The sequence below is a fragment of the Macrotis lagotis genome, chromosome 3, assembly GCF_037893015.1.
Source record: "Macrotis lagotis isolate mMagLag1 chromosome 3, bilby.v1.9.chrom.fasta, whole genome shotgun sequence".
NCBI classification, from domain to species: domain Eukaryota; kingdom Metazoa; phylum Chordata; class Mammalia; order Peramelemorphia; family Peramelidae; genus Macrotis; species Macrotis lagotis.
In genome coordinates, this window is record NC_133660.1 from 247,141,435 (window position 1) to 247,429,792 (window position 288,358).

The window sequence follows — 288,358 nt, forward strand, 5'->3', positions numbered from 1 at the left end:
TCACACAGCTAGTAAGTGTCAGAGGTCAGCTTCGAACTCAGGAAGATGTGTTTTCCTGTCTCTAGACCTGACACAGTCTACTGTGCTGCCTAGTTTCCCATCTTTCTGGTCATTTAGACTGTTATAATAGTCTGAACAGGATGTGAAACTTGTGACTAAGGAAAAAGAAATATTGTAAAGACAGAAAAACAATCATCTGTATTTCTTTATACTTCCCATAAAACTCAGCAAGGAGAAACTGAAAGGGAAATTCTATTTAAAATTACTCCAGAATGTATAAAATAGTAGTAAGTCTACTTTCTAAGATATAGAGAACTATATGAATGCAATTATGAATAATTTTTACTGAAATAGGCAAATAATCAGAAAAATATTAATTGCTTATGAGTAGGATGAATCAATATGAAAAAGGCAATTCTACCTAAATTAATTTCCTTATTCAATGACATACCAATCAAACTTCTAAAGAGTTATTTTAGAGACCCCAAAAAATAATGGGATTCATATGGAGGAAAAAAATGTCAAGAATCCCAAGAAAAACAATATAAAAGCATGAGAACAAAACAAACCCAGTAGTGTTAATATCAATCTATACTACAAAGGGATTATTAAAACAATTTGGTACTAGTTTATAAAAAATAGAGAAATATGGCAGTTTTTGAAATAAGCCAGGAAATTACCTGGGACTCATAAATTCTTACACACAACAAAATAATGAGCAACAGAAATAATGTAAAGTTGTAGTAAAGCTGTCTTCCTAAGACAACTTGGGAAGATTTTAGGAAAGACTTAACCTCCTGGGGTGGTGGCTTGGTCTGATTAAAATATAACTATCTCCAGAGAGATACCTCAGAATCTATAAGCAACAAGCCCTAGGTGGCAGTCTCAGCTTCAGGAACTTTCAAATCAAAGACAGTCTGAGGGTCAGAAAGATGATCAAGAAAGATTTCAGGGTTATCCCCAGGTGCTGGACTCCAGTTCCAGGGCACAGACTTGGTGCCAGCTATGAGTATTGAGGAAAGAATACCCACTATGAGTGTGGTAGAAAAAGGTCAGGGATCCTGCTGGCTGTGGGCCCTTGCAGGAGAGCAGAGTCCCTGATTTTGGTTCAGACAGAGAAGTGAACTGAAGAGTGATGGAATGAGCAAGAACATTTGCAGTAGCAGCATTTCAGGGGGCACTGGGTCATGGCTCAAGGACAAAGGTGAGTACCTGAGGTCAAGTGCCTGGAGAGAGCTTAGAAAATAACAGCACAAAAAACCTGAAACCTGAGCTATTAATCTCTACAGTTCAGGACTAAAGTCTGATTTTAACATAAAGTTAAAAGATAAGAAATAAGCCTCTAAAAATATGACTAAGCAAAAGAAGAAAGAACCCAACCAAAGTTAGCTACTATTGTGACAGAGAAGATCTAAGCTCAAACTCACAAGAAGGTCGTAGGCTTTAAAAAGCTACTTCTATCTCAAGGGAAAAAGTAAAATGGCCACAAACAAAAAAGTTTTTGAAGTTTGAGAATCAAATTAGAGAGGCTGAGGAAAAATTAGGAAAAAATAAAATACAAAAAATTATGAAATAAAGTCAGCCAATCACTAAAACAGATCCAAAATCTTATGGAGGAAAATATCTCATTATTAATTAGAATTGGGGAACTTCTGGGGCAGAGCCAAAATAGTAGTATGAAGCTAGCATTTTTCCTACTCAAGCTTTTCCCTACACAGTGCTAAATGCAGCCTCTACACAGACATTAGCTACAGACCACACCAAGAAAAGACAAGATCTAAAGAAGTTTTCAACTGAAGACATCATGGAGGATCTTCAGTGAAGGTCTGTCCCAACCAGGCAGAAGAGTGGGAAAGCCAGTGGGAGACATATTATCCACAGTGCAGTCCAGGTCCCAGCTGCTAGATACCAAGCCAGAGGGAAGAGTCCCAACCACAAAAATCTGAACCCTGGAAACACTGGCTAGGCAGAGCCTGAATATAAAGGAGGAAACAAACATCCTCAAAGGCAATGTCTGGGCTGCATAGACAACATCTTGGCCAATGATAAACCAGGGATTAGACCCCAGTTCCAGCACAAAAAGCCTAGGGTCTACACTCCCTACAACCCAGGAGCAGAACTCAACCAATCAAAATGAGCAAAAAAAAAAAAAACTTAAGGAGCAGCTAGGTGGCGTGGTGGATAAAGTACCCGCCTTGGAGTCAGGAGTACCTGGGTTCAAATCCGGTCTCAGACACTTAATAATGACCTAGCTGTGTGGCCTTAGGCAAGCCACTTAACCCCCATTTGCCTTGCAAAAACCAAAAAAAACAAACCTAAAAGAATACTATCCATAGAAAGCTACTATAGAAATAGAAATGATAAAAAATGTCATCTCAGAAAAAAGCAATGACAAATTACCTACATAGGAAGTCTCAAAGGAGTCTATGAATTACACTCCAATTTAAAACCTTATAGAAAAACTTAAAGTATATGTGTCAATATGGCAGTAAGACAAAATGTAAATTGCAATAAGCTCCAGGATCTCCTTGTTTTCTGATGGAAGACACTCATTTTGAACTGAATTAAGATGTTAAGCAGTTTCTTTAACAGAAGACAAGTAGTCACCAGAGCAGGAGAGGACTTTTTGGAATAGATTCAGAGGATGCTGAAGGACATTGGGTGCCTCCAAGGGAGAAGAGAAGAGAAGGAGAAGAGAGGAGAGGAGAGACACTGAACCAGTTACATCTCTACCATCTTTCACCTATGTGTACATTGTTTATCTGTAACTTCCCCTTGACTATGTAAAGATGACACCCCTACTTATGCCCTTCTCCTTATGGAAAGAAAGAGGAGAGGCAGGGTGAAAATGTTCTCCATTGAGAGAGAAAGAGAGATTAGTGGGTGGCAGTGCCCCTGGGTCTGACATAGATTCTCAGTCCCTAATCAGAGGTGCACTGTGGCACAGGGTTCTGATCCAGAGGAGAGAAATACCAGTGGCATATGACTGAAGGTGATTATTGTTTATAACTGACTGGCCAGGATATTTACCTGGGGAGTAGAATATGTCTGAATATGTCCAGAAGCGGGGTGCATATATTCTGGATTGTACAATTTAGAGATAGGTGGCCTCAGACTCATGTGAGATTAATGATGGTACCTGGATCCTTTGTAAAGATGTGCAAACTGGGGCATTTATTAAGGGAAACTGATTGGGGTGGCTAGGTGGTATAGTGGATAAAGCACCGGCCCTGGAGTCAGGAGTACCTGGGTTCAAATCTGGTCTCAGATACTTAATAATTACCTGGCTATGTGACCTTGGGCAAGCCACTTAACTCCATTTGCCTTGCAAAAACCTAAAAAAAAAGGGGGGGAAACTGTGAGTTAGTATGGACTTGCAAGGAAAGTACGGAAATGGCCATTTACAAGAAAAATAATTTAAGGAACATCACTAGGTATATAGTTTGATCAGTTTTGGAACCAGGAAGACCTTTCTATAGATTTTGGTATAAAACTTGCAGTGCAAGGAAGTACAGCAACCTTGGAAATGTACCTATTATCATGGTGATTATAGGGCTTATCTAAAAGGGTCCCTGGGAAGTAAGGAGGTGATCAGGGAGTTATTAATTAGACTTAAGGGCCAACTCAGAAATGTGAAGAAATCTCAACAAAATAAAAGAGGAGGGATTGTGTGGGATAAAGTTGAGATTTCTTAAGTAAAATATAGATTGAATCTGGTTAGCTATGTGCCCCTCCTCCTCCCTTGACAAAGCAAACTAATGGGATATAGTCGAAGAGTCAACTGACTTCACCTTATCTGTTGATGTCTGGAGAATCATTCAATTCCTGGGACTAAAGAGATAATCAGTTTCGGTTTGAATTTTATGCTCCTTTCCCTAGATTAGTTTGCTTTGTTTGACTTCTCTGCCCCTTTCCCTAGGGTAGTACTGGTGATTAGATTGTAAAACCACTTTCCTCATTTAGGAGGGTGGGTCAGTGGGGGGAGGGGATCGCATTAGGATAAATGTGATTCTTGAACCTTTCACTTTCCCCTCAATCTCTCCAAGTGGTTGTGGCCCATTTCTCGAGAAAGGAATAAAGCCTTCTCTTCATACCTTGAAAAAAAAACTTTAAAAAGAATTTAAAAACCAAAAAAGAAAAATGGAAAAAAGAAATGGAGCCATACAGGAAAATTATGAAAAATTGACCAAAGTCATCAACTCCTTTAAAAGCAAAAATAATCAATTACAAAAAGAATTCTTCAAAGAAAATCTTCAAAGAATAAAATCAAAAAACTGGAAAAGGAATTCAACTCATCCAAAACTCAAATCAACCAATAAGAAATGGAATGCAACTAAGCAAAAAAGTAAAATTAACCAACTGGAAAGGGAAACACAAAAACTAATTGAAGAAAATAAAACCCTAAGAATTAGAATTGAACAAATAGAAACCAATGAATCTAGGGGACCCTAAGATTCCTTCAAACAAAGTCAAAAGGTTGAAAAAATTGGAGAAAATATAATGTGCCTTTTAGAAAAAAACAAACACCCTGGAAAATAAATTGGTAATTTATTCAAAATATCAAAATTTATTCAAAATTCAAAAGATTTATTCAAAAGATCAAAGAAAAGAAGATATCTTTCAGGAAATTATCAGGGAAAACTATCCAAATCTACCAAATCAAGAAAGCAAAATAGCCATTGAAAGAGTACTCAGAACACCTCCAGAAGGAAACACCAGAATAAAAACTCCAAGAACTAACGTTGTCAAATTCCAGAATTCTCAAATAAAGAAGAAAATATTGTAAGCAGTCAAAAAAGAAACAATTTAAATACAAAGGAAGCACAATCAGAATTAGACAGGACTTATTAGTTTCAACCTTAAAGGATTGGAGGTTCTGGAATATGATATTTTGGAGGGTAAAAGAATCTTGAATTACAAACAAGAATTTACTATCCTGCAAAATTCAACATATTCTGTCAGAGAGAAAGATGGATGTATGATGAAATAGAAGACTTCCAAAATTTCCTGACAATCAGAAGTGAACAGAGAATTCATCCTTCAAATGCAAGACTCAAGACATGCATAAAAAGGGAAAGGGAAAGGGGAAAAAATATTAGTCAAGAATCTTAAATTGTATACAGTCCTACAAGACGTTTAACTCTAGAGAATTGTGTTTCTCTTAGGATAGTTAAAGGGTTAAAAATAGTTGAAGAGATTTTTACTTAGAAGATATGGGTAGAGTTGTCTCTTATCCTTCTCTATTGAAGAAGATCAGAAGGACATCACTATGTTTGAGACAAATTACAATGCTTCCAACTGTGGCTGATCAGACCAACATGAGCTCAGAATGCCCTACCATAGGTTGGGCACAATTAAACCAGGTAAACACCTGGGGTGTTTATTCTAAACTTATGTGTTTCATGTTTCCTTTGATCTATTTTAATTCTATCTTGCTCATAGACACACTCTCTGCTGAGGAGCATCCTGTCCTGGGTGGTCCTGTGCCAGTGTCTCCCATGCCTAACAATCAATGCTAAAGTTTTAAGAGAGACCTTCAGGGTGTCCTTGTACTTAAAGTACCCAGAGGCTCTCTACATAATTAAACAGAAGTGACTTTACTTTATTAGTCACTTAGAGGTTTATAGTTTAAAAAAGGAAGAGGGTGGGAACAAACTTAGAAGTGTTAGACTAAAGAAATTTAGTTAACAAAGTTAACTAACTTTTAGTTAACTTGTTAGCTAACTTTTAGTACCCTGATTGGGGTGCTAAAGGGACAGTAGGAGAGAGTGTACTTGATACTTTGTTTGGGGCTACAAGGTTATGGTTGGAGTACAACAGAGAGAGAGAGAGGAAAAGTATACATAGAGAAACTGGACATGAAAACATCATGAAGAGATATATTTGCTTGAAACTTTTGCTACAATTGGAGGAAGTATGCTGGAGAGGTACAAATGGCTCATGAAATGATTTGACTTTGCATGACGCTTTTGTTCATGAAGACTGGCTGTCCATGGAGGGTACTTGAAAAAGGAGTAAGGTCTAAAGTGATAATAATTTGATGTGATTCATGACTCTTGAGAAGTATATTTTTAGGGGCAGCTAGGTGGTGCAGTGGATAAAGCACTGGCCCTGGAGTCAGGAGTACCTGGGTTCAAATCTGGTCTCAGACACTTAATAATTACCTAGCTGTGTGGCCTTGGGCAAGCCACTTAACCCCATTTGGCTTGCAAAAAAAAAAAAGTATATTTTTAATGAGACAGAAGAGGGAAGGGTACTCAATGACAATGAGGCAATGCTGGTAGTAAAATGGAAGAAAATGTCAGAACCAGGGCCAGGAACCAGGTGTCCTAACTCTCCAACAAGACTCTATTCTACTTTGCCTTGCTTTGAGTACTAAATATGATAAAACACCATAGATTTAGAACTACAAGGAATCTGGGAGTTGATCAGATCTTTGCTTTCCATTTCACAGATGAATCAATTAGATGCAGAGAATTAGGTATTTTGCCCAGGGTAACAGAGCTAGTAAGTGACAGAGGAGGCTTTGAAATCCAGTTCTTGGCTCCAAGTCAAGGCTCTTCTTTACTCAGAAGCTGACAAAGCACTGTGGTTTAATTAGATGGAGCAGTGGACCTGATATCAAGAAAAATGTATCTGACTAGTCAGTTTTATGTCCTTGAACTTGATGAGTCATTTTAATTCTATAACCTCTTTAATTCTTTCTTTCTTCATTCCTTACCATCACAGGAATATATCTTTAGAGCCAAGACCTTAGAAGCTAACTGTTGGATACAGGTCTGAATTTAATTCTTGCCTAGTTAAGAACCCCATTGCATATCCCTTCCTAAGGATACCAATCCTAACCTCCATAGAAACTCCAAACAATACCCAATCTCACCTTGGTGACCCCTCAAAACAAAACACATGCTCCATGAAGACCCCCCAGTAGTCTCCCAATCCCTATAGAAACTATAGCACCCTACATCCTATATACAGTACCTTTAAAAAAGAATTGCTCTCCCCACAGTCCACTGCTGGGTCTACTTGGATTTAATTGCCATTCCTTCCTTAGATAAACAACTTTGAATTCATTTCCATTTATAGGCCCATTTTCCTAAGTAGTCTGGGTAGCTTCCTCTCTATAAGATCCACATCTTTAGATCTTACATCTTTAAAGATCTTACATCTTTAGGGTCATCTTGGCAGTGGGACACCAGGAAGATGGGCAATGGTGGGAGGCAGAGGCAGCCTCCATTCTCCCCAAACACTTCCCTATACTTATACCTACGTTCCTCTCCTCTTCCTCCTACCCCTCATCCCCCAAGCTATTACTAGCTCCAGCCTGATCGGCCTCTAGCAACATGACTAGCTCCCACAGGAAAAATAGCAATAATAATCATTTCTTAATCCACAGAGTCCAAAGCCTGGTTTCCTGAAAATAAAAGACATCCCTACTAAGTATAGGAAATCAATCATATTTTTCTGGCCTTATGATAAGACCGAACTTTAAAGCAGCAAGAAAACACAAAATTATATGCAGACTTCTCAAAGGCACTAAACATTTAAATAACACAATTTAATGATGAACTAAATTTAAAAAAAGCTCATGGTATGGTATAATCCCCACTCTACCCCCCCCCCAAAAAAAAAGACAATTCTGGCCTGCATTGCCTAGACTTGACACCTTTGGATACACTCAGATCCATTAAAGAATTTGAATGAAAAGGTGTCAACTCAAATTGGTGTGAATCCCACAAAAAGAATGAGGGCAGGGGCAAACAGAGGGAAGCTCTATAAAAGAACCCGGCAGGGTAGTCCTCTCATCTTTGCTGCTGCTACAGCTCTGAGATTTGAGCTCTAGTTTCTTTTCCTGACTAAACTATCCTTGAGGAAAGGACTAGAAGGGCCAGGAACACCACAAAGTTGTTTGAAAGCCTCAAAATGGATGCCACTTATCTCTTGTGCATGGACTGTTTGGCTGACCCAGGGATGGTCAAATATGGCCATACCTTCTGCAAAGAATGTCTTCTCAGTCAGAGGAAGGAAGCTCCCACACCTGGAACCTGCCCCAATTGCAAGGCAATCATTGCATGGGGAGACTCTTTGTACAATGGGGTGCTGCAGAATCAGGCTCTTGGCAAGATGTTTGGACCCCCATTGCTGAACACCTGTAACCAACATGGGAAAGAAGTGATCTTGTTCTGTGAGCAGGACCAAAGAACCCTGTGTGCAGCTTGCTTTGTGGCACCAGAACACATGGACCATAAAGTCCTTCCCTTGGATATGGCCGTGGGTCAGTGCTTGCAGAAACTCCAGACCATATGGAAGCTTTTGCAGAGACAGGAACAGAAGTTTCAAATGGAATTGGAATGTAAGACAAGGAGAGTAGCCCAGTGGGAGGTGGAGGGGCAGACTCTCAAAGAGCTCATTATGTCTGAATATGAGAAGATGCACCAGTTCTTTTGGGAGGAAGAAGAGCTGCAATTGCAAAGACTGGACAAGGAAGAAAAAGATGTCTTGAAGCTTAAGGAAAACATGGACAGCCAATCCCAAGAGATCCTCAGTTGGCAAAGGAACTCAGAGAAGACACCAGAAGAAAGATTCAAGTTGAAGGATCAGACTGTGAAACAGTCTATGAAGGCTGAATTTGACAAAAAGTATCAGACTTTGTCAGAAGAAAAACAGCTCCATCTGCAAAAACTGGACCAGGAATTCAAAGACTTCTTGGCAAAGGTGGAAGAGGACAAAGCAAAAATGATCCATCAGATCCACAGTTTGAAAATGGGGATGTCAGAAATTGAGAACACTTGGAAGAAGCTTCCCATTGAAATGCTCCAGCATGGGAAAGACACACTGGAATGGACTGAGGAGCTACTTCTTGAACATCCAGAGGTAAGGTCCCCCAGATGGACCATGTACCCCATCCCTGGGATGCTAGAAATGCTCTTGACTTTCCACAGGGATCTAAGTCTGGATCCGAAAACAGCCAATCCTCATCTGCTCCTGTCTGATGATTTGAAAAGTGTGAGATATGTTTCTGTCCCCCAGGAGGTGCCTAACAACCCAGAGAGGTTTGACTTTGCTCTCTGGGTCTTGGCTACCCAGAACTTCACCTCAGGGAAACACTACTGGGAAGTGGAGGTGGGGAATAAAACGGAGTGGGAAGTGGGCATCTGTAAAACATCCATCAGAAGGAAGGGCAATAGCCGCAAGTTACCTGGGGTTGCATATACCCTTGTAGCCTTCCCATTTGGAAATGACTTTTGCCTCTGGTATTCACATCATAATATCAATATCCGCAAACCTGTTTCTAAGGTGGGCATTTTCCTGGATTATGAAAGAGGGCATGTAGCATTTTACAATGCTATGGATGGAACTCTAATTTACAGTCCCCCAAATGGTGCTTTTCAAGGGCCTCTTTTTCCTTGCTTCTCTCCTTGCCTTCCAAAGGGGAAAAATACCTCTGGATCTCTAAGGATCTGCCCCAGGAAGAACTAGCAGAATTCTGTACAAGATAATCATTACAAAAATGAGATTTTCCACTGCAATTCCTTATATGTCTTCCTATTTATCAGAAACCATGTTGTGTATATCAATAAAGGATCATTATCAAAAACAATGAAAGTCTTCTACCTCTTTTTTCAACCAAAAGAAATCAATTATATTATATGTGTTTTGAAAGTTCATGGATGAGGGGTAGCTGGGTGAAGCAATGGATAGAGCATCAACCCTGGAATCAGGAGGACCTGTGTTCAAATCCAGTCTCAGATACTTAATACTTACTTTGCTGTATGACCTCAGGCAAGTCACTTAACCCCATTGCCTTGCCTTGCCAAAAATAAAAAAAAAAGCCCAAAATTTGGTCCAACATATTTTCAATTTATTCTATGCATTGTTACCTAACACCTCTTTAAAACAAACTAGGGGAAAAAACCTGTTGATTACTAAATTTAAAGAGTGAAGATTATTTCAGAGGGATCACAATCAGTTTTCAGATAGATGATAGCCCCCAGTCTATGACAGGCCTTTTCCAATGAAAAAAGATCTCCCACTCCTCTACTCTATCAACTTGTACATGATGTAGGGAGAGTGTATGATGTAGGTGAAAGAGCACTAGATTGGGAGATGAGGGATATTGAGGGGGCGTGCCGGCTTTTCTCTCTCTTCCTCACACATGGGTGATGCTAATCAAGTCTTTTTAACTCTCTGGATTTCAAGTTTTCTCAGCTGCAAAATAAAGTGGCAGGACCTGTCCCAGATCTTATGTCTTCAGTTCTGTTGAGGAGATTCATTAATTAATGTTGAGTAAATAGAACCTAAGGTAGTTTTTACATCTAATCTTTATACCAAACACCAGGTGCCTTGACTCTCCAACTAGTATCTTTCCTGTGATTCTGTACTACTTTCCTTTGGTTTGGGTGCTAAATACAACACATCACCATAGATTTGGAACTAGATGGTCTCTTGGAGGTGGTCAAGATTTTATTTTTCATTTTACAGATGAATCAATGAGATAGAGAGACTTTAGGTGTTTTGTCTAAGGTAATACAGCTAATAAGCATTAAAGGCGACTTTGAATTGCAATTCTTGACTCCAAGTCTAGTGTATTGCAGAGGCTCTCTTGATATAGTGTTTGATAATGCACTATCCTTTCCTGTGGTTTAGTTAGAAAGAGTGAGGATTAGATCTGAATCAAGAAAAAAAAAAATGGATCTGACTCGCCAGCTGTAGGTACTTGAACTTGAATCTGTAACCTCTTTACAATTTACACCTTTACAATTCAGACCAAAGAGGCTGCCTATTTCAAATTCTTTCTTTTAAAAAATGAGACACAGGGGCAGCTAGGTGGCAAAGTGGATAGAGCACCGGCCCTGGAGTCAGGAGGACCTGAATTCAAATCCAGCCTCAGACACTTAATAATTACCTAGCTGTGTGGCCTTGGGAAAGCCACTTCACCCCATTGCCTTGCAAAAAAAAAACTAAACTAAAAAAATGAGACACAGAAAGCTTCCAAGATTTTCACAAAGTTAAATAGACCATATATAGTGAAGCCAAGATTTGAATCCACAATAAAGAAAATGATATATGCACTACCCCTGTTGAGGGATTGTTTCCCAAAAGTTCTTTAGAAACCTTAAAATATAGTGTAAATATGCATTACTATTAATGAGTATTTATTTAGTCATAATATAGCTATAGCTTGATATTTTACAAGATATGTTTCTTATAATAGACATGCAAAATATGGCACCACACTACAAGTCCGTAGCAGTGACAGTCAAACTCAAAACTTCTGACTCCAAGGCCAGGGTCCTTTACACTAGAGTTCAGTATAGCTTACTATTCTCCATTTCACTTCATACATTCTCTGATTAAAAAGTCTATGAATGAAGTAATTCCTAGATTGGTGACTATTTAGTTCTCTGTACACACGGCTAGTGTATATAAACTCATGTTTTGAAAATTATATGAGCACAATTAGATTGCTTGATGAGGAAATCCAGAAAACAGAGCCTGGATATACTAATCACTAGACAACAGAAATGAGTGAAATCCCAAGAATGAGATCTTACAAAGCTCTTGTTCTACCAATGGAGTCAGGTCACTAAGGTCAGGGAAGTCTGAACTATTCAGAACTATCCAGGAGATAGTTATATACATAAAACCAATCCTTACTGATACCAACTTCAACATATTTATTCATATTAAGGTGTTTTATAAGGTAGAAGTACAAAAGCATCAGGACTCTTTATAAGATGCAGGTGAAAAACTGGTTGGATTGCAAACACATCTATCAGTGAGGGGTCACAGCTGAAGAGATATATGCTATCAATCACTGTTTCAATGGGCCCACTAGCTTGAAATTCTGGAAATAAATAATTTGGGGGATCTATTATGAACATTTTGCCTTAAAATCTCATTTAACTTAATATTTTAAGGGGAAATATGAAAGTTTCTGTCAATATAAAATTTGAGAATCCAGCTCAGGTCACTTCATTTCAACTTTTCCTTTTATCAGAATGTTCCCTTGTCATCTGTAGTGTGGGCCCAATCATAGAGTCTAAGAACCTCTTTGGACTGTTTAGCCTCCTTTCTGCTCTCTTGATATTTTTTAGCATATGGCACCTTAAGCACTCTTGGTTAATTGTTTACACATATAAAAACATCAGTGTGCCTGAATTCAATACCAACGAGAGAAACATTCTGAATTCTACTAAGTGTTATCTCCAAGCATCATTTCTGGAAGAGATGACATGTATAGTTCATCAGTAAATTCTCCTTATCTGCTGACTTCATGATATGCATCTTGACTACCTTCAGATTTGAAGGCCTCAAGAAGTCTGACTGCATCCTGTCGGCAAGATGTGGACCTTTAGGGCCAACCTGACCCTGAGGAACGGGCAAGAAAGACAATGGTGGGAGGCAGAGGCAGCTTCCATTCTCTCCTGCCACTCCCCTCCACCTATTCCTACATTCCTCTCCTCTTCCTCCTCTCTCTCATCCCACAAGCTGTTACCAACCACAGCCAGACCTGATTTCACCCACATGGCCAATACCCAGAGGGGGAAAAAAGGATAAGGTAATGTTTTCTTAATCCACATACAGTCCAAAGCCAATTTCTGAAAATAACAGGCTCATCCCACTAAGTGTAAGAAATTAATCATGTAGCACAGACTTCTCTAAGGCAGTCATTGTACAAACAACACAATTTAATAAGGAACTAAATAAATAAAAGGTCATTGCATAGCATAACCTCCACCCTACCCCCCCAAAAGACAATTCTGATCTGCATTGCCTAGGCTTGATACCATTAGGCACAATCAGACCAATTAATTCATTTGAATGAAAAGGTATGAACCCCCCAAAAAAGGAGAGATCCTAGAATGAGGGCAGGGGCAAACAGAGGCAAGCCCTATAAAAGAACCAAGCAAGGTAATCCTCTCATCTTTGCTGCTGCTACAACTCGGTCTAGAGGTCCAGTTACTGAAGGCCTAGGAATATGAATGCCACAAAGTTGTTTGATAGCCTCAAAATGGATGCCACTTATCTCTTGTACATGAACTGTTTGATCCAAGGTTGGCCATACAGCAAGAGTGTCTTCTGCAAAGAGTGTCTCCTCAGCCAGGGGAAGGAAGTCCCCAAATCAAGAACCTGCCCTAATTGCAAGGCAATAATTGCATTGGGAGACTTTGTATAATGGGAGATTGTAGCATCTGGCTCTCCTGGGCAAGATGCTTGGATCCCCATTACTGTAAAGCATCAAGGACCAGAATACCTGTGACCAACATGGGAAAGAAGTGACCTTGTTCTGAGAAGAGGACCACAGAACCAAGTATGGGACTTGCTTTGTGTCACCAAAGCAAAAGGACCACAAAATCCTTCCCTTGGACATAGCTATGTGTCAATGCTTGTAGGAGCAACAGGCCACATGGAAGCTTTTTTTTTTAGGGTTTTTTTGGCAAGGCAATGGGGTAAAGTGGCTTGCCCAAGGCCATACAGCACAATAAGAGGCAGGATTCCCACTGAAGTCATAGTATCATACTCAGGGGGAACCTCAGAAGTCCTTAGTTCAACTCCTTCATTTTAAAAAGGAAGAAACTGAGGCTGAGAGATGTGATTTCCCCAGGACCACCTAGTTGATAGATGTCTGACTCAGCATTTGATCTTGGGTCCACTTGACTCAATGTCCAGGACTCTCTCTACTTTATCAACTTCCTTCTCCAGTAGAATGTTTTTGAGCAAAGATGGAACTTCATCCCAGTTCATAGTTCCAGAGGACTTCCAAAAGTTTATCATATCATTAGGTAATAAACTTAGAGGTCATAACATCATAGAATTAAAGAGAAAGGACATTAGAAGTCAAATTCAATCCCTTCAATTTGCATGTGACTATTTGACCCAGGCTTCTCACATTACAGACATTACATAGAAGAAAACTGAAGCTTCATAGAATAGAAGACACATGGCCAAGGTCATGTAGCTAGAAAATGTCAGGGTCAGGGCCAGGAACCTGGTATTCTGAGTCTCCAGCTAGTGTATTTCTCATGTTTCTATGCTACTTTCCATTGATTTGAGTAGTAAATGTAATGCAGAACTAGAAGAGATCTTGGAGGCTATCTTGATAGCCTGGTTTTTTTCCTGGTTTTTCATTTTATAGATGAATTAGTCAGAGGCAGAGAGGTTAGGTGATTTGCCCAGGTAACAGAGGTAGCTTAGAAATGCAGGAAGAATAAGAAATGTAAATTTGTGGTTTCTACATTGGTCAGTGACCCAGCCTCCCACCTTAGAAAGAACCTGATTACAAGAGCCATTTTAACAGTCAGTCCCCTGAACTCAATATAAATTAAATATTGGATCTATGAACCAGAGAAAACCAACTGAGTACTACCACTCCATGTAGTTTATTTAATTTAATCTATTCTCTAACTTGTCATTTATCTGTCATATGTAAACCCATGTTTTGAAAATGAGATATGAAAATAGGAACTATTTGATTAGGTTCATTAAATAAAGCTCTTCATAAAAACAATGTTTCTGGTACTTTCCACTCCCCTGATTGGACTTTAAGATATAGCAATAGGTACTGTGACATCCTGTTCTATCACAACTGAAAATCTTAGTTCCAACAGCATATTGTATAGTACCTGCCTATATCAAGTTTTTAATTTCTTTACACCAAGGCTCCAGAAAATCTAGATACAAAGAAAGACAGCTCATTATCTCTTAGACAACCTCCTCTGAGGCTTCATGCCCACACCCCCACCTGCTGTCACCCAACATAGACCAGTCATCTCCAATGAGGACTCCACAGAAAACTCATATTATATGACATTCTATTGAGATTGTATACATTTACTTAACTGCACTACCTCAAGGTTGAAATCCATTCTTTCTGGAAACTTGAACTTCTCTCAGACTGGCTCCTTTACAGGTAGATATTATACTATTTTATGAAGCTCTGAAGAAAATGGTGCAACATGCATTAAATTTTCTATTTTGTTATTTCTTGAAGTGTATGCATTTTCTTAACATATGAGTCTAGTCAGCCTCAAACTAGAGTCTTATGTCATTCTTTCTGATGAGCATACCATCGATTCTTAAGAAAAACTCAGTAAAGGCATCACTCTAATTTTCATCCTTAAGCTTGAAAAGCCATCACTGTAAAGTTCATCTTCAAACAGAACTACCTCAAAAAAATTCAATCTGTTCTCTGGCTCTCAGTTTCTCTCTATCTGTGTGATCTCAGATCTCGATTGGTTAAGAGTGAATGGAAATAGGGTGACTAGGTGGCGCAGTGGATAAAGCACCAGCCCTGGAGTCAGGAGTACCTGGGTTCAAATCTGGTCTCAGGCACTTAATAATTACCTAGCTGAGTGGCCTTGGGCAAGCCACTTGACTCCATTTGCCTTGTAAAAACCTAAAAAAAAAATGAATGCAAATAACTTTATTGACCAGAATAAAACCAGATTGATTTTTTTTGTGTGTTAGGTTAAAGAGATGATTGTCTCTCTCACTTTCTCTCCTACTCTTAATCACTGAATTAAGGCAAAATGCAAACTGGTAAAGACCTTAGCTTTAAAATCTCTCAACACATCCAGGGTCATCACTAGTTTGTCCTGAACTGTAGCTGGTTGGCCTGTGGACCCAGAAGTATCCAGAGAACACAGTGAGGCTGTTGATTTTTCAAAGTTCTCCCTCACTTAAACCAATTCACTCCCATGGCATCGCATCTCTGATGATGATCCTCTTCCAGAATGAAGGATAAACAACAATCTATATTTTCTGTCATAGCCCCAATACTTCATTTAAGTACATCACCAAGCAATTTTCTCATGTCATCTGTAAAATAAGTGCAATCATAAGGTCTGTTTGGAGAGTTTAACCTCCTTTCTACTCTTTTGACATTCTTTAACTTCTACTACCTTAAGCACTCCTGACTAATTGTTATAGATAGATAGATAGATAGATAGATAGATAGATAGATAGATAGATAGATAGATAGATAGATATAGATATATAAACATCAGTGCCCTTGAATTCAAAATCACAGACAAAAACAATGTGGATTCCATAAATGTCACTGACTTCATGGCCACCTTCAGATTCCAAACCCCTAAGAAGTCTGGACCACTTCTTCTATGCAAGATATGGTTCTTTAAGGACATTCTGGCCCTGGGGAACCAGCAAGAATGTCACTGGTGGGAGACAGAGGCAGCTTCCATTCTCTCCTGCTACTCCCCTCCACCAAACAGTACATTCCTCTCTTCATCCTCCTCTCCTTCATCCCCCAAGCTGTTACTAGCCCTAGCCTGACATGGGTCCAGCAACATGACTGGCACACAAAGAAAAAAAATAAAGTGATAATTTCTTAATTGATACAGAGTTCACAGCCTGGTCCCTAAAATGACAGACACAATTGTACTAAGTATAGGAAATCAATCAGATAATTTTAGCTTTGTGATAAGACTGAATTTTAAAGTTTTCAAGAAAGAACAAAAATATAGCACAGAAGTCTCAAAGGCAATCAACCTACAAACAACACGTCTTAGTAATGAAAGAAATAAAGTCTCATTGTGTGGTAAAGGTCTCACTAAAAAAAGAATTCTGGCCTGCACTGTCTAGATGTGACACCACTGGGAAAACTGCAGCCCTGCTTGGTTTAGTGGAAAAGGTAGCAACTCATATAGGTGTGAACTCCACCAAAGAGAGCCTGGAACCACTGGAAAGCCATAGGAATGGACACTTTGGTGATGGAATGAGGGGAGGGGCTAACAGCGGGAAGCCCTGTAAAAGAACCCAGCTAGGTAGTCCTCTCATCTTTCCTGTTGCTAGATCTCAGAAGATAGAGTTCCAGTAAATCTTCCTGAGTAGACTATCCTTGAAGAAAGGATTAGAAGGCCAGGAACATGGATGCCACAAATTTGTTTCAAAGTCTCAAAATGGATGCCACCTGAACAATTTCACTGACCCAAGGATGGTCAACTTTGGCCATATCTTCTGCAAAGAATTTCTTGTCAGCTGGGGGTGGGGGGGAGAAAGCCCCCACACCTGGAACCTGCCCCAACTGCAGGGCAGTCACTGAATTGGTAGACCCTTTGTCCAATGGGGGGGCTGCAGCATTTGACTCTCCTTGGCATGATGGTTGGACCCCTATTACTACAGAGCATCAGAGACCTGAAACACGGGTGACCAACATGGGAAAGAAGTGACCTTGTTCTGTAAGCAGGACCACAGAGCTCTGTGTGGGACTTGCTTTGTGGAACCAGAGCACAAAGACCACAAAGTTCTTCCCTTGGACATGACTGGGGATCAGTGCTTGAAGAAGCTCCAGGCCACATGGGAACGTTTGCAGACAGAAACAAATATTTCTTTTTTTATTATAAAGATTTTATTTATTTTGAGTTTACAATTTTTTCCTAATCTTACTTCCCTCCCCCCCCACACAGAAGGCAATTTGCCAGTCTTTACATTGTTTCCATGGTATACATTGATCCAAATTGAATGTGATGAGAGAGAAAAATCATATCCTTAAGGAAGAAACATAAAGTATAAGAGATAACAAGATCAGACAATAAGATAGCAGGCTTTTTCCTAACTTAAGGGTAATGGTCCTTGGTTTTTGTTCAAACTCCACAGTTCTTTCTCTGGATACAGATGGTATTCTCCAGTGCAGACAGCCCCAAATTGTCCCTGATTGTTGCACTGATGGAATGAGCGAGTCCTTCAAGTTTGGTCCTCACCCCCATGTTGCTGTTAAGGTGTACAGTGTTTTTCTGGTTCTGCTCATCTCCCTCAGCATCAATTCATGCAAATTCCTCCAGACTTCCCTGAATTCCCATCCCCACCCCCACCCCACCCCCATTTCTAATAGAACAATAGTGAGGAACAAATATTTCAAATGGAATTGGAATGTAAGACAATGAGAGAGACCCAATGGGAGGGGGAGGGACAAACTCTCAAACAGCTGGTTGTGTCTGAATATGAGAAGATGCACCAGTTCTTTTGGGAGGAAGAAGAACTGCAATTGCAAAGACTGGAAAAAAGGAAGAAAAAGATACCTTGGCGCTTAAGGAGAACAAGGACAGCCAGTCCCAAGAGATCCTCAATCGGCAAAGGAACTCAGAGAAGACACCAGAGGAAAATTTCAAGTTGAAGGATCAGGCAGTGAAACAGCCTATGAAGGTTCAGTTTGACAAAAAGCATCAGATCTTGTCAGAAGAAAAACAGTTCTATCTGCAAAGACTGGACCAGGAATTCAAAGACATCTTGGCACAGTTGGAGGAGGACAAGGCAAAAATGACCCATCAGATTCACAGTCTGCAAGTAAGGATGTCACAAACTGAGAAAACTTGGAAGAAGCTTCCCATTTAAATGCTCCAGCATGGGAAAGAAACATTGAAATGGACTGAGGAGCTACTTCTGGAACATCCAGTGGTAAGGTCCCCCAGATGGACCATGTACCCCATCCCTGGGATGCCAGAAATGCTCTTGACTTTCCACAGGGGTCTAAGTCTGCCAATCCTCACCTGCTCCTGTCTGATAATTTGCAAAGTGTGAGATATGTTTCTGTCCCCCAGGAGGTGCCCAACAACCCAGAGAGGTTTGATTTTGCTCTCTGGGACTTGGCTACCCAGAGCTTCACCTCAGGGAAACACTACTGGGAAGTGGAGGTAGGGAATAAAACGGAGTGGGAAGTGGGCATCTGTAAAGCATCCATGAGAAGGAAGGGCTGTGGTCACCTGGGGCTACCTCTACCCTTGTAGCCTTCCTATCTGGAAATGACTTTTGCCTCTGGTATTCACATCAAGATATGAATGTCCACCACCCAGTTCCTAAAGTGGGCATTTTCCTGGATTATGCAAGAGGGCATATAGCATTTTACAATGCTATGGATGGAACTCTAATTTACAGTCCCCCAAATGGTGCTTTTCAAGGACCTCTTGGCCCTTGCTTCTCTCCCTGTTTTCCAAAGGGGAAGGACACATCTGGATCTCTAAGGATCTGCCCCAGGAAAAACTAGCAGAAGACTTATGCAAGATGATCATTGCAAAGATGAGGTTTTCAACTGCAACTAAAAACAATCCCTCACATCACTGCCTATTCACCAGAAGTCATGTTGGCTGGATCAATAAAATTATGGTTCATTCTCAAAAAAATTAAGAACATTCTGCCTTTTTGTTCAACAAATCGATTCTATTATATGTTCCTTCAAAGTTCATGGATGCCAGGTCAAAAACTCCCCCTCTCATTCTCTTTAGTGTTTGCCCTGTGGCCGCAGCTTCTGGCTCGGCTCCCCTCTCCCTCCCTCCCCGCCCCCCCGCAGGCCATTCCGCGCCCCCTCCCCCCTTCACAAACACCGCCTAAGCGGTCCTTGGGCGGGGGACTGGCCCGGGAATCCAGGCATCTCTAATCATCACCTCACTGAACTGCAACCAAAACCACCCTCTTTCCAAGGTATCTACGGTACAGCTGACACTCGGAGACCAGCACTGGGGAGCCGAAGGAACTAGTATGAAAAAAGGCCAACACTCAGCGGCTGCCAAAGCTTTGAAGGGGACAAAATTTCCTAAACCAACAGCACGCCCTATTCGTAGCGAAGGAAGGAATCCAGACAGTGCAACTAAATGCACTTTGCATGAAACTTGGAATAAAACCACTGCACAAGCCTGTAGATCCCTCCACAAGAATGCAGTCCACCCATAAGTATAATCTGAGAGGAGGGACCAATCCCCCAGGGTACTTTTATCCATTTCCTGTCCCACCTTTACTTTAGCAAGTTGAACTTGCCATTGGAGGACAACAATTTAATGGGCAAGGACGAACAAGACAGGCAGCAAAACATGGTGCAGCTGCAAAGGCATTGGCAATCTTGCAGAATGAGGCCCTGCCTGAGACACCAGAGGTGAATGGAGGACAACCAGATGATGAAAATCTCAATAAATCTGAAATAAGCCAAGTGTTTGAGATTGCACTTAAATGGAACCTGCCTGTGAATTTTGAGGTCACCAGGGAGAGTGGCGCACCTCACATGGAGTTCTGTGACAAAGGTATCAGTTGGTGAATTCATGGGTGAAGGTGAAGGTGAAGGGAAAAGTAAGATTTCAAAGAAGAATGATGCTATAGATAGCTGTCCTCGAGGAACTAAAAATATTACCCCCACTCCCTACAGTTGAGAAAATGAAACCGTGAATCAAAAAGAAAACAAAATCAATAGTTCAGCTACAGACAAGCCCAGAATATGGTCAGGGAATGAAGCCTAGTAGCCGACTTGCCCAGATCCAGCAGGCCAGAAAAGATAAGGAGCCTGAATACTTGCTTCTCACTGAGCGAGGTCTTCCACCGCGCAGGGAATTTGTTATGCAGGTCAAAGTTGGTGGCCACACTGCTGAAGGAATGGGCACAAATAAAAAGGTGGCAAAGAACAAGGCAGCTGAAAATATGTTAGAGATCCTAGGTTTCAAAGTCCCCCCAAGCCCAGCCCCCAAAGCCAGGGCTAAAGACAGAAGAAAAGACCCCAGGACAGAAACCCGGTGATGGAAGAAAAGTTACCTTTTTTGAACCCAACTCTGATGCTGTATATGTGACCAGTAATAAGGAAGATGAATGGGGCAGCTAGGTGGTATAGTGGATAAAGCACCCGCCCTGGAATCAGGAGTATCTGAGTTCAAATCCGGTCTCAGACACTTAATAATGACCTAGCTGTGTGGCCTTGGGCAAGCCACTTAACCCCATTTGCCTTGCAAAAACCTAAAAAAAAATAATAATAATAAGGAAGATGAATTTAGGATGCCTTATCTCAGTCATCAGCAGCTTCCAGCAGGAACTCTTCCCATGGTGCCTGAAGCGGCACAGGCAGTAGGAGTCAATCAAGGACATCATACCAAAGAGTTTACTAGGGTAGCTCTGAATCCCACCAAGGCTACAGTCACAGCCATGACTGCTAGAGAGCTGTTGTTTGGGGAAACCTCGCCCACAGCAGAGACCATTTTAAAGAATAACATCTCCTCAGGCCATGTCCCCCATGGGCCACTTACTAGACCATCCGAGCAACTGGATTACCTTTCCAATGTCCAGGGAATGCAGATGAAGTACAAAGACTTCCCCAAAAACAACATGAATGAATTTGTCTCTCTTAAAACTGCTCCTCTCAGCCACCACTGATCAGCCATGGAATTGGAAAGGATGTGGAATCCTGCCATGATATGGCTGCACTGAACATTTTAAAGCTGCTGTCTGAGTTGGACCAACAAAGTACAGAGATGCCAAGAACAGGAAATGGATCAATGTCTGTGTGTGGGAGGTGCTGAACCTTTTCTGGCCACAAATCACTTAAAAAATTCAACATATATACTGAATATACTGAAACTGCTTTGCAATTTTGGAATTTCTGATGCCTCCAGTGGGCGGAAAGATGTGGTGAATGATGAAATGGAGAAGGCAATAGTGATGAAAATGGAGTCAAACAAGAGGAGGCTGTGATTGTGAACTCTCATGGTTTCTTCTGGTGGGGCCAGACAGGTGGTGGCAGTGGAGGAATTCTGACAGCTAAAATCATGCACAAGCTACTGCTTGGATATGTTCATGGGGAAGGAGGATCAAGTGAAGAAAGATCAACTGTCTGGTCTCCTGTATTGAGTCCTCCTATCTCAACTTGGAAGTAATTGTTCATCATCCTAGAGTCACATGGTGTTCAGTGCTTTGTCTTGTGTTTTTACAGATGTGTGAAACCAGAAAAGGAAAGCAATCCCCTTCTCAAACTGGCTCTCAAACCTTTAGGGACAGACACTGGACAGCAGTGCCTGACAGACCTTAGACTTGACCCAAGTCTTAAAGCACCAGAGAAAATCAAATGCTTCCTATTCAGTGTAACCTGTTATAGAGTGAGTGCTGCAGCCCTTCCATCTTCCTTGTACTTACTGATACCATAACCATTGCTTTATCCTAAGACAGTGATACATTTTTAGTTTCCTTTTTTGTTTGATTGAAACAACACTATGTGTTTTTTTCATTTAAAAGTTTCTCAATTGTATCTAGTGATATAGCACAGTTTAGAAACTTGTCTGAGACTGACGTTCTCTGTAAACTAACCTGCAAAGATCATATCCATGTATGCGGCTATACATTTTGTTTTTATCGGAATAGCCAAGGACCATTCCAATGATGCCAATTGTGTGCCATCAAGTTTACTATCCCAGATATTTAGAGAGATGTGTGTGTACACACACACATCTCTCTATATATCCCTCTATATACAGAACCTTGATGAAGTTGCCCAATGGTTGTGTAAATTGGACATTTGTTGTTGTTTTTTTTAGTTTTTGCAAGGCAAGGGGGTTAAGTGGCTTGCCCAAGGCCACACAGCTAGTAATTATTAAGTGTCTGAGGCCGGATTTGAACTCAGGTACTCCTGACTCCAAGGCCAGTGCTCTATCCACTACGCCACCTAGCCACCCCAGTAAATTGGACATTTTAGGAATTTTAAGCTTCACATGATCACTTGGTTCATTTACTATTTCCTTTTTTTGTTAAACACAACAGAACTTAAAATAAATGAATTTTGATCTTTTTAAAGATTATTAAAAAACTAAACGTGTGTATATATAGCTCTTTGTGGCACACAGCTTTCACAACACTACAGGATATGATCTCAGTGTAGTACATACAAAAACTGCAGATTGATTTTCCTTGAGTGATTTATACTATTGAATTACATTTCCATGTAGGGCTGAAAAAAATTAACGATGTTTATATATAAAACTGTGTTGCTTTTGATGTTGTGTTATTGTGCACAGAAATGTGTACAGTAAGTTTTTGCATATGGTCCAGGTAAAAAAGCATGGTCGCCTTGCAAGTTAAGTACTGCTTCAGTTCATTGTTCACACTGGAAATTTTTTCTCCCCATGGAATGTAAGTAAAACTGAGTGTTTGTCACCAATAAATCGTCATACTAAAAAAAAAAAAACCTCCTCCTCTAAGAGAATTTATCATTGACAGAGTTGATGGCCCAATGAATTCCCAGGAGTTTCCTTCCTATCAATTCTTATGTCAATTAAATCACTAGGTAAATTTTTTAAAAAGTTGGTCCACCACATTTTCAATTCATTCTATGAATTGTTACCTAACCCCTCATTAAAACAAACAGGGGGAAAAACTGCCAATTATCAAATTTTAAGAGCTGTGTGGATTTCATTGAGAACTCAATCAGTTTGCTGATGGACAATAGCACTCCATGTGTCCTATCAACATGTAAATGATACAGGTAGTGTGTATGAAGTAGATGAAAGAGCACAAGATTTGGAGTTGAGCGACACTGAGGAGGAATGCCAACTCTGCCCTCTCTTCCTTAGGTGAGCTTAATCAAGCCTCTTTTCCTTTCTGAGCTTCAAGTATTCTCAGTTGCAAAATGAAGAGGGTTGAATTTGATCCTACTTCAGGATCCTTTCCAGCTCTCATGTTTGTGATTCTCCTGAGGACATTCTATAGTTAAGTAATGTTGGGGGGAAAGGAGCATAAGTCCATTTTGGACCCAATCTTTATAATAAAATCTTTATAATAAAAACCCTAGTTCAACTCCTTCATTTTAAAGAGGAATAAACTGAGTTTGAGTGAAGTTAATGTCCCAGGACCATCCAGTTGATAAATGTCTGACTCAGCATTTGATCTTAGACCCACTTAACTCAATGTCCAGAACTGTCTCCACTGTACCACCTTTTTTCCTCAGTAGAATTTTTTTGATAAAGATGGAACTTCATCCTAGTTCACAGATCCAGGGGACTTCAAAAAGTCCAGAATATCCTAAGATAATAAATGCAGAGCTCATAATAGTATAGAATAATAATAATTATTATTATAGAAATAATAATAATTCTAGAAATAATTATAGAAAGGACCTTAGGAGTCAAATTCAGTCCCCTCAGATTGCAGATGAGCATCTTATCCACCCTTCTCCCATTGCAAACATTACTTAGAAGAAAACGCAAGCTCATAGAGTAGAAGCCACATGGCCAAGGCCATGGAGATAGTTAATGTCAGACCCAGGGCCAGGAACCTTCAACTAATGTATTTCCCATGTTTCCATACTACTTTCCTTTAATTTGAGTGCTAAATATAATAGAGCATCTTATATTTAAAACTGGAAAGGATCTTGGAGGCTATCAAGTTCTAGTTTTTCATTTTATAAATGCATCCATCAGATGAAGAGAGGTTAGGTGTTTTGTCCAGGGTACTGTAACTAATTATAGAGGTGGTTTTGAAATGCAATTCTTTTTTTTTAAAGTTTTTTTGATTGGTATTTTTTCCTATTACATGTCATGAGTTTTTCAACATTCATCAACTTGAATATTTATAAGTTTCACAATTTTCTTCCATTCTTCCTTCCCACCCCTCCCCCTCAGTAATGAATAGTCTCAAAATAGTTACACATGTGTATTTGTATTTAACGTGTTTATATATTAGTTATTTTATATATGATGAATTAAGATAAATGAAAAGAAGCAAAACTATGATATAGGAAGAAAAAACATAAGAGAAAATTTTGAAAATGAATATAGTCTTCATTCAGATTCTGTGTTGTTTTTTCCTATCTGGATGTGGATGACATTGTCCATAACAGATCTCCCAGTGCTGTCCTAAATCTCTAAACTGCTAAGAGGAACTACATCCATCATTGTTGATCAACTCACAATGTTTTTGTAATTTGTGCATAAAATTATCTTGGTTCTGCTCCCTTTTCTTAGCATTAATTTGTGTATTTCTTTCAAGGTTTCTCTAGAGACTGACCATTCATGGTTTCTTATAAAACAATAGTACTTCATAGCATTCATATGCCATAACCTGTTCAGCCCTTCTCTAACTCATGGGTGTCCCCTCAATTTCCAATTCTTTGCCATTACAAAAAGAAATTTCAATTATTTTGGAACCTGTGGGACCTTTCCCAAATTTTATGATTTCTTTATAGACTGAGTATTATTTGTATTGCTGAGTCTAAGGGTATGATTGGTTTCATTACTCTTTGGGTATAGTTCCATATTGCTCTTGAGAACAATTGGATTAGTTAGATTATTGTCCCGATCCTCCCACAATCTCTCCAAGATTGATAGGTTTCCCTTTTTGTCATTTTAGCCAATCTGATAGGTATGAAGTTGTTTTAATTCGCATTTCTCTAATCAATAATGATTTGAATAATTTTTCCATATCATTGTATTTACTTTGTTTGAATACTACCTATTTATATCTTTTGATCATTTATCAACTGAGGAATTATTTATAAATTTTATTCAATTTTCTATAAACTTTAGAAAGGAGATCTTTATCAGAATCCCTAGCTATGAAAATTGTTTCCTAGCTTTCTGTTTTCCTTCTAACCTTGGCAGCATTGATTTTATTAGTGCACAAATTGACTAATTGAATATAGTCAAAATCATCCATTTCACAATTTATAATATACTCTATTTCTTGTTTGGTCATAAATTTCTCCCCTTTCCATAGATCCCACAAGATAGAGAATTTCTTAATCTATTAATTAATCTATGGTATTGCCCTTTATGTCTAAATCCTGTACTCATTTTGAAATTATTTTGGTTTGGATTTGAGATGTGGGTCTATGCATAGTTTTTGCCATTCTATTTTCCAATTTTCCCAATAGTTTTTGTTGGATGGTGAGTTCTCATTCTAGAAGCTAATGACTTTGAATTTGTCAAACAGTAGATTAATATAGTCATTAACTACTGGTTCTTCTGCCCCTATCTTAGTCCACTGGTCCAATACTTTAATTCTTAATCAGTACCAGGCAGTTTTGCCGCCTGCCACTTTTAGGTCTGGTAGCAGTAAGCTATCACCTAGGGTCTGCCCTGGAATCCCCCTTACATTTTATCTCCAATGTATTTCTTGACTCCAAGTCCAATGTGCTGTTTAGGCTCTCATTGATGTAGAGGTTGACAATGCACTGCTCTGCCCTTTGGTTTAATTAGAAAGAGTAGCGGACCTGATAGCAAGGAAAATGGTTCTGATTAATCTACTTTGTGCTATTGACCTTAGTGAATTGTCTAAATATATAAGCCCTTTAATTTCATCTTTCCTTATTCCTTAATGTCGCAGGAACACACCTTTAGAATGAAAAACATAGAGATAACCTAGTTCAGCTTCCTTCTTTTCTACAAATGAAGCACATAGAGGTTCCAACACTTGCCCAGTGTCACATAGGCCATAAATAGTAAAGTCAAAGATTTTAACTCTACAATAGAGAAAATGATATTTGCCTTACCCTGTTGGAGGATTATTACCAGGAAGTACTTTATAAACCTTAAAATATCATGCCAATATGCATGTAATTAGTGCAGTAATAATTACTGAGTATTTATTCACAATAATAGTTTATATATCTATAGCACTTGACTTTTTCCAAAATATTTTTCTTAAAGTAAATTTATGTGAAATATGGTACCACATAGCAAGTCACTAGGAGTCATGGTACTCAAACCCAAGACTTTGGGCTGTAAGGCCAGGATCCTTTAAAATTTAGTGCAGTAGAGCTTACCACTCTGCATTTCACTTCATACATTCTCTGATCAGTTGAATAAATTGATCCATTTCACTTATTCCAAAAAGATCTGTGAATGAAGTAGAATCTTAACTGATTGTTATTCAGTTCTCTGTCCACATGGCTGAGGTATGTAAACCCACATTTTGAAAATGAGATGAGCCCCAGGATTGCTGAATGACAAAATCCAGATTGCAGAGACTGAATCTACCAATTAGCAAACAACAGGTATGAGTGAAATCCCTAGAATGTGAATTTGCAAGGATCTTGTTCTACCAAGAGTCAGATCACTAAGATCAAGGAAGTTAGAACTCTCTAGTAAATAGTTATATACCTAAAACTAATCAGTACTGATACCAAACTTTAACATATATATTCGTATTATGATGTTATGTGAGATATAAGTACAAAACATCATCAGTACAAGATAACCAAGAATAAGCCCTTAAGGGGCAGCTAGGTGGCGCAGTGGATAGCCGGCCCTGGAGTCAGGTATACCTGAGTTCAAATCGGACCTCAGACATTTATTAATTACCTAGCTGTGTGGACTTGGGCAAGTCACTTAACCTCATTTGCCTTGCAAAAAAAAGAATAAGCCCCTACCTTCAAAAGATGCTGGCCAGAAACCAGTTGTGATATCACCTCATCTGTCAGTGAAGGATCACAGTTGAGATATATATACCATTAATCACTGTTTCAATGGATGAAATAGCTTAAAATTATGGAAATAATTAGTTTTTTGGTGAAATAGCTTAAAATTATGGAAATAATTAGTTTTTTTGGTTCTATTATGAATCTTTTGCCTTAAAATCCCATTTAACAATAATTTTAAGGGAAAATATAAACTTTCTCTGTTCATATAAAATGACCTCAAGTCACTTCTTTCCAATTTTTCCTTTTATCAGTATTTTTCTACAACTAAAACTGAAAGCTATCAAACTGCACAATATTTGAATTTCCAGGAATTCTATGAAAATTGTAGAAGTTCTTGATTGAGTTCATTAAATTAACCTCTTCATGAAAAACATGATTTTGTGTCATTTCCACTGCCTCTGATTGGCCTTTAGGATATATCAATATGCATTGTGAGATTCCATTCTATCACAACTGAAACTCTTAGTTCCATCAGCATATTTTTATAGTACCTGCCCACATCAAACTTTCGTTTTCTATATTTTAAGACACCAGAAAATGTGGACACAAGGAAAAGCAGCTCATCATCTCTTAAAGAAAACTTACTCTGATAACCTATGCCAACACCCCTATGGCTATCCCCAAAATAAACCAGATGTCTCCAGTGAGGGTTCCACAGAGAGCTCATATTACATGACATTCTATTGAGATTCCATGCATTTATTTTCCTGTCACCTCTAGGTTGAGATCCATTCTTTTTGGAAAACTTGAGCTTCTCACAGTCTGCCTCCTATACAGGTAGATATTAGTACTATTTTATGAGGCTCTGTAGAGAGTGGTACAACATACATTAAATTTGCTATTTTACTATTTTTTAAAATTTTATTTATTTAAGGCAATGGGGTTAAGAGTAACTTGCCCAAAGCCACACAGCTAAGCAATTATTAAGTGTCTAAGGCCAAATTTGAACTCAGGTCCTCCTGACTCCGGGACTGGTGCTATATCTATTGTGTCATCTAGCTGCCTACCCCCATTTTACTATTTCTTGAAGTGTTGTGTCACATGTGTTCCAGGCTAAGAGCTTTGAAGGGTTAACACAGAAATAGTTATGTGCTTTAACAAGCAAGATGTACTTCAGAGCTTAGATAAGGGAGTAGCTTCATGTCTAAGCTAACAAGATGTATTCCCAGGCTCAGATAGATAGCGCATTCTGAGATAATTACCTTCTGCACTCTGAAATCACTGTTTGGTTCTCAAAACAATCTTCACTCTGTTTATCAAAACACTGTTTGGTTCTCAAAACAATGACCTAAGACATACACAAGGTATGCATGTGAAAAAAATGCTTGCTAAAACGCTTATGTAATTGGTTACGTAAATGTAGAGTATGAAAGTATGTATCCTGTAATCAATAAACGAACCAGCTTATGCATCATATTGATGTTGGCCTGAGTTGCCTCCGCCGGACTCAACATTGAAGTATATGCATTCTCTCTGTGTCTTGTCAATCTTGTGCTAGAGCCCTATGTCATTCACACTGGTGAGCACATCATCAATCCTTAAGAAAAATCTCAATAAAAGAAATCATTCTAATTTTCACACTTAAGCTTGAAAAGTCATGACCATAGAACAGATCCAACCATTCTAGAGAGCAATATGGAACTATGCCCACAGAGTAATAAAACTGTTCATACCCTTTAACTCAGCAGTTTCAATTCTAGACCTATATCCAGAAAAAAATCATAAAAAATTGGAAAAGTCTCACATGTTCCAAAATATTCACAGTACCTCTTTCTGTAGTGGCAAAGAATTGGCAATTGAGGAAATGTCCATCAACTGGAGAAAGGCTGAACAATATGGTACATGAATATTATGGAATACTATTGTTGTATAAGAAAACAAAAATGGTTGGACTCTAGAGAAACATGGAAGGAATTACAGGATCTCATGCTGAGTGAAGGGAGCAGAAACAAGAGAGCAATGTACACATTAACAACATTGTAAGATGAACAACCTTGACGGAAGCAGCTTCCCCTCAGCAGTTCAGAGAGCTAAGACAACTATATTAGGCTGGGTATGGCAATGCTAACCCTATCCAGAGGAAGAGAAGTAAAACAAAACAAAACAAATCCTCCAAAATATGATGAACTCTACATTCACTTTTTAAAACAAAAAATATCTCTTATGTATTTCTTTTCCTTAATCCTAATTCCTCATACCAAAAATGACTAATCTGTAAATATGCTTAACACAAATGTGTATGTACAATATTAACCCAACTATTAGCCGCTGAGAGGAGGGAGGTAGGAATGGAGAGTGGAAGGAAATTCTGTAACTTAAAAATATACATTGGCATATGGATGAATGTTGAAAAACTTTCATAACATGTATTTGGAAGAATAAAATATCAATTAAAAAAAAAGAAAGATCATGACCATGAAGTGTTGGTGGGATTCAAATAAATTAATGACAGATTCTCTGCCTTAATGGCCATTTTAATTTAAAAAAAGATATACCAAAAGTTAGTTTAATATTTCATGCATTTAATATTCAAATAAGAACAATAAAAGAGGTACAAAACTAGATTATATTATAAAAGTTTTAAAATGTTAATAAAAAATTTAAAAATATTTGACAAAAAAACAAAAAAAAAATCCCTATTAAGATATTTCCATATTGTTCCTTGATTGGTGTCCTCACTTGCAAATTTCTTTGCCTTTATCCAAGCATCATTGGCTATGTGATTTATCAATAACCATCTTTTCACTATAGGAATAGAATTCCATACCTTTACTGGAAGGCCAGTTAGATTAGTAGTCATTGTGTTTGATATAATAGAAACAAGTGACTTATCTTCTCTGAACATATAATGTTCATCTTTGAAAAAACCCTTTCTGTCTCTGCTGAGCTTACAGCAATTGTTCTAATGTTTTTAGCTCTTTGAACACTTTCAGGAATCACATAGTTCTGGGAAGTTTTTAAAATGTTTTCCACAAAATCTCAATAATCATTTATATCAATTTGATAAGTAAAAATGTCATTAAATACAAGCTGGAACTAATAATTAAATATTCCAGTAATCTAACTCCATAAAATTGATAAATCAGCATTTATTTCTATACTGAAATTGGCTACAACTTGCTTTTAAATGTTCACCATCCATTAAGCTTTTTTTCAAATTCATTATAATGTTTTCTTAAAAAAGACAAATCAACGATTTTCTACAAATTTTATGTTTCTATATGTTTCTGGAGTAATTAATTCATTAATTTTTTTGTATGGCACCTTTTCCTTTTCAAACATTTCAAATGATTTAATACATCTTATCATGAGTTTTTTAGCCTTTATTATGTCTACATTTCTTGCAGTGAATTTGAAAGAAGAAAAATTTCATTTAAAATATCAATCACTAATGCCAAACCATTTATAAAATATATATCTTCGAGATGGGCAGCCATAGCTAAGTACTTTCTATTTCAATAGAGTGATGATAATGAATTTTAAGAAATGAATAAACAAATATTTCAAGCATAGTTCTGTCCATCTTTTTTCACCTAGAGACAAAATGAACTTTACTATGGGCATTTGGAAAACACTGTTGTGAAGATGAATGTAAAAAAAAAAAGAATAAGAAATGTAAATTTTTGATTTTCACATTGGGCAGCTACTCAGGAGTCCACCTCAGAGAGAACCTTGAATATAAATGCCATTTTAACAGCTGGTTTGTTGAAAAATCATCATAAAATTAGATATTTGTTCTGCCAGACAAGTGTGATCCAACTGAATCCTACCACTGCATGAAGTTCATATTCAAATAACAGAACTACCTCAAAAAAATTTAATCTGTCCTCTGAATTTCAATTTTTCTGTATCTATACGAACTTGGGACCTGGTTGGTTAAGAAAGAATGAATGTAAAATGTAAAGACTGACAAATTGCTTTCTGTGGGGGGGGGAGTGGGGGAGGGAAGTGAGATTGGGGTAAAAATTGTAAAACTCAAAATAAATAAAATCTTTAATTAAAAAAAAGAATGAATATAAATAGTGGTATTGGCCAGAAACCAACCAGATTGAATTTTTTTTTGATTAGGTTAAAGAAGTCATTCTCTGCCTCACTTTTTTTCTTTCCAACCCTTAATCACTAAATAAAGGCAAACCAAGAGCTGTTGAAGACACATATTAACATTTTTACAGATATTAAAACATCAGTGCCCTTGAATTCAATGTCAAAGAGAGAAACATTCTGGATTCTATAATTGTTGTCTCCAAGCATCATTTCTGGAAGAGACATCAAAGCTACAGATCCCACCCACCCCCCAAAGAGAGAGAGAGAGAGAGAGAGAGAGAGAGAGAGAGAGAGAGAGAGAGAGTGAGAACAATAGATATCATGGAGGATCTTGAGTGAAGGTCTCTCTCTTCAGGGTAAAGAGGAAATGAAGCCGAACTAAGCTGGAGACTGGGAAACCAGCAGGAGACTTTTAGTCACACTGCATTCCAGGTCCTGGGTGCCAAACTGCACTCCAAGTCAGCAGGGTGGGTCCTGGGGCCAAATGATGGAACTGGGTTGGAAACAAACCAGTTTGTTTGCATAGGCAGAGCCTGGACATGAAGCAGGAAACAAATCACTGCCTAGGCAATGCTTTGGTTGCATTGGCAATATCTTGGCAAATGATAAGCCAGGAATTAGACCCCAGCTCCAGCACAAAACACTTGGGTCTATATTCCCCATTTTCCAAGAGCAGATCTCAAACAATCAAAATGAACAAATAAGCTGAAATAGCACTAACCATAGAAAGCTACCATGGAGATAGAGATGAAAAAATGCTACCTCAGAAGAAAGCAGTGACAAATTACTCACATGGGAAGTCTCAAAGGAGTCTATGAATTGTATTCAAATCCAAAACCTCATAGAATATCTTTAAAAAAGGATTTAGGGGCAGCTACATGGCACAGTAGATAGAGCACAGGCCCTGAAGTCAGGAGGATCTGAATTCAAATCCAGCCTAGCTGTGTGAACTTGGGCAAGTCACTTAACCCCATTGCCTTGCAAAACACACACACACACAAATGTAAGCTAAAAAAAGGAATTTAAAAACTAAAGAAGAGAGGAAGAAGAAAAAGGGAAAAGGAGAAATGAGAGCCATGCAGGAAAAACATGAAATATTGACCTAAGAAATCAACTCCTTTAAAAGTAAAAATAACCAACCAGAAAAAGGATATAGTTCTTCAAGAAATAAAATCAGACAATTGGAAAAGGAATACAACTCAACAAAAAGTAAAATTAACAAACTAGAAAAAAAAACAAAAAAGCTAACAAGAAAATAAAACCCTAAAAATCAGAATTGAACAAATAGAAACCAATGTCTATGAGACACCAAGATAATATCAAACAAAGACAAAAGACTGAAAAAATTTAAAGAAAACATAAAGTATTTTTTAGGAAAAACAAACAGTCAAAAACATAGATCCAGAAGAGATAATTTATGAATTATTGGTCTACCAAAAAGCCTAGATCAAAAAAAAAGCCTAGAAAATATCTTTCAGGAAATTATCCAGAAAACCTGTCTAAATCTACTAGATCAAGAAGACAAAATAGCCATTGTAAAAATACACAGGAGAGCAGCTAGGTAGCACAGTGAATAGAGCATTGGCCCTGAAGTCAGGAGGACCTGAGTTCAAATTTGACCTCAGACACTTAATAATTGCTTAACTGTGTGACCCTGGGCAAGTCACTTGAATCCATTGCCTTAAATAACAAAATAAAAAAAATTTTAACAAAGAATACACAAAAAGAGATCCCAGGATAAAAATTCCAAGGACTCTCATAGCCAGATTCCAAAATTTTCAAATAAAGGAGAAAGTACTGAGAGTAGCCAAAACAGATGAAATTTAAATACAAAGAATATGGTATTTGGCCTAGTATACGGTGTCTTGGAGGACAAAGGATTTTGGATCACAAGCAAGAATTTACTATCCTGAAAAATTCAGCATATTCTGTCAGAGGAAAATATGGATGTTCAATGAAATAGAGGACTTCCAAAATTTCCTGATAAAAAAGACCAGAACTGAACAGACTCAAGATTCAAGAGATGCATAAAAAGATAAATGGAAAGGAGGAAAAAATCAAATGTTAGTCAAGAACACTAAATTTTATATGAACCTACAAGAGAATATAATTCTTGTAACTCTTGAAAATTGGATAGAAGGGGGTTATCACACTGAAGGAAGCTAGGGAGCAGGTGGAGGAAAAGGGAAAAATACAAATGGAGGGGAAATAGCAGGGAGGGCAATAAAGAAATAGTAATTATAACTTTGAATGTGGAATGGGATGAACTCTCTCATAAAATGGAAACAGATATCAGAGTGGATTAAAAACCAGAATCCCACAACATGCTGCTTAAAAGAAACACATTTGAAGCAGAGAGATACATACAGAATAAAGGTAAAAGGTTGGAGCAGAATATATTATGCGTCAGCTGAAGTGAAAAAAGCAGGGGTAGCAATCCTTATCTCAGACAAAGCAGATGCAAAAATAGATCTCATTAAAAAGAGTTAAGGAAGGGGAAGCTAGATGGCACAGTAGATAGAACACTAGCCCTGGAGTCAGGAATACCTGAGTTCAAATCCGACCTCAGACACTTAATAATTGCCTAGTTCTATGGTCTTGGGCAAGTCACTTAAACCCATTGCCTTGCAAAAAAAAAAAAAGAAAAACAAATAATTACATATATCCTCCTAAAAATATATTACTTCTATCAGACCAGATAAAAGGTGTATAATTTGACAAAAGGAATATAAGTGCAAGACAGGTTAAAACAATAAAAATATATAAAGGAGAAGGCTAAGCATTAGTGGTTAAATAACACCAGATGAAAATACACAAAGACCTAAAATAGTAGAGGGAAAATTGGGATGATGTGAACCCTGAGTAAATCCTATTCAATTGATATAGCCCAGAATGGAAGTAACATACATACCCAATTGGGTTTAAAAATCTATCCTACCCCACATGGAAGTGGAGGGGGTGGGAGAAAAGGGAAGAAAGGACTGATAAAAAGGAAGGCTAAGGTATAAGTGAAAGTAAACTGAAAGTTAAAATTTTAAATAAAAGTTAAAGGAGAAAGGGAGCAAAACATTGGTGAGGAGGAATAAGAGGAAAGGAAAGAGAAAAGTACAAATTAGGGGGGAAAATAGAGGGAAATAAAGATTTAGTAACCTTAACTGTAAAAGTGAATGGGATGAACTCTCCCATAAAAGGAAGTAGATTTAAGGACGGATTAAAAACCAGAATCAATATGTTATTTACAAGAAACACATTTGGAGCAGAGAGTTACAGACAGGTTGAAGGGATGGAGTACTATTATTCTATAAGAAACCATGAATTATCAGACTCTAGAAAAACATGGAAAGAATTATAGGAACTGATGCTTTGTGAAGGGAGCATTATCAAGAGAATATTACACACACTTACAAAAACATTGTAAGCTGATCAGCTTTGATGGATGCAGCATTTCAGAAAGCTAGGACAACCCTGGGAGATCTGTTAAATACAATACTATCTACATCCAGATAATAAACAAATAAACCAACAAACAAACCCCTCCAGAATCTGAATGAACACTGTTCACATTTTTTTTAATTTCTCATGTTTTTTCTTCCTATCCCTTAGTTTTCTTTTTTCCTACTCTTAATTCCTCACACAGAAAATGACTGATATGTAAACATGCTAAACACAAATGTACATGTACAATGTTCAATAGACTGTTTACTGATGAGGGGAGGGGGTGAGAAGGAAATTATGTAACATAAATATTCATGTGGATGAAAAATTAAAAAAGGACAAAAGTCTCATATATCAGATATATGGTATTTGAGTCACATTTATAAGAATTTGAGTCATTCCCCAACTGATAAATTTTCAAAGGATATGAACAGGCAGTTTTTTGATAAAGTGATCAATAGTAATATGAAAAACATTCTCTAAATCATTATTGATTAAAGAAATAAAAATTAGAACAACTTTGTGATATCATCTTATACCTATCAGACTTACTAAAATGATAGAAAGGGAATAAGAAAAAAGTTGGAGGGAATGTGGAAAAATTGGGGCACTAATGTATTGTTGGTGGAACTGTGAACTGATCTAGTTATTTTGGAGAGCAGGAATTACGGGCATAGAATTATAAAAATTTGTGTACTTTTAACCCAGCAATATCATTATTAAGATTTGTTTCCCAAGGTGATCAGGACAAAAAGGAAAATAACCCATATGTTATTAAATGTTTATAGCAGCTCTCTTTGTTGTGGCAAAGAACTGGAAATTAAGGGAATACCCATTAAATGAGGAATTACTAAATAAGTTGTGATATATGATTGTGATGAAATACTACTCAAATATAAAAAATGATAAGCTAGCTGATTTTAGAAAAACAAGGAAGGACAAAATAAAATAATGAAAAGTGAAATGACCAGAACCAAGAGAACATTGTACACAATAACAACCATATTACTCAATGAATAATTGTGAGTGACCAAGCTATTCTGAGCATTTTGAATAATCAATTCAACTATAAAGGATCTATAAAAGAAGATATCCACCTTCAGAGAAAGAACTGATAAATAGAAATATGCATAGTATAGTTTAACATACATTTATAAATCTGAGTCAACTAGTAGTCTTCTCTATTGTGATGTAGGGGGAAGGCATTAAATATATATATATATATATATATATATATTTAAAATAGAAAGATTAATTGGAATCAGTGAAACAGACTACATATACAATGTATAGAAATAAATACAATATATAGAAATAAAGGAAAAGTTCTCTAGCTTTAGATAAATACAATTCCAGTTATTTAAGTAGACTTGCTGTTTGAGAAAACATGCTGAAAAAATTAGATAGAGGCTACAAAAAATATTAGTTTTAGATCAACACCTTTACAGCTTAAACAAAGATAAGTTCTAAGGGACAGATGACCTATTTTTTTAAAAGTTAGAGAAACGTGGAGGGGGAATAGCTATCAGATATATGGATAAGAGAAAGGCTCATCACTGAATAAGGAATGCAAAGGATCACAAAGATGAGAATAATTTTGATTACAAAAAAATTAAATATAGACTAATATAGCTAAATTTAAAGGGGAAGTTGGGGGGATTTTAGCAAATTTCTCTGATGGAGATATCATTTTTAAAATATATATAGGACCCTGCTTCAAATGTATAAGAATAATACTAATCCCCAATTGATAATGTTCTAAATATATGAACAAACAGTTTTCAGGAGAAGGAACTCAGGCTATCATCAAGCATATAAAAAAATGCTAATCGCTATTAGTTGGAGAAATGCAAATTAAAATTAGAGATTATATCTTACATTCACCATCATCATGGCAAAGATGACAAAAATAGAAAAATTATAAATATTTAAAGAACTATAGAAGAACAAGTGCATAGATGTACTGTTGGTGGACCTATAAATGAGTACAATATTTCTGGAAACAATTTGGAATTAGTCACAAAAAACTACAAAACCATCTGTAAGTCCTTTCATCCAGATATATAAGCATGAGTCTATATGCAAAAGAGAAAAAGGAAAGAGTAATTTGTCATTTTCTATTAAAAAATACTTCTAGCAGTTCTTTTTGGCTTAACAAAAGATTGGAAGAGGATGTAATCTGTATTTGTGCAATACAAAAACAAAATCATCAATAAAATTTTTTTTAAAGAAAGATCAACATTTGACAATTGTTGGAGCCAGTAGAGATAGAGTCTAAAAAGTCAAGGTTGAACTAATATTGGAAATCTGGGTGACTAGAAAAAATGGTGTTAAACAAAATTACAGAATTTTAAGAAGAGAAAAAAAAAGAATTGTTTCTAGTTTGAGTTGCCACAGAACATCCAGTTTGAAAGGTATAATAGACAATGAAAATGAGACCTGAGCTCATGAAAGGTGAGAGTAAGATATCTACAGGTTTAGGAATTATGTGTATAAAGATAATTGCATCTGTCACATGGCTGGGTGATTGTTGGGTGTATGGGGTCGGATGTGGGCTCAGGTCCTCATGGCTCCAGGGCTGGCGCTCCATCCATTGTGCCACCTGGCCATACCTACAATTATTACTATTATTTTTTTTATTTTAATTTTTTTCTCTCCCCTTTATTGCTCAAGCAAGTCTATATTTATGGGGGGAGGGGTATTTCATTTTCTCTTAAACAAGACACATTTTAACTGTTTGAGGAGTCAAGTGAAGTAAGACAAATTTGAATTTACTCCTTCTCCTCTACTGGCCTTCATTGGCTTATTTCTCCCCTTTTGTAAGTGCCAATGTCCTCTCATGGTATCCCATATGGCATTTGGTGACACTTGAAATATTATCACCCTTGGTATCTCTTCTAGCTTGGCATCTCTCATGCCACTCCTCTTTCACATGGCCACCTGGATGGATGTTTTGACCCTCTAGAAAATATATTTGTTCAAAGGTTGGAAATACCTTGCAATAATAATGGCTCATGTTTCTATATATCTTAACAGCTTTATCAACAATGTTCATTTCCTACTATCTTTTTGTTGCTTGTGGGTGACTATTTTCTCAAAGACTTAGCTAACCATGAAAAGTTTCCAGCAGAGAACAAATTTAGTAAGAATCTTATTATTGGAAGATATTGGAGGATAATTCAAATTAATTTTTTTTATTTAAGATTTTTTAATATCTTTTTATGCCACAGTCATTTGCCAATGTGCCTCTTCCCAAGTGAACATTTCCTTGAAACAAAGAAAAACAATTTTAAAAAAACATTTGGCAAGGGGCGGCTAGGTGGTGCAGTGGATAGAGCACCGGCCCTGGTGTCAGGAGTACCTGAGTTCAAATCCGACCTCAGACACTTAATAATGACTTAGCTGTGTGGCCTTGGGCAAGCCACTTAACCCCATTGCCTTGCAAAAAAACAAAAAAAAATCATTTGGCAATTACACTTTTCTAAAACCATGGTGTTCTTCTGTCTTACCTGGAGAAGTATTGTGTCTCATCATTTGATACCTTTGATCAAAATCAGCCACTTCAATTAATCTGAGTTCCAATGAAGTCACAAAGAGTTGAACATGACTGAAAAGTGACTGAATTGAAATTTCATAGGAACAAATATCATATATACATATATATATATAAATGTAATTTTTTTGAACCTACATCTCTTTTATTCTGTATTCCCCCCCCCCCCCACTTTCACGTTTATAACTTTACTCAAAGTTCTAAGGTATTAAGATTAATTGCATACCTATGCATATGTGTTTACTGGTTCAGGGAACAGCACTTAATTCGTCAAAAACAGGAAGACAATTTAAAGATTATTTAGCTTAACTCCCTTGTGACAGATAAGGAAAATGAAATCCAGAGAGGAGAAGAGTGATTTATTTAAGGTCAATTGCAAAACTCGAACTTAATATTAAATTTTTGCATTCCCAGTCCAGTGATCTTTCCATTATAACATACTTTCTCCCAGAATTCTCTCCAACTCGTCTATCTCTCTCCCTCAAAGAAAAAGTGAAACTGAGAGGTCCATCTGCTTGTCTCAAGGCACTATGCCTGAAGAATAATATGACCTTGGATAATCACTAAACCTTTCTCATTGTGTCTCCTATAGATTTTACCCTCAGAGTTCACAGGTGCTCAGTAAATATGTGTGGCATAAATGATGAGGCACTTATGTAGCAGCGCAAGATTGGGCATCAAAAATCCTTGATATATATGCTTGTCTTTGCTAGCTGTTACATTTTTTCAGTCTCAGTCTTCTCATGCTGTTCCATGATAGTCTAACCAAGTGTTCTCTCCATATACCCTTCATCTCACACTGAAGCTTTTAACTCATACCTGTCTCTCCCACATTTTAAAACTAATTCTTCATCATCCCTATCCCTACTCTCACATCTTCAGGTCAATTGATCTCAACTAATTCTTAGGGGTGGGATTAGGGTTAGATTTTATTTAGATGGTCCAATGAATTTATTATGGGTCTAAAGTCTAATCTGGAATCAGACACTTAACTAGTTGTGTGACCATTAGCAAGTCACTTGACTTCTGTTGCCTTAATCCACTGGAGAAAAAAATGTAAGACCTTTACAGTCTTCCTCCCAAGAAAATTTCATGGATAGTATGATCAACAAAGGCACCAATAGTCAGACATGACTGAACAACTAAAGAACAAAAAATTCTTAGTAAGAAAGTATACTGATAAATTAGCAGTCATGAGTAACTGATAGCTTCATAGAGTCTTAACAGGGGATCTGATCACAGAATTACCTATTATGTAAATTATTTTTTAAAAATTTTGTTTTTGTTGATTCATTTTAGTTATACTCTTTGTGACTCCATTTGGGGTTTTCTTGTTATTTATTTAGCATTTTAAAGTTTACAAAATATTTTACACACATTCTTTCCTTTGATCCTCATAGCAATTTCAACTAGTATTATCAATATTTCCATTTTAAAGATGAGAAAACTAAGAAAAGAATGAATTTGCTTAAGATATAGGTCTAGAAATTATCTGAAGCAGGATTTGAACTTAGGCCTTCTTGACTCAAAGTCCAATACTCTGTCCACTGGGCTATTTAGGGATGGGGAAGAAAGAGATGCAGCAAGACAATTAGACAAATAACTATTCTCAATTGTATTTGCTCCTTCAACCTTGGACTAAAAATTCCACAGAATAATGTGAGGAATTCAAAGAGCATGTGTGAAATTACTGTCTGCCCTGGGAAATGCCCTTGCAAAAGGTCTTTTTTTTCTCTTTATATACAATGTACTTTCTGTGTCTGGATGTCCCTTTTTCCTCATTTCTGTTTATCATCTAAATATCACACTGTAATGTTGTTCAAATGGTCACTATAAATATGCTGTTATCATATTATGGAACTGTCCCTTCTATAGGAAGGAAATGAGACATACTACATCACTAGTACAACAAGAGTTGACCATTATTACTTTGTCTCTTTTCTGTACTTTCTTCCCATACTAAGTAGTAATTATTTACTATACCTTTGTCACTTTTTGTATTCATTTAATTTGTATTTATTTATTTGTTTAATTTGTGTCTAATTAACTCAGGGTATCTGATTTGTATCTTTATATGTATTTAATTTCTATTTGTTTCATTTCTATTTGTATTTGTATTTATTTAATTAATCCAGTCTGATTAGAGCAATTCATGGGGAATTGACATAATGGAAATTTAGCTGGACTTGGAATGAAAAGACCTGAGTTTTCTATTGTGACATTTGTTACTTGTAGAAACTTGGAGAAAGGATGGAATCTTAGGATCTGCTCCAAGGAAGAAACCCTTGAAAGTTGTCTAGGGAGATCGTTACCTGAAATCATTTAAGCTCTATTTGCCTCTGTTCCTGCACTTGAACAATGGACCAGGGTTGCTGAAAGGAAAAGATGGTAATATTTGTAAAACACTTTGTAAATTTTAAACTCTTATATACATGCTAGTGATTGCTATTGTTAATAATAAATAATAAAATAATATTATTGTCATTAGAGAGACAACATGAAAAATTTTGTGATTTTTACACTATATAGGAAATTTGGGCTTTAGGGTCCTATCACTGTCATATGTGGGCATGAGGAAAAGGTAAAAGCCAGTGAAGATAATCAGACTTGGTAGTTATATATAAAGTTAATGGAATATTATTATTTAATAAGATACAATGAATATGAGAGACACAGTAAAACATAGAAAGTTTTATTTATATACAAATAGAAGGTGAAGAAACCCAAAGAATATTGTGCCATATAAAAGTCAAGAGAAATCATTTCTGTATAATTAATCATGCTAGTAAATAATAAAATGTATCAATGTCACTCTCAAATGTCAAAGACCCATCATGGAACTCACTCAGTATTTATATGCCCTTGGAAGAGTGGATATTCCTGAGAATGGTAATCAATTCTAACTAGCTGACAAGCAATGAGAAGAATGACCCATTCTAATGAGGGACCGGGAGGATATAACTTTCATCACTCTCATTCCCAGACTACCCCCAGTTTTAGGTAATCTAGGGAAAAAAATCCATCCGAGCCTGAGTAGAACACAACTTTGATTGCCTTACATCTAGGGCTCTCTCGAATCATCTCGATTCATATCTGGTCACTGGACCCAAGCGACTCCAGAGGAGAGAATGAGACTGGTGACAAGTGCATGACATGGCATCACTTCTTTGATGTCATGGTCTCCTTTGAGAATCAAGGACAAACAGCAAAACACAACCTCACCCAGAGTCTAAGCAGAACACAACAAAAAAAAAATTCACCTTAGATTAAACTCAGACTAAACATGGGATGCTTTGAGCACTAAATAATGAACACTGACACTGTGTCGGTTTGTTTTGTTCAACTGCTTTCCTTTGTAACAAAATCAAGTTCTCTGTATCAGAGGAGAATATTAGAAAATTCTTTACCCTCAAATGAACAACATCCTCAATTAACCTTTTCCATTCTTGTAGATAATGACATTCAACTTTCTTCATTGGACTACTCACTTACAATCACCTCCATCTACACAATAACTTCTACACAGTTCCCAAAATAATCCTCCCAAAACATTTTGAAGAAGCTACTCCTTCTTCTCAAGACACCTCAGGGGTTGCCTACTTCTTTTAGAACATAAAACAAATTCCTTTCTTAACTATTCCTTTACAGCTCAACCAAATTACTCTTCCATTCAGAATTCTTATGACATTATCTTTATATTCCTGTCCAACTAGCTTGTTTCAGTTCTCCCTATGTGACTTGCTAACACAGTCTCTGTGTGTTTGCACAGGCTGCGCTCTCACACTGTATCTCTGGCTCTTGAAATCCCTCTTTTCCTTTGAATATTATTTAGGTGTCACATCCTACATGATCATTTTTCTGATTTCCTGATTGTTTCTCCCATATTAGTTTGTATTTGCATTTTGCACTAGATCTTACACTTTAATACTCACCTTGCAAAGGTAGAATCATACAATTGAACGTAAACTACTCGAGGCCAGGGATTCCACTTTTTCATTTTGTATACTCTTGGAGAGTTTCCAGCACATTTGTTGTTCAAGTGTTCAGTCATGTCTGACTCTTCATGATTACATGGTGAACTCACACCTTCTGCCATATCCTTCTACAATGGATTAAGGCAATCAATGATTAAGGTCACACAGTTAGTAAATGTCTGAGGTTGCATTTGAACTCATGTCCAGGAAACACAATGAATAGGGTTCTGAGCCTGGAGTCAGGAAGACTACGTTTAGTGAGTTCGAATTTGGCCTCAGACACCTACAAGCTTTGTGACCCTGAGCAAGTCATTTAACCTAATTTGTCATAGCTTCTCATCTATAAAATGACTTTAAAAATGTCAAATCACTCCATTATCTTTGCCAAGAAAATCCCAAATTGGGGATACAAAGAATCGAACATCAAATTCGGCCTCAGACACTTCATAATTACCTCGCTGTGTGGCCTTGGGCAAGCCACTTAACCCCATTTACCTTGCAAAAACCTAATTGAACACGACTGAAAAAATAACTCAATAACAATTTCCTGACTTCCCTTCCTAGTACATAACAGACTTTTAATAAATGCTTTTTTGAATTTTTGAATTAAGCTATATAGCAAAAGACAAAAAGGCATCAATAAAATTTATAAAAACAATTGTGTGTTGTGTGTGTGTGTGTGTATCAGATTCTTAATATTTGAGAGGGGAAAGAAGCATCTGAAAGGGAAAGAGATATCCATCATACCCTGAATTGCTCCTCTGATGATACCTTCTTGATAGTAGTTTTTCATAAGCACTTTCCCATGCACTGTCTTTTTTCAGATATTACTGATAATAAAGTAGGAAATAAGAAAGGGAGGTCACATGCACATAGTCCTTCCTCAAGTGTCCAAGATTAGGACGGTAAAAGACAGAGACAGAAAGTTGTTGGTGTTTAAAAGATCAGTTAACAGACTCAATCTGAGTTACAGGTAAGGTCTGGCAACCAAAATGAATTCTATGACCTTATTCTGTGTAATGTTCAAAGTAGAGAAGGTGGCATCCTGTTTTACATTGCACTGCTCAGACTATACTTGGGCTGCTAGATCCACTGTTGGGAATCAAAGCATGTCAAAGCATGCTAAAAAATTAAAGATGTTCAAAGAAGGGTGATCAGGATAATAGAGAGCTTAGAAACTGCAATATCCAGATTTGTTGAAAGAAATGGTGATGGTGAGCCTTGAAAAGAGATGACTGAGATGCAGGTGATGTGGGCAATATGACAACTATCTACAAATATTTTCAAAGTGAAATATCAATATGGAAGATGGTATGGACCTATTCTGTTTGATTGCAAAAAGGTAGAAAAAGTAGGGAGATCATTGAGTAGAAGGCAGATTTTGACTCAACATTAGAGAAAGCATCCTCATAGATAATACTGTCTAATGATGGGATGGGTTGATTCTAATGAAATATAAATGAAGGACTTCAAATGAACTTCGGATGAGTATTATTTTAGGTTTGTTTGTTTTTTTTTTTTTTTTGCAAGGCAATGGGGTTAATTGACTTGCCCAAGATTGCGCAGCTAGGTAATTATGAAATGTCTGAGGTCAGATTTAAACTCAGGTCCTCCTGACTCCAGGGCTTTAGATGACTATTTTAAAAGGAATTCACATTTCAGCTCAGGATTGGATCTTTTATAATTCTATCATTTTACATTTGAGTCCATCTTTTGCTTTCTCCTTTTCTCTCCTACTCTCAGTGGAGGAAGAAGCAAGAATTATATTAATGATAAAGAATTTTAGACCAAAAGGGACTTCAGAAATCATCTCATTCTGCCTTCTTGTTTTCTAAAATGAGTAAATTGAACTTTATATTGGGGGAAATAGGAATTAGTGCCTTGTTTAAATCATGGAGCTAATAAGAAAACTTTAGGAAATTAATCTGTGCAAGGTCCTTCCCTATAGATATTTTCTACCTTATAATCAAATTGACTTTTGATAAATAGACTCCAGTACTTCACTGCATTAATTTGTAAAGGAGAAAATCCATGGCTTCTCAGTTTTCCAGCTCATTGTCATGCTGTCATTAGACAGTTAAAGGTTCTAGACATTGAAAGTTCTGACAATTCTATCTATAAGACTAATTGGATGTCACTCACTTCTATAGAGAAAGCATACCTGTAGCTATAGTTCAGTCTGTGTGTGCACCATTTATCAATCACAAAGTTAGAAATAAAGACAAGTTAAAATTGAAGGACACCAAACTCTTAAAAACCCAACAATAAAAGCTCCTTATCACAAATGACAATATCTATATAAATTCTTATATCATCTTCATCATCACTATTATCCAATAACCTCTTCTCATCCCTAATTCTACTTAAACAACCTACTATTTAGCACTGAAGAGCATTTTATCTTCTTGGATACTCTCTCCTTTTGGGGGTTTGTGGACAAAGCTCTTTCATATACTGTCTCTCACATATAACTCCTAATTGGCATCTTTTGCTGATTCAACTTCATATCCACAAAATTTGGATATATTTTAAGGCTCTTTATAAAACAAGGGTGAGAGTGAAATCCAAGTTGCCTTTGAGTGCTATATATGAATCCTGACACATCTACATGTAGGCACTTGCAATCCATAGGTTTAGAAGCAGTTATAAATGTATGCATATAGACATATACACATACATATTTATCTATATACGTGCACATGAATGTTTTTATTTTACATACACCAACATATAAGAATACCCCCCCACACACACACACAAAATGATGTCTGTCATTCATTCTCAAAGAAGACTATGACATCAGGGGACAGGATACCTTGACAAGCACATGAATTGGATTTTAGTGAGGGGGGCTGTAACACCAGCCTTACTTTCTCATAGTCATCTGGATACAGTGATCGGATATAAATCAGAAAACCTGCAGATGGTCCTGGATGAGAGGCAATAAGGGTTAAGTGACTTGGCCTAGATCACACAACTAATAAATGGCAACTGTGCGAGGCTGGATTTGAACTCTCTTCTTTTTTGACTCCAAGGACAGAACTCTATCCACTATACCACCTGGCAACCAAATTGTCCTTCATCTCAAAAAGGATCATGATAACAGGGAGGTGATCCCTTGACTAGCACATGAATTGGATTTGAGTAGGTGGATGCTGTACTAAGTTACCAGTCTCACTTTCTCCACCAGAGCTAGAGCATTGGATAGTGCATCCGCCCTGGAGTCAGAAGGACCTGGATTCAAATCCAGCCTCAAACACTTAGTGCTGTGCGACCTTGGGGAAGTCACTTAACCCTGATTGGCTCATATCCACAGCCATCTCCAGTCCTGCTGATTCAGATCTGACCACCGGAACCAGCATATGCTCTCTTTGTGTGTGTGTGTGTGTCTGTGTGTGTCTGTGTGTGTCTGTGTGTGTCTGTGTTTGTGTGTCCATACTTATTTGTAATCTTTTCAGACACCAGAGGGCACTAAACATAAGAAATGCTTTGCAGTCTGAATATTTCCTGCACTAACAAATCTTTCCACTAGAGGGCAAAAGGAAAAGGCTAACTACCCAATCATGTTACCTTTAGAGTAAATGTAGAATGCGTGTAACAGAGCAGTAGATAATATAAAATATTTACAGGAGGATATTTCTTTTAAAATTCACCTTAAACTTAGTTATTATAAAAACAACAACACAAACACAAAAGAATAGCTGTCACGCATTCAAATAATAACCTTCATTATTTAGGGTTTCCTTTTTTGAGAGGGATAGAAAATATCAAGCTGTTGCGATGTCTCCTGGAAAATTATTTTCCATCGTGTCATTTTTTTCTGAATTTTACAGTTGTATTATTGTTATTATTTAAAGCATCGTCGTCAGGGTATATAATTTTCTGGACCTGATTGCTTCACTTGTCATCAGTTAGTATAAATTTTTCAATTTTCCTTGGAGAATTTTTATTTGTCATTTCTTATGATTTGGTAACACTCCAATATATTTCTGTAGCACATTTTGAATAGCTATTTGTCAGTCATTAAATCCATGGATTACTTCAAGCTTTTTTTCTTAATTTAGGGTTTTTTTCCCCGTAGTTGGTTTTGGGTTTTATTCTCATACATAATGTTGATATGTGTAATTTTGTTCATTTAGGTCTTATGGATAATGCTTTTTCAAAAAAATCAGAACAAATCATGGGTCCACTAGAAACACACTATGTATGGTAAATATTTCTTTATAGCATCAAATCTCATCATTTTGAATAGCTAACAATTTAACAGACATGACAGAGAAGTTCAGAATTATTCTTTCATTTTTCTGATTATTTTGTTTGAACAATGTTTGAAAGGTAATTGACTATTCCTTTTCCTTATTTTTAGATGTGTCTGTGCATATCTTTTTTATAACTTAATAAAGAATCATAGCATTTCAAATTCAGGGGAAAAGTCATCTAGTCTAAACTGCAATGATTAGAAAAGAATGCTCAAGGGTGACTAGGTGATGCAGTGGATAGAGCACCGGCCCTGGAGTCAGGAGTACCTGAGTTCAAATCTGACCTCAAACACTTAATAATTACCTAGCTGTGTGGCCTTGGGCAAGCCACTTAACCCCATTGCCTTGCAAAAAAACTTAAAAAGAATGCCCAACTGGTAGTCATGTAGACTTTCCTTGATGACCACCAACTATGAAGAGTTCCTCACCTCCAAAGGTAGTTGCATACCTAGGGAACTTGACCTGTTAGTAAGTTTTCCCTTATATTGAGTAAAATTATTATCTTTCCAACTTCCTAGTCATTTTTTCCTAGTCATTCTATCTGAGGCCAAGAAAAAGAATGTGAATTCTTCTTCTGGATGAAAGCCATTCAAATAGTTCAAGTCAACAATCATTTCCAGCCAACATCCTAATAATAGATCCCTACTATTACAAATTTCTACCAGATCCTGTTAGATTTTAGATATTTGAGTTCTAGCTTTAATATATGCAAAGATTTTTTAGACATTTTTATTTTATTTTTTCCAATTACATGTCATGAAAATTTTTCAACATTCATCCACACGTATATGCATATTTTTAAGTTACATAATTTCCTTCCCCCCAAGCCTCCCCTCAGTGGTGAACAGTCTGATGAATAGTGTACATACATATATATTTGTGTTTATCATGTTTCCAGATTAGCCATTTTCTCTGTGAGGAATTAGGATTAAGAAAAAAGAAAGAGAACTATGAGATAGGAAAGAAAAACCTAGGAGAAATTTTTCAAAAATGAATGTAGTGTTCATTCAGATTCTGTAGTTTCTGTTTTTGTTTTGTCTTCTTTTTTCCATCCTCTGGATGGTGACAGTATTGCCCATAGCTGGTCTAATACGGTTGTCCTAACTCTCTGAACTGCTGAGAGGAGCTACATCCATCAAAGTTGATCAACTCACAATGTTGTTGTTAATGTACAATGTTCTCTTGGTTCTGCTGCTTTCCTGCAGCAAAGATTTTTTTGGGGGGCCTCTATCTGTTTCTTTCCTCTTCATTTTAGATGTGTCTTTTGCTATGTAAAAGCTTTTTTATTTTGTAAAGACCATTAAGAATTGTAAAATGGAAACCGGATCTCAGAGATCACCTCAGTTTGTGCTCTTGAAAAGTGCTGACTGACAGGTGAGCATGGGAATGAATAGTTGGGGAACGGGGTCTTAAGAGGACAGGGAAAGAAAATTTAAAACTGTCTAAATAAAGAAATCTATTATGATGTCATCCTCAAGGCATTTTTCCCAGCTCTAAATTTATCATTTTTGTAGAAAAGAAAACTAAAACTTAAATAAGAAACTTGCTATTCAGGATAGCCTCAATCAGTCACTAAGTATTTATTAAATGTTTACTGTACACAAGGCAATAATGAAAAACTGACAAGGACTCTTAATAAAAATTGATTTTTGTGAGAATCTTTTAGAGAATGTGTTGGTCTTCTATCTGGGCTTTTTTAGGGGCTTTGCCTGGTTTCCCTGCATCCTGTCTCTCCCTACACATTGTTAGATTTTCTTTTTATGCTCAACCTATGATTTCAAAAGTGTACAGAACTCCCAATGAGATACTGTCTCCACCACAGCCAATTGACACCTTATCTGCAATTTATACTAATGTAATAAAGAACTGAGCAAGTCAGTGACCTACCCAAGTCACACAGCCAGTATGTATCAGAGGCAGATGAATCTTCCTAAAACACTGCTTTCCACATGTTCTTTTCTTCAGAAACTTCAGTGAATCCCCCTCTACCTAAAGGAGAAAAATCTCAAATTCAGTGTTCTCCTCAGTCTAACACCGTCTACTTCGAAGATCTTACCCTACTCCCTTACAATGGATCTTCTGTTCCAAGACTGATATCCTCATTATCACTTTTCAGTTGTTGATATTCCCTACACCTGACATGCCTTTTCTTCTTTTTATCATCTTCATTAAAAGCCAAAGCTATCTCCAATATCACTTCCTCTTTGAAGTTTTCCCTAGCCAATTCAAATCCACAAAAATCACTCAGCTTTCTGAATCTATGTTACCACTCACCCATTTAACTTGTTGTCCTGACCTCTGTTCCCTTGCCCTTTTTTTTAATACCTGTTTCCTTGCCACCAAAAATAACTTTACCTGTTCTTTTCCTACTATGCCTTCAAGGTTCAGCTCAACCATAAAGGTTTCTTTGGATGCTGACAATCAAAATCCATCTTTCCCTCTTCTAAATTAAGATACTACTTTATCGCTTTCAAAGCATGGTTCCAGAACATCAAATTATATAATTAATCATTTTCATATTAATGATTATCTCCTCTGCATGACTGTAAACTTCCTAATACCTAACAGAAGCAAGGAAATGAAGGGAATTCCATAATAGTATTGATGAGTTTGAAGAGAAATGAACCTTTTGGATTTTTGAGAGCATTTCCCTGAGAAAGATAGACATAACTCTTGGTGCCTCCTACAGAACAGTTTGTATAAAAGCCAAGTGGGTTGATCTAGACTCCATTCTACATGAACTCATGTAGAAGGAACCACTCTCTTAGTTCTGGTCTTTTAAAAAGGCAACTGACAATTGCATTTATCCCTTTCCATCTGAGATATCCTAAAATTTAAAAAAAAATACAGCCAAAGAACAGGAGTAGTGTAGAATAGTTCATGGAGGTTGGCCCCATATTGTATACCATGTGACCTGAAAAAGAGCTTTTGGAAAATGCCAAGATTCTGGTTCTAGTCTTAAAGAACTATCAGGATAATCATAGCTACTGTGGAAAGGGGAATCATACAAATAATGAACGTTGAATTCTACTGATGGAAAAAAAAATTGTATAAACACCAGACTTCTTTTTTAAAAATTTTTTTAAATTTAATTTTAGGCAATGGGGTTAAGTGACTTGCCCAAGGTCACACAGCTAGGCAATTATTAAGTGTCTGAGGTTGGATTTGAACTCAGGTCCTCCTGTCTCTAGGGCGGATTCTCTATCCACTGCGCCACCTAGCTGCCCCCTTAATAATTGATATTTTATTTTATTTTTCCAATTACATGTTATAAAAACTTTTCAATAACATGCACATACATATCTATGTTACATAATTTCCTTCTACCCTCCCTTCCCACCTCCCTCTCCTCAGTGGAGAACAAGTCTGGTGAACACTGTACATATACATTTGTGTTTAACAAATGTTTACAGATTAGTCATTTTTCTGTATGAGGAATTAGGACTAAGGGAAAAGAAAGAAAACCCTGAGATAGGAAGGAAAAACATAAGAGAAATTTTAAAAAAGTGACCATGGCAGGGGCAGTTAGGTGGTGCCATGGATAGAGCATTGACTCTGGAATCAGGAAGACCTGAGTTCAAATATGACCTCAGACACTTAGTTTTGTGACCTTGGGCAAGTCAGTTAACCCTACTGCCTTGCAAAAAAACAACCAAAAAAAAGTGAATATAGTGTTCATTTAGATTCTGTAGTTTTTGTTTGTTTGTTTGTTTTGTTTTTCTTCATCTGAATGCAGGTACCATTGTCCATAGCAGGTCTCCCAGGAGGAGATACAACCATCAAAGTTAATCAACTCACAATGTTGTTGTTAATGTTTACAATGTTCTCTTGGTTATGCTTCTTTGCACAGCATCAGTTCCTGTAATTCTTTCTATGCTTCTCTAGTGTCCTACCATCCATAAAATTCATATACTATAATTTGTTTATTCATTCCCCAAATGATGGGTTTCCCCTCAATTTTGAGTTCTTTGCCCCTACAAAAAAGAACTGCTATGAATATTTTGGAACATGTGGGACTTTTCCCATTTTTTATTTCTTCTGGATATACACCTTTTACTGGTATTGCTGGGTCAAAGGGTATGATCAGCTTTATTGCTCTTTGGGCATAGTTTCATATTGTTCACCAGCATGATTGCATTAGTTCACAACTACATCAACAATGCATTAACATCCCAATCCTTCCACAATCTCTTCAACATGCTTTTTGTTTTTTCAAGGCAATGGGGTTAAGTGACTTGCCCAAGGTCACACAACTAGGTAATTATTAAAATGTCTGAGGCCGGCTTTGAACTCAGGTCCTCCTGATTCCTGAGCCAGTGCTCACAGCTGCCCCCAATCTCTCCAATATTGATCATTTCCCCTGTTTTGTCATTTTAGTCAATCTGATAGGTGTGAGATGGTACCTCATAGTAAACACTGTGGTTCTTGGTGCTAGGAAGAGTAGTGGCAAAAGACTAGAGTGACAATAGAAGGGAGAAAATTTGTCCCCTGTCATTACCTAAGTCAGAGGCATTATAATTGGCCCTCTGTGAACTTCAGTTACAGATAGAAATAGAGATGTGTATGTATACACACACCTATATAGAAATAGCTTTTATACATTATTAGATAGACTTAGATACACATGTAAGTGTATATGTGTAGAGAACAATCAATATACATCTATTAAATAAGTACTATGTCCCATGCACTGTGCTAATGAGTGGAGACAAAAAGAGAGAAATGACAGTCCCTGCCCTCAAGAAGCTTACAATCTAATGGGAAAGGCAATACACACACACACACACACACACACACATATATATATATATGTATATATATATATATATATATATATATATATATATATATACAAAGCAAGCTATATATGAGATAAATAAGAAATAATTCACTAAAATGAACAGGAGCAGGGAAGGCTTCCTGTCAAAGGTAGGATTTTATTTTATTTGGGCTACAAGGAAACAAAGTTAATAGTCAGAGCAGAGGAAGGGCCTACAACTATGTGTATTAATATATATCATTCATGTATACATATGTGTAACATTGATAATTATTTTCATAAAGTGGATTTTCTTTGTTATACTATGTGTATTATTTTATGCATTTAAAATATTATTATCTGAACCAGCAAGATCACTACTAAATCTATAACCCAAAGAGATAAAAGGGGCGGAGGATGAGAACCTATACAATCAAAATATTTATAGCAGCTCTTTTTATGGTGGCAAAGAATTAGAAATTGAGGAAATGCCCATCTATTGAGAAATTAATCAACAAGTTATGGTACATGATTGTGATGGAATACTATTATGTTATTAGAAATGATAAGCAGGATACATTCAGAAAAACTTGGAAAGACTGAAACAAACTGAAGCAAACTGAAGTGAACCAAATCAGGATAATATTGTATATAGTAGCAGTGTTATCATATGATGATCAACTGTGAATGACTTTCCTCTTCTCAGGAATAAAAACAATGATGCAAGACAATTCCAAAGGACTCATGATGAAAAATGTTACTATCTGCCTCCAGAGAAAGAATTGATGGAGTTTGAATACAGTTTGAAATATGCTATTTTTCCCCTTTTTTTGGTGTGTGGGTGTGTGTGTGTGTGTGTGTGTGTGTGTGTGTGTGTGTGTAGTATTTGGAGGGTATTTTCTTTTACATGACAAATATGGAAATATGTCTTTCCAGGGAGGGATGAGGGAAGTGTGGGGAAGGAGAGAATTTGAAATTCAAAATTTCTTTAAATAAACGTTAATCTACTTTAAAAGTTAAAATTAAAAAAGCTTTTACATATGATTGAAAAAAAATATTATTCTGAGAAAGGGCCCATAGTGCCTCACCAGCTTAACAAAAGACTCAGACACAAAAAAAGGTTAGGAAACCTTGAACCAAGATATTCAGATGGCAAAGATTAAATGGGAAATAAACTATCTGTCTAGCAATTCCTCTTTGAGGGTATTCTACAGTATCATGTGATACTGGGAGGGTAAAAGTAGATAGAATCACTTGAATGGCTGGTATTTCTTCTTTTGCAGCTTTAATGGTATTTCCATTTGAAGAGCAGTCAAAATTCTAGGTTACCTCTGATTTGGGAAGACTTGAAGATCCTATTGGAGAGAAGGATAACTATATTCCTCATCTATAAATTCTTAAAAGTCCTTTGATTTTTTTTTTAGATTTTTGCAAGGTAATGGGGTTAAGTGACTTGCCCAAGGCCACACAGCTAGGTAATTATTAAATGTCTGAGGCTGGATTTGAACTCAGGCACTCCTGACTCCAGGGCAGGTGCTCTATCCACTGTGCTACCTAGATGCCCTCTGATTTTTTTTTGTATGTCTTTTTTCTTGTTGGATGAAATAAAGACTGTTCTGTGTTTCATGTGTATATTTTAACTCTACTGAGACTGATACCAGCTCAGATATCAAGGAGATAAACCAAAAGTCACATAGACTTGAGTCAGTCATCCTTTATTTGAGAGGCATTATGGTAGAATGGAAGGAGAATGACCGTGAAGTCCAAAGGGCTGGGTTTCATGCTCCAGTTCTCCCATTTGTTCATTTTTGAGACAATGAATCAATTAGCTCACATTTGTGAGTTTTGGTGCAGTATGGAGATGATATTTTTACTTCATAGAGCGTTTCTGTAAAGAAAACACTATAAAATCTGAAACCTTTAGGAATGGGAGCTGTTATCAGCTGCTGATCTTTATGGCTTTGCAGTGCCTGCCACAGAGTCATACACAAAGCTGGCAATCAGTAAATCTAGACTTGATTTAGAGGCACTGATAAAATAAAAATAGGGATTGGGACTGATAAGAGAAGTTGTAAAGACAAGGGCAAGGATAATAGAAAGATAAAACAAACTTGTGCTTGAGCAGGGATCCTATAGACACAGGAATTAAAATGCAGACTGGTTATTTAGAAGCATCAGAATGTAAAGGGCAGAACAGTAAGCATCTAGGATCAGTCAAGGATTCAGAGAGTAGGGCAGTGAAAGGATTATCTGTTCATACAGATGGCAGAGCTTCCAGACTGATTCACTTGGCTGGAAGACTAGATCTCCACCCTTTTGAGTTCTAACCCTGATTGCTAATCTCATGTATCAGGGATTTTTAGTCAGACCTGTTACTGTGGCTAATAGTGATAATGGTGCAGTGAGAAGAGTAGATTTGGAATTAGTGGAAACTGCTACTGCACCTGAGACATTGGAATATAGCCAAGAAGCAGACTTTCCATTCCAAAAGGAGTCAAAATATCTGGAAATATTTAGGTGACAGAACAAAAAACATTGTAAAGACACAATAAAGATGTCCAGAATGCCATCTGAGAAGTAGTTGAAGAGTCTGGGAATATTTAGCTTAGAGAATATAAAATATAAGGGTACTTACAAAATAATAGAATGCTTCTTTTCCAGTGAATTGAATGGGAAAAATACCAATTGACGTGCAGACAAAACTAGATGAACTCTTCCAACTGACTCTTTCTTTCAGATTTCATTCAAATTCCAGTTCTGTAACTTCCTACCTGCTTGACCCTGAGCAAACCACCTTATTATCCCTAAGCATCTGATGTAAATTGAGGAAATTGGGCAAGGGCTGCTTCATTTTTTTGGACCCCCTAGTGCCTACACTATGGTAGGTATTAAATAGATTTCTAGTTCATGTGATTTTCAAAGTCCCAACTAGTTGAAAGTTTTAAGATTCTATGTTCATATTGACAACATTGGTCCCTTTCCAGGTATTAGCACTGGTACTGGCCCATGGTAAACATTTTAGAAATGTATGTTGACTGAGTGACTCTCCAGAACTCCTATTATCTGAATTTACTCTCTTTAATTGACAAAGTATTCCTTGTTCTCCTAATTTGTTTAAGATATCACCCTTTAGGGGGTTTCTAGGTGGCACAGTGGATAGAGCACCTGAAGTCAGGAGTACCTGAGTTCAAATCCATCCTCAGACAATAATTACCTAGCTGTGTGGCCTTGGGCAAGCTATTTAACCCTATTGCCTTGCAAAAACAAACAAACAAAAAAGATATCACCCTTAATATCTAAATCCTGTGACCCTATAAACATATCTTGATATATGGTGTGAGATATAAGTCTATGCTTGGTTTCTGTCATTCTCTTCTCCAGTTTTTCCAGAAGTTTTTTTTTTATCAAATAGTAAGTTTTTATCCCAGAAGCTGAAGTCTTTGGGTTTATCAATTATTTATTTATTTATCAGTAAATTACTATACTAATTTATTACTGTTGCTTTTGTACTCAATCCATTCTCTGGGTTTTGTTTGTTTGTTTGTTTTGGTAAGGCAATGGAGTTAAGTGATTTGCCCAAGATCATACAGTTAGATAATTTTTAAGTGTCTGAGGTCAAACTCAGGTCCTCCTGACTCCAGGGTCAGTGTTCTATCCATTTGGCCACCTAGCTGCCCCTAGAAGCATTTTTAAAAAGGGGAACTTCTGTCCTAGGCTCCCTTAAATCTTATCAACAGGTGATTGCCTCTGCATAGATCATCCTTTCCAGATTATAATAGAAAAATTATTTAATATTATATGAGCTCCTAAGCACATAAGATTCCAAGGAAAAAGTAAATAGCAAAACTATTTACCCCAACCTCAAGCCAGATTGTTGGAAAGTCCAAGAATTTCAAAGTTGAAATCAAAGACTTAAAAAAGAACTATTACCAGGTCTCAATAACTGGAAGGGAAAATTAAAAGTGACTGCCTTTCACTGGATTTTCTTTCGATTCAAATACACAACTTGTAATATTAGCAGGCTTTAAGCTTAGGTCTCTAGACTGAGAGTCAGATGAGAGAGACTGAGGAAGACACAGACCAAACAGGGGGAAGAAAGGCTCACCCCCTTTCAACTTCAGGTGCCCAAACCAGAGCCTCTAACCCTAGCTCTCTGTCTGTTTTTCAGATTTCTGTTCCTCTCTGTTGAAGATCATCTTGTTACTGATTATTAAAGATTTAGAAATTGAAGACAGGGGGTAGCTTGGTGGCACAGTGGATAGAGCACCAGCCCGGGAGTCAGGAGTACCTGAGTTCAAAACTGACCTCAGACACTTAATAATTACCTAGCTGTGTGGCCTTGGGCAAGCCACTTAACCTCATTGCCTTGCAAAAACCTTAAAAAAAAAAGAAATTGAAAACAGAAGATTTAAGGCCAGTGAAAAGGCAAAGGAATTGGCATCTCTCTGATGTTGAAATTGCTCATTGTTACAAAGTACATAGACCAAAATTAGTAAGAAAAACAGTAAGCACCCTGAGGACAGGCTAGGTGAAGTCTGAGTAAGGAGGGAGAGGGGGGGAGAGAGAAAGACAAAGGTAGGCAGCCATGACCCTTGGCTTAACCAGGCCACAAGGTGAGAGGCCCACGTACTCCATGGGTTAAGGAGGAGCATGAGAAAGTCCCATCCTTCTGTATGGGAACCAGGAAGAAGCAATGGAGCTCAAAGGGACGGTGCTTCCTATTAAATACTCTTCTAAGGCAGGTTGGACAGGGGGGTGCTTGGAGAGTGGTCTTACACCTTGGGCCAGGTATCTTCCAATAGTAAGCTACTTAACTCCCAAGTTCAATAGGTCATTTCCTGTCATACCAACACCTGGGCCAAGGTTAAATAAAAAGGAAAATAGGGAACAAAAGGCAAATAACAATGTCTAGGGGGAAGCAGAATGCAATCAACAGGGGGTCAGTTTGCATCTCAAGAGTGAGGAACCTCCACCCATTTAACAAGATTTAACAGCATTTAAGGTCACAGATTTTGTTTCTGCTACATTCATAATTCACTACATTATTTCCCTGCATTAATCTGTCTTGAAATTTAGATGTAGCTTAGTGTGGCAAAAGAACACTTTAGCTGACTTTGTATTTAATTGTATCCTGCCCCACCAAGAGAATGTAAATTCTTTGAGAGAAAAGCCTATTATATTTTGTCTTTGTATCATCTAGTAAATTAATGTGCACAGAGCATATTGGGGTTAAATTGAGCCAAACTGAATTGACATGCTGAGCTTGCTGCTTCTAATCATGAAATTGAGGACAATTTCTGGGCTTTAGAATTGGATCAGATGTTGGACATTTTTGTTTTTTTCTAGCTCTGAAATTTTCAATTGTACAATTTTTGATGTACCATGTATCCCTTGGTTAGTCTGATAAAGCTCATGGACCTCTTCTCAGGCTATTGTTTTTTAAATCTATATAAAGTAAAATACATAGTGTTAGAAAAGAAAATAATTGAGGGCAGCTAGGCAGAGCAGGGGATAGAGCACTGGCCCTGGAGTCATGAGTACCTGAGTTCAAATCCATCCTCAGACACTTAATAATTACCTAGCTGTGTGGCCTTGGGCAAGACACAACACCATTTGCCTTGCAAAAAAAAAAAAACCTTAAAAAAAAAGAAAATAGAGTAAGCAATGACAATTTTTTAAAACTAAGTTCACAGATTGCAGGTTACCAACTAGTCTTACAAATGAAGAATCCTAATATCCTGTTTTAGAGACTATTAGGACCTTAGAGGTCCTTCCTTTCACAGGAGGATAAGTAGTACTTATCTTTAACAAAACATCCTACAGGTATTAAATAGTAGAAGCAAGATCTGAACAGAGGCATCCAGGAGTGAGGGAAGCAAAGTGACTTGCCCAAAGTGATAGCTAGTAACAAGGCAGTGATTTGAGGTCAGGTCTTTCAAAACCAAACCTAATGCTCTTTCCATTATTCCATGTTTCTTAATACTTCATTCTGCAAGTAGACATCTGCATACCTCACTCCAAAAGATGAGTTAAGGTAAAAATAAAAATTGGCTCATCAAAGGGTTGATTTTAAGAGCCTGTACTTCTGATAAAGAGATTATACAAATAGAAGTAATTAATGATACTTTCATCTTGTAGTTGTTGGTTGTCCTTCATTCTCAAAGAAGTCTATAGTATCAGGAAGGTTTTATCATGACTTGCAGGTGAATTGGATTTAGGTGAGGAAGGACTGTACAAAGTCACCCACTTTACTTTCTCTTCTGGAGCATTCTGTGTTCAGTGGCAAAATAAAGATCAGGATGACTGGAGATGGTCCTGGATGCAATGGGAGACATTGGTCTTTCCTAGGTCTCAGTTTGACTGAGGCAAGGCCCATTCAGTTATTATGGTTAGGTAAGAAATGAGGCAAAGAATGGCCATTTCAAAACAATAATGACAACAGCCACAACCTAGGTAAGACCCTCAGGACATCTGACCAAAACAGAAACAATTGCTATTTACATTCAATCTGGGACTTTTTTTCCTTGGTAAGACAATAGGGCTACTTGCCTAAGGTCACACAGCTAGGTAATTATTAAATGTACAGATTTAAACTCCTCTTCCTAACTCCAGTTCCAATGCTCTATCCACTGTGCCACCTAAGTACTCCAGTTAGGACCTATTCTTGGCCAATCGATGAAAGTCAGAGTAATTTGGGTTTAAGGCTTGGTACTTAAGTAAAGAAATCTTGCCCATAAACCCCAAGATATCTTGCAAATCCCAAGATAGTTTGTGACATTTCAGAAATCAAAACTGACATTTCCTTTGAGCAGAGCACCCCAAGTTAAGGCATGATACCAGTTAGGAGCTGTAAAAGAAGGAATTGGATGAATAGAAGGAGAATCAAAGAGAGCACTGTCACAAAAACTCAGCCATGAAAGTGTGTTCCTAGAGAAGAAAGTGATTAATGCTACCAGAGCATGCAGAAAAATTAAGAATGAGTTCCTTTCATCTAGTGCTCTATTAGATAGCATCTATCAATGAATAAGCATTTATTAATTTACTATGTGACTGAGACTGTGCTAAACCTTGGGATTATAAAGACAAAAGAAAAATGGTGACTGACTTAAAAGAAGTTACAGTCTAGTCAATAGAGATAGCATATGCATAACTCAAAGATAAATACCAAATGGAAAAGATGTTTGGATCTCTGATAATTTTTTCCTGCTCTATATAGGATGAATATGTTGTCTTCTCCATTAAACTGTAAACTCTAACAGGGCAGGGACTATCTTTTGCTCTTTTTGTATCCCCAGTACTTAGCACAATGCTTGAAACCAGTAGGACATTAATAAAAATTAGAAACCTATTTATTCAACCTTGGACAAGTCAATTGGACAAATCTCTGGACCCAAATTTCCTCATCTGTAAAATGAGGTGGTCAGATTATGAACTCTGAACCTTTAATTCCTATATCTTTGATCCTATGAACTTTGTAGCCTCTGAAAGTCATTTTGCATCTTCTGGTCTCAGGTGGTTCATATTCAGATTCTGAATGACTTATTATCTATGTCACCTTGAGCAAATCCACTAAGTTCCCTGGGTCTTACTTTCTTCAGGAGAGTGGTCTCTATAAATAACTCGAGAATACTTAGTCCAGAGTGTTTAAAATTTTTTTTATTAAGAAATTTTAATAAATGGTGCACCTCTCTCAAGGTGGGAGGGGTAAGGAATGCAGAAAATGTTAGGTCTTTTATGCAGTTTGAAAGTCTTTGCTCTTGCCTCTTATGCCAATCATTGGCTGGGGTTTTGAGTAGTCTTTTGTCTTAACTCAGTACCTGCCCACAGGCAACAATACAGGCAGACCCCAGTCTTTGTATTGTAAACTAACAATTTTCTCTTCCCATTTCTTGTGGAACCCAAACACCCTCATATTCCTCACATATGATACCTCAAGAGCTTTTAAACTCTAAATCTATGATCTTATGCTAAAGAAAATAGGGAAATGACTTAGAGTCCCCATCTATAAAAATGAGAGGATTAAATTACATAAATTTCAAAGTTCCTGCTTTTCCAAAAAGGGATACATTCATTCTATGGTTTAATTTTTTTTCTCATTCCAAAGGAAGAGTCAAAGATTTATAACCCAAGTGACTGAGAATAGGCTAATTCCACTAATAGGAAGAGGAATTGTGGCTAAGGTAGAATTTTTATTTGGAAATTTCTAAACAATTTCTGATTTAATTTTTTTTTCAATTTCTAACTTTTGAAAGAAAGAATAAGGGAAGATGGGTTTTCTTTTCTGCAGGATCAAAGGATTTTCATCACAACCTGCTTATTCAGCATATTTCTATGTTGTTCCTGGTGGAGAAAATCGATCTGGATTAGGACCCAATCTCTTGCTCCCTAAGATTTTATTTTATAGCCCCTAAAAATAACAGATCAAATCTCATTACCCTAATTAATGTCTTATATTCATTTTGTTATATTTTTGTACAGATCGATTTGTGTGCATATTATATATGCTGATAGAATGTAAGCTCCCTAAGGACAGGAACTCTTGTCTTTTTGCCTTTATTAATTAATATGTAGATATTATAAATGCCATTGTAAAATGCTTTACTAACATTTACTATCCAGGAAAGATATATTTAGCCATAATGATGCAGGAGAAAGATGAAAAGAAGTGTGAATGTAGAAAGGTAGAAATCACCTATTCTTGAGATGTAAATTGACTACAAGTAGAGAATTATGATTGTAACAGAAAAAATTTGTAATCTTAAAGGCTGCTCCTATTGTGTGGAGATCCCCATTCTTGGTATATCATTGATTATTGTTTAATGTAAAATTTGTATCCTGATCTCCTTAGACTTTACCCTCTACCTAATTCCTGATCCAGTAAGAGAAAGGGAGTTTACCTTTTGCCCTCTAGATGAGAGGCAAGACATAAGAACCTGGGTTGGACTCCAGCTCAGGGCGGAAGTCTCTGACCTGTGGCCCAGCCAAGGCTGCTTCACTTTTCTTTTATCATTCTCTCTCTCTCTCTCTCTCTCTCTCTCTCTCTCTCTCTCTCTCTCTCTCTCTCTCTCTCTCTCTCCCTCTCTCTCTCTCTTCCTATGTGTTTTAATTTCTTTTAATAAATTTTGTTTTATTTCCACCCTTGCTTTCCCAAGTCTAAATAATTTTGTAGCCACTGATGATTTGTTTCTTGGGTTTGCTTCTGCACTGCGATGAATTGCAACTCAGACTTGGGAAGGCAGGTTTTGGAAAGAAAACAGAGATTTAACTACATGTTAAGAAAGTAATAGAAAGGTTAATAAGAGTTGAAAGTTTAGACCACCTGGATTGCTGATTGAATTGACCAGGGCCAGCTGACTAGGGTTCAGCAGGAGGCTGGAAAATAAAAGAGAGTGAGCCTCTTCCTCAAACTCCTTAAATTCTCTCCCAGAGTCCATGAGAGGAGGTGGTAACCTGGGAGTAACACAAGTCCCACATTGGAGATTTTGCCTTTTGGGAGGGATCTCTTTTGTGTCCTCTTGGGTGTTTCTAGCACCTTTGCTCCCTGGCTGCCCCAGCAGAAGACCATGCAATCTAAATCAGATTGAAGGTCAGGCCCTCAGGTGTGGCCTAGATTAGAGGATAAAGGAAGAAGGAAGATTCCCTTTACAATGCAAACAAAAGATTTACAAAGTTTGTCTCCAACTGATCTCATCACTCCCTAGTCCAGGTTTCTCTGCACCAATTCCTCTTAGGCAGAACAGAACTCAAGTAGCCTGAGGCTACAATAGCAAATATGATAATTTGAGGAGCAGGAATTGAAGCTTTAGGAGAAGCAGGGATCAGGAAAATTGATGCAGAGTTTAACTCAAAGTTACCCAAATTTGCTTGGTTGCTTTGTATCAGTAACTTTAGTCCCTTGTATAGTAAGTCCCTTTGTATAGTTAGGTTTAGCCTTGTATGCAAATTTTTCCTTCTTCCCTCAAAAGTCAGAGAGGAGCTATGGTCTGAGAGTTTACTAAGCCCTTTTCAGACCTGCCATCTACCTTTGGAGTCCACTTTTCACTGGCCCCACTTTTGACTTTTGAAGTTGGAGCATGCAGTGACCACAGGTTAGGTGAACAGAAAAGATGTCAAGGTCATTCACTGAATCCTTGGTCATCATCAGTCATCCTGACTTTTTTTTCTTGCCACTGAACTTTGATGATTATGTAAGACTGCGCAACTGTCTAACTTAAATCTAATTTACATAATCAAGGCATCATCTTATGATGTCATTGATCTTCATAGGGTGAGGAGGAAGACAGCAAAGGAGGAACAACAATATTTCTATCATTGTTATTGTTTTGTGCGTGGGATAGAAACTGGGCAGAAAATTTAGGTGGGTGTGAATAGAAGTCTGAAAGGATTCAGATAGAGAAATGGGAAGAGAAGAGGAAAGGCATTAATTAAGCCTCTACTATATGTTAAACACAGTTAAGTGCTTTATAAATATTACTTCATTTGATTTAGTAAGGTCCTTCAAATATACCTTTCACATGATCATTGGCATATCACTAACAATTATCTAAGCACTAGAGTCAAACTATATTAGAAGTGAAGGGAGGAAGGAGAAAAGGAAAAAAAATAATTATCATATATGTGTATGTGTCCATGTATGTATATGTATATATATGTGAGTGTGTATGTATGTTATTATATACAGGCATATGTGTGTAAATATATATATTTATAATTATATTTAGTTATAAAGAAAAGGAGGAGGGGCGGCTAGGTGGTGCAGTGGATAAAGCAATCAGCCCTGGAGTCATGAGTACCTGGGTTCAAATCCGGTCTCAGACACTTAATAATTACCTAGCTACGTGGCCTTGGGCAAGCCACTTAACCCCACTTGCCTTGCAAAAAAAAAAAAAGAAAAGGAGCGTGTGAAATATGATAGGTATTTTTTATGTATAAGGAGTCCTAGGTGCCACAGTGGTTAGAGCTCTGCTCTTAGAGTCAGGAAGTTGTTCAATTTTTTTCGGTTATGTCCATGTCTTTGAGAAGAAAATTGGGGCTTTCCTGTTAGAGGCACCAGATTGCCATTTCCTTTTCCAGCTCATTCTACAGATGAGGAAACTGAGATAAAAAGAATCAATAACTTGACCAAGATCACTCAGTTAGCAAGTATCTAAGGCAGGAAGACCTGAATTCAGATCCCACCTCCTATCACTGAATGGGAAACAATCTCTAGAGACATCTTGTTCCAGTAGTTCATTTTATTTTATTTTATTTATTTTTAAAGATTTCATTTATTTTTTTATTTACAATTACTAAAATAGTCTTGTTTAAGAGTAAACATAATACCCCCTCCACCATAAAAATATAAAACCTCATGAGAAATAAAGTAAAAGAAAGAGAAAAAGATGTGTTTCAGTCTGTATTCTGATACCATCAGCTCTCCAGCAGTTTATTTGAACAGATGAGAAAACTCCTCATCAAAAATGCTAATTTTGTAGCCCAAAGTCACAAGCATAGTCAGCCTCAGAGGTAGGATGAGAACCTAGACCTTTGGCTCTGGTACTAATAGTTTTTTTTCCCTCTTGTAGAGAAAAAAACTGGAGTGGGATGGTGGGAGATGACTAGCATAAAGAAAGAATTAAAGACCATATAATATAATATTTGAAGGAATGAGGTTTTTTACACTAGGGAAGAGAAGTTTTGCTGGTGGAAAACATAACTCTTTCAGGGTTGTTACATGAAATCTCTACTTAGCTACAGAGTCTAGGCTGGGAAGGTTGGAGGGAAGAGTCTAATTTTAACTCCTTATGAAGAAAAACTTAATTGTCCAAAATGTAATGAATGAATTGGGGCCATAGTGATTCCCCTCACTGAATTTCTACCTAAGGCACTTCTAATGTATTTTTGGTATTTTTGAGTTGTATCAATTGTGTCTGACTCTTCATGACCCCATTTGAGATTTTCTTAGCAAAGATACTGGAATGGTTTGACATTTCTTGTCCAGTTCATTTTACAGATGAGGAATTGTCCAGGATCACACAATAAGTATTTGAGGCCAGATCTGAACTCAGAAAAAGTAGTATTTCTTCCTGATTCCAAGTCCACTGTTCCATCTAACTGCCTCCAAGATGCTACAGAGGGGGATTATTTACTTATAGGTAAGTATACATAGCTTCTGAAATCCCTTCCTACTCTTATTTCTACACATTCTAAAAATAAAAGGAGATATAGATGAAAGCAGAAGGAGAGAGAGAGAGAGAGACAGAAACAGGATACAAAAAGAAAAATAGAGAAAAAGATAAATCAGCTAAAAAGACTTAATTTAGTATTTGTATTTCAATTGTAGCTGTGATCTTTCTGCAGTGAATTACTCTCTTCCATCCTCATTCTTTGGAGACATACTTGCTCTTATTTTTCCTTATTCTGGAGTTTAGGAACAATAGAACAAGGTGTAAGTCACTCTTGAGAGACTGATCCCTACTGCAGTAACAAAATGAAGGTTAGATTTCTTCCATTAATAAATAGAACTATCCCGAGAAAGCATAGAGTACTTGACATTTCTGATGATTTTTCTCTGTGTGACTGCCTGGAACTATAAATACATATCTAGCTGTGGGAGACTAAATAAAGAGGATGATTAAGGCCCTTCTTTAAACATGAAATTGCAAACCACAAACAAGTTCGGTTACAGGGGTTTTCATGGTTCTTGGAAGCCAGGTTTTTTTTTAATGCCCCTTACTATTATGGCCAAACATTTGGTTGCTTTGCTATACATACTAGGTGGAGCTGAAGACAGAGCACATTTAATTAGTAGGATGTATTGGCACTCAGATCTAGGTTTTTTAGACCAAATACGTTTCTTTCATTGTTAAAATTGTAGCCAAATTAGAGGCTTGTGAAATTGCAGCTTGGGCAAGACAAGCTCTAAAAAAGAGCCTCGCCAACTGAGTTGCCCACAGATTGTATGCTTTTGTGAACACAAAACTCTTACATATTAATTGTATTCAATCTTTCCATAAAATTAAAAAAAAACAACTCCTTTAAAATCACCATGAAGTGACTGCATGTTTTTTGGAGATGTGATTAAGGACAGAATAGCAAGAGTAGAGTTGGACTTAGAATTAGGTAGAGGTGGGCTCAAGTGGAATCATCTACTAACTGGGTGGCCAGAGATCAGTCACCTGACTATTCTGAATTTCAAGCAATTCTCTAACTCTGTGCATGATAGACTGAAAGTCAGAAGTCCTTGATATGCTGTTGATTGTTGATTTACTAAATAAAACTCCCCTCTAACAGAATGGAGGTAGCCTTGGGCTTAAAAATCCATGAAACCCAGGAAGGAGGGGCACAAGATGGGTCAAATGTTATTCATACTGCCAGACACTCAGGTAGTTTTATTTTTTTAGTTTTATTGCCAAGGAGGCTTCAACTTATAAGAGTGTGGTGGTAAGGATAGGGGAGAAATATAGAAATAGATATATTGAGAGAAATAAATTTTTTTAATCAAAAAGGATTTATATTGGAAGCAACAATAAAACATTTTTAAAGATTTTGTACTTATTATTCCTTTAATATCTCTAATTCAGAACTCCAACTTCTGAGTTAAAATTTTTTTTAAAATTTCTCCCTTGATACTTTATTGTTTTCTTGTTCTTTACCACTTTCAGGTCTTTACCACCATAGTTCTGCAAATTCTCCTTCTTTTAGGTTCTCTCCCTTCATCTATATCATCCTACCCAGACCCTGGTTCTCTACTATCAGCTTCTGACTGATTTCCTATGTCTTTCTCAAGGAGTTTCAGTATCTGGCTCAAAATTGGCCCCCTACCCCACCCTTGCTGTCACACTTGTGGACTTCAAGATGTCTATTGATATCCCCCCAAATATCTTGGCCTCATAGTACATCGACTCTTCCTTCTCCATGACCTTCATCTTGATATCCACCTCAGTCACTCACAGAGATAATTATGCTTTATCTCATTCTCATACATACTTATGCCACCTCCATTATCCCGAACAACTACATTCCTCCTTAATTTGCTCCTCACCACAATGACTCCACCTCTCTCTCAGTTCTTCCATCCTATTGTCCCCTTCTCTAGCCTCAGTTACTGCCTTCATAGTTTTACCCTATAGCTAATAACTCCTTCTCTATACTTTATCCTCCATGTTTAATTCTATGATTTTTTTCTTTTAAACCCCACTTACCATCCATTCTGTCTGTTTTTACTATTTTTCTAGTGAACATTTTTGGCAAAGTTCGATGATAGGGCTGAGTATATACAGCACAAATCCATATTCCCATCTTTCTAAAGTGGGCCCCATTGATACATGGCAATTTTTATTAATTCTATCCTACTCTTCTTAGTGGCTCTTGCAAGGCTTCCCTTTTTATTTCCAGTGGCCAGTATTAACATCATCTCCCTCTCTCAGCAAATGAACTCATTAAGCATATGGGACAGCCAGAACTAAGGAAGACTGGTGGAAGATAGAATGCTGAAAATGTTCTCACTTCCGGCATTACTGAGAAAAGAGAGGACAATCATAATGACCTTGTATATCTCTCCTTTTCCATTTTTCAGAAGCCCTTTACTTTAACCATACTTCAATTTTATTCTTCTTTCCTTGAAGAAGAGATAGTCCTTTTTTTTGCCAAGGTCAACTCTCTATCTGTCTCTCTCTTTTTATCTGTCTGTCTGTCTATCTCTCTCTCTCCATAGATACACACATACACATCTATACATGTATTTTGTTATTGTTCACTTGTCATATCCAAATTCTTCATGACTTTTGTATTTACTTGACAAAGATTGTAGAGTGGTTGACCATTTCATTCTCTATCTTATTTTATAGATGAGGAAATTGAAGAGAAACACCTTGATTGAGGATTAAGTTACTTGCCTAGAGTCACATAGCTAGTAAGTGTCTGAGGCCAGGTTTGAGCTTACGAAGATGAGCCTTCCTGCCTCAAACCCTCCTCCCTACTTGTGTATATGAACGTGTGCATGAATGTATATGCATATATTCCCAGAGAAAGATATGCATATATGTGGTTATATATACAGACATGTCTCTCTAATGGATAGATAATTCATACATAAGTCAAGAACTCCACTCACTTGAATGTCCTTATCTAGCCTTCATTTTCTTTTCTATTTCAGTGCTAAATTCACAAAAAGAATTGCCTTCAATTCTAAATCCCCCTAGAGATTGGGGCCTTTAGGAAGCATCTAAAAGAATGCTCCTTCATGATATTATTATTAAATTTTGTCATCCTTCTAAATCCCCCATCAAAGGGGTTTTGAACAATTATAGGAAGATTAGAATTCTTGGGTGATGTTGAACTATGAATAGGTAAGTGAAGGTCAGCACATCCATATGTGACTTCAGAATACTTTTTAGATCTTGATGTTAGATTGGTGTAGGAGATGTCCCTACACCAAAGTTTTGTAGTATCCTTGATGTCAATTTGAAGTTTTCCTGGTGTAACTATTGTATCAGCATGAGCTGAATAGCTGGGTCTATGGGAGTTTCATAACCACCATCAATAAGAATTTCAGGTCTATGGAAAGGAAGGAGTGTAGTTACTCTCACCCAGGAGAATGATGAGATGAGGAAACTGAGGCAGAGAGATTTATCTAAGGTTAGAAAATTTAGAGCTCCTGGACTAGAATCAAGAAAACTCATTTTCCTGAGTTCAGATCTGACCCTTGACAGTTCTCAGGTATGTGAATATGGGAAAATCACTTAACCCTTTTTTGCCTCAATATCCTTATCTGTTAAATGAGTTGGAGAAGGAAATGGCAAACTACTCCTGGATCTTTGCAAGAAAACTTTAAGGGTGTCCTGAAGAGTCAAACACAACTGAAACAACTGAATAGCAACAAAAGTCAGAACCAGAATTCAAACCCAGATTTCTTTATCTCCAAGATGAGGGATCTTCTCACTACCCCATAATTGTCATCATCTCAATACACCTTCCCTATTTCTATTCACACCTTCACACTGCTGCCATGGGTCTCCTCATCTAACCAGCAAATTATCCAACCTAAGGAGCATCTGCAACCTTGACCTTGTAGGTTAATGAAGAGACATAATTAAATAATCTTGGCCATTGCTTTTAAGAAACTCAAAAGCTCAGAGGAGGATTAAGATTCCTTCCCAAGAAGGAAAAGAAGGGAAAAGGAATAAGGAGGGGCAAAATCTGGTGGGGTTCAGATGCTTTGATTCTCAGAAAAGAAAGGGATCGAATCCTAGGGTCAATCACTGGCATTTTGTCCCAGATGTCAGAATTTAGAAAGATTCTGAAAGAATTTTCAGGCCATTAGTAGTACAGAAATGAGAGACAGAGACAAAGAAAGTACCATGAAGTTTATTCTAAAATTTACTGGGAAGGAAGTTAATGAAGGAGTAGCTAGAGTAATAGACCTGGAGTCAGGAAGACTTGAATTCCAGTGTGGTCTCTAACTGGCAAATTCTACCTTAGTTTCATCATCTATAAAATGAATTAGAGAGAGTAATAGCAAACCACTTCAGTATCTTTGACAAAGGCCATCATGAAGAGTCAGACATGACTGAAATGGCTCAACAACAACAAAAGTTAATAAAATCATGGATTAGTTAAAGGAAGTCTGATATGTATGTCGATCCATGCTTCCCTCTTTTCTCTAATATTCATGTAGATACAGAATCTTGGTCACTTGTCTCTCCTTTGTGCTGGTGACAAATGAGTCTCAGTGCCAGTCAGGAAAAGGATGGTTAAGGGTTGGGGCCCCTCTAGTCAACTCTAAAGGTCCTAATAATGTGTATTTAAGGTAATATCAACAAGCTGATTAAGCCCATGCCCATCCCCACCACACCCTTGATGATAAACTTGATCACTTTTCACAGTAGACAGAATTACCTGTGTCTCTCCTACTTTGTATGGAGAAGAGATACAGAGAAGGAAGCCATCTTGAGTTCACAATACCATTACAATGCTCTGCTCCCTGTTCCCAAATCCCTTTAAAAAATTTGTTTTCAGTTCCTGCTATGCTTTTAAGCTACCCCAGCCCATGTATTTATATCACTACTTGTAAGTTCTGCGGTCAAATTCCCAGGAACCCTGGCACAGAGGAGCTGTTTAATATATACTGATTTACCTGAATTCTAAGTTGAATTGCTAGAAGCTGTACAGAAGAGAGGGAAAGTATAGTGGACAGCATGGTATAGTGAATAGGATGCCAAGCCTAGAGTCAGGAAGACTCATCTTGGTAAGTTAAAATCCAGTCAACAACATTTATGAGTTATGTGACCCTGGGCAAGTCACTTAACCCTATTTTCATCAGTTTCTTTAACTGAAAAAAAAGGAAATGACAAACCACTCCAGTGACTTTGGCAAGAAAACCCCAAATGGAATCACAAAGAGTGGGACAGAACTGAAAAACAACTCAAGAAAAGCCCAGAAGAGGACAGCCCCACCACCCAGTCCCAAGTTTCCTATTACAAAAGTTCCATTTACCTCACCTATTACAAAAGAAAAAGCTTGAGTTTTCAGTGCTAATTCACAAGGGACAAGAAGATAATAACCAACAAGATTTATTAAGCACCATCCTGGTTCTATCAGCTTGTGGGATACTGGAAGTCATCAATATATTGGAGGAAGTAAATGAGGGTTGCTCCATAAATGAAGGTTGACCATAATTCTCTGGATGGGCTAGTCTTCAACAAATCTTTAAGTCTGTCCCATGTCCAAGTTCTTAATCTAGGTACTGAGGAGGGAAAGACAAAACTGAAACAATCCATGACATCAAGGATCCTGACACTGTCCTATACACCATCATTTTTAATGCTCAATCATTCCTGGAAGCATAACAAGCATGTCGCATACGGTACAGTGGAAAAGAACATTGAATTTGGTGTATAGAAACAGGTTCAAATCCAAATTCTACATTTAGGTACATACAGGACTGTGATCAAGTTACAACCACTCTGAGTCTCAGTTTCCTCATCTGTAAAATGATTGACACAGTGGTTTGACATAGCTTTTCTATCTTTCAATCTTTGATTCAGTGGAACAATTATGAAAAGACTTGGGTGATAGAGAGGATTGATGTCTTTGCAAGGAGAGACTTCCAAGAAAGAGAACTTTGACACTGGAGAATAGCAAATATGACCAGAGGCATCATAAGATATCTGAAGATAGATCTGAAAACAATTCAATCTGAAGATTGAAAAATGTAGGTTGATTGGTCTATTCATTGAGTTATAAACTGAGGAATTGTGTTGAAGTTTTGGTAACCAAAATGCCCAGTTCAAGATTCTGTTCTCAGAAGCTTGCCTTTTTTTTTTCCTGGAGGATTAAATACTTCTACCCTGGCTACTACTAAGGCCCCCCCCCCCCACCATGTGATTCTGTCTCCTCCAAACAGGGGAAGGAGAAGTGGTTTCCATGGTACTCACAGAGTATTTATATTTGAAATTCTTAAGCATGTCTCTAGTATGATGGAGCAGAATTCCAGGCCAATTTCCTTGTCAGATAAGTGGCTTGAGTGGCAAATGAGTTGCATTGTCATTGCTGACTCATCTTACTTTTGAATTGACCCCATCTTGGGTGGAAGATATGAAGCAGTGTTAGGGATTACAAAACACACATGGAGGGGAGACTTACTACAGTTGTTCCTCCATTTCCTGAAGGTTGACAACACTGAAGAGTCCCATGAAAAGGCAAGATTTTCCAGGAACCTACCCATAATAGCTATACTCTATACCATGCCTGGACAGCTTAATGGTGGATGATCAAACCCTACCCAGGGGAAATGGGGTTGAGGACAATCTTTCAATCTACTGGAAATAGAAACCCTTTACTGCTTCTTAAATGCACCAATTAAAGACTTCATTTCCCACTGCCAAGTGCTCATGATTCTGTTTACCTACTCCTCATGACTCTGTTGGGTTTTGCTAATGGTATGCTACAGAAAATAGGTGAGCAATATTGCAGTAACCTGGAGAAAGGGAGTTCACTCCAACACCATCCCCTGAGATGAGTTAAAAGTATCAAGGGAAGAAGGTGATATTTATGAAACTTCATTATGAAGAAACTTCAAATTTATGAAGATTTCTCTGGAGACTTCTAGAGACTGTTGAGACTAGTGTTTGTTCTTTCAAGGATTTGTTTTCCTCTTTTTACTATCACTATTTTTATTCTGTAAATGGCATTATTTCCTTTTATGTCATGCACCCTTAACCAGCCTCCAGCCACCAACCCCAGTATCACATTGAATTGTTCTTGAATTGCAGAAAACATAAAGTCAAGAAAAAATAATGCAATAGATAGAATACAAGATGTGAAGTCAGAAGACCAAACTTAAATCTTTCCTGAAATATAGTTACCTAATGTTATCCTGGGTAAACCATTGAAACTTTTCCTTGTCTGTAAAATAAGGGAAGGGCTGTAAACTAGATAACCACCATGGGTCCTTTTCAACTTGAAATCTATGATCCTATGAACAAAGAGACCATGTCTGACAACTTATAACCTATTTCCCATCCATGGTTCCCCTTTCCCCACTCCTGTGAGAAGGAGATATGTTTCAATGTCATTTCTCTAGGCTGGAAATTGGTAGTACAATTTCATCAGAATTCAATAGGTTTTTAAATGTGACTAACATTTGCATATCATAATCATCTTGTACTTTTTTCCTTTTTGTTCTACTTTCTTCAAAATGTATTCCTTCATTCAAGCTGTCCCTATTTCTCTGAATTCCTTATATTTGTCAAATTTCATGCCATAATAGCCTTTTATATTCCTATACCACGAATTTTTTAGGCATTCTTACTTGAAAGGGACTTATTCAGCTTCCAAGTTTTGTTTTTGCTACAACAAAGAAAGCTTCTATGTCTACTTAGTTATGTTTGCCTTTCTTTTTTTAGTGAAAAGTTTATTCTTTTATTTTTTTCAAGAGCTGCATTTTTATTAACTTGACCCTACCCTTACCCCTTATGGAATAAATTAAAAAATGAACAAAAAATAAATTAATTAAATCCCTAGCAGAAAAATTTCTTTAAAAAAATTAATCTGTTCCTCTGACTAATTATATCCCATGGAACAAATAGTGCCCCCCCCAATCTCTTAATATATATAGATACATATTTCACTGAAACAAACTCACATATTTGCCTTGTGCAAAATTGTATACCTCTTCATTTTAAACTTCACCATCTCTCTGTTAGGAGATGAGAATGTGTTTAATCTTTGTTCCTTTGAACTTTTTGTTTATCATGGTTGATTAGAGTTCTAAGTTGTTATCATTGTATAAATTATTATCCTAATTCTATTTACTTTATAGAGAATATCAGAAGCTTAGTTCAAAGTTTGTTGATAACAATGCCATACAAGTTTGATGGTAGTCTACTACTCACTCAGTTCCCTTTTTAATTGAAAACTGCTTAGTAAAACAAATCACATTAATGACAAAAAAAAATAAAAGGCAATAGGTCACATTTCTACAGAAACAAGGAAAACATGTATTTTTTCCAGTGTTGTAAAGAGAAAAAAAAGATATCATTTGCAAGAAGGAAAAAAAATAGGTCAGCTGTAAAAGAATGGTACTTACTATGAAAAAAAGTCATAAAGAAGGGATCAATGAACTCAAGGAAAAAGGAAAAGCAAAGTTAAATCTGATAAAAGTCAGTTTACAAAGATAGTACAAGATGTTTATACTAGTTGATGAATGAAGTCTTATTTCAAGCAAGCTTTGCTCTATCCTCTTTAGACAATTATAAATTTATCTAAGCCATTTGCAGATTGTGGCTTCAGGACAGAATATTTATTAAAGGCTTCTTTTATTCTATTTAAAAAAAATATCCAGCATCCCTGGAAATATGTTTTCTTTCTCAGCACAGTGACTGAACATATCAATGAATTGACTGGAAATTTCTCTTGTCAGTTTCAAGAAGAATATTTTTCAGTGTTTTTAGATTGAAAGTTCAGATGAGAAATCACTCAAGATGATTTCATTTGAGGGGTCATTGAAAATTGGAAGATGTCATAGAGCATAGAGCATATTCATTTATTGGCAAAGATGAATTGTCCTGGGGCAAAGGATGGAATGGGGAAGTGATGTTATGGTTGTGATAGCCCACCAGAAAAACCAGATGTTGCTAAGAGAATGTCCAAAAATAAAAATAGCTGTTATAGAACTTCTCTGCAGAAAATCACAACACCTCTTGCCAAAATTTTTCAGAAGACTCCAATACTATGCACTATCTATCAAATTGTAAATAAACTTCATGTCACTTACTACCAGGGTTATCATGGGCAGGGATGCCTTGCAAACAAAATGCCCATTATAAATATGAGCTGCTTACATCCAAGAAAATGCAGAGCAATTTTTGTGGGAAAGTTGTAGGGATATGGGTTTTATGATAGCACAATGAATAACTGGCTGAATGACTGGACTCAAACAGTACAGATAAATGGTTTAGATTAATATAAAGGAAATCCTCAGGGAGAGCCCCAGGAATCTGTTCATCAGGCTATTTATTTAAAAAAGGTTAAAAATTCTTTAACCTGCTTATTATTTTTGTTTGTAAAAATGAGAATATAAAACTTTAAAGGCATAATGATAAGTTCTTACATTTGGGTATAATATGCATAATATAATATGTATATATGTGGAGATGTATATATATTTATATCTATGTGTATTTTTTTTCTATAAGTAGGGGGAACTGTGACCAGAGAGAAATTAATCTGGGAAGATTTTGATATCTCTGAGGATTCTGAGGATAAAGAGTTGGCCAGAACCAGGAAGACTTGGGTTCAAGTCTTGTGTTGGCATGTATATACTGGCTGTGTGATACTAGGCAAATTGCAAATTATTACAGCTTCTAGACTGTTGTCTAAGGTTGTAACTGCAGGAGAAATTGTTTGCTTACTTGTTTCCATAGAGGAAGTTTACTTACTGGGAGTTTCTTTTATCATTGAAACAATAGGTCCATTTGTTAGTCCCAAACTTCCTGCAATTTAAGAATAATAATATTTTTGTCCTTTCTTTTCTTTTTTTTTTTAGTTTTTGTTTTTTGCAAGGCAAATGGCATTAAGTGGCTTGCCCAAGGCCACACAGCTAGGTAATTATTAAGTCTCTGAAGTCGGATTTGAACCCAGGTACTCCTGACTCCAGAGCCAGTGCTTTATCCACCACGCCACCTAGCTGCCTGCCCCTTGTCCTTTATTTTCGAAGAAGACCACATCAGGGAGGTGATGCCATGATAATCATATGAATTGGATTTGAGTGACAGGGACCTGTGCTAAGTCACCATTTTCTGTTTCAGAGTCAACTGGATCCAGTGGCCAGATGTGAATCAGGACAATTGGAGAGGGTCCTGGATGCAAGACAATCGAGTGACTTGCTTAAGGTCACACAGTAAGAGTCAATTGTCTGAGACTGGATTTGAACTCCCATCCTTCTGATTCCAAGGCCAGTGCTCAATCCACTGTGCCACTTAGCCACAATTTAAGAAGTGCTTGTCCCACTGAATTCTGCCCAGGTCAAGTATAGGCAACATTGTGCTTTATGTATTAAGGTATTATAGTTACTTCAGGGAACCATATTTTAAGGACATAGAATCTGATGGTTCTACCTCCACACATTTCTTCCATCTATGTCCTCCCCTCCAATTTTATCACCACCATCCTGTCAGATTTTCATTACTTCTTGCCTAGATTATTTAATGATCTCTTGATTGCAACACCTCTCCTTCACATGCACACAATCATATACAAAACCAAACCATTTTTGTTAAATCCCAGAATCTGTGAGATAGAAGGGGCCACAGATGCCATCTAGCCCCAAACTATAACTGAGTAAGAATTATTGTCATCAACACCACTACCAGTATCATCATCACCATAACAACTAGCATTTATTGATTCTTTAGGGCTTATAAAGAGTAACTACAAAGAAATATATATCTATACATTCATATGTATATCTTCTAAATATTATTTCATTTTATCTTTAGGACATAAAGAATAACTGTAAAGAAATATATCTAAACCTAAATATTGTTTCATTTTTATCTTCACAAAAGTCCTAGGATATGGGCACTATTTTCCCTATATTACATATGATAAGGAAATTGAGGTTGAAACAGTTAAGTGACTTGACCAGTGTCACAGAGATATTAAGTGGTCTGAGGTTAGATTTAAGCTCAGGTCTTCCTCATTCCAAGTCACTGTACTCTATCTAGGATTCCCTAGCTATCTCAATCAACATTCATTCATTGTTTTCTTGAAGACCTCCAGAGAGGAGGCAATCTATGGTTTTCCAAGGAAGCCCATTTCCCTTTTGGAGAGATCGGGATTTTGAGAAAAATATTTCCTTTGCTATAAAAAAATTCTCTATAATTCCCCTCCCCCATTATTTCTTGTTCTGATTTTTGTAACACTACATGTAGATAATGTAGTGTCCTTCATCCATATGAGCTCTTTAAATATTAAAGACAAAAAGTCCTTAGCACTTCCCTTCATTCATGTATTATATGATCCATATCCTAGACCTACTGATGTGGATGATCTCAAGTACTGATAACCATGTCCGTACTAAAATATGGTGACTTCTCTGATTCTGAACACTTTACGTAACTGCTCTCGACAGTCATAGTACACTGTTGGCTGACATAGAATACCTGGAGTTTTGGGTTTTTTTCTTCATATGAACTAGTTATGTTCATTGAATTACATTCTTGGAAACTTAATATTTTGAACCTGAGACTCATATCAAATATCACCTTTTCCCAATGAATTCTTCCTTAATCTCCTCATTTGAAAGTCCTCTCTTCTTTCCCTTTGCCCATTATGGTGATTTTCTTTTACCTCCCCAAGAGCATATATAAAGTGTCCCAAAAGTTTTATGCCATTTTAAGCAATAAAAACTTTTATTTTTAAAGCTTTCATTGCTTAAATTGGTACTAAGACTTTTGGGATACCTTGTTTTGTAAATTATTATATTTGACTATATTATTATTTGGAGAAAGAAAGAAGAAAACTAATGTTTATTTAGTTTACTAAGTGTTTTCAATTATTATCCCATTTGATCCTCATCACAATCTTGGGAGGTTGATGCTATTGTTATTTCCATATACAGATGGGGATATTGAGGCAAAAAGAGATTTAAGTGACTTTCCCAGTCACACAACTAGGGAAGTATCTGAGGACAAATTTGGATTCAACCTCCTGATTCTACAGGGGTATTATCCATTGTACTACCTTGCTACCCCCTGAGTTTATATCCCTTATTGGATTGCAAATTCTCAAATAATTGGAGCTCTATTTAATGTAGCTCTTTAAAAATAATACAAGTATTACCTTAAAGATGAAAAAATTGATTCTACAAGACATGAAATGTCCTGCCAATGCTTTGCTAGCAAATCCTCTTACTAGAGCAAACCCAAATCTTCTCATTCCAAGTCACATGGTGTTTTCACTACTCAATGCTGACTTTCCTTGAGAGCAGTGCCACTGTGATTTATCTTTGTCTTACTTCAGTGCCTAACAGTGGTTTATGTATAATAAGACCTTTATAAATGTTTATTTACTGGAATTAGTAGCCAGGCACCCAAAGGAAGACAAAAACAAATAGGTAAGAATGAAGAACAGAAGTAAAGAGAAAAAAAAGTGTTTTCTATTTTTTTAGAACTATAAATCTTTATTCTGATAGATTTAAAGATATCAAAATTTATTTCATAATTGCAAAATCCTATGATATCAAATTTCCATTTCAGTTCCATTTTATGGACAGTTATAGGCCACAAAGAAAAATGTGGATTTGTAGAAGAATTAGTATAGATAGGAAGACCATAGAAGTGAGAAATGAAGAGATAGCCAGATTTGGAAGAAAATTAAAGAGTTGGGGGTGGCTAGGTGGTGCAGCAGATAGAATACCAACCCTGGAGTCAGAAGGACCTGAGTTCAAATCCAGTCTCAGACACTTAATAATTACCTAGCTTTGTGGCTTTGGGCAAGCTGCTTAACCCCATTGCCTTGCAAAAACTTAAAAGAAAAAAGAAAAGAAAATTAAAGAGTCACACAGAAGGAGGGAGAGAAGTGCAGAACTGGAAATAGGTAAAAGAGAGAGAAAGAGAAATTAGAGTGCTTGTTTCTCTACTTTTGTTGTTGTTTATTCTTCATTCCTGAAAATCATAATATAAGAGAGGTGATACCAAGACATGCAAGTGAGTTGGAGGTAAGTGAAGGGAGACAGGCAAAGTCACCAGCTCCATTTTCTTCCCTGGAGTCATATGGATGCAGTGGCCATATATGAATCAGGAAGATTGGAGATGACCCTGGATGCAGTGGAAGGCCTTTGCCTTTCTAAGTTAAGGTCTCAGTTTGATGAAACATCCATTCAGTCATAAACTTTATTTAACTTCATGCATGCCTTCTATCCAGAGCTTTGATAAGAACTCCCATAACCCCAAGAGAAAATTAAAAGTATCCTTGATCCCATTCCATCCTCTCTCCTCTAACAATTTGCTTGCTTAATCATCTCTTTTTCACTAACCTTCAATCTCTACTGATGCACAGACTCCTTCCCTGTTATCTACAAAAATGTCCATTTTTCCCCCATCCTTTAAAAAGCCTCACCTGAACCAACCAGCCCTGATAGCTACAATAAACAAACATGTATACAAACATTTACTCATATAATATATGTAGATATGTATGCACACATATAATTATATATTGTTTGTATATGAATGTACACACAATTGCATTTATATATATTATTGTGCATGATAAATGAAACACAATTTTTGCATATACTATATGGGATGTATATACTTTCTGTACATAAATACATATCCTTGCCTTTCATAGCTAAACTCTGAGGATACTATATAAAGATTATGCCTCTACTTCTCCACTCCCTCTCTTCTAAATCCTCTTCAGTTTGACTTTCATCTATCACTCTACTGAAACTACTCTCTCCAAAGTTACCATTGACTTCTTGCCTAACTTAACGGCCTTTTCACATTCTCAAAGCTCTTTGATAATTCCAATAACTCACTTCTCCAGAATATTTTCTCTGCTTAAGGTTGTCCTGACATTGGTCTCTTCTGGTTCTCTTGTCACCTCTCTGATCATTCATTCTTGGTCTCCTTTATTGAATATTCCTCCAGGGCAGGTCCACTAATTCAGTCAAAGGTTTATTCTGGGCCCTTTTCTCTTCTTCCTCTATGTTGTTTTATTTGCTGATCTCAAAAGCTTTCAAGGATTAAATGATCTCTATGTAACTGATGTTAAGCTTTATTTGTTAGTTTTAGCTTCTCCCTGACTTCTAGTCTCATCACCCAGATTGTTCATTGGATTTCTGGAACTGTACTTCCTACTGATATCTCAAATTGAACTTAATCAAAATGGAACTCATTTATCTTTTTTCCAAAATTAACCCATCTTACCAGTTTTCCCATTACTGTCAAAGAAACCATCATCCTCAGGCACTAGGGCTCACAAAGTTGCAGTTATTCTTGACTTCTCACTGGCATGTAAATCAAATCTGTGGGCAAGTTGTATTCCTGTCTTTATAATATCACACATCAACATTCATCAAACATATATTGCCACATCTATGTTCACAACATTGTAATACCTCAACGTCAGACGAGGTGTGAATTAGTAGGTTTTTCAACAAACATCTTTAGGGTATAAGGCAGAGGGTAAAGTATCTGGGTGGATTTTTGTACTTTTACAGCCCCTGATCAAATTTAACAGAATAATGTATGCTGAGCAAACCATGAAAACATGATAGTGAAGTTTTGATTTTATGTATTATAAACTGTTATTGTTCAGTCATATTTGACTCTTCAATCCATTTGGGGTTTTCTTGCCAAAGATACTAGAATGGTTTTCCATTTCCTTCTTCAGCTCACTTTACAGATGAGTACACTGAGACAAACAGTGAAATGACTTTTTCCCAGAGTGACACAATTAGGAAGTGTCTGAGGTCAGATTTGAAATCAAGAGGATGAGACCTGATTTTAGGATGAGTACTATATCCATTGTGCCACCTAGCTGCCCTTCTGGAATGATTTGCCATTTCCTCCTCCAGCTAACTTTATAGATAAGGAAACTGAGGCAAACCAAGATCACACAAGACTGGATTTTAACTCAGGTTTTCCTAACTCCAGGCCTGTTATTCTATCTACTGGGCCACCTACTTGCCCTCAAAGGCAATGGAGATGGAAGGATATTACAAGGAGGGGAATGGCATTCTTTTAAAAAGCATTTATTCTAGGGTGATTAGTGTAGCAATTATAAGTAATAGTGATCAGAAAGGGCAGGTTAGAGTCAAAGAAAAATGAAGGGTAGAAATCGAGATAAATTGAAAAGAATGTGACAATCCAATAGCATTAAGTGCCTTCTTTGTTCCTGGAACCATGCTACTCTTTGGGGATACAAATTCAAAATTGAAGCAGTCTTTGCCCTCAGAAAGACCACATTTTATTAGAGGAGAGGACACTTACACATTAAAGTGTAAAGGAGATGTGGCACTTTTGCAGAGCCCTTGGTGGGCCAGTCTAGTGTTTGCTTCCAGTAGAACTATGATGACATGTAAGGGAAGAACCTTGAAAAGACTTTGGAGCAAGGAATAGATCAACAACCACACAAACTGTGTGGTAAAGAGGAGGTTCTGTGACTGGCTTTAGAAGCATCAAAAAAAGGCCCATTATCATCCTTTACCTCATCTTTTACCTCAGTCACTCTCTGGGAATCTTAGTGACTCTTTTCATTTATGGTATCTGTGGAAAAGCTGTAGGATCTTCTCCCTCTCTGAGGCTATATGGCTCCCTGAAAATGGATCTCTATCATTGGTCTCTGAGATTTTCTCTTTTAGAATGAGGAGATTTAAATTCACCACTGACTTGGTGAGTTCAAAAAGCCCGGGAGGCTCTAAATACTCTTGAAAATAGAGAAATTGAGTTCTAAGCTAGATGTTTTAACTGACCCTGTAATGATGCTCTGGGGATCAAAAAACTGGCCTTCTAAACCAAGGGCAATGGAAGCTAAGACATGAATTCACTCTGCAGTCATTGTCAAATCTGAACATAAACTGGGAACCAATGCTATGAGGAAACAGCTAAGTTTCAGGTCTATTTCCCCCAAAGACTGAGATGGTTTTGGGGGGAGTACATCTCCAGAATTGTGTATTTATGATATGTTTATAAGTTTCTTGCTATTTGTTTGAAATAAATATTTCTTTGTAAAAAATATTTAATCTAAATTGTTTATATGGAACTGGATGATAATTACTGATCTCTAACAATCAGAGGAAGACAGTAAGAGTTTGAGCATATGATTGTAGAGGCATCAGGATTCCAGGGGAACTTTGAGGGGGGATTTGTAGCCTGCCTAGCTCTGGGAAAGGGCCAGGGCATAATTCTGCACAAATATATGTAATGGTTAAATGAAATAAATATAAAGTACTTCTGGGGAGGGGACTACTAGTGTGAGCAGGACAGACTTGATGTACAAGGTGCCGATTGAAGTGATTCTTGAAGGAAAGGAGGTGAGGAATGCACCCTCTTCCCATGTTGCCCCCCCTCCAATAATTTTCTTAAAATAAAAATTATGTTGACTTCTGACTCTGGTGAAAGTAGACCCAGAAGTTTGGTTAGAAATTGCCTATTGTGGTCTTTGCTGGTATCACCTGGATGAAACCATATTAATATATAATGAATAAGAGAATTTAAAAATATGCAAATAGTTTAGTTCTATATATACCTTTCAGTCTTGCCTTACATACATTGTCTCACTTGATAATCGAATGTATTATTAGCCCTGTTTTGAAGACCAGGAAACCGAGGCACAGTTAAGCTGAAAGTTGGATATGCTCACAGTTCTAGTAGGTACCCAGATTGAAAATTTGAATCCATGTCTCCAGAGCTCTTTCCAATTTGCCATTCCAGAAAGGGGTGATAAGTTTTTGTAACAGATTGCTCAGGGGAAAAGGAAGGCTGGGAAGAACTAGTTTTTAAACCTGGGAGAATGGAATGGGGGTACCAATAATAATTTTAAAGGAAAAGGCATAGCAATCACCCAAGAAGGAAAACATTTTTCTAGATTACAGTTTTGGTGATCAGAGTTGAATGAACCCTTGGCCTAAAGAAATCAAGTTAGGTTCATTTACAAAGACTGGAGACATGCCAAATCTGATTAAGTCCTGACTACCCCAGCTGGGAAGCAGACAGAGTAGAAATCAGGGCTCCTTAGCCTGGAGTCTGTGAATAAAACTTTTTAAAAAAATTCTGTTAACTGTATTTCATTATAATTTGTTTCTTCCTTAATCTTATATAGTTATATCTTCTACATAGTAGGGTTTATGCCATCTGAAAAAAAACCTAGGTAAAATTTTTTGGCCCTCCCATTGAAGCAGAGAAGTCTGAATTTTTTTCTTTTTCTTTTGATGGATTGTTTCCAGTATCATTTTGTAAAGTTTGAGTTGTGTTTACTCATAGGCTATATGTAGGTCAATGTTAAGTGAAAGTTCTGTATCTGTTATCTATTGGCCTTCTCATGTCATCTGTGACTTCCCCCAAACTCTCACCCCTCCCCAATTGCCACTTAATTTCTTATGCCTATCACTATACATCAATACCTAGTTGGGGAAAGTCTCAATGTGGAAGGCATAACTGTATATTTCATTTTACATAAACATGATTTTCAGGAAGTGAACATGGTCTTCATCAGACCGCCAAAGAGGTCCATGTTATTAAAAACCAAAACAAAGCGAATAATGCTCTCCCAAATTTCTCTTCAGTTCTGGTTAAATAGTCCTGCTCTTCTGATACAACTTAATTCTGAATAGATCATGAAATGTATCTACTGGATAAAGTACCAGACAAAAAAGTAGCCCTACAATTCAACAGAACCACTTGAAGAAATGCTTAAAAGAAACAATCTTAGCCAGATGGCAACACTATCAAAGTGAGATTTCCAGTATCAACCACTAATTCCTAGGTTTTACAAGGCCCAAATACCTACCTTAAGGGCTTGGTGGGGTGGAGGTCTAGAGAAAAAAACCTGGGTGGTTTAATAGAACTATAGATTCACAATCAGAGAACTTGGGTTCAAAACTTACTTTTACTATTATTCCATAAGACAGCTTTTATTAAACTATAAGACTCTGGCCAAATGGGTTAATCAAAGTCTTAGGTTCCTCATTTGTAAAATGAAGTTGTGATAATCTCATAGGTTCTTTCCTGCTTTGAATCTATGATGAAAGAAAAGGAAGGGGGCTGGGAGGAAGTAGCTGAATAAGGTTGGAGAGGGAGAAGAGACAAAGTATGTTTGAGAATAGACTCCCACCACTCTTGGGTGCTTACTTAGCCCCTCGGCTATTGGGGACCTTCTGCTAACTCAAGTTCAAATGGTTGGTTGGTTCTTGTCCTTGGTTATCTAAATGACATACTAAGTTTAAGACAAATGATAGTGTATCTGACTGTGGCTGATCAGATCAACATAAACTTGTATTGCTCTACCACAGGTGGGGTACAAAAAATCCATACGAACACCTGGGGTGGGTGCTCTAAACTTATGTATTTCATATTTCCTTTGACTTGCTTCAATTCTGCCTTGCTCACAGAGTGCAGCACCCTCTGTGATGAGAGCAGGCCATGCTGGACAATGTCTCCCATGTCTCCCGGTGTCTCCCATGCCGAGCAATCACTTCTAAAGTTCTTAAGAGACTTTAAAGGTGTCTAGCATCACTTCTGACCCCCTTATGAATTCAAGTTCATATACTTTGGGCAAAGTACTTAAACCTGCCTTAGTGGCATCACCTGTAAAATGGGGATTGATAGCATCTAACTCCCAGGGTTATTAAGATAAAAAGAGATAATTGCAATGAGCTCTGCAAATCTTAAAACACTATATAAATTGAATTGCAGTCTTGCATTGCTCACTGATAGCTTTTAAGAAATCAGCTGATTATAGATCTTGAATTGAAAGGGAAATCATTTAATAAATTTTACAACTAAGGAAACTGAGACACAGGGTCTTGTTATATTAGACCATAGAAACAGGTTAGATAGGTTCACAGCTACTTCATGTGCAAGGAAAAAAACTGGTTGAGTTGGGCCTAGGCACAAGTCATATCTGACTCTGGTCACTTAAACTATCTGCCTCAATTTCCTCACCTGTTTCAGAGTTGTTGGGAGCTTCAAATATGGTATTTTTAAAACTCTTTGTCATACAATGATGTTTTGTCCTTCATCTTTTAAAAATTTTATTTATGGCAATTGGAATTAAGAGTGACTTGCCCAAGGTCACACAGCTAAGTCAATTATTAAGTGTCTGAGCCTTATTTGAACTCAGGTCCTCCTGCCTCCAGGGCCATTACTCATTGCTTTATTCACTTGGTCACCTAGCCACCCCCTTGTCCTTCATTCTTGAAGAAGACCATGGCATCAGGTAGGTGAAGCCGTAAAAAAGTACTTGAACTGAGCTAAGTCACCAGCCTCCCTTTTTCCTAAGGAGCCATCTGGGTCCAGTGGCCAGATATGAATCAGGACGACAGGAGATGACCCTGGATATGAGGTGATCGGGGTTAAGTGACTTGCCCAAGGTCACACAGTGGCAAGTATCTGAGGCCACATTCGAACTTCTGTCCTCTGGACTCCAAGGTCGGTGCTCTATGCCCTGGTCCACCTAGCTGTCCCCCACCATACAGTAGGTGCTAAATAAATAGTGTTTATAAAACCTCTTCCCTGGATAGAGCCAAAGCACACAAATTACTCCCCCACTAGTCTAAGAGGGATGGGCTGCCGCTGCTGACGCTACTGCTGCTGCTGCTGCTAGGGCTTTCTCTTGGGGGTCTTCCCAACCAGCCCCCAGCTAAGCGCGCCCCGCCCCTCTCCCGCCCCTCCCCAGAGGCTTCCTCCTCGCCCCCGCCCCTCCCTCCCTAGGCCAGTGGTGCTGCTGCCCTTTAAGGGGCGGGTTTTTCTTCTCCGACTCAAAGTAACTTGATTGGAGTGAGTCTACCTCGGACTTGCCAAGAAGCCGGGGTGGGAAGGAGGAGGAGGAGGAGGAGGGCCCGAGGGAGGGGATCCCCGAAGCCGAATAAAGGCGGAGGAGGGAGGAGGGAGGAGGAGAGGAAGGGGAGGAGGCGGTGCCCTCCTCCAGCTCCGACCCCGGCCCGGCCGGCTGCCCTCGGAAACTTTCCTCTGGGGCTCCCGCTCCAGCCCCGGGCGGGCCCCGCGGCGGCCCCGGCCGAGCCATGAACCGGCTGGCCAAGCGCGGGAGCGAGACGCTCATCGAGATGGTGGCCACGGATGGTAGGTTCCTTCCCCGCTCCTTGGGGGAAGGGGACTGCGGCCAGGCCGGGCGCCCGCATTGGGGACAAAGAGACTGCCCCCCCCCCCGAGCTCGGATCTCCGGAGGCGCGGGGATCGCGGGGAGCGGGGATCGCGGGGCGCGGGGACGCAGCCATCCGGGCCCTGCCCGCCCGCAGAGCTGAACCCCGGCTTCCCTCCGGCAGCTGCTGCCCGGGCCCCACGTGGGGCCGCTCCGGGCCGGGGTTCGGGGCCTGGGGCTCGGCGCATCCCAGGACCGCGAGCTCCTCCTGGGCCGGGCTGGCCGGGGGGCCACCCCTCCTTCTCCCCTCCCCAGCTCCGCCCCCAGGAATGCTCAGGGCCGGGGGTTCGCGCCCCACCCTGCCCTGAATAGGGGACAGCCTCGTCATCGTCCTTGCCTCCCCGCGGTTTGGGGGCAGCCTCTAAGGGAGGGAGCCCTGCTCCCCGCCACTGATGGGGGTGGAGGGCAGGGTGGGGCAGGGAGGGCCCCCCCCCCCCCAAGCAGCGCTGAGTAATGGAGACAGCGGGCGGCCGGATGGGCGGGGGCGGGGGAGCTGAGCTGGACTGGGTGGGGTGGGAGACCCAGCTTCATGTACCTGTACCAGTCTGGGAGAGAGCGGCGCGGGGGTGGCCCCGGGCAGGGGGCACCGCTCACATTTTCCGGGCGGAGGCTGTTGTCAAATCTGCTGTTTCAGGAAAGGATGTGACCCTGGTGTTGACTCTGGGAGATACCCTCGAGAAGCCATGGGTCCGGAAGGGGTGGGCATGCCACCCTCGCTTAGGGGGAGTGCACCCCCTCCCTCTTAAGAACGGGAGTGAGGGAATCCTGGTCGTCTCACTGGGTGGACCTCCCTCCTCACTTCTCCGGTGTGATGGTCACCCTGCTGCGGCCGCCCTCCTCACTTATCCAATGTGGTTGGCACACTGGGTGGACCTCCCTCCTCACTTCTCCGGTGTGGGACATGTCTGTCTGGAGGATCATGAACAAAAGAGCATCTAGAAAAAGAGAAGTAGTCCTGAGAGTCTTACCTGATCAGGTTCACTGGGTTTGGCCCAACTTCTACTCTTTGGCAGCTTTTGACTTTGCCTTTTAATCCTCCATGAACATATTCCAGCCTTTTAAGGCCTTTTCACAATCCTGTTTTCTGTTGCTCTCTGGAACATGTTTTCCAAAAAAGCTCTAGCCTGTGCTTTAGTGGAATGAGGTGATTCCTGCCTGCAAATTTGGGAGAAAAACTTCAGCACCACAGTGTCCTCCCTGAAGAAGCTCATTGCATGCTTTATGTGGTCTTATAATGGTTTTTTTTAATGATTTATGAGCATCTAGATCTTTTAAAAAAAATTTTAATTAAGGCAATGAAGTTAAGTGACTTGCAAGGTAGCATTTGAACTCAGTTCCTCCTAATTCCAGGGCTGGTGCTCTATCCACTGGACCACCTAGCTGCCCCTTGGTCTTATAATGTTTTAGGAAGCTTTTAAAGGAGGTCTGATTATCTGAGAAATGAAGGGCCTGGGAAACCATTTAGTCAAGGAACGTTAGGAAGAATTCTGAATCTCAAGTCAAGTAAGTCTGCAACTTACTCCATGACACTGAGCAAGAATCTTAACCTTCATGGGACTTAGTTTCCAGAGTTGTTCAGTGAGGGAACTGGCTTCTGAAGTCCATGGCTTCTAAAGTCCCTTCCAGTTTTAAATTGAATTTTCTGTACCTGCGTAGGAATCCCCTTTCATAACAGAAGTTGCCATGGAGCTCAGATTTTGCAAAACTCTTTACAGAACTTCTTTTCATTTTGCAACAAATCAAAAAACAAGTCATCCAGCTTTAACTTGACCTTTTACTGAGGGAAATCCATGCCTGTCAAGACAGCTTATTGCACTTTTCCCTTACATCAAGTCAAAATCTCATCAGTGTCCCCTGGGCTTCTTATTGGACCCTCTGGCTGGACGGCAGATCCCTGAACTTCCAAATTTCCAGAGAAGCAGGGGGGCCCAGCACAGTACTCTTCCCATTTCCTGCTAGCTATATTGCCTGGACCTCTCAGGTCTGCACTTGATTTGTATTCAGGACCTCCTGACTCCAAGGCCAGTGCTGTATACACTATACCACTTAGCTGTCCCTCCCCATTAGAGTCTAAGCTCCTTGTATCCCAAGCTCTTGTCATACAGTAGGTGCTTAAGAAATCCTTTTTGACTGACTAACCCACAAATCTGTTTCCCCCTAAGTTCTTCCCATTTCTCCTCTTTGGGACTGAACTCTCTTCCTCATTACACAATTCTTCATTCCTCTGCCAGCTTAAAATTATTTCAAATCTGCTATCTTCTGTACCACAGAGACTTCTCTTCTCCAGGATTGTGTTCAATTCCTTCAGCAGATGCTAATACACCCAAACATACTCGCATATACACTCACAAATTATACATATGTATGTATGTATAAAAATATATATACATATGCATGTATATAAAATATATACACATACTACATATGTATGATAAAATATATACTATATGCATGCATGTATAAAATATATAAACATATACTGTATGTGTATGTATAAAATATATACATGCATGTATAAAATATACAAACATATATATGCACGAAACATACACATGTGTATATAATATAAACACATACATTATATATACATAAAATATATACATGCATGCATAAATATATAAACATACTATATATGCATGTATATGTATGTGCATATATATCTGTACATAGCATGTGAGATGTAAGCATGGGTAGATACACACACACACACACACACACACACATATATATATGTATGTTTCTATACACACAGGGACCTCTTTCTCTTCTGGTCACTCTCCTGTTTAACACTCTAGCTGATGACTTAGGGAAATGGGATGATCAGAAGAGAACACAATACTCCAGATAGGATTCCAAGAGGGCAGAGTACAGGGGTTGGTTCTATTTCTATTCAAAGCATAACCACAAAGCATTCCCTCAAACATGATTGAGGAGTATTTCTTCCACAGATTAAAAACCTGTTGAGTTAAGAAATAAAATTCCGCCCAAAGTTTCCATAACAATAATTATAACAGACTATTGAACTTAAAAAGAAAAAAAATCCTCATCACTGGGTAAGGAGAAATTTAAGCCTAGCATTGAAATATGAGCTTTTGGCTTTTCTATAGATTCTAATTGTTTAAATAAACTGATTGACTAGTCTTGTCAGTGTACAGATTAGTAGGGTTAGGGTCTGGTGCTTTTTAGAATGGCAATGAGTAAGTAGGCGACATTAGTAATCAGTTCCAGGGACTTTCTTCTGATAGAGACATTGACTTTCTCTCTTCTGTTGGGTATTACATTTCTCCACTTTGGTGTCAATGATCCCAAGGTCTGACTAACCTGATCTGGTTCATTTTTTTCTTTAAAATTTTATAGTAATTTTTCTTTAAAAGTTTATAGTAGGGGCGGCTAGGTGGCGCAGTGGATAAAGCACCGGGGTGCTGGAGTCAGTACCTGGGTTCAAATCCGGTCTCAGACACTTAATAATTACCTAGCTGCGTGGCTTTGGGCAAGCCACTTAACCCCACTTGCCTTGCAAAAAAAAAAAAAGTTTGTAGTAATTCAATAAATCAACTTTTGGAAGAGATAGCAGTAACTAAAAAGTTCTGGAACCCTTCCTGCCTGACCTCTGACCTTCTATGTGGACTGGACAGTTAAATTTTTGAAGTTGGAGGAGGGGAAAGGGAATAAGGGGGTCTATTAATCACCCACTATTTACCAAACACTGTGCTAAGTTTTGTTTTGTTTTGTTTTTGCAAGGATTAAGTGATTTTTGCCTAAGGTCAGCTAGGTAATTATTGTCTGAGGCTGAATTTGAACTCAGGTCCTGCTGACTCCTGGAGGTGCTCTATCCACTGCACCACCTAGCTGTCCCCTCTGTTAAGCACTTTTGAAGTATGAACTTATTTTTGAATCTTAGAGCAACCGATTATTTCCTCGATTTATAGTTGAGGAAACTGATAGGTTAAGGGACATGTGCAGAGTCATTTAGCCAGAAAAAGATCTGAAACTGGATTTGAACTCAGATCTTCCTGATTTCAAGATCAGGGTTTTCTCCATTGTATCACATAGATTAGTATATCTTTAATACCTAATTGTGGGGTTCCTGTCCATCTCTAAAGTGTCATTTTTGAGCTTGGTTGGTTTTACTTATTAGGACTAACACACAGTGCTATTATTTCCTGTACTTCATCTTTAATTTTTAACTCTGTGGATTGAAGTTGGCCTGCTACTTCACAGTTTGCTTTTTTTTTCTTGGACTTTTTTTTTTTTAGGTTTTTGAAAGGCAAATGGGGTTAAGTGGCTTGCCCAAGGCCACGCAGCTAGGTAATTATTAAGTGTCTGAGACCGGATTTGAACCCAAGTACTCCTGACTCCAGGGCCCGTGCTTTATCCACTACAGCTGCCCCAGTTTTGTTTCTTTTTTTGGTCCGCAATCAGGTTTAAGTGACTTGCCCAGAATCAGATAGCTAGTCAGTATCACTATCTGAGGTCAAATTTGAACTCAGGTCCTCCTGACTCTGGGACTGGGACTTGCCCAAGGCCACATAGCTCATCAATTAGAAAGTGTCTGAGGCTGGATTTGAACTCAGGTCCTCCTGATTCCAGGGTCAGTGTGCCATCTAGTCTCCCCCTTGTTTGTTTCTTTTTTAAACTCTCCTGGGTTGGTTTCAACACACCTGTTTCTTGCCTATGGTCATCTATACCAGCAGTCCTATTTTGCCTAAATCTCTGGGTGAAGAAGAGCAGCTGAGTTGCACAATGAACTTCAAAGACTGACCAATCCTCATGTTTTAGGGGAGGAGAAACTGGAAGACAAATGTTCCCTCTCTCCTTGTTCAGGGCCATAGACCATAAGGGAATGGGGGGGGGGTGGAATGGAGAAAGAATAAAAACAACAGCTGTGGTTAATAAACAGGCAAACTTTAACCACACTATATATTGTATCATATAATTGAATTGAAGTCCTCAGAGCATGTCACAAAAGCATAGAATTTTAGATGCCAAAGGAAACTCAGAGGCCCATCTCCCCTAATGGTGCAAGAATCACTTCTACATCACTTCTACATCTCTCACAAGGGCTTCTAATTCTTTGCTCAAAGATCTTCAGTGAGATTAGCTTGTTACATCCTATGAGGACCCATTCCCTCTAGAATAGTGCTATTCATAGGACAGGTCTTCTTAAAAATTTTTTTTTGCAAGGTAATGGGGTTAAGTTACTTGTCCAAGGTCACACAGCTAAGTAAATATTAAATGTCTGAAATCACATTTGAACTCAGGTCCTCCTGACTCCAGGCCTGGTGCTCTAACTACTGCAACAGCTAGCTGACCCAAATCTTCTTTTTTTTGACTCAATATCAAATCTAAATTTTGCTCTTTGCCTCTAGTTCTGGTCTATGAACACAAATAGAATATTCATGTTGCTGCTACCAAGATTATAAGAGAGAGATAACATGGTACAATGAAAAGAGGTTCATCTGGAATCAGAGAATCTGGTTCAAATGCTAGGTTTGCTATTACTATCTAAATGATTTTTTGGGCAAGTCACTGCCTATGCTCTATTGGGATTTTTGTTCTTGGACCTTACATTTTTCTTTCTTTCTTTTTTTTTTGCAAGGCAAATGGGGTTAAGTGGCTTGCCCAAGGCTACACAGCTAGGTAATTATTAAGTGTCTGAGACCAGATTTGAACCCAGGTACTCCTGACTCCAGGGCCGGTGCTCTATCCACTGTGCCACCTAGCCACCCTGGACCTTACGTTTTTCTAAAATTTTCTTGAATTTTAAATTATTATTGTGTGTTTTGAGGGGCATATAGAAATTTTTTTTGCGTGTGAATTGAGGCAATATCATCAATTAGAAACTTTTTGGTGACTTCCTTTTCTTTTCTCTTTTTCTTTTTTTTGATTTTTTGTAAGGCAATGACTTGCCCAAGGTCACACAGCTAAGCAAATATTAGTGTCTGAGTTCAAATTTAAACTCAGGGTCCTCCTGACTCCAGGGCTGGTACTCTAACTACTGCGCTACCTAGCTGCCCCCCTTTTTTTGATGACTTTCAAGAAATGGTTGACATCTTACTGTCTTGGGATAGAAATAGTTCATCTTTTATTTCTCTGGACTGGAGGAAATGATACTTCCCTGTCTGTTGAGTGATGATTAAACAAAAAAAGTCTAATTCAAGTATAGAGGTCTCCTAATTATCCTGGAGGAAGTTCTAAGAGAAGCCAGCCACAACAAGAGATTGACTCAGAGTTGTTGACTTAAAATCTGATCACTGTTGATGGGGTGTACTAGTCTTACAGTTAGAATGACTGAATCCTGGTGTATCATCCTGTTTCTTGATGATGGCTTGGGTGAAAAGTTGGGTGTTGTTTATCTTACATCTTCATTTTTCCAAAAAGAATCTCAGAACTGAGAGCGCCAATAACAACTTGTATTTTTGGACCAAAGATCTAGAAGCAGAAGCAGCCCCAGGAACCATCCAGTCCAATAAGACAAGATATATTTCTTCACTGCATACTATGCCCAGCCTAGGGGATACAAGGCGAAAAAAGAGGAAATGAGTTCTTGCTCTCAAAGGATTATATACAGAATAAATATAAAACAAATATAATAAAAATATGAAGTACTTAGGGAAGAAGGGGACAAGTTGTGCTTGAATTGAGATTTGAAGGAAGTGATACATTCTCTGGGGTAGAGCTGAGGAAGAGGAGTGTATTCTGTGTATAAGGCATGGCCCATAGAAAGGTGTAGAGATGGAAAATGGACTGTTCTGGGTGAGAAACAAAGAGAACAATTTGTGTCATGGAGTATAGGACTGGAGGTAGTGTACAGTGAAGTTGGAGAATTGCTTAGAGTTAGCTTGTGAGTGGTTTAACACCAAAAAGCAGTAGGGGAAACATTGGTTATTGTAGAAAGGAGTTAAGCAGTCAGAATCATCCTTTTCTTCTTTTTTTTTTAAATTTTTATTTATTTAGGGCAGTGGGGTTAAGTGACTTGCCTAAGGTCACACAACTAGGAAATTATTAAGTGTCTGAGGTTGGACTTGAACTCAGGTGCTCCTGACTCCAGGGTCAGTGCTCTATCTACTTGTACCACCTAGCTGCCCCCAGAATCATCCTTTAGGAAAATCAACGTGACAGTTTTTTGGAGGATAGATTAGAGCTGGGAAAAACTTTGAGGTAGACAGACCAAATTGGAGGATATTGCAGTAGAAGAGGAAAGAGGCCTAATGTGTGTAATAAGAAGGGGAAAGATGTAAGAGGAGTTGTGAAGGAAGGAATGACAAGATTTGACAATTGTTTGGAAACATTAGGTAAAGGAGAATAAGGAAGTAAGGAGGACAAATCTGAGATACCAGAACGATGTTGGTGGTATCTCCTCAACAGAAATAGGAACCCTTGGATGATGAGGGTATGAGCTCTGTTGTGGATACATTATATTTGAGATCTCTCTGACTCATTGGTGATATGAGATCAGTAAAGAAACCAGGCTTGGGATAGTTCTGGGTACTTAAAGATGATAATTCAACTTTAGGTGACTCATGTCTTTAAGTGAGAGAGAAAAGAAGGTTAAGGAGGCTTTAATAGGAATGATGAAATGGCAGTGGAAATCAGATATGTGGAAGATCTAGGACAGAGTATCATGAGGTCATCTAGACCAGCCCCCTCAATTTACAAAGGAGGAAATTAAGGCACAGAAATGAAGTGATTGTTTAATGGTACACAGGTACTAAGTTGTAAGGCCAAGATTTGAACCCAAATTTGACTCTAAGACTGGGGAGTTTTTCCATCTAAGGTCTCACAAATGAATCCCAGTCTAGTTCCTCTGACAACTAGTCCTGTACAATTTCCACCTTTCTATGTTAGTCCTAGATCTGCCACTAGCCCTGTGTGACCTTGAACAAGCTGCCTCTCATATATTGGTCTTAGTTTTCCTTGTACAGTGTTAATATACTTAAGTATTTGAGTTTTTATTTTTCTGGCAAGTTTATATAAAGAGAAATTACTTCTCTTACCCCCTCCCCCAATGCCTTTCTAAGATAAAATATACCTATCACCGATTAAAATCTTAATTATTTGCTAGTTTGAGATTTCTGCTACTTAAAATGGAAAGTAAGATGGTGTATTTGGGGGGGGTGGGAGATGGGACTCTAGAGATGGTCATCCTGTGGAAGTATAACACTTCTTACCTGCCACTCCTTTAGGAAAAAAATACTATATCAAAGGATAGAGAAATAGAAAGGACCTTTTAGTCCATTCTATTTATTTATAGATAGGGAAACTGAGGCCAGAAATTTGACTTATCTACCAGCATGCAGGGAATCTTGGAACATCAGAATTTGATCTTGTGAAACAGATTTGTATTTAGAGTGAGAGAATTTGAGTTTGAATTTCAGCTTTGCTCCTTACCCTTTGTGGAGAAGATCATTGATTCCCAAAGGGGTCCAAAAGACTGAAACTATTTTGACAATTTAAAAAATAATTAAATAACAATAAAAAATGATTATTTGCTTTTTTAAATGCCTTCCTCTGGTCCTGCTACCTATTTATATGAGGGTGGATTTTCTAAATATTTCAACCAAAGCAGCATCTCAATAAATTGAATGTAGAAGTAGATATAAGAATCCAGCTTTTTTCTGTTAAACTAAGACATTAAAGAGTTTGCAAAATTATGTAAAACAATGAAACTCTTCTCACTATTTTTTGCTCTTTAAAATAGTTATTTTTAATAAAATTATTTTAAACATGTAATGGTTTTTATTATTTTTAAATGATCCATTCTAATTTCTATTATGGTAAATATTGATAGCAAATGCTCTTAGTGGTTTTCAATATTTTTTGAGTATAAAGAGGCCCTAAGATCTAAAAGTTTTAGAACTTCTGGACAGGAAGATGTTTAACATTTCCTTTTAGATACAAAGTTGAAATTTTACAACTTTCTACTAACTTGCATTCAGCAGACTGCCTTTAGAATGCTTTCACCTACAGTTTCAGCGTAGGCCTTGTTCCATTGGATTGAAAGATAGGAAATTAGGGAGTTTATATTGCCAATTCAATCATAGAATGGTTGAGCTGGAAAAGGACCTTAGAACTCCTACTTGGATATAATGTTAAAGGGCTTTCCTTATAATAACCCCGTTTTTTGCAGTGGGGTTCATGAGAATATGTGATTTGCCCACTATCATACAACCAGTAAGTATCAGAACTAGGGTCTGAATGGAAGTGTTTTTGATTTTGTCTAGTACCAGACCAAGCTGCAGAACGTACACACTTAATTTGATCCTCTTGTTTAAAAATGAGGAAATTCATTGGGGAGTGGCTAAACATGTTGTGGTATAGGATTCTGATGGGGAATATATTACAATGTTGTAAGAAATGATGAACTCCATGATCTTTGGAAAACATGGAAATGCCTGTACAAAACAATGAAGAGCAAAATGAGCAGAACCAAAAGAATAATATATACCGCATTATTATTTTAAGAATGACTTTGAGTGAATAAGTCATTTTGACTATTATAAATAATATGAGTCCAATGATAGCCATCTCTAGGGTTCTGGGAGGGAGGAAAAAAAATAAATTTTCATAATAATTTTATATATTTGAAAGGAATACCATATTATATAATAGCTTTGAAGTTTTATGAGCAATCATCTTTTTTATTATACTGTTATGAAAATGCTTGTTTTATTCCATAAATTAAAAGTAAGATGAATTTTTTTTAAAAAAAAGGAAACTGAGGCCAACAGAAATAGTGACTTGCCTGAAAATCTGACAGCTAGTTAGTGACAAATTCAGGATTAGAACCCATGTCTTCTGAACTCCATTTCTCTCCCTCCCTCTCCTGTGATTTCCCCTATATCTGTGATTTCAACACAGCATGATTTCAGTGTGGGAAACTTCTTGATGTGGAAACTCCACCCACTGATCCAGAGTTCCAGCTGGTCTAAAGCATTTTGTCTTAAAGGAATCTAGGGAATGTTAAGTAACTTGCTTATGGTCACCTGCAAATATGTGTCAAAGGCCAGTCTAGAACCCAAACCTTTTGATCCCATGTTTGGATCTCTACCTTTTCAGCCACATTACTTTTCTATATTCACTCTAGTGAATGTCTATGTTGGGCTTTTCTCCCCCCTCCTTTCTCTTGCAATCTCTATTACAGCAATATTTCAAAAATTACAAGATAACATATCCTGTATCAAAACAATTTGAAAATATAGAGGCCTCAAAATTATTTAGAAACTTCATTTTTGACATACTGACAACTTTGCTCTTAAATATTTGCCAACAGATCAGATTATTTGTAGGTAATAATGAAACCCAGTTCCTCAGATGGCAGGGACATATAACCAAGAAGATATAATCAGAAATGTTAATGGGAAGGATTGTTGTGGGAGGAATGCACCCAAGTTCATTTACATAATCAGAAGGAAGGGATCTGACTATAAGAATCCCTTCTGGGAATCATATCTCAATTTTTAACATTCATTTAAAAAATAATTTGAGTTCTAAGTTTTCTCTCTACTTCCCTCTTTCTCCTCCCCACCCCAGTTAAGCAATTTGATATGTATTTATGTACAATCTATGATGCATATCTCAGGCAAGGCCTCACTCTTCCAGCTTTCGCAGAAAAATCTGCTGTAAGGGAACGCTGGTCCTGGTCATTTAAAAAATTTTAAAATATTTATTATTGTTGGGAAATTTCTTTCTTAGATCCATGTTGCATCTACAGCAAAAGTGTCAGATTCCTCAGTAAAACTCCCATGTACTCAGAAACCAGATGAAAATATAATTGAGAAATGTTTAACAAAATAAATAAAAATATAATACAACACAGACAATGTTAATTTGAGATTTTGGAAGTCTATATAGATCTGCAAGGACTAGCTCTATTTGAATTTGACAACTGCTTTACAATTTAGAATGAAATTACCATAGATTTAGAGATGGAAGGGGAGTTCACAGATCATCTATTAAAGTGTAATGCAGTGACTCTTTTCACTTAGGGAGTAAGAAGTAAATGGTTTTGTCTTTCAGTCATTTTTTTGGTGAATCCAACTCTTAATGAATCCATTTGGAGTTTTCTTGACAAAGATTTCTTGCCATTTTCTTCTCTAGCTCATTTTACAGATGAAGAAACTGATACAAACAGGGTGAAGTGACTTGCCCAGGGTCATTCAGGTAGGAAGTGCAGGAGGCCTGATTTGAACTCATGAAGATGAGTCTTCTGGACTCTAGGACCAGTGCTCTAGCTACTGTCACACCCAGCTGCCCTTAAGTAACAAAAACATGATTCAAATTTGAATCCTCTCACTCTAAATCCAAATTGCTTTCCATTGCCCATAGATTTACTCCATCTTCCCAACCTAAGTAGAACAATTGTAGTTCCTCTTTCTCATCACTTCTCTTAGTTTGACCTTCACTAGGCTAAATGGTTTCTCTTTTAACTTCCCATATGACCTAAACTTGGAGTTTTTCACCCTCCTGGATGCCCTGATCTAAGAACTAGCCATCATATTGACATTATTCCTTAAATGTAGTACTAAGACCTGAACACAATGCTGCAGATGGGGTGTGACCAGAATAGAGATACCATGGGAGTAACACCTCCTTATTCCTGGGAGTCTTGCCTCTCTTAATGTTCCTGTTAGCATTTTTCACTGCCAACTCAAACTGGCTGACTCACATTCAGCTTGGAGTCCACTGTAGTCATCTGGAATTGGGGCCTCTTTGCATTTTTTTCAAAATAGGTTTAGGCTGTAAAAAAATTCATTTTTATCTGGCTAGGAAGAGTTTACTAAGCACATTCATAGGGCTTGTGGTTTATTTAATTCAACTCCCTGAAAGGACCTAATTTCATAACAGCTTAATGAAACTTTCATGAAAGTGTTTAGCTTGCACTTTCACTCATGGTTATTCCTTTGCCTGCAGAATAATGGAGGTTCAGTGTGTTTTCATATTAAAAGTACTTAACAAATTATCATTTATTTGTTGTTAAGTCATTTTTGTCTGAGGCCAAATTTGAACTCAGGAAGATGAGCCTTTCTGAAGTCTCCAGGCCTGGCATTCTGTCCACTCACCACCTAGCTGTACGTCTAGTTTACTTACTTCCCTGAATGACATAGACCTTCACCCCTGTGTCTGCTTGTTGGATATAAGAAACTGAAGCAAGGAGAGCAATCATTGATGATATCTGAACTGGAAAGGGGCTTATAGATGAGGAAACTAAAGTTCAACACAATCGATTTCAATGTCTGTAAAGAATAATGTTTTTTAATAGACATGTAAGTATATAAGTTGCAAGAAAATAGTGAATTTTGGACTTTTCTTTAGCTTACTTTTAAAAGAGGGTAGAAAGAAATATATCAATGAATTTATAGATAGTAATCCATAACAATGTTAGGACAGATCTTCCTGAACCCCAGAAGAACTCTCTATACAATATACTCTACTGCCCTAGGAATTATCCTAGAACTTCACATTTAGAACTCAAAGGAAAAATAAAAATCATCAACCAGTCCTCTCATTTTCTACAAGAGGAAAATGAGTCTCAGAGAATTGATTCACTCAAGTTCACATAGTAAATGACAGGAACAGAATTGGAGCCCAATTTATCTGACTCCAAATTCATTGTCTCTTTTCATTTGGATGGTCTCCATATATGACATTTCACCCCTACTGTCTCCCAACCCCATATTTTGAATACATCAGATGCCTTTTTGCAAGGCAGTGGGGGCTAAGTGACTTGCCTAAGATCACATAGCTAGGTAATTATTAAGCATCTAAGGTCAGATTTGAACTCAGGTCCTCTGGTGCTCTAACCACTGCACTACCTAGCTGCCCCGCCAGTGCTCTATGTTAAAATTACTTTGAATTATTTTGTCTATACATTGTGTTTCTTTGCCTATGGTGTGTTTCTTTTCCCTCCGCATGCTTGCCCCCTCATCCATACTACAAGCTTCTGGAGAACATATCCCTTGTATAATGTAGGCCCTTAATGTAGATTATTTTATTGAATTGAATTGCAACCTTTTAATTGGCCATTAATAATCTATGGAGAACATAGAGAATGAAAGTCCTACACTCAACACCCATTTAACTCTTTTTATCCACTTGTCCTTTTAGATTGTTTAATATGGGAAATATTAAGCATGCTGACTGAACCAGGACCTAATTAAATTAGGGAGCAACACATAGGGGAATTTCTTAAAATTGGTTTTTACTGAAACATAAGTCTAGGGGCAGTAAGGAGGTAAGAGTGGATAGAGTACCAAGGCTAGAGTCAGGAGGATCAAAGTTCAAATATGATCTGACACTTATTAGCTGTGGAACCCTGGGCAAGTCTGATTGCTTTCAAACCTAGCCCCCCCCCCCCCCAACAAACAAACAAATATAAATGCACAGATATTTAATACCAGAAACCTATTCATGTACCAAGGGTAGAGTTTTTTGATATTGGAAACATATGTGGAAGTCCATAATCCCTAGTGGACAATTATAAACAGAGGGCCAATTTCTAGACCTTGCAAGGGCCTACAAATGTTGAGCCCTAGTTCCAGTACTGGTATGAATCTTATTTTTTGAGTTTCATCCATTTCATAAAAGGGTGCTTGGGTTGATTTCTGAAATATTGAACTTTTACAAATCAAAATTAAGTCTTTAAGAAGTGGCTACCCAGAGGCACTCCTTTCCTATTTTTAGAAGGTGCTGTGTGGCAAGCTACACCCCAAACCCATATTCATTTCAGTGGGATCTGCTAGGTTGACTGAATTCAGTTCTATTAATAGGTTAAAGTTCAGCTGTCACTTTCACACTGAGATAAAACTACTTGGAAATCACTTCTCCTCTGATAAAGAAATTCAGTCTCCCTTCTTTGAACAAACCAAAACAAACATTCTAGCTTCTTGTGCTGCACATGCAGTCCGAGTACCAGATTTCAACCAGCTCTACCATTTTTTACCTGTTTTTACTTTGGCCAAGTCATTTTCCTTCTCTGGACTGTATTTTAACCTCAACTGTAAAAGGAGAGATTTACAGTAGGTTAGTCTATTTGAAATCTTTTGATCTGGATAATGTTACATGTTTTATTCCCTCCCCCCCTTTATTGATTATCCAGATAATAGCCTCCTTTCCCTATGTGTAGATATTTGAAAGAAAGTCATTCAAAATGTGACATAATCTTTATTTTCAAATCTTTTCTCCAGCATATTAATAAGGTAGTAGATGAGGCTTTGGGGAAATTTTGGTTCATCATGAAAGCTATTTAACAAAATCATAATTTACTTCATTGCTTTCAATGAACAAATGGTTACCAAAGCTCTCTGGCCTTGTTTGATCCTGGGAAAGATTTGGATACTGATGTTTGTTCTGCTTGCCTCCTATGGGTGGTGAATGACTACAGTGTGTGATACATTAAAGTCCTTTATGAGTTCTGATGATGATGTTTGTCTATCCTTGAAGGAGACCATGACATCAGGGAGGTAATGTCATGACAAGCAAGTGAATAGAATTTGAATGACGTAGTGCTGGGCTAAGTCACCAGGTTGGTGACTCCTCCAGAGCCATCTGAATCCAGTGGTCAGATATAAGTCAAGATGACTGAAGATAGCCCTGAATGTGAGGCAATCAATATTAAATGACTTGCCCAAGGTCACACGGCTAGGAAGTGTTATGTATCTGAAGGCCAGATTTGAACTCAAGTCTTTCTGACTCTAGGGTTGGTGCTCTATCCATTGCACCACTTATCTACCCAATGAGTTCTATGTAATTGAAGCTCTCATTATGTTATTTATTTATCTATTTGTGAATCCATTTATCCATTTATTTTTACTCATTTGTTTATTCATTTATTTATTATGTTTCATACCAGAGAGTATATATCCCATCTCCAAATGAAATAAACTAGGCACCCAGAGTAGGAAGAATGGATTCAGTCCAAACTAGCCAGTCACACTCTTTGAATCTCAGTTCCTAGTCTGTTAAACAAAGATGATTATAATAATAGAGTAATGTCTACTTCTAAGGGTAGTTGTGAGACTCATGGGAAATCAAGCCTATGAACACATCTCAGACTTTAAGGTGCTATATACATGTCTATGATTATTGTTGTTGATATTAATATTATTATCAATAGGGGTGACTAGGTGGTGCAGTGGATAGAGCACCAGCCGTGGAGTCAGGAGTACCTGAGTTCAAATCCGGCTTCAGACACTTAATAATTACCTAGCCGTGTGGCCTTGGGTAAGCCACTTAACCCCATTTGCCTTGCAAAAAAACCTAAAAAATATTTTTATCAATATCATCATTAGCTCTAATCCTATCTGTACTGTACATATCCATCTCTGGCCTCAGGAAAGTGGGTTGAGAAATTGGCATGGATGAGGTCTATTTTTTCCTTAATATTTGTGAAAAGAATTAAAGAGAAGTGTTCAACTCCAAATGGAGTTAGCAATAGCATCTTCCTAGGTGGAGGATATTAGTATGTGTCAAAATATAGCCATAGACACTAAATACCAATTCTCTTTTACATTGTTTTTGTTACAAAGTGTTTTGTATTCATTATCTCATCCAGTCCCCATGACAGCCTTGTGAAGTAGATAGAATAAGGTTTCCTTATTTTATAGATGAAGGATCAGAGATAGAGGCATGGTGGATAACGTGGCTGGGCCTGGAATCAAACTGTAAAGCACCTTGGAAACTTTAAAGCGCTATACCAGCAGTGTTTCTTGGAGCAGCTAAATGAAATGGTACAGTAAGTAGAATGCCAGACCTGGAGTCAAGAGCATTCATCTTCCTTAGCAAAAATCTAGCTTTAGACTTTTATTGGCTATTTGACCCTGTTCAAGGACTCTTAAGCCTCTCTGGCTCTCATTGACTAGTCAATGTGGGTCTCAGTCCATTTCCCAATTGGTGCTTGTTTAGACTGCCATGGCTCAGCCTAAATGTAAATAGCAATTGATTCTCTTTTGGATAGAAATCCTGAGAATCTTCCACTTTCAGATTTAAAAAAAAAAAACCCTAGCTAAAGGAGGCTATTCTTTGTCTCATTTCTTGCCTAGCCTTAATCCCTGAATGGGCATTGCTTCAGTCAAACTGAAATCTATTCCCTTAAAAAGACCCAGGTCTCCCACTGCATCCAGGGCCATCTCAAGGCCTCCTGATCAATATTTGGTCACAGGACCCAGATGACTCGAAGAAAAAGTGAAGCTGCTGACTTTGCTGACCAGATGACTTATAAGGAAAAGTCCCTTGCTCACTTAAATCCAATTCACTTGCAAGCCATGGCATGACCTTCCTGAAATGATGGTCCTCTTCCAGAACACACAACAACCCTGGCCAAGTCACTTAAATCTCTGTTTGTTTCACTTTCCTCAAGTGTAAAATGTGAGGCTCAAATGAAATACTTGTTAAGTCTTTAGCATAGTATCTGGCACATAGCAAACAGTATATAAATATTTATTTCCTGTCCCTCCCCTTCTCTTCCCTAGTATATGGCACAGAGGAGTTCTAGTCATTAGATTGGTAAATCTCTCACTTTTCATTCCTATATAATCTTTTTGATGTGAACTTGAAAGACTCATTAATGGTGGTGCTATAGAAATAATGAATTCAGGAGAAACAGATTTGGAGTGGGGGAAGTTAATGAGTTCAATTTTGGACAAGCTCAATTGGAGGTGACAGTAGAAAATCTTGAGGAGATGTGGGTCTGGAGTTCAGAAGAAATACCAATGCTAGAGAAAGATATGAGAGTCATCAATGAAAAAAGAGGGTATTAAAGGTGAGAAGAAATAATATTGACAAGGGAGACATAGTGGAAAGATAAAAAAAAGGAGATAAAGTAGAGGTTAGAGCTAACTCCTCATTATGCCATCTGCATTGGGCGACCACCCTTCTTTACTTGTCTCGTTTTCCTTTGCTATTATCCCAGGTTCTAAGGCTATTAAGAAGTTTACTCTAATATGTCCTTTTTAAAATTACTATAATTGCACCATCTCTAATCAATTATCTCAGGCTATCAAATTTTATTTTAAAAAATTTTCTGATAGCTATAACTGTGTGTTCTTGGACGTGTGGTATAGGGGAGTACACTTCTCCCTTTCACATAGCAAGGGTTAAGGGTATGGTGCCCTTAGTCTTTAATATCCATGCAAAATTTTTTGAGCCTCTGGGGAAAAAAATGATTTATTTTGTTCTTTTATGTTGTGATTCTAGAACCTTTTTGTCAAATTTGGGTTGATATTATATAATGCTATACATATATTTTGCATTTTGACTTTCTAAACTTTTTCTTTGTCATTTGTTGGCCTTTGCATTTCATCTGAGGCTTCCATAAGACTCTCCCCCAAATTCCCATTCAATTCCCATTTACCATAACCTCACTGAGGAAAGTCACAATATGGAAGATTAAGACTAATTTGCAGAGAAAGTTCTGACCTGCATCTGTAGAGGATATTTCATCACTTGGAAGTTTCTTGCACCAAGGAAATCATAGTTCTAGTTCATAACGTATTTATTAATATATTATTTATTTAGTGAACTAGAGAAACTTTTTCCCCCAATAAATCTTTTGTTCTTATCACAGCTTTGCCTCCTAGGTTTAAGTAAACATTAAGATTACTGAGTACTGTTCTGTTTTATTAAACATCATCAACAATAAAACAAAGTCCTAACTTTATAATGTATTATCTCTAAGAAAGATAATAGGCAAACGTTATTAGCCATCTCTATAACTACCTTCTTACCTAAACTCTGGAAACCTAGACCCAACATTTGATTTTCTCATGATACCAATTAAAGTCTTTCTTAAGCATTCTCTTCAATTACTTTGAAAGGTAAGGCTTAAATCCATTTCCCTCAGAAAATAAGGCTTCTTAATCCTTTTCTGTCTTTTTCATCCATTACAGTTAATTTATCCAGAAGGACTGTAAAACTCTCTGTCTTCTCAGATTCTTCAGTTGGATTGGTAATTTTAAGATCCTACTGAATCTCTAGAGTCTGTGAGAGATGATTCTATTGAAGTAAATGTTACAAAGGGGAGATATGGGATATGCTTTAGGAAGCATCAGGATTCAGAAGTCTAGTTCATTGAACATTTTTTAAAGGACATAGGGTTCTATTGTAGAAGGAGTTTGGGATCTGGAATATGGGGTCATACATCAGTTTTGCCACTTAATTTCTTAGCTGAACTTGGCAGTTCCCTTCTACTCAGCTTCCTTATCTGTAAAATGAGGAGCTTGGACCAGATGACGTATAAGGAAAGTCCCTTCCTTTTGGAGCTCCAGGATCCATTGATAAAACTAAAGAGAGAAACTTGGGGAATATTTATTATTTATAAGAACTTTGGAAGTGATTGTGTGACATGGTGAAACTGGCCCATCATGATGTAGCCTTATTAAAGAAGGCCCTGTGCTCTTATGAACAAAGGAGAATTGAGATAACTCAAAAGAAATGCGGGATCCACAAATTTAGAGAACTTATCTCAATGTTCACATGAACCATTTGTGGACTTGTGGTATTCTGAACCTTTTAAGCTTGTATTGGTCTGATCAGCCACAGCCACTCTAAGATAGTGATGCCATTTGATACTCTTCGAGAAGGAAGGACGACAGCTAACCAAATACTATGACAAGAAGTCAGGAAAGTAGATGGGGAAGAGTTGACTAGGGATGTAGGCAGACATTTCGGAGGGTGCTGTCATGCCAAAATGTCAATGAAACACTTAATAAAATGAGTTTTTTTAGAAGTACTGTATTACTACTTATTACTAGATTCCTTTACAATAATTCTGGATAGAATCCTAGGGTAGAAGGAGCTCATACCAAATATAGTAGCAATGAATGTTCCCTGAATAGTTGAGTGAGTCCTTACTGAAGTATGTTTACATTTTTCTGGGTGTTAGTATAAAAAGGCCTTCCTCTGATTTTTCTGACTTACTGGATTGGTCTGATCTAGATTAGAATTTTCTTTGCCTTATCATTTAAAAGTCAACCAGAAAGAGTGAGTGTGTGTTTATTTTTTTTAACTGAATAGTTCCCTGCCTTGGTAAAACAATGGCTGTACAATTCTGTGACTTGGGTGGAGGGTGGGTGGTTGAAATAAAAAGTACAGGGAGTACAGACAGATAAAAATTAGATTACCTAAGGGAGACCAGGCAGCCCTTCCTGACCAGATCTGAGTATAGACTTTCTGTTAACTGATTGTATTGCTGTAGGATATTGGGATTCAGAGGCTGAATGTTCTCTCCTAAAACATATCCTCTAGAATTCTTCTTAACCTGGAGTCCACAGATGCTTAAGGGATCTGCCGAGGACTCCAGGTTATTTGATTTCTATGAATTCTAAGATGGTCAGATGTCAAGTTGACATTTGATCTGAAGCTTGAAGGAAACTAGGGATTGGCAGAGGAGAGAGTTGGGGGTTAGCCCTGGCAAAAGTCAGTAGGTGAATGCAGCAGGAACTTGACTAAGATGTTCTAGATTAGACGGAGCAAATCTCAAAAAACCAGAGGATGCTTGCTTAGTAATGACTTATTACACTTAATACCTTAGCAGCCTCTCTAAACAAACAGAATAGGAAAAAAAATTTGCATGTTGTATATTTGGGAGTGATATGTTCCTTCCCACATCTCTCCTTTCATTCTTCTCTTAGATCTAGGCACCAGAGTTTTTGTTGTAGTTTCTAAATAAAAATTTTTATTTCCTAATGGATCCTTTGCATTTCCCTTCCCAGGGAACCAGGACTTATGAAGAAAAATTAAGAATAAGAAAACATTTAGAAAAACCAATCACCTTATCAAAAAATGTTCATATGGAGTATTGCCTACTTCTTTTTAGGAGGGAATCATTGAGAAATTGAAATGTAATCACAGTAAGGAGATCAGGATTCTGAAAGGAGTCAGACCCGACTGACAGCACCTGAGGATGATCTGAAGGAAACAGGATCACCTAATAGGCGACTTAAGGGATATCTTGAGATATGATATTTGTCTATAAATATTTATATGATACTTGCCCATGCTCACTAGTAGCAAAATCTGAGGGGTGGAAACTTGAAAGTTGATTTCTAGATGACTTCAGCCAGTCTTCATCCAGATCTCACCTGATAACCATGACTGTCCTTCTTTCTATATGTACTCTTTTATTTGCTGATCTTGTCAGTTTTCAGGAATTTATTCTGTAGAAAAGATGAGCTATTGTGGCCACATGTTCAATGGACTGTGGGTTGGGGTAGGGGATGAAGGTGACATTAGATTCTGACTAATTTTTGTTTTTTTGTTTTGTTTAATTTTGAGAGACAATTGGGAGTTAAATGACTTGTCCAGAGTCACACAGTTAGTAGATATCTGAGGCTAGATTTGAATTCAGGTCCTCCAGGGTTGATGTTCTATATACATCTTTATTAATTTTTGTTGTTTAGACATTTCTGACTCTTTGTGACCTCATGTAGTTTTCTTGATAAAAATACTATGGTGGTTTGCTCTCTTCTTCTTCAGTTCATTTTATAAATGAGAAATAGAGGCAGATAGGGCTAAGTGGCTTGCCCAGGGTCACATAGATATTGTCTGAACCTGGATTTGAACCTAGGAAGATTAAATCTTCCCAATTCTAAACCCAGACTCTAACCTAGTGCATCCTCTAGCTGCCTCCTTTGTAAATTTTATTACCTCATTTGGCAGGGAGTAGTATTAGATTAAGTAAGAGAAGGCTCTCGGGGTTGGGATATGGCATCTAGGTGGTTCCATAGATAGAATGCTGCTGGGCCTGGAATCTGGAAGACCTGAATTCAGGTCCAGAATTAGATACTTAACTGTATGATCCTGGGCAAGTTACTTAACCTCTGTTTTCCTTATTCTGTTGGAGAAGGAAATGAATGCCAAATCTCTCCGATATCCTCGCCAAAACCTTCATGAACAGTCTTGGCATGCTATGATCTGTGAGATCATGAAGAGCTGGACAGTGGTAAGAACTGTACAAATGATACTGAACTCTACTGTCCTCTGTCAACGTAGTAGAAGTTAAGAAAATAGAACTAGGGTAGTTCTTGTATCTATAAGGGCTGTTCCAAACTAGACAGTTGTTTGCAACTATGATTCATATTTGTGAAAGCATCTTAAAATAGAGTTGGTATGTTGTAGTCATTTTGTTTATCTTTCATTTTGCAATTTATCTCTAAACAACTATTTCTGTTTGTAAACTGAATGGGGTTCAGCAGCTTGATCATTTGTGTCATTGCTAATTGATTGACCCATGTGAAATTATTAACTGCCCACACCTGGTAGTAGCAAAAACTGGGGGTTGATGGCAGATTTTCTTACCTAGAAACTTTGAAGCATATTTCTAGATGAACTAAGCCATACTTCATCTATGGCTTTCCTTTCACACCCTTCCCTACTCTCTGTGTGTTTTCTTTTGCTTGCTGATCTTGGCAGCTCTCAAGTGTGCAATTATCATTTCTATGAAGATGATTCTCAGGTTTAATTGTCCAGCTCAGACCTATCTTCTGACACCCATTCTTGAATGTCCAACTGCTTATTAGACATCTCAAACTAGATATACTAGATATACATCTCAAACCTTCCCTCTTTCCTAACTTTCCTCAATCTAAAGAGTGCTTCATGTTCTCCTGGTCATCTAGAGACAAAATCCAATCTCTAGCTCCTCACTATATCTACTCCCTTCCTCCCATATTCAATTTGTTACTACATCCTACTGATTTTACCAGAAAAAATTACTTGTTTGCTTCATTTTTTGAAGCAATCAGGGTTAAGTGACTTGCCCAGGATCATAAAGCTAGTAAGCATCCAGTGTCTGAGGCTGAATTTGAGCAAGTCCTCCTGATTCCAGAGCTGATAGTCTATCCAAAGATAGCTGTCCTGTTAACATATCTTGTAGTTGCTCCCTTGTCTCCTGACATTGCCACATTCCTAATACTCTTATCTCCTTGCACCTAGACTATTGTACTTGCCTGCTGATTGGTCTCCCTACCTCAAGTCTCTCCCCACTTCAATCCATAATCCACTCAGTTATCAAAATAATCTTCCCCTCATCCCTTTCCCCCCACATTCAATACATTCCATTAACTTCCTGTCACCTTTTAGGTTAAAAATAAAATGTTTTTGACTGTTAAGTTCCTTTATAACCTGACTTTCTTCTACCTTTCCAAGTCTTATTTCTCCTTCCTTAAACATCCTCTTCAATCCAGCAAAAATGACCTCATTGTTTTTCTTCTCTCAACTTATGATATTTATACAGGTTATCTCCCATGCTTATGACCCTCCAATCTCTCCCTCCCATCTCTGCTTCTAGATTTCCCTGGCTTCCCATAAGTCCCCAGGAAGGCCCTGCCTTCTCTGCAAGAAGTCTTTCCCAATCCTCCAGTTTATCCTGCATAAGATATTTGTAAGCAGTTGTCCACTTGACACCCTCATTAGACAGCAATTTACTATCCCCAGTGACTGGCTGATAATAAGCACTTAACAAGGTATTAGTGATTGATTGGCACTCAAAGCAATTGCTTCTTATGATTCCTTTCCTCTCCCTGCCAGATGTTAAATTTATGGAGGACACACAAGGGTTAGACTGGTTTGCTTTTCCCACACAGGCCTAGCAGAGTCCTGGGCTTCTAGTTGGCATGCACTAATTTCATTGTTTTGACTGTTAAAAACCAAGTAGGAGAAGTGGGAGGGGGGAGAGGGGGGAATGGGAGCAGTGAAGAAGAAGGTAGAGATTGGCTTTTGAGAAGTGGTGGACCAAAGTTCCAAGTTCAACTCTTCTCATATGCCTAAATTGGAGACTAATTTTATAGATAAGAAAACTGAGACCCAGAAAGGGGATGAGATATGCTCCTCAAATGAGAGGGAAAGTGATCTGGAGTCAATAAGTGCCTACAATCGGTGCCAGAGCAGCAATTCTTGTTGAGTGTGTGTGTGTGTATATATATATATACATATGCATATACACACACACACATATGTGGGTTGGGGTTGGGGGGGCAGAGGCCAAAGTTGGCTTTCTTTATAGGTGGATGACATTCAAGATCCTGGGAATCTTCTGCGTGTTTTGGAAAATTCTTGAGCCTCTACGTCTTCCAGCCAGAAATTCCACCTGTCAGTGGTTTGTTTGAGTTAACTGCTCTGTCTATGCTTCCTTTTTGAAAATGAAAATAAGTACTTTGAACAGAACAGAGATTAAGGCTCAGTTAATGCTTCTTCCGTATAGATGAAATGGTAACAAAGCTTCGACAAGGCTGTTTTATAGAAGAGCAACTAGTAAACCTCAAGCTGCAGTGATAAATATGAGTTGTTATTCTTCCAACATCCCTGTGAACCAAAAAGGACACGTGTTAATTAACCCAATTTGACAGATGAAGAGACTGATGAGTCTCAGAGGTCACAATGTCATGAAGTTTTAACCTACTATAATTTTTTTTTCAAGGTAATGGGGTTAAATAACTTGTGCAAGGTAACATAGTTGGTAAGTATCAAATGTCTGAGATCAGATTTGAACTCAGGTTCTCCTGATTCCAGTGCTGTTGTCCATCCATTATGCCACCTAGCTGCCCTTTACTATTCTTTAAATGGCTTCATACTCGGCTACCTTCAATAAGATCTTTATCTATCTGTCACAGAAATCTAAAATAAAAAATCAGTATGACAGCTTAAGCCTTGAGGGAGGATGCCAATTCTTATTACCTGTAGACAAACTGGATTAGCATTAGTTGGGCCTTTTGGAAGAGAAAACTTCAGAGAATACCACTCACCCAAGATTCAACAGTTCAATTAAAAAAGAACATTTTTTTTTGCAAGGCAATGAAAGACCAACCCCCTCCCCCACATCCATTCTGCTAGGCATATACTTGTTAAGTATATTAAAGTAAATTAAAGTAATTTAAGTGGTTTGCCCAAGACTACATAGCTAGGTAATTCAGTGTCTGAGGTCAGATTTGAACTCAGGGACTCCTGACTTCAAGGCCGGTGCTCTATCCACTGCACCACCTAACTGCCCCCAAAAAGAAGTTTTTTAAAAAACACTAGTAGAGTGGCTAGATGATGCAACAGATAGAGTGCTGGTCCTGGACAGGAGGAGCTGAGCTCACATATGGTTTCAGATTCTTGACTCTTACTTGCTATGTGCCCCTTGGCAAGTCACTTAACCTCAATTGCCTTCTTGTGGGGGGAGGGATAGTAATAAATCAAAAAAGATCACTGAATTTGAAATTAAAGGATTTGGCTCAGAATTTCTCCTTTGTCAATGATTACCTGTGACTGTGCAAATTACTGAACATGTCAACCTCTGGTTACTCATCACTTAAAAAATGGAATTGGACTTCCTGACTTCAGAGGTTAAGCGTAATTCTAAAGTTACTGTTTTCATACCTGCTTGGTATAGGTTACAATTGTTTGATTGGGGAAACAAAGACCAAAACAAACAAATAAATAATAGCAACAGCAAGAACAAATAAATTGCTTCTTTCAAGGAGTTTTCTGGCAGTTAGGTGTCTCAGTGGATAGAGCACTGGCCTTGGAGTCAGGAGGACAGCCTCAGATACTTGCTGTGTGATCTTGGGCACAGTCACTTAACCCTAATTACCTTGCATCCAAAGTCATCTCCAGTTATTCTGATTCATATGTGTTCACTGGATCTTACATGACTCTGGAGGAGAAAGTGAGGCTGGTGACTAAGCAAAGCCCCTCCCCCCACTCAAATCCAATTTATGTACTTGTCATGGTATCACCTTTCCTGATGCCATGGTCTTCTAGAATGAAAGACCAAAAAAACCCCAACATCCATTCTACTAGGTATTACTAGTTAACAATCAAGTTAATTCAAGTAATTTGAGAAGGTACAGACAACAAACTAATAATGATTGAGAGGACTAGGCCAAATCTTCATTCAGGTGGGTTTTGAGCAAAGTTTGGGAGGCAGAGAGGAGGAGAAGGAGGAGGAGGCCAGGTGGGGCAAGGAGGGAATTCCTTCTTAAGTATGCAGAACAGCTTGAGTAAAAATATGAAAGTGGGAGAGAATGTTAAGTTGAAGGAAATGAAAGCAGGTCAATTTCTTTGTAACCTAGAATGTAAATAGGGAACATTCTCATATCTAAGTGGGTATCATTACCTTCTACTCAGAAATAGAGGTTTTATAAATAAAAGTTCAAACTCTGCCATACCTCAAATACACAAATGTAACAACAGTCTCTTAGTACTTATCTTCTTCAAAAACAAGTCTGATTTGCAAGACAGAGAGTTATTATCCCATCAAGTGCTCTCCCCTGATTGGGGGATAAGGTATGTGGCAATTCTTTTTAGTCACTCTTCATTTTTCTGGAAGTTGATCCCAGATCTATGATAGATCCTTTAGTTAAATTTAGAGATCTAGTGACACTTCCCATACTTGCATATGACCTGCTTGGCTTCTGGCTCTTGAGACCATAATCATTAGTTTAATTATGGGTCATCTATTTAACAACAGGCCTTGTTCCTTTTCCTTCTCAACTGTCTCATAGATGTATGCCATGGTGACCAGGGATACCAGGTAAAGCACTTGGATATATCTATATGCAGATCTGTCCTGACAATGGCAAAAACAAACTAACAAACATGTTTAAATAGATAAGATCTGAAAAAATAGGAGAAAAGTAGAATAGCATAGTATAAAAAGTTATGTTCTGAGTCTTGAGACCTGAATTTCTGGTCACAGACCTCCCATTTTTCTATTCACGTGACTCTAGCCAAGTATTTCCTTCTGAAAGCCTGCCTAATCTCCCCTCCTCTCTTTTCCTTCTTCCCCACCTCTCTCTCTTTTGATATAACCTCATTAAGAAAAAAAAAACTTGCAAATTCCACTTCCTCTATTTCTTGTATTTGTAGCTGCTTAACTTCTTTTTCTCCCACATATATATTTTAAATCTGATACCTTCAGTTGGCAAGGTCATTGAAACAGATACGAGTCTTATAGCCCTAAATCTTGGTGGATGAAATTAAAAAAAAACAACCTGTTCCTTGTGCTCTTTGCTCCCTCTCCTTCTTTACCTGTTCAATTTCAACCTCCTCCCTGAAGCCTTTACTGACTCTACCCACAGTTATACAAAATTTCTACACCTTGATTTGTAATTTTCTAATGCTTTTATTTATTACTTTGTTTCTTACTTGCATTTGTATATAGTGTATACTATACAAAATTGCAAGATCTTGATAGCTGGGTCATATCTAAACTTGATATCTTACCCAGTGCCTGCTACCATGTTCTACAAATTTTATGTTCTTGATAGATATTTTAATTAATTTAAATCAATTGAAAGAAAGTATGTGAAATGCTTTGGAAAGGGTAAAGCTGCTATTTTCTATTACTAGCCATTTGAAAAAAATTTTCTTTTTCTTTTGCATTTTTTCAAGTGAAAGTGTTGCTATTTTTTCTGATTGCATATAAAACTAAATTTAAACATTTTTAATTGCATTCCAAATGCTCTCTCCTCTCCTCCCTCTGAGAGGACCAATAATTCAATGTAGAATAGACATGTATAGTCTTGCAAACCATTTTTCCATATTAGTCATGTTGCAAGAGAACACAGACCAAAAATAAAAATAAAAACCAAAATCTTGAAAAAGAAATTAACAAAAAGTTGCCTCTCCTTATATGGTCCTTGATGTTGAAGATTTACCTTCCCATCTTTGAAGTTTTCCTTTAACTAAAGAAAAAAATGTTTAGGCAGAACCAGCTGCTGTAAAAATGGGTTCCTATCTGACAGCATATATCACATTCCAAACCCATACTTCCTTACCTCTCTCCTGAGAGGAAGGTCTGTTTCTCTCATTGATTCCCAGGTCAGAGTCTGACCATTATAATTATCCAGAGGCAGAATGATTCCTAATGTAGTTTTCCATTTTTTATTATTGTCATTATTATGCCTATTATACTTATTTCACTTTATATAAATCTTTCAGTTTTTTTGAATTCCTCATACTTGCTGTTTCTCATGATGTAATAGTGTTGCATTGCAGCATTGCTTTCCCCATTCAATGGACATCCACCCTATCTCTTCTTTGTTACTGAGAAGATGTTGCTATGGAACTCTGTCCCTCTGCCTTTAGTCTCCTTGGGATATGTGCCCAGTAGTGAGATTAGGACTGCTGTGGCAGTAGTTATAAGCAATTCAGCCCCTCTCCCCTCTTTTTTGCATTATTCCAAAATGTTTTGAAAAAAAAAATTAGACCAACTCATAGCCCCACCAACAGTATATTTGTATTCCTTTTTATAGTCATTCCAAAATAATTTCTAACTTAAATCATCTTAGTTGCATTGATGTGTTTTAATATTCACTTCTCTTATTATGGATTTGGAGTGTTTTCCGATTAACTTGATAGTATAGAATTCTTTTAAAAAATTTTTTTATAAGGGCAGCTAGGTGCTGCAGAGTTCAAATCCGGTATCAGACACTTAATAATTATCTAGCTGTGTGGACTTGGGCAACTCTCACTGGGAAAAAAAGAAGGAAGTCTGGGTGTTGTTGGCACATAATTTAATGACAAAATAATGATGATGGTGTCAAAACATGAGTAGTCAGAGGTTAAGAATGATGAGCTTTCAAAAGAATTGCACATTATCATATAGATGTAATGGAATATTATAGCTCTTTAAGAAATGATGAGCAGACAGATTTTAGAAAAACCTGGAAAGACTTACATGAACTGATGCTGAGTGAAGTGAGCAGAACCAGGAGAATATTGAACACTTTAACAATATTGTTCATGATCAACCATGATAGACTTAGCTCTTTTCAGAAATACAGCCATCAAAGACAATGCTAAAAGATCTGCAATGGAAAATATCATCCAGAGAAAGAACTATAGAATATGAATGCAGTTTAACACATTATTTTCACTTTTTAAAATTTATTTTGTTTTTTCCTTCTCATGATTATTCCCCTTTGTGTTCTGATTCTTCTTTTAGTGTGACTAATGTGACTAAAATGGGAATGTGTATATCAATTACACATTTGTATATGTATAACCTATCTCAGATTATGTGCAATTTTAGAGTGGAAGAAAGGATTATTTACAATTTTAGAGTGGGAGGGAGAAAACTATACAAAAAAATGAATGTTGAAAATTACCTTTACATATAATTTACAAAATAAGTCTATAAAAGTGTTTTTGTTTTTTTAGGTTTTTGCAAGGCAAATGGAGTTAAGTGGCTTACCCAAGGCCACACAGCTATGTAATTATTAAGTGTCTGAGACCAGATTTGAACTCAGGTACTCCTGACTCCAGGGCCTGTGCTCCATCCACTTTGCCACCCAGCTGCCCTCAGTTGAGTTTTATTAAGCATAGTGCTGCTGTCCCTAAATACAAAGATATCTCTGGGTATGAGGCAGATTTTTAAAAAAGAGTAAAAACTATTTTTTTTTACCCCATTTCCTTAATGTGAATTGGAGAAGGAGAGGGGCAGTGTGTTTAGATAATGTTATGTTAACCCAAACTTAGCTTGGCCAGGCCTTTAATTTTTCAGCAGCTCATATCCCCAAATTATCGGTGTCACTGTGGCTTCTTGCTTGGAGGAATCTACTCAATCTCAGGGCCCACAAATGTAGGGTAACCTGAGAACAGAAACACATATGCCTCAGCCACATTGGGTATGGGAGTTAGGTTTATTATAGCTGACCAAAGGCAGTCCTCAGTAATCAGCTTCATGGATTCCGAGGAGGAAGATTGACTTGGTGTTAGACCACCAAGACCACCCTTTTCTCTGCAGGCCCTCAAAAAGAATATCCCTATCATAGGCAAATTCTGGAAAGACCTGTAATTTAGAAAGTATGAGAATAGCTCCCATGGAAGCAGACCACATTAAAAAAAAAGGTCCTTGACTTTCTGTGGGCAAATCTTAGGGAATCGCTTGAGGAAAGGAGTTGCTGATTATCTTGCCCAGGTTTACATAGATATTAGTGTTGCAAATATCAGTGGAATTGTAAAGAAAATTTTGATACTCCTTAATTTAATCAGTATATACTGAGTTCAGTGTGATTTGAAGTAAATCAGTGATTGTGCTGGTTTAGCAGAATAGTTTTTTGATATAGTTCATGCTATAAGAGTTTTGGAGACTATAATTAATATACCTTGCATTGATATGATTAATTTATCAGATAGATTAATACTGTATGAATTAGGTCTACTTTAGAAACTTATATTAACCTGTGTTAGAAATTTATTCCATCACCCCTCCCCCACATAGATACACATTCCTATGAATGTACCATCCTTGCCATAGAGTATGGAAGTTTATGGAAGTTCACTGTCTAGGCCTAAAAAATGGAAGATGACACAACTGTATAACATTTAAAAAGCCTCTGATAGAAATGTAGTTGGCAGTCTGTAGTGTTAGCTATAATGAGTGGCCTGTATTTGATGGTGCATAGTGACCTATAGTGGATGGCCTATGGAAGTAGTTGTGGTTGACATATACTGCTTTTTTTTTTTTTAGTTTTTTGCAAGGCAAATGGGGTCAAGTGGCTTGCCCAAGGCCACACAGCTAGGTAATTAAGTGTCTGAGGTTGGATTTGAACTCAGGTACTGCTGACTCCAGGGCTGGTGCTCTATCCACTGCACCACTTAGCCACCCCAACATATACTGCTCTTAATAAATCAAAAAAGTTCCCTTGCTTGTAAAGATTAGTCAATCATAGAAGTTTCCTTACTTTTGGAGAGATATCCTTAGGACAAGGGACCTCCCCAAGACTACCCAAGAGCTGTAAAACCTTTTAGTCCATGAGCAGGGGGATTATTTACTATGAGGAAAGTCTTGGACCAAATTGTTTAGGGACCACCAGTCTCCCTAATAAATTGATCATTCTTGGAACTCTGCCTCAGTAACTTTTTGTTGTTGATTGACTTTTTGTGATCCAAAGAGTCCATGTCTTCCTGATTCTAAGCTCATTCCTCAGCAAGCATAAAGAGGAAAAACTGAGAATTCAGAAATATTCAGAAATATTTCAGGTTTGCCCAAGTGAATTTGATTTTTTCCCATTCTTACCTGGAATGTAATCATGGCTACCTAACTTTTCTCCCTGGATCTAGTTTCTCTCCCTTTAAGTTCCATTGTTCATTAGGCCAGACCATTCAGTCTTCCTTTAAACTTCTTTTTAAGGTTTTTGCAAGTCAATGGGGGTTAAGTGGCTTTCCCAGGGCCACACAGCTAGGTAATTAAATGTCTTAGGTCGGATTTGAACTCAGGTGCTCCTGACTCCAGGGCCGGTGCTCTATCCACTGTGCCACCTAGCTGCCTCTCTTCCTTTAAACTTGACTCAGCTTCTGCCTTTTTCACCTTTCCCTTTAGCTCCTTTCTCTTACTTCTTCATGAGTAGTGTTCATAGATTAGACTAAAAACTCCTTGATGGCAGGATCTGTATTTCTCTTTTCTTGTACTGTTATTCCTAGCATATAGTTCAGGCCTGGCCCTTAACAAATGATATGACTACTGACCATGTTATTCCTTATCCCCCAACATTCATAGGGATTCATAGCTGCTGCTCTTTGTTGCCTGTAGGATAAAATACCAACTTCTCAGCCTGGCATTTAAGGCTTTCAATATTCTGACTGAAACTTTTCTTTCCCACTTTCTTTCTCTCTCTCTCTTCCTCTTTACACAGTCTGCATCCTAACCAACATCTGGGTGGTTCAGTAGATAGAACACTGGGCCTGGAGTCAGGGTTGACCTAAGTTCAAATCCAGCCTCAGAAACTTACTAGGTATAAGACCCTGGCCAAGTCATTTAACCTCTTTGTGGGGCAACTAGGTTGTACAGTGGATAGATCAGCAACCAAGGAGTCAGGAGGACTTGAATTCAAGTTTTGATTCAGACACCAGCTGGGTGTCCTTGGACAAGTCCCTTAACCCTGATTGCCTCACATCCAGGGCTATCTCCAGTTTGTCCTGATTCGTATCTGGCCACTGAAACCAGATGGCTCTGGAGGAGAAAATGAGGCTGGTGACTTAGTACTGCAACTCCTCACTTAAATTAAGTTCATGTATATGATATGACATAACCACTCTATCATGGTCTTTTTCAAGAAGATAATCTAGCCAAACTGTATCAAGAGGAAAAAAACAAGAGGGACCAGGCATCTTTTTTAATGTAGAGAAAAAAAAAAGATTAGGAAGAAAAACATGAGCAAGATCGCTTTGAAAGTTACAGGTTGAATGTATTATATACTTGAAAAAATAAGCAAATTTGCATAATGGAAATCTGTAGTTTCATATATATATATATATTCCTCTTTTTTTCTCTTTTACTCTGAAGAAATTCCCATTTTTTAGTTTGTTTATAGTTTTAAAAAGTTTAAAAATATATTACTAGGTCTTATTATGTAATTCTGCCATATCTTATACTATATGTTTCTTCCTTAAGGATATGATTTCTCTCTCATCACATTCAACTTAGATCAATGCATACTATGGGAATGATGTAAAGACTAAGCAAACTGCCTTCTGTGGAAGGGTGGGGGGAGGGAAGAGAGATTGGGGGAAAACTGTAAAACTCAAAATAAATAAAACCTTTCTAAAATTAAAAAAAAATTTTACTAGGTGCATTTTCCCAACCCATCTTTCACACTCTTTGTCTCCAAAGAGGAATGGGGTACCTTTGATTTTCTTTTGGGCAAAGATTGGTGATTATTCAATTTCGTAGCTTTCCTGTTCTTGCCTTTGCTCATTAAATTTCCATTATTGGAATCCTTGTGCTTATTATTTGTTTTTTTTTTAGGTTTGTTTTGTTTTTTGGGTTTTTTTGCAAGGCAAATGGGGTTAAGTGGATTACCCAAGGTCACACAGCTAGGTAATTACTAAGTGTCTGAGTCTGGATTTGAACCCAGGTACTCCTGACTCCAGGACTGGTGCTTTATCCACTATGCCACCTAGCCACCCTATGCTTATTATTTCCCATGTTTAATTTGGTACAAGAAAAAAGAGAGCTTGCTTTCTAGTTGGGGAACTGATCCAAATCTCATCTCTTTGTGTAATCTTCTTATGACCTTAGATAAATCACTTCTTTTCACTAATTTTCACTTTCCTCTTCTGTAAAATTTCAACCCAAAACTTATAATCTAATGAACTACACCAGATGCTCAGTATCTGTGCTTTTTAAAATTCCTTTTTGCTTAGATGCTCCTGCTTAGATGTTGCATCCTCTATGAAGATATTCCTGATTCTTCTCTTCCTCCCTTCTACCCCCATTTTACCCATGGAAAGCAATTTATTTTGTTTCAAATTATTCTGTTTGTGCATTGTCTTTCTCTTTTGTTCCCATCGCATTGTACAAAATATACTTATTTGTATATATACTTTTAATTTAACTATAGGCTATGATTAATATATTTTCTTGAACTGAATTGACTAATATACTTTCCCAAGCAATATATGGAGAAAAGCAGTCCACCCCAGTATAAAATAACTGAGTGATAATTCTGGTTGTAAAGTCAATTAAAGTTTAATAAAGAGATAACAAAAACAACAGAAACCTTATAAAGGTTGAACACAGAACCCTTGGAGTATACATTATAAAGTGAGTGACTATGTAAATACAAATTCCAGTGTTATAACAATTAAGAGGAAGGAATAAAGGTTTATTAATCAATGTTGGTAATCCTTTGAGGGCACCAGTCTGACTGTCTACAATGTTGGGATCTATTCAATAGCTATCATCTTTATGCGGAACTTTCAGCAGTGTGTCTCTATCCCATGTAATCAAATGCTGCCAAATGAGACTTAAAATACTTTACAAATAATATAAACCTCTTTCCCCTCCCCAGGCCTACCACTTTGAGGATTCCCCCTCTAGCAATATAATTACTACTTATCACTGACTGGCATGTCTGTTATTTAACAAAATGATCAGCTAAAAAAGACAAGCATAACATTATGTCTACAGTCTCCCCTCTGGACTGGAATACCCATGGAGAGTGGGAGTTTATTTCAGTCCACATTTGACAGGCAAATCCCAGGACAACAATTCCCCCTAGCCACAGAAATGAGAATCTGCCACCGTACCAAAGAGGCCATCAAGTTGGGTGTCTCAGACCATGCTCCTTTATACCCGTTTAAACCAAAGTTTTAACCCTTAATTAAAAAAGAAGTAACTGAGAAAGCACAAATTCTTCATTTATTTTATTGGAAAAAAGAGATCAAACTTTGGACTGCCTGGCAGTTATCAACTTAGGACTTCCCCCTTGGGGTTCTATTTTTGTGAATAAAAGACTCAGATTATGAGAAGAAATCCCTGGATTTAAATATTTATTAAACCATAAATATTTAGGTGGTCAAAGACCAGGGAAAGATACCAGAGAGTCAGGAAGTTAAATAATCCATGGTTCCTGTTTTATGGGAGGTCACAGTTCATTAGAGAAGACACACATATAGAAAATGATGATACAAAATAAATCATGTGTGTAAATTGTGCCAACAAAGGAACTATGTGAAATCATGGAGAATTTAGCTACATGAGGAACTTAGAATCATAGAATCTTAGAGTTCAAAAGTGTTCAGTCATGGCCCCTTAGGATCCTAGAGCTGGAAGAGACTTCCAAGGCTTCTACTCTGTGTTCATAGTATAGTTGAGGTATTTGAGACTCAGTGGTTATGGGACTTAACCAAGGTCACACAGACAGTAAGATTCAAGCTTCCATACCCAATAATCATAGAATTTCACAGATGAAAGACAACCTCAATCCTACCTAAATCTCACTTTCAAAAGAATTCCCCATTGTATCACACCTCATAAGTAATCATCTGACCTCTTTTTTTACAATCTAAAATGAGAGAAAATCTACTTCCTCCTGAGAGAGCTCATTCCATATCTGAATAGAGCTAGTTATTAAGTAATTATTCCTGACTTCAGGCTTAAATTTGCCTCTGAAATGTCCCCTTATTGCTCCTACTTATTCCCTCAGTGAGCAAACAAAGCAAATGTAGTCCTTCTTACAACCCTGCAGATACTTGAGGACGGCTTTCATGCCCCACCTCTCAATCATTTTCTCTTCTGTGGGCAATCTCATGGAACATGAACTGAAGGTCCTTCATCATCTCCATAGCTTTTTTTCTGGTTGTGTTCCATCTCTGCCAACTTTAAGACTGTTAAAAAATTATGTCTAAACTAGTTATGACAAACTGATACAAAGTGAAGTGAACAGAACCAATGTAATAAATCATAATAACAATATTGTAGGAAGAACTGTGAATGGCTTGGCTAATCCTAGCAAAATGAAAGAACTGAGAATTATCTTTATATGCAATTGGGAAATGAAATATTATTTGAAAAAAACAAACTGAATGTAAGATTCATATTGTATTGGTATAGTGCCTAAATGAGGAGGAATAATAATCATTACTGATATTTACATAGGTTTTTGTCTTTGCAAAATGATTTATATGAATTATCTCTTTGAATCTTTGACAATTTTTAGAAGGATGTAGGACATCATTCCCCCACTTTTATAGATGAGGAAATTGTCTTTTAAAGAGGTTAAGTGATTAAGAAGAAGCTGAAACAGAATTAAAAACCAGACTGGGAAAAGTGAGACAACCTATTTCACAGGTTTGTTAATTTGATGATTTCTATATACTTTGAAATCCTCAGTCATAAAAGAAAGATTAGATTTATAAGTTATAGAAATTTTAAGATGGATGAGCATTTTAACATTTTCTGTGCTAAATTATATTCAAATCACTAAGGTCAAAAAAGATAAAATCTAACCAAAAAAAGGAACAAGATCTATGGGTAATTGAGAGTATTCTGTGGAATGCTCAAAATCTCAAACCATAGTGTGAATGAGATGAAAATGTAGTTGGAAATTTTAACTAAATATATTAAGCCACAATAGAACATAGTAGATGATTTTCTAAAGTGGTGAAATACAGTGCTGAGACTGGAGTCAGGAAGACTCCTCTCCCTGAGTTCAAATCTAACTTCAGATACTTTCTAGATGTATGACCCTGGCCAAGTCACATAACCCTGTGTGCCTCAGTTTCCAATCAGCAAAATAAACTAGAAAAGGAGATAGTAAATCACTCCAATATCTTTGTCAAGAAAACTCTCAAATGGGGTCACAAAGAGTCAGATATATAACTGAAATGAATAAAGAAGAAGTTGATTGGTAACCAGTAGAGATCTTAGGTATAGCCATTTCTAGTTGGGTGTGACACCATTCATTTAATGCCTGCAGCAGGTACAGCATTTAAATAGTATTTATCATTTTTACTCAAGTGACAGTCTCCTGTATTCAATTTTTAAAAATTATCTTTTATCTTTTTATTACTAGAGGAACAGAGTAGTGAGAAATATCTCAATCATTTCAATTGTAGAGAGCATTTCTTTTCAAGTTCAGATGAGAGCATTGGGGTCCTGCAAAAGGAAGTGACTTGCTCAAGTAAGAGGCTTAGAACTGTGACCCTGCTATCTGTGCTTAGCTTTGAAATTCATTATAGGACCTTACAACATTTTTACCTTTCCTAAAAAGAATTCTTATTTTTTAATTTTTTTTATTTATTTAAGGCAATGGGGTTAAGTGGCTTGCCCAAAGGTCATGCAACTAGGCAACTATTAAGTGTTTGAGGCTGGATTTGAACTCAGTTTTTCCTGACTCCAGGGCTGGTGCTCTCACTGTGCCACCAAGTTGTACCTATTTTTTACCTTTTTGATTGTGTTTTATGTACATTTAAATTAGCTTGTGTTTTGGGGTCATGAACCAGGTGAGGAATAGGAGATTGTGGTAAAATGACTACACTAGTAAGGAAACCAGGGGAATGATGTTTAGGACCCAGAGTTGGGGAGATAAATCCACAAGACAGATAAGTTGCAAAAATACTTATTAAAGATACAGATTTGATTGGCACCTGGATAGAACATGATTCTCTGAATCAAAGGATTGGACACAATCCTCTTTGGATCCTGTCTGACTATATCCCAAAGACCTCTTACTAACTCTATTCTATGCCTCATATACTTCAATTTTGTAAACATTAGAAGCCCTCCACAAAGGACTTTTGTGATTCCTGTTAATTTCTTTTTAAACACAAAATGAGCCTCTTCTAGAATGGCAAGAGCAATGAACTGGAACTCAGGTTCTAATCACAATTCTAGAGGCTCTGGTATAAATCATTATGAAATCTTGATCCAATTATTTTTTTCCCCTAGACCTTAAATTTTCTCAACTTTTATTTCTACAGTCATTCTCAGGTCTAACATAATCCAAGACTATTAATCTCCATACAGTTCCTTCCAGGTCCTAGGCCTCTCTGACCCCAGAGCATCAGGAGGAAAATGTGAGAAAATTAAGTAGACTGGTTGAACAAGCTAGAAGCTGAGCTGACTGGCATCAGTCTAGGGAATATCCATGCCAAATAGGGAAGAAGCAGAGGAGGAATCTGTGATATCCCTCCAGCTATGATTTCTACCCCACAGAATTTGGCTGAGAGAATGATGGCCTGGGAAAGGAAAACATGGTCTTGGACTTCTCCCTTTCAAACTAAGGTAGATAGGGAAACCCAGTCTCAAAAGCAAAGAAAGAAAAAGAAAGCCAAGGAAAGAAAACTTAATATGCAGAGAGGGTGGCTTAGTGGACATTCTGGGCTTGAATTTTTAGAATCACAGAATTTGAAAGTTGAAAGGGACTTTTAAAAACTAATTTATTATTTTATTTATTAAATATTTTTATTACTCTGTTCTTCCCATTAACCCTACCTACACTAAGAGAAACCCCAGAGTCCCAATGTATACCTGCAGATCCAAGGAAAAAAATCCCCACATGAGCCATGTCTGAAAATGTCTGTCTTTTTCTTCATTTTCAGTTTATCTCCTCTCTGTTAGGAGGTGAATGATATTTTTTATCCACATTCTTTTGGATTCATGGTTTATCATTTTGTTGATCAGAGCTCTTAAGTCTTTCATGGTTAATTTTCTCTGTAATGTTATCATTGTATAAATTGTTCTCTAGACTCAGCTCATTTTCATCTGCTTCAGTTCATAAAGATTTTTCCAATTCCCTCAGTAATTATCTTTCATCATATCTTATAGTTCAATAATATTTTATTATATTCATATGTTGCAATTTATCTCTGGTAGGACAGTCCCTTAGTGTCTAAATTTTGTCTATCATGAAGAATGTTTTCTTTTTCTATATATATAAATAAATGCTTTCCCCTTTTCTTTTGATTTCTTTGTGGCTTAGGTCTAGTAGTTAGGTAGCTACAGTTGCAAAGACCTTTTTTATTATTTAATAGTTATTTGTTTTTTTTCCATTTACATGTAAAGATAGCTTTCAATATTCATTTTTATAATATTTTTGAATACCACATTTCTGCCCCCCCTTCCCTTCTCTTCCCCCTCAGGATAGCTAGCAATCTGTTATAGGTTATACATATATAATCATGTTGAACATTAGTTATCTTGTGAAAGAAGAATCAGAATGAGAGGGAAAAAACTCAAGAAAGGAAAAACAAACCAACAAAAAAAATGAAAGTAGAATGTTCGGATGTACATTCAGGCTCTATAGTTTTTCCTCTGCATATGGATGGCATTTTCTATCATGAATCTTTTGAAATTGTCCTGGATCACTGTATTGCTGAGAAGAGTCATAGTTGATCATCACTCAGTGTTAACTCTTACTACAATGTTCTCCTGGTTCTGCTCACTTTCTTCAGCATCAGTTGATGCAAGCCTTTCAAGGTTTACAAAGACCTTTTAATGATTATTTTGTTTCATATCCTAATTTTATAAGTGAACAAGTTGAGTCTCAGAGAGGGAGACTTGTTCAAAGTCACAAGTGAGTTAAAAAAAGCAAGAATTATAATGAGCCAAATCTTATTGCTGCCAGCTAGAAAGTTGTTTTTGTTTTTTTGTTTTTGTCTTTCTACTTTCTACTGAAAAGGCTTTATGTGGTTATCTTTCTGAAAGATTCAAGTTTCATCCTTTTGAACAGAGCCTCACATTTGAGTTCCCCTCACTGGATATATTCACCTGAGAATTAAATGGAATCACTTATCATTGTGTTTTGTAAAAGGGTTCTACTGGATATTCTCTGAGGTCCCTTGTAACTGAGAGGATGAGAGAAATGAACATAGGGAAGGCTACAGAATTGGTGAAGAAGTGGTATGCTTTGAATCATGAAGCTACATAGGTTTTGCCTCTTCTGTCTCCTCATTTAGAAGATTTAAAGCCAGCATGGTAGTAATCATCTGAATTTGAACAAATCATATACACTTTCCTCACCTGTAAAATATTTAACCTAATAATTTATAAGGTAATTATAATAAAATTATGTGTGAGAAGTTTATAAACGGAGCAAAAGTTTTTATATGACAGTTTCGGTTCAGTCTTTGAGTTATGTCTGACTCTTCACAACCACATTGGGGTTTTCTTAGCAAAGATACTTGGCAAAATTTGCCATTTCCTTCACCAACTGATTTTTTTTTTTTACGGAGGCTTAAGCATTAGATCATCAAGATAGTACCATATTATATAACATTTTTAAAAGGCTTAAGTTATATAATGCTGTATATATATGCTATATATTAAAGATCAATTCATACTAAGGTATTGAATGAGGTTGAATGAAATGCATAGACCTAAAAGGCGTCCAGTGATAGATCATTTCAATTAGCAGCATTCTATGCCTTTTATGTAAATATGGTTTTTGTTAATATAACTTTCTTGAGGTTAGGGACTATCTTTTTTGTTTTCTCAGTACTTAGCATAGAGTTTAGCACATAATCAGTACTCAATAAATACTTGTTTGGTTATCACAGATGTAACTGAACTTAAGACCTCTAAAAGCAATTAACATAAATATACATATACACCAAAATTTGTTTCCTTGACTCTGCTTATTTGTTTCAAGGTTTTTGTTTTTCTTTTTCCAGTATGATGAGGTGGAAAGAATAAATATGCTAATTTTTAAAATTTAATTAATTAATTAATTTTGAATTTTACAACCCCCCCCCAGAAGGCAGTCTGTTAGTCTTTACATTGTTTCCATGATATACATTGATCTAAGCTGAATGTGATGAGAGAGAAATCATCTCTTTAAGGAAAAAAGATAAAGTATAAGAGATGGCAGAATTGCATAATAACTTTTTTTTTTAAAAATTAAAGGTAATAATCTTTGATCTTTTTCTCTACAATTCCCTCTTTGGGGACAGATGGTATTCTCCATTGCAGATACCTTAAAATTGTCCCTGATTGTTGCACTGATGAAATGAGCAATTCTATTAAGGTTGACCATCACCCCCATGTTGCTGTTAGGGTGTACAATGTTCTTCTGGTTCTGCTCATCTCGCTCAGCATCAGTTCATGCAAATCCTTCCAGGCTTTCCTGAATTCCCATCCCTTCTGGTTTCTAATAGAACAATAGTGTTCCATCACATACATATACCACAGTTTGTTCAACCATTCCCCAATTGATGGACATTCACTCAATTTAAATTCTTTGCCACCACAAACAGGACTGCTATGAATATTTTTGTACAAGTGACCTTTTTGCTCCTTTTCATGACCTCTTCATGAAATTAGCACTAAATGTACTAATTTAAAAAAAAAGATAAAAAAGAATTAAAAGCCAAAGGGTAAAGGGAAGAGCTTTATTATGGGAAAACAATTGAGGCACACTCTCATGAACATATATGCAAGAATCAAAAAGTGGCATTCAACTTTACTTGCACATTCTGGAGTATAAAGTATTGTTAGCAAAGTTATGACACTGAAATAAGTAATTGTAAATACATAGAAAGTGATTTCTTGAATGAAAGTATAAAGAATCAGAAAAGCTGGGTAATGGCAACAGATTTATTAAATATTTTGTGATGTAAAAAGATAGTTCTTGGTTTTGCTATTGACTCACAGTTTGAAAAGTTGAACAAGTTTCCAGGACTTAGTTTTTATCAGGTTGAGTTTGGTCTTCAATTATTGAGACATGGGAATAGTATGCCTCCAATAGAGTCTTGCTGAGTCAAAGAATTTAGCTATGTTATTTTTCCAATGGATAATTTAATTTATTTTTCTAATCACATGTTACAAAAGTTTTTTAATATTCATATGCATATTTTTAATTAACAAAATCTCTGCCCACTGTTCCTTCCTACCCCCTTCCCTCAGTGGTGAATAATCTGGTGAATATTGTATATACACATTTGTGTTTAACATATTTAACAATTAGTCATTTTCTGTATGACGAGTTAGGATTAAGGGGAAAAGAAAGAAAACCATCAGATAGGAAAGAAAAATGAGAAATTTAAAAAAACTGAACATAATGTTCATTTAGATTGTATAGGGTTTTTTTGTTTGTTTTTCTTCCTCTGGTTATGGTTAGCTGTTCCCCCCCCCAATAGATTAAATTGATTTCATATTGTCTCCATGATCAAAGTGGAGTCAAGGGTTGGATGTTCTATGGGGGAATTTGATGCCAGCTTAGGAAATCTGACTTCTAACATGTTCTCAGAGACCTGCATTGCCCATTCTGAAGATAAATACTGTTCTGATTCTTTACTCAAAAGAGCAGAACTGAGGGATGTATAGATTTCAAAGCTAACAATACAATGATTTAAACTATAACTTAAGTTGGACAACTAGATTTTTCCCCAGGTTATTAAAGGTAGAGCTTACTGACCACATACGACAGTCCATTAGTAGCACAGAAACCATAAAAATTAGCATCTATTTAGAAAATAGGAATCTATCAAGTGGTGTGTGGTAAGGTGAACTTTATCCCCTGCCCTGCCTTCCCCTCCTTCCCCCTTGAGCCCTTCAGAGACATTTTCATCCTATGTTTGGTTTGTGGTCCTTGCCCTGGGAATAAACATCCCTAGCTACTGTCACTGCTGAAACTACAAGCCAAGTCCCATAGAGCTTAATTAAACTCTTTGTTTAATTTTTTAACTGAAAGATTAATTGTTTAAATTTGGGCTTATTTCTTGTCTTTGTATCTTCTGTCCCTGGTGTGTCAAGGATTTTAACAGATACTTTTTGAAGCTCACCTATTCCAATACCAAGTAGATACTGAGCAATTTCCCCTTAGCCATAGAGTTATTTGGCAAGCATTGTTCAGAATGATGTGGCTTGAGTCAGGGTCCTCTATGGGCCCAGCAGAAGCCATCACTGAGTCTGGTTTTAATCTTCTTAATATGGTTTGCTATATCTCTACCATTCAATCATATTTAAGCTGCCTTGTCGATTGAGATGCCACAACTTATCTATCTCTCTAGGTTTTATTTCACCCCTCTCCATTTTAATCGTTACCTTCTGTTTTAATACTCTAAATAATTTATTTTGCCTTAGGTAAGTGATTAAAGAGATTTGATAGATACCCATCTAAAAGTCAGCCTTGGTCTTGTACCCTCCTTTATTGCTGGTCAGATGCCATTAGAATTACTTAAGTTCTAGCTGCCATCTGTACCAGAGGAAGAGGTAATAATGGCAAACTGACCTTTTTTTTTTATCTGTAATTGCTTTTGCCATTTAGATTTGTGATAATATAGATGACTGTAGAGGAGATATGTGCTCAGAATAGATAGGAGACTTTAATCTTTGATCTGTACCTAGTGCTGCCCATGGCCCCAGGTACCTAACATATAACTGAAGAGTTATGATGCTGAATTGGTTTTTGGAGATAAGTGGGCAAACTCTAATAATCTTTATTGAGTTATTGATAAAAGCAGGAGATAAATGATCACCTGTTTATTGAAGAGTTGCCTCCCTAGAAAAGGATAACCTACATTTGTAGGGCACTTGGGGATATCTCCTTGGCACTAAGGATGTATTCTCTGAATATTTTTGCAGAACTGTCTTTTTTGTCTTGTAAGATTCGGGGCAACTGGAAGTCATCAAGGTAGACAAGAATAGGAGGGGTGATGTGAGAAAAGAGCGAAAGAGTGAGGCTTGATATTGCCAATCCTAGAGAATATTGAGGGTAGTATCCTCATGTAATGGAAGGTGGACTGGAACCAGTAAAATAGGGGTCCTGCCCTGGCTCTGCTATGCATAAGCTATATGACATTGGGCAAGTGATTTAAAAATCTTTAAATCTGTGTTTCTTATTTTCAAACCTGGAAGGGTTAGACAGTAGATGACTTATATCATTTATCATTTATTCTCTGATTTTTTTATAAATACTATTTTATTGATATATATTTTTTTTATCTCCCAGATCCACCTGCATCTCCACTCCTTACAGAGAATCATTCTAGGGGAAGCTAGGTGGTGTAATGGATAGAGCACCTGCCCTGGAGTCAGGAGGACCTGAGTTCAGATCTGACCTCAGATACTTAATTATCTAGCTGTGTGATCTTGGACAAATCACTTAACCCCCCCTTTGCCTTGCCAAAATAAAAACATCAAAAAAAATTTAAAACAACCAAAGAGCAATTCTATAGAAGAAAAAGATTTTTAAAATAAAGATGTTTTTAAATCTAGAAAGAATATTTAAAAAATTAGCCCAAAATACATTGAAAAAAAACTGACAATGTGCACAGTGTTCCATATCTATTTCTTTCCCACCCCACCTCTAAAAAAGATTGGCAGCAGATGTGTAAATACTTTTTATTAAACTTACCTTAATGTTTAAATCACTTATTCTCCAAACCAATCAAATAAATATTTATTAAACTACTACAATGTGTTAGCACTGGCCTAAGCCAGTGAATAAAAAAAAAAAGAGTTGCTGCCTTCTAGGAACTTACAGACTAATGGGGGAGACAACACATTAAAGGAGGCAGAAAAGCTTGGGGAGGGGCACTAAATGGTACCTGGTCTAAGATTATCTTGATAGTTTTAACTGAAACAAGATAGTGCAGGAGATATAAATTCAAGAGATGAATTTCAGCTTCTTGAAAAAAAGAAGGCTTTGGGAGGAGTTTGATACCCTACTATCCAGAGGATACTAAATCCAGAGGATAAGAGACAGGGAGCTGGTATCAATTGGGACTTGAGTTGGCAGCCTGGTGATTAGATTAGAAGTGATGAATTTATCCTAAGAGGCATCTTGTTCCATGAAGTTAAAACCATAACTCCTTCATTGTGTAGCCAAGGCAGCCAAGATTTAGACACATTTAAATGGCTTGTACAAGATCACACAAAAGATTTGTGGCAAAAATGGGGTTAAACCCAAGTCCTGCAAATTCACTGTTCCTTCCATTTCACCACAAAGGCTGTCTGTTAATTAGAGAAGATGTAAAATTCTTAGAATTTATTAGTTAGAAGGAGATAATCAGTCCATCCTTTTTTTTTTTTGGTGCAGGTCTTTCTTCAAAAAAATCAAGATTGCATTATTCTCTGTCTTCCCTTTTCCCTCATTAGCCACAATAATTTTGAATTTGTCTTTGACTAAGGCATCAGATGCCCTCCATATAAATTATTCATTTAGCAAATATAATGACCATATTTATTCTCTTCTTCTCAGGGATTGGTCAGGATGTATAGTGTTAGTGATCTATGTCCAACCTCTGCAAAAGTTCATACTCTAGTCCAGCAAATGAATCCTCTATAACTATTCTTTAGAAGGAATAAAGGATCTGTAATTTCATGTTCATTAACTGAGTGATGATCATTCTTCTTCCTTTATGAGGAAATTCCCTGTACTAATACATATGGTTCACTTCTCTATAACTTGGGATATTATTGTCCTCTTGTCTGGAATATTGAAAGGTTAGAATGATTTTCCTAGGTTAAAATAGTCAGTATGTATCAGTGGTGGTTCCACAGCCAGATCTCTATCCACTCTTCTCTGTTGCCTCTCTTCAGAAATGAACTTTAAACTATTGGCTTATCATATCTTTTAGTTATATGGCCAAATCTAAATCATATCTTTTAGTTCTATGGCCAAACCTAAATCATATCTTAATTGACTATATTTTTGGTGGTGAATTGATACAGATGACATGATTTCGTAGAAAAAAATATAGAACCTGGATTCAGGAGAGATACAAGTTGGAATTTAGGTTCTATCCATTTAATCAATTTAATCAATCCATCAGTGTATAAGTGGGGAACCCTTTGACGCTCAATTAATCTATCTGTAAAATGTGGATAACAACACTTGCAACTTCACAGGATTGTTGTGAAGACAGCTCTTTGATAAAACTTAAATGTTGGAGAAATGTAAATTGTTATCAATAGATCTTAGACTAGACATATCAATGGTCTCACAAATGCTTAGAATTGGCACTGGTGTGGAAGGGTAATTAAAAAAGATATTTATTTTTCACAAAAAGGGGTGGACAATGTGGCTTAGTAGATAAAATTGTAATTTTGATGTCAGATTCACCAAGTTTAATTCCCACATCTGAGTCCTGACTGCCATACCAACTATGAGATGAAGGCTGTCATACTGGCTGTAGGACACTAAGCTGTCACCTCTTAACCTCTCAGTGTTCAAGTTGCCAAATGGCTTGGGTAAAGGAATTTTTTCAAGTGTTGTGATTTCAGATCTGAAATCCTAAGTCTGAATCTTAAAAAAAGGGTCTTCATAAATAATTGTCCATTGGCCAATGATTCTTTTGTAAAATGTTTGTAAGCATTGTTTGCAAATTGGTGATCTTTTTATAAAACTTAAATAGTTTAATAGACATAAAATTACCTAATTTCCAGAGCTATCTGGCTACAGAAATGCTGTTGATTTGATATTATTTTAATGAATTTATTATTTACTGGTAAAGTTCTAGGATCCATGAGGAAACAATTTAAAACTTTGATTTTCTGTAATTTTCTGAGATTTAGTTTCTCCTCCTGGATTCTCTCCAGATAGCCATTCTATTTTGTTTGGTTAGGCAATTCAGTAAATAAAGTGGGTCCCCTATCATCTGACCCATGCATGACCTGCTTAAACAGAGCTTAGGGTAGGGAACTTTGTGTTTGCTTAATATTACTTACACTCTTAAAAATATTTTTTTTGTCTTTAAAAAATGCCACAGACATGTCCTGCTATCTCCCCTTTCTAGAACTTTCCCTTGCTATAAAGAGAGCTGAGCAAAACAAATTGAGAGCATGTGTAACATTCAACATCGTAGTGCCTTGGTTCTCTGGAGTAGCAATTGCATTTTCATCAAATATGAAAGCAATATTGGTCATATCTTTTCATCTGCTGCCTTGTAACAATTTGGTTATGTTATTATAGTCATTGTGCATATTCTGTAGGTTCTACTCTCTTTTCTCTATATTAATTCACCTAAGTCAATCCATCAAAGAATGTATGGGGTATATGAACATCAAAATAAACAGTCCCTGTCTTCAAGGAGTTATATTTTACTGTTGGAAGTCTCATGTGGCTATAGAAATACAGAGAAAATATACATAAAAGAACTATCGGAACATTTCAACTGGGGACATTAGCAACTGGTAGGATCAGGAAAGGTGGTGCTTGAGCTTCGCCTTGCTTTCTGAATTATTCAAATATGTTATTTCAGGAGATGCAATAATGTTTTACGAAATCCAAAGCCCACAGTTTTCTTAGGTCCATCTTCAAAACTTGCCATTGAATCTGAGGCAAAATTAAACCAAACCCCTACTGTGTGAGTCAAGGCACAGTTGACATTTAGTTTATACCATGAGTACTTTTGATCTAGTGTTACCATAACCATTGCCACAGTCACCACAAAGTTTCCTAAATCCATAGAGTTAGACAATCTATCCTCTGTGCACAAGCAGGTCATAGACACATTCTGAAGTAAGCTTTCCAGTGGGGTCAGGAAAGCATCCATAATGCTGAAGAGGTTTCTGTTTGGAAGGCAGGGTGAGGTAATGGAAAGTGTTGGATTTAGACTCTAAGAGTTCAAATCCTTGCTCTGAACTTTACTTCCCATATCACATTGAGCAAATCATTTAAATTCCCTTTTTTCTCTTGTACTAGGACTCTAAGGACCCTTCCAACTTTAAATCTTATAACTGCTGTGTGATCATGGACATATCACTTTAATCCTCCTGGTCTTAACCTGTCTTCATCTGATGAGGAGGCTTCAGAGATTTTCTACTCTGTCTTCGTTTTGCAGATGAGAAACAAGTCAAAAAAGATTAGTTGACTGGCTTGAAGACAATGTTGCGGAGTGGGAATTAGAAGCTAGGTTTCTGAGATCTTAGTCATTGTGAAGTCCATTGCAATATGTTCAGTATTAGCTAGGTTAGATTAAAACAGGGAGTGGCTGATAAGGGAATTTGTGTACAAAATAAGAAACTCTGATTATTAAATAGCATACAGATATATTAGTGTAGTGATTCTAATCCCTTCTAATGAGAAAGTTTATGGTTTCCTGTGAGGACCAGATTCCTCAGAAAACTAGGAGCCCTGGTCCTGTGTGTTTGTTTTAGTTATTTTTTTTTTAGGTTTTTGCTAGGCAATGGGTCTAAGTGGCCTGCCCAAGGCCACAACAGCTAGGTAATTATTAAGTGTCTAAGGTCAGATTTGAACTCAGGTACTCCTGACTCCAGGGCCGGTTCTCTATCCACTGTGCCACTGATCCACCCCTTAGTTTCTTTTTTAGACTCATATAGCTAGTATTTTAGCTTATATTAATGATGATGATGCTAGATTTGGGAGTTAGGAAGGTCTTGGTTCATATCCTGTCTGGGTTATATGCTAGCTGTGTGAATACATGGAAGTAAGTGTATCGCCCTCCTTTGGGCTTCAACTCCATTATAAAATGGTGGACATAACTGAAGTATTTATTTTCTAGTCTTTTGTGGGCTCAGATTAGATGATGACTGTAAAGGTCCTAAAGATTGCAGATCCTAAAGATTATAAAATGCCCATCATTGAGGATGGCAAGGATTAAATGACATTCAGTTAGTCAACATGGTTGAGAGTTTGGCTTCGAGAGCTCAGTTCTGTAAGGTAGCTAAAGGGAAAGTCCCAGCTGAGACCTAACATCCTAACTATTCAGCATATGACTTTCTCTTGTGTCCTGTTTTAGCTAGTGTCTTCAGGGAGTAAGTAGCCCATGGTTCTTGTATAATCTTCAAAATTAAAACAATAAGCCCTGCTAATTGAATCACCAGCAAACTTTTTATTAATTTTTTTTTTTTTTTTAGTTTTTGCAAGTCAATGGGCTTAAGTGGCTTGCCCAAGGCCACATAGCTAGGTAATTATTAAGTGTCTGAGGCCGAATTTGAACTCAGGTACTCCTGACTCCAGGGCCGGTGCTGTATCCATTGCACCACCTAGCCACCCCCTTATTAATTATTTTTAAAGATTTTATTTATTTTGAGCTTTACAATTCCCCCCCTAATCTTCTCTCTCCCCAACCCCAACAGAAGGCAATTTGCTAGTCTTTACATTGTTTCCATGGTATACATTGATCCAAATTGAATGTGATGAGAGAGAAATCATATCCTTAAGGAAGAAACATAAGGTAAAAGAGATAGCAAGATGAGACAATAAGATAGCAGTTTTTTTCCTAAATTAAAGTTAATAGTCCTTGGTCTTTGTTCAAACTCCACAGTTGTTTTTCTTCATACAGATGGTATTCTCCATCGCAGAGAGCCCCAAATTGTCTGTGATTGTTGCACTGATGGAATGAGCTAGTCCATCAAGAGGTTGATCATCCGCCCCCATGTACCAGCAAACTTTCTAATGAGCTACCTCAAAACCTTCCCTGCTTCTCTGCCTTCACACCATTCCATTTCCCGTTTTCATATCCAGCCATTCTTTACACACAGTAGTTCTTCCTTGTGGCCCAGAAAAGGAGATTGTTTTCCACCAAATCCCCAAATATTCAAAAATGAGCATTTCAAAACATCTTCCTTCCTAGAGTAGTCAGAAGGTTCATAAAATTGCATTAAGTATCTGCTTTGTGATAATCACTGGAGATACAAAAAGAATAGAACTTTTTACCCTCAATGAGAGATCACAAACCACCACAATCTATAGGAAGGACAAATCAGAATGAATTAAAAGAGGAAAAGCTTGAGAATTAAGGGGGATTGGGAAAGGCAGATGGGATTTACATCAGATTTGAAGGAAGTTAGAAAAGTCAGAAGGGAGAGATAAGGAGGGAAAATGTTGCAAACATGGGGATCAGGTGGAGAAAATGCACAGAGCTCAGGAGATGGAGAGTTGTATTTGAGGAACAGTTCTCTAATTCACTTAATTATAAGGGACGGTACAATATTTTTCCTTCCCTGCTATCCTTGAAGCTGGTATTTCTAGAAATATTTCAACTTTTGTCTGATTTTGAACTTCTCTCATGGCCTGAAACTTCTTCACCCTAGAATATCAATTTTTCCCTGTGGATTTCTCAATCTTTGTAGTGGAGCCTAGGCATTTTTACTTCATTTTAGTTTTTGCAAGGCAATGGGGTTAAGTGATTTGCCTAAGATCACACAGCTAGGTAATTATTAAGTATCTGAGGCTAGATTTGAACTCAGGCCCTCCTGACTCTGGGGCCCATGCTCTCTATCCACTGTACCCATGCCTAGGCATTTTTAGAAGTAGATGAATAATTGAAAGATCCTTAGCAAATGCCTCCTAAATAAAGGATATAGCTAGGAGTTGGCTGCAGTATGTGGTCTCTTGGTAGGTTAAGCCTGGTCTAGGGATGCAAGCAGGAAGACTAGATATAGGAGATGCATGTTTATTTGTCTTGAGTCTGTCACCAATCAGAGTAACATGGGTTCAGGGGATAGTTCTAAAGTTGAGATTTAGCACAACCTGTCTCAAGGAGAGACTTGGTAACTTCTGACAGGTTAGTGGTTATCCATGCTTCCTCCAAGATTCTCCCTCATATGCTAGATGCCTTTAGAGAGTGCTTAAATTTTCTAAGCCTCCCCATATTTGATCCCCATCCCAACCCTTTGAGTAGGTATTATTATAATTATACCATTTTACAGATAAGGTCACTGAGGCTGAAGGAGGCTACAGAACATTGTCAGGATCATACAGTTAGTAAGTGTCTGAGGCAGGAGTTCATCTGAGCCCAGAATGCTATCCATTGTTTTGCCTAGCTTCTGGAGTTTCCTGTTTTGGCCACCTCTTCACTGTGTTGACTCATGGAGAATGCATTTCATTCAAACCCCCAAGGGCCCTTTCCACTTGAACTGTTGTCTACCTCTCCTCTCCTTCCTATGCAGGGGCAGCCTCCTTCAAATTATCAAAGTATTTATTTTCAGGATCTGTAATTTCATCCAGTGAGTGCTCTTTTGTAGTTTGCTACTCCTCCTAGGTTTGCTACTGCTCTAGGGAACGTCCTTTGTGAATTGTGACCCAAAACTTCATTCTTCTGTGGTCAGTAAGGAGATGCTTCTCAGAAGTTAGTTTGGCTCACCCTCTGCACAATTGCGAATTGCCATGGAGTCCCTTGGCCTATATTCACAGTGTATGCAAGGCTTCTAGCTGATTCTGTTAGTGCTGCTCTCTCCAGGTTAGGGGTAGGAAGAAGAAAAACCTTCTGCATCAACAACATGACTAGACTTCTTTTTTGTCTAATATATTTGTACAAAAGTTTCAAATAGCTTTTCTTTAATTTTTGTATTGGTTTGGCAAGGATTAGTAGTTCTTAATAAAAGCAAAAGATTAAAAACACATGTACATTTATATGTATGTATACATATATATATATTTATGAGCTGTATGGAATGTCTGTCTGGATTCCAGGATCTTTCTCCTCTGCTGTGATAAAACATTGAAGAATGACGTTAATGGAGGCTAACCCCACCCCATTTATGCATTTGGTAGTTTGAGAATAAACTTAATGAACAAATACATTGTGACATCGGGGTGACTAACTATGATTACTTAGGTATCCACAAGCAATATTGGCATAACTGGTTCACTTAAACAGAGCAATGAGCTGTGATGTTATTATATTATTCTGATAAAAAAATCAAAACAAAAAACCCAACAGTTCTTTAAGCTAAAAAGATATCATTGAAGGGTTTTCCCTTCTGACAGTCTCTCATTTTGTATTTTGTTAACCAGACTGTTCTTGCTTCATGCTGATAAGGTATTCATTCACATTATTGCTGGACTGCCAGTGATTTAGCCTCTTAAAAATGAGTATATTACTTGACAATACAGAGAATCTTTTTTTTTTAAACCTAGTGATTAGAATAGCCAGCTCTCCTGTGAGGGCACATGATATAGGAAGGATACTGTACATAGGAAACTAGACTGAAATTTGGAATCCTTGGGTTTGAATCCTAGCTCCAACTTTTTACCAGTGAAGTTAGGCTAAGGATAATCACTAAATGCAAATAATGAATTTGGCATGCATTTATTAATTATTTGATATATCTGATAATTTCTCTGAGTCTGTTTCCCTCTACAAAATGAGATCATTCCATTTATTAGACCAGTGCCTCAGGTAATTCACTATAGCTAAGTTGCAAAGAAGGTACCAGTCTGCTTCATGTGGAGCACCCTATATAAAAAATCAGACATTGTTATTATTGTTGTTACTTCCATTATTAGCATCAACAAGAATATTTGATCCACATTTTTGCTTTTATTGATTCCTTCTGTTTTTATAACAATCATTTCTAGTTTATACTAGTTATACCCTTCTAGTTATACTATATATCCTCTTCCTTCCAATAAATGAGCTCTCCATGATGACAGAAACACAAGCAAAATCCATTAATTCAGTGATCACATTCTATACCCATAGTCTGTAGGTACTCAGCAAAAAAAGGGAGTAGAATTTTTTAAATTAAAAATATTTAATTGTTGGCCTTTTTTATACTGCAGTCTCAATATTTTCTATTTTTCACCATTATACCCAATATTCTCTTTTGATTCTTTTCCCCTATATTTAATATCCTCCTTTGTTAGGAACACAGTGACTCATCTCAGTTTTTTCTCTTCTTTAGGGATCACTGGTGTAAATGTAAGTTGTAAGAAAATTAAAGAATTATGGAAAGATGACTATTAAACATTAGGAGGGTTTAAAAGACTGAAATTCTCAGGTGAACCCCCCCCAAAATCCATTTTAGTAGTACATTTTCACCTTTGTTATCTGGGTTCTTGTGTTGAATCTCTTATTTATTCAGGTTGTTTTTGGCCTAGGGATATATCAGGGAATAGAAATAGAACCCTGGTCAAGATGGGGGCTGAGCCAAGAATAGGAGACTTAAGTGGGAATGTGATTAGTTGGAACTGTATGGGAAGAGTCAGTAGAAGTATGGTCTTGGTAAATATACTGGAGTGGTTTGCTATTTCCTTCTCCAGCTCATTTTCCAGAAACTGAGGCAAACAGGGTTAAATGACTTAGCCAGGCTCATAACTAGTATTTGAGGACAGAATTTAACCCAAGAAGATGAATCTTCCTGACTGGGGATCCAGCCCTCTATCCTTTGGCATAGCCCAAATTAGGGACTAGGACCAGATCTAGGATTTCATTGCTGTTATGTGTTGAGCTCAGTTGAATTAAGTCCTTCTGCCTTGTAGGTTGGCACCTTCATGAGAACTTATAGTTTTGCATAGATTTCCATAGGGATTTCCTTCCCACTTTCCTAGGTTGAGGGCAGGTCTTAATTCACTTAAATTTAGGTAGTTAAAGATTTTTAGAAAGGTTGCAAAGAATAATATGAAAAATGTTAAAAATAGTTAAAATTTATATAGTGCTTGCTGTGTGTTAGGAACCATGCTAAACCTATTACCTCATTTGATTCTCCCTGGGAGGGAGATGCTATTATTATCCACATTTACATATGAGGAAACAGAGGCAAACAGATTCAGTGTCTTGCTCTGATACTAAAGCTTGTCTAAAGCCAAGATTTGAACTTAGATCTTCCTGACTCCAGAAGAGGCACTGCACCACTCTGCTGCCCCAAATCTAGCTATTCTAGATGCTCTTGTCATACATACCAACTAGCCTAGGAGGGAGTATTGAGGAAAATGGGGAAGCTTTCTTTATGGAGGGAAAAGGTCTGCTTCCATGACTAATTCCTCTATTGACCATAACAGACCATACCTCTCCAAACATAGCAGTCAATCATAGATTCATTAGAGGAAACTGGTGCTTCTGGGTTCAGTTCTAGGTCACTCAGATAAAAGGTTAGACTCTCAGATCATAGATGAAAAAAACTCTGTGTGTGTGTATGTGTGTGTGTGTGTGTGTGTGTGTGTGTCCCCTATGGTTTGGACAATGGTTTTTAGAGCAGCATGACGAGAGGAAAAGAGCCTTGATTTCCTCATCTTAAAAAAAGAGCCAGTCAGACAAGAAAAACCTAAGGTCTTGGCCAGCACTAAATCTGGTGGTTCTCCTTTCAAAAAGATCTCTGAATTTCATTAATTTGGAAGTTTTTTTCCCAATGATGTTAATTGAAATCCATCCCATGCCTATCTATATAGCTGTTTCCTTGAGCAAAATATTGAAGGAATCCAAGGACCTCCCCTACTCAAACATGGTTTTCCCAAAGTTTGCCACTAAAGTTATTTCCAGATTATTTTTACATCTTGTAGAGGAGTTTCCTGGCTGACCACCTATCACCTTTCACCCTCACCATATAATTGACCTATTTTTTTTCTATCATACAATTACTTGATATCATCTGCCCTTGGACTTTGAATTTCCTCTTTGGAAACCAATAGTTGATTAAAGTTTATCAGTCATCAAAATAAAAGACCAAATAACCCTATCACATGAAGTTCTATATATTTCCCTCAAGCTGGTTCCTCGTTCTTTACCTGACTTTTTAATGTGGCAGTTATCAAGTTTGTTCTTGCCCCCATTTTTTTCTACACTATACCATTCTTTAACAACTAAGATTGATATCAGCTATCACCACATCTATACTGATACTCAATGATGATATTTTTATATAGTATATGTAATATATTAATATAATACTATATTAGTATAGATGTGATGAGTATATACATATATATGTATATATATGTGTGTGTGTGTGTGTGTGTGTGTGTGTGTATGTGTGTATCTCAGTCATTATCTTTTCTCAGGTTTTACCTCTTCTTTACCAATTGTCTACAAGACTTGTCCACTTGGATGCCCCACCAACATGTTTAAAACTAGATTTTCTTTAAATCCAGTCTTTTTGATTTTTGCTGTTTCTTTCAGTAATACCACTTTTAGCTCATACATGTCTCTCTCATTTGCTTCTAATTGGGTGATTCCAGCTTGGGAACATCTCATATCAACACACCCCATCAGAATACCACTGCCAATACTCCAGTTACATAAGCCTCCATTACCACCTATCCAAATATTCTTGTAACCTACCAGGTCTTTCTGCCTCCATTGATTATTTCCCTCCCATTCCTTCTTCATATCATCACCAGAATAAAATCATCTCCTTTAATGAAAAGAGTATTTAAAAAGTTTCAGGAGCTGTGTTTTGACCAACTAAGGAAAATTTCAAATCTTTTACCTGACATTCAAGATCCTTTATAATCTGATCCTACCCTACCTTTCCAGTCTTTACTCATTACTCCCCTTCATACAATTCTATCTCAGAACCAAGCTTGAGGTATGGCCTGTACTGTTTCATATCTCTGCCTACCCATATACTTTCCTGTCCCTGAAATTATTTTCCCTTGTTCTCTTTACATATTTAATTCCTACCAGTTCATTAAGTGCCAACTTTAATGTTCTCTCTAATGTGAAACCTGATTTTTGACCACCACCATTAGTAACTTCCTCCCTCAGATTTTATATAGTAAATTTTTTAAACTTCTCTAATGCATTTACGTGGCAGCTAAGTGGCCTAGTGCCAGTCCTGGAGTCAGGGAGAGCCATCTTGCTGAGTTCAAATCCAGCCTCAGACATTTACTAGCTTGCCCAGACCCTGGGCAAATCACTTAACCCTGTTTGTCTCATTTCCTCATCTGTAAAATGAGTTGGAGAAGTAAATGGCAAACCTCTCCAGTATCTTTGTGAAGAAAATCCTAATTAGGGTCATGATAAGTTGCACAAGACTGAAATGACTAAACAACGCATTTACATAATTTTGTTTTTAGTTTTTTGTTTTCATTTATATCATTTTGTAATCCTATGTTACCTATCTACCAGACTGTAGGCTTCCTGAGGGTGTGAATGTATAACTTTCTGAAGGCCTCCTCAGTACTCTGGGGTATTGCATTTTCATGTATCAATGAGGGAGGAAAAGAGGAGTGTTCTGAAGGTCATGTGAGTTCACTGGTGTGGAGAACTTCTAGTGTGGAAACTCTCTATCAATGCAAATTTGTTTCAAAAATATAATTTAATGTCTTAGAATTGTCTTGTACTGTAAGGGATTATGTGATATGTTCCATGGTTCTAAACCTTGGATGTATCTGGGATAAGTCTTGAAATTTGAATTTTCAGCTCAAAAGACATTTCTCTACATCCCACATTAAAACTCTATATTTCCATAGTAGATGTATAATAAGCTTGCCTTTTGCAAATGATCATGAAGTCCATTTAGGTCAGAGACTGTGTCATTGTCAAGGACCCGGTCTGGAGACAATTTTAGATACCTACTAACTGTGTGACACTGGGCCAGTTGTTTTATTCCTGTTTGCCTCTGTTTCTTCATCTGAAAAATGGAGATAGATAATAATGGCACCCACTTCTCAGGGTTGTTGTGAAGATCAAATGAGATAATATTGGTAACATGCCCATTAGCTACTATTGTTATCATTATTCTTTATCTTGTGGCATACCTGGAGCTTCCCAAGCTTGTGTTTAGTAAATATGGAATGCTTGTTGGCATATAGCAAATTATGGGAATTTAGATGTCATTGGCTGATCCATTGGGTTGGAGTTTGGGATCTGTGAAGAGAAAGCCAAGTCATTCTATATACATTCTATCAAACAATTCAGCTCTTGCCTTAAAAATTTCCATATTGTTTTCTCTTTTTAAGTGCCTTTTATGAAAAACTTAAGGAGATGAGTTAACACTTGAACATTTCTTAGAAATTGTTGAATAGGGGGCACTAGATGATGTAGTGGCTAGAGAACTGGCCTTGGAATCAGGAGGATCTGAATTCAAATATGGCCTTAGACATTTGATATTTGCCAGCATCATGACCTTGGAACTGATTGTGTTTCTTACCTTGGATGAATGACGGATGAAGACAGTGATGCCAGGGGAGGAGGAGGAGAGCTCTCACATTCAATCCAATTTCTACCAAGCCCTGAAAACAATACTTCCAAAGCTCTGGTTATTTATGTTTTCTGGTGTCCTGGAAGACAATAGAGTCAGGGGCTTCAGAGCTTACACTAAAGATGTTATGGAAAATTCACTGCCTGCTAGGCTGTTAGTTAATACCATCTTTTTTTCCCTTGAAGATGATATTGCTGTTCTCACCAAGTTCAAGTCCACAAATCCGGAAGGTATTGTACTAACCAGAAATAAAGCTCTCTTGTTAATCACACCATTAATTGTTTGTATTGTGCCTTGCTTTGTTCTGTCACCACCACAGCCTTCTTCCTTTTCCCAGACGTGGAAAACCCATTGCAGTTCTTCTGAAACCCAAACAATAGAAAATTCATCCACTGATTCCTTCACTAGCCTTTTATTTAGTATGTGATAATGCACCAGGTTCTGAGGGATCTTGAGAAAGAGAGACGAGGAAAGCTATTTTACATTTAAAAGACTTAAAATAATTTTTACTGAATCAGTTTTATTTTAGTTTATTTCAGTTATTAAGCACTGGATTTATTATATTTAGGAATTAGAGGACTAGACCCCAAATCAGAAAGATCTGAGAGTCAAATCTACTCTCTCATGTCTATTAGCTGTATGACCCTATAAAAAATAATTTCTGCTTGCCTCAGTTTTGTCAATTATAAAAGGGGATAATGATCACCTACCTCATAGGGTTGTGCTGAGGATCAAATGAGATAATATTTGTAAAATTGCTTAATCTAGTGCCTGCCATCTATTGGTATGAAATACAGAATTTGCATTCAATTCCTGCCTTATGACTTTGGGCAAGTCACTTCACTTTTCAGTTTCTATGTCTCTAAAATGAGAGACCCTCTAAAGTCTCCTCCACTTCCAGATCTATGGGGCTAAAAGTGATTTGTTCATCATCCTATGCAAACTGTTGGGAATCTAGAACCAGACATCCCTATCCTTCTGCATTCCTCATGGTCAGGTAAATTCACATTAAGCCGGAAACATATTTCAAATCATCTCTCTTATCCCCCTTTTTTTGGGGGGGGGAGAGTAGGGGAAATTTGTTATTCTATTTAAAACTTCAGTTCCCTACAATATAGTTTCCATAATTACTAATGATTTTTTTAGTCTTCTTTTATAAGTTAAATAATAAATAATAAGTTAAACACTTATTTTGTGCCAACACTGTGCTAAGCTCTGGGATCCAAAAAAGTGGCAACCATTCCCCGCCCCCAACCAAAAAACCCTTGTTCCTACTCTCAATGAATTAAGTCTAAGGGGAGAAACAACATGCAAACAAACAAGCTAAAGAAAGGATAAACTGGACATAACCCAAAGGAGGAAAATATTACAATTAAAAGGAATTTATTAGTTAATAATTTAGTGATCCCTCTATCTACAGGAATTCTTTCCCATAGATGATAAAATTTCAAATGGACCTTGAAGGGATCCAGGGAAGTCAGGAGGCAGAGATGAAAAGGGAGAGCTTTTCAGCATGGGGTACAAGCAGGGAAAATCTGAGATGAGAGATGGAGTAAGAATAATAGCAAGGAAGCCAGTGTCACTAGCTCCCTGAGTTTGTGTGGTGTAGGGGGAGAAGTGTCATTCCACTACTTATTGGGAGAGGGAAGTATGCTGCTGCCCTTTTCAGTCCAGTGTAGATGCTCATCCACACATCCCAAGCTTAGCAACTGGTACGCTACCTAAGCCCAGCTGAGGTCCAGCTTTGTAGTTGGGGATGGGAAAGGAAGAAGGCTGATGAAGCAGAATAAAAATAAGTGTTGTGCCGCACCCTTGCACGCTCCTTTGTTGCTCTTTGTGTGAAGTATATTCTGTACACATAGTAGCTTAATGTTTCCTACCTCTCAAATGTTGCAACTATAAATGATGATGGGAATTGCTAATGGATGAACAACACCAGTGGTGGTGAGGCAAAGTGTGGTTCATTGGAAAGAACACTAAATTTGGAGCCAGAGGTTCTGGGTTTGAATTTCAATTCTGCCCAATTATTACCTGTATGTCTCTGGGCAAATCATTGCAACTCCTAGGACTGTGTTTACCTAGTGTGTGAAATGAGAAAAAATCATGAGGACTAGTTTATCTCTTTGGTCCCTTCTGTCACTAAGTCCAAGATACTCTAAAGTCTCTGAACCATTAAAGTAAATGTAAAAAAAAAATATCACTTGTGATACTGTAGAGGAATGAATTAGGAAGCTGGTCTATGAAATTGTACAAAAGGATTTTTCTCTCTAGATCAGTTTAGGGTAGATTGTGCCAGCTTTATCACATGCTCTATTTACAGGCAAAAAAAACCAGAGATAAGTGGAGAGATTTGCCTCTTTTACTCCAGTTAATGAATGAACTCGAATTTGAACCCATACCTTTTGAATCCAAGTCTTTACCTGTATTTCTCTAGTATCATATTGTCTCTCACATTTTCCCCCATGACCCATCCTTCCCCATCACTGCCCCTAAGGATATTTTCCTTACTTATTTTTATTCACTCATTCATTTTCATATTTCATATGCCCTTTTGAGAAATTTTGGAATGAGAAGATTCATATCCATGTTTTTCTATGCAGACATCACAATAAAGTGCTCAGACCCTGATAAATTTTTTTTCTTGATATCAGTGAGTCTCATAAATTACCCATTCCAACCTGAAGTATTCTTCTCATATCCATCACAAAGATGTCAGTATTACAGGAACAGAGTTCAAAATTGTATGGGACTAAATTCTATGAATGTTTTAGTTATAATCGGCCAAATGTAATTTCCAAACAACAAGATAAGGTGTTAGTGAATCTCAAGTGACAGAAAATAGGAGCAGTCTATGGGCATCCCTTTGGTTGCCAACCCCAGCTGATGTTTTGCAACAGTGAATATTCTCTTTCTAGAAATTTGGTTGCTGGTGGATGTAGTGATTAGTGGAGGTTACAGCCAGTTTAAAGAATAAGAGGGGGTGAACAATTTGCAGGCTTTCACTGTGATTACAAAAAAACCATTTTGTAAATGTTTTTGTCAATGTTGTTTATGGTTTTGGAAATTCTTTTTACCCACCCAGCTCCATGTTGAGTGTAGGCATTTAATTCTGCCATTGTTTTTTCCTTCCTTCCATGCCCCAAAGCTTGACCAGCGGAATTCTTGCCTGTCCCTAATGCTGTGATTTTGGACTGAGTCCCACTCAAGGACTTGAACAATTTTTCATGTAATCTTGTTCTCTCTGTCTTCTAGGAGAAGAATCCAATGGACCTCTGTATGAAATGAATTCCCATGCGGGATCTGAACTTCCAAGCAGCTCAGAGGTATGCTTTAAATCAAACACTTCTCTTCTTCCTAAACTTAGGAACAGACTATGGATACAGTGAAGAATTTTTTTTTTTGAAATGAAGGAAATTTTTTGAGATGAAGATGCTGTGACCTTTTGATTATAACCACTTGCTCAGTTTAAACTATACTTGTTTTTTCTCAAGCACATTCATCTTCTATGATAAATAAAGCAGATAGTGTGCTTGGTGCAGATTCTAATATTTCATCTTTCCAGGGGCTGTTGGAATGCAAACACAAATTAGAAAATGCATCATGTTCTTTTTGAATTTATTTCAAGGTTTCCCATTAAGCAAACCCAGCCACTTTGTGCTTTGACATAGAAGAGATCATCTCCAGAATGAAATTTATATTTCTATTATTGGCCTTGATAGAAGAAGGCCTGGTTTAGTGATTTATTTTTTGTTTATAGAAAACCAAATGTCATAAATCTAGTTTACAGAAAACAAAGCAATTTGAACATGTATGTTCTCTTTGCTATTTGTTGCAAATATAACTGCTCAAGAGAACAAGGGAGATTAGTGATTTCCTTAGCAAAGTATACAGTATCCTTCCCTCTTTTTTTTCATAGGATACATACAACATGAACATAATGACTGGAGGTACCAGTACTGACTCATTGGAGACTATGTTTCTTGACCTATATTGGGCAACACAGTATACAAAATAGATAAATAGAAAGATAAATGATACATTGATCTCATGATGTAATTGCTGTGTTATTTGATATATATATTTAAGGACATACACATATTTAAGGACAAGTCTTGGGATTTTGATTTTTTTTAATGATGTAAGATGACTTTGGAAGACTGGTGAAATCTCAGAATATTGCTTTTCCTTTATAAAATACATAGAATTGCAAAAGAAATCAGTTATACTAAAATGCAATTATTAATTTAAAAAATTCATGAGACAGCTAGGTAGCACAGTGGACAGAGCATTGGTCCTGGAGTTAAGAGAACTTGAGTTCAAATCCAGCCTCAGACACTTAATAATTTCCTAGCTGTGTGACCTTGGGCAAGTCACTTAACCCCATTGCCTTAAATAAATTAAAAATAAATTTAAAAGATAAAAAAAAAAGTTCATATGCCCCACATTAAGAACCCTTACTTTAGGGCACAAATGTCCAATGAAGAAGCCACAAGTAGAAATGAGCTTGGTTCATTGTCAGTTCCTTTAGAGCTAAAGAACTTCATTTTCAAAAAGTCATCTGACCATTGGAACAACAATTATAGAAAGCAGTTTGTGGTCTGTTTCAGTGAGGTTAGATAGTTTTGCGTGTCCGTATCCCAGGACATACATACATCAGTGATCAGAGGTCCTTTTGAGTACTCTGTTAGCAATGGGATTACTAAAAGTTTCGTGGACAAAACATTACATATTAAGATTGAACCTCTGTAGGCAAAATTAAATGGAAGGGGAAAAGAATTGTCTCAATCATTATAATAAAGTTACACTTTAAAAAGATTGAGATTGAGGAATGAAGAGGAGCAGGATGGTGGGAGTGGGAAGTCATGAAGGAGGACTTGTTTCAGATCAGACTTACTTGATTTTCTGTTTAACTTTTGCAGCTTTTTTGAATAGATAAAGACTATTATATTAACAGAACTATAATTCAAGATATGTAGACACCTGGATGATAGCTAATTTTTCATTTTGTAAATATGTTTTAATGTACCTAGTAATATTTAAAACTAAAGCTTTTAACCATGGATATAGGGAAGTATATGCCTTTTTTTTTCTCATAAAGAAACTTGATGAATGGATTTTTTCCTATCCATTGTCATTCTCTTTTGGTATTGAGACAGTGGAAATAGAGTAATGGTCCTTCCTTATGCGACATAATTTCTCAAATGGAATTTGAAGCTTCTTTTGTATGACATGGCCTTTCAACTTCTCCAATGTTCTATAAAAGCTCAAAAAACAGCTTGTCCATGTGAAGTGTAGCCAGATGTCCCTTTGTATTCCTGAAAACATGATAGCAGCCCTTGTGGGGATAGATGCAGCCCTACTAAAGTAGGCCTAGTTGTCAGCACTGTTGAGCAAAATTCATGTCTGCTTTGGAGTGCTCATAACTTCTAATCAGCCATAAAGCCTTCATTAAAAACTGGAGATTCAAGATTCAAACTCTGCTCCACATTCAGAAAAGAACATTGAATGTGAGGTTGGAAAAATTCTTTTTTTTTCCTATTTGTTTTTCTTTTTTTTAAAAGAGAAATCTGTTCAAATCACTTGTTTCTACATTGCTTCACTGGATAACTTGTTCAGACTAAATCTAAGGGCCATTTCATTGGTACAACTATTTAGATCAGCGAAGTATAAGCTTATAAATTATTCAATTGTCCATGATGCCACAAAAAAATATAAATGAGAAATAAATTCATTTTAGTCTCTTCATTACAAAAGGAACTCACTTCTCACATTTACAAACTTTAAAACACTCATGAGGATGCATTTCCAGTGTTCTCTATATGGAATAGGATACCATTCTGCACTTGGAAGGCATTTCTTACTGATGAGGGTATTATAATGGGATACCAGTCTGGGTTTTACATTAAAGCCCCAGGGATAGCTTGAATATATTAAAGGAGATCACTGGAATCCCTGCAGTATGGATAGGACATAGAAAGTCATCCCTTAGAATAACATCATTTGCCACTTTGCTTAAAGGCACTTGTATTTGAAGGTGTTGTTCCCTTCATCCTACCCCAGACAGTATAGTTATAACTTTGTGAAATTCCCAGAAATTGCTCAAATATTAAAGATGTTAAATTAGGTGTCAGCATTTTCCCTAATCAGAGTAGCCTTTCTACCCAGGACTCACCAGACTTAAACTCAATTGAACTTAAAAAATGAAATTACCTTTCTGATCACTCAGACTAACTACCCTGCCTCTATCCTGATTTTATATTTCATTAGAGGCACCATACTATTCTCTTATTCCCACAGGGGATTGTGGGAGGGAGAAATTAGACTTGATTGAAATAATGTGAAGCCTTCTTCTGACTAATGAAGAACAAGTATGAGCCTTGAGAGTTGTTATCACCAGTGATTCATGAAATGCAATATTCATAAGAAAGATTATAAGATGAAAAACTGCAAAGTGACCCCCCTTCATCTTAGATTACAAGAAGTGTCTCTCAGAGAGATGAAGATAAAGTGCTTTATACCTGGAAAGTAGCATGGAAAAAAGTGAGATGATCTAATTTGCTTTCATAAATTTATTTGTAACTTTCCATTGGAAAACAGAAGTAATTTTTTTCTTTTCCAAAGTGAAAATTTGTAAAATGGGCATATGGTCTTTCTTTGGAATATTCAGTATCCTCCCTTTGAAATAATTTCAGCCAAACTGCACACCTTTTTGATGATGACCTGGTAAACATTTATTCTGCATTTATTCATAAGGCTCATAGAGGAAAGCAGTCAGATAGACTTGCACCTTCCCTTTAAATACAAATGTACAAAATTTTCTGTATTTGTATGATCAGGATTCTTGCTGGTAAGGATGGCATGACTAAGACTTGCCATAAACTTATTTGATATCCAGTATGTTTGGGTTCATTAATGAGAATTTATTATGTAAGGTCAGTGCAGATTGCAGAAATTGTAGAGATGGTAAAAACCACATTTGCAGAAGTTTGTCTTCAACAGCTTGACTGTCTGTGCCGGACTATTGATGCACCTGCCATTTTTGTCTCTCATCCCTGCTTATGTCTTTCCTTGGGGACGCCAAATAAACTTGGCAGTTTTGACATGATTATTGTGGGGGGAAAAGGCTATGGCTGAGGAATGGAGAATGAATATTGCTATATTTTCTTAATAAATATTTTGCAAATCATTTTCTCTCTCCTTTTTCAGTGTGGGTCATTTTTCTTTGTGCCATTATTTGTTGGATTCTTGCTGTAAACTCAGCTTATCTTACATCTCACAGCATTTGTTGTCTTCCTGAGGTGTGTTTTGACAACTTTGCATAGTCATTGGCCTGCCCTAGCACCATTCATAGGTCAGTTTCGAAACCAACTTAATCATATAAAGAGACTTTTCAGAGGCAAATTTGCAAGTCTTGGCTAGAACGCACATTTTCCTACCCTGACTGCTCTTTGTTTTTGTGTACACCCCCTAATAAAAAACCACCCAAAGCTACTTGCATGAGCTTTGAGTATTTCATATGACGTGCATGTTGGAACCAGCTATACTCACGTAGACCTCAACTCCTGTCCTTCACATACCCTGGAGGAGGCCTTGAATATTTTTCATTCTTTAAATTGGCATTGAGTGTATGTACATCTGTGTGTGTGTGTATTATATATATATATATATATATATATATGTATGTATATACATATATATGCAGTTATATACATACATATACACATTTATATACACACACACACACATACACATATATATATACACAAATTCTTTCTGATGTTGAACAATAATCAGAAATGAATTTTGAGAAATCAATTAAAGCCTCTTTCAAGGTATTCACCTTAATCATTCATTTCACGTAGACTTGTCAGAAACAAAGATGATGCAGTTAATAAGTTTTTTTAAAGGTACTAGCTCAAGAGTGTTCTAGAAAAAAACAAAAAGCTCTATTCCCACACATGAGCTTTTTTGTTTCTCTCTATGTATTTTTTTGGTTGTTAAATAAAGCTTCCCACTGCCTTTGCATCATCACTAACAGCATATATCTCTCCCATGATGCTACTGGCAGGGTCTAAGCAGCACTGAGACTACCTTGCTCATCTCTGATCATCAAGGGGTAAGCAGCTACCAGCAGTCACACCTCCATGCATGGATATGAATGTGGTGTCTTCTCTTAGTGGATGGTGAGAGTCTCTTATCCACTTTACAAATATTTTCCAGTTCCTCATGTGATATTCATGTCTGAAGTTATCTGGAAATGTTCCTTGGTTTAAGGGAATGAAGCTTAAAAGGTTCAGTGAGTTTAAATTTGGTTCTTTCTTACCCAACTGTTGTCCATCTGATTGGTCCAGCAAATGGCTGATGGCTTTGAGGATATGGATTAAAAAAAAAGCCTAATTGATTTAGAAATCCACTTGAAATATCAATGGAGAGAACTGGAAAGTTTTTGGTTTTTTACTTGTCAGCTGGTGACAGACTGTGGAGGGGAATGGGAGGAGGGTATATTGGTCTTCTTTGAACATTGACTTATTAACATAGATGATGATTTAATTCTTACTAATATACTGATCTTTGGGCCTTCACATGGTGAAAATGTTGCTTTAACTATATTTTAAAGATTTACAATTTGATCAGAGGGGAATCCTTTCTACTGATGTGATCTGTCACAACCTTTTAATGACCTATTCTTTGAGAGTTGAACTTTGTTGATATTTTGAATGTTGTGTTGGAGAATGTATTGGCAGTACTTTTCATATTTCATGCATGGCATATTTTCTATTCCCATAGTGTGTAAGAAAAACAATATCATCTTGATTGCCCAGTGGTGGTCATCTTTATTGTGGTACAATATATGTGTTTATTTTTTTCAAAGGAATTTAGGGCTAAATGATTTAGTGGTTCCATTATTTTATTTACTTGTCATTATTAGTGGCATTCTAAAAGTAAGGAATAAGCTTTAAGATATTTTGAAATGTTTTTGAAATGTATTTTAGAATGGTTAAAAATACATAATGAATTAGGAATATATAGTTCCATTCTGCTTAAATCTTGATGTAAGTATTGTGCTATTTTATAAAGAAATATAATCCAGATTATTTGGATACATGCACACATACAGTGCAAATTGAGGTGAAACAAAAATCAGAATACTGTTGAAAAATAGGATGCAGCTATTTTTGCATGAGTTTGTGTGTGTGTGTGTATGTAAATACATGTAATCATTTTCCACTGACATGCTTGGCATTGTATAAAGAAGTATGGTATAGGAGCTAGAGTTTGAATTTTAGGTTTTTGGACACAAAAGTTTGATCATGGATAAGTCATTTACCATTTCAGTGCCTCCGACAATTCTCTAAGGCAAACATTGATGAGTTGTGGATCTCAAGAGTGGGAAATTTCTTCTCCCCCCGACCAATGAAATTATAAGTTTGGAACAAAACAAATAAAAAAAAGCCCCTTCTTTTTACAAATATATTTAATACTAAAACTTCCCTGAATGTAAATATAAGCTTATAAGATCCAAAAATCAAATGCCATACATTTAAAAGTGTTTAACTAGGTATAATGATCTTAGAATCTTAGAATGAAGAAGCAAACACTTTGATCAATTAGAGGTAGCATTCTTATGAGGGTGTTCCCAGAGGGGTGTCTTAGTTCATTCTCCCTTCATTCAGTAACAACCCTTGGTTGTTATTAAAGGGAAATCTGATGGTCAAACTGAGAGTCATCAGTCCTGGCCAAAAGAAGTGGATTCAGTGGTGACCTAGTCAATGATTTTTCCTTTTCTCCCCTTCTCTATTGTACTTTTCTTTTTCATTTCCCCAGCTCCATCCCCTGCAGATTCTCAGGATATATTAATACATAAGCTTCTCAGGGTCACTTACAGTGCCTGGAAAGTCATTCAACGATCCCCTGGGTTTATAATGGAGGCTTAACTTTATCATAGCTTCTAATGGCTTTGGTATCAAGTAATATCAGATCTCCAAATTATTGCAAGATTGCAAGAGTAGGACTATAGGTAACAAGGCAAAGGTCTTTCATTTCTGGCATTTTCCCTTAAATTGTGTGGGGTAGGTGTAAAAAATTACAGAATCACAAAAGTGCAGAACTGAAAGGGACTTCCTTGGTCATCTCCTCCCCATGGTAATTGGGCTCCAATATCTGTTCTATAACATTCTAGCCAAAGTGGTCATCTAGTTTCTGTATGAAGGGGATCCCAGTGAGGTCCCCCAATGAGGGGGACCCAACCATTCTTCCCACACCAACTAATATTTGCCCAGGACTTTAAGGATCCCCAAATTCTTTCTTTGCAAGGCCAGCTCTGTGTCTATTATGCCAATTGTGTATCAAGGTTATTTGGTTTTGAATTATAACCTTTTCTTCTTTTTGTACCATGTTTTGAGTTTTATTATCTCAAAATCTGCATTCTATCATTTGACAGTGAAACAAATGTTGCCAATCATATCAACAGGTATGACTTTCTTGGATTATCAGTTAATAATAGGTCTATAGAAGTTGATAGGAGTTATTTGGAGAAACTTGATTTTAGTTGAAAGCTTTGTACTTAACATTTTCACATATTCAACAAGATTTTACAAATGATTTCTTCTGACTCAGCTCAGCTAGCAGTAATAACTCTGAAAATAACATATATCCAGTGTATTAGATTTGCCAAGCACTTTACAAACATTATTTCAGTTGGTGCTGTGAGATAAAGTATAGCAGATATTATTGTCCCCATTTTACTGATAAGAAAATTAAAGGTCAGACTTGATCAGCCAGGCAGCTAATGAGTAGTTGAGGTAGTACTGAAACCCAGGCCTTTCTCACTATAACAATTGATCATGTTAAATAAGTAACAGCTACATGTCATGGACCTGGAAGCAGGAAGACCTGAGTTCAAACCTGGATTCAGATACTTACTAGCTGTTTGACTCTGGGCAAGTCACTTAAACTCCATTAATCCACAGGAAAACACCCCTTCTAACAATTCAGATCAGCATCTTCAGTGTTACCTGAGTACAGACTAGCCTAAGGCAGTTGTAGGGGGGCTTGTTCATTTCCTACACAATTGTCCCTGATTTTGTAAGATACTAATGGAAATTTTCCAAGTATCATTCTTAGACTCAATATTTTCCAATATATTAGTTTAATAGAACCAAGGAATGGCTCACAAGTTTAAACATGATGGAATACCTTTTATCCTGTTTCTTATGGCCACATTAACAATTGAAACCATAGAGCACTGAATTATTAACACTGAACAGATGCTACTAGGAAATTTTCCTTTCTATTGACTTTGAGAGTAGTGCATAGAGCCATCAGCAAGTGTTCCCTGAGTATTAACTGTCTTCTGCACAGGAAAAGGAAGTGGGTGGGGCAGGAGGGCTAAAGGGGTAATATAGTCAGCCTCCTCTGCAAGTTTCCTTTATCTGCACTGAGAGCAGGATGGGAAATGGGTTTAATTTACAAGAGATTCAAGTGGCCAGTTATTGAGAATTTTTTCAGTGTGAGCATTTTGAGATGATGGAGTATGTTACTCAGAGAAGTTGTGAAATTTAAAAGAACTGGAAAATAGCTTTCTCTCTCTCTCTCTCCCCCCCTTCTCTCTCTCCCTCTCTCTCTCTCCCTCTCTGCCTTTGTCTCTGTCTGTCTGTCTCTGTCTCTTGTATGATTTCCATGTAGTGAGTTGAATACAGACTTGACTCTTAACCTTGGATTCTATAGTTTATGATTAAGTGTATAAAATAACATTTTCATTGCCAAGAAAGATAGGCAATTTTTATTACCACCCCATAAAACAACCTTTTAAAGAGATACTGTGTGGCATGTATTTGGACTGCTAGACTTGTCAACAGGAAGAACTGGTTTCAGTTCTACTTCAGTCACTCACTAACTATGTGGGACATTCTGGGAACAGTATTTAACTTTCAGATCGTCAGTTTTCTCTTCTGCAAAATGAAAATGTTGAACCAGATGGTCTCTAAGGTCCCTGTCAGTTTGAATCTATCATCCATGAAAACTCTTCTTCCTTCTACAACAGAATGTCTTTCCATTCATTTGAACTTTCCTTAATCTTTTTTATTTTAATTTTAAAAGTTAACAAGTTTGCATTTATTTTCAAAGATTTTGCTCTTTGTTATACTGAATGTACTTAAAATAAGAAAACAATTGCAACTCATAACTAGTCATTTAACCTTTAGTTTTCTAAAATTGTATTCAACATAAAGCTCTCATGGCCCCAAAATGTCCTCTTTATTTTCAAAAGGGAGACAAAGATGGCTGCATTTTCAATTCTGTTTTGTTTTTTAGGTTTTTGCAAGGCAAATGTGGTTAGGTGACTTGCCCAAGGCCACACAGCTAGGAAATTAAGTGTCGGAGGCTGGATTTGAACTCAGGTACTCCTGACTCCAAGACCAGTGCTCTATCTACTGCGCCACCTAGACATCCCTGCATTTTCAATTCTGGAAAGATTCACTTAGGACCCAGGCAATACTAATGTTCATTCTAATGTCTCAAAACATTTCTTTAAAGTCACAGAATAAACTGAAAGGGGTAATTCAGTGCAGAGATGATGACAATCTGTCTTTAGAAGGCGTTTTCTCCTTCTGGATTTCCCTTTCCAATGAATTCTCAGGTCATCTCTCTCTGTCTCTCTGTCTCTGTCTGTCTGTCTGTCTGTCTGTCTGTCTGTCTCTCTCTCTCTCCCTCTCTGTAATCCTCAGGTGCCTGAATTATCAGAAGGCAATTTATGTAACCATGAGAGGTTGAAAATCAACTTGATAAATTCTCCACAGGAGGAGATTTTAATTCAATCATAACCTGCACTAAAATCCAGTAAATGAAATAAAGGGATGAGGCAATATGGATGATGTCACCTTTGCAACTCTTGTCCCCATATTTCTTAAACTTCTAGCAGCAGATATCATTGCATCTAGAGTCAGGAAAATTCACCTTCTTGTGTTCTAATCTGGCCTCAGACACTTACTGGCTAGAGCATCCGGGGCAAGTCATTTAATATTGCTTGTTTCAGTTTCCTCATCTATATAATGACCTGAAAAAGGAAACATAAACCACTCCAATGTATTTGCCAAGAAAATCCTCAATGGTGTTATGAAAAGTCAGATACAAATGAGCAGTGACTACGTCTTAGACTTCTACTATGAACTCAGTGGCTTTGGAAGCTTCAGTTGACTCCTTGCTGAGTCAGAAGATACTCGTGCTATTTCTCATATCCAGGAACTTAGAATTAGTCAGGAAAAGCCATATATAGGACCCAGTTTGGCATGTTCTGTTGCCTTAGAGATAATCTTTGTCCCAGACATTAGAATAAACATTAATACTACTCAGGTCCTGATTGCATCTTTTCAGATTTTAAAATGCAATATCTTTGCCTCATTTTTGGAAGTAAGGAGAACATTTTGGGTCATAACAGACTTTCATCTTAATGACATCATTATATCACTTGCAGAAGAGGAAAGGGGGAATAATTCATAGCATATGTGCTGTCCTCAAATGGAAGGGAAAAATAGAATGAATGGATACATCTGATCATTTATTTATTCAAATAAATTACAAATTTCCCTCATATCATCTTGGAAGTTACATTTACCCAAATATACTTTGCCATCTTGCCTTGGTCAACAAAAATCTATGCTTGCAATAGCTTCCTTATTCCTCATCTTTGAAATTCCTACCAACTTTATCCTCCATTAAACTTTCCATTACTCAGAGCCCTTCCAGATCCTGCCTTGGATTTACCTCCCAGGAATTTTCACTCTTGAAACTAGGTGATGAAATGATATGCATACATTTAGTATTTTGTTTATCATTACTAATCAAAACATGATAGTATCAAGGATAAGAATATATAGGATCTAAATAAGTGGAACAGATAAGAAATGATGAGAATTGAGAGAAAAGAGTCATGCCTTTATAATGTTCAAGGATGATTTTAGGAGGTGAATCTGAGATCTAAATAAATGGGGCCTGCTCATTGGAGGGTCCATTTAACCTCATTGTCTATTATAGTACAGGTTAAGGTGAAAACATTTTAGCATCTTATTTCCTGTAATCACAGATTTTTAAATTCCTTTAAATTCCTTTCCTTTAAATTGTCTTGGGAAGAAAAACTGCAAGCCTATGAAGGTATCCATGATTAAATCTCTCAGCTACCTCAGGCAAATAGTCTAAATTAATTTCATAACTATCCCTAACTTTGCTAGAGAAGATGGGTGAAGTCTACTGAATATATCTATCAAAACTGGTACTAGCTCACTTGGAGACTAATTACTGCTATACTGTCATTCAGTTTTTGGTAAGTGAGCCACTTCTCACCCCACATACTCAGAATCTGTGTGGCAACAGTTTTCCTAGTTTGGAGATGTATATACACATTCCATAGCTCAGATTCTTCTTCCTGTTCTCCTGGTAAAGGTGAGACAATTAGATTTCAGCAAATTCTTCAGGAGGCACTAGTGAAGTAACATGTTCACTTCCAGCCCCTCTGGCTGATCAGTTGGATATTGTTGCCTACAAATAAGATCTGCCCTTTCTTCCATGTTCAGAGAAGCAAAGAGCATTTATTAAGCTCTGGATTAATTGTTGTGGACACAGAAGTCAGAAACTCCCTTTAAGCAATTCACATCCTACTGGGGAGAAGATAAATAACTAGGTACATGCAAGCTGTATACAGAATAGATGGAAAGTAAGCACAAAGGGAAACCAGTAGTTTTGGACAAGAGAGAAATGATGAACTTTAGTTCCTTTAGGACATTAGAGGACTTACAGGTTTGGTAAGCTCTCAGCAGGAGGAGATTTTAATTGAACTGTGACCTGCACTAAAAACCTGCATATTTCTTTCTTTGGTTTGGAGTAATGCAGCAAGAGTATCAATGAGATTTTGCAATTCTGGAAATAAGGAAATAAAGGGTCATTTTTTTATCCAAAAGTTGTACTCAAGAGATTCCATAGAAATTCTACCCTAGAATACATTGTTTAGAATATGTTTTAAGATGCTATTTTTACCTTTTCATGCTATAGCATCTGAGATATTATCTATTATATAACAAATTCAATTCAACCAACATTGGTACAGGAAGATGTAAGATAGAAACAAGATTAACCTGGACTACAGAATTCTTGAGAAGATAGAGTCAAAGACATAGGGAGAAGGGTTAGCTATGGGACGAAAGGAGAATTTTATTATTCTGGACTTTGAGGGGAAGAGAGTCAAGGAAAAAAATTCAATTGGTGAACATTGAAGAGTTAAAGGGCAGTGAGATGCCACCAGAGTGCACAAAGGGATGGACTTAGAATCAGGAAGACGTCTTCCTGGATACAAATCTGGCATCAGACATCACTTGTGTGACCCTGAGCAAGTCATCTAACCCAGTTTGTTTCAGTTTTATCTTCTGGAACAATGGGCTGGAGAAGGAAATGGCAGTGTACTCTAGTAACCTTGTACCAAGAAAACTTCTAATGGGGTCATGAAGAGTCATTCACAATAGTAACAACTCAACAAAAATGATAAGTTTAAGAACTAATGGGTGTTGAGAACGAGGAGTTAATGACCATATATTATCCTTTCTAAGAGTTTGAGAATAGGAGGAAAAGATTAGATTGGGTATATGTGGGTGGGAGTGGAGAATAATGAAAGTAAAGGAATTCATAGAACCTTCCAAAATAATGGAATGTTTTGAGAGCAGAGGTGTTGAATGTAAGACCTATTGAATCAGTTTAAATGTAATTGGGAAACATTTTAGAAGATTAATAAAATTACAATAGAATGTAGATAATGTTAATATGTGATCTTCTAATTCAATATCCAAGGTCTTCGATTCTATGCGAATTCGAAACTATTGTCTTGAGGTTCTTCCAAACAGCAGGCCATCAAGCAAAGGCTGGATGACTACTATTATTATATATTATAGAATTATTATATTATAGAAAATTATTATATTAAATTATTATATTATAGAAAAAAATCTCAATCATCTGTTCAATTGACTAGATGGCCCTCTGAAGTTTCTTTTGACTCTCCTTATTGGATGGTTTTCTAATCCCCACTTTACATTTTAGGAACTGAAGATAATGCAGAACAGGCTTGATCAAAATTATATGGATGGTAGTTAATAAGTCCAGGATGCAGACCCCGATCTGAGATGCTGTGTTTTTACCCCTGATAATAGGTTCAGAAAAACAGGCATGCTCATTTTCTAAGAAACAGGAGGTGAGGGTAGAGGAGTGGGGTTGGAGACTTAAGGAAAGTTGAAAAAAAAGTTTACCATAGCTGATTTGAGGAGTGGAGTAAAGAGTTTGTGTCAGAATGACAAGATTTCCAAGTTGTAGTGATAGATTAACTGAAGAGAGGTCACAAGAATTTGTACCTAACTCCACAATGAGAGATTTGTGGCTCTTGAGCATAGACTATTGGATAGTAGATCAGTAGAGCATAAGAGTTAGCCAGACTTGAGAAATGACAGGGCAGGATGGAAAGAAGGTCAAAGACATGAAGGATTCCAAGAGTAGAGGTCAAGCATTACTGATTTTGTATTTAAAGTAATTGATGACTTAGGTCAAAGAATAGGTAGAGAAGTACATAGAGCCAAAATGGGATCACTAGGTGAAAGAGAGAGAGATCATGGAAAAAGGACTCATGATGAAGACTAAATGTGAATTGAGTAGTAGAAATGTGAGAAAGATAAGAATTGTCAGAGATAATGTTAGAAATCAGTCTTGAATCTATAACAGTCTGATTATGAGGTATGCCTATCCCATTGGCTAAAATAGAGTTATATTAAAAGCTACGATGGCAGGGATATATGTGTACATGTTTGTATATGGATTATCACCATAGATATTTAAATTTCTAGCCAAGAGACCATGGTGAGGAGGAATAGGTCCCCTGATAATTGCCATTGAACTGTATCAGTATCATAATTTGCTTACCCACATCTCTAGAATAATATATCAAAATTATTACTTCATACTTATCTCACTTTTCCTTTTAACAGTTATTTAAGTATGTATACTTCCACCCTACCTCAATTGAAGAGGGATCTACCTGAGAGCAGGGTCTGCATTGGGAACTAGCTTTCCATTTCTCAGGCATCGTTGATTAATAAATGTTTGTTGACAAATGGAAGCTGTGTACCATCTCATGTTCCTTTCTTTAGTCTTCACTTAATGTTTTTCTGATCATTTTTCCAATAGTTTGTTCCTTTCCCAGTTCCCTCTTCCTATGAAATCTTTTAGTCTCTGAGACCCTTCAAATTACTCCAGATTTCTTCATTTACTAGAATGACCTTAACCTCAAGGTTAAATCTTCCAGTTCACTGCAAACTGATGTGGCTTTGCACCAGTTAGTACTCTCACAATAACTGCATGGGTTATTACTTTGGTTAAAATACTTTTTTTCCCCCCTTAACATTTTGGTGGTGACTTTGTGGAAGCATTTTAGAATAAACTAAGTAACATGAGTGTCAGCAAGGAGACCAAGGAAAACCAAAAAAAGATCCAAAGAGGAGTGCTCTTGGTACATCTTGATCCTTATGGAGGGTGGGCAGCAATTGCTAATTCTCTGTTGGTTGCTTCACAGACAGCAAAGAAATTTAACCTGTTCCTGAGGCGGCGTCTTATGGTAATCTGGTGTTGTTTTTACACTGCTCATAGTTTGGATGGCTGCAGTGAAAACTTGCTTTCCTGGGTGGCAGCACTGGTAGCTCAGCACTTCCCCTCCCTAGATTTGAGTGATTCCCATCACTTGTTTCCTAAACCATAGCCTACTAAAACCTTTACAGAAATCATTCCAGATGTTTGCACAAGAGCAGATGTAATTCTGTTTATCCATAATCAGTGGTCATTTTGGGACCAAGGACATTTTGCTGCTATTTTGTCTAGCTCAAAACATCTGAGTATCACAAAGTTTCTTCTGAAGTATAGTCATCATGGACCAGATATCACATAGAATAAAGATGCCCACCTGTTAAGCAATATCTCTTCCTTAGCTGACCTCAGCAATCATTTATGACCTGATATAAGACAAGGCCTCCTCCCATGCACAGGAGAACCAATTCCCAGTCTTCTCCCTCCCCATGCCCAACATATTTTTATTTGTACCAGAAAAATTGCTCCTATGTATAGTTAGGACCATATCTGCCTAACAACCAGATTCAATTGGAAACAGATCTATCTGTATCCTTATTCACAAAAACACAGTATTGTTATCCTGAGACCATCAGCTAAATAGAAGATTACATTTGGTCATATCAGGACAACTGTAGTCATTATGCAGTCATATTGGAGAACGTCTTGACTTGACTGGATGTGATATAAGTAATATAAATAAGATGTTTAGTTTGATGCTTGTGAAATAAGCATGATGGGGAAAAAATTACTGGTTTTGGAGAGAGCGGAACTAGATTATAATCTCAGGCCTGTCGTTTATTACTTGTGTGATGTTGGGTAATTTTTAGCACCCAATTTCACCCCATTGCTGGACCTCTATAAATTATAGAAGTCCCTTCTCTAGCTCTGATCCAAGAAAGACAGTTCCACCCATTTCATCTGTCATCTAGATACTTGGTCACACATTTATTCCAATAGTTGGGTATGATTGAGTCACAAACTTTGCTTCCCTTTTATAGCATAGGAAGATACCTCAGCTCAAGCCCAGCAGCCTCATTTCTAGCCATAAGAACCACTTCCTAGAGGAGGGAAACCCACAGCCACTCACCTGGCACTGTTTGTTTGCAGTGCTCTTGATGCTTTCAAAAGGAAGGAAGTGATGAGCTAGTGCCACAAGGGAAACTTAATCCTCTTGGTTCTCTTATCACCCCAGAGAACCGAGCACTTTGGGCATCAGCCTGGGATAGGTTTTTGCTCACTTGAGTCTTCTGTTTGGGAAGTGAGCCCTGCTTCAAAAAGAGTGCATGGCGGTGTCCTGGCAGTCAGTGCTGTTGGCAGGCTGCCTGCTTTCCAGATAGTAGCTGGGCCTCCAGTTAGTGGTCTGCTGTAAACACCAGCAGAGCAACAACTTTGAAAAATACTTAAATGAAATTATAGGTTCTTAAAAAAAAAAGTAGATAGATCCATTGCTATTCCTAACCCTTTTCTTTTTATCCTTAAACTCTTATTTGGCTTCGGGTAATCCCAATGAATGTAGAGCTTGGCTTAATTTTAATCTGTTAGACAGTGGACTCATGTAGTCTTTGGGATATAAAATGTAAGCACTTGGAAGTGTTTTTGTCTTTGTGATCCTAGTGCCTTGAGTACAGTAGGTGCTATATAATTGCTTTTGTAATTGAATATTATAGAGTGAAGCTAACCAGCTCCTTGCTATCTCTGCATTTCATTCTACATGTATACATGTATTTGGTTCATTTGTCCATATACATGCAGCATTTGGTTTGTGTGTGCATGTCACTCACATGTCTAGCTTCTCTTTCCCCCAATCCCCCATCATGTGTGATTTTGAAAAAGAAAGACCAATAAACTCAGAGAGACAAAGACAGGTAGAAAGAGGAAGACAGAGACAGAAGGAAAAAAGACAGAGATGAAGGGGAAGGAGAAGAGGAGGCAGGAAGAAAGACAGAGAGAAGGAAGAAGGGGAAAAGAGAAAAAGTCAGAGACAGAAAGGGAAGGAAAGAAGGAAAGAGAGAGGGAGAGAGAGAGGAGAGAGAGACAGAGGACAGAAAGAAGTAAAGAGGAAAGGAAGTCTTCCCTTCCTCTCATGTGTAAACAGATCCAGAGAGAGAGAGAGAGAGAGAGAGAGAGAGAGAGAGAGAGAGAGAGAGAGAGAGAGACAGGTACAGAAGGAGATAGAGAGAGAGAAAGGTACAGAAGGAGATAGAGAGAGTCAGAGGGAGGGAAGGATGGAAAGGAATTAACAGAGAGGGAAATAAGGAAAGAAAAAAGAGAGAAAGACAGAGACAGAGAAGGGGGAGGACAGAGACAGAGTCAGGGAATAAGAGAAAGAAAGGGAGGAGAAAAAGAGGAAGAAAGAGACAGAAAAGTAAAGAAGATTAGAGAGAAAGAATCAGAGAGAGAGAGAGAGAGACAGAGAGAGTAATCACTTCTCTTGGTCTTGGGCCACCTCTTTGAGTGTGGGCCAGGAACCACTAACTAACCCTTGAATTATTGCCTTCGATTCCCTTTCTCATATGCTGGACAGCTTTGGTTAATGACACCCTTTCTGTTTTCCACAGTTTGACAAGCGCCAACAAAGCAAGGATTCTGTTTTCTTCTGTGATGGCATACGGAGGATTGATTTTGTACTTTCCTATATTGATGATCCAAAGCAGGAAGGTGAAAAAAAGGTGGTAAGTAATTAGAAAAGTAATAAATCTGGAGTGGATGAGAAAAATAATAAAAACAGAGCAAACTGTGGTTTGTTCTGGGCAAGTGTGTATGGCACAAGTGGGATTCTTTTCTTCCTTCTTCCTCCCCTTCCTTTTCTCCCCCCCCCCCCATTTTCCATCTTCTCTCAAAACCTTGCTTGCTTGCTTGATAACTTTTGTTTTTACTTTACTTTCACTTACAAATCCAGTCCTTCCTTCCCCAATGATTCATCCCTTGTAATACTGTCAAGGCTATAAGCATTAACTGATTTCCTACTAATTGCCAGGCATTGTGCTAGTGATGGGGACACAAAGAAAGGGAAAAACATTTCTTCCTTGTGGAACTCACAATGTAATGCAGATAATACATCAACAATAGGATAAAATGGTAACAAAGAAGTCATTCACTAGAATCAAACATGTCTGAAGTATATGAGGCATTCTGCCCCTATGGCCCTCCATTTTTGCAGAGAAAGGTAGGAGATTTTTTTTTTCAACTCTTCTCTGGACCAGTTCTCTATCATTGAAAAGTATTTTTTTTTTCACCTACTGAGTAGATTTGAAGGCCTGTGGAACCACCTGGGTACAGAGGTCCAAGAATTGTTTTGTTTTCTTCCTAAAGATGCTCCATCAAGGAATTGGAGATGACTTTTCTTTTAGGTTTTTTGCAAGGCAATGGGGTTAAGTGGCATGCCCAAGGCCACACAGCTAGGTAATTATTAAGTGTCTGAGGCCGGATTTGAACTCAGATACTCCTGACTCCAGGGCCGGTGCTCTATCCACTGTACCACCGCTAGGTGACTTTTAAGGTCTCAACATCTATGGTAGTAGGTACAAACTCTGGCAGGAGATAGCTTTAGATTTACCTTAGTGATGGGCTGTTTCTTTCTGATTGGAGGCTAGTTGATTTTCATGTTACTAATCTCTAAACAGCAGTGTGATAAATTTAGTCAGAACAGCTTCTGACAGTAGAAACATTTTGCTCCATATTGGTGGAGGCAATAGGCTGATATTTTGAAGAATCCACTTTGTGGTTGAAGTAAATCTGGGTACATAGCCACAGTATTTGGATTATCATGAAATAATGTTTTTGAACTAACCGAATTCTCAGGTTTTTAAAAAGGGCAGTTAGTGGTATAGTGAATAAACACCAGTCCTAGAATCAAGAGGACCTGAATTCAAATTTGACTTGCTTCATGACCCTGGGGAGGTCACTTAACCTCAGTTGCCTCAAAAAAAAATTCTCAATACAATAATGAATTGTCTTTGTCATACTGGAGATGATATTTCATGTCTCTGGGATTCGTTTGCTTTATTTGTAAAAGGAAGAAGTTGCAATAGGTGATCTTTAATGTAGTTTCTGGGGAAAACTCGTAAGAGCTCAAGGAAATTCTTGACTTTGCCCAATCTCTTTGTATGTGTGTGTGTGTGCGTGTGTGTGTGTGTATGTATTTTGTATTTTATTTTTTTCTAATTACATGTAAAGAAAAGTTCCAGCATTCATTCTTTTTGAGATTTTTGAGTTCTGCATTTTTCTCCTTTCCTCACTCTCTCCAAGAATGCAAGTAATCTGATAAAGGTTACTATACCTGTACAATCATGTTAGTCATATTTCCATATTAATCATGTTGTGAAAGAAGAATCAAAACAAAAGGGGGGGATCAGAAAAAGAAAAAACAAAAAGAAATTTTAAAAAGTGAAAATGGTATGCTTTGATCTGCATTCAGACTTCATAGTTCTTAATCTAGAAATGGATGACATTTGTCATCACAAGTCTTTTGGAATTGTCTGTTATCACCATATTGTTAAGAAGAGCTCAGTCTATCATTGTTGATCATTACACAGTGTTGCTGTTCATCAGTTCATATAAATTTTTCCATGTATTTTCTGAAATCGTGTGCTCATGATTTCTTTACCCTGATGCCTCACATTCAGGGCCATCCTTGGTCATCCTGATTCACATCTAGACACTGGGCCCAGATGGCTCTGGAGGAGAAAGTGAGACTGGTGATTTTTCCACAGCATCTCTTCACCCAAATCCACTTCATGTGCATGTCATGGCATCACCTCCTTGATTTCATGATCTTCTTTGAAAGTGAAGGGCAACAGCAACAACAGAACAATAGTATTCTATTATATTCATATACCACAACTTATTCAGCCATTCCCCAACTGATGGGCACTCCCTTTGCAACCACAAAATAAAGCTGCTCTAAATATTTGGGCATTTGGGTCCTTTTCACTTTTTAATGATCTCTTTGGGATACAAACCTAGTAGTAGTATTCCTATATCAAAGTGTTTTATAGCCTTTTGGGCATAGTTCCAAATTACTCTCTGGAATTGTTAGTTCACAATTCCACCAACAGTGCATTAGTGTCCTGGTTTTCCTCCATCCCCTCCAACACTTATCATTTTTCTTTTATGTCATATTAGCCAAACTTATAGATGTGAGATAGCACATCTTTAAATATCTTTCTAGGTATTGACTTCTATGAATTCAATTAAATGTTGAAAGTATTAAGAGAAGAAGGTTCCATTTCTTCATGTCCATTTTGGTGATAGATATTACTTAGGGAACCCAATGTTAATGTTTCATTTATAAAACTCAGTCCTGTCCTTGTGTTGGTATTTTTATTCAATACATGGATTATCTTTGTGTAAAAAGAAGGATTTTGAATCCTTCTATAAAAGATAATAGTGACTAAGCTAATGGGAGCACCATTCTTTTTCAAGGAATGATGGGAATGGTGAATAATGAAATGGTATCTGAGCTCTCAGTAAAGCTAAGCTTTTATACTATATTTTTATCTGAAGAATTACTAGAGCATAATATTTATTTTTCTTTCCATGGGCTTAGAATTAAAGTTGTCATTTTTTTTTTGTCCAAAATTGAAGGAGTGCTGGATCTGGACTTAGAAGATCTGGGTTCCAATTCCCTCTCACCATCTCCTACTCGTGAAGCTTTGGGCAGTTCACTCAATCATTCTGGGCTTCTGTTTCCTTATCTAAAAAATGTGATGTTTTACTAGATTATTTATTAAGGTTTCTTGCAGATCTCATCCTCATTGAATTAATTGAATCTGTTTTCCATGGTGGGACTTTTGGAACCAGTGGTCATTATGTCCTATTGTATTCTCCATTCCTCAAGGGAATGTATGATGGACAAAGCATATGGTGACCTGAAGAAGAACATTTGAAGGGTTTAGACTTTGTATTATGCAATCCTGGGATCATAGATCTAAGCCTGGAAGGGATCTTGAAAGCAATCAGTCTCCCCCACTTCATTTGACAGAGAAGAAAACTGAAGCCCAGAAAGATCAACTTGCCTAAGGGCACCCAGGTAGTAAGTGTCTGTGGTAGAAGTCAAACCCAGTTCAACACAACTCTAGGTCTTGTGTTCTGTCTACTGTGTCATGTTTATCCTAATGATTTGCTTTTTTTCTGTTCTTAAAACAAAATTTTTTTTTGTTGTTTTGGGGAGTGGGGATTTTAGGATTTAGAGGTAGAAGGGACCTTATTGATCAGAGAATTTGACCCCCTTATTTTACAGTTCTGCTCAGAGCTTGAGCCTTTGGTTCCAAGTCCAGTCATCTTTTCATAACTTTCCTATGGCCTTTTTCCCTTTTATCCCATCTTTTATGAAGGCAAAGTAACTTACTGCTCTTGTTTTATGCATATATGCATTGTTTGCTTTTAAAACTTACGAATAAAAGAGATCCCAAATTGAGCGGAAAGCTTGGTCGCCTCGCTTATGAGAACTCCATAAACATCCAGATGGAAATACAAAGTACCATTAATGGTTAACCAAAGCAAAATAGTGAGCAAAGCCAAATGCTGAGAGCAATGTGACTCATTCTTTCACATTCCTTTCACTCTCTGCTTTTGCAATGTAATGTTACTCCGGTGACTAAAAGTTGATATTTTTCCATGATGAAAGTCATCTTGGCATTAGAGCTGGAGAGACTGCGTGTTGATTTAAGAATATGAATTGGAACCGAAAGGAGAAAAGATCAGGGTAATCAGACTATGATTGTTTTTCCCCTTCCCCATGAGCCAAGGATGACCCAGGTTACCAGTGAGCCTGCCCTTTAAACCCCTAGTGTATCGCTAGCATTGTATTGTTACCTCCTACTTTAGTGTGTGGCCTGTCTCATTTGAATAGCATACTTTATATTATGGATCCCATCCCCAAACAAGATATTTTCCTACCAAAATGGGGAAGAAGTGTTCTGGATCCCTTATAATTAATTTCCTTAGACACTGTGAATTAAAAACACCTGAGTCTGGAGTCAGGACCACTTGAATTCAAATCTTAGCTCAGACACATAAGATCCTAGTTTTTCTCAGTTTCCTCAATGATAAAATGGGCATAATAATATCACTTACCTCCTAGAGTTGTTGGGATGTTCAAATGAGGTGATATTTTCAAGCACTTTGTATAGTTCTTGGTAGACTTAATATATTCTTGTTCCTTCCTTCCCTGTTTATACATCCATGGGACTATGGGCCATTTAATAGACTGGATGTTTTCATCAATTTTTCTAAATTTAGAATATTATAAGTCTTGCAGTTTATACCAACATGAAAGAATGAATGGAAGAAAAGTAACTAATTAAAGTTTCTTCATTGGCAAACAATGTGTTCATCACTGACTAGTTGAAAGACCTCACACTCTAAATAAATAAACAGAAGTTGGTAAAGAAAGTTGTAAAATCTCAGGAGTTAAATCTTATTTGCCCTTGGCCACTCAAAATTGCCAGAGCATTTTGTATTAATAAATCCATCATTTCACTTGGTGAGAATGTTGTATAACATTTAGGACAACCTATCTATCAGTTGTTCTGTATTTCATTTTGAATAAATATCCAGATTTATCACTGAGAGGTAATATGGTCTGTTGGGGGAAAACCCACTAAATTATATAGGTCATTCTGCTATGATGCAGCACATTCTTTTCAAGCAAACACAAAGCTATGCCAATCACAAACACACATACACACAGACCCAAAAGACCAAACCAAAACCAAAACCAGAGCTTATGGAGAAAATGGCATTGGGACACGGTACTCAAAAATTTGCCAATGACATGTTTAAAAACCATAAGAATCTAATAAAAAAATTACAACACCATTTTATGCACATTAAATGGTTAAGAACTAACTTAAACATTGCCAAAGCAGCCTGTTCATAGCTCTATGTTTCTGCTTGGCCTCTGCCCCAGGTTTGCCAGGAGGGAGAGGATGAAAGCAGATATGGGACCAATCATCTTTTCTCTAATTACAGCTCCTATTTACCAGATGCTATGAGATAGATATTTTACCTTGGCAAAGACTTGCAGTTTGACAGGAGGTAGCTAAGAAGCTATTGTGAAGAAGTACAGTTTTTTGAGCTCTCTAGCTATTGTCTCATGGAAGAAACCAAATAGAAGTAAACAAAAAATATAAATTATGCTCTGAATGTTCCCTAATATGTTAACTGAGTTAGATAAGATTTACACTGGAACAAATTCATGTTTTGAAATGCATTATAACAGAAAGTTCTTGAATCATCCTTTCTGGAGAGCAATTTGGAATTACATCCAGGGGTCTATTAAACTCTGCCTACCCTTTGCCCCAGCTATACCACTGCTGGTTCTGTATCCCCAAAGAGATAAAATATAAATAGTTTTAAACATATATAAAAACCCATATGTATAAAAATATTTATAGCAGCAATTTTCATAATGACAAAGAACTGGAAATTGAGGGAATAACCATGAATTGGGGAATGGCTGAACAAATTGTGGCATAAGAATGTGATGGAACTTATTATTCTATAAGAAATCATAAGGGATGAGATTTCAGAATAGCTGGAAAGACTTATATGAACTGAAGTTTAGTGAAGTGAGCAGACCCAGGAGAACATTGTGTATATTAACAGCAATATTATGTGATGATCAACTATGATGGACTTGTTCATTTCATCAATACAATAATCAAAGACATTTTTAATAGCCTTGTGATGGAAAATATCATCTATAACCAGAAAAGGAACTGTGGAATTTAAAAAAGAAGACTAACCATCTTCAGATTTTAAAAGTTGTCTTTGTATTATGTTTTTTTATTTTTTTAATTTTTTTATAACATAATTAATATAGGTCTATGTTTAGCATGATTATACATGTAGATCCCATATTAGACTGCTTTCTGTCAAGGGGGAGGGGCTGGGAAGGGAGAGCAGGAGAGAATCGAAAAACTCAAAACCTTGCAAAAAATGATTGTTGAAAACTACAGTTGTATGTAGTTGGAAAAATAAATAAAATATTTAATTATTTGAAAAAAGTCCTAAGTTTTGATCCAATAGTTTCCTCATCTTAGCCTCAATTTTCACTTATATGTGATGAATCTGTTGAATTAACCAATCACTGCAGTCTCTTTGCACTCTTAAGATTTCAACTATGAATTTTATTTCTTTTATTGTTGTGTTAAAGCAAATAATTCTGACCCTACTGATGAATTTATTTAATTAAATCCTTCAAGTCTATCTTGAAAGTATATGTTCCCTGAACTTTCCAGTGTATACAAGTCATCTAAATACATCCTGGCTCACTTGGCCCATCCATCCTGACTAACAGGGAGATTTGGCAGAAGAGAAAGGAATATCTAAATTTGGAAGAAATTGTCAGGAAAACCTTGTTTTTCTTTTTTTAACATCAGTACTGTCTTTTCCCCCAGCAGTCTCGAACAGCTTGAAAGTGGGAGGAATACAGGCAAGATAGATGCTTGTTTTGCTGTGTTATGAAATATAATGACCCCTTTGCCAATAATGAGCCTGATGATGTATTCAAAGACATGGCAAAAGGGAAGAATAGCCTACTGACTTGATACTGATCACTTACAACTAGGTCAGTCTAGATGCTGAATTCTGGTGCTTAAGAGAGCATCTAATTTTCTCAATTTTCAGAATATGAAATTAGACTCGGATTGGTTAAGTAGCTTTCTCAAGGTCACACAACTAGTTAAATAGCATTTGTAGATTTGATTTTTTTAAATGAAGAAAAAAAGGATATTTCAATTTTGAAATTGAAACAGTCATAGGCTTTTCTCTCCCTAAATGATTTTATTTTTCTTTTCTTTTTTTAAATCTTTGATTCAGTCTTGGTAGTTTATAATCTAAAAATAGATGCAGTAAAAGTATTTCTGATTGCATTTTTTAATGACCACCTATGCAGCTCTGGGGAGTTATTCCCTTACTTTTTTCTTTTATTTTTCTCATTTTAAACAGTAATGTTGGCTTTTTAAATGTAGAACCCAATGGCAGAAACTGTGGGAAATTTCCTCACTGCCTGCAGAAAGATTAATTTTGGTTTTGCTCTGGAGATTTTAAGTATCTCTGGCCTTTTCCTTCCTCCTCAAGGGATCTCCTGCTTTTAGAATTCATGAATTTGACAAGTGATTGATTGTTCACTTTCTACATTGCATTACATTGAAAGGATTGACTTCTAGAAGCTGTTGTGGTGCAGTTGATAGTAAGCTGACTTTGGAGTCTGAAGGACCTGAATTGAAGTTTTATCTCTGACACATACTGATCTTATTGCCTTGGACAAGTCCCTTAACTATGAAGTGTTCCAAACAACTCTTCAAAGTAGAGTTTTTCATAGAAGGTGTCAATCTGCATCAGTAGAAGAAGTTTCTACTTCCCTAAGTTTATGATAAAAGTCTAGTCCCTATTCCTTTTAAAATTCAGTTTAATGTTATCAATTAAATATTCTATAATACATATCAAACTTTAGATTTGAGGGGTCCATGACTTAGATGGACCCCTCAAAAAATCTTTGCTTTCATTTGCCTTTAGTTTGCTTTGTAATTTTTTGGATTTTGTTTTATATACATTTGTAAACATTCTGGGAAGGGAGACTCCAGGAGGCATCAGATTCCCAAAAGGGGTACAAAAATCCAAATTTAAAGCCAAAATGTAATATTAGTAACAATGTTACTTCTTTTAATAACTAGTATATCTTAAATAAATCAATCAGCAAATATGTATTGAGCTCTCACTGTGTTTTAGGCAATGTATTGAGAAAAATAAAAAAGTCAAAAGTGGAAAAGGAAAGGTCCCTTCCCTCAAAGAGTTTACACTCTATTAGGGAACAATGTTTTCACATGTAAGCATAAATACATTTAAGAGTGTTATTCATGGAGACATCTAGGTGGCACAGTGGATAGAGCACCAGCCCTGGAGTCAGGAGTACCTGAGTTCAAATCTGGTCTCAGATACTTAATAATTGCCTAGCTGTGTGAACTTGGGCAAGTCACTTAACCCCATTGCTCCTTAAATAAAAATTATAAAAAAAAAGAATGTTATTCATGGAGATAGAGATTTTGAGTTAGAAGTGGCCTTAAAGGCCATTGAATCCAACTCTCTCATTTTACAGATGGGCAGATTGAGGGCCAGAGGTAAAATGCTTAACTCAGGGTCCCACAGCTGGTATGTGATTGAGGCAGGAATCAAATTCAGATCTTTATTACCCAGACTCCCAAGTCCATTGCCCTATCCATTATGCCATGCTGAACCTGGTGTAAGGCAATGAATATATTTAACCTAAATACTTTTTTTTTTAATCTGGTGGGAGAGGTTGATAAAAGATAGCCACCTAAGTTAAACATTAACACTAATTTTAATTAAGAAGCAAGTAAGGTTATCGACAGAAGAAAGTATACTCAAGGAACAGTTTATCTTTTTGTAAATAACTGATTTTTTTTAAAGCATTGGGAGAAGTTTTAATCATTTTTTCTTATAGCAGTTTTACTTAGGCAACGGTAAGAATATAGTTTGCCATTTTACACACAACTAACTTTTTTCTTTCTTTGAAATATAGTACATTTAAGGTGTTTTTTAAATAGTTATTAGTCAATTTATTACAAGAAGACCTCATGTCCTAAACTCCCTAGGCCAATATGGATTATGAAATCTTCCATTATAAAATTTACCCCATGTAATCAGAGATCCTGCTTAGTCCAAAATGTCATGTTCATGGCTAATTTCCTTTGTTTTCAATTGAGGGTGACTGTAAGGAGTTGGGGTGAACACAATTAAATAAGATCTAAGCCAGATTGGAAATTGATATTTGTATTACCTTTGACTTTTTTCATTTTTTTTTTTTTTTGCTGTGTACATTTTATAAATATTTGAATTGAATTGAATCCTCTATTAGCAAATATTTCATCATGGAAGTGTTTGGAGTGTATTGGGATTTTACACACATTCACACACATACACACATATGTGTGTATATATATATATATATATATATATATATATAGGCATATATAAATATTTAAGAATCACAGATAAAGAAATCTATTCTTCACTGGAAGATAGAAATAAAAGAAATTTTAGAGAGAAAAAGAGAAGGAGGATGAGGGGGATTCAAATTAACTTTTAAAAAATATTTTTAGGCAGTTAACACTTGAAAGCTCAAACTCTTGAGTGTGCTACAATAAAGAAGTCGAAATGAATTTTTTTTGCTTATATTTACAAACCTGGATTATGATTCTTTGTATATCATTTAAGGAAGGAGAATTAAAAGCAAAATTAGTGTTAAAAACAAAAGAATAAAACAACTTGTGTTCAATTAAGTAAAACCCTAAGATGTTTCAACATGCACAATCTTTTCATATTGTATTTATATATTGTGGGGCCAACCTAATGTTAATGCCATCTCCATGTTGACTGCTTTTGTCTCTGAAGGAAAGAAGAAGGGAATTTGAAAATAACCTCCTAAAATCTGGCCTGGAATTAGAAACAGAAGACAAAAAGGTAAATATGGTTGTTAATGTCCTTACTGAACCTGTTTGGTAAGATTCAACATCTGGGTTCCCTGGAAGGTTCAGAGTCAGCAGTTCTAACTTCCCAACCTAACTACATTTCTGAACTTTGTGACAATGGGCAAAGCTTCACTAGACCTCTTTTTGCCTTTCTTACTATATTGGATATAGTAATTGATTCTATGTCTTTCACCTTCTTGAAAGGAAGGTGCTTTGTAAACATTAACTTCTATATAAATGTGAATTTCTAAAATTATTTATTACTAATACAGAATTTGGAGGCAGGGTAGAGCTGCTGTACTTTGGGAGGGAAGGCCTGCTTCTCTTTTATGATTTCTTGAGAAGTCAGTTAAAGTAGACCCAGGCCTCCAAGGCAGCAGTGTCAGTATGCCATATTGAGGATACAGGAGTAGTTTTGCTCTACATTTCAAAAAGTCTCTACTTTGCTTTGCATGGTTGACTCATACATAATGATTCAACCTATTTCCCACCACTCATGCTTTCAGTTTTAAAGGCCAGTCAGGGAAATCTCTTCACCCTAACTGCCTTTAAACATGTCAAATTTATTCCTATCTCTGAATTTTTTTTTTAAGTTTTTGCAAGGCAAATGGGGTTACGTGGCTTACCCACACAGCTAAGTAATTATTAAGTGTTTGAGACCGGATTTGAACCCAGGTACTCCTGACTCCAGGGCCTGTGCTTTATCCACTGCACCATCTAGCCACCCCACCTGAATTTTGATTCGTATCTCCTTTGATATCTTAAAAATCCTATTCATCTTTTAAAGCTTAGCTCAAAGCTTGGCCTTTTTTTTTTTTAAAATTATTTATTTAAGGCAATGGGGTTAAGTACTTGCCCAAGGCCACACAGCTAGGCAGTTATTAAGAGTCTAAGGCTGGATTGGAACTCAGGTCTTCCTGACTCCAGGGCTGGTGCTCCATCCACTGTGCCACCTAGCTTCCCCCCCAAAGCTTGTCTTTTTAATGAAACTTTTCTTGACTGTTTCAGTCCATACCAATCTTCCCCTTTCTTCCTCTGAATTTTTCTAATATTTGAGCTAGAACACAGAATTTAGTATTTAATAATAATAACAGTAACAAAATCTTGCATTTATATAGCACTTTAAAGTTTACAAAACTTTTTAATGGTTGAACCATTTGAAGAGGTTTGCATGTAGTGCTGTTTCATTTTACAGATGAGAAAATAAGACTCAGAGTAGGAAAGTGTTTTCCCCAAAGTCTCCCAGTCAGTAAATTGGGATTTAAGCCCAGGTCTCCTGACTCCAAGTACAATTCCAGTGGTCCTTCCATTATATACAAAGCTACCTCTCTTCAAGTTATCCTATGTGTATGCCTTTTTCCCTAATTAAGCAGGAATACCCTTGAAGGTGGGGAGAATATGTCTTTATCTATCCAACATCTCTAAATATATAGTAGGCATTCTAAGAGATACATGTAAGTCTTCTTCAGGCCTGACTGTCATTCCTCCATGAAGCCTTCCTTCATCCCCCACTTCCTTAAGCTGGAAATTTCTCTAATCAGATTTTCCATGGAATGATTCTCTCACTTGCCTCTATTTTTCCTGATCTTGCATCATCATTAACTGTCTACATGTTGCATCTTCCTTCAGAGATTTCCTAGAAGGCAAGAACCAGAGAGAGATCAGAGTAGTGAAGGAAAATATGAGAAAGGAGAGACTTGAAGTTGTAACCACTAAGTCTTTATATCCCCAGTGCCAAGCATAGGGCCCTGAGCTTATTAGATGCTTAATACATATTTAATTAAGCTGCCCAGAATTGTAGCCATAAAACATTTAATAATAGGAATTCAAAATACAGTAGCACTTCAATTTTACAATCTGTAAGTAAAACAATTTATCAGCAAATAATTATTAAGCACCTATTAGGTCCACTGGGGGATACTTCAATAGAGCTATGACCATCCCCCTATGATGATGCCCTTTAACAGTGTAGATTTCAAACTCTGTTTTCTTTGGCCATGCTTTCCAGTAAAAATTTCCCAAGGATTCCACTTAATGTGCTGGATCTCTGCCGCTATTCCAAGAGTTGTTAAATTTTTTGATGTCATGGATCCCTTGGTCAGTCTGGGGAAGGTTAAAGACTCTCAGAATAATAATTTGAAATGAATAAGATAAAATACATAGAATTACAAAAGAAATGAATTATATTGAAATCTGGTATACAAAATATCTATTTAAATTTTTTAAAAATTGTTTCAGATTTATTTAAATTTAAATTATTTTAACAGATGGAGATTCTATACATTAGACCCCTTTATTACTGAGTCCCTGTGAAACTCCCAGATAATCCATCTGTCTGGGATCCATCATATTGACTATGTAGTCAGTTCACTTCAGTCATGGCTGTCTTTGAATAATCATTCCATGCTTCTTTTCCCCCCCCAGAAATTCTTCATTGTAGCCTATACTCCTCTGCCTCCATTGTGGCCTATACTCCATTGTAGTCACCCTCCATTGCCTTTTGAATGGCCTTCAATTTGTAAGGAAGAGGAAAGCAAATAAGTATTTATAGAGTGCCTACTATGTGTCAAGCTTTACAAATTTTATCTCATTTGCTCCTCACAACAACCGTGCTAAGTGGGTGTGATTATTATCCACATCTCATAGTTGAAGAAAATGAGAGAGATAGAAGCTAAATACCTTGCCTAAGATATACTGTTATTAAGTCTTTGAGGTCAGATTAGAATTTAGGTCTTCTTGTCTTCAGATCTAATGCTATTCAATGTATTTCTCCACTGTCTTCTTGTAGACCTTTAGGTAGAAGTTGGTGTTGCTCATGTCCTAGTAACAGAGCTTTGCTAAGTTCTGGTGATAATAGAAATAAGACCAACATGCCCCCTGCCCTCAAAAAGCTTATATTTTACTAGGGAGGTGCAGCATATGTGCATATGCGGTCAGCCATGATGTTAATGACAAAGAAGGAATTATAGTCTTGAAGGAAAATTTGAGGAAGAAAAGAACACAAACAACTGGTTCTAAATGTTAATGTATCTTCTTCCTTTTAGGACTCTGAGGATGGCCGAACTTACTATGTCAAGATCCATGCCCCCTGGGAGGTGCTGACCACATATGCAGAGGTGCTAAGCATAAAGATGCCTATTCGGGAGAATGACATTCCCCCAGCCATGGAGAATCCCTTTGAGTGGATGACTCGGCTTTTCCGGCTCCCAGAAAAAGTCATGAATCCTGAGCCAGATTATTTCACAGCCCCATTCAGCAAACAGAGGCAGGAGCTCTTCTTCATTGAAGATGAGAAGACCTTTTTCTCGCCATCAGTGAGAAATAGAATTGTAGGTAGACATATACTAAATTTCTTTCTTTAAATCTAAATGTTCCATGAGCCTCTCCTTGTGTGATAAGACATTACCAGGCAGTGTTGAGTGGCCATGAATGTGTGTGACATCAGCCTGAAATATGAGGTAGCAAAGACCAGACTTCCACAGTTTCTTTGAGTCTAGGGATCAATCCTTTCTACTCTTATCCAATTTAGTATCCTGATGAATATGCATTTATTAAGTATCTGCTGTTTTCCAGGCCCTGTACTAAGCACTAGAGATTCAAAAAGGAAGAAAAAACAGTTCCTGCCCTCAAAGGGCTTACAATCTAATGGGAAAGATAATTTACAAACACACACACACACACACACACACACACACACACACACACACACACAGAAACACACACACACACACACACACACACACACACACACACACACACACACTGAGCAAGTTCTTTGTGCAGTATAAATAGGAGATAATTAAGAGAAGGGAAGCATTGAAATTAAGAGGGCTTGGGGAAGGAGACTTAAAGGAAGTCAGGGAAATCAGCATAGCAGAGGAGAGTGAACATTGCATTTGTGTGGAACAGCCAGCGAATACACCCAGAGCCAAGAGATGGAGTGATTTGTTATGGAAAAGTGAGGAGGGCTGGTGTCATTGGATCATACATTATGTATCCAGGACTAACTTGTAAAAAGTTGACTTTGAATACCAAACAAAGCATTTTGCATTTATTCTGAGAGGCAATAGAAAGCCCTGGAATTTATTGACATGATCAGACCTTTGCTTTGGGATGATCACTGTAGTAGCTGAATAGAGGATGGAGTGAGGAGAGACTTCAGGCAGGTAGACCCTCCAGGAGACTTGAAATAATCAGATATGTGGTGACAGGGGCCTCCATTAGAGTGATGATATAATCAGAAAAGAAGGGAATATGTACAAGAAATGTTGCAAAGGTAAAATTGATAACCTTGGCAATGCATTGGATATGGTGTGGTGAGATAGTGAGTAATTCAAGATGATTCCTAGGTTGCAATCCTGAGGGACTGGGAGGATGGTGTCACCCTCTATAGTAATAGGGAAGGTAAGAAGGGGAAGAGGGTTTAGGGCTAAAAGTAAGGAGTTCACTTTTAGACATAATGAGTTTAAAATGTCTACTGGACATCCAGATTAAGATGTCTGAAAGGCAGTTGGAAAGCAGGATTGGAGGTCAGCAGAGAGATTGGGGCAAGAAAGATAGATTTGAGAACCTTATGGGAGAGGCTAGAGAGCATGATGTGAAGAGAATCTAGCAAAAAGACTGAAAAGGAGTGGTCAGATGGGGAGGAGGAGAGGGTAGAGTCCCAAAAACCTGGAGAAAAGAGAGTAGGAGAAAGTGGCAGAAGTGCAGAGAAGTTGTGAAGAATGAGGATTGAAAAAGGTCGTTGATTTTGACAGAAGATCATTATTAGTGTGTTTTGAGAAAGTAGTCAGAAACAAGATCATAAAGGATTAAGAAGAGGATGAGAGGAGAGACAATGGAGGAGTCTATTGTAGATGACCTTTCTGAGGAGTTTAGCTTCAATGGTTAGAAGATGTATAGGGTGATAGTGGGGATGGAAGAATCAAGTGAGAAACTTTTTTTTCAGGATAGGGGAGATAGGAGCATGTTTTTAGGCAGTGGATAGAGAATTATTGAAAATAAATGAAAATGAAGGGAATGACAAAAGGGGCAACTTGTTGGAAGAGATGGGTTGGAATGGGACAGATTGGACAAATAGAGGTATTAACTTTGTTTAGTCATAAGACCACTTTATCAAGTTGAGGGTGGAGAAGGAGGAGAAAGTGGAACAAGATCCTGAATGATAGGAACTGAGGAAAAGAGAAGAGGAAGCTGATGATAATTTTTTCTTTAAGGTATGAAGTAAGGTTCTAAACTGATGAAAATGTTTACATATAAAAAGAAAGCAATTTCAGAAGCCATTGAATCCAGCCTTCACTTTTTACAGATGAGTAAAATGAAGTATAGAAACATTAAAATATCTTACCCAGAGTATCACAGTTGAATTTCTGACCTTGGTTTTGAATTCATTTTCCTGGTTCCAAGTCTTCACTCTTCACTGTACCACTTTACTGCTTTTAATTATCTTAAGTTGGACCACAAAAGAATCTGAAAGAAACAAGACTCTCATTTTTGTCTTGAGAGAACAGTCTTTATTTCTACAGAGCCAAGGACCCTATCCCTTCCTTGGCCATGTATCAGCACATTGTTTCTCTCTGAGGCTAAGAAAATGATCTCCAAAAAGAGCCATCCATTTTCATTGGTAAATGGATGAGGTGATATTTACTGACAGCATCACTGAGAGAGAGTCTATGCCTCGAACCAAAGTGTGGATTCTGAAAATAAAAACTGCCAAATATCTCACTGCTCTCTGGGTTGTTACTTCAAAGTTTTGATTGCTGACTTGGAACTCAGAATCCTTTTGGAACACAATTCAACAAACACTTAGGAAGGTCTGGCAACCTGTGAGGCACTAGGGATACAATGATGAAAGATGATATAGTCTTTCCTCCCAAAGAGGTTTCAGTCTAATGGATTCTAGACCAAGAAGAAAGGGAGACTGATGAATCTCTGGGGATATTGATTTCCCTTTATGTCTTTCCTAACTTTTCTGTTTTGGGAGGTGAGGATTTCATTTTTATCAATTTGAGAAACTCTTGGTGTGGATGTTCCCTTTAATGATGCAAATTGTCATCTCATAGAGAACAGCATCTTTTGAGTGTTACCTGTACATCCTGAGAGATTAAGTGACCTCTTCATGGTCACACAGCTACTTGTATCAGAGGCAGAATTCGAATAAGAATCCTCCTAATGTCAAGGCCGACTATCTAACATGCCATATTGTCACTCTTCAGTTATTTGATACTAGAGATCACAAACTTAAGTAATTTTCAGAATGAAGATTTCTTCTCTTTTGTAATGAGATGATACCATCTTTTCTCCTTTGTGGCCACTTCTTTCCCCCTAGAAATCCCTTTCCCTAAGCACCATGACTGTGTATATTGTTATTGGTTGTAACTTGTATATAGACATGTGGATGGTGCTTTTATTTTTTCTAAATTTCCTTGACAAATATTGTGTCATTTGATTTTTACCACAATCTTTTGAGGAGATAGAACAATGATTACTATTATTATCATACTTATTCTAACCTTGGATACATTTATGTCCTTGAGAAAAGGAAAGAACCTAGAAAGCCATTGCCAAGGATCCAACTGACATATTGCTTACTATGAACCTTTTCCATGTTCTCTGGACCTAAAACTTGCAGCATTCTCTTGCACCCAATTTCCCCAAAAGCATACTTAGCACATTGAAACAGGAACATAGATACTCAAGAAAAACCACCCAGAAACCAGAGCCCTGCTGCCTCCTAATACCACCACTGTACTTGTACTATAACAAGAAGCGTCTATCTAACATTGCAAACACCAGCCCAGAACTTCTTTTTTCCATACTTGTAATCTGCTGTTCATAGATGACCCTCAAGTAAGAGAGAGGCTGGTACAATCTTCTAGGCCATTGACCCTGGAAACCAGTGTCTTGCCTTCCTCTGGATTCAGCTACTCTGGCTTCCTTAGTGTGAACAAATCACACAATGAATAGGATGGTGGGATTTGAAATAGAACCTCCTGGCTCAAAGCTGAGAACTATCACTCTAGTAAACAGCACCCCTTACCTGGAGGAAATCATAACATATAATTGAACAGAGTACCACAGACATATTTCAAAAAGAAGGAGGAAAAAAAATAAACCTGCATTTGAAAAGCCACCGTCCATTCCAGTAGCTCTCCCTAACCATGCAGCTCTCTTGAACCACTCTCATATTCCATATGAAAGTGAACACTGATCCACTGAGCCCCAGGCTGGAAGATTTCACACATGGCAGTGAATCAGAGGGAAGAAGGCCAGGAGCTGAGTCACACGCTTACTGGATTTCTCTTGACTGTATGGTCTATTCAAGTGACACCTAACAAAACCACAGTCTCAAATTGTACCAGTCCCTAGACCTTCTCATTCCCACTTTGCTCATGGGAATCCTTTAGGTAAAACCAGTAGGACCTATATCAGTCAAACACCTTCAGCCACTATCTTTCACATTCTCTATCTTACCTACCAAAGACCCAGACCTGGTAAGTGGGAACACTCTGCAAGGAAGCCTTCCTACTACTGCACACAACTTCTCTTCTCAAACTATCTTGTTTTTGTCAGTACTACTTCCTTCCCCTAGTAGAAGGGAAACTCCTTTTTTGTTTCCATCTTAAAAAATAGCAACCCAGAATGTTGGTTTTTCCTTTTTTTTCTTGGTGTCTAGCCACGTCTTGTTTTGTGATTTCCTTATTGTAGATAACAAGCCATCTATGTCCATCTACTCAGTGCAGTTCTTGTCCATTATACTCTTTCATAAATTTTCCATGGAGGCCCATTCAACATAGTGTAAGGTCTTCCTAATATTCTTCTGAGCTGGTGACTTTCTCTTTTTTCCTTTGTCCCCAATTCACCCAAGCATCAATAATTCCTGGAAATATTTCCATAATGTTATCTCATTGAAAAACCCAAGAGAGTTAGATCTGGAAGTATCCTTAGTAATTAGCTGCATTTTGATAGAATGTAAACTTCTTGAGAGCAAGAATTGTTTTCATTTTTATCCCTAGCATCTGAGAGGTAGTACTACATAGTAATGATACAGGCTTGAAATCAGGAAGACCTGGACTAATTTCCTCCTTTGGATGCATACTGGTTGTGGGCAAGTTACTTCAGTTATTTGTGGTCTAGGCAAATTACTAAGATTTTCAGTTACAGAAGAGATGCCATCCTGCATGGGTAGAGAAGATTTCCTCACCTGGGACATTCTTTCCCTAGAAAAGGATGCTTTTTGACTGATTAAAGGGATGCCAATGGAACATACAAGCTGTTTGTCTACCAGTAGTCCATTCACACCATATAGGATGATGGAAGGAAATTATGCCACAAATCTCCTTATGTGGTCCATGTTTTTCTAGCTATGCCTTTTAATGACTAGCCTTCATGCTACTTCATCAGTACTTGTGGGCATTATTCATGTAATAAATATTTATTGAAATTAAATCTTTTCTTAAAATGACAGTAAAAATATGAATCAGAAGGCACTATGTCTTATTGTATAATCCCAGGTTTATTTGTGTTTTCCTCTTAAGGTAAGTGGTTAGACAAATGCTCTATCTTGGTCATGTGTTGGTGAATGATCTCTGTTGTTGGATAATCATTAAAATAACCATTTAAAAAATAAACTTGTTGAATTTTCCTCATCCACTCCCATGTGCTTCTGACCTACTTCTTCCAATTATCCAGCTGCTCTGTGCCCAGGAAACATCTGATAATATCAGTAGGCATATGGGTCAAATGTATGTAGAAATATAAAATTGGGCTGAGGATTTTCTATCATGACATTTTCCAGACTGAAAAGGATCAATCCATTCTACTGTTCTAGCCCATTCTGTGGCTAATTAGGAGAGAACTGCCTTCCATAGTCTTATGAAAGAAATTCCTTTCCACAAAAGGATATGGAAATTATAAAGTGTTTGACTCTTCTTTCTCTCTCACCATACACATGGTCTTCTCTTCTGCCTCAGAGAAAATCAGAGTAGAATGGACCATTAAGAGTCTAGCCCTTCCTTGAACAAGAATTCCCCACCTACAACATAGACTATTATTCCCTGAAAAGTGTATGTCCAGAATTTATTTGAAGAGTATTAATGAATTATAACTCTACCTCTCGAGAAAGCCTACTGCAATTTCACTTGTTAACTTTCTTTTTTTAAAGATTTTATTTTGAGTTTTACAATTTTTTCCCCAATCTTATTAATTTTCAATGCATTTTATCAACAGTTTTCTTTTTGCTTTTATACTGCCTGTATTTCCCCTCAATTCCATTATTCAAAAACTCTGGTTTCTAGGAATTTTTTCTAATACCAAGTACTTCTCTATCTTCCTACAGCATTTCTCCAAGTCCTATTGATTCTATCCTTGTACTCTATTTTTCCTCACTGGCTTTCTTTTCATTTCTAATTGGCTTCCCTTTCCTCTAATCTCTCTTTCCTTCTTCCATCCATCGATCTTTCACATCAGTGACCATGTAATCTTTCTAATGAGCAACATGATCCTACTATGCCTCTGCTGAAACTTTTGCTAAGCTCTCAATGACATCTATTGAAAGATGTTCATGTTGCTTACTTTAGCATTGAAAACCTTGCATTTCATCACTGATTTCCATTTTGATCTCACTACTCTCTATTTTATTATATCCTGTATTACAGTTGAAATGACCTCTATGGTGTCGCTCAAACTCATTCATACCTTGGTTCATTCTCTTTGTTTCTAGGATCTCCCCCATAGCTGCATCTTTTAAGATCTAATTTAATGTGAATCTTCCTACCACCTCCTGGACTAAGCAGAAAAATATTTTCTTTACATGATTCAGACAATGTAGTATAGTGGGAAGTTCTCTGAACTTCTCTGAACTGAATTCTGTGTCCAATACATACCATGTTCAAATTATTTAACTTTGTTGAGCCTCAGTTTTCTTGTAAGTAAAATGGATTTAAAGGTATTTATAGCATTTAAGCTAATGATCAGTGATTATTTGTTTATTCATAAAACACTTGTCATGCTGTAAAACATGTGTTTAGCTGTATTTTATTTTGCATTACAGAACTATGCATTTATCTTGTCTTGTCTGGCTTACCTTTTACTCATTTCTATCTCCCCTAAGTCCTAGCACTGCCTGTGCCCTATAAAGAATAAGCATTTAAAATGGATTTTAAGGTGAATAAGTGGATATCTTTACATTTGCCTCCTAGGTTTATTATATTCTCTCAAGGTGCCCTTATGGTACAGAAGAAGGAAAGAAAAAATTTGGCATTAAGAGACTGTTAAGTAATGGAACCTATTCAGCGGCTTACCCACTCCATGATGTAAGTATTGACTTGGTATCAGAATGTTTTAAATCCATTTCTTCTGTTTGTTATTGGAGCTAGAGAACCTCTACTGGTGACCCTTTCAAAGGAAAAGAACTTTTATTTCTCCCATTCCTGAGAAAATCCTTAAAGTCTCCCAGTTGTTTGTTCATGTACTAAGGAACTCAACCACCTTGGAAGAAAGGATGGTGTAGAGGAAATTGTATTAGATTTGGATTCAGTGAGACCTGGGTCTGATACTAACTGCATGTCCTTGACCAAGTGGGTTCTTCTCTCAGATCCTCAGTTTTCTCATCTGAAAAATTTTACAGTACCCCCCCTTAGGGAATTTATGTAAAAGTACTTTGCAAGCTAAAAATTCTCTGGAAATGTGAGGTTCAGGATTTTCTTTTTATTTTTCCCAAATGGTAACATTCTGAAACTCAGAAAGGTCAAATTGATGTTTTAAAAATGATTTCTCATATTAATACCTCCAGGTTTTTGCCAAGATCTAAGGATAAAAAAATAGCATAGCCCTACATTGAAAAGCATACTGCTAAGTATAACCCTTAGATGTTTCCATCTAAACCTTACTTAGAGAACTATAAAGATTCAGTACTAAGGATTTGAAAATAGATCACTATAGACTCAGGAAGTTTAAGAATTTGTCTTTAAAAATAACTATAGTATTTCACTATAATTGGCTTGCTTCATAGTGTTATGTATTTTATTTCATTCATTTAAAACGTTATTCTGAGAGGAGTCCATAGGCTTCCCAATACTAAAGGGGTCTGTGATCCAAAAAAGGTTGAAGAATCCCTGTTTTAGAGGTAGGGAACTGTGGATATACTGGAGTGTTTAATTTTGCTAAACTTTTTTTCCCCTTCTTTATTCTTCATCAAAAGGAATCCTCTTTGGGAGGGGATATATAAAAATATAAATAAAATTTTAGTTTTAAAAGAGGATTAAATTTTTAAAAATCAGTATGTAAATAAAATTTTAATTTTAAAAAAGGAAAAAGAAAACATGATTTGGATAGAATTCTTAGATGCTTCCTTTGGCTATTGCTCATTTTTTAAAAAAAATTATATTTTTGCCTCTTCTGTTTTACATCACCTAAATTTCTCCTACTATAACTTCCCCTCCTTCCTCACAAAGAGCAATTGCATTAAAAAATGAAATTTTTGCTGATAAAAGGAGGAAGAAGGAAAGAAAATGGAACCAATCAACACAGAAAAAAAGTTGAAAATAAGTGCAATGTTCCACAGTTTTGAGTCTCCCACTTCAGTAGGAAAGCTGGGGGGAAGCATCTTAGCTTTTCTTTGGAGTCAGACTTATTCTTCTTCATTTTTGAATCATCTACTTTCCATTGTTTTTAACTGTTTTTTTTATTTATGAGTCATTATATTTTCTTGACTGCTTTTTGTTTACTTTGCAGCCTTTCTTTTGAGTCTTTACATATTTTTTTTCCTGTTATTTTTAGAGCAGGGTTTCTTGGAGTCTGTGACTTAAAAAAATCTGAATTCTTATAACTGCTTTCTTTTGTAATCCTATATATTTTAATTTTGGAATTTAAAAACATGGTTCCAATCTGAGGTCTTTAGGCTCCACCAAAATGTCAAAGCAGTTTAGGACAGACAAAATAAAAGACATCCTTAGCTTTCCTGAAATATGAAAACAAAGATAGAATGTTCTTAAGAATGACTGTAAATACATTTGTATATGAAAAGACTGAGTTCAGAAATTGCCCCCTTCCCATTTGCCATTTTCATAGTATATGATGAACTAGTTCAGAAAGCCCATCCTTGGAGAAGCACCTAACATTTTGCTAATAAGTAGAACTGGTTTTCTTATCTCTTCTGGAATTTGGAACTCAGTTCTGCTATGACCAGTAGAGAACTGAATATTCACAGAAGGTTTCAGTATCAAATGTGAATGACTTAGGAGTTAGTCATTTCTCTGGGATTTTTACTTACTGGTTCAACAAACCATCCATATAAATTTCTCCTTCCTTAGTTTTTAAAGGACCATAGTTTTAAAACTATGGCTTTAAAGTTTAAAAGTAGTGCTTTTGCTATATAAGAGACATCATATGGAAGTCTGCAGAGAAAAAAAATTCCATGGAAATATTGGTGGTTGTGCATCCACCCATATATTTATAAATGGAGAGGAGAAGTGTCATTAATATTTTCACAAGTATTAAAGCCTATTTTAAGAATTATTGAAACTCTTCTGAGATATTTACTATAGTTTCAAGTCATTTAAATGTAAGAAAAAATGATACAAATGAGGGAATCAAGGGTCTTTTTAAACAAGTCTGCCAGATTTTTCTGATGTGAATGGTGGCTTATAACATGGGGGAAGTGATTTAGGAAGTTTCTTAGGTAGGATCAGAGCAAAAGAAGCTACTCCCTAGACTTAGCTGTGGACTAAAAGCAATAAAGGAATTCCCCATTGACTGTAATGCCCTGGAACAGGCTTGATGTGAATGAGTCAGCCCTTGAACACCCACAGAATGTCTTCTGCGGTCTTCCATTTAGATCAAGTCATACAAATAGGGATTCCTTCTTCTAAATCCTTCATTAATAGGATGGTCAGTATTTGTTTGTTTGTTTGTTTGTTTTGCAAAGCAGAAGGTGACTTGCCCAAGGCCATATAGCTAGGTAATTATTAAGTGTCTGAGGTTGGATTTGAACTCAGGTCTTCCTGACTCCAGGGCCAGTGCTCTATCCACTACACCACCTAGCTTCCCCTCATCAGCATCTTTTTGAATACATATTTTAAATATACCTTGAGACAGCTCATTCTGATTCTGGGACAACTCTAATGGTTAGGCATTCCTCCTTTATATTGAGCTGAAATATCCCTCTTTGCAACTTCTAATAATATTGAACCTTGGGGGTTCAGAATCCTAAGTCTCCCTCTTCCAAATGACACTCTTGACTTCCCTTCAGAGAGAGCTATGATGATGTTTTATCTTCCCCTCAAGTCTTCTCTTGGAGACTGTTATCCCAATTCCCTTGTGCCACTGGTATCCATTTTGGAGACCTTCTAGTTTGTTAATGTCCTTCCTCATATGTGGTCCTTGGAATTGGATATATCCACTTTGTTGACAGTTTTGTTCAGTAAAATAGTGTGACTCTGTTGTAGAGATTGTGGAAATACATTTGTATTATCGGTATTATGGGGAAGAGAGAAGAGGAATGCCTGTTTCCTGTTTTTAAGATTAGGAGGTAGACCTGGAAAGATAGTGAATTTGGAGGCAAGAATCATGAGTTCAGACCCTTAGTTCAGATTGCTGTTTGGGTGATGCTCACCAAGTGCTGTCATCTTTTCTCTCTCCTTATAGAAAACCGAGCTATTAAACTTGCATCATCTATCTTTCTTGGTTGAGGTAAAAATCTTTTGTAAACCTTAAAGTGATATGAAAACAAAATTTGTGATTATAAAGGAGAACATTATATATATATATATATATATATATATATATTCACATCTAGAATTTCAGAGAATATTAAGAATGGCACATAATTGCTAAATAACAGAAGATATATAACACCTTGCCTGTGGTAAAGAGTGGTGCACAATCAGTATGGAATAGAGGCATATATTCTGTATATTTTGATTGCTATTATTGTCACCATTTTACAATTGAGAGAACTGAAGTAAGCAGAAATTAAGTGACTTGTCCATGATCACAGAGCTAGTAGTGAGGCCAGATTTGACCTCAGGTTATCATGATGCCAGATCCTGTTTTTTTTTTTTTATCAACTGTATCACCTAGCTACTTCAGCTGGATAGAAGGGGAGAATATTCTAGGTACAAGAAATAATATAATTGACTCTAAAGCTGTACTTCATAGAGGGCCAAAGGAGAGAGAATTAACTTTTATCCTGTGTCATTTTGGACTTCCTCTTTGGTAGGTAATTTGTTTTAAATGAATGGGTTATTAGAATCTCCAGAAGGAAGTATTTTAGGCTAATGTTTCCCCTGTACCCCACCACACCTCTGCCCCGGGCATTGCATTGTGGTAACCAGAAGATACTGTCACTTCAATATAACCTTCTGTTTTGTCTTCTCTTTGCCATATTAATGATTTTCAATAGTGCCAATATTGGAAGAAATCAAAGGATCAAAACTGTGGCAATGAGCGGTATACCCTCTATACCCAATGGGCTCGCTTCTTGCGGTTTTATAAGGAACAGCCTTTAGATCTGATCAGGTAAGTCACTTCCATGAATATCAGTGTGAATAAAATGTTCCTTGGGCTTCCTTTTTCACTTGGCACAGCTGGGTTAGATCTGCTTCTGGAGTCTAAGGCTCTGATTTCAAATCCTGCCTCTGATACCAACTGTCTGTCCTTGGGCAAGTTACTTAGCAAGTCAGCAATCATGCATTAAGCAGTTTCCATGTATCAGACACTTGCTAAGTTCTGGGACTTATGAAAAAAGGTAAAAAAAAATAGTCCCTACCCTCAAAAGTCTATTAAATTCCATTTAATCTCTTGGGTCTCAGTTTTTCTTAAGTATATATATTAAAGGATACCAAACTCAATTTACCATCTTGATCGAGGATTAGATCATATTTTATTGGACTTATTTGATTGTTGTTCATGAACTTCTGGTTTCATCCTGGCTGTCATATTCTGGTAGTTCAGTTCTTCCAAAGTCCTTCTTGAAGGAAAACATAAATCCTAACTTGTTAACCAATTACATGTCTATAACTAAGGGTGTTAAGTTAGCATCTGCAAAAACTAATGTTGAATTTTAGAAAGTAACATTGATCTGACTGGGATACCAATTTTTAATGAATGAATGAATTTTTCTTTTTTAATTGAATATTTTATTTTTTTTAGTTACATGTAAGTTTTAATTTTAATTTGAAAAAATTTTAAAAATCCTTTTTTTCGAATTTTGAATTCCAAATTCTCTCCCTCTTTCCCCTTCCATGGTGGGGAGGATTTGATAGCAGTTATACCTATGTAGTCATGCAAAACACATTTCCATAGGATGCCATTTTATTAACCATCCCTAGAAGTTTGACTACCAGGATGGAGGGCAAGGAGAGATTACTATAACCTCCAAAGTTATGGTAAGACAGCACTGTGGTGTTATGGACATAGACAGGATGATTTGAGTTCATATCTAAGTTCTGATTCTTGCTTGCTATATGACTCCGCACAATTCACTTGACCAGCCTCCAACAAGACCTTAGGACTAATCTCCTAAAACTCATTTACTAAGATGAGTTACTGTAATTTTTGTGGAAACAGTTGCCCTATACTAAAATAAAATGATGTAAGATTATATTGAGGAGACTACATATCCTTTGCATCTTATCTCTTGAAAAATCATATGCTAAGGAGTGGCTCGTTTTATATTCTCTAGTAGTTGAAGGATTTCTTACCATAATAAAATCACATCTTGAAGTATCATAAATCTATCTTTTATAAAGTACTCATAACTGGAGTACTATCTCTACCTCTTCATTTCCTTGGCTTCCTTCAGGTCCCAGCTAAGATCCTGCCTTCTACAAGAAGCCTTTCCTGATCTTCTTCAATATTGATGTCTTCTTTTCAACAATTACCTCAATATTTTTATCCTGTATATTTTTGTTTGTTTATAATTATTTGTATGTTGTCTCTTCCAGTAATTAGCTGTGACTTCTTTGAGAACTGAGACTATTTTATACCTTTCTTTGTTTAACCGCTGATTGGTCAAGTGCCCTGAATACAGAAAGTATTTTTAAAAATGTTATTGAGGGGCAACTAGGTGGCGCAGTGGATAGAGCACCGGCCCCAGAGTCAGGAGTACCCGAGTTCAAATCTGGCCTCAGACACTTAATGATTACCTAGCTGTGTGGCCTTGGGCAAGCCACTTAACCCCATTGCCTTGCAAAAACCTAAAAAAAAAAAAGAAAAATGCTTATTGACTCATTGATTGCAACTGTGTAGCGATCCTATTGGAATTTAGAAAAGAGAAATAGTTTCCGTTATACTCTTTCTATTGGAATTTCCCTAAACACATGCTTTGGATATTTTTTAGCTGGTTCATTCAAGGTGAAATATCAGCTAATATTTGAAATTCATCAATCTTCCTCTCTAAGGACAGATTTAATGCAAGTTTGTGAGAGGATTATTAATCTTGCTGTGTTTGAGGAGAGAAAAATTAGAGAGAAGAGGCTTAATAGATGCAAAATTATGATAACAGCTCCCTAGAAGAGCTCAGTGTTGATTTTACATCCTTTGGAAGTGCTGCCTGCTTTCAGCTCAGGGCCTTGGTCCCCAGATACAACATCAGCAAATTTATTTTCTATTATTTGGGACTTAGCCAATTGGCCCTGGTGGATGAGTTTGTCAGTTCCTGGGTTTTCTTCCCTAAACTTTAGCTTTTTAATTCTCTGAGCTTTATTTGCCTTCCAAAGGAAAAAGCCTGTGGTCTTTTTCCTCTAAAAATTCATCCTTTTTTCTTGGGAATGCCATTAGGAAGAGAGCTTCTAGGAAACTGTGTTTCTCAGGGCGTGCTTCTTTATGAAAATTTTTGCCATTTGTTGTTGCTGTTAATTTGTTTCAGTCTTGTCCAGCTCCTCATGATTGTGTTTGGAGTCTTCTTAGTAAAGATACTTGGAGTAAAGCAAAAACCCAACCTTCCAAGCACTTTTGAAGTCTTATTTTCTGGAGTTGAAAATACACAGAATCAGAGATTTTACTCTGAAAGTATCCAAAGAGATTATCTAGTTCATTCCAGTTTATTTCCCAGAGGAGGAAAATACAGCCCAGAGTATTCACTGATTTCCCCAATATCACACAGCTAATAGCCTTCAGAATCTGGATTCAAGCTCTGTTCCCTGACACAGATTCAGCTCTCTTTCTACTGTTCCATATTAGAGTCCATCTTGAGAAGCCAGTCAGTCTCTGAACCTGTCTTTACCTCTTTTCCACAGGAGATATTATGGAGAAAGAATTGGCATCTATTTTGCTTGGCTGGGATTTTATACTGAAATGCTGTTCTTTGCGGCGGTTGTTGGCCTAATTTGTTTTTTCTATGGTTTGATAACAATGACTGGTAACATGAGCAGGTAAGGATCACTCCCCTGGACCAAAACCTGAAAAGGAATTTAACTTTCATCTTTACAAGTGTTTGGCATCAAAAACTTTTCAGGGTAGGGGAGTCAATATTTCTACGGCAGTGGGATCTGATTTCCTTGAGAAAAAGCCCATGTCTTCTAGATAACATTTTTCTTACCTTACATCTTTCCTCTTTCTATTCTACCTCTGCCTACCTACCAAAGTGATTTTCCTAAAGCACAGATCCAACCTTGCTATTCCCCAACTCAAAAAACCTCAATGGCTCTCTTTTGTTTCCATATTCTTTTATCTGGCATTGAAAGCCCTTCATATTCTGTCTCCAATCTACCTTCCTAGACTTACTACACATTATTATCCTTCAGACATTTTATGTTAGAGTCAAACTAGACTCCTTTCCATTCTATCCCTCATATCCATTCCTTTGTATCCCTCACAGCATCGAAATCTGCAATGAGTCCATTGGAGGCGAGATCATCATGTGCCCTCTTTGTGATCAGAAATGCGACTATTGGAAACTAAATACCACCTGTGAGTCCTCACGGGTCTGTATTCTTCTTTATATTTACTGGAGAGCTTGAGATGAACCTTAGGGTACTAGTGACAGCTGGTGATTAATGAATCTTGTCTGTCTTCTGTTCCACAGTATTCACACTTATTTGATAACGTGGCTACCCTGTTTTTTGCAATATTCATGGGAATTTGGGGTGAGTATTTCTGTATAAATCTGAGAGGCATTGAGCAGTAGTAGCTAGTGAGATGACCTCAGAGTCAAGAAGAGCTAGGTTCAAAACCCTCCTCTGATTCAGAATGGCCCAATGATCCTGCACAGCTCACATAACTTCTCAGTGTTCTATCCACTGCACCACCTAACTGTCCAGATAGGCTTATCACTAGCCAAGCCATGTACTTTTTCTAACCATATGCTAAACCATGGATATTGTGCTATAAAGATAGGTGGAATAGCTGGCTCACTTGTATGTAGGGTTTGGCTATACTAGTCTTAAGACTTAACACATCTTGTTGAGTTTAAGGGCTGAAACACAAGATGTGTGGAGTACAAAGGCAGAGAAAGCTGAATCGAATGGATTACAGAGTACCTCTTAGAAGAAGATTGCTTCAGGTTTGGTGGATCAATAAAATTAGATCTTGACATCATTGGCCCCCTAAAAACATTTTTGGATTTTTCAGAATGTATCATCCATAGGATCATAAATCTATAGTTGGAAGGGACCATGGTCCTGTATAGTTCAGGGCTGGAAGAGATCTTTGGGTGTGGATGCTTTTATTTTTACATATGAAGAAATTGAGGATAGATTGGTTAAGTGACTGATCTCACAGGTATTAATTGTCTAAAGCAGTTCTTTTGGTCACTGACTTTCCATTCACTATAATCATGACGCATTGAATCCAGAGTAGGAAGGCAAAACTTGCCTGGTGCCCTGAATCCTAGTCCATTGTGTCTGATGAGGTCAAACAAAGAAAGAGACCACTGGAATTGGATTCAGGAAGCTTGAGTTCAAGTCCCATCTCTGCCACTGATTCATTTTTTGACTTTGGGCAAATCACTCAACCTCCTCTGGGTCTCTCCTCATCTGCAGAATGAGAAGGTGGAATAATAACCTTAGAAGGCTCCTTCTAGAGCTAAATTGGTAACCCTATAACCTCAAAGTCTATGATTCTTAATTGGGAAACCCAAAGATGAGAATTTCTTTTGATATTTCAAAAGATCTATGAATTTCATCTATTTGGAGCCTAAAAAAATTCCTTCTTTTAAACTTCAGTTCAGTCCAATTGACAATTTTTCAGTGTCTACTATTTACTGAGTACTGAATCACTGGGGATAGGAAAAGAATTAAAAGACAATCCATGGCTTCAAGCAGCTTAAAATTGAATGGAGGAGAAAAACCATCAATAAACACCTAAGTAACTTCTATGTGTGAGGCCTTGTGCTAAACATTGGGGACCAAAGAGGCAAAGACACAAATCCCTGCCCTCCTTTGCAAATCCTAGTAAATGCTTCAAAAGAGATGTGGGTGATCCAGTTTCTTGCCAGGTGACCAGGATTTTACTTCTCAGTTTGTATAGCTTGCAGAGTATTATTGTAAATCTCCCAAGGAGATCTGGAGTAATAGGGACGGCACATGTTTTCATTAATTCAAGAATGTGACCTATGGGAAAGCTCCAGAGAATGGTGTCAGCATCTCAAATGGAGAACTGGAGAGAGAGGCTTTGACAATGCTTCCATCTGGTGGTTGTTTCAGGAATGGTCAGTACGGCAGGGAATTCATTTGCAGTTGAAACTTTGTGAATCTCTTCATTGACCCCTTGGAAATTCAGTTAAATGATATGCATTATGTCCATCAATGGGAGACACACAGAAGTCCTGTAAAAATACAGTCAATCTTTAAAAGCCTTTATCATGTGCAAATTATTCCAGTAGCTGTTTTACTAGCCATAAAAATGAGACTTGGGGGGGGTGTGGCAGCTAAGTGGCACAGTGGATAGAGCACAGGCCCTGGAGTCAGGAGTACCTGAGTTCAAATCCGGCCTCAGACACTTAAAAATCACCTAGCTGTGTGGTCTTGGGCAAGCCACTTAAACCCCATTTGCCTTGCAAAAACCTAAAAAACAAATGAGACTTGGGTGTGTTTTTTAAGCCCTTAGAGGTCCCCTTCTGAAGAGCATTTCTTTAAAAACTGAAGAAGTCATTCACAAGGATGATACAGGGAAAGAGCTCTGACTCTCAGATCAGGGAAAGATCACAAGAGCTATGATCTTGGATAAGCTACTTTACTACCTTGGGCCCCAGTTTCCTTATCTGTAAAACGAGGGACTTAGAATGGTTGGCCTTTGGCCTCCTTCACAGCACTAAAATTATGAACCTATAATGTTTTAAATCATCAGGTGCTAAGATGTATCTTGACTGTGGACATGCAGTGACATTTATAATATGGAAATAATCATTAATTTGGAGCTAGGATATCTAGATTTTTTGCCATTTTGTTTCTTATATGACCTTGGCTCAGTCACTTAACTTCCAGTATTTTCATTTCTAATATGTGGATTCCTGTAGCCCTTAACACAAATGACATGGCATAGTTAAAGACCAATGTGACTCTAAAATTCAACGTGTGTATTAGGAAAAAGAAAAGACCAGGTTATACAAGTAAATACCATCCTCCATGGAATTACAGAGTGTACCTTGTCACAGGAAGTTGTTTCCTAACTTACACAAACTCAGAACTAGTTTGGGTTTGAATCAGCTTAATTTCTATTTCACACCCAATGTCTCATATTTTACACAAATTGGCTAATATAGGGGCAACTTGGTGGAGCAGTGGATAGAGCATTGGCCCTGGAGTTAGGAGGATCTGAGTTCAAATCCTTTCTCAGACACTTAATAATTACCTAGCTGTGTGACTTTGGGCAAGCCATGTAATCCTATTGCTTTGTAAAAAACAAAGAAACAAAAAAATCAACAAAAAACAACACGTTGGCCAATAATGTTAATATTCACTTTGTATTCCAGGAAAAACTCAATGGAGTTTACTTGCTCAGTATCACTCCTAGTCTTAGTCCCTTAGTCTAGTGTCAGGATTCAAGAATCTCATGTAAATGAAAACGTATTTGGAATATATTTCTTTAATGAAGAGAAACAGAAAAAAAAAAAAAGCAAAACAAGCCCAAGATGGTAGAAGTCTTTAATCTCCTGAAAGTCTATATATCAATAATGTGATACCTATAAGGGATAATTCTGGAAGTGTTTCAAGGCTTCACATTCTCTGGTACCACTATCTGAAGAAATCCATTCCGATTTGGAAGGATTCCAACTGGGTATGGAATTTCCACCTGTATCAGTCAGGGCTAAACCTCATCCTTGGCTCTTCACAAAACTTTTCTGCCTAGTCCCTTCTGCCCAGTCCCTCCTCTTGAATTATTTAGATGATTGCTCCTTTGCATTGAAGTTATCGATGTGTATTGATTGTACTAAATGGCTTTCAAGAGCAAAATGAACCCCCTTGAGAAAGCACTTTGCTTTCTTAGGTAAACCTAATATCAAAGAAGTTGGGTACAAGGTCTAGTAAGGTGGGACAGTTGCCTGGATAGTTAAGGAAAAATCCTACAGTTGAAGGAAAATTACAATTCAATAGTTCATGCCACATTTTTGTCATAAATACCTAGAGGAGCATGAGGTATTATAGAGCATATAGTTTCAGGAGAGCTAAGTTCAAGTCCCATCTTTGTGACTTTTCAGAGCCTTAGTTTCTTCAACTGTAAAATTGACACATTTCTTTACTGTCTACCTTAGAGTGATGTGATGAAAGTGCTACGCACATAAGAATTATTTTCATACTATTATACATATACAAAAAGGTTCTTACATTTGGGTAGAAGAGAACTTAGAGGTCATTGACCTCAGCATTCATTTTTACATGTCAGGTGAAGTGATTTCTCTAGGAAAAGGAAGTGAACTGATAGAGGATCATTGAATCACACGGATCTAGAGCCGAAAGGTACCTCAGGACGGAAGGAGGGAAGAAAAAAAAAGAAAGGAAAAGAGGAAGGAAGGGTAGGAAAGAAGGAAAAAAAGAAAGGGAAAGGAGGAAAGTAAGAAAGGAAAAGGAATGAAAGGAAATGGAAAAATAAAAGGAAGGAAGGAATCAAACTTTTATTTAGCAGGTCCTAGCACTATGCTAAGCACTTGACAAGTTTTATCTCTTTTAATTTTCACAACCCTGAGAGATGGTTGTTATTGGTGCCCCATTTTATAATTGAGGAAACCAAGGCAAGCAGCAGTTCATGGACTCACAAAGTCCAAAGTGTCTGTGGCCAAATGTAAACTTGGAACTGTCTTGTCTCCAGGCCTAGAGGTCTTATCCAGTGTGTTGCCCAGATGCTTCAAAAGCAAGTTGACCTGTCTTATTATACAATTGAGTAAACTGAGGCCAGAGATTTGAAGTGACTGTGTCTAAGTTCCACTCAGAGACCATTTAACCCAACTCCTTCCTGGCCCAGTTAGGTTAAATGACTTACCCATGGTCTCCCAACTAGTAAACTATATGTGCAGAATTCTGGGACTTTTGTCTAGTAATTGTGCCAAATTGCTAGAAATACATGAAAAGACCTTGTATTCACTTAGGGTGAATACTGCAGAAACCTGCCAGATAATTTTGAGAGCTAACCTGTCTCTGCCTCATCTGGGAGATGCCTGAAACTGGGAGTCATTTGACTCATCCAGAGCTAAGAAGTGTCAGAGGGGAGACTTGAACTGATGCAAAGGCCAGCATAGCAGCCACTGTTTGATGCCCCACTCCTTCCCCAAGTTATTACTATTTAAACCTAAGCTTTGGGTATGAGCTTTGGCTTCCTATCAACCACAAGATATGGGAGTGTCAAAACCAAGGTTTTTCAAAAACATTGAGTTGTTCTACTCCTTCCTGGTCTATAGGCAGGAACTCGACCTAGACATTGATTCCATTGCTGTAGAGAACTTATAACTTCCACTTACAGAGATGCTCAGAGATTTGAGATACTTCAGAGTATTGCTGAGGGGTCATTGAGCAATTGTGTAAAAATGGGAAAAGCTAATTGTGGCAGGCTGGGAAACATGAAGCCTCCTGCATCTCAAATCATAAACAAATGTTACAAAAGGAAAAAGAGAGACCTTTTCTTCTTAGCTTACCTCTGGAGTACTGGCTATTTGTTTTTTCATTTTATTTGATTTTTCAATTATTGTTTACTCTGTCCCAACTCCCTACCCCCAGATTAAAGTGTTTAAAAAACACTTTACTACTACTACTACTACTACTACTACTACTACTACTACTACTACTACTACTAATAATAATAATAATAATAATAATAATGTGTTTAACAAACATTTTAACAATGATAATAATCTTAGTGAAGGAGAACAAGTTCCCACATTGGTCATAGCCAAAAATGTGCCTGGCATTCTGGACCTTGAGTTCATCCGCTCTCCATTTCGAGGTGGATGGCATACTTCTTCAAATCAAGTTAGGACAGTGTATCAATCAAGAGTTCATGTAGACTCTTTTAAAGTTGTTTGGGATGCAGAATGAGCTGCACAGAGTGAGAACAATTTCTAATATTTATATAGTAACTATCTTATTTTTTGTTTCTCCGTGTGTGTGTGTGTGTGTGTGTGTGTGTGTGTGTGTGTGATCTCTTTCTCATTCCCCCACTTCGTAGTTACCTTGTTCTTGGAGTTTTGGAAACGGCGCCAAGCTCGCCTAGAGTATGAGTGGGACTTGGTGGACTTCGAGGAGGAGCAACAACAACTCCAATTGAGACCTGAATATGAAGCCAAGTGTACTCAGAAGAAAAGGAACCCTGTGACTCAGGTAGAAGCACAACTTGTTCAGAAGTGTGGGTCCCCAACTTGGAGGCAACTGATTGCTAAAATGGAGAAAGAGCTGGGCCAGGAGTCAGGAAGAATTGAATTCAAATTTGACCATAGACACTCACTAGTGTGTGACCTTGGCCAAACTGCTTACCCCTTTGACTGCCTCATTTTCCTCTTGTGTAAAATGAGATTAATTATAGCACCTATCTTCCAGAGTCATTATGAGGAGAAAATAGATACCATTATTTGCATTGTGCTGTGTCAACTTTAAAGTGTTTTATGAATATTAGCAATTTCTATTGTTTTATTAATTGTTATGTGACTCAAAAGATAAGAGTCATGTCTGGATTGGTTGTAGCAGCAAGAATACTGTGCTAAGAAAGTGGAGAAGATTTTAGTTTCCACTCTGACAAGTAATAGCTGTATGACTGGTGAATCAGTTTTCTAAACTCTATGCATCATTTGATATATCTGAAATATGGGAATGGCTAGACCTTTATTCATCTGAAGGGAAAGCATTTGGGCTAGATTTGATGATGAGATTCATTTTATCTCTGAGTCTAGGATTGTGTCATTAAAGTTTTATGTTCTACTTCTTTTTTTAAAGAAGGAAGATTATGTTTTTTTGAAACAAGTCATGTGTAATAAGACTTTCCAGCCCTGGAAGGTGTTCACCTAGCAGAGTGCTTAACTCAAAAGATTAAGAGAAAAATCAACCTCATTGACAAGACAGTGTCTATTAAAATAGATTTAACATTCAAAAGATTTTTTTAAGCTTTTGCAAGGCAATGGGGTTAAGTGACTTGCCCAAGGTCACTCAGCTAGGTAATTATGAAGTGTCTGAGGCTGGATTTGAACCTAGGTCTTCCTGACTCCAGGGCTGATGCTCTATCCACTTTGCTGCCCCTATACAAAGGGTTATGATAAGGAAACAGATTGTAGTGAGTGGGGTGTAGGTCTTGGTATCAGAAAGGTTCAAATTCTCATCTTGCATTTGATTGATACTGGTCAACTGAATCTATGCAAGTGTGCATATGCATTATCCTCTCAGTGCAGCTGAGGGCAGCTAGGTAGCTAATTAGATAGAGTTCTGGGTCTGAAGTCAGGAAGATTTCAGTACAAAGCCAGCCTCAGAAACTTGCTCACTGTGTGACCCTGGACAAGTCACTGTTTGCCTTAGTTTCCTCAACTATAAAATGGCAATAATTAGCATCTACTTCCTAGGATTGTTGAGTGGCTTAAATGAGATAATTATAAATTGCTTATCACAGTGTTTTACACATGGTAAGTACTATGTAATTATCAGTTATCATCATTATCAGCATCACCAGCACTTCTACCTCCCTAGGCAAATCTTTAAGACTTTAAATTATAAATGAGTTGCCAAACTGTATTAGAACATTATTAGTTGGACGTTTTTCTAGTGGGAGATCCCAAGGGCAGTGAAACCACAATGAAAAATAAATCCGGACAAAAATAAAATGTCTTTAAAATAACGTCTTTAAGCTTTATATTGTGCATTTGGATTGACAACTCAATGTAAAAAATTATCTGATAGATGAAATTTATGATGATCTGGCAGCCTCTGTGCAGGCATTGGTAAGTGGTTGGCTTGTGAACAGAAAGGTACTACTGACTAAATCTGTTTCAGAATTTCATGTTCATCCAAAATGTTGGAGTTGGAGCCAGAAGATTTGACTGACTCAACTACACTCACTGCCCCATAACCTTGGACAATTTAATCCATCTTTCTAGGCTTCACTTTTCCTCCCCTGTAGAATAAAGGCATTGGATCAGATAATGGTGAGGACTACTACAAGTTCTCCAGGCTAAGATCTGACATGGGATTTTTAAAACTCAATTAAAAAGGAAGTAAATAAATGAATAATGAATTATCAACCCCTTTGGACAGAAGTAGCAAGTAAATTGAAGGAAACTCACCTGCAAGGAGGAAATCATTGATGTAACTTGTGTTCTACTGCCTGTGCTAAAGAACAGGCTGATAAGGAAGATGATGGAGCCTCTGATGCCCAGACATAGGAAAACATTTTCTGTTGTGAGCCTGGTTCAAATCAGAATCCTGTCTTTCATCCTCACCTGTATTGGCAGAAGCTAAAAACCATAAATAATCCAAGAGGCTGTTTCCAACCTTCAGAAACCTTTTTAAAATATAATGATAGCATTAATGATAACAACATAAACATTCTTAAAAAGACCAAAATTCCTACCTCTTTAATAAAGGATCAGAAAGAAGGGTGGGGGTTTCTCTATTATAGAGTCCACAGTAACAGAGAAAAGAGACAATAAGGAAATACTATAAAACCTTTAGGTTGCATAGGTTAGCAAACTGAATTGATTGTGCAGTGTTCAACTCTCAGCAGTTCAGAGTGCTAGGGCAACCCTGGGAGACCTGTTCTGGATAATCCACATTATCCATACCCAGATGAAGAAAAAAACAAACAAATTAAATTTTGCCCCCCCCCCTTTTGCTCTTGATGCTAGCCAACGAAGTCATGTTCATTTGCGGTGTAACACCTATGTGATAAACATCAAGAAAATCTCAAATTTAGAACCATAGAATACTCTGCTGGAAGTGGCCATAGAGATTACCAAATCCTGGGGTTCTTAACCATTTTTTGTGGTCATGGACCTCCTCAACAGTCTCGAGAAGCCTACAGACACTCCTCAGGCTAAATATTTTTAAAGGCTTAAGATAAAATATATAGAATTACAAAGGAAACTGATTATATTGAAACATGTATCAAAATATTTTTAAAACAAAGTTTACCAATCCCAGTTTAAAAATTCATAATTGAATCCATTTGCCTCTTTGCAAAGGAAGGCTGAAATGAGAGATTGCCATAAGTAGGGAACCAAACCTGAGGGGAGCAAAACTCTTCTTTTCAGGTGGTTAAAGCCATTAGGAAGGCTCAAGTACAATCACAGAATCAGAGTCAACTAGGTCCTCTCTCAGATTCCTTCTACTGCTCTCATAGGTAGGTAAACTGAGGCCATAGAAGAGGAAGTGACATCACATAAACAACAAATGGCAGAAACAGATTACACAGGATTGGTTTATAATACACCAATCTTCGAATGATTCTGTATATATATACCATTCTCTATCTCTTAAGTCCAAAACCTTAGTGACAAGACACTGTGAAAAATCAGATGAAACTAATTCCTCCATACCAAGTTCTCTCACATTTCCCACCTGACCTGGTGAATTGTATTTCACCAGTAGATGATCTCATCTCTGGTAACCAAGGGTTTATGAAAGAACCTGCTTGTTTTCTGTACAAGTGTTTCCTGATGCTTTCCTTTTGAAAATATTTGCTCTGACCAATTCCCTTGTTGATGACAATTTACATAAGAGAGAAAACATGTTCATTTTCATTCAATGCTGCTTCAAACATGTGAAAATCCAGTGGTTTTGATGAGCTTGGTGTTGCAAGCTGGTGAAGCCAACATATAGAGCTGAGTGAATCAGTACTTTTCCATCATTGCTTTAATGCAAATTTCTTGCAAATGTCTCCATTTGACTACTCTGCCAAAGTCCTATTCCCAATACTGCTAATACTTGCTGATTCTATGACTTCCCATCCGGAGACTATAATTTTTGCACTGTTTATTTTTATTCTACAGAGGGATCATCTGGATATATCAAGTTAGAGACAATTAGCCAGGATTTAAGACCTTTTCAACTACCTGCTTAGATTACAGAAGGCTCTGATTTAAAGTTGACATTAGAACATCAGTCCTTTGCCTGCACAATAGCAGAAGATAATTAAATAGAGTCTAAAAGCATTCTCCTGTAAGCACCTTTGGAGTGACCAGTTATAATGGATTTCACATTGAACGCGGGGTTCAATGGTTTTATAATTTCTAATGTCTATTGGTTACAACTCTATGATCTTAAAAAAGTTACCATTAATCCTTCTAACAATTATTAACAGATAAAATAGTATGTTGTAAGCCAGTTGTCAAACAGTGTCAAACCTGTAAATAAGAATTGCTATCTTGTGGTTCGGCCACCTTCTCCTACTGGACAAGAGATAGCCAAAGGATGATGAGAATCGGCTTACCAAACACGAACACCACCTCCATGATGAGCAAGTATGATGTCAACGTATTAGAAAGAGAGGTCAAGGCGCCATCTAAAGAAGGTTGGGATTTGTCAGGGATTGCCATCTTGGCTGTCTGGCTCTGTATATTCTCTTCCATTTTCTTTTCCCATTTGGCTGTCACCTCAGCCCTCTTTAAACCATCTAATCTGATATTTTAGGAACTAGAACTTGAAAGAAAATGGACTTTAGATTTCTATGGGAAACTATTCCTCTGCTGGATGGCAATCCTCTTTTGGGTAAGACCTAGCTGCTTCCTTCTATAGCTAGGGACTTGGACTAACCAAACTAACACTTTACATGAAGAGTTTTGGCAGTGGTGATGGTCAGACTTCAAGATGGTGTAGAAGAATGGGATGCATCCAGACAGATGCAGGTGGAAGAGAGGTTCTATGCTGCATCTCATGCAAAGCAATGCCAGTCTCACTGAAAAGAGTGGTGGATTTGGAGCCATTTGGGTTCATAGCTTACCTCTCTTTCATATGTTACTTATGTGACCTTGGGCAAGTCACTTAAGGGTAGGACTCTTGTTTCCTCATTTGCAAAATAAGGGAATAGATGCCCTTTAATATGTCTTCTTGGATTTCACTTATGATCCTACTTCCCTATGAGCTTTAGAATATGCTTATCCTGTGGTACTTCAACTTGACTTGTCATGGCAAACACCTACTCTATGACCTTCAGCACTGCTTATTTCAGTTGCTGGCTTTCCTTTCCCATTGGATTGAGAATGTGGACCATTTCCTTCTGAAGCTATTAGCAACCCCAAGGATGGTCCATATCTTAGGGCAATAAGACTTTCTCTTAGGAGGGGACAATGTGTGTCATGCCAGTTTATAGTTCAGTGCTGCACCAGAATAGCAGGTGTTTCAGCATACTGAACTCAGTCTATGGTGGTCCTGTGACCTTGTGACCCTGCCCTAGCCCTGGCATTGACTTTCCATGACTGGTGATGGGCTCGCCCAGGGTGAACCTACTCTCCTACAGTTCTTGGGGGCTCTGACCGCTGCTTGGTGTTGAACCTGTTTGGAGTGTGGATTTTGAATCTTGCTATGCTTACTGGCTTGTTACAGGAGCTGGAGCCTTACTTGCCCCTAACTAGTCAGGCGCTGCGGTTCTGTTTTTCAGGAGCTACCGTGTTGTTCTGGGTGAGCATCTCTTTGACTCCTCATCCCTTTAAGCACAAATTGTTTGGGGTTTGTCCTGAGGTTTGCTCTCCCTGGTGGGATTCCTTGTGGGGTCTGGAGCCCAGTGTTTCCCTGCATGGTTCTTGGTTTTAGCCTCTCATGCAAAGTGCACCAGAATTAGAGTCAAAACTATTCTAGGGAAAGAATTAGGCAAAAAGGAGATGCCTCCTATTACCTCATACCCTTCAGTATAACCAAAGAATGTTGTTCTCCCCTACCTAGGATAATCAAAGAAAATTTTGAACTGAAAAGGCTTTAACAATTTTCCACCCAGAGCTGCCCATATTTTAGTCAATTGTTTTTTGAGAAATAATGTCCTTTTCCATGTCTCCAACACCTAACTGGAAAACAACAACCCCAAAATCCTGCCTGTCTTTTTCATTTGATCTCTTGCTAGAATAGCCATTGAAGGGAAGATAAATTATCACCCATAATCACATAAAAAAAGCGTGATTTTAATCAGTTTAGAAACTCCCACTAGAGGAGCTAACTCCTCCAACAAATTATAGTCCTTCTATGACTTAGAACATAAAACCTTAGGCACATAGAGATTTAGTGACTTCCACAGAGCATCACACCCAATATTTGTCAGAGATTGTCTTTAAATTCGGTTCTGTCTTCATAACAGAAAATCTGTATTGTTATGTTGCCTTTATACCTCCTATTGTCAAAGAATGGAATTAATATACTCAGCATTCTATGTGAACTTTTAATCCTTTTGATCATAGCACCACTTTGCCTATTCCATCCTCTCCTAATAAAATTCCTCTTCCAACTGGCTCCTACTTTAAGGAAGGGAATAGGAATAACCTTTTTGATAGGTATTTTTGTAAATGTAGTCAGTATTAAGAGATAAGAGACAGTTAGTTATGTAATGGATAGAGGAGTAACTTTGGAATCCAAAAAGACATGGGTTCAGATCCTACCTCATCAGGCATCCTGAGTGCCAGTGGGTAGTCACTTCCCCTAAAACCTTCATCAGGCCTTGAAGTTACAGAGCTGAAGCTGATCACCACTAGTAGAGTGAGTTTCCTCACTGGGAGCCTTCTTCATGGAGGAAATCAAAGGACTAGATGATAACAGCAAACAAATCATATATACTACAGGTTCAACTTGCCTTGTCATGGTCAGCCTCTACTCCATGGCCACTGCTTCTTTCAGTTGCTGGCTTTCCTGTCCTATTGGATTGGGAATGTGGACCATACCCTTCTGAAGTTATCAGCAACCCAAAGGATGGTCCATATCTTAGGATGAGACTCTCCCCTAGGAGGAGATAAGTAGAATACTACCAGTGTTCTACTTCCCATTTCTAATTTTTTTCTAATCAGACCTTAGTTTCCCTATTTTAGAGTTTGGTAAAATGATTGTATCATGGATATTTTCATATAAAAAAGAAAAGTCTATTTTTCCCCCTAAAATACTTATTGTTGCATTTTAAGTTAAATGATGCAAGAACAGTGTAGGGTCCCCTGAACAGCAATGAAACCTTTCCTAGCAAGAGACCCTTTCCATTTCACACCACTGCAGACAATAACTTCTGGTTGCCCAATAGTGGAGGAAAGGATTAGACTTTTATAGCTGTTATTTTCAGAATGGATAGAAGGCCTGAATTCAAGTCCCAAGTTCAAGATCTGTATATGACAACAAATTGGTTCTGTGATCCTGAGGCAAGTCACTTCAGCTCCTACTGTGTAAGTTACATAAAGGTTATCATTAGAATTCTCAATCTGCAGCTAGCTCAAGAAGGAGCATCCACACTGGCAATTCCCTATAATCATTGGACTCCACCAAATCAGATCTTTACAGCAGAGCAGAATTACTCCTACTTTGCCCTAGATCTTATGGAGTCTTGAAAACATCCTCCACTGAAACTTTACGAGATGCAATAACACTGCATATATAGTGTTTCCTTAATATTCATGTCCTATTAATAGGAGGGGAGACAGGTATGGTGCCCTTTGCATGTCAGGCCTGCTAGATTCACTAATTCAAATGAGAAGTGATCAGTGTGTTACATGGGTCTGGGGAAGTCCCTAGGTTGGGTACACAGCTCCAAGACCTGAGGTCATAAGCTCTCAATTCTTGCCCTCCCCATAGATCTCTTTGATCATAGCCAGTATGATAGCAGTGATTGTGTACCGCCTGGCAGTCTATGCAGCATTTGCAAGCTTAATGGAGAATGCAGAAACCCTCCAGCCCATCAGCAGCCTGTTGACGCCCCAGTTGGCCACCTCAGTCACTGCATCCTGTTTGAATTTTGTCATCATCATGATCCTGAATTTCTTGTATGAGCGGATAGCCATCTGGATCACAGATATGGGTAAGCTGCTGCAATCACTGGGGAAGATCCATCAGTGTAACTGTTAGTGTGGTCCTGCAGGGTGGAGTGGGTTAAAAAAAGCTGACTCTGGAATTTAGTGATCCAGACTCATATCCTGCCTCTGATTCTTAACATCCTATGTGTGTAATATTAGACAAATTTTTTCATGTCCCTGAGCCATTTTCCTAATCTATAAAATGAAGGAGTTATGTCAGGTATTCTCTGAGTACCGTTCCAATTCTCCATGTATGGTTTGGTGGATATCAGACCTTGAAAGCCAAAATGAGGTAGAATAAGATCTATTGTACCCCAAAATAAACTTTAAAGTTTCTGGAGCAATTAAAAATATCTTAATACCAAAGCATTTATCCAAATTTTAATTACTCTATAACTAATTATAATTTCAAAGTTGTTTTCTTGGAAGATTATATGAACCAAAATGTTACTAGAGCCCTTTGAGAGGCCTGCCTTCACAGCTAATTCATAGGTCCCATAAAAGCAAATGTGTGTGTGTGTGTGTGTGTGTGTGTGTGTGTGTGCACATGCAGACATGTATTTATCAAACAAATTGATCACTTATTTAATTTATCATACTTGGATTCAATTACTTTTTTTTAAAAAATGTATACTTTTTTGCATTTTATATCAACCACCTCCTAGTAACCTTCTTCCACCCATCCAAAAGCTTTTAATAAAGCACAACTGATAAATCAATTCAACCAAAGCAATGCCATGTGATTGTGTCTGTCATAACATTCAATATTCCATCTCCTTACTATGAGGAAGAGAGGAGGAGTCTTCAGGCTTCTTGGAATTAAGAATGAGCATGGCATTTAATCTGAGCTCTGATGTCTTCTAATTTAATTTTATTTACATAATTATACCCATTTATAGATTGTTCTTTTAGTTATGCTTTCTATCCTCTCCTGTGTTTCTCTTGAGATCTCCAAGTATGTCATGTCTTACTTTACCTTGGTTTTCCAGTACAACCAAATGACATGATTTTTCTTCCTAAAAATTCTTGAATATTGGACCATAGATTTAGAGGATCCTTGGAAGGAAGCTTAGTGGTCACTGAGTTTATTTTGCAGATAAGGAAGCTAAGGCTTAGTGAGGTTAAGTGACTTGCCCAGGGTCTCATATCTAATAAGCATTAGAGGTACCATTGGAACCCCAGGTTTCTGAAGTCTAAGACCAGCAACTATTTATTTTGCCATTGTCTGAAGAGTCCTGATTAGATTCTGATGTTTAAGGGTTCTTCCAGTTCTGATTCTATTATCTTATTATTCATCTGAGCTTTGGAAAACTGACATGGCAACTAATGAATCAGCTATGAGGAGTAAGATTTTAGACTCCATTGCATATCTCAAGTCCTTCATATTACCAAAAAAGGGAACTGACTTAGATCAATTAGATATTAATTTTCATATGGGAAGACATTCTGAGTTGAGATGGATATCTGAAGGTAAAGCCCCACGCCAATTTGAATGGATGACATGGTGGTGATGCTAGGGGTATGGTTGGTGACTGAAGGAACTTGGCTTCTACTGGTCTAATTTCAAAAAGGTGGAAAACTGAAAGAAAAGCAAGGGTTCTATTTCAATAATTTACTGAATCCTTGATCTCCACTGTGTGATTATTTTCTCTATTAGTGTAGATTTCAACCCTTCTATGTTTCTCATCCTTTGCTATTTTTAAGAGATTCCCTTAACTTTAATTACATAAAGGTAAAATTTTAGGAGATTCTTTGATTTTTAATGAAATTTCATTCTTAGTCTGTTTCAAAGTATCTTTCAGCCAACTTTTGGCATACTGAATTGATATCACCCATATTTATTAATACAGATTCCTGGTCATTCCAGTTTTCCTCCTCCCCTTCTGTCTAACATAGAGTAAGAAAATAGAAGTATCATCATTCGGTGTCAGGCTGAGGCAAAATAGAGAAGGGAAAAGAATTTGGTCTGAATGCTAGAACTCAAGAGTACTAAGTCTGTTCCTCAAACCATATGTGAAACATTGGAAAATCATTTAACCATAGTTAACTCTCTGATAAGCTTACATGTCCCTTTCTATATCTCAAACTAAATAACTTGGATCCATTTTGTCCCATGCCCAGGTTGAGTGGTTAAACCCCTTATGTGTGGTGCTTCTTCACCTCAGAAGTCATCCTGTAGCCTGAACACCAAAGATATTGCTAACCTAAAGAACTAGTTGCATAATAAACAAGGATTCCACAGAAGGGAGACAAAGAGTAGAAAGGAATCTCCTGTATTATTATCATTAATAGAATTATTATTATTATTATTAAGTATTAATAGAATTACAAGTATAAATTATCATTATTAATAGAACTGTTATTATTAATGGAAAATCTCCTATAGACAGACCTTTTATTGACTCAGTTCATCTTAGTCTCTGGTCAGGAACTGATTGAAGGTTAAGTAGATCATATTATTTTCCCATAACAGCTTTGTGATTTTGTTTGTTAGTGTCTTTCAGAAGAAGGGAGGAAGAAGTGTGAGGATACTACATTTAGACCTTTGATCCTAAAAAGTAGAAGAGAAAACATATTCTCCTAAATAAATAATAGGAGAGAAGGAGAAGGAAAAGACTAAGTACCTAATATGGGCCAAGCACCATTAAACCCTTTACAAATATTATCTGCTTTGGTCCCCACAATAGCTCTGGGAAGTAGATGCTAATGTTATCCCCATTTTACAATTGAGGCAGACAGAGGTTAAGTGACTTCTCCATGGTCACCCAGCTAATAAGCATCTGAGACCAGTTTTGAACTCAGGTCCTACTGACAATGTCTAGCACTATCTATTTTGCCACCTAGCTGACTATGGCAGTTCTGATGCCTTCTTCCATGGCCATTCTGAAAGTCTACTTGCTTACCTTTTCAAGGATCCTGATTCGCAGTGCTAAAAGTCTGGAATAGCAATCCGGTAGTTACATGTTATACTTCTAAGCCAAAATCATGATCTTTCTTATTTTACAAATGAATCAGAAAGAAACAAAAGTTCTAGGTTACGCCACTTTGGACTGTTGGATTCCAACCTTAGCTTTGTATTTGTATAGATTAGGGTAGGTCACTTCAACCCTTTGAGTCTGTTGTCTCATCATTAAAGTGAGGGGATTTGAACTGAGTGACCTTTGAAGTTCCTTTCAGCTCTAAATCAATGATTCTGCCCATACTGCTCCTTCTCTCAGGTCATTCCTTCCAAAATTCTTTGAGGGTAAATGAAGGCTTATTTGTCACACACTTGATGGTAGCAACTCTAACCCAATTAAATTGCAAGAGTCCCAAAAGTTCAAATCTCTTCTGCTCCATTATTCTCTCAACAGGAAAGATTTTATTTTCTTAATCCAACTCTCATGCTCTACCATCCAATAAAAGGGCAATCAGAGCAAATCAACTACTTTTTCAAAACAGCAACAATAATCAGACACTACATGCAGGATGTTTAAATGAGATGTACTTAAATAAATTAATTTTGTCATCTTCTAATTGAAATGCAGTTAAATTGTTCTAAAATCAGGAGGATCACCACTAGAGCACATTATTGTATATGCCTTTATGTTAATGAGGATCATTAATTCAGAGTCTGTGAAAAGACATTGACCCCCATAGAATTAGCTTCTGCAATAGCTAATTAATAGAACAGAACTGTCCCCATTGCTTAACTATATCACTGTGGCCCTCTTGTGTTGAGAAGAGAATCTACCATTTCTTAGCTTTGAGATATTTTCATTGGAAATGGTTATTCATTGCTTTAATTTTATCTCAGATCATTAATTTTGCCTGTATATGTGTGTGCGTATATAAATATACACATTGCGTAAAGGGGAAAACCAATAATGAGGCACCCTTTGATATTTATGAAATGAAGCAGTCTCCTAAAAGGAGAGATCATTCAACAGACAAATAGAGAAAAACCAAATAGTATGTAGAGTAGGTTTCTTAACCTGAAAATTATGAAATTATGCTTTTTAAAAATTTTTTGCTAATTATATATCAATATAATTGGTTTATTTTATAACTTATATGTTTTTTGTGCATTAATAAAACCAATGAAAAGGGATCCCATGGTTTTTTCATCAGTCTGCTAAAGAGACCTATCTTGTAAAAAAAAAGATTGGAATCTTAGGATCCTAGATTGAGCTAGGAAATATCTCAGCAATTTATTTCTACTATCTTTATAGAAAAGACAATTTTTTGGGGGAAAAACTTTTGATCAAAGTCTTTTCAAAGAGATCAGCTTATGAATATCATCTTCTGAAGAGAGACTGGATTATTCTATGAATAAACATAAATTTGGAGTCTCCCAAAAGTGCAAGAACAACCATGATTTTTCTTTCTTCTTTAGACTGAAAGAGTTTCTCTATTGGAAACTAGAATTCTAGGGATTGGCTGTGGTGGACTGTAGCTGTACAGCTTCTTCAAATATAATGACACTCATTCATAAATAGATTACTATATTGAGAAGACCCTAATAGAAGTGCTCAGTTGAAGAGCACTTATATATATGTATATGGGACCTCAGAGACAATCTATAGGACTTCCTCATTTTATGGATGGGCAAACAGATTCATAGAAATTATCCATGGGGGATCCATTATGGCAGACCCACTTAAGGTCACATAGGGAGTCAAGGGCAAGATTTGCATCTGGGCCATTTGACTTCAGAAGCAATCCCCAGCCACTTTACAATGCCAATTAGTTACATCCTAGGCACAACCACGTATCCAGTTGTCCAAATGAGTACTAATTCTCAGGGAGAGACAATACACTCTTCATCATTAATATTTTGTGTTTTTGATCCTTCAGAAATCCCGCGAACCCACCTGGAGTATGAGAACAGACTCACAATGAAAATGTTCCTGTTTCAATTTGTCAACTATTACTCTTCATGTTTTTATGTGGCATTCTTTAAAGGGAAGTTTGTGGGTCGCCCAGGAGCCTACACATACATGTTCAACCAATGGAGGAATGAAGAGGTAAGACTGCTCTAAAGGGAAAAAAAGTTCTCTTTGGGCCAGGAGTAATGACTGAGGAAGTAACATATGATCAGCACTGTCATAGTCTCCTTGCCCTCTGAAAGCTTCTATAACTCCTTTCTTCTCAAGTTTTCTTGAGTCCTCACTTTATCTTTTTCCACCCTATCTACATGCATGATGTAGCTTCCTTGGTACAGCATAATTTCTTTGAAGCTAGGTCTGTAATCATTTTTTTTTGTCCTTTGAAGCTAGGACTATATCATTTTTCAGATGTCCCCAGCACAGTACAATAGGTGTTTCTTAAACTTTAGTTGAATTATAACGGCCAACTATGTTTTAGAAGATATCTGACAGATTTCCTCCATCTCTTCCTAGTCCTTTAAATGGCAAGTTATATTGTTCATAGTTGGTTGGTGTTCAAATAGTTTGATTGGGACTTTTCATTTTCTTCTTTTGAAGAAAATGTTTAGAGCACTTGTGCCTCTCATTGTTCCTTTTTCCCTTTTCTCTTTTGCTTTTTTCCAGTGTGATCCAGCAGGCTGCCTCATAGAACTGACAACACAGCTCACCATCATCATGGCTGGAAAGCAGATCTGGGGCAACATCCAAGAAGCCATTCTGCCGTATGTAGTATTTTGGAGTTCCCCACCTAATCATAACCAGATGACATTTACCCAGAGCTTTAAGGTTATAAAGAGAGTTCCTTGATTCATTTTGAGGACCAAACCATGTAGGCTCCCTTGAGAATGATGACCCTTGACTCTGAAACAGAAATTTGAATCAGTAAAAATTTGTCTGTAAACCAAATAGATACCGATGCAGTTAAGTAACAGATACTTGGCCAGGTATACTGCTGTTAACCTAATTGACATGGGAGAAAGAAGACTTTCTTACCTCTCATTAGGAGATACCACAGAGCAAAAGAAATACTGCTGATCTTTGCTACATGAATGCACCTTGGATGAAAAATACACCTTTGGCTACGGTGTCTTTGTAAAGAGAACTATCTTTTAAAACTAAGAAGTGGCACAGACATGATGTGAAGGGGGGATGAACCATTGGTGAAAGAAATATTGCATTTTATTCACAGCTAAGAATTAGATGAAAAAAGAGGAAATCTCCATATATATATATATATTATTATTATATATATATTATTATTATTATTATTATTATTATCAGTGGATGTTAACATCTTAAAGTAGATTATACTAATAGCTTGGAGCTGGGAAGACAAGTTTGAATTCCACCTATGCCACCAATTAGTTATGTGACTATAGGGAAAGTTTCTTTATCTATCAGAGTCCCACCTATGATACCAATTAGTTATGTGACTATAGAGAAAGTTTCTTTATTTCTCAGAGTCCCAAATTTTATCCTCCAGAAGTTTAGTATAATAATACCTATTCTTCTAAACCTTTTGGGCCATTAATGAAGGCAAATTTGAAAGCAATGTACATATACATACATATGTATAATTATATATGTATATGTCTGTATATGTGTAAAACTTTTCTAAAAATCTATAATACTTTGTGTTTCACTTGCTTTTGTTTAGTCTTTTTAGTCATGTCTGATTCTTTGTGATCTGATTTGAGGTTTTCTTGGCAAAGATAGATTTCCTTCTTCAGCTCATTTTACAGATAAGGAAATATAAGCAAACAGAGTTAAGTAACCTGCCCAGGATCATAAGTCTAATTTTTGTTTGAACCCAGAAAGATGAGTCTTCCCAATTCCACTCTTTCCACTGCTACCTAACTGCCCTTTCTCTTGGACCCATCCCAAGTCAAGGAGTGTCAGCACATAAAACAAAGGGCTTTGGGTTTTGGAGACCTTTCAACCAAATCATAGTTGAAAGGCAATGCCCACTATAAAGTGAGCTGCCAAGTGGTCGCTGAGTTTTTACTTGAAGTACTCCAATGACAGGGTAACCCACAACCTCCTGAAGAAACTTATTGTACTTTTCAATAGCTTTAGTTATTGGGAAATTTGTCCTATCAAGTCTAAATTTCAGTCTATTTGACTTCTATGCCTTGTGCCTGGTTTTGTCCTTTTTGGTCAAATGAAACAAAGTGCATCCACTATTTGAATAATGTAGCTAGCTGATGCAGTGGATAGAGCACTAGCCTTGGTGTCAGGAGGCTCTGAGTTTGAGTCCAACCTCAGACATTTATTAGCTGTATAACCCTGGGCAAGTCATTTGACTCCAAATGCCTCCATTCCAAAAAAGAAAGGAATGTTTTCAAAGCCTTCCTCTGGATACCTTTCAGTGTCCATCCTAAATGGTGGTACCCAAAACAAGACATAATATCACAAACATCTCTCCAGACCAAGGGGCCACAAGACCTTCAACTCATTTCTGCAAGTTATATCTCTCTTAATGTAGCCTAAAATGGGATTGAACATTTTTGGCTAGTACCTCAGATTATTGATTCATAATTGATTCCATTATAACTCAAAAAAGAATTTTCATGCAAATAGCTATGTAACCATCCTTTTCTCAATTTTGCAAAATGAATATTTTAGAATCCAAGCATGATCTTACAGATATTAGTTTCAATTAGTTTCAACCTGTTAGATTCAATCTAGTGCTATGACCTATCAAGATCTTTTTAGGGGGGGAGTTAGGTAGCACAGTGGATAGAGCACTGACCTTGGAGTCAGGAGTACCTGAGTTCAAATCTGGCCTCAGACACTTAATAATTACCTAGCTGTGTGACCTCGGACAAGTCTATTGTCTTACAAAACAAAAAGATCTTTTTTGGCTCCTGACTCCAGTGTACTTACTATTCTTATAGATTTGTGTGCCCTGGAAATTTGATAAGTATGGCATCCATTCCTTTATCCAAGTCATTATCAAAATGTTAAACAGCTCAGAATCAAGTATAAAACCCTGAGGCACTCTACTGGAAATATGTTGCCAAGGTGACATAATGAGAACTAAATTGTACCTCTAATTCTACTACTGGCTACTACTACTACTACTAGTAGTAGTAGTAGTAGTAGTAGTAGTAGTAGTAGTAGTAGTAGTAACTGATTCTTCTAATGAAATGTGAAGTTTGAAAAATACATTATGATCTCATTTCAACCTCACAACAATTCTGAGGGGTAGACCACTATACATGTTATTAACTTTATTTTACTAATGAGGAAATTGGTGCTCAGAAAGATTGGAATACACACATGCTCACAAAACTACTAAGTGTCAGAGGTAGAATAGGAACCCAGGTATTTTTGACTCCAGACAAAGCATTATATCTATTATATGAATCTAATCATAGTGGAGCAAGTGAATTATACTTCCTGGACTTCAGTTTCCCCATCAGTTTCCAGAGAAGCTATCAACCCAGGTGACACACACAAGTCCTTTAAGCTCCAAGATTCAATATCTACATCCATCTTTTGTTTTATTTCAACCCATTCCTTTTTCTTCTTTTTCACAGTTGGATTTGGAACTGGTGGAGACGCCGGAGAGCAAGGACCAACTCTGAGAAATTGTATAGCCGATGGGAGCAGGATCATGCTCTTCAGATATTTGGACCCCTGGGGCTGTTCTATGAATACTTAGAAATGGGTAAGCTCTCTTTAGCTGCCGCCTAGAAGAATCTATTGCTCAAAGGGAAAGAGAGCATCTACTAATGGATTATATTTGTGGTTAGTGAATCAAGAAATATTTGAGAACCTCCTATTATATTGAGTGCTGCTAAGCATTGTAAGCATCACTGATTTGTAACATGACATAGGTTAAAGAATAAAGCCTAATAAAGAAACAGAAGTCATCAAAATTAAAAACTATTAATCCATATATTAGAAAATGATAGGAAACTGGGCCACCATTTAGTTCCCCCATTGAGCTGTGCTGAATGCTCAAAGCCCACCAGCAGGGGGAGCCAAAAGGGATAGTCAGTTACAGAATCCTCACTTTTGGGTAAATAATCAACCAGCATATTTATTAGTCTACTAGCATTTACTAACAGCCTGCTATGCATCAAGCTTGATGCTAAATGCTAAATATACAAAGAGAGGAGCAGGCTGTCCTGAATCTCAAGAATCTTGTTCTCTAATAGGCTTATGTACAAGCAACTGTATAAAAAAAAAAACCCAGATCTCTTTAGGACAAATTGGAGATAACAAGCCAGGAAAGGACATAGCATTAAAGAAAACTGAGAAAGGCTTCTTGGAGAAGATGGAACTGAGATTTGAGGGAAACCAGGGAACCTAGGAGGTTGAGATAAAGAGGGAAAGAGTTCTAGACATGGGGACAGCCTGTGAAAACACTCAGAATCACAAGAAGATTAGAAAGGGTCATGGTTGAAGTGCCCAAATCAGGACAAGAAGGGATTAGCTGAATAGGATTTTTATTCACCAATTCCTGGGTTCCTAGGGCCACTTCATAAAGTCTGATGAGGGATCATAGATGGTGGAATCAAGAAATCTGAGATGAAAGAAATGTTTAAAAGTCATATGATTTTACCACGAGATGTTATGAAATAACTGCTCATTTTGGAGACAGAAAAACCTGTGTCTGAATCCTAACTTAACCACTTATTGTGTGACCTTGAGAAATCATTTAGCCTCTCTGGGTCTCTGTTAAATTCTCTATAAAATGAAGAAGTTGGATTTGAAGTTCCTTTCATCTTTAAATCTAGTTCCTATAAGGTGAATTCTGGATAACCATAAAGGGCTACTTTAAATAGCAGATATGTAATTTATAGAGTTTCTGATGGAAGATGCAGTTCAGGCTAAAAAAATTTGTTAAAGGATTTTGATAAATTTTTTGGCTCATAGGCAATCCATATTGACAATGACAAATGGTGGGAGTCCGTCCCTATCCTGTTACAAGGCTGGTTATTACTAAGGGAGAAAAGACTGCTGTTTAAGTACTCTATCACTCATCTAGGCCTGCCAGTTACCATAAAAACTTTAAGAGGAAAAATAAAGCCCAAGGATGTTTTAAGATTCATTTGAAAATATCCCTGAGGAAAGGGAACAGGGAAGAAGTCATTCCAATCATGGGGCCAGAGAGATGGAATCTTCATCCTTCAACATATAAGGAAACTGAGGCTAATAGTAATTGTGATTTGTCCTAGTTCACACAAGCATTTAGTAGCAAAGTTGTGATTCAAAGTCAAGTCCTCTGATGCCAAATCCAAGGTACATTCCACTTGATTATATTCTTCTCTTTTACTTAAATGTCCCTGCAGAGTTTCCTTTCCATTTTTTTCTCATTGCAGTCAGGAAGTCTTTGGTTTCCTGAAAATTTCAATTTGGAATTAAGGTCCTTCCTTAAGCAGGAAAAGAAATGTGAGGCCACAAAGACCAAGGCTCCTAGGAGAAAGAAGATCATTTTGTAAAAACCATTTAGCCTGCCAGTGTCATAATAATGTTTCTTCTTTAAAAGTTTCATTAATTCCTCTTTGTTTTAGCATCACATTCATGTCCATTTAACTAGAGAAACTTTCTTTGTTCAAAGGTTTTTTTTTTAAATTCATCAAGAGGAGCTTACATATCAACCATACTGTCACACATTCCATAAACCATACATCCCTCTTTCCAAAAAGAAAGGAATTCCATTTTCTCAGCTTTGCTCTGGGGTTTAGCTTGGTCATGTAATTTTCTTTTTCTGGAAATAGATATATCCTTCCTTGTACAAAGTGAACTGCCTCCTTCTTCCTTGAGTTCAGGGACTCTTTTTTTTTTTTTTTTTAGGTTTTTGTTTTTGTTTTTGCAAGGCAGTAGGGTTAAATGGCTTGCCCAAGGCCACACAACTAGGTACTTATTAAGTGTCTGAGGCCGGATTTGAACTCAGGTACTCCTGACTCCAGGGCTGGTGCTCTATCCACTGCACCACCTAGCCACCCCTTCTTAACCTTTTTTGATAACATGAACTTGTCAAAGTCCAAGGGCATATGCCTTAAATGATTATCTGTTTTTAAATTATTATTTATTTTTTAACATTCTTTTCTTTTTAAATTTTGATCTCAAATTCTCTAATTTCCTACTCCTTCTACTGAAGAGGCAAGCAATATATCATGTAGAATAACACAAAATATATTTTCAGATTTGCAATTTTTTGAAAGCAAGAAAAATTGGTGAAGTGAGAAAATTATACACGAATTTGTACTCAGAGTTCATCAGCTCTCTCTGCAGTTTTTCATCATGAGTCCTTTGGAATTGTCTTGTGTTCTTGTTTCGATCAGAGTACAAAGTTTCCTGGTTGATCATCATTTCAACATTTCTTAACTGTGCACAATGATCACCTGGTTCTTCTCACTTCACTTGTATCAGTTCATGTAGGTCTTGCCATCTTTTTCTGAGACTACTCATTTCATCATTTCCCATCTTGCAATAGCACTCCACAGTCATGTGCCTCCACTTCTTCAGTCATTGCCACCTGATGAGTGTTCCCTTGATTCCTAATTCTTTGCCACCACACAAAGAGCTGCTATAAATATTTTTGTACATATAGGTCATTTTCATTTTTCTTTGATCCCTTTGGGATACAGACATAGTAGTTAAATCGAATGATGTTTTGATGTTTTTAAATAATTGAAGGAAGTTTAAGGCTAATAAAAATAAAATTAATTTTTCCCATATCGTTTGTAGACCACCCAGATTATTTTTGCTATCAAGTTAAGAATGAATAGGTTAAGAAAAACTTTTCTTGTTTTTTCCTAAAGTGAGAGTTAGTTGACATAGGTTGTAATAGGAGTTCTGTCATTTGTACAAGATAAATCACCTTCTGCTCTCCTCCCTCAATTTCCAAACATTTGAAATGAGGAGGTTCAACTTAATGATCCTTTCCCACTCTCCCTTTTTCTGTGAACTATACAGTGAGTCAATAAACATTTATTAAACACATTACTGTGCTAAGTATTGTGCTGTGCTGGAAATCCAAAGAAAGGCAAAAGACAGTCCCTGCCCTCAAGGAGTAAGCAATCTGCTGGGGAAGACAACATACATATAATTATGTCCAAACTTTAGATGTAACAACCAACCAACTGAGGGGAGGCATTAGAATTAAGAGGGATTGGGAAGGGCTTCCTGTGGAAGATAAAATTTTAGCTGGGATTTCAAGGAAACCAAGGAGTAGTGACTGAAGAAGGAGATCATTCCAGGCATGGGGAGACTGGCAGAGCCAGAAGATGGAGTGAGGAAAGGAAGCCAGTGTTACTGGATCAATAATTTGGGAGAATTGATGTGCAGTGTTAAAAGAAGAACAACTGGAAAAGTTGGGGAGGTTAAGTTACGAATGACTTTGAGCACAAAATAGGATTTTTTTTAAAAAAGTGATACTTGTAGGGCTAAGGATCTACTGTATTGAACATGGGGTGACATGATTGTACCTGATTTAAACAGCTTTATGAAGGATAGACTGGAGTGGGTAGACATGTGACAGCCAGACCAAGAAGTAACTTATTGCAGGTATGAGAGATGATTTTGTTACTAGGGCCGTAGAAGTATTGAAGGAAAGAGGACAAGACTTGGCAACAGTTTGGCTATGTGGAGAGGGGGTGTGAAGAGAGAATGAGGAGTCATGGATAACATCTAGGTTATGAGCCTGGGGAATGGAGGGGATTGTGGTGTCCTCAATAGTAATGGATGCGTTTGGAAGTTAAAGTTTTGGGGGAAATAATGAATTTAAAGATGCCTACATTCAATTTAAGGATATTCACCCCCCAAAAATACAAGTAAATAATTATTGAGGACAACTAAGTGGCAAAGTGGATAGAGCACTAACCAGGAAGTCAGGAATTCAAATCCAACCTCAGACACTTGATACTTCCTAGCTCTTTGACTTTGAGCAAGTCAATGAACCCCACTGCCCAACAAAAATTGAAAAAAAAATTAAGGACTTTTAAGATGTAATATGGCAATTGGAGGTTTGCTCCAAAAAGTCAGCAAAGAGTCAAAAAGGTTGGGGTAGATAAGTAGATCTGATGAGCATTAGCATAGAAATGATAATTGAGTCCAGGGGAGCTTTCTCTCTATCAATGATAGAGAGAAAAGAGAAAATGTCCAAGACAGAATCATATGGGACACCCCTGCTTAGTGGGTGCAATGAGGATGAAGATGAAGCAAGGAGACTGAGTAGTCAGGTTGCTAGGAGAAGAACCATGAGGCAAAAGTGTCTTGAAAACCCTCAGAAAGGTGAATATGATGAAGAGGGAGCTTGACATTGATCAAAGGTTACAGAGAAGTCAAGAAGAATATGGTTTGATAAAAGGCAGTTAGAAAATTAACTTTCTTTGAAGAGTGCCATTTTCATTGAATGAGGAGATTGGAAGTCAGATTATAGAGATGAAAAGGGAATGAGAGAAAGAAGAAGTGGAGGTAACTAATATTTATGAGTAGTATGATATTTAGCCAGGATGGATGGATCAGGTGAGTATTTTTTTGAGTTGGGGAGGGGTGTTTGTAGGTAGTAGAGAAGTAACCCATAATTAGATAGTATTTTTTGCCAAGGTATTTACAACAAACCTGCTATTACTCAAAGATTCTGGAGTATTGACTTTATAGTGACTTTCCCCAGTCCACTCCAATGTATCTGAAGCCAACAGAATATAAGAATTTCAGAATAAAAGCTCTGAAAGATCAGGGAGTTCTCTGACTTTGCATCTTTAGAGCCTAGCTTGCATACAACAGATAGTTAATATGATTTTGTGGACTAAAGTTGATACTTCTGATTCTTCCTTCTCTCCAGTTATCCAGTTTGGCTTCATCACTCTGTTTGTGGCCTCCTTTCCTTTGGCTCCTCTCCTTGCCCTTATGAACAACATTTTGGAAATCCGAGTTGACTCTTGGAAACTGACCACCCAGTATAGGAGACCCGTGGCTTCCAAGGCCCACAGCATAGGAGTGTGGCAAGAAATTCTCAATGGCATGGCTGTTTTGTCTGTTGTTACCAATGTAAGTTGACTGTTTTCAACTAAATAATTGATTTTTCTGGGTGATGAGTTTGTTTTCTAAGGATATGACTTTAGAAAATCAACTCTGTGCATTTGATTCTTGCCCCTGGATCTGCTGAGAGCAATGTCTCATCTTGATGCTAATTGGTTTCTAGTATTTTAGAGCCCTCTAGGAGAAGAGTTATGGTATTTGAAACCTCTGACACCAAATCACTTAAATTTTTGTCATATCAAAGGTCAAAATAAGGAGTGATGGAAATTGCAGTCGCAGATTTAGGCTGCATTTAAGGCAAAATATCATAACAATGAGACTTATTCAAGTAGAGTGGGTATTTGTGATGCTATTTTGCATCTAATGAAGTTAATTGAAAGTTAATCCCAAATAGTTGCAGCCTTGGGGCATATATGGGGGAGGGAGGTGTTAAAGGATTTACTCAGAATCAAGCAGCTAATAAGACTAGATTTGAGTGGAGGTTCTCTTGTTTCCAGGTCTTTCCATCTAAGCATGATGAAATGTGGAATGAGTATCCTTGTGTGCCTTTCTACTCTCCCATGTCAAGATCTTTCCCACTGGGAAATTTAGCCTCCAACTTATCCTTGGGAAACGTACACTGCCTCCACCACTAACCAAAAAGGATGACCAGAAAGTAGATTCTTTCATTAAACTGGTGTCAATTAGATTTTCATGATCAGAGTAAGGAAGGTTGACCCAGAACAATACAACAGGGGATGTCATTTGATATGAAGCATGCATGTGCTGGGTCCCAACTATGGTATAACAAATAGTTATAGTAGCAAGATCACATTCTGACTTTGTTTGGAAAGGTCTCTATATGACTGATGAGAACAAAAGTTTGCAAGCTACTTTGACTGCTCACTTATTTTTCCTCACTGGTTTCAGGCCTTCATTGTTGCCTTCACGTCGGACATGATTCCCCGACTGGTTTACTACTATGCCTACTCGACTGACAGCAATTCTCCCATGTCTGGATACATTAACAACAGCCTTTCCGTGTTCCAGATCTCTGATTTTTCAGATGGATATGGAGGGAACTCAAGTACATTCACCACTTGCAGGTAACTGGTTTATTGATCCTATGTGTTAGCAGTCTTTAGAAAACCCAAGTGGCCATAGGGTTTGGTGGAAAGAGACTTTAATTGGTAGTCGAATGTAGGGATTTCTAATTTTGGCTCTGCAACTACTAAATTGAAGTATACCTGGAATGATCATATAACCCCTGAAGCTTAATGTGGTTCTCTTCCAAATGAAGAAGTTGGACAAATAAATACCAAATCCTCAAGAAACACAAGAAATGGAAGTTCACTGATAATAATGATGATGCTAATAATGAAATTGGTGATGATGACATTTATTTTTGATCTGAATTCCTGATATAATCCATATAAGAGAATTACATGTGTGGAATCCCAGAATGGATATAGTAATTCTCAACAGAGAAGCAGATTTGCTCATATTCTTTTTTAAAATTTATTTAAGACAAAGGGGTTAAGTGACTTGCCCAAGGTCATACAGCTAGGCAATTATTAAGTGTCTGAGGCCAGATTTAAACTCAGGTCCTCCTGGCTCCAGGGCTCGTGGTCTATCCACTGTGCCACCTAGCTGACCCTGTTCATATTCTTAAAGAGTTGACTGAGATATTGAGATTGGCAGAGATAGGACCTAAGTTCCTGATTTCATGGTTACTGTTCTGTCCATTCTACAAAATAAAGTAGTAGCTGGTATTTGTACAGTGCTTTAAGGTTTACAAAACACCTTCTATACATTATCTCATTTAAGCAATACAGTCATGCTGTGAGGTAGGAAACAGAGGCATTATCATCCTCATCTGAGGACAGCTATGTGATATAATGGATAAAGCACTAGGCTTCAGACACTTCCTAGCTGTGTAATACTAGGCAAATCACTTCACCTTATTTGCCTAAGTTTCCTCATCTGTTAAATAACCTAGAGAAGGAAATGACAAATACCTCTAGTAAGAAAACCCCCAAATGGGCTTATGTTGAATTGGAAATGACTGAAAAAATGACAGACTAATGACAACAAAATCATCCTCATCTAAGATGTGGAAAATTGAGAGAGATAGGAATTTATTAAGCATCTATTACATCTCAGACACTATAATATGGTTGAGCATTGTGACACAGTGACAATATTCCTATATTTCAATTCCAAAGACCAGACTTCAAGACCCATTTCTGCTACTTATGACCTGTTTGACCTTAGGCGAGTCACTGTATCCCTTGGGACTTTATAAAGTTTCTTAATGAGAGAATTGGATGAGGTGACCTCTGAACCTTCAAACTCTAAATCTGATCCTATGAATTCCTGTAAATGGTCACATCTGTCTATCATCTACCATTTCCTGACAATTGGGAAAACCTGAAATGACTATGTTTCCTCAATATAGGTATAGAGATTATCGCTATCCACCTGACCATGAAAAGAAATATTTACACACCATGCAGTTCTGGCACATCCTTGCTGCCAAGATGGCCTTCATCATTATTATGGAAGTAAGTCTTCCTTGTCATCTACCCCATCCTTTTGTTGGTCTCTGTTATAATCAGATGTTGCTATTAAATCTGCTTCTCCTGTTTATGATTCTCCTAGCATTTCTCTAAATACTTCTGAACCAGGAATTGTACTGAAGAAAGCAATTGGTATCATGAAAATAGTTACCTAGACTATCTCCAGTTCAACAAGAATTTATGAATTCCCCTCATAGTGCTTGTTGTTGTGCAAGATACAAAAGTGGAACACTATTCCTTACCTCAGGAAAGCATGGCAGTTGTCCTGAAATATTGGAAGGGTTCTTGTGGGGAGGAGAGTATAAATTTGTACTAATTGGCCTCCAAGGACTGGATTAGGAGTCTTGGATGGTAGTAACAGAAGAGTCATAGAACCTAGTAGTAAATTCATTTAACAACAGAAAGATCCACAGATGGAATGAGTTGTCTTGGGAGATGAGTTCCCCATTCCTAGAGGTCTTCCTGTGGAAGCAGAATGACCACTGGTAGAAGGAATTCTTAATCAAATAGGGGTTGGACCAGAATGCCACTGAGGGGTTACCTTCTAACTCTCAGATTCCATGATTGGTGGAGTAGATGAAGAAGGTTTCATGATGGATGTGGGACTTAGGCCTTGTAAGCTAAGTGAAATTGAAATAGGAGACACAGGAAGGAAAGGTAGAACATGCTATGAGCTCCCTCCATCCAGATTTCATCTAAAGGAGAACAACCAGGATGGGAAGGGGTCTGAAAATTATTTCCAACTGGGAATGACTGAAGGAATGGAGTGGAGTAGGATGTGAAGGCTGGAGAAATTGGAGGAAATTGGAGGAAAATTCAGGGGCCATCTATCTGAACAAAAATCCGGACTTCTTAGATATCGTTCCTACATAAACTATCGGTTGGAAGGAGCATTGTAAGTGATCTAGGATAGTTTCTTATTCAATGTGCTCGTTTTCTCTTTGCAGTGTTGCTGATATATAGTCATCCAGTCTTTCTTAGTACTTTATAAGATCCCCCTTCTCATTTTGAAACAGCCATAGTTATTGGAAATTTCTTATTTATGTTTTACCATGGGTGGGAGTTACAGGCAAGTCAATTTTGACCTGCCACCCCACTGAGACACTGTAGTAGGACTTTGGTCTTCACTAAAAGAGGGTATTTCTTCCTCTTAGCAAAAATTAGCAAAGTCACATAGACTTGGGAAAATTTGGGGTCTTTGAGTCAATGAGACTTTGCTCCCTTCTTGTGTAGTCTATCCCAGATGTTGTATGGCCTACAGCCCGCGATATTCCTGAATGTTTCTCGAACCAGATTAAATTATAGATAAATATGAGGTCTACAGAAATTCTTATATATGGATTACTGCCTTTCTATTTGATTCTGACACCATTGGTCTGGTCCAACCTTAGGCCACCCTTAACAAAAATGAGAAGAAGCATAATTCCTCACTGAATCAGTTTCCTATCCTCCCTAAATGGGTTAGATTTAATTTCCCAAACTGTTTTTTCTAGATATAACATTAGACCCAGACAGAAAATAGTGTGTCTTAAATCAGTTAATGTAGTCAGTCTGATAGCATTCCACCTATGCTAAGTTTGGTCCTGTCCCTGTTCTTTCTAACAGCCAGATCATTCTGTGCTGACTTAGTTTTCTATCCCCACCCTCTACCTTTGTCTGTCTCCCCTCCCTTTGTACACATATGCCCATGTACATGCTAACTGCTAAGTGGTCAAAGAAATTCAAAAGAAAACCAAGCTGGACTCTACAGGATTCTATGAGAAACTGACTTCTCTTTGGAAGATTTCTAGTTGAGGAATTTCAATAGGGAACTTAGAATACAACTGCAGTTCAAAGTTCAGGCTATGAAAACCCTGATGAAGAGCCTTCATGTATTTGTTGTTCGACAAGAATTGAATTTCTGAAACAAATTAGATCAAACCAAGGAATTTGCCAAGTCAAAATACTCCCATTTTGGGGTACACTGAGTAAAAAATTGACCACAAGCATGGAATTCATTGAATTATCATTTCTCCAAGGGTAGCCAGGTGATGCACTGGCCCTGTAGTCAGGAAGATTCAACTTCCTGAGATTCAAATCTAGTCTCAAATACTTACTAGCAGTGTGACCCGAGGCAAATCACTTAACCCTGTTTTCCTTTGTTCTTCATCTGTAAAATGAGCTAAAGAAGGAAATGACAAACTACCTCATTTCTTTGCCAAGAAAACCCCCAAAATAGGGTCACCAAAAGTCAGATATGACTCAATAAATGACCAAACAACAAACAGTGATTCCTCAAGGAAGTGACAAGTCAGCCACTAATATGCACAAATCAATGTAAGTTTAGACATTTCCCCACTCTACTTAGTTTCAAAGGGAATTTTTTTCCCCCATAAACAAGGATTATTTTACTCCCTCACATCTCCCCACACCTCAATGGAAAAAGAAATGCAAAACCCTTGTAACAATATGCAAAGTCATGTAATACCAATTTCTACATTGACCATTTCCAGAAATGTCTCATTCTGCACTTCTCTTGCAGGAAAATATTCTATATTTTCATCATGATCTGGATTCATGATGGCATTAGGATGATCAGAGTTCTTTTTATCATTATTTTTAGGGTTTTTTAGTCTTTGAAAGTTGTTAATTTTTTTAAATGGTATCACATTATATAACTTGTTCTTTCAACTACTCTCAGTTCATTCTGTCTTACTAAGTTTCAATCCATCTGTGCTCATTTTTGTGGCACAATAGTATTCTGATACATTCATACAATGTTCAAGCAATCCCAATTGATAAACACATTTATTATATTGTGAGTTTCATATTAAATTGTGAGCTCCTAGAGGACAGAGACTGTCTTTTGCCTCTTTTTGGAACCCCAGTACTTAGTATAGTGCCTCACAAAGTTGGTGCTTATTAAATTGACCAACTGATGTCCCTTTCTTAGTTTCCAATCTTTTTTTCACTTAAGATCTCTGATCCATATTAATCTCAGAGACAGAGATAGGATTGATTTAGTTTTCAAAAACTTTTTGGACATAAGACAGTGAGGAAATTTATTTTGTGTTTGTTTATATAATATAAAGACTGTTTTCTTTTAAAATGTGTGTGATGAGATAGAGAGAATAAAGGGTTTATTAATTAAAAATAAACAATATGAAAAAATGAACCTTTGCTGTACTTTGAGATCAATTGCAATGAATTTCTCCCCTATCATTTCCTCTATCTTTTCTTCTGGTAATTATGCATGAATATTTTTTCCAAGGAAATTTTGTTACTTTATTGAATTTTACCAAGTATTCAATGACACTTTTAGTGATATTGAAAATTAGGTTGTATAATGGGATATAGTGACTAGAAAGACTACTTATGGGAAATGACCTAAAGAAGATTCTTATGTAGGTAGAGGCTTTGAGGCTCCTTTCTACTCTCAATTTCATGGCATTTTGATTACTCACATTTAGAAACTCTTCTTATAATTGTCTAGTTCTTCCATTATTTTGTAAATCACTTGTAGTGCTGAAGTAATTTCTGGGATAAGACATTCCAATCTCCTTGGCTCCCTTTTTGTTTAGGTAGTGCCTCTTTTAAAGAACATTGATTTTATTTACTGGTAGGTTCAGTAGCTGAGTGGGTAGCTAGGCAAGTTTATGGAGTTTAATCACTTTGAGTGTGATTGTAATATGATAACAAAAACAAATCCCAGTAAATCAGAAGACAATATAATAGAAATTGCATTGAGTTGAGAATCAGGAGTCTTTCATTCAAATTTCAACTGTTTTCCCTGTTGGCATGGCATTTGATTTCTCTAGGACTCAGTATGCCCACCTTAAAATTAAAAACAAGATCATTTGATAAGATGACCTTCAAATTTCTCTGGTTGTATCATTATCCTGAAATTATCTTTCTCTTTTTTTATTCTTCCTCTAGCATATTGTTTTTATTGTCAAATTCTTTGTGGCCTGGATGATCCCTGACGTTCCATCAGAAGTGAAAGCCCGAATTAAACGAGAAAAGTTCCTGACCATTCAAATCCTCCATGAGTATGAGCTCAATAAACTCAAGGAGAAACTGTGCAATAGGACAGATTATCAAGTGGAGAAGGAAGTTATCGCCACAGAAGGGAAAAGGGAGCTAGCCCAGGTGATGGGATAGCCAAGGAATTCAACTGACACCTGGTGGCCTGACTTGCCTCAATTCTCTGGGACCTGACTTTGGGCCAGGAACCAGATTGCTTTTGGGGCTTTCATTTTTTTTATCCAAAGATTTTAAACTCTTATAGAAGTCACTGGTCCCAAGCTTTGCCATATTGGAAACTCACTGTAACTTTGTGGTGCCAGCTCTTGTCACATGTTATTTTTTTGGATTTCTGTATGTAACTGTTAAAATGTGTGCCCAAATCCATTTATTAGAAGATCATGGAATGTTCCTATTTAACACAAAATTTTCATGGTAAGACAATATTTCATTGACATTCATCCTCTACAATATTTTATATGCCTTGCTTTAAACCTTCCCATCAAGTGATTTTAAGACAAAAAATAAAAAAGGAAAATACTGCATCTTCCAAAGGATGCACATCTTACCATTTACTCAAAAAACTCAAATCAGTTGACTTAAAAGAAAAACGCACACAGACACACACACACACACACACACACACACGCACACGAAAACTGCAGGGCAGCTAGGTGGCTCAGTTTATAGAGCACTGGCCCTAGAGTCAGGAAGACCTGAGTTCAAATTTGAATCATGCATTTAATATTTACTTAGTTATGTGACTTTGGGCAAGTCATTTAACCCCATTGTCTTGCAAAAATCCAAAAACTTAAAAAAGACCACATCAGGTGAAACATGACTTTTGGGCTTAAATGTAATGAATTAAATGTCCACTAAAATCCAGGAGGGCTGGCCTTCCCGGAAATTTCATGGTTGTTTTTCCCAAAGACAGACTCCTTAAGCATTATAAAGAATTAAACTATGCCAGTTCTTGAATGCTATTGTCTCTAACCTGGGGTATAGGCATGTTTTTAGTGTGTTGAATTTCTGTGAGTCTTCACAAGTATAAAATACATGTACAGAAGCTAATATCTTAATATTTAAAGAAATCAAGATGATGTATATTAATGTCTCTGCTATCTTTAAAGTTATAAAGTTGGTAGAATTATTATTATTGAAACATTGCCTTCAAGAATGCTTTTCTTGCCTCATGGAGCCATTTTTGCATACTCTGAGACAGTTGCATTAGCCATATGTATCAAGTTGGCCATAGGATGTTTATGAAATGTGTACTTGTGAAAGCAATTTCAAGCCTTTTAAAAATGATCTCACAACTGTTTTCTATGGCTATAACAGCCCATATTGTGCTCAGTGCCTTTTTTCTTACATCTTTGATACATATGAAATGAAAGTGCTGGTCCTTGAGTAAATGCCCTGTAATCTATTTCAAACACAAGACCTTGAGAAGTGATTAACCTAATAATGAATATCCTGTGTTGTCCATGGAGGAAGAGTGCTTATTAGACTTGTTATCTGAATCAGTAATATATTGTATATTCTTTCCAAAATTAAGTGTAAGGTATGCCTTGTATATATTCATAGGATTCAAATTCCTTGAACCTAAATCACATACACATACCATATATGTATACATAATTTACAAAGTTTTAAAGTAGAGTAACAGTCCAGTTTGGTACTATATGAACCCCTTAGGCCCTACCTTGTGCTCAGTTCCAAATAAATGACTTTTTTCTATCCTCCAACATCATGAAAATATTTGATCAGAAAAATTTTGACAGAACTTTTCATAGGATTTTCCATGTTAATTACCTACCTCCTCCAGCACTCAATGTACTTTTGCTACCAACCAAGAAGTGGAAAATGGCATGGGTTAACCTTCCAATGACTGATGTTTTGGAGTTTCCATGCCTCAAGTCTGGGTTTGGTAAATCCCAAGATAGCCTCCCCACATACACACAGTGCTCCCACCATCATCCCTACTTGCCAATCACTAATTCAGATTGTGCCATCAGTTGGGCTGACTGTTAAATTCTTTGATAATTCTGAGCTGCTGTTCTTTGTAGACCTAATGTGCAGGCTATCAAGCCACTTGAGAACCAATCTGGTATTAAGTGCAATAAGCCACAAATGGGTTTCCTTTATGCCAACTTGTATGCTGCTAATGTATTGCACATTATTCAATCTCCATGTTATTTTTTCTTGCTTGTATGAGTTTATTCTGTTTAAATGGTTTCCATCACAGCTTCATGAAACAAATTAAGTCCCATGACGTTCCTATGAAAGCACTAACTTTGCAATATGAATTAGAAAGCAAAGTCAAATTCTTGCTTTGGTAAATTGTGCATAAATTGACCACAGATGGGAGAAAGACTTAAAAATACTCCAAAGTGAGGCACTTAACAGTGTCAGATGGACTTTTCATTTTGAAAGAGAGACTTTGGAGAATACAGGGTGCTTCAAAAGTCTTGATAAGCTTCAACAACTTAAAATTATACTAAGACTTTTTTCATTATAAAAGGACACCCTATATTTTGTATTTGTGGTCAATTCTTCTTTCTAGAGGGAATCTACTTTTTCAAAAGGTTGCAAAAGAAATTCTGAAGCTTGTCTCAGTTCAGTAACTACTACTCCAGACTAAAATTTCTTTTGAGGCAGTCTACTTAATAAGCAGTGCAGTGGCTGATTCTGATGGGGAGTTCATCATTTGGTTGGATTATCCTTAATTATCAATGAAGGTGATGATTGTGTTTTCACTAGTAGTTCAAGATTGCTTGACATGTTTCAAGAGTCAAACCAGGCATGTGACTGCATTCACACACTCTTCTCTAATCACCCTTGTCCCCCCACCATTACTATTTTTTCCATAAAAATATAGACCACAAAACACTAGCATCATGGCATCACCCAAAAGGGAGAGTCTGGATTGTGTGAACATTTTTTTTCTCCTTCCATGATTCCCTCTGCTTAGCACACATTATCACTTTCAATAAAGGTGTTTTAAGAATAGCCTGTACTGATAGGATGAGTTCCTTCTTATTAAGTTAACTCAAAAGTCAGAAGGCTATTCACCCTTAGGATCTAAGCAGTGACTTGGTTTTTCTGACTTTTAAGACTGTAAATAAATAAATATCAAAGTGTCCTTTAATTCAAGGGGAATAGATCCCATAGGGCCTCACTGCAGCATTTGGTCTTGCTGCAGCACTTGGTCTTACCCAGTTGTCTCAGGAGAAGAATGTACTGATTGAACAAGACAGTCAATGACTGAATTCTCTTAGTTTAAAAAAAAATACTGTGATGGGAGGTTTTGCTTTTTATTGAATGGATATGAAATGACTGCTATTGAAGGAGATGAAATGTCAGGAAGTAGCTATGGGATCATGAAGGAAGTAACACTATATACTTTTTATAGCCATTTTCTCGTTTGTTTACTGCTCTTTTGCCATTGTACATGACTGTTCAAAATGTGCTGACTTTTCCAATCAAAGAAATAAATCATCTGGGCAGGGAGAGGATTATGGGAAAGGAGGGAATGTCCTATGTGTGACAGTCACACTTCCCTGCCTGGATTCCAGAACATAATGTTTTTGTTGTTAATGATTATGAATAGTTGGTAGCTGATTTTCTATTCTGTGGTACCCTGATGATGAGTCTGCCTCACTGCACCCCACCTCCCTGCTTTATTATGTAAATGTTGCTTTTAGTCAACCTGTATATGAACTTCAGAACATGTGAATTCAGTCAGAAATAAAGCAATGTTTAATTTTTTTAAATTGTGTTTATGATAACATTTAATGTGTGAATGTGTTTGATTTTTTAAAAAATCTCTTGCCTTGACCTGGTGGCCCTGGAAAGGTTCTTTTATGTCAGAAGGAATATTAGAAGTCATCTTGTCTAACCTCATTTTGATGAAGAAATTGATCTTCAGAGAAAGGAAATTATCTCTTAAGACTGTATAATGAAGCCTGGGCTAGCCAGACCTAAATATTATGAATTGAAGATCAATGCCCTTTCCACTGTACCATTCTGGCTCCTACAAGTTGTCTTGACTAGATGTGTATTCAAAGTTGGGAAATTTTGAAACCATGTTAACCTTCTTTGACTGGGGGGGGCGGGGAAGAATCACATGGAGTGCCATTTACAGGTCTAAAGTCACATGATTATGTTAAATTATTTAATGTATTGATTTGCTTGCAAATTTGTCATAGATAATCCAGAGAAAAACTAAAGCAGTCATATGATCCAAATTCTCTACAACATCATTGACAAGTCATCTATTTTAAAACTCCTATTTTTAAAACTCATTTCCTCCCAACAATGTGTCACTCATTTTTGAAAGTTCCAGGTTTTTAGGTAGTTTTTCCTTACATGAAACTCAAAACTTGGCAATTTTGCCCATTATACCCCTCCTGTTGGTCATTTATACTTAGTTCTGCTTCTTTAGCTTAAGCAGAACCAATCAAATATCTCTTTTACATGACAATTCCTCAAATACTTGGAAATAACTATTGTATCTTCCTTGGGCTTTCTCCAAGCAGTACATCTCTAGTTCCTTCAGGCATTAATTTAATCGTATGGTCTTTGGTCTCTTCACTATCCTGGGTGACTTCCTCTGGCTTCTGAACTTTTCAAAGTTTATCCTAAAATATGGCAACCATAATTGAACAGGGAAGAATAAATATATAATAGCAGATTTATTTCTTGCCCTGCATAGTTCCTCCTTTTTTGTAGCCTAAAATAAATTTCAGCATGTGACTGGGAGTCACTTCCTATCATGCAAGTCTACTGATTACTGTGGTGACTGGGTGACCACTGGTAAATTACTTAACCTTTCACTGCCCTTGGGAAACTCCCTAAAATGAGGGTTCTTAACCATTTGGGAGTGGGGAGGGAACCAAACTGGAACAGTTTGGTAAAGCTTATAGACCTTTTCTTAGAATCATTTTTTAAATTCATAAAACACATGAGATTACAAAGAAAATCAATTACAGTAGAGCCAAAGTGGTAGAGAAGAGCTAGGAAGGTGCCCTTACTCTCCCATTTCTCTTGGAAGCAATGTTAAATCAAGCTTCTAAATGGATTCAGGATTGACAAGCCATGGAAGATGGAGTGATGTAATATTCTAGTTTAAGATAATTTAGAATTGTGTGAGACTTTATGGAGATTCCATGCAGTATCCAGTGTAACCTCAAAGTTGAGATCTATTCAACTTCTCACAAATTGTCTCATTTAAAGGGAGATATTATACTATTTCACGAGGCTCTAGAGGTTGGTATAACAAACATTAAATTTACTATTTTGCTATCTCTTGAACAATATGAATTTTCTTAATATAGAAGTTTTGTCAGCCTCCTGCTAGAGCTTTGTGTCATTCATATTGATGAGTATTCCTTCAATTTTTTTTTTTTGGCAAGGCAATGGGGTTAAGTGATTTACCCAAAGTCACACACCTAGGTAATTCTTAAGTGTCTGAGGCTGGCTTTGAACTCAGGTCTTCCTGACTCCAGGGCAGGTCCTCTATCCACTGTGCCACCTAGCTGTCCCCATAACCCATCAATTCTTAAGAAAAATATCAGTAAAAGACATCACCCCTAATTTTCAAAATTAAGTTTAAAAAAGACATGACCATGAAGTTCATCTTTAAACAACATCTTTAAACTATCTCAAAAAATATAATCTCTTCAATTTATCTATACCTACATGATATTTTTAGGGGGGAAGGGAATTGGATTGAAGTGGTCATTCTCTACTTTTTTCTTACCTACAACTACCTATAGTACAGGTTCGATCACATGGTCTAAGAATCTCTTTGGAATGTTTACCCTCCTTCTTGCTCTCTTAAGATTCTTTAGTCTTTACCTTAGTCTTTAGGTTTAATCTTTGCCTTAATTACTCCTGGGTAGTTGTTTACACATTTTAAAGCACCAGTTGCATTGAATTCAATATCAAGGAGAGAAACATGGATTCTTAAAATGTTATCATCAGACATCATTACTGGAAAAGATGGCATGTGGAGTTCATCAATTAACTTTTCCACATCTGCTTGGCCACCTTGAGATTCCAAGGTCCAAAGAAGTCCTGGCAGTTGTGGATCATCAAAGTCACCCTGACAGTGAGTAAAGAGGGCCAGTATCAGGAGGCAGAGGCAGGCTCCCTTCTCTCCTGTCATGCTCCTCTATCTATCCTTTCATTTTCTTCTTCTTCTCACCCCATCTGTTACCAGTCCCAGGCTAACCTGACTCCAGCAAACTGGCCAGAATCCTTAGGAAACTTAAGTGATTATTTATTAATTCAGACATAGGTCAAAACTTGGTCTCCTGAAAATAATACTCATCTGTCCTAAGTGTAGGAAACCAATCATATTCTTCTGGCCAGGGAAGATAACCTAAAGAAATGAAAGCTAATTGTATGCTACAGTTCTCCCACCCCCAAGCCCCACCAAAAGTAGAAACTCCTTGAGAGCAGGAACACTCACTTTATCGGTCTCTGTACTCCGAAAGCAGATCTCAATGCTTAGTCCCTCTAAAGAGTGTAATGATTATTGTATTGAAAGACCCAGATTATGATCCCTGTCCTATTGCTTTTCATTCTAAATGGGGCATATTATGAATGGGAATGGTTGTGGGGAAAGATGATAGTTGAGGGGATTCAGAGCATTGCAAGTGAGAGATGATCACTGGCTAGTTCTAAAAGTAAACTGACTTTCTTCTGAGATAGAGCTTTAGAAGGGAAAGAAAGCTAGTGAGATCATAATACTAGGTTGGAAAGGCCTTCAGAGGGCACCTTGTCTTGCTCTCCCATTGTCCAGATACAAATACTGACTTTCCTAAGCTCACCTGATGATGATGTTTGTCCTTCCTTCTAAAAGGAGAACCTGACATCAGGAAGGTGATGGCATGACATGCACAGAAATTGGATTTGAGTGAGGGAGGGTTCTGGGTCAAATAATCTGCCTATATTCCCCAGAATCATCTTGGCCAGATATAAATCAAGTTGACCTGAGAAAACCCTAAATGTAAAGAAATCAGAGTAAAGAGACTTGCCCAAGGTCACAGAGCTAGGAAGTCTCTGAAGACTCAGTTCCTCCAGACTTCAGAGAAGGCACTCTACTCATTAAACATCTAGGCTACACTAAAGTCAAATTTGAAGAAGCAGGATTCCCATTCAAGTCATAGGATCACTGTCATTAGGAACATCAGAATTCTCTATTTCAACTCCTTAACTTTAAAGAGTAAGAAACTGAGGTGAAGAGAAGTGATTTCAGGGGCCGCTAGGTGGCATAGTGGATAAAGCACCAGTCTTGGAGGCAGGAATACCTGGGTTCAAATCCTGTCTCAGACACTTAATAATTGCTAGCTGTATGGCCTTGGGCAAGCCACTTAACCCCATTTGCCTTGCAAAAACTTAAAAAGAGAGAGAGAGAGAGAGAGAAGTGATTGCCCCAGGGCCACCCAGCTGATAAATGTCTGCCTGTGATCTCCATGCCCAGGACCCCAGGATGCTCCTAACTTAACTACCTTCTTTCCTCTGTGGATTATTTTTGGGAAAAGATGGAACTTCAACCCAGTTCAGAGATCTAGGGGACTTCCAAAAGTTCAGAATGTCAAAATAATAATCTCATAGATCATGAGGTCATAGAATTAAAGGGAACAGAACTTAGAGGTCAAATTCAATCCTCTCAATTTACAGATGAGCATCTCATCCACTCTTTTCACACTACAGATGTTACAGAGAAGAACACTGAAGCTCATAGGGTAAAACTACATGGCCAAGGTCAGAGCCAGGGCCAGTAACCAGGTGTCCTGACTTCCAACTAGTGTATTTCCCATGATTCCATGCTACTTTCCCTTTCTTTGAGTTCTAAATATGACACAGAATCATAGATTTAGAAGGGATTTTGGAGGCCATTAAGTGCTGGTTTTTCATCATTTAGATGAACCAATCAGATGCAGAAACTTTAGGTGTTTTGTCCAAGGTAACACAGTTAATAAGTGAAAGTGATGACTTTAAAATCTTGACTCATAGTCCAGTGTGCTGTATAGATTCTCCTTTATATAGAGGTTAACAATGCACTGCCCTTGTTGTGGTACAATTAGAAGATCAGTGGACCTGATATCAAGAAAAAATAGATGTGACTAGCCAGCTTTATGTTCTTGTACTTCATGAATCATTCAAATATAAAACCTCTTCTATCCATTCTTTCTCCACCTTCGTGTCACAGGAACATTTCTTTAGCTCTAAGACCTTAGAAGTTACCTAGAGGAACTTCCTTCTTTTATTAAAATGGGACACAAAGAGGTTCCAAGATTTGCCTAGGGTCACATAGGCTGTAAATGGTAATACCAATATTTGAATTCTACAGCAGGAAAAATGATATTCACAGTACCCTGCTAGAGTATTGTTTTAAGGAAATTCTTTATAAACCTTAAGATTTCATGCCAACATGCATTATTATTAGGCAGTATTTACTCAATCACAATATCAGTCTATATATCTATAGCACTTGACAAATTAAAAAATATTTTTTTCATAATAACCTTATGTGAAATATGGTATTACACAGTACTTCAGTAGCAGTGACAGTATTCAAACACAATACTTCTCCCTCCAAGGCCAGGGTCCTTAATACTGTAGCTCATTAGAGTTTACAACTTTACAGTTCATTCCATACAATCTCTGATTGAATAGATTGATCCACTTTACTCATTTCTAAGAGGTCTAGGAATGAATAGATTTTTAAACTAGCTGTTATTCAGTTCTTTGCACACTTGGCTGGGATATGTAAACCCACATTTTAAAAATGAGATGTGTCCCATGATAGTTTGATGACAAAATTCAGCGAGGTGAGACTGGATCAGTAATAGTTTACTGAGTGATATTCCCAGAATGGAGTCTGGGACTGATGATTTTTCCAAGTCCTCTCACTTAAATTCAATTCACTTTCTTGTCTTAGCTTCACATCTCAGCATCACCATGATGTCTTAGTTTTCTTCCAGAATGAAGGATAAACCACAATTTGTATGATCTGTTGAAGTTACAACCTTACAGCTTAAGTGCTTCACCAAGCAATGTTTCTTGGTCATCTGTAGATTAGGCCCAACCTTAGGGTCCAAGAATCACTTTGGAGTGTTTACCCTCTATCCTGCTCTCTTGATATAATTTAGGCTATGCTAGCTTAAGCACTTCTGGGTATTGAATTCAATACCAAAGAGAGAAACATTCTGGATTCAATAAATGTAGTCTCCAAGCATAATTTCTGGAAGAGATGGCATGTGCAGCTCATCAGCTAATTTTCATGAAATGCACCTTGGCCACCTTCAGATTCTAAGGCCCTGAGAAGCTTGGGCCACTTGTCCTCTGAAAAATGTAGCTCTTTAGGGCCAACCTTCTGGGGAAACTTCCAGAAAGGTGGTGGTGGGATGCAGAGGCAGCCTCCATTCTTCCCTGACAGCCTCCTGTACCTATCCCTAAATTGCTCTTCTCTTCCTCCTTTACCTCCTTCCCAAGCTGTTACCAATCCCAGGCTGACCAGAATCCAGCAACATGGCCAGCACACATAGGTGAAAAAAGTGATCATTTCTTGATCCACACAGAGGTCAAAATGAGTTTCTGAAAATAACAGTCTCATACCTACTAAGAATAGGTAATCCATCATATTTTTCTGGTCCTGTGATAAGACTCAATTTTACAGCAAGAAAGAAAACAAAAAAAAAAGCAGAGAAGATTCAGAGAATAAACATGCAAATAACAAATTTTTAGTAATTAGTCGAATAAATATCCATTATATGGTCAAATCCTCACTCTTACCCCACATTCATCCCCCCCAAAAGACAAATCTGTCCTGAAATGCCTGAAGTTTCACCATTGGGAAAACTGCCCCTCATTACTTGGTTTGGTTGGAAAGGTGTCAACTCACCTAGGTGTGAACTCCACAAAAAAGAGACATTGGAAGCACTGGAAGGCTATAGGAATGAACACTTTGGCGATGGAATGAGGGGAGGGGCTAACTGAGGGAAGTCCTATAAAAGAGCTGAGCAAGGCTGCCCTGTCATCTTGGCTAATATTACAGGTCAGTATAGAGCTACAGTTTCTCTTTTTGACTAGGTTATCATTGAAGAAAGGACTAGAAGTCCTAGGAACGTGGTTGCCACAAACAAGTTTGGAAATTTCAGATTGCACACCACCTGTCTCTTGTACATGGATTGTTTGGCTGACCCAGGGATGGTCAAATATGGCCATTCCTTCTGCAGAGAAGATCTTCTCAGCCAAGGGAAGGAAGCTCCCACACCTGGAATCTGCCCCAATTACAAGGAAATCATTTCATGTAGGGACTCTATAAATAATGTGGGGCTGCAGTATCTGGCTCATCTTGGGAAGATTTTTCCACCCCTGTTATTGCAGGACATCAGGGACCTGAATACCTGTGACCAACATGGGAAAGAAGTGACCTTGTTTTGTGAGCAGGACCAAAGACCCCTGTGTGTGGCTTGCATTCTGTCACCAGAACACAAGTACCACCAAGTCCTTCCCTTGGACATGGCTGTGGATAAGTGCTTGCGGAAGCTCCAGGCTACATGGAAACATTTACAGAGAGAGCTAGAAATATTTCAAATGGAATTGGAATGCGAGACAAAGAGAGAAGCCCAGTGGGAGGTGGAGGGACAGACTCTCAAAGAGGTGGTTATTTCTGAATATGAGAAAATTCACCAGTTCATTTGTGAGAAAGAAAAACTACAATTGCAAAGACTGGACAAGGAACAAAAACAAGGCATCTTGAAGGTTAAGGAGAACAAGGACCTCCAGTCCCAAGAGATCCTCCATCTGCAAAGGAACTCAGAGAAGACACCAGTGGAAATGCTCAAATGGAAGGGTCAGGCTGTGAAGGCTAAATTTGAGGAAAAGCATCAGATCTTGTCAGAAGAAAAACAGCTCCATCTGAAGAGACTGGACCAGGAACTCAAAAACAACTTGATGAAGTTGGAGGAGGACAAGGCAAAAATGATCTATCAGATCCACAGTTTGAAAATGGGGATGTCAGAAATTGAGAAAACTTGGAAGAAGCTTCCCACTGAAATGCTCCAGGATGGCAAAGACATACTGGAATGGACTGAGGAGCTACTTCTTGAACATCCAGAGGTAAGGTCCCCCAGATGGACCATGTACCCCATCCGTGGGATGCCAGAAATGCTCTTGACTTTCCACAGGGATCTAAGTCTGGATCCTAAAACAGCCAATCCTCACCTGCTCCTGTCTGAAGATTTGAAAAGTGTGAGATATATTTCTATCCCCCAGGAGGTACCCAACAACCCAGAGAGGTTTGACTTTGCTCTCTGGGTCTTGGCTACTCAGAGCTTCACCTCAGGGAAACACTACTGGGAAGTGGAGGTGGGGAATAAAACTGAGTGGGAAGTGGGCATCTGTAAAGCATCCATCAGAAGGAAGGGCTGTGGTCGAAAGTCACCTGGGGCTACCTCTACCCTTGTAGCCTTCCTATCTGGAAATGACTTTTGCCTCTGGTATTCACATCATGATATCAATATCCACAAACCTATTCCTAAAGTGGGCATTTTCCTGGATTATGAAAGAGGGCATGTAGCATTCTACAACGCTATGGATGGAACTTTAATTTACAGTCCCCCAAATGGTGCTTTTCAAGGGCCTCTTTTCCCTTGCTTCTCTCCTTGCTTTGCCAAGGGGAAGGACACCTCTGGATCTCTAAGGATCTGCCCCAGGAAGAACTAGCAGCATGCTGTACAAAATGATCATTACAAAAATGAGATTTTTCCCTTCAAGCAACTAAAAACAATCCCTAATATGACTTCCCATCAGAAACCATGTTGTGTTTATCAATAAAATTATAGATCATTATCAAAAGCAAAATACTTCTCTTTCTTTTCTTTTTCAACAATGAAATCAATTATATTATATGTGTTTTGCAAGTTCTTGGATCCTAGGTTAATAATTGCTGCTCTAAGATCATTTAGACGTGGCAGAGCTGCTGGTCCTCTGCATTCTTGAGGGAGTTTCCTTCTTGTCTAGTCTTTATGCCAATTAAACCACTAGTGAAATCTTTCAAAAGTTGATCTAACACATTTTAAGTCCTTCTATGTATTATTTTCTAATATCTCATTAAAGAAAAAACAGGTTAAAATTGTCAATTGCCAAATTTTAAGAATGTTGAGTATTTTATAGAGATCTCAATGAGTTTGTGGTGGATGATAGCCCTCTAAGTGTAATGGTGCTTTTCCAATGGAAAAGATCTCTCCCATTCTTCTGACCTATCAACATGTACATAATATAGATGTGATTGAGAGCTGAGGGACACTGAGGAGATATGCCAGCTCTGCTCACTCTTCCTCAAGTGATCCTCATCAAGTCTCTTCCTCTCCAAACTTCAAGTATTCTCAGCTGCAAATTGAAGGGGTTGAATTTGTTCCTATTTCAGACCCTTTCCCAGTTCTCACATCTGTGATTCTGTTGAGGGAATTTATTAAGTAATGATGGGAAAATCAGCATAAGGACAATTTATGCCCATCTTTACACCAACTATATCAGGAATGGCTTTGAATCTCAGAAGGACAAAGCACCTAAAAATAGAGAATGAACAAAAATGCAAGTTTGGGAATGGACAGTAAATCAGGGAGTGCCAACTCCTTGAGAACAGGAAAGCTCTTACTTTATTGGTCTCTGTACTCCAAAAGCAGATCTCAATGCCTAGCCCTATGAAAGTGTTTAATGAGTATTTATTGTATTGAAAGACCCAGGATCCCCCTCCTATTGCATTTCACTTTTCTCTCATTTACTGACAAGCAAGTTAAGCTAATTAAATGCTGGGTTTTATGAATGGGAATGGTTGTGGGGAAGAATGATAGTTGAGGGGATCCAGAACAAGGCAGGAGAGAGAACTGACCACTGGCTAGTTCCAAAAGTAAACTAAATTCCTTCTGAGATGGATGGAGCTTTAGAAGGGAAAGAAAGTTAATGAGATCATAAGGTAAGAACTACTAGGTTGGAAAGGCCTTCAGAGGGTGCCTTGTCTTGCTCTCACATTGTTCAGATACAAATACTGACTTTCCTAAGCTCACCTGATGATGATGTTTGTCCTTCCTTCTAAAAGGAGAACCTGACATCAGGAAGGTGATGGCATGACATGCACAGAAATTGGATTTGAGTGAGGGAGGGTTCTGGGTCAAATAATCTGCCTATATTCTCCAGAATCATCTTGGCCAGATATAAATCAAGTTGACCTGAGAAAGCCCTAAATGTAAAGAAATCAGAGTAAAGAGACTTGCCCAAGATCACCCAGACTCAGTTCCTCCAGACTTCAGAGCAGGCATTCTACTCATTAAACATCTAGGCTACACTAAAGTCAAATTTGAAGAAGCAGGATTCCCATTAAAGTCATAGGATCACAGTCAGTAGGAACATCAGAATTCTCTATCTCAAATCTTTAATTTTAAAGAGTAAGAAACTGAGGTTAAGAGAAGTGATTGCCCCAGGGCCACCCAGCTGATAAATGTCTGCCTTTGATCTTATGTCCACTTCATGTCCAGGACACTCCCCACTTTATCACCTTCTTTCCCCTGTAGATTCTTTTTGGGAAAAGATGGACTTCCAAACATTCAGAATGTCACAAAACAATAATCTCATAGATCATCAGGTCATAGAACTAAGGAAAACAGACCTTAGAAGTCAAATTCAACCCCCCCCCCCCAATTTACAGATGAGCATCTCAACCACTCTTCTCACATTGCAGATGTTACAGAGAAGAACAATGAACCTCATAGGGTAAAACTACATGGCCAAGGTCAGAGCCAGGGCCAGTAACCAGGTGTCCTGACTTCCAACTAGTATATTTCCCATGATTCCATGCGACTTTCCCTTTCTTTGAGTTCTAAATATGACACAGAATCATAGATTTAGAAGTAGAAGGGATTTTGGAGACCATCAAGTGCTGGTTTTTCATCATATAGATGAACCAATCAGATGCAGAAACTTTAGGTGTTTTGTCCAAGGTAACACAGTTAATAAGTGAAAATGATGACTTTCAAATTCAGTCCTTGACTCATAGTCCAGTGTGCTGTATAGATTCTCCTTTATATAGAGGTTAACAATGCACTGCCCTTCTTGTGGTACAATGAGAAGATTAGTGGACCTGATATCAAGAAAAAATAGATGTGACCAGCCAGATTTATGCTCTTATACTTCATGAATCATTTAAATATAAAACCTCTTCTATCCTTTCTTTCTCCATTTCTTGGTGTCACAGGAACATTTCTTTAGCTCTAAGACCTTAGAAGTTAATCTAGAGGAACTTCCATCTCTTATTAAAATGAGACACATAGAGTTTTCAAAACTTGCCCAAGTTCACCTAGGCTACAAACAATAAAACCAATGTTTGAATTCTACAATAGAGAAAATGAAATTGTTGGGGTATTGTTTCAACGAAATACTTTCTCAACATTAAAATTCCATGCCAATATGCAATATTATCAAGGAGAATTTATTGAGTCACAATATCAATTTATTTAACTTGACACTTTATTTTCCTAAAAACCTAAAGTGATATATGGTATCATACAATACTTCAATAGCAGTGATAGTATTCAAACACAACACTTCTGTCTCCAAGGTCAGGGTCCTTTACAATGTAGCTCATTATAGTTTACAACTCTATAGTTCATTCCATGCAATCTCCGATTTATTAAATAGATTGATCCATTTTACTCATTGATAAGAGGTCTGTGAATGAATAGTTTTTTAACTACTTGTTTTTCAGTTCTTTGAGCACAAGACTGAGGTTCGTAAACCCACATTTTAAAAATGAGGTGTGTCCCAGGATTGCTTGATGACAAAATTCAGAGAGGTGAGACTGGATCAATCAGAAAACAACAGTTTACGGAGTGATATCCCCAGAATGTGGTCTGGGACTGATGATTTTTCCAGGTCCTCTCACTTTAATTCAGTTCCCTTTCATGTCTCAGCTTCACATCTCAGCATCACCATGATGTCTTGGTCCTCTTCTGGAATGAAAGATAAACCACAATCTGTATGATCTCTTCAAGGTATAACCTTTAACTTAAGTGCTTCACCAAGCAATGTTCTCTGGTCTTCTGGAGATTAGGCCCAATCTTAGGGTCAGAGAATCACTTTGGAGTGTTTACCCTCTATCCTGCTCTCTTGATATAATTTAGGCTATGCTAGCTTAAGCACTCCTGGGTGGGAGTTGACACATTTTAACACATGAGTCCCATTGAATTCAATACCAAAGAGAGAAACATTCTAGATTTGATAAATGTAGTCTCCACACATTATTTCTGGAAGAGATGGCATGTGCTAATTTTCTTGACATACATCTTGGCTAAATTCAGATTCTAAGGTCCTGAGAAGTCTGGGTCACTTGTTGTCTGCTTTTTAAAGCCAACCTGGCCCTGCAGAAGCTGCCAGAAAGGCGGTGGTGTGAGGCAGAGGCAGCCTCCTCTACCTGTCCCTGCATTGCTCTCCTCTTCCTCCTTTACCTCCTCCCCAAGCTGTTATCAGCCTCAGCCTGACCAGGATCCAGCAACATGACCAATCCCCATAGGAAAAAAAGTGATCATTTCTTAATCCACACAGAGGTCAAAATGAGTTTCTGAAAATAACACTCATCCCTACTAAGTGTAGGTAATCCATCATATTCTTCTGGTCCTGTGATAGGACTCAATATTACAGCAAGAAAGAAAACAAAAAAAGCAGAGAAGATTCAAAGAATAAACATGTGAATAACAAATTTTTAGTAATTAGCCAAATAAATATTCATTATATGGTCAAATCCTTGCTCTTACTGCCCCCGCCCCCACAAATCTGTCCAGAAATGCCTGCAGTTTCACCATTGGGAACACTGCAGTTCATTACTTGGTTTACTTGAAAAGGTGTCAACTCACCTAGGTGTGAACTCCACCCAAAGAGACATTGAAACCACTGGAAGGTCATAGGAATGAACACTTTGGTAATGGAATAAGGGAGAGTTTAACTGAGGGAAACCCTATTAAAGAACCCCAGAAGGCAGTGCTGTCACCTTTGCTGCTTCTGCAGCTTAGAGTCTAGAGCTCCAGTCATAAGAACATGGATGCCACAAATGCATTTGAAAGCCTCAAAATGGATGCCACCTGTCTTTTGTGCATGGACTGTTTGGTTGACCCAGGGATAGTCAAATATGGTCATACCTTCTGAAAAGAGGGTCTTCTCTGCCAATGGAAGGAAGCCCCCATACCTGGAATCTGCCCCAATTGCAAAGCAATCATTGCATGGGGAGACTTTCTATATAATGGGGCCCACAGCATCTGGTTCTCCTTAGCAAGATGCTTGGACCCCCATTACTGCAGAACAACAGGGACCTGAACACTTGTGCCTAACATGGGAAAGAAGTGACCTTATTCTGTGAGTAGGACCAAAGAGCCCTGTGTGTATGGTTTGCTTTGTCTCACCAGAGCACAAGGACCACCAAGTCCTTCCCTTGGACATGACTGTGGGTCAGGGTTTGCAGAAGCTCCAGGCCACATGGAAACTTTTACAGAGACAGCTACAAATATTTCAAATGAAATTGGAATGTGAGACAAGGAGAGTAGCCCAGTGGGAGGTGGAGGGACAGACTTTCAAAGAGCAGTTTGTGTCTGAATATGACAAAATGCACCAGTTCATGTGTGAGGAAGAAGAACTGCAATTGCAAAGACTGGACAAGGAAGAAAATGACACTTGGACACAAGGAGAGTAAGGACAGTTGGTTGCAAGAGATCTTCAGCCTGCAAAAGGAATTCAGAGAAGACACCAATGGAAATGCTCATATTGAAGGATCAAGCTGTGAATCAGTCTGTGAAAGCTGGATTTGAGAAAAAGCATCAGATCTTGTCAGAAGAAAAACAGCTCCAACTGAAAAGACTGGACCAGGAAATCAAAGACAACGTGGCAAAGTTGGAGGCTGCCAAGGCAAAAATGATCCATCAGATCCACAGTCTGTAAGTGGGGATGTCAGAAACTGAGAAAACTTGGAAGAAGCTTCCCCATTCAAATGACCCAGGATGGGAAAGACACACTGGAATGGACTGAGGGGCTACTTCTTGAACATGCAGTGGTAAGGTCCCCGAGATGGAACATATATCCCATCCTTGGGATGCCAGAAATCTTGTTGACTTTTCACAGGAAATTAAGTCTGGATCCTGAAACAGCCAATCCTCACCTGCTCCTATCTGATGATTTCTTTTTTTCCCATTTTTTTAAAGTTTTTGCAAGGCAATGGAGTTAAGTGGCTTGCCTAAGGCCACACAGCTAGGTAATTATTAAGTGTCTGAGACTGGATTTGAACCCAGGTACTCCTGACTCCAAGGCCAGTGTTCCATCCATTGTGCTACCTAACTGCCCCCTATCTGATGATTTCAAAAGTGTAGGATATGTTTCCATCTCTCAGGAGGTGTCTAACAACCCAGAGAGAGTTAACTTTGTTCTCCAGGTCTTGGTTACTCAAACTTCACCTCAGGGAAATGCTCCTGGGAAGTAGAGGTGTGGAATAAAACTGAGTGGGAAGTGGGCATCTGTAAAGCATCCATCAGAAGGAAGGTCTACGGTTGCAAGTCACCTGGTGATACATCTACCCTTGTAGCCTTCCCATATGGAAATGACTTTTGCCTCTGGTATTCATATCATGATATCAATGTCCACCAACCTATACTTAAAGTGGGCATTTTCCTGGATTATAAAAGAGGGCAAATAGCATTTTACAATGCTATGGATGGAATTCTGTTTTACAGTCCCCCAAATGGTGTTTTTCAACTTTTCCCTTGTTTCTCTCCTTGCTTTCCAAAGGGGAAAAATACTTCTTGAACTTTGAGCATCTGCTCCAGGAGGAACTAGCAGAATGTTGTGCAAGATGAACATTATGAAAATGAGATTTTTCATCTTCAAGCAACTTCAAGATCACTTTCCATTCATCAGAAGCCATGTTGTCTGTATAAATAAAGTCATGAAGCATTATCCAAAACAATAAAAAATTGTCTCATTTTTCTAACCAAAAAATCAATTATATTTTATTTATTTTGAAAATCCACGGAAAGCAGTTTACAAACTCCTCTAAGATAATTTAGCAGTGGCATAGTTGATGGGAATTTCTTTCTTATCATTTCTTTATGCAATTTGTTAGGGACTGTTGTGTGTGGGAGCATTGTAAACTTCTATCACCTGGTCCTCTAGCACCAGTTTTACTGGTTGATTGGAGAGTGCCACAGGAGTGGGAGTGGACCAGGGACTGGGGCAGATATTTAAGCATTTGGATTTGGTTTAATAAATGGAGATCTGGGAGATCTTGGAGAACTTTTCTTGTCTCCCACCCCTTCAATGCTCGCCTGGGTAAGGATAAGTGAGTCTGGAAAGGAATTCAACAGCAATTCAGTCACTAAATACATTTTTTAAAAAGTTGTTCCAATGAATTTTCAATTCATTTGATGTATCACCTAATGCCTCATCAAAATAATTGGTGGAAAGAGACAATTGTCAAATTTTAAGATCATAGACATCACAATCAGATTACTGATAGATGATTGCCCTCAGAAAAGATCTCTCCCACTCATCTGCTGCATCAACATGTACATGATGTAGCGAGTGTGTATGAGGTAGGTGAAAGAGCACTAGATTGGAAGTTGAAGGACATAGCGGAGGCATGCCAGCTCTTTTCTTTCTTCCTCAGGTGATCCTAATAAAGTTTCTTTTCCTCTCTGGTCTTCAAGTATTCTCAGTTGCAAAATGAAGGGGTTGAATTTGATCCCACTTCAGGATTCTTCCCAGCTCTCAGGTCTGTGATTCTATTGAGCAATTCCTTAATTAAGTAAAGTTGGGGAAAAGGAGCATAAGGCAGTTCTAGACCCACTCTTTACACCAACAAAATCACAACAGGCTTTTAATCTCAATAGGAAAAAAAACATCTAAAGACACAGAACACTGAGAAAAACCCAAGATTGAGAATGACATGAAAACTCCTAGAGAGCAGGAATGTTTCCCCTTTTTTTTATCTCTGTACTTCAAAAGCAAAGCACAATGCCTAGTCCTTCCTAAGTGCTTGATGAATAATTATTGAATTGAAAGATCCAGATAATCTCATTTCTATTGCTTTTTCTCTTTTTTCCATTTATGGATCAGCTTTATTAAATGCTACAAATTATGAATAGGAATGGTTGTGGTAAAAGATGATAGTTGAGGGGTTCTAGGAGGAGAGACATGAACACTGGCTAGTTCTAGAAATAAACTAACTTTTCCCTGAGACAGAGCTTTAGAGAGGAAGGAAATCTAGTGAGATCATAATCATATTGGATTGGAAAGACCTTTAGAGGCCACCTCTCATTGTAGAAATGCAGATACTGACTTTCTTAAGCTCACATAATGATGCTGTTTGTCTTTCCTTCTCAAAGAAGACCATGACATCAGGAAGGTAATGATATTTGACATGCACATGAATTGGATTTCAGTGAGGGGGAGGATTCTGGATCAAATAATCAACCTCACTTTCTCCTCCAGAATCACTTTGGTCCAGTGGCTAGATATAAATCAGGATGACTGGAGAAAGCCCTGGATGCAAGGCAATCAGGGAAAAGTGACTTGCCCAAGGTCACACAGCTAGACAGTATCTGAGGCACTCTACTCATACCATCTAGCTATCCTAAGGTCACATAAGAAGAGGCAAGATGACTTCCAAGGTGGCGGCGCTGGTGACTGTGAGTTCCTCCATCAGACTGGCTGGAGGGTTCTGTGGCTTGCAGGGCCGGCCCGTGACCAGGTTTCAGCTCTCCCCGATGCCACGGGCCTTCCATGCTTCAGCTTTGACAATGAAAGTTTCACACGAACAAAAATACCAGCCTCCATCCACCACTTCTCAACAGCACTCTGAGTCTCAGGGAACAGAAGAGCCCAATCCAGAGTCCTCCCATTCACATCCCCGGTATACCATCAAGGTGGTGAGGAGGAGGAGGATCATGAAAGCGAGGAGCAGCTACAGCATTGGATCCTGACTGCAGCTTTGGAGTTTGTACCTTCTCATGGGTGGACCCCAGAAGTCATTGTGGAAGGAGCTCAGACCCTGGGTCTTTCTAGTGCAGCAGCTGGCATGTTTGGAAATGATGGCAGTGAACTGATTCTGCATTTTGTGACACAGTGTAATGCTAAACTCAATACTGTAATGGAAGAGGAACAGAAGCTTGTGCAGTTGGGCCAGGCAGAGAAGAGGAAGACAGACCAGTTCCTGAGAGATGCAGTGGAAACCAGACTGAGAATGCCGATCCCATATATTGAACATTGGCCCTGGGATCTTGGCACACTTATGCTTCCTCATAATATCCCAGCCAGCCTAAACCTCCTCACCAGCATGGTGGATGACATGTGGCACTATGCTGGAGACCAGTCCACTGATATTAACTGGTACACACATTGGGTAGCATTGGCTGGTATTTACAACACTACAGAGCTTGTGATGATGCAGGACTCATCTCCTGACTTTGAAGATACTTGGTGCTTCCTTGAAAACAGAATCAATGATGCCATGAACATGGGACACACAGCCAAACAGGTCAAATTCGCTGGGGAGGCACTGATCCAGGGAATGATGGGAGCAGCTGTGACTCTCAAGAACTTGACAGGCCTGAACTAGCGTCGATGAAGAGGAAGGATAGTGAGCCTGAGTACCCAGAAGAAAATGGAAATATATTGACAGCTCTTTGAAAACCATGAAGTGTTGTACCAACGTAAGGTTTTATTCAAAACAAATAAGACTGCCCCAAACATGACTTTGTGCAATGAACTATCTATGTGCTGGTTGCTTTGCTGACTATTCCTGACTAGAAACTGGGTCAGTTCTTCAGTTCCTAATGCCACATAAGAAATCTTGTCTTCAGCAGCCTCACAGCAATGTGTAGCAACTGTGTTGTTGGAAAATCAAAACTTCACCTATCTGGTCAGGTAACGATGTCCACTGAGTACCTTCCTCTTACCATCCTAGCACAGTGTGGGCCCTAGGATTATATTGATCCTGCCTTAACCTTCTCCTAAGGACTTCCTAAATTATAATTTGATAACTCAACTCTACCGTGGTTCTGCTGTTAATAGTTACTATTACATTGCCTACCATCCATCCCAGTTGAGCTGTATGAAAAGGCAGCATAGTTCATGTGTATCACACATAATCTTCTTTGAGGAAATCTCACCGTGACATCTTCTCTGCTTTTCTGCTTAAAGTCCTCCTACTGTGCCTATGAAAGAGGACGAAGATGGGCATCATCTATGATTCAGGTATTTGCCAGGTAGTTATGCTCATCTATACCTTTCAGATGGTTCTGGGCCCTCTGGAGTCTTATACCTACTCTTTTATGGAACTGTTAGTGAATTTAGATTCTGTAAAGATGATAATAAAAGTGTTTAGAAGAACTCCATTTGTTAGTGTATCCTTAGAAGGGTAGGACTAAGAGGTGATTTCCATCTTCGACTTCACCCTTGATTCTTTTTTCTTCTCATAGCTTATTGGACTTTGTTCTGTCAGTCAACATCTGTCTTCCAAATTTTATACCCTGTTTCTTCACTATTTTCCTTCAGCCAACAAAAATGTACACATTTCCTTAAATTTAAAAATAAATAATCCAAATCTTCTTTCCCCATGCTGTTCACTTCAGCTACTGTTTTGTTTCTCCCTTTTTACCACCACACTTTCTGAATGAGTAATCTACATTCCCTGGCTCTCCTTCCTTGCCTTTTGTTAACTTTTTTGTAGTCTGGTTTCTTTGACTACTGAAATAATGTCCTTTAAGGTCAGAAAGAATATTTAGAGAAGAGGCAACAGGATACAGTGGAAAAAGGACTGGACTCAGAGTGAGAAGGTATGAATTTTAACCCCAGTTTCTCTACTTGCTGCCTGTTCCTCATCTATAAACTGAAGATAATAATTTCACTGTCTTCTGCATGGAATTTTGAGGATCAAATGAGATAATTCATGCAAAACATACTATACCCATAAAATGTTAGCTCTAATCACCATATTTAGCAGGCTTTTTCAGTGCTCATCCACTTTGATTTTTGTAGTATATGACCCTGATGATAAGGAATATCACTTTCACCTTGAAATTCCCACTACAACTCCTCCTATACATTCACTATCCTGGTTCCCCTTTCCTTACTGACTTACCTTTTTCCTTCTCCATTATCTCTTCCTCCTCCTATCCTATGCATGTGGGCACTCACCAAGGTTCTTTTTTTTTGTCTTAGTACTTTCTATCAGCAAGTTAGTGGTTGTGAGAATAGCTCCCACATTGTTAACCGCAAATTCATATTTTCAACTGCCAGCTATCCAACTCTACCTTGGATGCCTTATGACACCTCAGATTCAAACTGTGATATTAGACAAGTTGCCTCTCTACTCATTGACAATAGGATCTATAAAATGAGAGGACGTGAATGATTTCAAAGACTCAATACTAATAGCTAAATGTAAAACCAAATTCTTCCTCTTTCCTCAGCCTCTCAGCCTGGCAATTTGTTGAATTTGAAGTCAGAAAGACCTGGGTCCCAGTCCCACTTCTGTTTGCTTCCTCTGTATCTATAGACAGATTACTAAACTTGGCCTCAGTTTTAACATCTCTAAAATGAAAGAATTAGACCCATTAAATGATCTCTAAGGTCCCTTGAGCTCTAAATCTCTAATGCTATTCTGGACTCAGTTATTAACAACAATAGCTTGCCCATAATTAAAATTTAAAAGGAAATTAAGATTATATTATGGGTAGCTAGGTGGCACAGTGGATAGAGCACCAGCCCTGGAGTCAGGAGTACCTGAGTTCAAATTTGGCCTCAGACACTTGCCTAGCTATGTGACCTTGGACAAGTCACTTAATCTATTGCGTTAAATAAAATTTTAAAAAATTTATTTTTGAAAAAGACTATATTATATGTATCTATATATTCCCACAGTATGGGTCTAGGCCCAGCTCAGGGCCTTGAACATAGCATAAACAACCAATATTTGTTATAAAAAAATAAAATCAGATTTGTGAAAAAAAAGAGAAGAGGCAAGATTCCCATTCAAGGCCTTAGAACTCCCTTTTCCAACTACTTCCTTTTAAAAAGGAAGAAACTGAGACTGAAAGATGTGATTTCCTCACAGCCACCCAGATACGAAATGTCTGATTCAGCATTTGATCTTAGGTCTACGTGACTCAATGTCCAGGACTCCCTCCACTGTAACACCTTCTTTCCTCAGAAGAATATTTTTGTGTAAAGATGGAACTTCATCCCAGTTCGGAGATCCAGAGGACTTCCAAAAGCTCAGAATGTCAACTCAGAAGTCAAAACATCACAGAATTAAGGAGAAAGGACCATATAAGTCAAGTTTAATCCCCTCAATTTACAGACAAGCATCTCATCCACCCTTCTCACATTGCAGACATTACATAGAAAAAACCCAAAACTCATTGAGTAGAAGCTATGTCAGAGTCAGGGCCAGGAGCCTAGTGTCCTGACTCCACAACTAGTGTATTTCCCATGACTGTATGTTACTTTCCTTGGGTTTGAGTACGAAATGTGACATAGCATCATAGATTTAGACCTAGAAGGCATCAATTAGATGCAGAGAGATATTGTTTTGCTCAGGGTAACACAGCTAATAAATGAAAGAAGTGATTTTAAAGTACAGTTCTTGACTCGAAGTCCAGGGTACTGTATGGGCTCTCTTTGATATAGAGATCGACAATGCACTATCCTTCCCTGTGGTTTAATTATAAAGAGCAGTGGTCATGATATTATGAAAAAAATTGGATTCAAAAATTGGATCCCCTATTTTATGCTCTTGACCTTGGTGAATCAATCATTTAAATATATCTATATCTATATCTATATCTATATCTATATCTATATCTATATCTATATCTATATCTATATCTATATCTATATCTATATCTATATCTATATCTATATCTATATCTATATCTATATCTATATCTATCTATCTATCTATCTATCTATAATATACCATATTTGTTTTTTTTGGGCTTTTTGGCAAGGTAATGGGGTTAAGTGGCTTGCCCAAGGCCACACGGCTAGGTAATAATATACCATATTTGGACCCAGATTCTCTTTACTCCAGCACCAGTGCTCTATCTACTGTGTCAACTTGCTGTCACTAATATGCATTATCATAAATTAATGTTTATTGGGTCACAATAATAGTTTATATATCTATAGCAATTTACATTTTACAAAATATTTTTCTTAAAATAACCAGATGTGAAACATGCATCACACAGCAAGTCAGTTGTAGACTTATGTCTTCTGACCCTAAGCCCCAAGTCCTTTACACTGTACTTCAGTTTAGCATACTTCTCTCATTTTCTACATTCACTGATTAATTGAAAAGATTGATTAGTTCCACTCATTCTTAAAAATCCTTGAGTGGTTGCTAATCAGTCCTCTGTACACATGTTTGGGGTATGTAAACCCATGTTTTGAAAAAGATCTGTGGCCCAAGATTGCTTGGTGAGAAGGAGAGGCTAGACTGAATCAGTTTATAACAGTTTTGTGTGAAATCCCTAAAATGCGGTCTTCCAATCCTCTTGTTCTACCAATGGAGTCATGTCATTTAGATCAGGGAAGTCAGAAAAAGATCAGGTGGGAGTTGACTGACTCCTACTCTCAGTGATCAGATTTTCTTGCAGTAGGTTAAATATATATTTGCTTGGATCTGTTCTCAGATACTTTGGTTATCATTTTCTTTGGGTAGATTTACATCTCTTTTCTTCCAAGGGCCAAATTTAGTGACATTACTCAATGCATATCAAACAAATGCTTCTTCTGGCTCCATTAAAAATAATTGCTGCTGTTTTATCCACAGAACATTTTTATTTTGAACACATATAATTTTGTAGAACAGATGTAAATATTGTCTATGTAACTGAGGCATAGAGGCATTAATCTGAGAATCTCCACTGAGAAATCAAAGGTTTTTGTTTAATGTTTCTCTTTGTTTTGTATAAATATAGATATATATTACACATTATAAATGCAAGTGTATATGTGTTGTTCAGTTATGTCAATCTTCTTGACTTCATTTGAGTTTTTCTTTTTCTTTAATTTAGTACCTTATTTTCCCCAGTAACATGTAAATGCAATTTTCAATATTCATTTTTAAAATTGAGTTTCTAATTCTCTCCCTTCCCCCTTCATTGAGTAGACAAGCAATTTATTATAATCCAATATGTTCAGCCATGCAAAATATATTTCCATGTTAGTCAAGTTGTGAAAAAATAGACTCAAATGGTAACCCAAGAGAAATAAAGTGAAAAGAATATACTTTTATCTGTATTCAGACTGCATCAATTCTTTCTCTGGGGTTAGATAGCATTTTTAAGCATAAGTCTTCGGTATCTTGGATTGTTGTACAGCTGAGAATAGCTAAGTCATTCACAGTTTATCATCACAGAATATTGCTAGTACTGGTTATGGTGTTCTCCTGGTTCTACTCATTTTAATTTGCATCAGTTTATGTATTTCCAGGTTTTCCTGAGTGCATCTAATTCTCATTCCATAACAATCATATACCACAGATTGTTCAACCATTCCCCAATTGATAGCTTGACATAATTTGTAAATCAGTTCTCAACTCCACCAACAGTGCATTAGTGTCTCAAATTTCCCACATCCCTTCCAACATTTGTCATTTTCCTTTTCTGTTCTAGTGTTTGAGGTAGTAAGTCAGAATTGGTTTTGATTTCCATTTCTCCAATCAACAGTGATATACAGCTTGTCCTCATGGCTATAGATAGCTTTGACTACTTCATCTGAAAACTGACTGTTCATTTGTTTTATCACTTATCAACTGGGAATGGATCTTATTTTTATAAATTCACTTCATTTCTCTGGATATTTAAGAGATGAGTCTGTTTCTTAAAAACTTGATTCAAATTTTTTTCACAATTTTACTTGCTTACTGTATTTCCCTTGATTTCATCCTGTGAGACTCAGGTGAAGGAAGACAGTAACAGAAGATATATAAATAATATTGGTTGAGGAAAAGATGAGGAAAGTATCATAAGCAATAATCCTAATCCTTTGATGTATGTAGTGGTTTAAAATTTATAAAACCTTTTATCAATTTTTGTCTCATTTGATTCCCTCAAACACCCTGTAAGATAAGTAAGTCAGGAATTCTTGATCCCTAAGATAGTCAAGATTCTCAAATGAGGACTCAGAGTGACTAGCCAGGGATCAGGTACCATAGTTATATATAGATTATATTACTTTGGACAGAGCACCCTCAGGTAAAGTATTATACCCTATGTGGATGCAAAGAGAGGAGGAAAGAAGGGGAAGGTGATAGGAGTTGGTAGAGGAGAAAGGAGAAGGGGGAGGAATTGCATTGCCCAATTGGAACTGGCCTGTTGAGTCCCTAGTGGGGACAACTCACAGGTTGTTGTATGTCTATCATTCTCAAAAGAGGACTATGATAACAGGGAATATAAGTGAATTGGATTTAAGTGAGGGAGGGCTGTGCAGTCTCCTCCTCCTTCTCATGGCATCACTTCCCTGATGTCTTGGTCTTCTTAGAAAGAAAATCTGCTCTGTTGGCAGAATCTGATTAACCACCCTTACTGAGGTGAAAAGATTATAGGCTAAAATATTATAGTTTGTTTCATTTGAATTTTAACTGTAATATTTGAAACACTAGCCAGTAGATAAGGGGCACATTATTTAGGGGAAGAAGGGCCTTTCCTTTCACCCCTAAAATGACACCAAGAGGGAATTAGCTGGGGTCACCCAATCTCCACTTCCTACCCTGTAAACTAGTAATCACAATGTTAAAACGATTGACCTGTGTAGATGGAACAATGAGGCCCATGCTAAGGAGTTAGTATTTAAACTATGCTGATATCTATCCTTAGATATCAGGCAAGTTATCTAGGCAGTAAAAACCAGTTAGGATTGAGACCCATGCTTTCTGATGCTACAGCATTCATTTTACTTCACTGATTCTTAGGAAAAAAAAAGGAATTCACTGTATATTTTTAGTGAAAATAGGATGATTACAATTTTAGTCTCATTTCTTTTTTTTAAACAACTCTCATTACTCTACTTCCTATATTAGGAATGGTCTTGCTATTCTGATCTAAGCACTTCTGCATCCCCTTTTCCCAGCATATTTGTTAAAAAGATTCCTACTGAACATTTCATCCCCACAATCCACTAAGCACCCCTCCTTTCCCATACCCCTTTTTTTTTAGGTTTTTGCAAGGCAAACGGGGTTAAGTGGCTTGCCCAAGGCCACACAGCTAAGTCATTATTAAGTGTTTGAGACTGGATTTGAACTCAGGTACTCCTGACTCCAGGGCCGGTGCTTTATCCACTGCACCACCTAGCCACCCTTCCCATACCCTTTCAAGATAACCCTCCAGGGTTAGTAGAAACCTGGACACCCTGGTTCTTATGAAGTTCTCAAGACCGATTAATAGAATTGGGCAACAGATATTTCAAATTACTCCCAATGTCTCAGAACTTGTGAGCAGGAAGGGACCTCAGTGGTCATTTAGTTTGAGGGAGAGAACATAGGGGATCTTCTAGCTATTGCTAAGGTTATCAAACTAGAATTTCTTTAATCTTATATTTCTGATCAAAACTTAGCTTCTCAGTCTCTAAGGTTTATAAGTCTGAATGTTAGCCTCTGTCTTTCTCAAGGTTTGTATTCTCTAGCTATAATTCTGAAGCCTGCCTCTGTCTGTGTGAAACAGCCTAGTGCCCTCTAATAGTATTCTCAGATTTACCTTTCACAGTTGTGTCAACAGTTAGACAAAGACCATCCTGTGAAGGCAGGAAACTGATATGGTTATTTCTATGAGACTTCAATAAATTCTCTACTTGCGGCATTCTGTAAAGGAAGAAATTCCAATGTTTAATGTGTCTATAACATAGATGATAACAACATAAACGATCAAATCAGAATACAAGGCAATGGTCCTGCTGCTAATTGAATCTTTGCCAGTTATGACATAGAATAGATTTTACAGATAGGCAAGAGGATCATAAAATAATCAATGACTCCTGACAGTTATTATATATTAATATAAAATATTATTCAGTGATTAGAATGAATGATTTTAGCTATTAGCCATCTTACAGGCCATATATCTCTCCTGCTCCCCTTGTTGCCTCTCCCAGGCAAAAGACAAATTCCTATCAATCAAGCAATGGATCTCTGTCCCAGTTTGAATGAATTGTCTTTGAATCAGCACCACCTTATCTGCACATCTTTTATTACCTCATCTCTGCTCTTTGAGCTACTGCCCTTTTTCTACACATCTCATCCCACCTCTGTCTTCCTTAAGAGCTCAACTCACTCTTCAGTTGACTTGCTCATCCTCCTGTGGAGGAGTCTGCTCTGGGGGAGCATAAACCCCCAAACTCTCCTGTTTCAATATCTTTCCTTTTTTCTCAGCCTTTTAGCAGTTGAGATACTTTTCTTCTTGCAAAGTTAGTCCAGTCTGGGGGAGTGTGATTCCCCAGACCTTTTCCTTTTCTCTATTACTTATCTTCTATTTGCTTGTCTTCCTGTGGGAAGCTAGCTTGGGGGAGCATGAATCCCACCCTCTTTCTAATTCTACTGAAACCATTTTGCTTCTTCTCCAAAAAAACTTATTCTGTGCAGTTTTTGTAGTAACTTGTAAAATATATGAGCAATCTGTGTATTAAAATTTGTGCCTTTCTTACCTCCCTTAGTAAATTCTCCACAAAAATGAACCCCCATAGATCCATCTTTAAGCCCCCTTTTCCTGAAGAACATCTCTCCTGTCTTCAATTGACTAGTCATCAACATTTTATGACTATGATTTTATAAATACTTTTTGCTCATTGAACTCTAGTAGATATCTGGATTTTTTTAGGTTTTTGCAAGGCATTGGGGTTAAGTGACTTGCCCAAGGCCATACAGCTAGGTAATTATTAAGTGTCTGAGGTCGGATTTGAACTCAGGTACTCCTGACCCCAGGGCCGGTGCTCTATCCACTGCACCACCTAGCTGCCTCTCTAGTAGATATCTTTAATGAAATCTCCCACCTATAAATTTCCAAGTAAAGCTTAGACAATAAAGCTTCATGTATAACCTATTTTTTTTACTACTTCATTTTTAGCCTAAAATAATTAAGGTTAAAGAGAGAAAGGTTATGAGAATTACAACAGGATGCAGAGTATAAGGAGTGGAGAATTAGATTTGAAGTTAAGTGATCTGGATCTAAATCTTGGCTCTGTCTATGAATACATGCAATTCATTTCAGGATAATTTCTCTATACCTTAGTTTTCTCATTGGAAACTAAGAGAAATGATGATACTTAAGAGAGAGATGATCCTTAAGAGAGAGATGGTGATACGTAACTACTTCAAAGGGTTTTGAAAAAAATAATTTTCAACTATAAAATATTTTTAAAAAATGTTAAATCATGTATTATATACATGTGAAATATTGTTATAGATGGTCAAAACTGCATCCCTGAAATGGAAGGTATATCATGGACCTTTGACTAAGAAAAGCTTAGATCAACCTCTTTAACCACAATTATGATTAATTTAAGGAGTATTTATTTAGTCATTGTCTCCTCAAATGGCTAGAATTAATGATGGAGAAATAGTAAGGGAAATATTTGTCTGCTCTTTCACCCTCCTCTCCATGCCAGATCCTTGTTGATCCCAGTCCAGTCACCCATCTTATAACTCTTCCCTTCCCCACCTCTTCTTAATTGTCCTTGATGTTCTCACCATGCCAGTTAATAGCTATTTCTTGCTTAAACTTTACTATCTTCTCAAACTTTGTGAATTAACTTGTCTTTCTTTGCAGTAACCTGTGATTTAAAATTCATGCTGTGTTTTTACCTTCCTGAATCAGAGAGTCTTGTAATTCTTCACTGATAAATGAACTACTAATTCTTGCAAGCCCCCTCCCAAAGGAATCCTTCTGGCTTCAGAACTACTTCTTTGAGAGGGAGCATAGGTTGTTGGAAATAGTATTGGATTTAAAAATGAAAGAATTTGGGTTGAAGCCTGACTTTGCTACCTACTATCTATGTGATCTCAGACATGTCCCTTATCCTTTATGGACCTTAATTTCCTTTTGTATGAAATGGGGCAGTTCGATAGATGACCTTCAAAGTCTTTTCTAGATTTAACTCTATGATCCTTCAGTAGCTTTTCATGTGGTACTTTAATGCACTTCTACTGGCAGGTTAATTAACCTCTTTGACTAAGTTAGTCATTCTAAGACTAGGAGGACTGCCCCAACACTGGAAGAGAACTAACATGAGGAAAGTCATAACTAACCCACCCCACTTTCTACATCTATAAAATGAGGACTTTGACTTCACTGTTCCTTCCCTAAGGTCCCTTGTGGCTCATGAATTCTTTAACTCTATCCACAGACTCAGAATGACACCCACTTCTCACTCTCATCAAAGAGTAGGTGTCTGTTCTTGAAGGGATAACCAACTCTTTCTAGTTTTACAGAAATAGTTCGTGAAGGAAAGAAAAGTGAGTCAAATGTTCAAAACCAACTTGTTTTGAGTCAAGGTTTTCAAGTGTAATGTTAACCATATGTGAAGGTTATTCAGGATGATTTACAGCATAGGCTGACAACGATACACATCATGCAGAGAGTGATTAATTTTTATTGTCATAAGTCCTAGAAAAGAGGCAACAAACCATGGCAAGCTCTCTTTGAGGGAGCAAAGAAAATGAAAAACTCTTCTGACATGGGAGACCACAGTCTTATGAAATCAACAGAAAATATTTGGTTAAATAGTTGAATGATGAACTGGGGCCAAGTCCCCCAGAAACAGGTTCCACTATAGTTTCTTTGGAGTCCCCTAAGTTCTCCCTAGAGGATGAGTCCATATGTGAACAAGATGGCACTGGAAAACAGGATGGTGAGCATCCCTGAAATAAATCAGCTTCATATCAATACAAAGAGAGACCATAAAGTTAGGAGGCAATGCCCTGGCAGAAGCTTTAGTATCACGGAAACTTCTCTTGAGGTGTTAAGGTACTCTTTCTGACTTTTTTTTAAGATAAAAGAAATGATTTTTTATGTTCTGGCAGGAAAAGAGAGGGTTTTAAATCATTTTACTTTATGTACTGGAACTTAAATTGGAGTTTGTTTTACATGCCTTCAGGGAGTACACATGTCCCCCTTTCAAAGGATGATTTCTCCTTAAAATATCTTTTCCCAAAGACCCAGTAAATCTTCTAGAGAAAGAAAAGTGACCCCTCTATCCTTAAGGAAGGGGGAGGGGGAGAAGGGGAGGAGCTGTGGTGGAAGAAAGAAACAGGAAATACTAGCTTCTCTCTCCTATATCTGATCTGGTATAACCAAGATGGAAGGTTACAGAGCTGAAATCTAGATTGAGTTTCTCTAGAACCAAGGATTTTTTCAGGATTCCTACAACTTTTCATTACATACATACATACATACATACATACACACATACAATACATATATATGCATGCACCTATGCACATGCATACACACATTACCTTGTATTAGACCCCTTAGAATTATCCTCTTTATTTCACTTACACCCATTTGGACTACTCAAGTCCAATAGTCATAGCAATAAAAGAATCTCTTAAGCTTGTGTACTCTTTTTGTCAACCAGCAAATAGACAATTGACTCAACCTGTCTCTCTATTTCAAGAATGTGGGGCCACTACTGAAGGAGAGCATACCTAATACATGAAAAAATAACTCTGATTCTGCCTCACTCCTCACTACTTGCCCCAATATTTTTATCCTGATGAAATCAGGAAGAAATAAAGATCAAAGGGAACTTTAAATTCATTACTTCTTTCATTCAATAAGGATTTATTGAGTATCTTCTATATGTAAGGAATTGTACTGAAGGCTTATGGAGGACAAGACAAAGTAACATAGTCAACATGTGGTTTGGGAGTAGGAAATAAAAGAGGTTCCACAATTTTCCTTAATGACGATGAGGGCCGGATTCTTTGGAAAGTCAGAACTCTTGACTGACTCAGGGGTATATAGGTGATGGGGTCCAAATTAATGAGCCTCTTCCCCAACATGCAAATTCACACTGAGGATCATTCCTGAGTCACTAGCTAGAATCAGGAATTCTAACTGTGACTTGATTAATGACCCTTCAATCTCTGTCTCTGGCCATTTGCCCAAGGACTTTTTGTTCTCTTTGTTTCTTTTTTTGACATTTTATTTTATTTTTCCAATTATACATTATGAAAGTTTTTTTTTTAACATTCATCCACTTGTATATTTATGTTACATACTTTTTTCCAGTCTTGCTTCTTACCCCCTGCCCTTAGCAGCAAATAGTTTTATAAACATTGTACATGTGCATTTGTGTTTAACATGTTTTCATATTAGTCATATTGAGGAATTAGGACTAAGCATCAGTTAGTGAAATTCTTTCCATGCATCTCATAGTTTCTTTCTTTCTTTCTTTCCTTGACTACATTTGGTTTTATTAGTTAAAAATTTTTTTAATTTAATATAGTCAAAATCATCCATTTTGCAATTTATAATGTACTCTATTTCTTGTTTGTTCATAAATTTCCATAGATCTGACAGAGTATATCTTGATCTGCTAACTGCTCTATGGCATTGTCCTTTATATCTAAATTTTGTACCTATTTTGACTTTACTTTTGGTACGTGAGATGTGATTCAATGCCTAATTTTTTGTCATATTATTTTCTAGTTTTCTAAGCAGTTTTAATAAATAGAGAGTTCTTATCCCAGAAGCTAATGTCTTTATAGTTGTCAAACAGTAGGTTACTATAGTCATTTACTACTGGTTTTTTGGTACCTATTCTAATTCACTGGTCCATTACAACCAGTATCAGGCAGTTTTGATGACTGCTGCTTTAAAGTATGGTTTGAGATCTGGTACAGTTAGGCCACCTTTCTTTGCATTTTTTCATCAGTTCCCTTGATATTCTTGATCATTTGTTGCTCCAGGTGAATTTTATTATTACAGTAAGAGCTCTGTAAAATAATATTTTGGTAGTTTGATTGGTGTGGCACTGAATAAATAATTTAACTTGGGTAGTATTGTCATTTTTATTATTTTAGTTCAGTCTAAGCATAAGCAGTTGATGTTTTCCCCAATTGTTTAGATCTGGCTTTATTTTGTGTAAAAAATGTTTTGTAAATGAGTTCATACATTTTCTGGGTTTCTCTTGGGAGGTAGATCCCCAAGTATTTTATGTTGTCTAAAGCTACTTGAGATGGAATTTCTCTCTTGCCCTTGGGATTTATTGTTCATATACAGAAATACTGATGATTTATATAGATTTATATATATGTATATACATATATATATATATATATATATATTGCTTCTTTGCTAAAGTTGTTAATTGTTTCAAGTAATTTTTTTGGTTGATTTTCTAGGTTTCTAGGATTTTATTTCTTTTTCTTCTCTTATTACTAAAATTAACATTTCTAATATTATATTAAATAGTAATGGTGATAATGGGCATCCTTATTTCACCCTTGATTTTATTGGAAATGCTCCGAGTTTATCTCCATTATATATAATATTTCTTGATGGTTTTAGATAGACACTGCTTATTATTTTAGGAAAACTACATTTATTCCAATATGCTCTAGTTTTTTTTTTAATAAGAATGGATGTTGCATTTTGTCAAAAACTATTTCAGCATCGATTAAAATAATCATATGATTTTTGATTTTGTTATTGACATATTCATTTATGTTGATTGTTTTCCTAATATTGAACCATTCTTGCCTACCTGTATACATCCAATCTAATCTTTTCTTATTATCTAGTAATAACTTGTAATCTCTTTGCTAAAATTTTATTTTAGATTTTTTTCAACAGTGTTCATTAGGGAGATTGGTCTAAAATTTTCTTTGTCTGTTTTGGTTCTTCCTGGTTTAGGTATCAATACCATATTGGAGTCATTAAAGGAATTTGGCAGAACTCCTATGTTTTATAAATAGTTTAAGTAGAATTGGAATTGTTTGTTCCTTAAATGTTTAGTAGAATTCACTTGTTCTTAGGGAGTTTATTGATGGTTTCTCCAATTTCTTTGTCTGAAATGAAGTTATTTAAGTGGCTTTTTCTTCTTCTTTTAATCTAGGTGGTTTGTATTTTTGTAAATATTCATTTCACTCAGGTTGTTGAATTTATAGGCATACAGTTGGATAAAATAGCTCTGAATTATCTTTTTAATTTCCTCTTCTTTGGTGGTGAGTTCACGCTTTTCATTTTTTTTCATAAAACCAATTCAAAATCAGTGGTTTTCTTGTTTCCAATTTTATTAATCTCTCCTTTGATTTTCAGAATTTCTAATCTGGTAGGGGATATTTAATTTATTTTTTCTATTTTTTTTCAGTTGCTTGCCCAATGCATTGATCTCTTTCTCTATTTTTTTATATAAACATTTAGAGATATAAAATTTTCCCTAAAAACCACTTTGGCAGCATCACATAAATTTTGTTATGATGTCTCATTGTCATTTTCCTGGAGGAAATGGTTGATTGTTTCTTTGGTTTTTTTTTTGATCCACCTATTCTTTAAAATTAGGTTATTTAGCTTCCAATGAATATTTGCTTTATTTTTCCATGGTTCTTTATTACAGTAATTTCTATTGCATCATGATCTAAAAAAACCCTGCATAATAAACATCACATCATGTCTTATTAATACCCATATCCTCTAAGTACAATCTCTTCATGTATATTCAACCCTTTAACAATTCCTAAGAAAAATGCAATTTCAAAAGCTATAGGTGTTATCTTCCCTTGTAGGGATGTATATAATTTAATACCAGACTAACATTCCACCCCCCTTCATTTACCTTTTTATGTATCTCTTGAGTTTTGTCTTTAAAGATTGAATTTTCTGTTCAATTCTGCTCCTTCTATCAGAAAATTTTGGAAGTCCTCTACTTAATTAAAAATCCATCTTTTCTTCCTGACAGAATATACTGAATTTTGTAGGGTGGCAAATTCTTGATTGTAATCCAAGATCCTTAACCCTCCTGAAATATCATATGCCAGGCCCTCTGATCCTTTAATGTTGAAGCTGATAATTCTTGTGTAATTATGATTATACTTTCCTTGTATTTAAATTGCTTTATTTTTGTACTGCTTGCAGTATTTTTTCCTTTAGTTGAAAATTCTGGAATTTAACTATGATGTTCCTTGGAGTTTTTTTTTTCCTGGGGTCTCTTTCTGTAGATATTCTGTGTATGCTTTCAAGGATTATTTTGTCTTCTTGATGTAGTATATTAAGACAATTTTCCATGATAAGTTTCTGAAAGATATTTTCCAGGCTCTTTTTCTAAAGTCTAGACTTTCAAGTAGACCAATAATTCATAAATAATCTCTTTGGGATCTATTTAATAAAAATTTGTTTTTCCTAAAAGGTACTTTATGTTTTCTTCAGTTTTTTCAGTCTTTTGATTTCATTTGATGGAATCTTGGTGTCTCATAGATTCATTCATCTCTATTTGTCCAATTCTAATTTTAAGGTTTTATTTTCTTCAGTTAGCTTTTGTGTTTCTTTTTTTCATTGGGTTACTTTTATTTTTGAATTTGTTGTTTTCCCTTTCCAACTAGTTAATTTTACTTTTTTGAAGAGTTGCATTGTCTTTTCCAATTGGTTGATTTGACTTTTAGATGAGTTACATTCCCTTCCCAGTTGGTTGATTTTATGTTTTGATGAGTTACATTCTTTTTCCAATTAGCTATTTTTACTTTTAAAGAAGTTGATTTCTTTGGTCAAAGTTTTCATAATGCATGCACATTCATTTTTTCCCCAATTTTCTTCTCCCTCTCTTCTTTGGTTTTTAAAATCTTTTTTAAGTTCTTCCATGATGTTTTGGATTTGAGTCCAATTCATAAAATCCTTTGAGACTTCTCATGTAATTTGTCACTACTTTCTTCTTCTGAGATGGTATTTTGTCATCTTTATCTGAATAATAACTTTTCATGGTTAGCATTTTTTCTTTTTTTTTCCTTTGCTTATTTTGATAATTGAGCTCTGTTCCTGGAGTATAGGTAGTATAATCCTGAACTTTTTGTACTGGGGCTGGGGTCCCTGGCTCATCACTGGCCAAGTTGCCTATGCAGAGCTTTGTTTCCTCTGTGGCCAGTCTCTACCCATGTAGTAGTTTGTTCTCAACCCAGACTTGTCTGTTGTGTAGTGTACCCAGGACTCAGACTTTGTCTGAGGATGTGATCTCTCCCTGCTGGCTTGTCAGCACAGTGCCCAATAAAATGTCAACTTGCTTAGAAAGAGTTTTATATCTCATGAATTCTTTCTCAGACTTTCATTGTCAACTCCAATATTATGGAGGTGTGAACCCCAACAGAGGGGCATAAAAGTTTATTACATATTACTGTAGTTTAAAAGCAACATGTAGAGAAGTTTGGAAATTAAGTATAATAAGGGCTAGGTTTCAAGAAAATCTAGCAAAAACTAAGAGAGAGAAAAGGCAGTTACAAGTTTATTGCATCTAGACTGATCCCCTGAGGGGATAGACAGCAGTTAAAGAGTTTAGTAAAAAAGGAAAGTAAGGACAGTTGCAAAAGTGTTGCAGCTGGACTAGATTTCTTAGGAAAACTTGGTGTTTCTTAAGAAAGTAACCAAGACTAATAGAACAAGGCAAGACTTTTAAAGCATGGCCTGGTGTCTTATCAAGAAAAGTTGGGGGGCGGAGTTAGGGCAGTGTTAGAGAAGAATTAAATAGTGAGTAATGTATTGATTGCACATATCCTGAGAGGTCAATTTAGAGTTTTCAAGTGGCAACATTAGGGTAAAAAGTGGGATGTGAGAGTTTCAAGTAGTTTCCATAGTCCAGAACAATGGAATGGGAGTAGGGGACTATAAATGGGTCTCAAATCATTTTGCTAGTTTTAGATAATGCAATAGGGGTCAGTGTTAATGTAAGGCCAATTCAGAAAGAGATGAGGTAATTAGGGATACATAGATGAGGAGGAAGTAGCTCAAATAGCAAGGATGAGGTAATTAAGGACATAGTGATGGGAAACTGTAGCTCAAAGATTTAATTCTTTCAGGTTAGGGTAGGGATTTATTGTTTTACTGATAAGAATAATATTAAGTAATGAGATTGTTTTGTAATGCAGAACCTTAAAACTAAATAGATATTGATTTTAAAAAATTTCATAAAAATAAAACAAAACTTAACTGTAGTTTATCTTTGGTGAAAGGAATTCCTGGCATAATGGGTTGTTATTTGTCCTTCAATCTCAAAAAGGACCATGACATCAGGGAGGTGATGACATGACAAGCAATTGAATTTGATTTCAGTGAAGGGGTGCTATGCAAAGTTGTCAGCCTTACTTTTTCCTCTACAACTATCTAGGTCCTGTAGCCAGCTATGGATCAGGACAGCTGGAGATGGCCTTGGATACAGTGGGAGACCTTGACCTTTTAAAGTTAAAGTGATCTTTCCCAGATCACAAAGCCCATTTAGTAAATTCCTGACTAGTTCTCTAGGACTAAAACTGCCACAGATCCTATTTCTCCTGTACATATGTACTTCTGACTGAGCCATTTAAATCATCTGAGTCTCAGTTTCTCAATCTGCATAATGAGAGGGTTGGACAAGATAGTCTCTGAGGTCCCTTCCACCTCTATGTTTATGATCATATGTTAACACAAGGGGCCATAATGTTCAAGGAGGTTGGATTTGTCCTGGTTCTTAAAGCCAGGTAGTATATGGATAAATGAGAAGATCACAGCATTGGAAGAGACAGTGCATATGATAGTAGAAATGTCTCACTCAGTGGACTTAAAGTCTATCTTAAGGCATTTGGTCATCAACATGACCTCTATCTGGAAATTGACATTGAAATAAATGAAGTAATTTTTCTTTTTCTTTTTAAAAAAATCTATTATTTTTACATTATACTACAACAGTCTTGTTGTAAAAGTAAACATTATTGCCCCCCCCCCCCAAAGATAGAGGAACCTCAAGAAAAATAAAGTGAAAGAAAAAGAAAAAAAGTGTTCTTCAGGCTGTATTCAGATACCATCAGCTCTTTCTGGGATGGATCACATTCTTTATCATAAATCCATCAGAGAAGTTGCTTCAATACTTTCCCCCACAGTTGCTATTATTAACTGTATTTCCTTCCATTCTATTCCTCCCTACTCCCATTTATTTTACTTTATTCTCTCTCTCCTTTCACCCTATTCCTTCTCAAAAATGTGTTGTATCTGACTAACCTCTCCCACAATTTTCCTTCTCTTCTATCACCCACACCCTCCTCCCTTCCCTATTCCTTTTATTCCATCCCTTTCCTATCCTTTGTTCCTTCCACTTCATTGCAAAAATATTTTCTTGACTCTTTTACATAAAGTATCTTAGCCCATTCTACCTCTCCTTTCCCTTTCTCCCAGTACATTCCTTTTTTCATTCATTGATTCCATCTTCATAATATATTAAACCTTCATATTCAGCTTCCTCTTGTGCCTTGTATATTTAAATGCTCCTAACTGCTCCAATAAATGATAAAGTTTATATGAATTATCAGTATCATCTTTCCACGCAGGAATACAAGCAGTTCACCATCATTAAATTCCTCATCATTTGTCCTTCCTATCTTCCCTCTCTATGCTTCACCTGAGTCCTATACCTGAAGGTCAAACTTTTTGTTTAGCTCTGGTCATTTCAATAGGAAAGCTTGAAATTCCCCTGTTTCATTGAATGTTCATCTTCCCCCCACCCCAGAAGAGGATATTTAGTTTTTTCTGGATAGTTGATTCTCAGTTGTTATCAAAGCTCTTTTGCTTTCCAGAATATTATATTCCATGCACCCTTAATGTAGATGCTGCTAAATCCTGTGTAATCCTGACTGTAGTTCACTCCATGATATTTGAATTGTTTCTTTCTGATTGATTGTAATATTTTCTCTTTGACTTGGGAGTTCTGAAATTAGGTTATAATATTCCTGGAAGTCTTTTTTTGTGGGGGGGAATCTCTTTCAGAGGTGATCAGTGGGTCCCTTCAATTTCTATTTTTCCCTCTGATTCAAGGATATCAAGGCAATTTTCCTGGAGAATTTGTTTAAAAATGCAGTCTAGACTCTTTTCCTGGTCATGACTTTCAGGTAGTACATAATTTTTAAATTATCTCTCCTGGATCTCTTTTCCAGGTCAGTTGTTTTTCCCATGAGATATTTCACATTTTCTTCTAGTTTTTCATTCTTTGGGTTTTGCTTTATTATTTCTTCATTTCTTATAAAGTTATCAGCTTCCTTTAACTCCATTTTACATTTGAAGGAGTTATTTTCTTCAGAGAGTTTTTTATCTCTGTTTCCATCTGACTATTTCTGCTTCCTAAGGTATTCTACTCACTGATCTTAGGTTTTTAGGGGTTTTTTTTAGGTATTTTTTTGCAAGGCAAACGGGGTTAAGTGGCTTGCCCAAGGACACATAGCTAGGTAATTATTAAGTGTCTGAGACTGGATTTGAACCCAGGTACTCCTGACTCCAGAGCTGGTGCTTTATCCACTATGCCACCTAGCTACCCTTCTGCTCACTGGTCTTTTGGACTGCTTTTTCCATTTGACTTAACTGATTTTTTCCCTTTCTTTCTTTTCTTTTATTTTTTATTCTCATTTTGTACAATTTTTTTTACATTAATAAAATATTCTTATTTAAGAGTAAATGAAATACCCCCCCCAAGAATATAGACTTGTTTGAGTGATAAAGTAAAGGGGAGAGAAAAAAATTAAAATTAAAAAAATAGTAATAATTATAGTTATGGCCAGGTGGCGCAATGGACAAAGCACCAGCCATGAAGCCACAAGCACCCGAGCCCACATTCAGCCCTGTAGACCCAACAATCACCCAGCCATGTGACATGCAAGCCACCCGATCCCCACTGCCCTGCAAAAACCAAAAAGAAGAAAAAAAAAGACCCAACATAAAATAAAATAGTAATAATAGTAGGGGTGGCTGGGTGGCAGACAGAGCATTGGCCCTTGAGCCAGGAGCACCCTGGTCCAAATCCTGCCTCAGACATCCAAAGATCACCCTGCTATGTGGCCCCAGGCAGGCCATCCAGCCCCACTTGCCCTGCACCCTCCCCCAAATAATAATAATAAAAAATGTGCTTCAGTCTTTGTTCCAACACCAACAACTCTGTCATGGGTGGATCACAGTCTTTATGGTAAGTCCATCGCAAAAGTTACTTCCATATTTTTCCAACGTTACCATTGCTGATTGCAACTCCTTCCTTTCTTATTTCTCCACTACCATGTACTATATTTTCTCTCTCCTTTCACTCTGACTCTGCTGTAGGGTCCCTGAGTGGAGCAGCAGATAGATCCCCGGCTCTGGGGCCAAGAGGCCCTAAGCCCCCCTACCACTCCTTAGGCCCAGAATCCACCTGGCCCTATGGTCCTGGACAGGCCATCCAATCCCAGCCCCTTGCAAGAAGTAAAAAAAGAAAATGATTTATATCTGACCACTCTCCCTCCATGGTCCCTCCTCTCCTCCTTTATTCACATCCCTACCCCTTCCCCTGCTTCCCCCTCCTTCTTACTCCAGATGTCTATACCCCATTGAGTATATATGCTGTTTCCTCTCCTAGCCACCTCTGATGAGAGTGAAGATTCCCTCATTCCCCCTTGCCTTTCCCCCTTCCATATCATTGCAATAGCTCATTGTAATAAAGGAAAATCTTTTTATATGAAATATCTTGGCCTATTCTGCCCTCTCCTTTTTCTTTCTCCCATTACATTTCCCTTTTTTTTCTATTGACTCCATTTTTACACCGTATTTTATCTTCGAATTCAGCTTTCTCCTGTGCTTCAACTATAAAAGCTCCCTCTACTTGCTCTATTAACTGAGAAGGTTCATATGAGTATTATCAGTGTCATTTTTCTCTGCAAGAATACATGCAGTTCATCATCATTAAGTCCCTCATATTTTCCCCCTCTTCTCCAATCTCCATGCTTCACCTAAGTCCTGTATCTGAAGATCAAACCTTCTGTTCAGCTCTGGCTATTCCAAAAGGAACATTTGAAATTCCACTGGTTCATTGAAAGTCCATCTTTTTTCCCTGGAAGAGGACATTCAGCCTTGCTGGGTAGAACTTAACTGATTTTTAACATGTTATTTTCTGTGGTATTTTTTGTATCTCCTTCACCAAGCTGCTGGCTTGGTTTTCATGATTTTTTCATGATTGCGTAACTCTCATTCCTCTTCCCATTTTTCCTCTACCTCCATTACTTGATTTTCAAAATCTTTTTTGAGCTTTTCCATAATCTGATATCAATTCTTATTTTTCTTGGAGGCTTTGGGTGCAGAGGCTTTGACTTTGTCATCTTCTGAGTGTGAATTTTAATCCTCCATGGGATCAAAGTAATTATCTATGGTCAGATTCTTTTCTGTCTGTTGTTTACTCATTTCCTCAGTCTATGCCCTGGTTTTGAGGTACTTCCCAAAGTTTTAAGGTTTTTGGGGGCACCCTCCCAGGGACATCAATTCCTTCAAGGTCTTATGAGAGGCCCCCTCTGCTCTCCTGGTCTATACTCTGACCTGTGGATGACCACAAGCACCACCCCCTGCTCTGGAGCTATGAGGAGGATCCCTGCTCCACCATGGTAGTATGGGATCCAAGACTGAGACAGGGATCTGAGTGTGGGCAGAGCAACAGAGTTTTGTCCCAGAAATAGAAGAAAAACATTGATGAATGCTCTGGAAACAGCTGTTGGTTGACTTCATAGGCTTGCTTCTGATTCCCGGGGTGGGGCTGTGCTGCACTGGTTTTTGCACTCACTCTGGTGTGGTAGAATTTTCCCACTGACCTTCTAAGTTGTCCTTGATGATCCCTGGTGTGAGAGGTCTAGAAAGTGGCCTGGCTGCCAAGGACCCAAGCACCCCCAGGGATCCAGGTGCCCCGCACCTAGAAGACTGGAACTGGTTTGCTGTGATGTGACTATGGCATGGGTGACACTGTGGTCCCTTCCAACCCCAATCCTGGTGTACCAGACCCTTCTTTTGGATCTTCCAAGTTGTCTTGGGCTGGAAAATTATTTCACTTAGTCTTTCTGTGGGTTCTGCCACTCTAGATTTTGATTAGAGCCATCATTTCAAGCTATTTGTTGTGATCTAGGGAAGAGCTTCTGGGAATTCCTGCCTCCATTCTGCTATCATGGTTCCAACCCTGAATTTTTCCTTTTCTTATCTCTATGATCTTAATGATAAATTTTTATGATCATGTCAAGTGATTAATATTAAACTCAAGTATGAACATTTATATTATATTCTTATAACCAATTGGGCTAGTCTGTAGTTTTTGCATCTGTTGTCAGCCCTTTGTTGCTGTAGTCTATTTTAAACTATTTTAAAGAGAAAATACAATTTCAGTTAAGGATTTTTGATTCATTTATAAAAATATTAATACAAAGTTAAAACTTTTATTTGTAAATCACCTATTGAGTACTCTCTATTCTAAAGTGATTATCAAATAGATATGTTACAAACTCAAAATTAATTTAGTACATCTTTAAGGAATTTAGTTTTGAGTGTAATCCTTATTTTATTTTATTGAGTAGAATGCATGCTCCAAATGGGGGAATGAAAGATTAAAAGAAATAAGATAAGGTCAAAATAAAACTAGTTAACTTTGATTTGTAAATGAATTTTTTTGTGTATATCCACATGACATTGGGCAAATCAAAATGTAAATTGGTCCTTATCTCAGAAGTTCCAGAGGTTTTTCCCTAGTGATGAAAATATATTTCCAACTATTTCAAATTTTGTGTTGAGATATTTCTTTTATTAGAAAGGAAGATATCTGCAAGTAACCTCAGTGTTCTTGGAAAATTTGCTTATTAACAGACTCTGGAGATTCAGAAAAGTATCAGATGTCTTCAGAACAATGTTTGTTGTATGGGTTATTTAATCAAAGGGTACTAACCCCTTTTGATCTCTGTAAAAAGTTACCCCTTTGATTCTGTAAATGCATCATTCATTCATTCATATGCCCCTCTCCCCATATATTTATTCCCTGCTCATTCTTCTAGCGATCTTAGGTCTCCAAGAGATGCTATTTCTCCATACAAAATGCCACTTATTTTATTCCTACACATCTTTAGTTGATGTAATGATGTCAACTGTTATCAAAATGGTGGATAATGTTAAATATGAGATTCTCAAAACTATATTTTTGGTAAAAGATTTAGTTCTTCATTTTTTTTTATTTAAGACAATGGGATTAAGTGACTTACCAAAGGTCACACAGTTAGCTAATTAATAAATGTCTGAAGTTGGATTTGAACTCAGGTCCTCCTGACTCCAGGGCTGGTGCACTATCCACTGCAACTCCTTGTTGCCCTTAGGTTGAGTTTTTTAGGGAGCACTCAGCCTGCCTTATCAGTCACCTTGCAACTTAGAAAGAAATTAAGTCTCCTGTGTAATCTCCCCCCTTAATAACAAACTCAGGATGTTGGGAAACATGTTGTGCCAGGAAGAGACAACAAGATATCAGATAGTATTGTAAAGGGATTATATTCTTTGAGGAGCATTTGGGAAACTTAATATTGGTCAACCTTCAAGGTCAGGCCCCAAAAGAGGTTAATAATTTTCTCTGTTCAATGTTTTTATATGAAAGCTCTCATCTTTGCTAGTTCAAGTATGGTCATTCTCTCAATGGTCATCACCTATACATTAGAGGTAAGATTTTACAGAATAAAAATTTAAATATATACCCTATATTTTCTGTCATTTTATTTTAACCTTATATTTTTAAGGCTTTTATAATTTTAGGTTTCACAGAACGTAGCTGTAGTCTCTGATGATATTTTTCAAAAGATGTCTGTATGTATTATCATTCAGTCATGGACTGAGGACTCTGCATTCTTTCCTCTTTGACTCCCTAGGCTTGCATGCATGGCCTGCCAACTGGCAACCAGACAAGAGAGCAGCAGACTAGATTAATTAGCAATGATCCCAATTCAGAGGTTTGTGCTTCCTCCCCTTCCTATCCAGGCCAAAGCCCTTGTGGAACTGTAACAGAATTTCATCAGGTGAGCGAGAAGGAAATATATCCTCCCTGAAGGCTGAACCATCAAGGACCAAGTAGTCCTTTTTGCTTAGGTTGGGAATCCAGCCCTGCAGATGGTGGACATATTTAGAATGTCCCAGACACATTGAGTGAAGTCAGATCTACATACAACATGCTCCACACAACATTTCATGGTTCTCTCACATTTATTCCTTAATAACCATTAAATTCCCTTCCCTATTTCAGGTTTGGCAGATCATTCTCTTCAGCTGCAAAAGAAAATCTACCCCCCCCCTTTTATTCTCTGTAGCAGAGATGAGGGAATCATAAATGTTCCAAAGGTGCGCTTCTTAGATAAAGGAAAGGCGGAACATCAGTCAAAGCTATGGAAAGCAGAGCATCTGAACAGCGAATGTGTTCCTACTCTATTGTGTTGCCCAACGGTGCCATTCCTTTTTTCCTCTTCTAGTTAAGGAGGAGATGTATTATCTTTAAAGGGGCAAAATTGTTCTATTTGTAGAAGGCATTCAAATAATATCTTCTCTTGTTCTCCTATCCCTCAAACCTTTGGACTGATGAGTTGAGCCCTTGAACATCTCACCAAGGTCCTGAGAGGACTGTGGAATTGACCCCTGCCTTGCCTGCCTTTTTTTGAAAACCGTGAAGGTACGAAGGGAGCTATATAATTGGCTCTGCCCACTTTTTCGGCCACCTATCTGGAGCTGAAGCTGCTAAAACTCTTCAGAACTTTTAACTCATTGTAGGAGAGCTAAATTTATAACTAAAAATCCAGGCAGGGATTCTTATGACCAGCAACTGAGAGTGGAGGTTTGGCTTCTGCTTTCAAGTCAGGGCCCAGTAGGATGGCTAAAGCTGATAAGGCTTTTCTGTGGGATATATCTGAACAGACTTGTAACCTCAGAAGCTTTCATCCAAAGGACATGAGTCAGAAAAATTAGGTTAGGATTCAGTGAGTCCAGGAAACAATGATGAATCCACCTTCTCCATACCAATCAAGGATCTAATATTTACCTAATATCTCTCCTACATATTCAGCCCTAGACAAAGGGCTTTTGGGGGACCAACACACACACACACACACACACACACACACACACACACACACACACACACACACACACACACACACACACACACAGGAGAAGAGTCTAAGCTTTACAGTTGGAAAGGAAGGTTAGAAGTCATTTAATTGAGGTGTCAAATTTAGGGTCTATTAAATAAAAGTAACAGACAAAACTCTCAAGTGGATCTTGAAACAAATTAAAATGTACTTGAGAAATGTTTTAAGAAAAAATAGAAATATATAATAGAACATGGATAATGCTAATTTGGTAGCTAGGTGACACAGTGATTAGTGAGCCAGGCTTGGAGTTAGTTATATTCAAGATTCTGAATTTAAAACTGGTCTCAGACACTTCCCTGTTTGTCCCAGTTTCCTCATCTCATAAATCATAAATGAACTCCAATACCTTTGCCAAGAAAATCTCAAATGGCATCACAAAGAGTAAGATTCAAATGAAAACAACAGACCAATAATAACAATAATTTGTGGTTTTCTAAGTTTATGCAGTCTATAAAAGTTCCATTTCTTTTTGAGTTTGATACCACAGATGTAGTTCCACTATTTGTTTTAAAGCAATTAACAAAAATGTTACATCACCTGTATTAAAGGTGTGAACTAGGTGTAAATTTTCCATTCGTGGAAGGTATTTCAATTATGTGTATTAAGATGTCTTTCCAGTTTGTTTGATTGAGTAGGTCATATCATACTTGTAAAATAAGTAAACCAATTTGGAATTGAAAATTAGGGTATATAAGATCTTAGCATTAGCCTGCAGCTAAGTTCTTGAGAAGAATTATTTGTCAGAAGGTGACAAGAGTCCCAGATTTGGTCTCATCCTTCCCTACCCCTGACCATAATCAGAAAGGTACAGTGAACTTTACAGAGTCAACAGATTTTGTACTTTCTCTAAGTGTTCTATGTTTTGAAGAATCTCTGGAATAGTGGTACCAGATCTAATTTGGAAACTGAAGATATTATAGACACATTGAGGAAAGTTAGCTTCAAGACTTCCCAAAACCCCAGGAGACAAGATCTATGAGATCTATAGTGAATATATGAATATCTTACAACAGTGTGAAAAGAACAAGCAGGGGGCAATGAGTTACCCCTCTGATACATTTGCTCTCTAATTGTTCCTACAGTTTCTACTGATGGAAAGACATGTTACAAATTTTTGAGCTGATGTTTTATACCAACTATATCACCATAGTAAATACCACTTCTAAAAACTAATGGTCTGTCTGTTTAGTTGATATCTATTAATAGTCATTGGAGAGCACATCTAAACAAATGAGAAGAACAGATATGGGGAACCTAGTCAAGTAACCCAAATAGAAGAAATGGTGCTCCAAGTTAGGTTACCCGAGGGTTCCATAAAGAGTAAAAGGACATTGTATCCCCATAATGCTGGAGGAATGTGCTGCCTAGGCTGAATTTGTTCCTTACACACATTCTTACACTGTTATATTCAAAGCTCATGCTTCTTCTTCCCAAGCTCTTATGTGTATTTATAGAAAAGTGAAGTCCGGCTATATGTGGAAAATATTTTGAGTGTGCTCTTCTTCTCATATGCCATCTTTTTTGTTTTTAGGTCTTTGCAAGGCAAATGGGGTTAAGTGGCTTGCCCAAGGGCACACAGCTAGGTAATTATTAAGTGTCTGAGACCAGATTTGAACCCAGGTACTCCTGACTCCAAGGCCGGTGCTTTATCCACTACGCCACCTAGCTGCCCTTCCCATGGCATCTTAATAAATACTTTTTGCCTTGAGTTAGTTGTTTCTATTGATTCAATCTTAACAAACCACTGTAGAAACCATCACTGGTGTTTAGAAACTAGGAGAGTCCTTATTTCTACTGACCAACTACTGGAAGAGATGAAGAAATTTGGAATCTTTCATTTCCCCATAAGAGGGAGAAATGTTTGCCTGTGTCCTCAAATTAGAATTCTGAATGAATTTTCTTTCCTATTCTTTTTGCTGTTGTTGTGGAGAAAATCATACTTCAAAATGAATTCATCAGTTTCCTCTCTGAGATGGATAACATTTTTCATCAAGAATTCTTTAGAATCATCTGGGATCACTGCATTGATCAAAGTAGCTAAGACTTTTGCAGATGATCGTCATTGCAACATTGCTCTTGTTATGTAAAATTCATTTCCTAATTCTGCTTGCTATGTTTTGTACTAGTTCATTTAGGGCTTCTCAAGTTTTTCTGAAACTGCTGTCCTCATCAATTTTTTATGGTAAATTTGGTGTCTGCTCATTTGGGATGGAATGCCATTGTCTCAAGCTTTAGGACTTTTTTTGCACTGTTATTTTCAGAGATAGTTCTGCATGATTTTTCTGTTTCCAAGATGTTGTGATGCAGAAAGAAGTATGGTTACTCTTCATCTGGACTGGTCTTTATATAAGAAGGACCTTCACTCCCCTGAAGCAGCAAGCAACATAGCTCCTCAGTTCTAAACAGGATGAACAGGATGAACACATCCTCTGTTCTCTTGCAGCTTCAAGTGCTAGGGTTTCTCTCTACCTTGAAATTGTGACCAAGACATTTGATCCCTTGTGAAAATGCAACCCAGAAGTGGGTTGAAGGCTTAGATTTTCTCTGGAAGAGAAACATACTTTAGTTTACTAGATAAGCAACCCTTTTTCCTATTGTACCTACATTGTTCAAATAATTCATGATAACAACAAAGACAAATATTTAGACTTCTCCATATAGTGCCTTAGACCTACTTATCATTCTTCCAGAATAAGGGAATATAAGTATGCCCCCCTTTCTGCTCTGAAAGCTGGAGTTATATAAAAAAATTCTCTTGTCTTTTGTTAGGAGTCTGGGATTCAGGAAGTCTGACTACTGGGAACACATGTTTCCTCTCTTCATGGCTGCCATATGGTTGAAAACATTTCAAACCCTTCTTTTGCCTCTCCAGGGCTCAGTCTAGGCTCTCTCTCAGAGTCCCTGAACACTTGCTTATCCACCACTGGCTCAGCTGATGTGATCACTGAGGAAGAAGGAGAATGGATTTAGCTAATCCCTAGAGGGCTATGTCACTGTACAGGCATTCCTCAGGAATCCAAGTCTGCTCTCAGGTCACTAATCTCTGACCTATGTTCATAAAAAGGAGGAAAAAACAAAAATGAAAAATTAGCATACTTCAAAACTGATTTCTTTCTTTTTAAAAAAGTTACTATAGCAAAAGGTGGAGGGCACACTATTTTTACAATATAACTCATCATAGCCTGAGCCAATAAATTCTTCTACCATTACTAAAACCTGTCTTCCTTGACTTGCCAAGGAATAGGTCCATAACCAATCACAGGAAGATTGTTATTGTTCATTCAGTTTGGTTGTGTCCCACTTTGTCCACAGTATGCCAAGCTCTTTTGTATCCCCAAATCTGTCCAAGTTCAGGAATGCACAAAGTCCCAAATAAAGGCTGACCACCCTATAAATTTTATATATTTATATATATATACATATATATATGTGTGTGTGTGTGTGTATGTGTATATATATATATATGTATATATATGTATACACATACAGCTCATTATTTATTGAATAGACTTTTTTAGGGTGGTCATGAACCATAGCCACTATATCATATTTCCTATATTTCTATGGAAAAATTCATCCAGAATTTCATACAATTAACTTGCAAATGAATTTTTTATTAGTGATAGCCTGCCTATATGATTATAACATGCATACATACATGCAAATAGCAACACACATGCATCTATGCATGTACACATGATTAACTTTGTGCCCTCAATTCTTTTAATGGGTACATTTTCATAAATATAATTAGTATCACTGCTGAAGGCTAATATTGCACATGGGAAGAACAAGAGAAGAGAGTAATTAGGTTAAGGAGACTTCTGCCCTCACCCTCTCATAGGAATATTTCCAAGCCCTAGACTTTTAACTACTATTTATAGCTCAGGTTTTAATAAATTATCTCCAAGGCCCCTTCCAGCCTGAACATTTCATGGATTCTAAATAAGACTCTCTGTCAGGAGCTGAGGAGCAACGGCTCTATTTCCCATTTGTTAAGACTATGCCTGCTCAGCATGGTTATTTTTAGCTCTGAGTACAGGCAGGATTGAACAGATGAATGTGTAACCTTTAGTGATAGATTACAATTGCAAAGACAGTTGTAGACTGCTGAAGTTGGCAGAACCTGAAGCAGTTTGCATCATTGCTCTCTATCCTAAAATATCAGATCTAGCATAGTCTTAACTCACCTAAGACAGAATATTAACATTGAAAAGAACCTCAAAATATAGAATGTTAGAATTGGGAGGAACCTTAGAACATAGAACCTCATGGGACCTTATTTAAGATATGATAGATATAGCTAGAATGCAAATTATTGGAACTGGAGGAAATGAGAATAAACAGTGTTAGAACTGGAAGGAACCTTAGAATGTAACATTAGACATAGGAGGTAGTTTAATACAAACAACATTAGAGTAGAAAACACAGAATGTAAAACGTGAAGGACCTTTACAATATAAAATGTTAGAACTTGGACCTTAGAACAGAGATTGTTAGAACATAGAATTAGAAGAAACTGTAGAACAAAGAATTCTAGAGCTGAGAGGGGTCATGAAACAGATTATTAGAACCTGAAGCAACCACACAATAAAAATGTTACAGTTGAAGGACCCTCTTCTCCAGAAAAAAATATTAGAGATGGAAAGCATTTCAGAACATAGTATATTAAGGTTGGGAGGAACCTTAGAATATAGATTATTAGAGCTTGGAAGAACCTAGAACATAGACTTGGAGCTACATTGAGTCTCAGAATATAGGATGTTAGAGTTAGGAAGTATATTAGTATATTGAGCATAGAAAGTTAGAAAGAAGTAATCAATTGATAAATCAAAAAGCATTCATTAAGTTCCCCTATGTACCAGGAATGATGCTCTAGATACCTGGGATGAATCACTGCCTTTAGGGTGTATACATTCTGTCTGGGCAAACAACCAGTCTACACATGAGAAGATTATATTTAGTTAGATTGACAGAACTAGATATCAGCAATCTAATTCAACTTTCTCATCATATAAGTAAGCAAACAAGTTTAGAATGATGAAGCATCTAAACTTCAGGTTTCCAGATGTTTTCATACATTAAATTTTGAATCATCATATATGGTTTAGTTCTTTTATTTAAACAATTATTATTTTTTTAAACATTCTTTTCTTTTTAAGTTTTGAGTTCCAAATTCTTTCCCTCCCTCCCAACCCTTCTCTACCTCTGAGAAGGCAAATAATATAGCAATTATACATGTGAAGTCACACAAACTGTATCTCCATGTTAATATGGCTTAGTTCTTTATAAATTATCTCTAAGGTCCTTTTCAACTCTAAAATTCCTTGATTTCAAATGTGTGTCTTTATTGGGGGGGTGTATGGAAACATGACCATGTGTTCTATGTGTCCCTTGGTCTTTGTAATCTTGTAGGCTGGACATCATCCTTACTCCAAATTAAGGCCCTTACCTCTGATTGTTGGATTCTAAAGGGAAGTGGAGGAGGTCTGTCAATTCCAAAGCCAAATATATAGAGGATACGTCAATGAGAGTACACCTGTTACTCTTGATTGTATTTATTCCAATCCAAGAAGGATGAAGACATTTTCAAATAAGAAAGGAGATGGTAGAGAGGCATAATTTCTTCTAGAGAGAAATGCTGTTACTCTCAGATCTTTGATTAAAGAATGAATCTCCTCTAACGGAGGACGTTTGTCTTTCTAGGTCGAGCATGTAGTATCAGGAGGGTGATATATGCAGAACTGAGATAGCAAAAATGAAACCCTCCTTGTCAGTCAGACCAGCCAATGCAACCCTGGAAAACAAGTGATGACTGATGCTATAGTTAGATTACCTTCACAACTCTGTTCCATATTTTTTTTTTAATACAGACTGGTCATTTCTTTAGTGCTTGGGACTTCCAGTATGTAAACTTCCTACATGAAAACAGTCCAGCAACTCCTCAGTAACTGAGAGTCTGAATATAAATTGAGTTATTGAAAGGTTAAATGGTTTGCTGGTAGTCTCCCACCTTCTATATTTCAGAGACAGGACTGTAACCCAGGCTAACTTTCCAACTCAATAATTCTCAAATGATGTTCCACAGAACACTAGTGTGCGCTGAGTCTCAGTAGGTGTGCTAAGGGATTTTTCTTTCTACATGTCCATTTAAAACTTCATGAATTATAAATAATCCACTTTGGCCTCTATTTTAAATTCCAAAGCTTTTGAGCTTGCTGTTAATGTTATGAACTTACCAGAGTCCAAACAAAACAAAATGCTCTCTTAAAATGCAGGAGATTGCAATCCTTCATCTTTTTTTTTTCACAGAGCCATCCCATTCCACCCTAGTCTCATGTGAGTCTTCTTATGACATTTCCATCTTCCCTAGATACAAGGAAGTTTATTATCTTACTTTTCTTTTCTGGTTCTAGAAAAGTCTTAGGAGTAACTCTGCCAAAGTGAAAAGCCACTTTCTATACTCTAATTTCTGAGAAAGCATGTGAGCGGATGGGAAAGAAATCAAGGCATCCCATGGCTTGAAAAAAAAGATCTGGAAGCTTGCCTGCCTGGGTATGTTTTTTGTTTTTTGTTTTTTTTGTTGTTGTTGTTTTTGGTTGTTGCAAGCTCAAGTGGTCAGTGCTCTGCAAATGATCACTGCAAAGTATAGCATGGTGAGAGCAAACTAAATGTTAAGAATTACTCCTCTAAATATGGTACCATGCTGCTATTCCCACTCTTTTTTTACATATGAAAAACTAACACAGGATCAAATTCTTTTTCCAGTACAACAAACTTTATTGGTGTGATTGATTATATGCTCCCAAATCTTTTAGTCCATCAGGTGTAGTTCAAGTGAAGATTCTTGGATAATAGTAGCTAATACTGTTACAGGACCTGCAATGTGCCAAATGCTATGTTAAGCACTTTACAATTAAAATCTCTTTGCCCCTTCCAGCAACCCTGGAAGAATATGATTATGTTTATGATTATGATTATGATTATCTCAATTTTACAGATGATGAGACTGAGGTAAATAAGAGGGTAAGTGACTTGCCCAGGGCCACACAACTTGTATGTGGATGTGTCTGAGGGAAAATTTGAACTCAGGTCTTTTTTACTGCAGTCTTGGTTCTCTGTCCAACCTACCACCTAGGATAGCGACTACATCAAACATAATTGGGAAGTGAAACAAAGCTTATTTGGAAGGATGCATAGTAATAGTTTCCATTCTGTAGCTCTAGTGAGTATCACTATATCATCCCCTGAATTAGCAACTCATCGATCTGGACTCCATATTGATAGTTACTTGGGGCATGGCAGGTACTGTAGATTAATAATTAAAAGGTAGAGAAGGAAAGGCAGCATCACCCATTGGGATCATCCATCCTGTTCACTGGAAGGGCTAAATGAAAAGCTTAGACTTCTATTTAACTCCTGTCTAAAGTACTGACCAAGTGTTATTATCTGTTGGCTTTATGAACCAATGGAGTAGTATAAGTAGGTAGTATAAGATATTTCTTTATTGGAGGGTCTTGGAAGTGTGTATGTGTGTGTGTGTGTGTGTGTGTGTGTGTGTGTATGTGATCAACAAACTCCCTAATTTCACAAAAATGACCTTAGATAGACATATAGGAAACAAGTAGTTTATTTGAATTCAGGTCTTCCAGTCTCAGATTTTATATATATATATATATATATATATATATATATATATATATATATATATATATATATATATATATATATATATATTATTTCTATTCCCTTGTGTTCTGAAAGATTGTTTCTTATTCTCCATTGTCATACATAAACTTTGTGAGTGAGTGTATCCTCTCTCACCTGGACTCTGTGACTCCGTAATGCTAGGCATATCACTTTACACAGAGTAGATGTTCTAAAATGTTTGCTGAACTGAACTGAGTTGAATTAAAACATATTAATTTGAAAAAATCAATTGTAATTCTGAAGCCTCCTAGGCAGCATGATGTTGGATAGTGAGCTAGCCTGCAAAGTTAGAAAGACCAGGGTTCAATTCTACCTCTGATATCATTATCTGGGCAAATTGATAGCTCAGTGTTCAGGACAACTCCCTAAAACTAGTCAAAAAGATAGAGCAGGCACTAATTTATATAGGAAAAGGAAGCTTGTCATTGGGTACTTTTTACACCAATAAAATCACAAGTCTGTTTTCAAAACCATACACACACACACACACACACACACACACACACACAAATACATACATACATTCACACATATACACCCCTCCAAGGTCCATTCAATAATTAAATGGCTTCTACTTCTACTACCATATTGGTTCATAAATCCAAAATAGAATTTCTCCTGACTTCAACTAAAAAATCATGTATTCTATAAATTAAAGGTCTTGACCTCTGCTTCTTGGATACCCCAGTGGAGAATCCTCCAGATTTCTTTCTAGGTTAGAGCAGACAGCACTGGAGCCTGGGATGAACTCAAGCAGTTATTTAAATAGCAGACTAGGGGACACTTCTTCCTTGTGCAGAAAAATTCAGGTCAATCTATATGTCTGATCAACCTATACCCTGCTATATATAGCAGCTGGGTCTCCCTTTTAAGCATCACTCTTTAAATAGAAAAAATATACAATTGTATGACTTTTCATCCAGGACAGACTGAGAAAAACTCTTGGAATCTGGATTTCAATTGAATATGCTACCTCTAACCTTCCTTTGACAGATTCTTGCTTAGTGATCATGGACAAAGCACTCAAATTCTCAGATCTTTAATTTACTCATATGCAAAATGGGGATACAAATATGTTATATTTAGCACATGGAACTGTTGTAAGGTTGATATTATATACATCCATATATATGTATATAAGAACATATGAGATTCTATATAACACATAGACTTCTACATATATTACATATTAGACACATGTAAGAGACATGTGTACATATTATATATGGAATTGATATAGAATATATATATATATGTGTGTGTATATATATATATATATATATGTAAATCTCTTTGTCAAACCTAAAAATGCTAGCTTTGAAACAGATGCAAAATTAACATTCAAGTGTTATATGATGAGTATCCTTGGAAACATAGATTTGGTGGTCTTTGAACCTTTGGTCTACTCCAACTTACCTTCATTCTTGTGGATTGGGTTCCCGGAGGGTGGCTTCTACTTTCTAAATCCAAGGTGGAACCCTAAATCTACCCACTCCAATCACTGTAACTCATAAGCTCCCATGTTGTCTTTCCCATGAATACTCAATAGACACACTTTCAGATCAGTTAGGTGATGCAGTGAATCATGTGCTTCCTGACCCAGAGTCAGAAAGACATGAATTCAAATGTTACCCTGGACACTTACTAGTTGTTGCTAATCATTTTACCCAGTTTGCCTCATTTTCCTTATGTGTAAAATGAACTGAAGAAGGAAATGTCAAACCTTTCCAGTATCTTTGCTAAGAACCTAAATGGCATCTTGAAGAGTTGGATATGACTGAAACAACTGACAAGAAAAACACATTAATCTCTAAGAAAAAAACATGGTATAGAAAGAAGAGTAGCTAAGAAACAGTCTTTCTCAGAAATCTGGTGGATACTTCTCTATAATTTGTGTGTGTGTGTGTGTGTGTGTGTGTGTGTGTGTGTTTGTAAACTTATAGCACAGTAATACTAATGTACATGCATAGGGAAGATATGTACCAAAGCAATTCCCAACTTGACCAATCTTTTCTCTGCCTATGTGGTCTTCAATTTGACCAAGTTTTGAATTGTCAGATTTAACGCTTTCTTGAGATCTTGGATCTCTTATTTGCTGCCAGTGGTAATGCTTTTTAAAGTTATTTCTGTTCTGTTTTGACTTCTTTCTGTCTCCTTGTTTGTCTGGAATGTGTCCATGCTCCCTCAACTTTTGCCTCAAAAGTTGGTCTCTTCACTGCTAGATGGGATATTACCTGAATACGTAAATCTACTTCTATAAGTCATGTATAATGAGGTAGGGAGGGAAGGAGAGAAAAAGATAGAGACAGAGACAAAGAGAGACAGAGAGGAGAAATACTTCTTTCCCTCCTCCAGTCATCTCACCTCACAATTACTCTGAACTTTGAATGCCTCATATTTCCTGCTCCTGACTATCTACCCAACTGACAGACTGGGACACATTGGCCAATGGAATATCCCTTCTATTAGCTCAGAAAAAAATACTTAAATCTTGCAAAAGGTATCAGGGCATAGACATATATGTTTAGTCAGTTTAACATTTTGTTAATAGTTTTTGACCTTTTTGTAGTAACAAAGAAATGATTGAATAAGTTATGGTATATGAACATGATGGAATTCCATTGTACTACTAGAAATGATGGAGATGGTTTCAGAACATCTTGGAAAGATTTATATGAACTGATGTGAAAGGAAGTGAGCAGAATCAGAAGAAAAATATACATGGTAATAGCAATATTGTAATTATAATCTACTGCTAAAAACAGCAAATTATAGATTAATTCACAGATGAATTCTACAGATTGTTTATGTAACTTCATGTGGAAAGAATCATTAATTATGAACTAAAGGATACCTTACTTTAGTATTGAATGTAAAATTAAAATAACTTGTTAAAATTCTTCTTTAGCAGGTATCTCCCGCTATCACCACTTTTTTTGATAATCTGGATATTATACAAGGGTTTCAAAGACATAATGGCATAATGAATGGAAGGCCAGTTTTATAATCTGTAAGATCTCAGATCAAGCCCTATTTCATACATATTGGCTGCCAGATCTTGGGCAACTTACTTGACCTTCCATTGGCCCAGGTAGTTCTGTTTTTGTTTTTGTTTTTGCATGGCAATGGGGTTAAGTGGCTTGCCCAAGGCCACACAGCTAGGTAATGAATTATTAAATGTCTGAGGTCTGATTTGAACTTGGGCATTCCTGACTCCAGGGCCAGTGCTCTATCCATGGTGCCACCTAGCTGCCCCAGCCCAGGTAGTTCTAAGGCAATAATGTGGTCTTAAAAAATAAAATAAGTAGATACAACTTAATTACACTTGATAAGAGCTGGATAATTATATGTACAAACCTTTCTGTGCAATATAACTTAAGCCTAAATTAACCAATGGCAGCTATGATGTATTGGACACATAATTTTGTTCTCTAAATACATCTATAGAATAAAATTTTCTTTCACAAGAATAGAATGATTTAAATAATGTTATGTTATTAAATATTATTCCTTAATGATTTTTTAAAAAACTTATTTACTAATAAATCAGATACCTGAGACAAGTCACTCCCATTTGCAGGCTTCAAATTCAACTATAAAATGAAGGAATTGAATTAGATGACTTATGAAGTATCCTCCATTTTCATGTTTATGATCCTATTGTAGATGATGCATATTCTTCAAAGATGCTTATGGTATTTAATTGTGATCTCATCTATGGGAATAAAATTTCAATCCTTGCTTTCCTTCTGTTAAATAAACCAAGGTCTCTCTCCAAAATGTAGTGGTATTGAGAGATGTAATTAATCTCTGCAATTTATTTATAAAGACATTTTTAGATGGTGCAGATTATGATAGGCACAGGTCCAGCCAGTACAGGTTATCTGTGCAAAAAGTTAGCATTTGTATCTGAAATGAGAATACAGACATTTGTTAAAAATAAGAAAAAAATAAATAATTATGATGCTTATCCTAATGTCCATCCACTAGAGGGCGACATTTGAAAGACATTTTAATAATCCCTGAATGATTGTTAAAATGTCCAGCTGGAAGCTATTTTAGAGAGTCATGCAATCTTAACGCCTTCATTTTAAACATGAGGAAATTGGGACCAGAAAGTTTATGATTTGCCCAAAAACACATAGGCAGTGGTGGAATTAGGGACAGAATCCAGGTCTGATGGCTTCTGGTATAGTACTTTTTCCTCTATTCTTCAGTAACTTACAAAATGATTTTTAAATAATTAATAAAACTTAATACTGCAAATGTGCGTATAGATGTGTCTGTATGTGTGTAAGTTTATATTAAATAAAAACCATATTATAATAGGTTAATGAATTTAGACCTAGAAAATATCTTAATAGTCATCTGGTGTGATAACTATTTATTTTATATAACAGAAAACTACAGACCCAGAGAAGTTGAGTGATTTGCTAAATATAACTCAGGAAGTTAGTAGTTGAACTGTGATTTGAAACCAGATCACCTGACATAGGACCAAGCTGGTCTCCACTAAAGCCTGCAGTCTCATTTATGTGATAATTAAAGAAAAGGTATTCATGTAGAAATAATGATATTCATAAAAATATTAGAAACCTAGTCTTAATAGCTAAGATGGTTCCTTGAACAATTGTATATAAAAGTAAGGACGTTATACAAAACTAAAAATCAAAATCCTGTTCTAAAGTACTTTCTTATGAGATAATGGAACTTGTCACAGAGAAAACATTCCTGTGTCACATAATTAAGTGGTTTTTTAAAAAAATATATTAATTCAATGCTTTACTCAAAAAACCAAAATCTTGGGTTATTAAGGGCAGAGATTATATCAGTATCTATGATGGGGTATATGATAGAAAAAGGATATTAGAGCTGGAAGGAACCTTTGAAATCATCTGCTGTAATCCTCTCATTGTTCAGATGAAGAAACTGAAGCACAGAATGCTGAAGAAATTTGTGCAAATTTACCCAATCAGGTAGTAGCAGCAACATGACTGGAAGTGATTTTTTTCTGATTCCTAAACCAGAGTTTTTTTCTGATTATATCATTTGAATTTGGAACCCCACAAAGGGGTTTATATCTGTTGTGTAAACAACACAGTAACAATAATTCAGTGGCTTCAATAAGTAAACAGAGGGGGTTGCTAGGTGGTACAGTGGTTAGAGTGCTACCCCTAAAGTCAGGAGAATCTGAGTTCAAATAAGGCCTGAGACACTTGGTACTTATAAGCTGCCTGAACCTGGGCAAGTCACTTAACCCCAGTTGCCTCACTCATCCTGTCCCCCACTCAAAAACAATCACAAGAAAATAAAAGTTGCAAAATTACAAAGAACAAAGGGCCCACACTGATTCGTTTATATTAATTCTTTTCCTGGAGAATATGACTCAAGCTATTAAAATTTTAAACACCATAGGAGATAGGAGAAAGACATATTTGGCAGGAAGGGGAGGATTTTTTCTAGGATTTCATGAGTCATACCAAGTAGACTACCTAAGTCACTTCTGTATAAGTCTGCAATTTTCTGATCACAGTTTTGCTAAATTGCAAATGGAGAATGTAAAGCTGTTTTCAGAGTGTGAAACCTGAAAATATCTATTAGGAAGGATCATTCATATCAATGACATCAAAGTTCCCTGACACTGGAAGAAGACTCAACAAAGGAAGGTGTGGAGGAATTCAAAATGATCATGACTCATATTTAAATTAAAAGCTACTTTAGGGTAGGAATTTGTTTTATTTAAACTTTTGGGTATCTCTAGTAGTAACCATGGAACACTTTCCAGAAAAGATATTTAATATATATATATATATATATATATTCAGTATGTTTCATTACTTTGTTATGACTCTGTTTTTAATGTAACAAGAGGATGCATGCTGTTTTTACATTCTTATTTAAAGTATTGGTTATTTTCATTTATCTTTACATTTCTCTGTGACAAAATAATGTAGAAAGAACTGATTGACATTTGATTTAGAAAGGCATATATGATCATTTCATCATCATTAAAAGGATGCTGCTATATTGGTAAGGAGGTTCTTGATAGTCTCTTGGATCAAAGAAATATAATCCACCTATAGTGGAAAAAGTTTTCTAGTATTTTGAATTCCTGAAGAATGTTTAGAATGAGAAAATCACTTACTACCTATTGAACAAGTTGTTTTATCTCTTTAGGTTTTCATTTTCTCACCTTTAAAATAAAGGGGTTATAATAGTTGACCTCTAAAGTCTCATTCAGTTATATGACTTTATAATTCCTCACAATATGTGAGGATTTTAAATAATAGTGGTATGAAAACAATTTTCTTTCTCTAGTTTCAACTAAATAAACATTTATTTAGATCATGCTATGTGGAATTCAATGTAATGAGATCTAAAGCTACAAAGATGAACACAAGAACAACTACAGAGCTTCTGCTATCAAGGAATTTGCTATTTACTGGAGAGATGCAACATGAACACAATTAAGTATAATACATGACAGAATAACAGGAGGAAAGTAAAGACATTGAAGAATGGGGAATTGCTCTAGGGATTTGAAGAAAGAGACTTTTGGTTGAGAGGATCAGAGAAAATCACAAGTAGAAAGGTGGTAGCAAAATCTAGTTCACAAAGATTTCAATCAGTGGAGATGAACAGGTGATACATGTTCACTGAAGTGAATTGAAATGGAAAAATGTGAATTGATTGCATTCCAGGTCTGAAATCTGCCCATGAGAATACCTCAAATCAGTGAATTTAAGGAAATAAAGCCTGGAATGAGGTTGTAGAGAGAGCCTTAAATTCAGATTTGGGAATTTCTATTTTAGACTAAGGGAAAAATAACTTTCTCTCACTGATTTCTCTTATGAACTTTTTTGAATGCCCTGTGCCATGATCACTCATTTTATAATGATATTCAATACTCATGAAAAGCACCCAGGAATTAAAATATCTTGACCTTCTGTTTTATGAATTTACCATGGAAGTATTTTTTAAAAATGGTTCAATACTGTATAGTAAACTCCTTTCTCTCTGTTGGGTAAACAAAGCAATAAAACAATATAACTCAGTGGCTTCAATAATGTAAACAGAGGAGGTCCCTGGGTGACACAGTAGCTAGAGTGCCTCCCCTAGAGTCAGGAGGATTTGAGTTCAAATATGGCCTAAGATTCTTGATACTAGCTGCCTGTACCTGGGCAAGTCACTTAACCCCAATTTCCTCACCCCAAAAAATGTAAACAGAAAAAAACAATCACAAGAAAGTAAAAGACGCAAAATTACAAAGAACAAATGAGAAGACATATGAGAAAACACTACAACTCTACTCTTTTACAGAGATGGTAGGGCCATAAGTATTGAACTTTGCATATATTTTCAGACTTTTTTCCAGTTACTGATTAATTATGTTGATTTTCCCACTGTTTTTTTTAAAAGTCCTATTTGTAATATGATTTGGTTCTCTGGAAGAGGAAAAAGATACCAGGAATAACAATGGGGTTATAAAAGTACATTATTAAAATATATTTTAAAAATCTACCCTAATGTATAACCCTGAAAGAGGAAATAAAAATTTTAAATAAAATGTATTTCCTGACTTCATAAAACTTACAGTCAATTAGGGAGATAAAACATTAATATAGTTAACTATGATATACAATGTTAAATTTGTTGAATATTTGTTGAAAAAGAAAGTGGTATGTGAGACCTAAGGTAAAAGTCATTCAGTACTAAGGGGATCATGGGAGAATTACTAGAGAAGATCGCATTTGATTTGGGCTCTAAAGGATGAATAAAAGAACATCAAGTAAAGACTGAATGGGGAAATGTGGCTCATTCATCGAGTAGAGAATAGCCTGAGTAAAAGTATTAAGACAGGAAGGTCAGAATATAGTACAATAGCTATGGAGAGAATGCCCTGAAGAAGAGAGTACAGTTATGAGATAATCCTGGAAAGACAGTGTTGTATGAGGTTGTGGACACTCTTGGGTGACATTTAGAAGAGTTTGAACCTGCTTCTTTGGTAGACAACAGAGAAACTGAAGATTTTGAGCATGAGTAACCTGGACATATATGCATAAGAAATCCTTTGCCTATATAGGTAAGAACAATTGATTGGAAGTAAGTGTGAAATAGAGAAATGAAGAAAAAAAAAGAAGTTAAAGACTTTAGACAAATGATAATTAAAACTTGCTCCAGAGTGGCATCAATTGGCTTAGAAAGGTGAATGGTTGTAGAAATGTTTCAGAAGTGGAATCTACAGAAGCTGGGGACTTATTGGATATGAGTGATATTAGAGAATGAAGAGCCAATGATAGTTAACTCTAAGCTTATAAGTGTGGGAGAGTAGATGGATTGTGGTACAAGGGACATAAATAGTGATAATACAGTGATTATCAAGGGAAAGGTAATGAATATTGTTTAGGATAGATTGATGGTGAGATTCTGATGTTATTGTATATTGAAATGTCTTATAGGCAGTGGCGGTTGTATTTCAGAGGAAAGGATAGGATGGGAGATGCAGATCTGAGAACCATTTACAAGAAATTGTTATTGAAACTCCCAGAATGAATGAGATTGTTAAGGGATCAAATGGAGAAGAGGGAAAAAGACAGATCCTTGTGGATATACATATGAAAGGGTTAAGAAGAGAATTACAATAGGTAACATTTTCAAGAAGTGAAATAAGATAAAAATATAAAGCAAGATCAAAAATAAAGATCAAAATTTAATTAAGATAAAAGTATAGCTGGATAAGTTAAACTGATTAAGGGAGACTTTTTAAAAAAAGGATTAGCGTGATCTGCACATTTGTAGGCATATGGGAAGGAGATGCTAGTAAGGCCAAGGTGAGATTGAAATTATATGAAAGGAATGCATCAGAAAAGGACTGCTGGAAAACATCCTGAAGGAGAGAGGAAGAAATGAAATCAAAGGCACAAGAAGATAGAGTAGACATAGTGAGCAGTAGTGATATCTTTTCTCTGATTAGAGTAAAGTAGGGGAAATGAGAATGATGTAATCATCAGATTTGACCATTAGAAGAAAGAAGCATAGGTAGTTAAGGTTGAATCACCTCTACACTTCTGGTGAAGCATGAGATTGTGTCCTTAGTTGTAAGAATATGGTATAGAGTCATGGTTATTGATAAGTGGAGCAAAGCAAAGATTTTCTGTGAATGATAAAATATAAAAGTTGAAGAATTTTGAGTGAGAGCCCAGTAGAGATTAAATATCATGAATTTTTATTGTACAAAATCAGGTTGATTTTTATCAAGTGATTCAGTGATATGCCCAAGAGTGAAAGTTCCTAAGTTGGGCCTATGAACTTCTTTTCAAATTTGATAACTATATTTCAACATAATTGGTTTGCTATGAAATCCCATAGATTTTATTTTATATATCCTAAAACACTATTCTCAGGTGTCCATAGACTTCACCAGACTCTTAAAGAGATCCATGTCATAAAAAAGTTAAGAATCCCTCCTATAGGGTAGGAATAGGGAGACAAGATTGTAAGGGTTATCTAACATGGGTGATATTCTCAGGTCTGGAATGAAAGTAGATAAAAGGGAAGAAGGACTTTTAGGGTAGCAGCCACTGAAAGCTTAAAATGACAAACTCTGCGGTTAAGTCTAAGATAAAGGACAGAAGATGTACATGGACTAGAGAACTGGATGATGCTAGAGACTGAAGTTCATTATTAGTGAACTGGGAGAGTGAAAGGTGTAGAAGTATAGCAGGTTATGGTTAAAGTGTTAAGTTCAAAATTTTGGATTTTAAAGGTCATTCAATTCTGAGAAATTTCAGGGTCTAATATGTGATTGATGAGAAGCTGCAGGGAGGTAAAATGGCGGAGGAGAGGCTATTGGAATTGAGAAAATGGGAATTGTGTGGACAGGTGTTTAGAGATATTGTCAATATTGTAACATGAATAGGAAAATCCTTGATCCATCAAGGATTTTCAATCCTTAATTCATCAAGAATACAATGAATAGTTTTTAGAATTAAAATCATGAGCTAGTTACTAAAGTCCCTGAAAAAGTGTCTAAGAAGATGAGAGCAAGAAAGTTGGGAGAAAATGTTATAAATGGATTACATGGACTTTAAAACAGCAAATATCAAGAGATTATGGCTGAGTAATAGTCTGGAAGTCTTGACAAGGAGCAAGAAGTGTGCTAACTCTTTCCTAATTGATAAATAGTTAAAAGATATGAACAGACAGTTTTCAAATGAAGAAATTAAAACTGTCTATAGACATATGAAAAAATGCTCTGAATCACTATTACTTAGAGAAACATAAATTAAAACAACCTGAGGTACCATCTCATACCTAACCAATTGGCTAATATGACAGAAAAGGGAAATGAGGGGATGTGGGAAAGTTAGGACATTATTTTTTTGCTTAGATTTGCTTAGATTCTCTTTATTCACTGGTGCATTTTCTACAACAAATATACCCCAAATCATCTCTAATAAAGTTATTTACAACATTGTCAAAGAAGAGGGACTATTTCTGCCCCTATTATAGCTATTAAAAGAATACTTCAATTGAGCAAGACATTACCAGCTACCTAGAGAATGACCACTGTGGTCTGCTAATTTTTTTAGAAAATAAATGTGAAATCTATACATTTGCAACAGTAGGTTTTCATTCCTCACAAGAGACAATAATTCTTGTTGGAAAACTTGAGTTTCATCTTGTCACTATGAAAGGCTCATCAAACCTGTTTCTCTTGTGGTTAATTAATCAAGAAGTGTGGTTTGAGAGAGGAACAACATTATTAAAATGATTACCTGTACAGCAATTGTTGTGAAAATCGGGATACTATTGCATTTTTGATGAGTTGTGAGCTGATCCAACCTTTATGGAGAGAAATTTGAAACTATACTCAAGGGACTATAAGCTATTTGAATCCTTTGATCCAGAAATACCACCACTAGATCTGTAATTTTTAAAGAGATCACAAAAAAGGGGAAAAGACCTACAAAAATATTCATAGTGGGTCTTTTTGTGGTGATAAAAATGGAAATCAAGGGGGATGTCTTATCAGTTAGTTGACACATGGATGTAATGGAGTACTATGGTGCTATAAGGAATGATGAGCAGACAGATTTCAGAAAAAAACAAACAAACCTGGAAAAACTTATATGAACTGATCTTGACAGAAGTGAGCAGAACCAGGAAAGTATCGTATACCATAATAGCAATACTGGGCAATGATCAACTAGGATAGACTTAGTTCTTCTCAGTAAGACAACGATCCAAGATAATTCCAAAAGATTCCTAATGGAAGATGCCATCCACACATCCGCATCAAGAGAAAGAACTATGGGGTCTGAATCCAAATCAAATCATACTATGAAGAGGATAGGGGAAGCTATTAGGGACTTTAAATTCACACCTAAGAAAATAAAGCTAACTGACCAGGATTAGGGAACTGTACAGTATATAATAGGAGATATATTGATTGAGAATTCTACCTTGGTATAAATTAATTGATGGAGGTTATATAACCTGAACTAATGGGAAGGTTATATTTCTGTTTGTATTTCCATAAAACATCTTCTCCACATGTTCTTCATCTCTCTGTTTTTTTTTTACATTTTCTTTTTTTTTCCCAAGGCAAATGGGGTTAAGTGGCTTGCCCAAGCACACACAGCTAGGTAATTATTAAGTGTCTGAGACCAGATTTGAACCCAGGTACTCCTGACTCCAAGGCCAGTGCTTTATCCACTACACCACCTAGCCACCCACCATCTCTATGTTTAAAAGAATATAATACTGGTCTTGAGGCTCAGAATGGAAGCTTCAGTGAGTCATCTTCTTTTCTTACCTGTCAGGTATGCTTCAGCTTGTAAGTTGAAGTGAGTAGTTTTCAGGCCTTAAAACTCTTGGATACAGACTTCCTGGCTTTGGGCAGGAAAAGCAAAAAGGAGCTTGAATATAAAATGGTCATTGTGTAAAATGTTAGACAAAGTGCTCTTTGAATAAAATATATCTTTGCATATACACACAGAAAATATATGTATATACATAAATATGTACATATTTGTATATAAGCATATACATATACATCTCATTTCCAGTCATGGAGTTAGGAGAAAACATGTTAATGTTCTCTGCCTTAGCAATATCTCTTAAGGAATCTCACAATTTTTCTTGAAATTTTCAGCTACTTGACATCATTTCTCTCATTCATAACTGTGTCCATTCATAGCATTCAGATTGTTTCTCTGAATGATTAGTTATTGAAATCTACCCTTCTGAGAAGTGAATAGCTACTCCTAAAGACTGCTAATTTGAGGATTCACTCCCCCTGCTGGTCTAAAAGGATTCTCCAATTTGTTGACCTTCAGAATATGGTTCAAGGCCAATTCCTTTTTGAGGTGTTTCCCCAAATACATAAATATAAAGTGAAATGCATAAAATTTTATTTATTGACCTTCAGATAAATGTTTCCATAGCATATTTTAAATGAAATGGGTCTATGCACATTTTATTTTCTTCCAATTGAAACTGAAAGCATTAGTTGTAAGCTTATATACAGCTCAGTACTATGAGGGCAGAACTTTTTATGAAAAAAAATGTGTAATTCAAATATGTATCAACAGAGTCTGTTCTAGCCTTCCAGGTTTTTCTTTATTAAAAATATCCTCAGTATTTTATTTCTGGAGAAAGCAACAGCTTGTGTATGAGAATAAGGCACAAAGTCACAAATCAGTCCAGTATCTTATCATCTTATTTTAGGAAAGCCCTTTGAATTAGTAAGGTTCAGAATCCCATATGTGAATGTCATGTGTATTAAGGTAAATGAACTTGTTAATATCATTTATAACTAAACTCGACAATATTTCCAGTTCCACCCTATTTTCCTCCCAGAGGTGACAAGTAATCTATTTACAAAATAATCACTAGATTTTTCCATATTAAACGGTAAAACCAAGCTAGTCCCTCTGCCTCCCAGCATGCCGCAAACCCAAGTAGAATATGTTATAATCTTTCCTCACTGCAACAGGGTCAGGACGGGCTGGCGTCAGCGTGTTGGGCAAGACGGGGGAGAAGAGAAGTAACTTGTCAATTTTTAATAAACTCTTCCTTCCTCGCCAAGTCAACTGCACCATTCTCTTTGCAAACCAATGAGATGATATCTTTCTAGTTGGTTTCCATAGCACCCATTCCTGAAGAGCCCCAGGATGGTCTTTTGGAAGGACTGTCCTTCCACCTCCTGTAGAAAGTTGGCAAAGCAGCGTTTCAGAGAATCTTGTCCTCTGCCCTACTTTCTCTGTCCGTGGTACTGAAATCTAAAGGCAACACCAGAAAGGGAGGGAGCTGTCCTCCGTACTGAAAAACTCTCGTGCTTCGAACAAAATTAGACCTGTTTGTTTCATTAAATCACGTTTTCGCTTTTCATTGATCCTTCTGCCAATGACCGTCAAGTTCTCTCGACATCTTCACTCTACGCTACTGCATATGTGAATTGCTCCTTGTGAAGGGAGTAGAAGCTCATTTCTGAAGATGAAACCCTAGAGTTGTTACTGCCCACCTGAGAGCTAAAATCATCCATTAATTCTTTCTCAAGCTGCTACGAAAGAGGACTAATATTGCTATCTTCTCCGCTTTGCACTTATAGAAGAAATTAATGATTTTCTCTACTTAAAGTCCTGCAGTTTTTATAAACGTCTCCAAAACCAGGATTATAAAGAATTTACAAGTGGACTAACTTCCATCAAGAAGGACCTCTTCGTGCCCGCCCCAAAATCATGGCACTGCATGCTTCCTCTGCCACCGGATCCTCCCCTTCAAATAAGACTTTCTAATTGTGTCTAGCAATTCTCCTATTAGGAAAGCCGTGGGTTGCATGTAGCTGTATTCCGTTTTGTCCCCTTTCTCTCCCTCCCTTTCACTCTCATTCTTCTTCCCAGAGGCGCACCAATAGCCATTTCGCGGGGAAGGAAAGAGAGAGAGGAGAGAGAGAGAGAGAGACAGAGAGAGAGAGAGAGAGAGAGAGAGAGAGAGAGAGAGAGAGAGAGAGAGAGAGAGAGAGAGAGAGAGAGAGACCACACTTTAGCGATTAAGCAAATATGCGCAACCATCGCCTTTCATAGCTGAAACCTAGTACACACCAGAAGCCACTGCTGCAGGGATGGAGTCGATAAAACAAAGGATTTTGACCCCTGGCAAAGAGGGGCTGAAGAATTTTGCTGGAAAATCGCTCGGCCAGATCTACAGGTAAGAGAAACGACTCCCGCGTTCACTGGGGCTTCTTCCTGGAGAAACTGTCAGGTTTCAGTTAACTGAAACCTCTTCGAGGGCTTGTAATTTGATCGGTAACGTTTGTTTGGTTAAACATTGGGGCGCACCCAAGGTTGGCAAAAGAATGTGGCATGGAAGCAATATGTGTATGTGTGTGTGTGTGTGTGTGTGTGTTTTACCATCTGTAGGGACTGATTAGTGGCAGAGACTTCTTCCCTTTCCACTTTAGAATTCATCTCCTTTATAATGGGGAAAGACTCCACACCCTATCAATGGGCTTTCCCTGTGCTCTAATCGTTTACTTGGAAAAAGCTCGAGTTAGATACCTTCAATGCAAAAAGCATTAAGCCCATTCGATTAGAAATCCCCTTAGGAGATCTTCCTTCTGGATTTAAAAAAAAACACTAAATATATACATCAATAATTGATAGCTGGACAATTTCTGGGTTTGAGACTGAAACAATTATGTATTTTTAAATTATTTATTCGTCTCTCATACACAACATTCTCTGATATGGAGATGCTGAAAGGGTGTGTGTTTTGAAAAGAATAATCCTTTTGAGTTCACTGAATAGATACAAACGATTTTAAAATCAA

The 288,358-nt window shown here is 37.2% G+C and overlaps 2 protein-coding genes and 4 pseudogenes across 11 annotated transcripts in view; 5 read left to right on the forward strand and 1 right to left on the reverse strand.

The window, feature by feature from the left end:
• Window positions 1–5,817: 5,817 nt before the first annotated feature.
• On the forward strand, window positions 5,818–9,577 carry LOC141518395 (putative E3 ubiquitin-protein ligase TRIML1 pseudogene; annotated as a pseudogene).
• A 3,352-nt stretch (window positions 9,578–12,929) lies between these two features.
• LOC141518397 (TIP41-like protein) lies at window positions 12,930–235,926 on the reverse strand (annotated as a pseudogene).
• On the forward strand, window positions 19,480–21,669 carry LOC141518399 (double-stranded RNA-binding protein Staufen homolog 1-like; annotated as a pseudogene).
• LOC141518396 (anoctamin-5-like) lies at window positions 83,293–224,362 on the forward strand. Of its 10 annotated transcripts, none has more exons than XM_074230388.1 (23): window positions 83,293–83,490; window positions 138,791–138,835; window positions 141,858–141,928; window positions 146,674–146,721; window positions 156,205–156,246; window positions 158,813–158,926; window positions 168,675–168,743; window positions 171,796–172,080; window positions 178,951–179,064; window positions 183,153–183,268; window positions 185,989–186,123; window positions 186,570–186,675; window positions 186,777–186,837; window positions 192,347–192,498; window positions 196,786–196,863; window positions 199,909–200,131; window positions 204,963–205,132; window positions 205,658–205,755; window positions 208,576–208,706; window positions 213,837–214,042; window positions 214,943–215,118; window positions 216,471–216,576; window positions 220,507–224,362. In XM_074230388.1, exons 1-23 carry the CDS (start codon window positions 83,433–83,435, stop codon window positions 220,729–220,731), a joined length of 2,829 nt encoding a protein of 942 aa, XP_074086489.1. In that variant the 5' UTR covers window positions 83,293–83,432; the 3' UTR covers window positions 220,732–224,362. The 10 variants fall into 10 exon arrangements, with proteins under 10 accessions (XP_074086489.1, XP_074086487.1, XP_074086488.1 ...); XM_074230384.1 differs by lacking the exon at window positions 83,293–83,490 and adding an exon at window positions 106,547–106,654 and having other exon boundaries at window positions 220,507–224,361; XM_074230389.1 differs by lacking the exon at window positions 83,293–83,490 and adding an exon at window positions 197,698–197,772 and having other exon boundaries at window positions 115,051–138,835.
• Window positions 235,927–237,402: 1,476 nt separating the features above from the next.
• Window positions 237,403–241,267, forward strand: LOC141519344 (ubiquinone biosynthesis protein COQ9, mitochondrial pseudogene; annotated as a pseudogene).
• Window positions 241,268–287,651: 46,384 nt separating this feature from the next.
• Window positions 287,652–288,358, forward strand: part of SLC17A6 (solute carrier family 17 member 6) — a 58,854-nt gene continuing 58,147 nt past the window's right edge. Inside the window, exon 1 of the mRNA XM_074227566.1 lies at window positions 287,652–287,737. Coding sequence (XP_074083667.1) covers window positions 287,652–287,737 — 86 coding nt within the window. The remainder of the gene's footprint in view (window positions 287,738–288,358) is intronic.

Coding starts and splice junctions, on each gene's coding strand:
- LOC141518396 (XM_074230389.1), top strand. CDS start 138,571: ATGAAGACAGTGATGCCAGGGGAGGAGGAGGAGAGCTCTCACATTCAA. Junction 146,722..156,204: donor TCATCTCTGATCATCAAGGG/GTAAGCAGCTAC, acceptor GTTGCTTCACAG/ACAGCAAAGAAATTTAACCT. Junction 156,247..158,812: donor TCCTGAGGCGGCGTCTTATG/GTAATCTGGTGT, acceptor TGTTTTCCACAG/TTTGACAAGCGCCAACAAAG.